The sequence below is a fragment of the Bos javanicus genome, chromosome 23 (genome assembly GCF_032452875.1).
Source record: "Bos javanicus breed banteng chromosome 23, ARS-OSU_banteng_1.0, whole genome shotgun sequence".
Taxonomy (NCBI): Eukaryota; Metazoa; Chordata; class Mammalia; order Artiodactyla; family Bovidae; genus Bos; species Bos javanicus.
In genome coordinates this window covers 27,181,183-27,438,523 of record NC_083890.1, presented here as the reverse complement: position 1 = coordinate 27,438,523, position 257,341 = coordinate 27,181,183, and the positions used below count along the sequence as shown (strand labels likewise).

At 53.6% G+C, this 257,341-nt stretch overlaps 18 protein-coding genes, 1 long non-coding RNA gene and 1 pseudogene across 50 annotated transcripts; 9 read left to right on the top strand and 11 right to left on the bottom strand.

Annotated features, from left to right (window-relative positions):
* Positions 1–1,296: 1,296 nt before the first annotated feature.
* On the bottom strand, positions 1,297–5,344 carry NEU1 (neuraminidase 1). Its single transcript, XM_061399142.1, has 6 exons — positions 4,994–5,344; positions 4,371–4,563; positions 3,410–3,672; positions 2,540–2,722; positions 2,140–2,362; positions 1,297–2,029 (listed from the first exon to the last, which is right to left on the bottom strand). Exons 1-6 carry the CDS (start codon positions 5,150–5,152, stop codon positions 1,803–1,805), a joined length of 1,248 nt encoding a protein of 415 aa, XP_061255126.1. The 5' UTR covers positions 5,153–5,344; the 3' UTR covers positions 1,297–1,802.
* Positions 5,345–5,560: 216 nt separating this feature from the next.
* On the bottom strand, positions 5,561–18,947 carry SLC44A4 (solute carrier family 44 member 4). Its single transcript, XM_061399122.1, has 21 exons — positions 18,843–18,947; positions 16,919–16,967; positions 16,373–16,446; positions 16,157–16,235; positions 14,766–14,865; positions 14,557–14,682; positions 14,334–14,394; positions 12,862–12,946; positions 12,695–12,778; positions 12,178–12,413; positions 11,990–12,089; positions 11,436–11,528; positions 11,078–11,180; positions 7,665–7,915; positions 7,485–7,579; positions 7,270–7,373; positions 7,085–7,158; positions 6,793–6,863; positions 6,594–6,688; positions 6,384–6,468; positions 5,561–5,798 (listed from the first exon to the last, which is right to left on the bottom strand). Exons 1-21 carry the CDS (start codon positions 18,877–18,879, stop codon positions 5,677–5,679), a joined length of 2,124 nt encoding a protein of 707 aa, XP_061255106.1. The 5' UTR covers positions 18,880–18,947; the 3' UTR covers positions 5,561–5,676.
* A 399-nt stretch (positions 18,948–19,346) lies between these two features.
* EHMT2 (euchromatic histone lysine methyltransferase 2) lies at positions 19,347–32,569 on the bottom strand. 4 transcript variants are annotated; one of them, XM_061399082.1, is made up of 28 exons: positions 32,489–32,569; positions 31,776–31,842; positions 31,459–31,677; positions 31,109–31,362; positions 30,259–30,343; positions 30,120–30,160; positions 29,817–29,972; positions 28,105–28,242; positions 27,866–27,980; positions 27,618–27,719; positions 27,243–27,391; positions 27,010–27,153; positions 26,689–26,924; positions 26,429–26,611; positions 26,237–26,319; positions 25,620–25,726; positions 25,413–25,535; positions 25,226–25,327; positions 24,418–24,522; positions 24,157–24,311; positions 23,901–24,068; positions 23,127–23,271; positions 22,681–22,758; positions 22,239–22,354; positions 22,048–22,134; positions 20,514–20,592; positions 20,196–20,371; positions 19,347–19,871 (listed from the first exon to the last, which is right to left on the bottom strand). In XM_061399082.1, exons 1-28 carry the CDS (start codon positions 32,528–32,530, stop codon positions 19,691–19,693), a joined length of 3,636 nt encoding a protein of 1,211 aa, XP_061255066.1. In that variant the 5' UTR covers positions 32,531–32,569; the 3' UTR covers positions 19,347–19,690. The 4 variants fall into 4 exon arrangements, with proteins under 4 accessions (XP_061255066.1, XP_061255067.1, XP_061255064.1 ...); XM_061399083.1 differs by lacking the exon at positions 27,618–27,719; XM_061399080.1 differs by lacking the exon at positions 32,489–32,569 and having other exon boundaries at positions 31,776–32,082.
* Positions 32,570–33,874: 1,305 nt separating this feature from the next.
* ZBTB12 (zinc finger and BTB domain containing 12) lies at positions 33,875–38,002 on the bottom strand. Of its 4 annotated transcripts, none has more exons than XM_061399132.1 (3): positions 37,679–38,002; positions 37,329–37,426; positions 33,875–36,112 (listed from the first exon to the last, which is right to left on the bottom strand). In XM_061399132.1, exon 3 carries the CDS (start codon positions 36,089–36,091, stop codon positions 34,712–34,714), a length of 1,380 nt encoding a protein of 459 aa, XP_061255116.1. In that variant the 5' UTR covers positions 36,092–36,112; positions 37,329–37,426; positions 37,679–38,002; the 3' UTR covers positions 33,875–34,711. The 4 variants fall into 4 exon arrangements, with proteins under 4 accessions (XP_061255116.1, XP_061255117.1, XP_061255115.1 ...); XM_061399133.1 differs by having other exon boundaries at positions 37,870–38,002; XM_061399131.1 differs by having other exon boundaries at positions 37,325–38,002.
* Positions 38,003–63,061: 25,059 nt separating this feature from the next.
* C2 (complement C2) lies at positions 63,062–74,992 on the top strand. 4 transcript variants are annotated; one of them, XM_061399118.1, is made up of 18 exons: positions 63,062–63,386; positions 63,547–63,756; positions 64,334–64,519; positions 66,261–66,434; positions 66,515–66,616; positions 66,812–66,945; positions 68,022–68,160; positions 68,766–68,906; positions 69,697–69,786; positions 72,646–72,786; positions 72,911–73,005; positions 73,097–73,208; positions 73,326–73,491; positions 73,603–73,679; positions 73,812–73,903; positions 74,079–74,205; positions 74,364–74,413; positions 74,544–74,992. In XM_061399118.1, the coding sequence occupies exons 1-18, from the start codon at positions 63,341–63,343 to the stop codon at positions 74,712–74,714; spliced, it is 2,253 nt and encodes a 750-aa protein (XP_061255102.1). In that variant the 5' UTR covers positions 63,062–63,340; the 3' UTR covers positions 74,715–74,992. The 4 variants fall into 4 exon arrangements, with proteins under 4 accessions (XP_061255102.1, XP_061255103.1, XP_061255101.1 ...); XM_061399117.1 differs by having other exon boundaries at positions 63,078–63,386; positions 73,326–73,679; XM_061399119.1 differs by lacking the exons at positions 73,326–73,491; positions 73,812–73,903 and having other exon boundaries at positions 63,077–63,386.
* Positions 74,993–74,996: 4 nt separating this feature from the next.
* Positions 74,997–81,450, top strand: CFB (complement factor B). The gene is made up of 18 exons (XM_061399121.1): positions 74,997–75,595; positions 75,692–75,925; positions 76,359–76,544; positions 76,690–76,863; positions 77,083–77,184; positions 77,290–77,426; positions 77,729–77,867; positions 78,191–78,322; positions 78,596–78,697; positions 78,790–78,927; positions 79,390–79,487; positions 79,626–79,743; positions 79,956–80,109; positions 80,214–80,290; positions 80,486–80,586; positions 80,686–80,818; positions 80,894–80,943; positions 81,250–81,450. Exons 1-18 carry the CDS (start codon positions 75,532–75,534, stop codon positions 81,394–81,396), a joined length of 2,286 nt encoding a protein of 761 aa, XP_061255105.1. The 5' UTR covers positions 74,997–75,531; the 3' UTR covers positions 81,397–81,450.
* Positions 81,451–81,452: 2 nt separating this feature from the next.
* Positions 81,453–87,360, bottom strand: NELFE (negative elongation factor complex member E). Its single transcript, XM_061399143.1, has 11 exons — positions 87,264–87,360; positions 86,745–86,827; positions 85,347–85,416; positions 85,109–85,254; positions 84,552–84,626; positions 84,393–84,430; positions 83,900–84,207; positions 83,631–83,775; positions 83,426–83,480; positions 83,075–83,177; positions 81,453–81,765 (listed from the first exon to the last, which is right to left on the bottom strand). The coding sequence occupies exons 2-11, from the start codon at positions 86,817–86,819 to the stop codon at positions 81,668–81,670; spliced, it is 1,113 nt and encodes a 370-aa protein (XP_061255127.1). The 5' UTR covers positions 86,820–86,827; positions 87,264–87,360; the 3' UTR covers positions 81,453–81,667.
* A 90-nt stretch (positions 87,361–87,450) lies between these two features.
* LOC133236864 (superkiller complex protein 2) lies at positions 87,451–97,555 on the top strand. Its single transcript, XM_061399088.1, has 28 exons — positions 87,451–87,566; positions 87,644–87,747; positions 88,496–88,605; positions 88,705–88,822; positions 88,915–89,029; positions 89,133–89,207; positions 89,496–89,549; positions 89,651–89,841; positions 90,009–90,137; positions 90,331–90,476; positions 90,837–90,983; positions 91,116–91,200; positions 91,392–91,498; positions 91,850–91,996; positions 92,072–92,168; positions 92,354–92,566; positions 92,645–92,755; positions 94,054–94,284; positions 94,648–94,785; positions 94,936–95,073; positions 95,209–95,313; positions 95,637–95,784; positions 95,866–95,992; positions 96,123–96,333; positions 96,486–96,596; positions 96,672–96,890; positions 97,070–97,210; positions 97,306–97,555. The coding sequence occupies exons 1-28, from the start codon at positions 87,545–87,547 to the stop codon at positions 97,504–97,506; spliced, it is 3,741 nt and encodes a 1,246-aa protein (XP_061255072.1). The 5' UTR covers positions 87,451–87,544; the 3' UTR covers positions 97,507–97,555.
* A 50-nt stretch (positions 97,556–97,605) lies between these two features.
* DXO (decapping exoribonuclease) lies at positions 97,606–99,908 on the bottom strand. 4 transcript variants are annotated; one of them, XM_061399136.1, is made up of 7 exons: positions 99,683–99,908; positions 99,090–99,491; positions 98,692–98,927; positions 98,353–98,605; positions 98,129–98,264; positions 97,902–97,996; positions 97,606–97,816 (listed from the first exon to the last, which is right to left on the bottom strand). In XM_061399136.1, the coding sequence occupies exons 2-7, from the start codon at positions 99,443–99,445 to the stop codon at positions 97,666–97,668; spliced, it is 1,227 nt and encodes a 408-aa protein (XP_061255120.1). In that variant the 5' UTR covers positions 99,446–99,491; positions 99,683–99,908; the 3' UTR covers positions 97,606–97,665. The 4 variants fall into 4 exon arrangements, with proteins under 4 accessions (XP_061255120.1, XP_061255121.1, XP_061255123.1 ...); XM_061399137.1 differs by having other exon boundaries at positions 99,090–99,451; XM_061399139.1 differs by having other exon boundaries at positions 98,386–98,605; positions 99,090–99,451; positions 99,683–99,906.
* A 202-nt stretch (positions 99,909–100,110) lies between these two features.
* Positions 100,111–109,087, top strand: STK19 (serine/threonine kinase 19). Of its 6 annotated transcripts, none has more exons than XM_061399160.1 (7): positions 100,111–100,299; positions 100,454–100,590; positions 106,375–106,470; positions 106,772–106,911; positions 108,101–108,194; positions 108,306–108,453; positions 108,649–109,087. In XM_061399160.1, the coding sequence occupies exons 1-7, from the start codon at positions 100,200–100,202 to the stop codon at positions 108,735–108,737; spliced, it is 804 nt and encodes a 267-aa protein (XP_061255144.1). In that variant the 5' UTR covers positions 100,111–100,199; the 3' UTR covers positions 108,738–109,087. The 6 variants fall into 6 exon arrangements, with proteins under 6 accessions (XP_061255144.1, XP_061255143.1, XP_061255139.1 ...); XM_061399159.1 differs by having other exon boundaries at positions 100,421–100,590; XM_061399155.1 differs by having other exon boundaries at positions 100,421–100,590; positions 108,097–108,194.
* Positions 109,088–109,848: 761 nt separating this feature from the next.
* Positions 109,849–124,492, top strand: LOC133236859 (complement C4). The gene is made up of 41 exons (XM_061399078.1): positions 109,849–109,983; positions 110,110–110,308; positions 110,499–110,697; positions 110,887–110,957; positions 111,041–111,129; positions 111,334–111,416; positions 111,597–111,693; positions 111,833–111,938; positions 112,048–112,180; positions 112,835–112,950; positions 113,061–113,237; positions 113,364–113,546; positions 113,668–113,853; positions 114,019–114,177; positions 114,436–114,562; positions 114,736–114,810; positions 115,297–115,494; positions 115,586–115,697; positions 115,789–115,859; positions 116,128–116,267; positions 116,379–116,588; positions 116,827–116,878; positions 116,977–117,066; positions 117,214–117,423; positions 117,601–117,676; positions 117,836–117,992; positions 118,093–118,206; positions 118,292–118,463; positions 118,676–118,908; positions 118,983–119,150; positions 119,512–119,571; positions 120,737–120,830; positions 120,908–121,094; positions 121,231–121,321; positions 121,462–121,536; positions 122,894–122,996; positions 123,133–123,222; positions 123,305–123,403; positions 123,580–123,663; positions 123,947–124,079; positions 124,221–124,492. Exons 1-41 carry the CDS (start codon positions 109,919–109,921, stop codon positions 124,360–124,362), a joined length of 5,226 nt encoding a protein of 1,741 aa, XP_061255062.1. The 5' UTR covers positions 109,849–109,918; the 3' UTR covers positions 124,363–124,492.
* Positions 124,493–124,562: 70 nt separating this feature from the next.
* Positions 124,563–131,715, top strand: LOC133236914 (steroid 21-hydroxylase-like; annotated as a pseudogene).
* Positions 131,716–132,245: 530 nt separating this feature from the next.
* On the bottom strand, positions 132,246–143,871 carry LOC133236860 (complement C4-A-like). The gene is given in 37 exon segments (XM_061399079.1): positions 132,246–132,697; positions 132,930–133,042; positions 133,225–133,318; positions 134,160–134,219; positions 134,586–134,753; positions 134,828–135,060; positions 135,271–135,442; positions 135,527–135,640; positions 135,741–135,897; positions 136,058–136,133; positions 136,311–136,352; positions 136,355–136,519; positions 136,667–136,756; positions 136,855–136,906; positions 137,136–137,345; positions 137,457–137,596; positions 137,866–137,936; positions 138,027–138,138; positions 138,232–138,429; positions 138,916–138,990; positions 139,164–139,290; positions 139,548–139,706; positions 139,848–140,057; positions 140,178–140,360; positions 140,487–140,663; positions 140,774–140,889; positions 141,553–141,583; positions 141,585–141,686; positions 141,796–141,901; positions 142,041–142,137; positions 142,318–142,334; positions 142,336–142,398; positions 142,584–142,672; positions 142,755–142,825; positions 143,015–143,216; positions 143,403–143,601; positions 143,728–143,871. Coding segments are annotated over 36 exon segments (4,314 nt in total). The 5' UTR covers positions 143,793–143,871; the 3' UTR covers positions 132,246–132,697; positions 132,930–132,971.
* A 1,106-nt stretch (positions 143,872–144,977) lies between these two features.
* Positions 144,978–147,499, bottom strand: LOC133237067 (superkiller complex protein 2-like). The gene is made up of 9 exons (XM_061399390.1): positions 147,452–147,499; positions 147,127–147,186; positions 146,809–146,913; positions 146,339–146,486; positions 146,131–146,257; positions 145,789–145,999; positions 145,526–145,636; positions 145,373–145,450; positions 144,978–144,989 (listed from the first exon to the last, which is right to left on the bottom strand). Exons 1-9 carry the CDS (start codon positions 147,497–147,499, stop codon positions 144,978–144,980), a joined length of 900 nt encoding a protein of 299 aa, XP_061255374.1.
* Positions 147,500–148,280: 781 nt separating this feature from the next.
* On the top strand, positions 148,281–162,793 carry LOC133236858 (complement C4-like). 2 transcript variants are annotated; one of them, XM_061399076.1, is made up of 41 exons: positions 148,281–148,606; positions 148,689–148,887; positions 149,074–149,275; positions 149,465–149,535; positions 149,619–149,707; positions 149,900–149,982; positions 150,163–150,259; positions 150,399–150,504; positions 150,614–150,746; positions 151,257–151,372; positions 151,483–151,659; positions 151,786–151,968; positions 152,090–152,275; positions 152,441–152,599; positions 152,858–152,984; positions 153,158–153,232; positions 153,720–153,917; positions 154,011–154,122; positions 154,214–154,284; positions 154,553–154,692; positions 154,802–155,011; positions 155,241–155,292; positions 155,391–155,480; positions 155,628–155,837; positions 156,015–156,090; positions 156,247–156,403; positions 156,503–156,616; positions 156,708–156,879; positions 157,095–157,327; positions 157,402–157,569; positions 157,936–157,995; positions 159,032–159,125; positions 159,203–159,389; positions 159,526–159,616; positions 159,757–159,831; positions 161,194–161,296; positions 161,433–161,522; positions 161,605–161,703; positions 161,881–161,964; positions 162,248–162,380; positions 162,522–162,793. In XM_061399076.1, the coding sequence occupies exons 1-41, from the start codon at positions 148,296–148,298 to the stop codon at positions 162,661–162,663; spliced, it is 5,475 nt and encodes a 1,824-aa protein (XP_061255060.1). In that variant the 5' UTR covers positions 148,281–148,295; the 3' UTR covers positions 162,664–162,793. The 2 variants fall into 2 exon arrangements, with proteins under 2 accessions (XP_061255060.1, XP_061255061.1); XM_061399077.1 differs by having other exon boundaries at positions 148,399–148,562.
* Positions 162,794–166,058: 3,265 nt separating this feature from the next.
* LOC133236478 (steroid 21-hydroxylase) lies at positions 166,059–169,950 on the top strand. 2 transcript variants are annotated; one of them, XM_061398525.1, is made up of 10 exons: positions 166,059–166,593; positions 166,691–166,780; positions 166,889–167,043; positions 167,260–167,355; positions 167,468–167,569; positions 167,672–167,758; positions 167,923–168,123; positions 168,627–168,805; positions 168,886–168,989; positions 169,147–169,950. In XM_061398525.1, exons 1-10 carry the CDS (start codon positions 166,392–166,394, stop codon positions 169,419–169,421), a joined length of 1,491 nt encoding a protein of 496 aa, XP_061254509.1. In that variant the 5' UTR covers positions 166,059–166,391; the 3' UTR covers positions 169,422–169,950. The 2 variants fall into 2 exon arrangements, with proteins under 2 accessions (XP_061254509.1, XP_061254508.1); XM_061398524.1 differs by having other exon boundaries at positions 167,468–167,758.
* TNXB (tenascin XB) lies at positions 169,462–225,729 on the bottom strand. Of its 6 annotated transcripts, XM_061398513.1 has the most exons (42): positions 225,519–225,729; positions 216,675–217,085; positions 214,492–216,330; positions 213,870–213,985; positions 208,814–208,970; positions 208,364–208,627; positions 206,828–207,565; positions 205,380–205,748; positions 203,950–204,243; positions 201,690–201,980; positions 201,019–201,324; positions 199,095–199,454; positions 198,389–198,736; positions 194,189–194,494; positions 192,858–193,157; positions 191,312–191,599; positions 190,975–191,045; positions 190,737–190,896; positions 189,867–190,187; positions 189,397–189,741; positions 188,690–189,040; positions 187,957–188,304; positions 185,434–185,730; positions 183,576–183,908; positions 182,815–183,216; positions 180,609–180,938; positions 176,901–177,188; positions 176,260–176,538; positions 174,734–175,021; positions 173,390–173,713; positions 172,739–173,074; positions 172,355–172,477; positions 172,105–172,242; positions 171,776–171,895; positions 171,526–171,669; positions 171,300–171,430; positions 171,044–171,176; positions 170,788–170,939; positions 170,599–170,695; positions 170,346–170,507; positions 170,099–170,262; positions 169,462–169,753 (listed from the first exon to the last, which is right to left on the bottom strand). In XM_061398513.1, the coding sequence occupies exons 2-42, from the start codon at positions 217,072–217,074 to the stop codon at positions 169,652–169,654; spliced, it is 12,315 nt and encodes a 4,104-aa protein (XP_061254497.1). In that variant the 5' UTR covers positions 217,075–217,085; positions 225,519–225,729; the 3' UTR covers positions 169,462–169,651. The 6 variants fall into 6 exon arrangements, with proteins under 6 accessions (XP_061254497.1, XP_061254496.1, XP_061254498.1 ...); XM_061398512.1 differs by having other exon boundaries at positions 190,737–191,045; XM_061398514.1 differs by lacking the exon at positions 201,690–201,980 and having other exon boundaries at positions 190,737–191,045; positions 225,519–225,728.
* LOC133236481 (uncharacterized) lies at positions 224,281–240,168 on the top strand. 2 transcript variants are annotated; one of them, XR_009732904.1, is made up of 4 exons: positions 224,679–224,910; positions 233,067–233,132; positions 234,093–235,094; positions 240,011–240,168. It is a non-coding gene; the product is annotated as an uncharacterized LOC133236481 (long non-coding RNA). The 2 variants fall into 2 exon arrangements; XR_009732903.1 differs by having other exon boundaries at positions 224,281–224,910; positions 234,093–240,168.
* On the bottom strand, positions 231,572–241,456 carry ATF6B (activating transcription factor 6 beta). 6 transcript variants are annotated; one of them, XM_061398518.1, is made up of 18 exons: positions 241,372–241,456; positions 240,886–240,998; positions 240,697–240,775; positions 240,351–240,457; positions 239,682–239,817; positions 236,741–236,826; positions 236,465–236,600; positions 236,247–236,378; positions 235,978–236,111; positions 235,154–235,339; positions 234,970–235,061; positions 234,334–234,513; positions 233,849–233,956; positions 233,585–233,666; positions 233,328–233,398; positions 233,013–233,124; positions 232,789–232,873; positions 231,572–232,276 (listed from the first exon to the last, which is right to left on the bottom strand). In XM_061398518.1, the coding sequence occupies exons 1-18, from the start codon at positions 241,451–241,453 to the stop codon at positions 232,026–232,028; spliced, it is 2,172 nt and encodes a 723-aa protein (XP_061254502.1). In that variant the 5' UTR covers positions 241,454–241,456; the 3' UTR covers positions 231,572–232,025. The 6 variants fall into 6 exon arrangements, with proteins under 6 accessions (XP_061254502.1, XP_061254503.1, XP_061254504.1 ...); XM_061398519.1 differs by having other exon boundaries at positions 240,351–240,442; XM_061398520.1 differs by having other exon boundaries at positions 240,919–240,998.
* Positions 241,457–241,991: 535 nt separating this feature from the next.
* Positions 241,992–243,452, bottom strand: FKBPL (FKBP prolyl isomerase like). Of its 2 annotated transcripts, XM_061398527.1 has the most exons (3): positions 243,364–243,452; positions 242,691–243,127; positions 241,992–242,483 (listed from the first exon to the last, which is right to left on the bottom strand). In XM_061398527.1, the coding sequence occupies exons 1-3, from the start codon at positions 243,407–243,409 to the stop codon at positions 242,016–242,018; spliced, it is 951 nt and encodes a 316-aa protein (XP_061254511.1). In that variant the 5' UTR covers positions 243,410–243,452; the 3' UTR covers positions 241,992–242,015. The 2 variants fall into 2 exon arrangements, with proteins under 2 accessions (XP_061254511.1, XP_061254510.1); XM_061398526.1 differs by having other exon boundaries at positions 241,992–243,127.
* Positions 243,453–257,341: the final 13,889 nt, after the last annotated feature.

Here is a 257,341-nt window from a genome sequence, read left to right as displayed (position 1 = left end):
TTCCAGTCCTGTGGCCACTGCAATAGCATTATGGTTATGTAATAAAATGTAATAAAAAAAAGAATGAGATGCATACTTAAGAATGTAGGGGTGAAATGTCATGAGGTCTGGGATTTGTTTTAAAATACTTCAACAAAGAAAATAGACAAAAGGATCAGATGATGCAACGTGGTAACATCTTGATTAACTGCTGAAACTGGATGTTGTGGTACTTGAGGTTCACTAAGCTATTTTCTCTAATTTTGTATTTTTGAAAATGTCTATAAAATGAAAAATCAAGTATTACATTGTTGACCACAAACTCTGGATAGAACATAACAAAATTACACCTTGTCTTTACACCCAGTAGGATATATTCTACTTCTTCTGTCAGATAGAATAAATTATTCTAACATTTTCTTATAAATGCAGTTGAAAGTAAAAGATATCTCTAACTGCAAATGAATGCGGCCCTCATCTCTTTATGATAAAGACATAAAGAATGTCTTGAGAACTTTCCTGATGGTGCAGTGGATAAGATCCCACCTGACAATGCAGGGTACACAGGTCTGATCCCTGGTCCAGGAAGATTCCACATGCTGAGGAGCAACCAAGCAGTGTGCCATAACTACGGAGCCTGAACTCTAGAGCCAGAGAGCCGCAACTACTGAAGCCCGAGTGCCTAGAGCCTGTCCTCCACAAGAGAAGCCACCACAATGAGAAGCCTGAGCACCACTAGGAAGAGTAAGTTCCACTCACCGCAACTAAAGAAAAGCCCACACAGCCACGACGACCCAGCACAGCCAAAAAAAAAAAAAAAGTCCTGAACATTTCTACCATCTTATCCAGGCATTGCATTTTCTTTCCATACAGAGGAAAGCTGTGGCTGTCCCACTCAGCTGCAGGCTCTTTTCACAGCATCTGCTCTAGGACGAAATGCTATTTTCACATGTAATTGCCACAGTGCTTATTTCTCTGCCAGGCTGGCCTGGGAGAAGCTTCTCACCTGCATTTTACACACCTTCTCCCTGCTTCATGGAGGACAGCTTCTCATCCCACCTTAGAATTACAATGCAGCTGGTTTTTAATTATCTTACGAGGTTCCTCCTCCTGCTCCTCATTACACCTGTGCAGAGCGAACTTCTTCTGTGATAAAGAGTATGAAGTCAAAAAGGAGGATTTGCCTTGCCAGAGTCACAGATTTTCACAGTCAATAAGCACACTAGCTTCCTTACCCAAGTTCACGCACCATCCCACACGTGTGCACGGGGAAAACAGATACGAAGACGCGCAATGACAGAAACAGAGAGACACTGCAAATATTCATTCTCCTTCATTAAAATGTTAAGTTACAAACATTTTGATTCATAAATAATCAAAGTGCATGGTGCCCCTCATCCTCTCTTGAAGCCAAATGTCCTGCCCTCCTAGCGCTTTCATCAACCCTCTCCAAAACCAGTATTTTACCCCAAAGAGGTTAAGTCTTCCCCAGTTCCCTGAGTTCACATTTATTTAATGCTACAGGCCCACCTAGCCCTGCCCAAGAAAAGGACCAGTCATTGTCCCAGGAGGGCAGAAAGGGCAGGGGGTGCACAATGTGGAAGGGAAGCGCTCCCAGGTGCAGGCAGCTCCTCCTGGGTGGGAGAAGCCAGGTTTTTAGTCTTAAAGGAATGATCTCCCTGTCAAAGAGAAGTTGATTTTGCAAAAGGCTAGAGTCGAAAGGAAGGTAGAACTGTCCTCTAGGCTCCTCCAGCAGACCCTCTGCAGACCCACGGTCCTGAGGCTCAGTTCAGGGCCCTCTGCCCCCATGGCAGGTGCACAGTTCACAGTGTTCCGTAGACGCTGACTTTGACCAGAGAGATGCTCTCCATGTACTGGTTCCGGCCTTTCTCATACAGGACGTAGAGCTGTGGGGCCTCATCCTTCCCACCCACATTGCCTTCCAGGGTGGTCAGCGATGAGTAGCCACTGGGCCCCGGCCACAGCTGGACCGTCTCCTTCCTCCAGGAGGTACCATTGCTGAAGCTCCAGCGCAGGGTCAGGTTTACTCCTGGGAACAGCAGCAGAGTCAGGGAGATGAAGGGCTTCCCTCCTGGACAAGGCGGCCTTTCGGTCACAGGGGCTCCCCTGCCCACCCCACACCACCTGGCATATACTCACGGAACTCTGGATGGGCTGGGTTGGAGAAGAAGACAATGCCAGAGCTGGTGGCTACAGCCCCTGCAGCTACCACAGGGTCCACGAGCTCCGTGTCAAAGGTCACATCCCGAGGCCTCAGGGTGTCACATGCGTCGTAGCTGCGGAGGATGATGCGGCAATGGCAGTGGTAGTTGTTTTGGTTCCGCGCGTTGATGACGACTGAGCCATCGGGGAGCTCGTAGGGCTGAGTGGAGGAGAGGGCTTCAGGAAGACCCAGGGCAGGGGCAGGGCCCAGGGCCCCATCCCTGAGGGAGCAAGGCTGGCTGGCACAGAGCTGGGCAGCCAGACCCGGGGTCTGAGTAAAATGGGCCTCTGGAGGGCAGAGCAGGTCGGGCGGGTGGGGAACAGGTGGAATCCTCACCTGGCACTCATCCGGGTTGAAGTCATTTTCCCGCTTGGGCTGGCCGTAGGGGATGCCGCTGACCCCACCTCCGTAGCGCCAGGAGACGCCGTGATCATCGCTGAGCAGGCAGAAAACCCCATCCCACTCCAGCGTTCCGTGGCCACACACGATAAGTCGGCCCTTCCGAGGCTCCCGCTGTTTCTGTGGGGAAAGGATCGGGATGCTGCAGACGGAGACACTGAGGAGGCTCAGAGGCAGGGAAGGGGGACCCCTCACCTAAGTTTGAGGATACACCCAGTCCCCTTCCGTTCTGTCCTTGCTGTGGGTCCTGCAAGCCTTGCAAACACCCACTGACTGAATTTAGCTTTTTGGCAGAATAAACTCCTTGGGGGCATACAGGGTATACTCTGGACAGGCTGTGCAAAGGACAAGGAGGCCTAGCCACAGGCATCAGATGGGAGCTTAAACCCAACCTGTGTTCATGCACCAAGCTGTGGCCCATGGCACAGGCTTGTGTCTGCCCAAATGAAGGAGTTTTTTTCCCTAATCTGCATGGGGTTTTCTAATTTTTTTCTAATCTGTACATGGATTCAGTTCAGTTGTTTAGTCATGTCCGACTCTCTGTGAGTCTGTGGACTGCAGCATGCCAGGGTTCATGGATTGTTACATGGTTTGGGGCAGCCCTGTGGACAACCCCCAGATGGAATGCCACTGGCAAAATTCCACCTTCCCTGGGTAGAACGTTCTTCCCAGGATGTCCCTTTCTTCCACGGAATCCCATCTAAGACAGAAAAATCTGACTTCACAGGATCTTGTCTTTGCAAAGGAGTCCGTTATGGGGCAGACTCTCTACAAGGCAGCTCCTTCCACCCATCTCAGGACAGAGACCTGAATGCCAGAGCCCGGTCCTGGGGCAAACATCTCGGTGCCTATATCCAGGGAGAGGTTCCGCGGTGAGCTCCAGGAAACACCATCATCCTTACTCCACACCAGCATGGTAGAGGCCACCTGGCAGCCAGCCTTATGAGCACAGAGGGAGTAGAAAAGGAAGACCACGCCTGTCGTCGTGTCGCTCACCACTGCCCCCAAGTTCAGCCCATCTGGGGTCTCCCCATCATCCACAATGAAAGCTGTCGGAGACCATGTGCTGCCTAAAGAAAAAAAGGAAGAGACCCAGGGTAAGCACTTTGAAGGTGCTCTTTCCACCACTCCCTGCCATTTTCACCTCCTGGCTAGGGACCCAAGGCTTTATGATGGCCCCGAGGCCTACAAGACCTGCCCTTCCTTACCTCTCTGACCTACCTTTGTTCACTCCATCCAGCCACACAAACTCCTCATTCATTGAATATTTCCCTCCCTCCTTGGGGCATCTAAGCTGTTACACTGCTTAGCATGCTCTTTCTCAAGGCTCACTCACCTCCTCTGAGTCTGCTAAAAGATCATGTACTTAACATTGCAGTCAGACTCTAGCACTCTCCTTATCTCTTGCCCTATTTTGGTTTTTTTCCACTGTATTTATTACCTCTTAACACAAAAAATACATTTAGTTATTTATTATGTATATTGTCTGTCTCCCCATTCCCTATCCCATGAAGGCAAGGATTTTTGCTCTGTTTTGTTCATAACTGTATTCACAGAACCTAGAACAATGCCAAGTATATAGTAAGTGTTCAATAAATGTTTGAATGTATGCTCAACTCCTTGGTGATACTAGTTTCCAGATCACTGCCCTGACACCTTCCCTCCTTTAGGTTCTCTCTACTTCTCAGGGATCCAGCAGCCCTAGGCCCCTAAAGGCAGGTCAAGCTCCCCACCCATCCAACCTCTCGTGACCCAGTCATCTTTATACCCTGGTCCATAGACCTCCGCAGAGCTATGAATTTAGCTCCTTTATCCGATGTCGACATTTTTCTGGCCTCAGCAAAGGCAAGGAGAGTGCCCCGAGGAGTGGTGGTGATGAGCGGGATTCGGAAAGTGTCCACGGAGCCGATTTGCTTCCCACTCACCCACAGAAGTTGTTCCATGGTCACAAGTGGATGAACCTAGGAAGAGGAAGGGTCAACAGAACAAAGGTGACTTTGGGTTTTAGAGTGAATGAAGAGAGGCTTGGAGTCAGATTTCTCTGGGAGAGGCTGAGTGATGGGGATCCGGTGTGCGAGCTGGAGTCCCAGAACTAAGGGGAACCCGAGGAGAGTTTAGAGTGAAACTGGTGGCTCAGAGCTAGGAAGGGGCTACGAGGGGAGAATGAGCCCTCAGGGACAGGGAGACCTCAAATGGGGAAGAAGCCTGAAAGAGGAGACTCAGAGGGAAAGAGGACAAGGACCCAGAGAGGGAAAAGGACTAGGAAAGGAGGAAACGGGGTCGCAGGGTTCCTTGGAGGAGAAAGCGATCAGCAGCCCCGTCCCGACGGGGACAACCGGGCACAGATAGCCCGCGTGGGTCGGGGACGGAGCTATGCGAATGGGGACCCACCAGACTGAAGTCATCCTTTGCTCCGGCCCCGACTCCTGCAGGAGACATTAGCATGAAGATCGCGGAAAATATCTGAACCCTACAGATTCCCCATAATCGCAGCATTCGCGGTCTCCTGAGTTTGCCCAAGGACACTATACCGGGTCCCTCTTCAGTCATCTCTCCCTCGCGGCGGTCACGACCCTGGCCCCCAGGACTCGGACGCGGGTTGGAATCGATCAACTAACCCCGGCCCTTTAAACGCTCAGATGTATACCCCAAACCCGGCCCACACCCAGCCGCCTAGCCGCGCTTCCGCGACTCTTAACTGGTCCTCACAGGACTCTGCACGTGACCTTCAGCGCTTCAGAGCCACTTCTTCCAATTGGCCATCTTTGAAGCCCCGGGGCGCGTGACCCGGGCGGAAACCGTATTGGATGGGGTGAAGAAGGGGGCTGGCATTACTCAGCAGAAACCTTTTGATTGGTCAAGGGATCTACGTTACGTCATGGGGGCGGGACCTACTTTAAAGAGCCGGCGAGGTTAAAAAGGCTGCATGTAATCATGGATGAAATAAAAGTCCGAGAATTTTTGAGAAAACAAAATAGCAATTTTTTAATAAAATCTTTTTACTACAAAAGCGTGATCTGGAAGGCGGGGAGGCTGTACAGGCGGGAGACAGTCCAGGATCAGGGCTGCATCTCTCACTTCTTCCTCTTCTTGTCTCCCGGGGTCCCCTTGTTCTTCTTGCCAAGAATCTTCAGAAGGCTCTTGGACATGTAGTAGGGCCGGTCTGCTGAGCCATCATTCCGCTCCAAGTCTTCCACTAAGGCGCGACAGAGACCGTAAGAGCGAACCTTTGGGAACCAACCCCACTACCCGGGAAAATGAGGGACTAAGAGACAGCTGCCTGGTTTCCAGACTGCACCACCACCGGCTGGTTTGGGGCGCAGTTTTTGTAACCTATGTAATCGTGTCCTCATCTGCAAAGTAGGGTGAACGATACTATATTTCATAGCGTGATAAGGGTTAACGGAAAAAATATATGTCAGTTGCTTGACAGAGAGCCTGCTACACAGGAAACTCTGAATAAACGCCTACAGTATGGTAAGGAACTCCCCACTCACTACAGCCACCTGCTGGGAAGTCTCCTGGGGCTAATTTCTCCCCTAGTTTTTCTCGGGAAGATACCAGAGGCCTCTGCCCTAGAATGCCCCTTCTTGGGAGAGCCCAGGAACCTGGGAGCTCATTCCCTCCATTCTTCCCAAACACCTGCCCTGAGGATGTTAGAAGAGGCTCTGGCTCCTATAACTCACAAAGTCGCTGTTTCTAGAAGCACCACATCTCCTAAAGAGCCTGAACGATCTTTTAAGCTGAGGAGAGGAGGTGGAGGGGCTGTCTTGTCACTCACAGAAACAGAGGAAGAGAGTGTCCACACACATTCCAAAAACACTGAAGAAGCCGCTGGCGATGAGGTAGGCCCCTAGGATGGAGACCTGGAAGACACAAGGCTCCCGATAGTGTTCCTTTGGAGAGTTGGAGAATGAAGTGGCTTCGGGGTGGAGGGGTGGGAGGATGAGAAGGTATGGAGTGGGGGTGGGGGTGGGAACGTGTCACTCACCATGATGGGCAGCCAGTAATAGTTGAGTTGAGGATTCTCAAAGGTTTTACCCAGACTAGGGATGCGACCCGTGAAGAAAAAGAAGGACAGGACCCCTATGGGAGAAATCTGGACGTCACTATCACTCCTCTGAGGACACCTCTTAAACTGTCCAGCACCCCTGTCCTCTGTCCCTGTAACTCCCTTCCCTGGTCCTTACCGACACCTCCAACCACCAGCAGCTTCCCAAAGAACAGTAGCAGGTCTGTGACTTTGTCCAGGACGACCACCCTGTATAAGGTGTTGGAATAGGTTGGGGATAAGAGGCCTGCCTGGGCTGGGAATAGAACTAGCTGCATAATTTGCTGTGATAGATGCAAAATGAAAGCTGTTCACATTTCAAGATGGAGGTAGCAGAGATTAAACCAAGCTCAAGGCCCTTCTGAGCACAGCACACTTGTGGATGGGAGATGACAGGGGTGGGGTGGGGGGTAGGGTGGTGTCAGCCTGACCTGACAATGTTCCGCATGAGCAGCATGAAGGCGTTTTTGGCTGAGACACAGAAGTTCTTCCCGTAGATGGCAATCTGGGTGAGGTGGCAATTTCAGAGTTAGCTGTGGTGAGCTCACCTGGGCCAGGGCGGGAGGTCAGGGTCAGGAGTGCCCAGAGCAAGGGGTTGCTCATACAGTGCACTCACCATGATGTATGCATTGCGGTTCAGGAACTTGATGAACTTTTCCAAACACCAGAGGCAGCACTTGAAGCAGCACAGGATACAGCGAGTCAATGGGTTCTGGGCTCCTGGGGGTAAGAAAGGCTCATGTTTGGTCACTGGCCCCTGATAGGCGCTCCTGCCCCATCAGGGATACAGCTGATTAGCCCAGTCTCGGCCAGCCCCCAGCCTCTGCTCACCTCTCAATTTGTGGTCAATGTATTCCAGGATGACCCGAGCTATCTGCACCAGGGTCAGGATGAGGGCTCCAAAGGCTAGTGATCCCGTGTGGTAACTGCAGGGAATTGGTGGTCAGAGGCAGCCCCAGGACCCCTGGGCTTCCTAGGTTCACAATTCCCATTCCTCTGCCCTGGACTTACCGGAGTGTGCGCAGGAAAGCAGAGCCCAGGGGAAAGGTAGGGATGTCCCGGGGCTTGTGGAAGGCCCAGTAAAAGGAAGCAAAGGCCCCAGCCAGGACACACTGGCCCAGGGCCAGTACCCAGTTGATGGTCCAGAATAGCCCCAGAACTGCATAGATTTGCAAGTTGAAGAGAGAACGCTGTGCCAGGCCTGTGGACTGGTAGCCCTGGAAGACGCACATCAGCCCGGGACAAGAGGAGTTCACTTGCTCCTGTGGAGAACAGCAGAGGATGGAAACAGCCTTCCCAGAGCTGGGGAAGCCCGTTCTTTCCAGGAGATTTATCTCTGGGTTCAGACAGGGTTCAGCTTGCCTATTGTGTGAGCATAATTTGCTTCCTTCAGTCTCCAGTCTCTGCAATAGCACAAGAGCTCCCAGGCTGTGCTGCTGTTGCGGCTTAGTTGTGTGTGGCTCTGTGACCTCATGGACTGTAGCCCACCAGGCTCCTCTGTCCCTGGGATTTCCCAGGCACAAATACTGGAGTGGATTGCCTTTTCCTACTCCAGGGAATCTTCCTGACCCAGAGATTGAATGCTTGTCCCTTGTATCTTGTGTGTTGGCAGGCAGCTTCTTTACCACTGCGCCACCTGAGAAGCCCTGTTGTTGTAACCAAGCCTTAATGGTATGGAAGCAGTGTTACCAGTGCCTAGCTCTCCCTTGGACTCCATCAGCTGTCCTCTTCCAAAGCAGCCTCTGCAACTTCAACCAAAACACTGTCTAGCAAAGTTGAACAGACTGGGTACCAGATGATACTAAGGAATTGTTCATTTTGCTTGGTGTGATAATGGTGTAATGGTTATGCTTTTTAAAAGTCCTTATCTGTTGAGATCCATCCTGATATATTTATTGATGAAATGGCACAGTGTTCAGAATTTGCCTCTTAAAGCTCCAGGAAAAAAAAAAAATTGCAGGGGGTTGGGGAATGGGTGGGGAGACAGAAAAAGAACAGAAAGCTGAAGGTTATGGAATCTGAGTATGGGGATTCTCCATGTTTGTGTGTATCTGCAAATGTCTCTAATAAAAAGTAAAAAACACAGACTTGTCTCCTAAAGCAAAGGTCCTAAAGTGGGACCTACTAAACTGCACATTAAAGGAAACTGTTGAAAAATGAAAAAAAAAAAAAAAAAAAACCTACTGAATGGGAGGAAATATTTGCAAATGACATGATCAATAAGGGATTAATAGCCAACATATAAAAACAGCTCATACAACTCAACATAAAAAAGAAAAGCAAACACACACACCTGATTTAAAAATGGGCAGAAGAACTGAACAGACATTTTTCCAAAGAAATGTGGATGGGCACCAGGCACATGAAAAGATACTCGACATTGCTAATCGTCAGGGAACTACAAATCAAAACCACAATGAGATATCACGTCATACCTGTCGCAATGGCTGTCATCAAAAAGAATACAACAGATGTTGGCAAGGATATGGAGAAAAGGAAACCCTTGTACACTGTTGATGGGAATGTAAGTTGGTTCAGTCACTGTGGGAAATTTCTCAAAAAGCTAAAAATAGAACTACCATTATGACCCAGGAATTTCACTTCTGGATATATACTACCCCTCAAAAAAAAACAAAAAACAAACAACCCACTAATTGGAAAAGATCCATGCTCTCCCAATGTTCATAACAGCATTATTTTCATTTGCCAAGGTGTGGAAGCAACCTAAATGTCCATCAACAGATGAATGGACAAAGATATGGTGTATATCAATATATACAATGAACTACTACCCTGCCATAAACAGGAACATTTGCAGCAACATGGATGACTTGGAGGATGTTATGCTAAGTGAAATAGTCAGAGAAGGACAAATACTGTATGATATCACTTATATGTGGAAACTAAAAAATACAACCAACTAGTGAATATAACAAAAAAGATGCAGACTCATAGAGGACAAATTAGTGGTTACCAGTGGGGAGAGGGGAGCTGGATGGGGCAATATAACTACTTGGTATAAGATAAGCTACAAGGATATATTTACAGCATGGGGAATATAGCCAGTGTTTCATAATAACTGTAAAATGGGTGTGCCTTTTAAAAACTGTGAGTCATTATGCTATACACTTGTAACTTATATAATATTGTACATTACACTTAAAAAAATCAAACAAATTTCTCTTTCCACGGGACTTTCCTGGCAGTCCAGTGGTTAAGGCTCCATCCTTTCACTGCAAGGGCTTGGGTTCTATCCCTTGTCAGGGAACTAAGATCCCACATGCCACGTGATGCAGCCAAAAAAAATACCAAACCCAAATGTTTTTCCATAAAATGTGACAAAAGTCTTGATAACTGTTGAAACTGATTGTATGTTTGAAATTTTATAACAAGAGGGAAACTACTTTCCACTTTTTATGTAATTGTGGGTTTGTGTCTGTTGCCCCCGCTAGGTCCTAAGCAAGTTGAAAGCAACAACTGCTTCATCTGGGGCTTTGTATAAGCAGTGCCTGGATCCTCCTTAAGTGGTCTCCCTCTCCTTTTTCAATGTGCGGCAAATGTCTGTGGGCAGGCTTCCCTGGTGGCTCAGGGGTAAAGAATCTGCTTGCCAATGCAGTAGACACAAGTTCCATCCCTGGGTTGGGAAGATCCCCTGGAGAAGGAAATGGCAACCCACTCCAGTATTCTTACCTGGGAAATTCCATGGATAGAACAGCCTGGTGGGCTACAGTCCATGGGGTCGCAAAGAGTGGGACACAACTGAGCAACTAAACAATGCCTGTGGGCACAGCCCATGGTCCCAGCTCTGATGCAGTGGCCACACGAAAGCTTTGACACTAAATGCCCAGCAGTCCAGCCCCAACTCCCTGGGAAGCTCACAGAGGAGAATTTGGGGAAGTAGTTTCTCTCCCGGGCACCCAGGGAACCCACCTGCCTGTTGCCTAGAACAGTGTGTTCTGAGGAAGACTAAAATAACCTAAACAAAACCTACCTACAGACACCAGCTCTTATCAGGTGCCAGCCATTATACTAGGCATTTTCATGTACCCAGTGTCCTTTCTCGGCTACCCTGAAGCACAGATATTAAGATTATCTCCATTTTACAGGTAAGTGAAGTGAGACAGAAAGGATGAAATGGTCAATGTTCCTCTGGGCAGAGAAGCATCCTGAGGAGGGAAGGCGATGCTGGGATCTTCCTGCCCCAAGGCCTGGCGGCACAGCATGCCTCCTCTTCCAGCACAAGGGGCAGGGGGAGGTGCTCCGTGGGAGATCTGGAGTCTGCTAGGGGCCTGCTGTGTGACCCTGGGTGAGCCCCTTGCCCCCTCTGGTCCTGTCTCCTCTGCACAATGAGGGATTTGGACCACTTGACCTTCAAGGTCCCCTCAGCCCTCTTGACGCCCTCCACGACACCCCCAGATCCTCACCATGGGGTCGCATGATGTATTCATGGGCACTTTCTCACAGCCGGGCAAACTACTGTTGGGCGCCCAGAACACGTACTGGGGTTGCCCCGATGTGGCCAGGAATCCAGAGGGGAGTCAAAGAAAGCAGGGTGATGGGGGACCTCCACAGATTCCCCTCCCCTCCTCAGCCACCCCTTCCCAGGCGTTTGAGCAGCTTGCTCACTGCACAGAGGGGCTGAAATTCAGCCTGTGCCTGCTCTTTCACAGCAGGGCTGTGTCTGCTGGGCAGAAGGGGTGCCTTCTTCCGATGGCACTAGTATTGCCCTGCCCCCCACCCCCAAGGGCTTCAGGAGGGGTGAGCCACGTGGGCAAAGGATACAGAGCGATTATAGCCCAGTAGGCAATGCAGACAAGCAGGAGGGCGAAGGTGACCAGCGGGTAGAACATGGTGGACATTATGTATCCTACAGCCCTGCAAGGGAGATGAGAGCAGTCCATCAGTGAGGCTACCCCACGACCCCCACCACCCTCTCTTGGGGTTGACCCCGGCATAGGCCACACCTCTGCCCTCTCTGGGGCCTGCCCCATACCCCTAAGACTGGGCACACGGTAGGTGTTCACTGGAAGAACTGAATTGAATAAATCAGCCTCAAGAGAACTTTAGAGGAAACTAGAGTCACAGATGAAGAAGGCAACGGTACCCCGCTCCAGTACTCTTGCCTGGAAAATCCCATGGACGGAGGAGCCTGGTGGGCTGCAGTCCATGGGGTCGCTAAGTCAGACATGACTGAGAGACTTCACTTTCACTTTTCACTTGTTAATCACCATGTTATGCTATCCCCTTTCCTCCACTGCCCTGCCACCTTTCCAGCGCTCCCTTTTCAGGCCCGCCCCTTTGCCCTCTGCCCTTTCTCCTTCCCAGGCAGGCCTGACCTGCTGGCCTCCTTCAGGAGGGCGATGGCGATGCAAATCCGCTGCCGCAGGAAGATGAGCATCAGCAGCAGGACGCCTTCGAGCACAGCCAGTATGATCACTGAGGGCAGACAGGGGACAGAGGGGCCTGGGTCAGGGCCAGGGCAGCTTTTGGGCAGCCAGTGGTTCACGGTAGGCAGGGCACTCACAGGCGGCTAGCCAGGTCTCCTGAACGTTTCTGTAGGCACTGAGGTTGGTGGTGAAGCCCAGCTGGGAGATGGAGGCACCCTTGTCCCGCAGCACGCGGTATTCTTCCCAGCAGTGGTAGATGCCATACGCCAGCACGCCCAGCACCCCTATGATCAGCACAAACACCAGGGGCCCGGCCACCAGCCGTAGAAGCAGGATAAACAGCAGGCTCAGAACCAAAGCCAGGCCTAGTGCACTGTGGACAGGGAAACATAAGTGAGGGTCACCCCACATTGCTCGTATCTTTCCCTGTGCAAAGGCCCACAGATGTCTTTCCTCAAACCCCTAATGTCTCCATCAGAACCACTTTACCTCCACCCCCTTTTTCTTATAAATCCTGTTGGATTTGGGATCCATTCAGACCTCTGGCTCCTCCTCCCCTGCCCAAAGATCCTGTTTCAGATGGTGGTCTAGGGGACAGAGAGGCACAGTGGGGAGAGAAGAAGGACGAGAGGGCAGAGGAACCTGGTGACTCACATAAGAATCCAATACCAGGACTGGGCAAAATCTTCAAAGATCTTGACACTGATGTCACGGGCATTGAGGCTGTCGAGAAGACCACTATTGGAGAGAGACAGAGTCAGATGGGGCTCTGAGTGGGAAAGGGGGGTGGGACAGAGGTGGAAGGGCAAGGGATTGCCCACCTGATGCTCTGGGAGATGGATGTGTTGGAGATCCCTGGGAGCTCAGGCACCGTACTATTGGTCCATGGGAAACAGCGCCCCAGAGCTGGAGGGAGAGAACCGGGGTGGGGGGGTCCCACAGAGCTGACTTCAAAGTCTCTGGCCGCCCCCAGACCTCCACCCCTGAACTGCTGCTAGGACAGGGTAGAGAAGGGCTCTGCACCCTGCAGAGGGCAGTTCTTGACTCCACAGCAGAAAGGGGCTCCTGCCCCAAGGAGCCCAGTCTGGCTGCCTTCACTGTCTCTTCATGCCCCTTCCTCCATGCCCTGCCACTGCCTGGGTTAGACCCTCCTGCCTCTTGCAGCACCTCCACGCCCACCCCTGCCACCCTTCAATTCAACCTCTGCTAGAGTGCCTGGGAGACACGGCACAGCCGGGACCTGGCATTCCAGGCTCAAGGTCACTGCTAGACGCCCTACCCTGGAGAGTGCCCACGCTTGACGTTCAGGCTGAGTCTCCATCGTCTGAGCCCAGCCCCTTTCCCCTCCCCTCTGTACCTTCTCTCTCCCTCCTCTAGAAATTCCATCCATTATGCCCCATTCAGCTCCATCTTCATCTCCCCTCCTCCAGGAAGCCTTCTCACCCCGCCCCTACCCCTCTCCCCTGGCACCTGTTATGTGCCTACAAAGCCATTTATCACCACCCTCACAACAGCTTTGTCATGCTTGCTTTGGCATTTACATTCTAAAGATAAGAAAACAAGGTTCAGAGAGGCTGAGCCATTTACCTAAGACCACACACACACAAGTGCTAGAACTTAAAGCCAGATCTATCTGATTCTGGAGCACTCATTTGGAAATACTTCCTATTGCACACATTGAGAGTTGGATATCCTTTCTTATGCTATAGTTTAAAAAAAATTTTTTTTCCTATACTTTCCATGAGGTTTGCAGGATCTTAGCTCCCTGGCCAGGGAGCCAACCCGTGGCCCCTCCAGTGGAAACACAGAGCCCTAACCATTGGACCACCAGGGAATTCCCCTCAGTTTTCTTTTTTTTTTCCTGTTAAAAATAACATTCACTATTGGGAAAAAAAAATCAACCATGATCCTATCATCAGACACAGTCCCTTTAACATGTGGGTGAACGTCCTTCCAGTCTGTTCCTGTGCCTGCATATAAATGCACATGTGCACATTCACCCATGTATGTTCTCGTGGGAATCTCATGCAATTGCTTTGTGAATACCTCTGATCTCAGCACCTAGGAAGCAGTTTTCATCTTCACTTCATCTGTCCCTGGAGTCTGGCATGCAGCAGGTGCATAATAAGCACTGGTGATCTGACTCCAGGATGATCAGCAGAGGAAAAAAAGCAAAGACCTGATGCCTGTTCCTATTTTGTTACAGAGTAGCTGTGTGACTTGACTCTCTGAGTCTGGTTTCCTCAAAAACCTAGGACTGGATGTTGTCTGAGAGAGGAATGTGGCTTCTCACCTGGAGTGGAAGGCAGGAGGAAACTGGGGCAGAGCTCCTGTTGCAGGCTTTGGAGTACTTGCTGGAGAGGGGTGGGGAGGCAGACAGACACACAGACACAGAGCAGGATGAAGGAAGGAGTCATCCCCTTTCTCCCACCATGATCATCTCCCCCTCCCCCTCCCATCTTCCCTTATTATGGACACTCCCTGGTGACAGCAGTGATGTTGGGGGCAGCGCTCACCATGTTCCCAGGCACCCCTGGCAGACAGAAATTCCTATTTGCTGCGTAGAAGACCTGTTCGACCGTCTGTGAGAACTGTCCTGGTTCCACGGTCCATGAGGCCTCTGGGCAGGAGGATACACACACCTGGGGGCAGAAAGCATGCTGAGGGGCTGGTACCCAGACCCTGGGGGGAGGTCAGGGGACAGACGCAGGCCCCAGACTCTGACCTGGGGCGTGGGGCACTTCAGGCCATTCTGGGCGATTGCGATGATGTTAGTGTTTAGGACGCAGCTGAAGATGTTGAAGTATAGGAGATATGGTTTCTGTCTGTAGGAGAGAATGAAACATGCATCAGCGCTTGGTCAAGCTCAGGGAGAGAGAAGGACTGCCAGGGCTGTACCTCCAGATGTGGCCAGTGTGACCCAGACACACACCACCCAGCTCCTGACCCCAGGAAGCTCAGGGATGTACCTCCAGATGTGGCCAGTGTGACCCAGACACGCACCTCCCAGCTGGGGAGGTGTGGGAGACACCCGAGAGTTTCCCAAAGGAACTCAGCATTGCCACTGCTAACAGATGGTTAAGAGCTTGAACTCTGGAGCCAGATCATCACCCAACTTTATGACCCTAACCACTCACCACCTCATTTCCATCAGATGTGAAATGATAGTACCTGCCTCACAAGGTTGAAATGAGTTTGTGTGTGTAAAGTACACTGCCTGCCTGGAACACAGTCAATGCCATATGAATGTTAGTGTTGTTGTTTTTTTTTAATATTTATATATTTATTTATTTGGCTGTGCTGGATCTTCATTGCAGTTATACAGGTTTGTGGCTGTGATTGTGGCATGTGAATTCTTAGCTGTGGCATGTGGGATCTGGTTTCCCGACCAGGGATCAAAACTCAGCCCCCTGCATTGAGAGCATGGAGTCTTAGCCACTGGATCACCAGGGAAGTTCCAGCAGCTTCACTATGTATCAAGCGTCTCCTGTATGCTGGGACTGATAGTGTTGCTTCTGGAATCATCTTTGTGTTTCAGAAGAGGAACTCCAAGTTCAGAGAGGTTGAGTCTCTTGCCAGAGATCACAGACCAGAACTTAGTGCAGCTGGAGATGAAAATGCCCGTCTCTGAACTCCCGTCTCTGAACTCTAAAACCCACGCACTCAACCATGACTCTGCTACTGCTACTGCTAAGTCACTTCACTCATGTCTGACTCTGTGCGACCCCATAGACGGCAGCCCACCAGGCTCCCCCGTCCCTGGGATTCTCCAGGCAAGAACACTGGAGTGGGTTGCCATTTCCTTCTCCAATGCATGAAAGTGAAAAGTGAAAGTGAAGTCGCTCAGTCGTGTCCGACTCTTCGAGATCCCATGGACTGCAGCCTACCAGGCTCCTCCGTCCATGGGATTTTCCAGGCAAGAGTACTGGAGTGGGGTGCCATTGCCTTCTCCGAACCATGACTCTGCTGCCTCCCAATTCTGGGCATCTGGGAAGCCACTGGCCAGCAGTGGGGGCTGTTCTACATGGTGAGATTCAGGGAAGCTGAGGTGGAGTGGTCCCCTGTCCGTCTCCTGTTGCACCTCCCTCCTGCCCTCTTTTCTGTCTTCTTACTCACTTGTTTTCCCCGATCCCGCAATAGGCCCCCGTGGAGTTCCTGGGGTAGAGGACTTGTTTGGGGTCTCCGTACACCCAGGCTGCAGATAGAGACATGCAGATACATCACCAGGAGCGGGGCACACGGACTTAAGAGGGAACAGCCATGGAATGGTCCCTCCCTGGGACAGTAATGTCCCCCAGCCACTGCCCCAGCTCTGCCCAGCCAGAAACTCACCCAAGATCCCCACGGCGATGTAACCCAGAATGAAAAGGAAGAAGAGCACACAGCAGATGATATCTGTGCAGCTCCTGGGGGAGAAATGAGGGAGACACCTGGAGAGGGTGTGCTGGGGTAGGGGGAGCATGATCTGGAGGAGTCATGCTTTGGAGAGTTGGGGGGATGCTAGAAAGTAGGCATGGGTAGGTTTCATTTTACAACCTTTTTTTTTTTTTTTTTAAGAAAAATCTTTTCCTGGATGGGTAAACTTTCTTCTGAGTTTTAACACAGGAAAGGGCACAATTCAGAAGTGCTCAGCTGGGTGAGTCTTCCCAAAGGACACTTGCCCATGTAGCCAGCTCCCAGCTGAAGACACAGAATATCACCAGCAGCCCAGAAGGCCCCTTGGGCCCCTCCACCCATGACAGTTTCCCCAGGGCCACCACTCTCCTGGGGCAGGAGTTTTTCCTCCGACAAGTTTCTTAACAATATTCCAGTATATAAAAGCAAAACCAAGACCCTGTCCACCCCCCTGCCCCCACCAGCACAGTGCCCAGAACTTACCTGTTCCTGATGGGGCCTCGAAAGGAGGGGTCATATTTGGCTGGTTTCCCTGAAGGGCAGGGGGAGGAGTGTGGGGAGTAAGATATTGAGAGGCATCTCTTTCCCCCAATTTCTAGTCTCTCCAAACCCCTTCCCACAGCAGGATCTACCCTAAGCCCTGTCCTAGGGCACTCAGGAATTTGGAGGGAGAAAGAGAGGGGCAGGGCTGGCAGGAGGGGAGAGCAGAGAACAGGGAGGGTGGGATCCAGGCTTGCTCAGCAACTTTGCTGCTCCCGGTGAACTCCAACCAGGAGGCCTTGGAGGTAGGGGGGAAGGGCGGCCTTTTATGGGTCATTTATGCTCACACCTCAAGGCTCTTCACCTCCTTCCTCCACCCTGGTTCCTTTCTCCCAAGTCTCTTCTCTGGCTGGGACGTGGGATTCTGTGTTCAATCATCTCAGTCGCTCTCACATCCCAGTCCTCATCACTTCCCCTCTCTGTACCCCCACTCAGGGTGGGCACAGTCCCTCCCACGTTTGCCCCAGCCCTTCCTTCCACTCTCTGGCCCCAGGCTGTGGGGAAAGAAGCTGGAGCCAAAGGCATCAATTCCTGTAGGACCTGGAGAGGGAGGAGACCCACCCCCAGCTGCTGTAGACCTCCTGCCCTGAAGGGACCTTAGTCCCCAGCTGCCGCCAGTCTCCTCTCCGGGGGAGCGGTCAGGCTGACACCTGAGCCGGCAGTTGAGATTGCTGTGGCCACAAGTCCTGTTCCTGGTCCTCCCTGAGTACACACGGGGAGGAGGTGGGGCCAGGCCGCCAGGGTCCCATGTGGGACACAGGGGTGGGTGAGAATCTGGGAAGGGGTGTGGCCCCTTCTCCCAGGTGCCCTGGACTCTGTCCCTCCGTGGTTCTGGGACATGATGTCAATGATTGACCCAAAACCTCTCCAGGAAGTCTGTGGGGCGTCCCCACTGCTCCCTCCCCTACCTCCCTTCTGACCAAGCCTTGCCTCGGGGAGGTCCCTCCCTTGGGGTTCCCTCCTTTTCAGACCAGGGCAGGCCCCTGAACCCCAAGGACTCTCTGCAGGCAGGCCCTCAGCCCTCACTGCACACAGGGATCCCAGAAGCTGGTCCCCGTTTCCTCTCCCTGCAGATTTCCCCACCCTGCCCCCACACTAATCCTTGGGACCCCTGGGGCAGGCTCCCAGCCTTTGTTCCTCACAGACACTCTGGAGACAAGCGGCCTCCTTCCTCCCCAGGCCTTACCCTTCACAGGAACCCCAGCAGGCCGCTGCCTCTTTCCTCTGGGCTCCCTCCTAATAGGGATCCTGGAGGCAGGCCCCCAGCCCCCTCTCCACCAACATCTGCAGCTCCAACTCCTTACAGGGGCCCTCAGCAGAACCCACTCCCCCTGCCATTCCTCACAGACCCTGGCAGGCAGACCCCAACACCTTTCCCCTCTCGGAGACTCGAGTCCCGGCTGAAACTCCCCCTCTTCTTGGGGACCCCAGCTGTTCCTCCCCACAGCAGCACAGAGCCTGGCTCACTCCTCCAGCCCCTCAACTCCTTCCCCTGCTCAGGACCCTGACCCTGACTCCTTCAGGCTTCATTTCCGAGGGCCCTGCTCCGAGGGAGCCCCGGAATCCAGGCGTGACATTACCCTCTGCTCCCAGGGACTCCAGCCTCCCTCCTCATGGAGATCACAGCTTCACTGCTCAAAGGCTCCCAGCAATGGTCCCGTCCCTGAACCCCATACTCCTCCAAGAACCCTGACGCTATCTCCTTTCTTCCATCATCTGTTTCCTGGGTCGTCCCCTTGGGGACCACGACTGCCCTCAGCTCCTCTCCTTGGGGTCAACCCAGCCACCATTTCCAGAGCAGGCCTCCCCTCCCTGACCGGCTCCGGGCCCCTACCCCAGCCTCACCGCCCCCAGCCCTCCGCCTCACCGTAGGCCTCCTTGTCCTGGTCCTGTTTTCCCCCCATGGCTCAGTCTCCCGGAGTGATTGGAGCCCGGGAGACCTGGCGGCTCACCTGCCACCAGCCCCGCCCTCTGCACACGTCACAGCCCCTCCCCTGCCTGTGGTCCCCGACACACTTGAGTTCCTCCTGGACTCAGCTGAGCGCTGAAGCTGGAGTGCAGGAAGGAAAGCCTGGGATGTGGGTCAGGTCAGGGCTCAGAGACCATGGCCTGAGGAACTCACACACTCTTAAGAAAATCCTTTAGAATTCTGTAAACTACTTCCAACTGTAATAGTCACACCCACGCCCTCCTACCGGAAATGTGGAGATGAGACCTACCCTAGACTCTGCCCCACAGAATTCCCCACAACCGTCCCCTGGAGGGCTATCCACATCGGCCACACCTGCCCAGCCCCCTTTCCATCCCCTTTCTGCCCCTTGGACCCACATTCCCTCGGGCTGTGTGTGCTTTTCCGCCAACAATCACCCCGTTTATTATAAACCCAACATTTATTGAGAACAAAGGAAACCAATTAGCACAGAGGCTCAATTTCATCAAACTTCAGTTGAGGGTGGGGAACAGGGGTGGCAGGAGGCGCTTGGGGGGAGGGGTGGCCAGCCCTGAAGTCACCCTCCCAGGAAAGAACCAGCTCTGGGAGACAGGGGCTGTCAGACCTCCAGGGCCTGGCTGGGAGCTGGCTGAGGAATGTGTGAAGGGGTAAGTAAGGGAGAGAGGAAACGGTAAAAGCCCCCAGGCGTAGGCTGTGGGCAAGCGGCAGAAGTGGCTACTGAGCTGGTGGCTGTCCAGGGGTGGGACAGTGGATGTGGTCCGATCTCAGGGGTTGACAGGGGGCAGGGAGCTGAGCTCAGGCAGCAGCTCAGGGTGTGGGTCCAGGCGGGCCAGGCGGCTCTGCTCCAGGGCAATGGCCTCAGCCGAGTGCTTGCACTTCTCAGAGCCACACTGGCAGGTGAAGTACTTGCTTTTGATGTCCCAGAAGCGGTCACCATAGTCAAACCTGTCAGAGCAGCACAAGAGATCTGTGGAGCCCAGACCCACTCCAGAGCACCCATTCCCACTTCAGAGGGGCTCTAAGCCCTCCTAGGTTCAAATGCCCTGGCAGCACTAGCATTGCCCAGGAGCTTGTTAGAAGTGAAGGCTCTCACGACCCACCCCAAACCTACTAACTCAAAATCCATGAGGTTCAGGACTCTGTCTACAGTGACTTCAGAGAGGCTCTGCTCTAATCTATGCCTGGAAACCAGGCACTTGCCAGCCTTCTGCTTTTGGTCTGGGGCTTGCTACATCTCCCACACCCCAGCTGAGCCTCAGGAGGCCTCACCCCAGCTCCTCCCCGGCCCGGATGTCTCGGGAACTGAAGAAGGCGATGCGTGGAAATCTCAGGTCTTGGTGCAGCATGAAGACTCGGACGGGGATGATGTTGGGGTCACACAAGTGGTTGATGAAGCGGCTGATGTTGCCGTAGTAACGGGCATCGATGCAGTACACCTCTCCATCCTGAGGGGGGAGCATCACTCATCACATCTACCACCACCCTGCTGGCTGGCCAACCTCCTCGCCCCACTGATCACCTGGCCCCTCCTCCCCAGGTTTGCATCTGCTGCTTGAAAGGAGGAAGGCAAGGGGGTCTCCTGCCCACCTTGTTGTCCAAGTCGAAGAGATAAGAATCGTCCTCTCTCACATCAGCCTCGGCATCAGAGATCAGTTCTCCGACATACCTGTTGGGCAGGAAGTGGTGGTTCTGGAGGTGAGCAGGGAGTTACTGCAAGTAGGCTCCAGGGCCTGTCTCTCCCCACAGCCTGGGATTCCTCTTCCACCATTTGTCAGCTGCCCCAGACACTCTCCGTGAATCTCACAGATCCACATGGCTGGGGTGGGTGACCCAAGGATAGCAGACATGATCTAGGAGGGAGAGGGTAGGAGGTCCCCATCCAGAAGGGGGATCAGGAAGAGGAGCCTGGGGACACAGGCATGTGAGAGTACACAGGACAAACTGGCCAGTCGGGCTCCCCCAGGACAGCGAGATCAACAGGCAGGACCTGACAGTGTGGGGCAGGGGTGAGAAGTGTGGGGCCACTGGAGTAGCAGCGGTGGGGAAGCTCAAGGGAAGGTACAAGCTGCACCAGAGGATGATTCAGGTGAGTACGGAAGTGCCAAGCCTCTGGGGTGAAGGGATGAGTATCTTGGCAGTGGGCCTGGGTGGGGAATCTGTTCAGGTGTAGACATGGGGAGGACGAGGAAATCACCCAGCAGGTGGGGCAAGGTCAGGCTGAGGACAGGAGAGAGGTGAGAACTGCAGGAAGGGATGGAGCCCCAGGAGCTGTGAAGAACTGGGGAGGAAGCACCCACGTTTGGAAAGCAGAGGAAGAGGAGCTGGTGAAGAGGAAGAAAGGATGAGTTGCGGCTAAGGATGGTGTCATGGGAGCCAGAGCTAAGGGGGTGGCGGATGCCAGGAGAATGCAGACTGAGACACAGGGGTCGGGGCGTGGGGACCGACGAGAGGAAGCAGAGGGAGAGGGTAAAGGCAGATCTGGGCAGGGATGAGTAGGGAGTGGATGGGGGGAACTGAGATCCAGCAGGAAGAGGCCGCTTGTCTGAGTCAAACTGAGAGATGACACGATGGAGGGAAAATGAATGGTTTCTTAAATAGCCAAATAGGGCTGAATGACTTTTTTTTTGAAAGCCAAAGAAGATTAAGTTTGAAGACCATGGGGTAAAAGCTAGGAGACACGGAGAAGTTATAGATGCTGGGAAGAGAAAGAACTGACAGATGGGCAGGCCTGAGGCCCCTGAGGAGGTGGACGGAAGGGTAGCTGTTATCACCTCCATTTTGCAGACAAGAAGGAGGAGGCTCAAAGTGGTTGTGAACTTGGCCGAAGACACCCAGTGGCAGAATGGGGCTCAAACCCTGGTCTGTTAAAACTGGGCCTTTCCCCAGTTGAGAAGGGCAGGGGAGAGGGAGTGTGAAGCTCAGGAAGACACCAATGGGGAGGGAAAGACACAGGCCCTGTGACCTGGGCAGAGTGGAGGCTTGGGGATGGTGGTCAGAGGAGGCTGGCCAGGTGGACCCATTAGGGAGGAGGGCAGAGAGGGATGCCTGGGAGTCAGCCGTGGCCCTGCACCCAGCCCTTTGCCCCGAAGAGCCAGAGTACCCCTCCCCCTCAACCACTCACTCGCAAATGAAGGTACCCTGGGGAATGGTCTGCAGGGCACGGACCCCCCAGCCCATCTTGGCTGTTCGGTAGAGCTGCAGTCGCACCCTGAAGGTGGGAGAGAGGACGGTATTGAGGGGGGTGACATGGAAGCTTCCCAAAGGAGAGAAGGGAGAAAGCGGGGTGAGGAGGGCCGAGGGGCAGGGACTCACTTGATGCCGCTCTGCACTACTCTGTTCTTGCAGTTTCTCCAGCAGGAACATGCCTGGTTACACTCAAAAATCAGCGGGGGCTCGATCTTGTTAAATTCCTGGAGCAGCCGCCCATCCTGGGGTTGAGGGACGGGAAGACAGTGGTTTTTGTGTGGTGCTCCCCTCAGCTGCCCAGGACTCCCAAGACTTCACCGAAAAATCCATCACTGACCCCACCACAGACTCAGGGAGGCCACGTATACGCTACAGGAAACCCACAACCATCGCCCTTGATTTGCATACACCAAGGCTCTGTCTTGGCAACGTCCTAGGAGTCTCGGGTCTCGCCCTGCCCTCTCCGCTACTTCCGCCACAGGACAGAAGGCAAGGGACAAGGCCCCAGAGGGTTGGTGTCAGAGGCCAGCTCCGGAGGAGTGGATGGGCAGGTGGCCAGGGCACGCACCTTGTCATACCAACAGCGGATGCTGAGCTGGCCACACAGGCAGTTGGAGCTGGAGCAGTCATCCACACACGTGCAGTGCTGGGGCAGGAGGCAGGGTCAGCTCACCCCTCAGAATTGGCCCAGGCCCCTCAGCTTCCCCCCACAAGCCCCCAACTGCTGTCCTTTCTCTAGGGTCCACACTGTAAGGTAGTGGTGGTGATGGTCCCAGGATGAGGGGGAATCAAGATGCTGCTGATGCGGGTATCTCTAGGGCCACCATGAGCCTATGTGATACCTTCATGTGTCCTAGAAAAAGGTCCCCCTCCCCAGGTGGATGCAAGCCCACACCAGAGGTCCCTTTCAGCCCCACCACCTTGGCCAGACGTCCTTGTTGGCACAACGTGCCCGGCTCCACTTAGCGGCTCTGGGTGCCCCTTTGGGAGGAGGTCCCAGGGCCCCACACTAACCTGCAGGTGGGTGATGTTGCGGTCAATGTTCATGGTGGACGTCTCGCAGTTCTCTGAGATGTACTTGTAATCCTCGGGGCAGGGCTCCCCGTCCACACCATTGACACAGGGGATGGGGACGTTCTCATAGCCCCGAGCCACGTCCCTGGCAGGAGGGGAGATGGAGCTGGGTGGCTAGAGTATGGGGTGAGGGCTTCCCTAGAAGCAAGGAGAGGGCCAGGGGAGGGGAGAGGGTGTTCTGGGGGTTCATCAGGGGTGGGGAGTAAGGTTCGCAGATCAAAGGCAGGACACTTAGTTAAAAATCTGAATTTCAGAACAGATAATCAGGAAATAATTTTTTTAGTACAGGGCTTCCCTGGTGACTCAGACAGTAAAGAATTCACCTACAATGTGGGAGACCTGGGTTCGAACCCTGGGTTAGCAAGATCCCCTGGAGGAGGGCATGGCAACCCAGTCCAGTATTCTTGCCTGGAGAATCCCATGGACAGAGGAGCCTGGCAGGCTACAGTCCACGAGGTCACAGAGTCGGACAAGACTGAGTGATTAACACTCTCACTTTCATGTCCCAAATATACTCTCAGAACACTCTTAAACATTAAAAAAGTATGCGTTGTTCACTTGAAATTCTAATTTAGCCTGGTGTCTATTTTTATTTGCTGTATCTGCCAACTCTATCTGTATGTGTTTCAGGGGGAACGGAGGTGGTTCTGGGGACTCTGAGGCTCCAAGGGGCCTGGGGAGGGGGCTCTGGGTGCGGAGAGAGCCCAGGCTCACCGGCAGATGATCTTCTCCGTGCGGATGGCCCGATTCCCCACCCCGAGCCGGAGCTTGCGGTTGAGCTGGAGGGCAAACCACACGTCGGACCGCTCGGGGGTCAGGTCCCACGCCGTGTCCCCCTCCTTGTTCCGCAGCTCAGGGTTCGCCCCGCGTGACAGGAACAACCTGGGAGGGGACAGGAGCCCGTGGGGCACCTGGCCGTGAGAGGTGGCAGAGGGGCGCGTGTGGGGCTGGGTGCCGGGTGGGGGCTCACAGCACGCAGTCGTGGTAGCTCTCCCGGGCCGCGATGTGCAGGGGCGTGTCCCCGTGGTAATTGACAGCGTGGAGGTCGCAGCGGGCGTTCAGGAGGACCTCGGCGATGGCGGCGCTGCCGGTGAAGGAGGCCCAGTGCAGGCAGATGTTCTCCTCCTGTGGAAGTGGAAGGGGGCGAGGCTTGAACCCAGCTGGCGCACCTAGCTCAGGCGCAGGGCAGGACTGAGCCCACCTCCGGCATCCCCACCAACCCCGCACTCACGTTGTCGGTGAGAGTGACGTCCGCGCCCCGTGTCAGAAGCATGCGGATCACTTCTATGTGCTTGTGCTCTGCAGCCCAGATGATGGGGGTCCACCCGCCGCTGTCCTGGGGGCGGGGAGGGAAGGGGGAGGGTGGAGACACAGCTCCCGCCGCTCACACAGAGTCAGGGCTCCACCATTCACAGGCAGTGGGGCCCCGGGGCAGGTAATTTAAGGTCTCTGGGTCTCCGTTTCTTCATTTATAAACTGGGACTAATAGTGTCTACTGCTCATGACTGCAAAGTAATTTTTCTCTTTCTAAAAAATATTTCCTAGATCTACCCACTTACAAGAGAAGCAGGGACCCAATAGCAATAACCCCCTCCAGGTACACAGATTGTTGTAGTCTCCAAAAAAAAAATTTTCCCACTTAAACGGACCAGAGTTTCTTAGAAAGTGGTAAAGTCTGAGTCTGGCGCAGGACAGCTGCTGACAAGGATGCTCTCAAAGGCTACTGGATCAGTTCAAAGCCACAGAAGTCTGTGGCAAGGGGCTTCTTCTGGACAAAGGATGGAACGGCTCAAAGATCAAGGGGAACACAGACTAAAACACCTCCAACAGGTAAAAAACTGAGTTAATACTGGCCAGTTCCAGAGATTAAGGCAACAACTCATTTTGAAAACTGGTAAAGAAAAACAGAAAGAAACAGAAAAGAGTTAAGAGAAATACAAGTGAAGCAGGGAATAGAGATATGAACAGGGTGGAACAGTGTGACATGCAGGGGAAGGGTCAGAGGTCAGACGAGGGAGAAAGGGGACCAGGCTGCTGACCTGGGCATTGACGTCCACCTGTCCCGTGCTCAGCAGCAGGCTGACCATCTCCAGGTTCCCAATTTTGGCGGCGTGGTGGAGGCAGGTGGAGCCGTCTTCCTCCTGGGGGTGACGCGGGCAAATGAGCCCTCAGGCTGGCACCTCAGGCCCGGCCCCTGAGCCCAGCCAGGCCTGTCCGGCCACGCACCTTGCTGTAGACACAGCCCCCACGCTGCACCATGTAGCGAGCCACCTCCAGATGGTTGTTCACCACGGCCTCCATCAGCGGCGTCCGCTGCTGCTTGTCCACGGCATTGATGTTGGCTCCAGCCTGCACGGAGGGGCTGTTGGCACCAGGGAGGGGCTGGGTCGGGGTGGGGTGGGTGCTGTGGTCCCAGGCGGGGCCCATGCTGACCTGCAGCAGCACATGGCAGATCTCCACAGAGCCCTTCTGGGCAGCCGCGTGCAGGGGTGTGCGCTTGCTCTGCTGGTCACTCTGGAAGTTGGGGTCCAGGTTGTCCACTGTGGGGAGAGCCCACCACACCGGGAGAGGGAGGGACATGCGGTGAGCAAGCGAGGGGGTGGGTGGCATCTCCTCCAGGAAGGCTTCTCAGGACCCCAAGCTGGGTCAGGGGTGCCTCCTGGGCCTCTCCTGTGCTCACATCCACTGTGGCACAGTCTCATGAGAATTAAGATGTTAAAGAGCACCAGCTCTGCCCAAGTTCAAATGGCCCCAGCCCCTCAGTACCCTGTGCACTGGGCAAGCCAGTTCACCACTCTGAGTCTCCGCTGGGAAGATACAAGTGAGTGAAAGTGTGTAAGCTCTCAGAACAGGGCCCAGGGCCTCTGTGCTTATTGCCACCACAGTCCCCATCATCACGGGCGACCTGTGCGTCTGCATCCCCTACCAGCCTAAGTCCTTCAGGGCAAAGACCATGACCCTCATGGCTGCCCTCCTGGCTCCGAGCCCAGGGATGGGCACATAAGCAGAGCTCAGGTAGGGTCTGCTGAATGAACAAGGGGGACACTCACACAGCATCAGGATCACCTTCTGCAGCTCCCCTTGCTTTACGGACAGGTACAACTGCCGAGGGTGGAACCGGAGCTTTTTCCGCCTGCCGGGGTAAGGGCCCCTCAGATTCAAGTAACAGCCCCAAGAACCACAGATCCACACTCCCAGCCCCAGTCCTAGCGGCCGTGCCCGCGCGTGCAACCCCTACTTACCTCTCTGACTCCTGGATGACCAGGGCCTTCTCCAGGGCCTCCCGGCCTGGCCCTGGTGGCAGCCCTACAGCTGAGAGGCAGCCCCCATTGGGCAGGGTTAGGGAGGGCCCTGAGCTGTCGATGGTGTCGGCCAGAGGGTCGCAGGGTGGACGCCGAGGCTCCCCCTGCCCCCGCATCCGGGCACTGTGGGAGAAGGCGTGAATGTCTAGGGCAGATGGGGACTGCGCAGGGAAGACAGGAGGCAAGGGCAAAGCCAGTACCTGGGCTGGGAAGTGTCCGCTCTCCCGGGGGCATCCTGGGCCAGGGGTGGGGGAGCGGGTGCTGCAGTGCCAGCCGGTGGGGTCACCCCATCCCCCCGGGGGATGGTCACCTCCTGGGCCTCAGATGCATCCTCCCCACAGTGGGGACAGAAGACCATCCCGTTCAGCTGGGACACACAGGCCTTGTGGAAGCGGTGGGCCACACGGAAGTCGGGGTGACACTCCAGGAAGGTGCCCTAAGGGCAGGGAAATAACACGGTCAGGCTCCGGGAGCCCCTGCCCCTTGGGGCACGCCGCCTGGCTGCCCTGCTGGTCACTCACCGCCGTACAGAAGTAGCCACAGCCGGGGCAGCAGTGATGTTTGACCATGCGCGCACGGTGGGTCTCACAGAGCACCATCAGGGCCACACGGCTGGACGGTCTCATGGTCTCCCGCTTGAGGATGGCAGCATTGCAGCCGGACAGCTGTGGGTGGCGAGGCCGGGTGACAAGAGGTGAGGCTGGGCTCCGGGGCCAGCTGCCCTGGCATCTCGCCGGCCAGTCCCCAGGCCCACCTCTCCGTCCACGCTCTCTGTGGCCATGCACTTGTGCCCTGCTCTCTCGCTGATGCGGTCTATCTTGGGGGCCTCCATGCGGCAGCTGCAGAGGGGCAGCTCCTCAAACCCGCGCTCTGTCTCCAGCGAAGATGTGTCATTGGACACCCCTTGGATAGAGGGAGCAGGGAGCTGAGGGAGGCCCAGCCCCTCACCCGCCAGGACCCCTCATGGGGCCTCTCACCCCCACCCTGACTTTTCCTCCATGCTCCCGAACCCCCAAAGTCTGGTCATGGACACCCCAGCTCCAGTGGGGTCCCCCTCCTCCCCATTCCCTCTGGCCCTGAGGGCACCCCTAGTGGCTCCCTATCCCGGCAATCGGCAATTGGCAATTACCAGCGTGGTTGGGAGAGAGGGTCCCCTCGCTGGGCAGCTCCAGAGACCCCAGAGGGACCTCCATGTACTCACTGGGGCCTGAGGAGCCCACACCATTCACTCCTGACACAGAGACAGAGAGAGTGAGAGTGCGAGCTCACAGGTGCCTGGACGCGGGGGTGCATGCGGAGCGTGGGTGTGCATGCACGCTCTCTGGGGGCTGGGAGGGGGCTGGAGGAGGGGACCCCAAAGCAGAGGAGCCTCCTCACCTCGTGGCTCCTTGGCCCTCGGAGGCTCTCGTTTCCGCCGTTTCCGTGATGGCTTCACCCATGGGCTGTCCTTCCGCCATTTCTTTTTGGCTTTGCGGCGGCCGCTGGAACCACTCTGGGGAGGAGGAGGAGCATTAGGGTGGCAGGTGGCCCCCAGCCCGTAACCCCCCTCCTTGGAGGACTCAGACTTCTGGTCCTGCAGTCTCCACTCCTCTGGGGCTGCTGGCTTCCAACCCTACCCTGTCAGACTGATTGCCAGACTCTTCATCTTCCTCTTCTTCTTCCTCCTCCTCCTCCTCCTCTTCTTCTTCCTCCTCTTCCTCCTCCTCCTCTTCCTCTTCCTCACTCAGTTGTTCAGCCAGAGCTTCAACCTCAGACTGGAAGAGAGGTAAAGCTGTGGCCTCCCCAGGCCACAGCTCGCTCTTGGGGAGAACTTGGGAGAGAGGCAGGGTAGGACACATACAACCCCTGGGACTCAGAGAAGGAGGTGTGATCAAGAAAACCATAAATCCCCAAGGATGGTTCCCTGGTGAAGATGACTGTGGACAGGAGAGGAAGGAAAGGCTGGGTACAAAGAGGGGGTATGGCGTGTTATACAACAATGAAAAATACGGTGCTACGGTGACATGCAAAACTGTGATGATCTTGGCAACATAACAGTAAGGAGGGGGAAAAAAAAAAGCAGTTCCAGGTAACAAATGTATAGTATGATACTCTATGAAGTTCATAAACAGGCGAGACTGAAAACACTACATGAAAAGCTAATCAGAAATGCTATAATGAAATCTGAGTGATATCGTCTGAATCCACTGATCTTAACTTCACTAATAAAAGACCAAATGTCCAACACCTGATGATACAACAGGACGCACCTGCTATCAAGTCTTACCAAACTAAAAAGAAAAACAACAGGCCTCTGAGGCTGAGCACACTTCTGGATCTATGAGTTTACAAGAAGAAACACTGGACAGAGAATTACATGTCAATCCCCACCCGATCAGCCGACTCCTAAGTGTGAAGAATTCTGCAGGACAGAATTCTTGTTCCTTTAACAAATGAGTGGCAAAAAAAAGTTATTTTTTTAGAAGGCAGGGAACCTATATACCAAGAGAGACCTAAGACAAATAATCAGATCAATGTGTGGAACTCATTTGAAACTTGACAAATGAAAACCCATTTATGAAACAACTGAGAAAATGCGAAGACTAATTGGTAGCAAGGCGATGGGATTAAATAATCATTTGTAGGGACTTCCCGGGAGGTCCAGTGGTTAGGTCTCCATGCTTCCCCTGCAGGAAGCATGGGTTCTATCTCTGGCTGGGGAACTAAGATCCCTGTAAGCCACATGATTCGGCCAAAAAACCCCCAAAAACATCTGTAAATCTTTTGAAAACAGAAAGAGGTCTAATGTTTAGAGAGACTTATGGAAATGTTTCTAGATGAAATGGTGCCTGGCTATTTGCTTTGAACCAATCCAGTAGGTATGGGTATTAGGGGAGGAACAGATGAGTCAAGCAAGACCCGCTGTGTATTGCTAATCCTTCGAGCTGGGTGATGGCCACCTGGGGGCTCACTATTCTATTTTTTGTGTGTATCTGAAAGATTCCATGAGAAAACAAACAAAAAGTAAAAGGGGCAAGACTAAGCATTATGTTGCATGGGCAAACACACATATGAAACAAACCAAACAAGAAACAAAGGAATAAACAACAAATAAACCATAAAACGGGATGTTACACCCCAAGTCCAGGGTGGTGATTATCACTGGAGCGGGACAAGGGGATGGTATGGGGTAGAGCACACAATGGAAATAAGTTATAGATAGTACGGGGCAGTGAACTAGTGGGTGTTCAGAAAAGGAAAGAGAGGAAAAAGTGGGGCAGGAAAGACTGGAGAATGAGCCCTGGATGCGAGGGGAGCGTGGCTGGGAGGGTGGCTGGCTCCCTCTCACCTTGCTGTCAGAGTCCACCCGCTCATCCACAGAGTAGGAATCATAGTAGAGGCTGAAGTCATCCCCTACCACCGTTTCCCACTCCTCCAGGGACCCGGGGTCCCCCTTCTCCAGGGTCACTTCTCCCGAACTCCGCGTAGAAGCCAACTCTTCTGACTAGAAAAAGATTGAAGAAACATTGACGCTGCTGGCACTCACTCACCAACCCATTTCCCGTGAGGGTAAGATGGAACCCCAGCTCTGGGGCTGCCTCAGAGCAGCCCTCAGGGAGAGAGGCCCTGTTCCCAGCCCCTCCTGGCTCACCAAGCCACCTCCTGAGTTCAGCTTCCTCCTTTTGGCCACATCTAGAAGAAGAGAGAGAGAGAGAAAGGAGTGAGACTGGCACTCTAAGCCCTTAGCACAGGCCATAGCAAGCCACAGGTAGGTGGGGGATGGGACTGACCTGAGGTCACCTTCCCCAGCGAGTGCACGTCGTCACTCATGCGGAAATGCTGCACTTCAGGGGGCCGCTTCTCAGGGACTGGGGGCTGGGGGCCAAGAGGGAGCACACTTAGGGTCAGGGAGCATCTAAGGTTCTGTCTGGATGAGCTGAGAGCCCCAGGTTGGGGTGGGGTGGTGAGCCACACCCTCAGAAACGCCATCCAAAGTTCTCTGGCAATATGAACCACGTCAGGCCATATTCCCCTTCTAACACTCAACCCTTCACAGACACAGAAGCAGGCCCCTTGCCCCCTCCTTTCCACATGGAAAAACAAATTAAGGCCTTGATCAAAGCTACGCAAAGCAAACCCGGAACAACATGATATCCAGATCCCTAAAAACACTGTCATAAAGCTTCTGAGATTCTGGGGCTCTTGTCACTTCCCTTGTCTCCTTCTCAGTAGAGATTCACAGTAAAACCTTTAAAACAGCAGGGACAGTTTCAAAGAAGGGAGGGAGAAGTTCCCTGGGGGCTTGCTTTGAAGTAGAACAGGAAAGGTGGTTTGAAGTCTCTATAGTTGTTGTCACAAGAGTAATTAAGACATTGACGACACAGTTAACTTTCCAACATTTGTATCTTCTACTCTCCTCTCCCTAAGAGCACAACCCCCAGGAAGACAGGTATCTGGTATGTTCATAGATTAAGCCCCAGTAAAGAATCTGACGTACAGTAGCCCCTTGGTAAATATGTGAAGCAGTCACGTACTGGATAAGAAAAGGCCTGAAGCTAAATTGTAAAACAGCAGCCCACGGGGGTTTATGGTTAATTATTCTGTTTCTCCCACTCCCACAGCCATCCCCCTAAGCCTCACCTGTCCATTTCCTGGTTTGGACATGGTTTTCCTGGCTCGATGAACCTTGGGCTGCCCCTCTGGGCTGGCTGTGGCCGGAGGGGGTTCAGGCCCTGCTGCTGGCGCCCCTTGGGCGCCCGGCATACTCAGCAGCCTCATAGCCAAACTCTGAACTGATGGGGGTGATTTTCCGGCCCCTGTCATTGACATCTTGGCTCGGCTGGGACAGGCACCCCCCTTGCTGGGGGAAGACGGGAACGACTTTGTGGCATGGCCTGGAAAACACAGGCAGGCAAGAGACAAGATAAGAGGGAAGACCGAGTCAGAAGTCACCCCACCTCACCCCTCCCCAGACTCCCCCGGCTTCTCACCCAGCAGGATGCGACCCCCATGGAGGTCCCCATCTCCCTCGAGATTCTCGGGTTCATCCCCAATGAGTGGTGTGGCCCCTACAGGGGTGTCAGCCCCCTCATCGCCGACAGTGACTGTGACAGAGGCTGGGGATGAGGGGCCAGCAGTCTCCAGGGAATCGGGGTTGGCCTTGGGCAGGGTCTCCTCACTACGAGGGGTGTCCCCCAAAGAGCCATGAACTGTAATGGAAGAGAAAAAGTCCAGGGCTAAGGGCTCACGAGATCATGGGTTGTGGGGGAGGTGAAGGTCCAACAGGGCCCGTTTCTGCTTCACTCACCTCTCTCGGTGGCTCCTCTGGGCTCCTTCTCCAGCACCAGCGCCCCCATCTCAGCGGGGGCCTCCCCCTGGGAGGGGACACAAGGGATAGGAGGGCTGGTCAGTCCGGTAGGAAGCTGGGGGGCCCAGGACGCCTGGGCCCTGGGTAGAGAGAGCAGGCTCCGGGGCCTACCTCTTCCTCTATGGGCTCCCCCCCTTCCGCGGCCTCGGCTGCCCGGAGGGGCCGCACGACCCCTCCCCCGGGCCCGCATCAACCCCCTCCCTCTCGGCAGACCCCGCATCTCAGGGGCCGAGAAGAGAGGAGGGGGAGGGGGCGGGGCCTCTGCGCCCCGGCCCCGCCCCCTCCTCCCGGCTGCACGCGCCGCTCCCCCTTTGTCCCCCAGGCCGCGGGGACCCCGGGCACCAACCCCTCCAGCGCCCGCTGTCCCCCAGCCCGGTGGACGGCCCCTCGTGCCCCTCGCGCGTGCTCCTGGGGCCCCGGCGCCCGCCGCCCACTCGGGGGCAGCCGGCGGCTGCACGCGCGCCTCCGTGCCCACTCCCCCCACCTCCCACCCCCTGGTCCCCTCATCCGCCCCCGGTGCTGGCCCTCCGGATTGCTGCAAGTCTCGCTCGGGCCCCCCGGCCCCGTTGCACCCCCGGAGCATTGCACGGGCGCGCGCTTCCCCCGGGCGCGCGCGCGGGCATGCACCCGCCTCTCCCCCTCCCCTTCCGCACCTCGGCGGCCGCCGCCGCTGCAGCTCCCGCCGCCGCCGCCATCGCCGCTTGCGCGGGGGGCCGAGCCGGCGCGCGGCCGCCCCGGGTCACGTGGGTTGGGAGGGAGGGCTGAGAGGAGCCTTAAAGGAGCCACTACGCGCTTTCTGGCCATTTTTCCCCCGAGAGCGGCCTCGGAGATGGCAGTTCCTGTCCTAAACTGGGAGCGGCAGGGGAGAATTGCTGCCCTTCCTGGCCTCACTCAGCTGGGAACCGAAGGCGAGGCACGCCTGGGTCCAGGTGTGGCTTCTCCATCTCCCACCTGGCTTTAGGTAATTAGCGGGGCGTCTGAGCCTTCCGGCTCTCGGCAGTCTGTATATTCAATCCTACCCGCGTGTGCTTCTCCCGCTTCTGGTTGCTTTCTAGTTTTCTGGGTCATTGGACTGAAGCCTGGGCCTCTTGGCCTCGCTTCTCTAACGAGCAGGAAGGGGGCGATGGGGATGCGCGGAGGACACCTTTAGCCTTAGCTGGTCCTAGCATGCGGCTTCAGTGTACCCTGGAGCAGCGACCCCTTTTGAAAACCTGGGGCTGAATGTCTCTCCCGTTTATGCCAGACATGTTAAGCCACCACGTGCACTAGGGATCCAGGTAAGCCCCCAGAGGCCCGAGTCTTTACTATCTGCAGACACTAAAGTAACCTTTTTTTGCCAAACACTTCACAAGCATACCAGGCACTACGTGGGTCGTAGCCCAGCCAGTAGTGGAAGTACGAATGATATTACACCGAGGCACAGAACTTTGATAGCAGTATTTAGGGTACAATCTCTTTAGGTATTACATCTGGTCAAAGTTTGGAAAATATCTGTACTTGAAATATTCGACACAGGCAAATGGTTAGGATATAGGGCACCTGAGGCCAATTCAAGGCCTTCTGGGAACTGTAGTTCTCTTTGGTGAAGAACCGTTTCAGAGCTTTCTGGGAATTGTAGTCTTCTCCATACCAGAACCCAAACAGTGGTTTTTAGCTTTCTCCAGGACATAAGCCCTTTCCCCAGACCAAACGCCCAAACACAGGCTTCTGCTTACAATTTTGATGGGCACAATGATCACAACTATAGCTCATTCCTAGCAGTCATACCCAACTCCTCAACTGGAGCAGGTTATCTGTTAATACCTCTGCCAAAAAAATCACTGAACACTTGTGCTGTGAGCTGATAGATGTTGAGGATGCAGAACTGGGAGGGTCTCTGGCTAGAGGAGCCCACCTGTCACATTTCCCTTCCCCTGTCAAGGCTCCTTTAGGCATGAGACCTGCATGAGTTGTGACCTCTGAGTACTTAGCAAATGACATCAGAGGGTGAGATGGTCTAAGGTCGGATAGTCTTTTAGACACAGTTGCCAGACAGAGTATAAAGAAAAAAAAGTTTTTTTTTTTTATTTTGTGGAAAACAAAAGCCGAAAAACTAAAACCCCAAACTCCAGAAAAAATCCTAAAAAATACGTTTTTTTTCTTAAAAAATACTGTATAAGTCTCTACTACTCTCCCTCCCCGCAACAGCCTTTCTTGTGTACTCTCATCTAAGTGCCCTACCCCCCCGCCCCCACCACTATTTGTAGTTCTTGCTGTTGTACCCCACTTCCCAGTATCTACCCAGGCTGCTCACCCCCATATTCTCTTACCTGCCATCTTATTTTGTTCTCCCTAGAATTTTGGTGAGCCTTGTACCCATCCCATTTCCCCAGCATGCAAGAACTGTCTCCCCTTCCCTTCTCCAGAATTCAGTCATCCTTTCCCCCTACCACTCCCTCTCCCAAGGATCTATTCCAAGCAGGAGCAGGTAAGCTGCCTCCTGCCAGATTCCCTCCCACTTCCCACCCCCCCTCCCCCATCAAGAAATGTCAGAACCTCTTCCTGGGCAGCCTTAGCTAGGAATAAAACATTTTCCAGTCTTTTTCCCCCCGCCTCATTCTATAAGCCCTTTTCCCTCCCTCCACATATCCATGCACCTCTAAGAGAAGAAACTTTATCTGGGACCCCCTATTCCCTTGGCCTTCTCCAAGAACTCTCCCTCTCTCCATCCTTTCCTTCTGAAGAGGCAGGGTCTTCTCTCCAAGGAATCTTCGGCCCCTTGCTGTGTGTCTGCTCAGGCTCCCACCGTACCTGCCTGCCCCCGACCCCCCACCCCCCTATTCTCCTGGACCAGGGAGACCCTCCCCACTTCGCCCAGGGCCCCGGCGCCCGCCTCGCTAGCGGATGAGGACATTGATCTCAGCCACACTGGCCTCCAGCACGTTCTCGGCTGTGGTCTTGCCGTGCTGCTCCTTGAGGTGCCGCCTAATGGCCGGCTTGTGAGCGAAGCGCACGTCGCAGTAGGAGCAGCGATAGGGCCTCGCTCCCGAGTGGAGGTTGAGGTGATCGTGCAGCGTGGACTTCTGCGTGAAGCACTTGCCGCAGATGCCACACGAGTGCGACTTGACGCCGCGGTGCACGTTCATGTGGCGGTTGAGGTTGCTGCTGTGGTTGAACTGCTTGCCGCAGCGCGGGCACATGAAGATGAAGTGCTGCGCCCGCATGTGGAAGACCAGCTTCTCCACGCCCTGGAACACTTCCGGGCACTTGGTGCACTTGATGTTCTTTAGGGGATTTCCGCTGGAAAAGCCTCCGGGCAGGGGTCCCCGGCCGCCCCCTGCCCCCAGGCTGCCCCCCGCCCCCCGGGCAGCCATGGCCACCGCTGCTGCCTCCACGAGGCCTGAGGTGGCCCCCACACTGGCCCGGCCTCCAGGGATCAAGAGCAGGCCCTCCCCTTCCGCGTCCTCAGACAGGCTGTAGCAGGCTTTAACCACGCCCTGCGGTGGGGCCACAGTGCTGGGAGGCACGCTGCTCTGGGCCAGCTCCCCAAGGTGGCTGCCCACAGAGCCTCCAATGCCCAGACCTCCTCCCAGGCCCCCGGGAGGTTTGAGCCGGTGTGCCACCTCCAGGGCTGATTCCACCTTGACGATGCAGATGTCAGACACATCCTCATCCTCGTCCTCATCCTCTTCCTCAGCCTTCAGCTCCAGGTCCTCATCCAGAGGGAACTCCAGCTTCACAGGCCGCAGGAGTGGAGGGGGAAGAGGGGGCGGGGGTGGGGGTTTGGGGGCTGGCTTTGGGGTCCTGGCAGGAGGGAGCAGGGATTTGGTGGCACTGACACTGCTCACAAGGCTGGCATCGCTGACCCCATCCTCTTTGAGGCCTATTTTGGGCTCGATAAATTGGCTGAGGGCGTTCCGGCATTTCTCCACCACGTGCTCCATCTGCAGGTAGGACGCGGCCGTCAGGTAGTTAACGATATCCCTGACGGCGAATTCCAGGGCGCCCGTATAGCAAGAGAGGAGCAGGTCAGCCACTATGCGTGCACTGTGCATCAGTGAGACCTGCAGCTCAGAGCTGGGATTCAGCAGGAACTGGTCCCGCAGGAACGGCGAGCAGGCGGCCAAGATGACCTTGTGGCCACGGAACTTGAGGCTGTCAGCCACAATGGTCACGTCGCAGAACCGCTCCTCTGCGCGGAGCTGGTTCATGTTCCGCAGCGTAGCGGCCTCGTGGCCAGGCAGCTGGAAGCGCAGGACTTCCACCCCAGAGGCCATTGTGGCGGGGGGTGGGCAACCCTGGTTGGGAAGGAAACCGGTCAGAGACAAAGGTCTCCGGCTTTGCTAAGCCAAGGCTCCAGGCCTTGCACTCCCATTCTTGGCAGGGCCCCCCAGCATCAGATCACCCAGTCTTCAAGCCTCTTCCTCAGTTTCCCCAGCCCCCGGGGAGGCGCTGTCCCTTCGGGAGAAGGGAGGCGTGGTTCCCGGGGGCGGGGCAGCGGCGTCCACACCCCCCAGCCCTACCGCCCGCGATGATGGGGCGAGCCCGCGCCCACAGGGGAAGGTCGGCAGAAGCGGGAGCAGAGGCCTGGGGTTCTGGGTGGCCCGGGTTGCAGCCTCTTCTCACCCCGCCCCTTTTACCCGCTGCCCCATTCCTCCACCGCCCCCTTGCACGTTTGCACGCGCTTTTCACGTCCTCCCCCCCTGCCTGCACGCACCGTGCACGCCCCCCCCACGTTGAGACCTCGGGGGCACGCCCCCCCCCCCCCCCACGACCCTGAGTGCACGCGCCGCTCACCTGGCTGGGTTCCGCGCGCTGTTTTTTTCCCCCCCTATTTCCCCCACCCCCCCCGGGGCCGACTGCGCCCCCACACACGGGCAGGGCCTGGGCAGCGCGCAGGCGCGGGGGTGCACGGGGCGCGCGCGCGGGGCCGGCTCCGCGTGGGCGTAAGGGGGGAGGGGTGGGGGCGGCTCGTGCAGTGTGTTCCAGGCCCCGCGCGCGGCGGCGTCGTCGAGAACTCGGGGAGGAGGAAGAGGGGAGGGAATTAAAGGAGCAGGATTCCCCCTTTCCCGACCCCCCTTTCTTCACCAGCTCCCCCCACACGGTTAAAGGGCCGGACAGCCTGGCCTCTCCTTTGGCCGGTATTATTTGTCCGCCAGAGCGGAAATACGTTCCGCACCCCCCTCTTTCTGGCTCCCCCTCCTCTGTGCCTCCGGGCCCCGTGGCCCGTCTGCGCGTGCGTGCCAAATGCCGCGCGGAGGCCCGCTCGCTGGGGCCCGCCCTCCCCACTCCCAGCAGCCGGCCGCGCAGCTTGCTTCTCGCCCCGCAACGCGCACTCCCCGCCCTCTGCTCTCCCCGCCTGCCTGGCTCCCCGCGGGGGCGCTGCCACCTGCTCACGCGGGCGTTACTTCTCTGACCCAGCTGCGTGAAGCGGAGCCAGAGTTGCAGCCACGGCCCCTCCTGGGGTCCCAGATCGCCCCGTGGCTACCGAGATGGTTGTTCTTGGTTACCTACGCCTGCATCACCTGTTGATTCTGTTCATACTTCCTCCAGCCACGCTTTCAGATTTTTGCAACTCTTCTGAAGCTGGTAAACACCTCAGCACTCCCGGCCTAAAAGATATTTTTAACTTTATACAAGACCAGACAATCCTCCACTTCCTCTCCTCTGTCTCAAAATCTTACGAAATCACAACCATCCTTCCCTTCCCTCATTCTCAGAATCGATCCTAACTTCTTGCCAAGGCAAACGCCCTCGTAAGGTCGACGACCTTGCCCATTTCACCCTCTACAATATAATAGACCTGGTACTAATTATTCTAATTATGTGAAGATGTAGTTTAGTAGAACAAGCGTCCATCCTACCCCTGCTGCTCCACCAGATTGACAAGGTCAGAACTCCTTCGCCCTAAACAAAGTCCTCCCTTAGTTCTGCCCCTTTGCCTTCTCTTTCTCTGTTCCTCCCAAACTGCCGTCTCTGCGCTTTAACACCGGCGTTTATGAGCACCCTGAAGGCTGGCTCCCTTCCCGCCTTCTTCCTTGCACCTCTCATATACCTGTACTCATTTCTCCACCCAACCAAGTCCAGGTGAAGAAGCCTCTGTTGCTTGCCGCCTGGATTTATTACATCCTCCAGGAGACTAGAGCATTATCCTTACACATCAGTTTTGGTGGAATGTTCAATATCTGTGTTCAGTCTAATGGTTTCCCCATTAGATTGCCAACTCTTGATTGCATGAATCATCTCCTGGGTTATGTTTTGCAAATAAAAGTCATACAATAAATGACTGACTGTTGAAGTCATTCCTCTTCAGTTCAGCCAGCATCCACCCATAAAAAGTTTGTTCCTGACTTAAACTGGATCCTGAACTTCAGGGATGCCCTTTGGGTTGGGAAGTGTTCAGATGGTGCCTCTACTCTTTGCCTTTCTGTTTTAAATTCTCTGACTTTTTTGCGGTCACCCTGCTGATGCTTAGTTGCTTCAGTCATGTCTGACTCTGTGCGACCCTTATGGACTGCTGCCTGCTGGTCTCCTCTGTCCATGGGATTCCCTAGGCAAAAATACTGGAGTGGGTTGCCATATTCTGTTCCAGGGGATCTTCCCCACCCAGGGATGGAACCCAGGTCTCCTGCATTTCAGGCAGAGTCTTTACCCCTGAGCCGCCTTCAGCCAGTTCTCTCTATTCTAAAATGCCCTTTTTGTAGAAGTATGTGTTGTTAGGCCACATGGATTCTGTTGGCATTTGTGTCAGATTTTCAGACACACCTAGGCTCAGAGCCATATCCCACTACTTATGAAAAGAGGGCCTTTGGGCAAGTTCCTTCTCTGAATCACAGTATTTTTATCTTTAAATTGGAGGCCCTGATTCCTCACAGGGCTAATGTGACGTTCAAGTGAGCCTGACACAGTACGTGCTGAATCAATGAGACCTCCCTTCTCCTTTGCCTAATTGGAGGACAGACTGAAATTTTCTAAAGGACTTTAAAAATTCTGTTTCCCTATCTTATCTCTTTTCCTCATTACCAAATTTCCCAAGAGTTGTTTACAGGCTTCTGGTGGCTCAGTGGTAAAGAATTTGCCTGCCAATGCAGGCGACAGGGGTTTGTTCCCTGGTCTGGGAAGATCACACGTGCCATGGAGCAACTAAGCCTGTGTGCCACAACTATTGAGCCTGTGCTCTGGAGCTGGGGGGCCACAACTACTGAACCCCGAGTGCCCTAGAACCCGTGCTCCGCAACAAGAGAAACCACCACAATGAGAAGCCTGCTCATCACGACTAGAGAGTAGCCCCCTGCTCCCTGCAACTAGAGGAAAGACCACGCAGCAACAAAGACACAGCAGAGTCAAAAATTTTTAAAATAAATAAATAAATAAATATGAGTTGTTTACACTCCAGTGAGAGCAGAAATTTAAAAAGCTGTCAAGGTGAGAATTTAAGTTTGTAAAATTCTGTACCTTGTCCCCTTCTTGCTACTTCTCCTTCCTGGGAGTATGAATGGGACAGAGGGCCTAATCTCAGTTTGGAGTTTAATACAGATAGTCCTAGGTAGCAGGTAGAGTTAAGAGCTGTGGAATCCTTAAGTACCCAGCCCACCCAGTTATAGTTTTATATGGAAACAAGCAGCGCACAAGCTTGTCTTCTGTACATTCTGGTGGGGAGATGCCGTAGGGCTGTTTTTGTCACATACCCCCATGTAAAGATGTCTTGGCCCCCAACTTCTGCCACTGTAAAATAAGGCACCCTCCTGTCCTTGGGTGGCAGTACCACCTTGGCATAGTGTCAAGAACACAAACACATAAATTCAGGATTCTTTTTCTTTTTTTTTTCTTAATTAAAAAATTTCTATTTATTTTTGGCTGTGCTGGATCTTTTTTCTGCCTGGGTCTTTCTCTAGCTGCGATGAGCAGGGACCACTCTCTAGTTGCGGTATGAGGGCTTCTCATCGCAGTGGCTTCCCTTGTTGTGAGCATGAGTTCTAGGACGCTTGGCTTCAGTAGTTGTGGCTCCTGGGCTCTAGAGCACAAGCTCGATAGTTTTGACTCAAGGGCTTAGTTGCTCCGAGGCATGTGGTATCTTCCTCGTCTAGGGATCCAACCTGTGACTCCTGCATTGGCAGGCAGATTCTCTACCCCTGAACCATCAGGGAAGCCCAAAATGAGGATTTTTATTGGCACTGAGAAGTAAAATCTGAATAAGGATTCAGAAAAAAACTGGGAGACAGAAAGTCTAGGTTCTGGTCCAGTTTTGAAGTTTTCAAGGCTCCAGAAGTTTTAGTACTCTCTTCAGTGAAATGGAGAGATTATCTTCGGAGGTCACTTCCAGCCCCATCAGTCCGCAAAAGTTCAGTCTGAAAAGGGGTATGTGTCTTTGTGTGTATGTGTGTTTGTGTGTATGTTTGGTGTTGTAGCCAGGCATTCCGGGAAACAAACTCACTCAGAAGGACAATGCAGATAGTGGAGTGCAGTTTATTACTGCGGGCCCAAGGCAGAGTCTCCTCTTAGCCAAGGACCCCAACCAGCATTTGTGAAAATCTTTTATACCCCATGTGTACGTGTCTGAACCCACCACTCCAAATTCCTTGAGACTTACATAGTGAAGTGAAAGTGAAGTCACTCAGTCGTGCCCGACTCTTTGTGACCCCATGGACTGTAGCCTACCAGGCTCCTCTGTCCATGGGATTCTCCAGGCAAGAATACTGGAGTGGGTTGCCATTTCCTTCTCCAGGGGATTTTCCCGACCCAGGGATCGAACCCAGATCTCCCCCTTTGCAGAGAGACGCTTTAACCTCCGAGCCACCAGGGAAGCTCTGCCTGAGACCTACATAAACCAAGGAAAATACAATCCCAATAACCCCATCATTCACGTGCTGTGCTCATGTGCTCAAACAGTCAAACAATTAGCCAATAATCAATAAACCCGAGGTTACACTCTGATAGATACAGAAAAATTTATGGCCTGTCTGGAGGAAGGGGTGATTAGTGTATGTTTTCTCTTAGGCGATGAGTAACCTAGATACGATCTTCAAGGTTCACCTGTCTGGAGGAACCTTGTTGTATCCTTCTGTTGTTGTTTTCATAGGCACTAAACACAGAGTTCAGAGTCCACTGGAAAGGTGGCCAAGCATGATCAGCATGAACAGGCCTAAGATGGAGTCCAGGCCCTATGAATTCCTTCTTCATTGGAAGAAGTGGTCAAGGACTAGCGAGCTCAGGGCTTAGGGCAGCACTCTTGGTTACTGATAGATATGAGCAGGGGCCCGGTAGGAAATGTGTAAGCAGTAGGAAAGCTGAGACATTTCCCTGTGGCATTCAAAGTATTTTTGGCAGTGGGTTTACTTTTGCAATTGTGCTTCGCCCAGATGGAAATAATGATTTCTTGAGCAACCAAGAGAAAGGAGGAAAGAGGTCTGCCTGAGTTTTTAATCCATCAGCTGATAAGACTTTCCTGTCTTACAACAAAATCTCCAGCTTCTCCCCCCTCTCTCCTTTGCCCCACACTCAGCGCTGCCCTCACTGTAGGAATCCTGGTGAAAAGGGCAGCCTGTTCGGGCGATGATAACAGGGGCTCACAGCTTGAGAAAAGAAACTCTATAAAAACAAAAGGCTCACACCAGTCCCCTCTATTTGTAAAGCCACCTTTCCTAAATTCCCATCCATCTCCTAAAATGTACTCCTGTCCTCGACTTTTGCTGGCCTCTTCTCCAATAACTGTTCCTTCCAGCTCTTTGGAACCCTCTCATAACAACCTCCTGATAAACTCTTCCCTCCCCTTCCTGCTTTACAGGGAATTTAGTCCTTCCTGCAGCCCATGACCTTTCCCCTCCTCCAAGTCACCTCCCCTGCCTTGCTCAGCACGAGGTCTGGGGAGATGGTGGTGGATTCTCCTAGCTCCTTGTCAACCCCAGGAGCAGAACTGTTCCACTTCATGCCAAACACCCTTTCCTCCCAGCCTCAAGAGTGCTGCTTGTTGCCATGAGAAACTGACTTCCAGGCCTGCCAGTGTTCATGCAATGACCCAATTCACACTCCAATTAAAATTTATTTTGGTTTATGTTTTCATAGAGTTCTTTGTAGGGCTCAAAATTCAAAAAAGTGTGACAGGGTACATTGTCAAAGTTCTCCCTTCCACCTCCACCCTGACCCCTTCCCTTCCACAGCCTATATTACAAGTTTTTTAAAGCTTCTTGACCTCCTTCCAACAACTTTTATCTTGACTCTTATCTCATCCATGTTCTTCCCAAGAATCATTCTCTGGTGATTATCAGCACTTGGAACTACATCCTCTCTGCAATTTAAAATGCCAGCATACCATTCTCTGAGTAGCCCTCAGATTGCTCCCTTCTGGAGGGCAGCAAGTATACCTGCCCTGCTTCCCTAAGGGGACCTCCAGCCACCTGGTCTTTCCTTTTCTGTCAGGCCCTTCTCCCTCCCTTTCTTCCCTGTCCAGCCAAAGTAGCACTCACAGTCCATCCCTCAGCTCTTCTCTGCAGGCTCCCTTTAGCTGGGCACTGGGTGCCACTTTAGGTACTGGAAGAGCCTCTCCCCAGCCCCCAGCTCCTTTCCAATCCTGTCTACTCTCCTGAGTCCCCCACCCTAACTCCAGATCCCCTTCTCAGCAAGCGGCCCTGTCTCTTAACTGAGATTCTTCAACCTGGACCCTCTCCAGCTTCTCCACTGAATCACGGTACTGTACATCTGAAACTAACACATTGTAAATCAACTATGTGTGTGTGTGTGTCAGTTGTTCAGTCGTGTCTGACTCTCTTCGACCCCATGGGCTATATAGCCTGCCAGTCTCCTCTGTTCATGGGATTTCCCAGGCAAGGATACTGGAGTAGGTAGCCATTTCCTTCTTCAGCAGATCTTCCTGACCTAGGGAAGGAACCTAGGTTTCTTGCATTGCAGGCAGATTCTTTACCATCTGACCCACCAGCAAAGCCTGTAAATTAACTATACTACAATGCAAAATTAAAAAAAAAATCCTAACACACACACACACAAGAAATAAATTCCTGGGATTTCAGATGTCCACATGCTTCACAATGACTGCATCCCTCTCCCTCTTGAGAGAATGGACCTCACCCTGAATTCTTTAGGTTCATTTTCTTTGTTTATCGTCATAGTTCCACTCTCTATGCATTTTGTAGGCATTCCTACACATGCATACTCTTTGGTTTTGCCTGTTTGATCTCCAAAGGGATAGAATCATAGGTATCATATTCTGTTTTTATGAGGCTGGCTTTTTACTGAGCATTATGATTTCACTGACCGTGTAGCTGTCATTCATTAGCTTACTTTCTGTTGCATGATAACACCACTGTTTATAAATCCCTTGTCCTGTCAGTGGACATTTGCTTTGTTCACACTGGTGCTTATCACCACAACGCTGCTGTGAGTTCTCCTACTCTTCTCTGGTAAGTTTCTCCAGGGCTACAGTCTTCAAAAGAGGGCCTATGTATCTCTGTGATGTGAGAGGACTGTCCAGGGCTTAGGTGGACCTGGAGAGATGTACAGGGACTGTCCTCAGATCCAACACTCCCATATGAGTTGGGACACTGGTGGGTCTGTGAGGGCCCCTTTCCCCACCCCTTGCCCAGCTCTTCCTTACCACAGAAAGAAGGCCCAAGAGGGAATCCAGAAGGGTAAAAACCTCCAGGCACCAAAGCGACAGTTTCAAAATCTCACTGAGGTGAGTGACCTAGTGACATCATTTTGCAAGTGAGGTACTTTTTCTTTCCTTTCAACAAAATCGAAGGAAGATTTATCAAGTGCCAGCTGATTGCTTATTTTTTTCCTATCCTTTATGCTATTGAGGTGAAATTCACACAGCCTAATTTTTAAAGAATTTTTTTTGCTAATTCTAGCAATAAATAATATTTATCCATAAGTACATGAACTGATTGAGAAGTGGCCCAATTGTCTTATTTAGAATTGGGCTTCCAATAGTGTTTTTATGCTTCATCATTATGTAGTGAAATTTATAATATATTCATATTCTTTTGACAAATTGATTGTTAATGACGATCATAAGTACTTAATCCAGAAGAAAGTTTAACACTCAGAGCCTTAAAATTTTTTAAATTCAGTTTTAAGTTATATACTTATTTTTATTGCAGACAATAGAAGATTTTCAAGCATAAAACATATTAGGATCTTATTTGGGGAGGTGGAAACAGAAATATGAATTCAGAAGAAATGGAATGATATGAATTTTTTTTTTTTGGCCATGAGGCTTGCAGGATCTTAGTTCCCAACCAGGCATTGAACTTGGGCCCTCGGCAGTGAAAGCTCAGAGTCCTAACCACTGGACTTCCAGGGAAGTCTCAGATGTGAAATTTCTGATTGTTAAAGAAGGGTGTGTTCATGTACTTTTAAATGAATCATAGTATCATCAAAAGTGAAAGAACATTTTTTTTTTTTAAAGGTCAGTGTTTACAACATGCTGGAAATGTCACTCTTTCACAACTATTTACAAACTTGAGGAAAATTTTAGATAACAGCAGGAAAATGTATAAGAGGTACACACTCGCAAAACTTTTTAACATGAGCCAAAATTTTGAGTGTTTCTCAAACTTCATCATGCATATGAATCATTTCAAATGTGGATTCTGAGTCCGTAGTTCTGGATGGCCTGGAATTTTACATTTCTACAAGCTTCTGGTGATGCCAGTGCTGCTGGTCTGTGGACCACACTTTGAGGAGCAAGCCTCAGTGTATTCCCAAGAGTGGAATTGCTGGGTGATGGGTATGGCACATGCTGAACTCCCGACTGATGTTAAAGTATTTTCTGAAATATTTGTATAAATCTGATAGCAATAGCGTAAAGGGACACAGTGGGTGATTAAATAGTTAATCCCACTAAGGGATTATAAGTAGAAAAAAATATGGGAGACCCCTGTAAGTTTATGATTACTGACGAAAGCAGGTTTGCTTAACCACAAAACCAAGCAGGCTTGCTTAGTAACAAAACCATGCAACAGTAGCATAAGACATGCCCCCAAACGAAGCAATGGTGGCATAAAACCCACATCCTGCCCAGTGAGCTTACTAAGTTGATGATCGCTAGGACATGCTCTCTGCACACATAAAAAACACTAATTTGTAAACCTAGATTGACCACACAGCAACAAGAAAACTCCCCCACTCAGCCTGGAGGAGGAACTAATGATGAAAATACGACATCTACTCAAGAAAGAAAAGAAGATCTTTCTACCTGCCCCTTTTTCCTTTGATTGTAAAATTGTAGCCCAGGAAGTCACAGCACGTCTCGCCCACCACTTGTAAGCCTCACAGACGCCCTATTCTAATAAACTACTTCTTATCTATCACCTTGTCTCTCCCTGAATTCTTTTTTGTGCTGAGGCATAAAGGATCATGATACCAGAGCTCTTTGGAGCTTCTGAAACGACACCAAACGTTGCAAATCTACACTCGAACTAGCCGTGGGAATGCTGCTGTTTCTTGAAAAAAGTTCACTAAAGGCGTCCTGATTTTCAGTCCTCATCTCACTTACACTTTCTGTGACACATGTGGTCATGCTTGTTTGATACACTGCTTCCCCCTGGTTTCTGTGACACCATTTTCTTTGGGTTTCCTTCCTTCTACAACCACAGTCTCTTCCGTGACCCTTCACCCTCTTCCAGGTCCATCATTTAACTGTTGGTTGTACTTGACCTTCTGTTGGGCTGAACCCCCAGGTCTATCAGGCCTGTACTTGCCTAGCTTTAAGACTGAAGAAAAAGCCCAGTGTCAGCAATAGACACATCAATGGAATGGAGGAGCTTGTGTGTCTCAAGCAAGATCCTGGAGTGACACCCCACCGCGTACAGCTGGTGGGCTGGCAGGACTTGGTGGCAGGCTTTGTTCCTGGGGGTGGAGGGGGAAGGGGAGATTGCCTGTTATAGGGGGAGGTGACAGCAGTTTGGCTCATTGGTTACCAGGGAAACTAGCAGAGGGGCCGCCGCTCTTTAAGACCAAGGTAGGACCACTAGCTAGGGCCAAGGCAAGTATGTAGGAAGATCAATCATGTGCATAGGGTATAAGCGAAGCAGGCACTGGTCAGGCAGGGGATGTACACAGAGCAACAGAACAGCCATTTTTCCCCCCAATTATTTATTTGGTTATGGTTGTACTGGGTCTTCATTGCTGCATGTGGGCTTTCTCTAGTTGCAGTGAGTGGGGGCTACTCTTCACAGCAGTGCATAGGCTTCTCATAGCAGTGGCTTCTCTCGTTGTGAAGCATGAGCTTTATGTGCAGAGTCTTCAGTAGTTGGGGTGTATGGACTTTATTTGCTCAACGGCATGTGGACTCTTCCCCCATTAGTGATCAAACCTGTGTCCCCTGCATTAGCAGGTGGATTCCTATCCACTGTACCACCAGGGAAAGTCTGAGAACAGCCATCTTGAGTGGCCTGACCATACACCTTCTTTCAGTTCAGTTCAGTTCAGTCACTCAATCGTATCCAACTCTTTGCAATCCCATGGACTGAAGTACACCAGGCTTCCCTGTCCATCACCAACTCCCAGAGCTTACTCAAACTCATGTCCATCGAGTCGGCGATGCCATCCAACCATCTCATCCTCTGTTGTCCCTTTCTCCTCCTGCCTTCAATCTTTCCCAGCATCAGGGTCTTTTCAAATGAGTCAGTTCTTCCAATCAGGTGGCCAATGTATTGGAGTTTCAGCTTCAACATCAGTCCTTCCAGTGAATATTCAGGACTAATTTCCTTTAGGATGTATTAGTTGGATCTCCTTGCAGACCAAGTGATCTCAAGAGTCTTCTCCAACACCACACAGTTCAAAAATATCAATTCTTTGGCACTCAGCTTTCTTTATAGTCCAACTCACATCCATATATGACTATTGGAAAAACATTAGCTTTGACTAGATGGACCTTTGTTGGCAAAGTAATGTCTCTGCTTTTTAATATGCTGTCTAGGTTGGTCATAACTTTTCTTCCAAGGAGTAAGTGTCTTTTAATTTTGTGGCTGCAGTCACTACCTGCAGTGATTTTGGAGTCCCCCAAAATAAAGTCTCCCATTGTTTCCATTGTTTTCCCATCTATTTGCCATGAAGTGATGGAACCGGATGCCATGATCTTAGTTTTCTGAATGTTGAGTTTTAAGCCAACTTTTTCACTCTCCATTTTCACTTTCATCAAGAGGCTCTTTAGTTCTTCTTCACTTTCTGCCATAAGGGTGGTATCATCTGTGTATCTGAGGTTATTGATATTTTTCCTGGGAATCTTGATTCCACATTGTGCTTCCTCCAGCCCAGCGTTTCTCATGATGTACTCTGCATATAAGTTAAATAAGCAGGGTGGCAATATACAACCTTGATGTACTCCTTTCCCTATTTGGAACCTGTCTGTTGTTCCATGTCCAGTTCTAACTGTTGCTTCTTGACCTGCATACAGATTTCTCAGGAGGCAGGTCAGGTGGTCTGGTAATTCCATCTCTTTAAGAATTTTCCACAATTTATTATGATCCACACAGTCAAAGGCTTTGGTGTAGTCCATAAAGCACAAATAGATATTTTTCTGGAATTCTCTTGCTTTTTCGATGATCCAACAGATGTGGGCAATTTGATCTTTGGTTCCTCTGCCTTTTCTAAATCCAGCTTGAACATCTGGAAGATCACAGTTCAAGTACTGTTGAAGCCTGGCTTGGAGAATTTAGAGCATTACCTTGCTAGCATGTGAGATGAGTGCAATTGTGTGGTAGTTTGAACATTCTTTGGCATTGCCTTTCTTTGGGATTGGAATGAAAACTGACCTTTTCCAGTCCTGTGGCCACTGATGAGTTTTCCAAATTTGCTGGCATATTGAGTGCAGTACTTTCACAGCATTATCTTTTAGGATTTGAGATAGCTCAACTGGAATTCCGTCACCTCCACTAGCTTTGTTCATAGTGATGCTTCCTAAGGCCCACTTGACTTCGCATTCCAGGATGTCTGGCTCTAGGTGAGTGATCACACCATCATGGTTATCTGGGTTATACACCTTCTTAGCCTTTATCTTGTTCTCCCTGGTGTGCTCTTAAGAGGTGGGTTACCACCTTGATGACCCTGTGTGGTTAATTTTATGTGTCAACTTGGACGGGCTATGGTGACCAATTCTTTAGTCAAACACTAGTCTGGATGTTTCTGTGAAGGTATTTTGTAGATGTGACTAATATCTGTACTCAGTTGACTTTAATTAAAAGAGACTGCCCTAGATAATGTGGGTGGACAACCGTCAGTCAATTGAATGCCCTAAGAGCAAAACCTAAGGTTTCCATAGAAGGAATTTTGCCTCAAGACTCAAACAGAAATCCTGCCTCCATTTCCAGCCTGTTAGGCTTCTCTACAAATTCAAACTCAAGGCTACATCGTCAACTCTTACCTGAGTTTCCAGCCTACTGGCCTGTGCTATAGATGTTTCGGAATCACTAGTCCCCACAATTGCATGAGCCAGTTCCTTAAAATAAGTCTCTTTGTATATATTCTTTTGGTTCTGCTTCTCTGGAGAACTCTGACTGATACAGACAGACACCCATGTTTCTTTTTCTCACTAGACATTTCTCCTATTTCCAATCTAGAATATCCACCTCCTCCTGAGTGTTCTAAAGGTGCTTAAGACATAATATGTCCTGGACAGAATCTGTTCTCTTTCTACTTAAACCTGTTTCTCCTCCTGCATAGACTGTGCTTGCCACCAGCCATCCCCAACCCAAGCTGAAAACTTGGAATTCAGTATAGACTTCTGTTTTCCCTTTTACCCCTCATATATGCTGAGCCACCAAGTCTTTTATCCATTCACTTAATAAATATATGAATTTGGGACTTCCCTGGTGGTTCAGTGGCTAAGACTCTGCACTACCCATGCAGGGGACTGGGGCTCCATCCTCGATCAGGGAACTAGATCCTACATGCTGCAACTTAGAATTCACACGCCACAACTAGAGATCCTGCATGCTGCAACGAGGATCGATGATCCTATGAGCCACAACTAACACCCAGGGCAGCCAAATAAATATTAAATAAATATGTGAATTATTCCAATGTGCCAAAACCAGGCTAGTGCTGGGCATAAAGGACAGAGTAAGACACATTTCCTGAGGGTATGGAGATACTAAAACCTTTGTGCATTGTTGTTTTGGTGGTGAGAATACAAGCTAGTATTCCACAGCTGTTATGGAAAACAGTTCGGGGGTTCCTCAATAAAAAAAAAGAAATTATCAGCTGACTCAGAATTGCCTCTTTGGGGTATATATCCAAAAGAATTGAGAATAGGGCCTCAAAGAGATATTTGTACACCTATGTTTGTAGGAGCATTATTCACTGTAGCTCAAATGTGTCCATCAACAGGTAAATGGAGAAGCAAAAGGTAGATACAGCGTACAGTAGGATATCACTCAGCCTTCAAAAGGAAATTCTGACATATGCTTCAGTATGGATAAGCCTTGAGGACACCACGCTACAGGAAATAAACCATACAGAAAAGACAAATGCTGTATGATTCTATTTACATGAGATACTTAGAGTAGTCAAAATCATAGAGACAGAAAATAGAATGGTGGTTTCCAGAGCTGGAGGAAGGAGGGAGAGAGGAGTTATTGCTTAATGGGTGAAGAGTTTCAGTCTTACAACATGAAAAGACTTAGAGATGGTTGTTGGGGATGGTTGCATGATATTATGAAGGCATGTAATGCCTCTGAGCTGTACATTTACAATGATTGATATGGTAAGTTTAATGTTACAAGTGTTTTACCACAATAAAACATTCTTTAAAAAAAATGCAAAAATGTCATGGTCTAAAGGCATTGAAATGATACAGAGTCAGAGCACCTTTGTTTTGAGGCCTATCTCCAGTTCCCCTAGGAAGCTTTTCTGAACCTCTGGAGACATCTGATACCTCCCTCAGTGTCTCTGTGAACTTTATATGCATTCCTGACTCAGTTTGTGTCAGTCAGAATGGCCAAGTAACGCCAGAGAGACAAACCATCTGGCAATCCTAGTAGCTTAACATAGTTGTATTTCTCACTGCTACTGCTGCCGCTAAATCGCTTCAGTCGTGTCGGACAATGTGCAACCCCATAGACGGCAGCCCACCAGGCTCCCCCGTCCCTGGGATTCTCCAGGCAAGAATTTCTCACTAACGCTACCTAATTGGATCAGTAGTGGGTGGCTCTGATGGTCATAGCTGCTCCGCATCCAGATTAAAAGAGCTCTGTCAGAAGAGGGCGCTGAGGGTGTCAGGTTGAATTGGCAACGATCACTTCTGCCATGAGGAACAACACACTGAGCTTGTGTTCACACCTCGCTGTTGAAAGCAAGTTCCGTGGTTATGCCTAATTTCAAGAGCACTGAGAGCTTCATCCTGTGTGCCTGGAAGGCAGAAAATGGCAAGATTGGTGTACAGCCTAAGTGACTACCATGGCTGAGCGCAGTGCTGACTGGCGGACATGTCTCTCTCCCCAGGGACATAGAGGAATCCCGAGAGTGTCCCAGGGTCCCCTGCCCTTGAGCAGTTTGTGCTGCAGCAATGCAGAGAGACCAGTAAATTGATGGATTCTCTGCGCTAATGTTACAGTCTAGGGGTGACAGGGGTGTTGGTGGGGAGCCTATGAAGGAAGAACAGAGGGAAGTAGGAGAGGAGGATGGGAAAGGGACGGTCCTGGTTTGAGTTTCCCGAATTCAGAGCCTGAGACAGAGGTAGAGGCAGTCATTTAGGTGATTCCAGAAAGTAGATGTGAGGGAGGGGGAGATTGTGAAGGAGGAAAAATCAACTTAGGAGAGTGACAGGATTCGATTCCACTGAAACATTCTGAGGAGAGAAAGAGAATGTCTCCAGAAATTGTCCACCTGAAGGACATGGAGGCTAGAACTTCTGTCCTCCAATTTCCATTCTTCAACTGATTGCAGGTTGACTCTGGGGCTTAGCTTCCCTGCCTTTCCTACTTGTGAGTGTCCTTTGGGCATTGATGCTACAGAGAAGGCCCAGGTTGGGATGACTGAGCACAAGATGAAACTGAGCTGCAAAGAACTGCACACCTCAGCCACTGCGGAGAACAGGTGGGTGAGGAGAGGCTAGGCTCCGGAAGTGGCTGTTTCAGCAGCCTGATGTTGCTTGAATGAGTGCTTCCTGACAGTTGCTGTGCTAGGCCCTAATTTAACACATTTTACCCTTGTGTAGTGCAGCAGCCTTATGAGGTAGGGTTTGTGGTAATTTTTAGAAAGACAGGAGCATGTCATCTGGGGAAGGACAAGAGGCGGCTCTGACAGGGTGGGTTTACTTTTTTGTTTGTTTGTTTTACTTTTCTATGGTCATTTTCTAAAGGGCGTTATGAACTCAGAAATGAGATTTTAAAATGCCTACAGAATGGTCCCCAGGGAACTGACTCATGCTAGTAGAACTCACCAAAAACTAAGTGTGTATGGCTCATTTATTAGTTTCAGTGGTAGATGTAATTCACAAGATGATTCAGTGTGTATGTTCCCTGAGTTATGTTTATCAGCCTTTCAGTAAATATTTTTGGCAATGCCTATTCAGTGCCAGGGTCTTGGTGTCTTGTCTGGTCTTCTAATTTCTTTGTTTAATTATAGTCACTTATTAATCAAAGGGGGTTTAAAAATAGTTTATTTTTAACTTTTTGTTATGGAAATTTTCAAACATACCTAAAGTCGGGAGAATAATATACAGAACTCCCATGTACAGATCATTTGGCTTCAACAGTTTTCAACAGCTTGCCAGCCTTGCTTTATCTGGCTTCCCTGTCCCCCTAGCAATTTTTAAAGCAAATGCCAGATATCATATCAATTCATCTGTAAATACTGCTGTTTGCACACATAACATTAAAAGGATTTTAAAACAATATCACCATACGGATATAATATACAGCATAAGGAATATGGTTAATAGCATTTAATAACTTTGCCTGGGGACAGATGGTTACTAGACTTATTGTGGTGATCATTTCATAATGTATGCAAATTTTAATCATTATTTGTATTTGGTACACCTGAAGCTAACATAGTATTGTATGTCAACTATATTTCAGTTTAAAAAAAAAAACCACAATGATATCGTGAGGGGTACTCCTACCATTTTGCTTTTTTTTTTTTACATTTATTTTTGCTTTTTTGTGTTCTTTGTAAAGGCCATTTAAAAATATTTGTTTATTTAGGCTGCATCCGATTTTAGTTGCGACATGCAGGCTCTTTTTTTAGATGCTGCACCTGGGATCTAGTTTCCAGGCCAGGGATTGAAACTGGCCCCTTGCATCGGGAATACAGTCATAGCCCCTGGACCACCAGGGAAGTCCCCATTTTAAAATTTCTTTTCAATAGGCCTTCTGACTTTATGTCCCTTATTTCCTGCATTACTGTCTTCCTTTTATTTAGTTGGTTTTTCATAGTGACATGTTTAAATTCTCATTTCCTTTTGTATATATTCTATTGATATACCTTATTTTCTTTATGGTTACCATGGGGATTACTTTTAATATCCTAAAGTTATAATACACTAATTTGAATTTATACCAGCTTACCTTCAATAATATATAAAACCTCCTCTCCTTTCTAACTCTGCCCCCACTTCTTTTGATTGTGTGTGCCACAACTTTATTAATATGTTTAATACAACTGAGCTGTACACTTAAAATTAGTTAAGATGGTAAATTTTATGTTATGTGTATTTTACCATAATAAAAAGTTAAAAAATAGATTTGATATTGCTGAGATTAAAAATGTGAGAATTGTATTATGATTCAAAGAGTATTGTATTATGTATTATATCTAATACAATATGTATATAATTGTAGTATGTAATATACATAATATAATACATAATTATATTATGATTCAATTATGATACAATACATAATTGTGTTACAATAAAAAGAGTCCTTATCTTATATAGGTACATACTGATGCATACAGTTGGCCTGTATCAACTGTAATATGATGGCTGGGATTTGTTTAAAAATAATCCCGGGACTTCCCTGGTGGCTCAGTGGATAAAAATCTGCCTGCCAATGCAGGGGACCTGGGTTCGATCTCTGGTCTGGGAAGATTCCGCATGCTGCAGAGCAACTACGCCTGTGCACCACAATTACTGAAGCCCAGGTGCACAGAAGCCCAGGGGCACGGAGCACGTGCTCTGCAACAAGAGAAGCCAGCACAGTGAGGCGACAACGCACTGCAACGAAGAGTAGTTCTTGCTCGCCACAACTAGAGAAAGCCCATGCAAAGCAATGAAGACCCCAGTGCAGCCAAAAATAAATAACTAAATAAGTTATATTTTTAAAATCCTGGAAGGAGTGGGAGGGTATACAGAGATGAATCACGATTCTTTTATGATTGACGATTGTTGAAGCTGGGTGATAGGCACATGGAGGTTCATTTTAGTATTTTCTCCACTTTTGCATATGTTTGAACTTTTACAAAATAAAGCTTGGAATGTCTAAAGAAAGAGATTGCATCCGGATCACCTGTTAGTAGCCCAGCAGGTGCTTCTTTTGCTGCACAGTTCCATGTAGGCAGACATTCAAGCTGCTTTTTCCTGTAAAAAGCTTTTGTAGGGCTTCTGCTGGAGACAGGTTGGAGACACAAAGAAGGTGCCAACTCCCTCAGAGACCTCCTGCCTAGTTCCTGAGCCTTCTCCTGGGCTTTTTGTGTTTCCCTCCATCAATTTGAATAGGAACCATTCATACTCAATAAAAAGCTCAGAGAATAATAAAGGGGATTTAATGAAGAGTAAATCTCTGGAAATTCCCTGACAGTCCAGTGGTTAGGACTTGGCACTTTCACTGCTGGGGCCTGGGGTTCAATTCCTGGTTGGGAAACTAAGGTCCTACCAGCTGCCAGGTGCGGCAAAAAGAAAAAAAAAACACAACTCTTTCCTTTCCCCACACCCCATTTTCCAGCCCCCACCAGTTCTCCCCAGAGGCAGCTTTCCTATCCACTTTCCTGTCAACCTTTCCAGAGAAATTCCACACACATAAAATGCAAATACGGTTGCATTCTCTGTTTCCTTCTTTTTGCATAAATAGTGGCATCCCAGACACACAGTTTTGAATGTCTACTGAGTTAAAATGTATGCGTTATATTACATATAATATCTTGAGACATTCTACTTTGCAGGTACAGACAAACCCCAAGCTTTCAGAGGCAGCAGAGTTTCCATTTTCCAAACCACTGCATACTGCTTGTCAGTCTAGGGACATGGGTCGATCTCAAACTCTTCCTCTTGGTCACAGTGAGTGCTGCAGTGGATGTCTTTGTACCTTACCCTTCCACACCTGTAGGGGAAAGGATCCTCTCATTTTGTCAGTCCTAATTTAATTTTCAGAGGTATCCTTAGGAGCAGGGTGCGATAGGTGATGAAATACGGTGAAGTAAGGTTATGAAACAGCTAATAATTTTTTCAAGCTGAACCTGAGATTCCAGGCTGTCTTCAGGCAAAGACTGACTTCCTTCCCCCATCCTGGGACAGGGGCCAACGGTGGGAGCATGAGGAGCTCTGCTGGGGTATGACCTTTCATCTGTGTCTGGCAGGAAAGCAAGGCATGAATGCCTGTCCTTTTACACTGGAAAGTTCTCTCCCTGTCCCTTGGCAGCACTAGGGGGTGGGGGCAGGAAGCTGACCATTTTTTAACCCCCTGGCTGCCCTTTTTGTGGGAGGGATCTGGTATCCAGGGCATAGATAGATCACCCTCCCTGCACCCCTGGGAAATAGAGGAAAACATTAGAGAGGCATTTTGAAGGAAAGGGCAGAGGAACTGGGCTTCCTCGATGGCTCAGATGGTAAAGAATCTACCTACAATGCAGAAAGACCCGAGTTTGATCCCTGGGTTGGGAAGATCCTCTGGTGGAGGGAATGGTTATCCACTCCAGTACTTTGGCCTGGAGATCCCATGGACAGAAGAGTCTGGCAGGCTACAGCTCATGGGGTCGCAAAGAGTCACACTAGGAACTACAGTTAGTTCTCGCCTCCCACCAAAGCTCAGTGCAGACAGGGGACCAGGGTGGAGGTGATGAGAGAGGAGCCAGGGAGGTTGCAGCCAGAGGCCATCCCACTTCTGCCTTGCATTTTTCTAGATGATCCCTGAGTACACAGGCCTTGATCATCACCTTCTCACCTGGGCTATGCAGGGCAGCCTCCCCAAAGGTGGCAAGAAGTAAAAGCAGGGAGAGTGACATGCACACCGCCTCCCCACCCAAGACTGGGAGGCCCCAGAGGGGTGGGAGGACAGGGGTGAGGTAGGGGCTGTAATGTGGGAGACAGGCACACTGGCAGAGCCCAGGCCAGGCCGTTCCCAGAGGCTGATGTGGCCCCTTAGAGAGCTCACGGATAGGCTGTTTGTTTCTTGGGAGGTCTGTGTTCCACCCTTGATTAATTCTCAGGAATTGCTTGTGCAATCGACGGGAGAGGAGAGGAGGTTCAGTGTCCCGACCTAGAGTCTGAACTGGTAGGGTAGCCTCTGGGTGCAGGGGTCTGGAGGATCCTGGGGATGGGGGAGGGGTCAGGGACCAGGCATTACCCTTCTCTGAGGCTCTAAGGATAATTTATGTAAAAGGATTCTCAAGGTCACAGTTGGGCAATTGGTTCAAAGTAAGTAGGTTGGTGCACGCTAGGTCAGGGGTGGTTGTGTATCTAGTGCTCTAACACTAGTGTGTGCTAGAGGAAGGGGGTGGGGTCTGACCCAAAGTAAATATTTTTATTAAACAAGAAATGGAAAAGGACTTTCCTGGTGGTTCAGTAGTTGAGAATCTGTTGGCCAATGCAGGGAACCCGGGTTTGATCCCTGGTCCGGGAAGATTGCACATGCCCTGGGGTAACTAAGCCCGTGCACCGGAACTACTGAGCCTGGGAGCCCAACAAAGAATAGCCCACTCGTTGCAACTAGAGAAAGCAGGCAGAAATTAAGATCCACTGCAGAAAAATAATAAATAAATGTATATATAAAAACAAAGAAATGGAAGGAGTAGAAACCCAAAACAATTTTGGTGCCGATCTAAAGGAACCTGGAGGGACTTCCTTGGTGGTTCAGTGGCTGAGACTCATGTTCCCAATGCAGGGGACCTGGGTTCAATCCCTGGTCAGGGAACTGGGTCCCTTATCCTGAGAGCCAACCTGTTGTGGCCAAATAAATAAATATTAAAAAAAAAATTTGGAGTGAGGCTATGGCTAGGGAGAAGGTTCTGCTGGGTGTAATCTGGAGTCTGGGGTGTAACCATCAGTCTTGACCTCACTTGTGGCACTCATTGTTTCAACAGCTCCTAGGACCCTTCGTCTGGGAAGCATGAGACAATCGTGCACCTAACTAGAAGGCTGTACAGCCTGTGGACAGGTCTCGTAGGAATTTGGAAGACCGAGAGAGCTCCCTGGAAGGTATGGGGTTTGAGAGGGATGGAGGCGTTTCAAGAGATAGGGTAGCAAGAGGCAAGCGCTTAGGGGAGAGAGGGCTGGGGAAGATATAGGGCAAGGGGGTGGGGATGGAACTGGGACTTGAAGGAGGTTTGGGCAGCTCAGAAGATGTTAGGAAGAAGCACTAAAGCACAGGGTCTATGAGAGTAGACTCAGGGTACTGTCTTGTTTTGAATCCAGCTTTACCACTTACTGAAAGTGTTAGTTGCTCAGTTGTATCTGACTCTTGTGACCCCATGGACTGTAGCCCGCCAGACTCCTCTGTCCATGGGATTCTCCAGGCAAGAATGCTGGAGTAGTTAGCCATTCCCTTCTCCAGGGGATCTTCCCAAACCAGGGATCGAACCTGGGTCTCCCATATTGCAGGCAGATTCTTTACTGTCTGGGCCACCAGGGAAGCTACCATTTAGTACCCCAGCAAATCTGGGGCAGATCACTTAACCTTTTTTTTTCCCTATTTTTTTGGCTGCACCCCATGGCATGTGGGATCTTAGTTCGCCGACCAGGGATTGAACCTGTGCTCCCTGAAGTGGAAGCTCGGTGTCTTAACAGCTAGACCGAGAGGGAAGTCCCTCATTTAACATTTCTGTGCCTCAGTCTCATTTGTAAAGTGGTAAAGAAGGCAATGGCACCCCACTCCAGTGTTCTTGCCTGGAGAATCCCAGGGACGGGGGAGCCTGGTGGGCTGCCATCTATGGGGTCGCACAGAGTCGGACACAACTGAAGTGAGTTAGCAGTAGCAGCAAAGAGGATAATGGTAAAACCTGTGACTTGGGCTTATTGTATAGATTAAGTGAGGTCCTACTTACAAAGGATTTAGAACAGTATGTGGCACATAGCAGTTTCCTGTTAATTTATCTTCTTCTCTTAGAAGCACCCCCAGACAAGGATTCAAGTGTAGAGAGTACATTAGGGAGATGGTTCCAGGAAACATGGGTTGGGGAGTAGGGAGGTAGGAAAGGGAAGGAAAGAAGCCAAGGCAGAATGTGTTATCTATCTAGTGATTTCAAATTGTTGGCAAGTAGTGGTTAGGAACCTTGGAGTTGCTGAATATCAGTATCAGTTATCCCATGGCGGGTGTGAGCAGGCTGGGATATGTATATCCCCACCTCATGCAGTCAGCCTGGGGGCTGCTTTCAGGGGGTCTTAATTCTTTGGCAATTCCAGTTTTCTATGCATAGATGGGACATGACACCCAAGAAACCCTCAGACAAAGAGAGAGAGAGCTTGCTGTTATTGGCATGACCTACTAGTGAGACCCAAGGGATGTGAGAGGGGCAATGATGGAGCCGTTACAAACACAAAGTGTCTCATGGGTTTACTTGTTTTGTTTTGTCTGCTCCCCAAAGCATGTGGGATCAGCATGTGGGATCTTAGTTCCCTGATCAAGGACTGAACCACGTGCCCTCTGCAGTGGAAGTAACGAGTCTTAATTACAAGACCACCAGGGAAGTTGAGTAATACTGAATCCTCAGCTGAAATCACACAGCAGGCTTCAAACCAGGATAGGTCAGACTCTTTTTCTAAACAAGGGGTTGATCTGGAAGTGGGACTCAGCTCTGCAGTTGTCATGGAAGTCTGAGGGTGGCAGATCCTGGAATATCAAGTCCATGTCTAAGTGTCAGGACTGGACGAGGAGTAGACGGTGGCCAGGCGGAGAGGATACTAGAGTAGCTCTGCCTGTCTTAACAACCAGCCACTTTTTCTAGGAAAGTTTCAGTTGTGAGGTTCTGAGCTCCCCATGGGACTAGTAAGGCATCCCGAGAGGCCATCATTTCCTTTTTCTAACCTGTGAATTGCAAATGAGTTGCAGAATATGGACCTTGCTTTCTTGTCTTTGGACCTGGTCTCCTGGAAATAGATATTAGAAGCCTTGGACTGATGAGAAGAAATGTGGACAAGACAGAAGAAGCTGACAGGAATGGAAGGTCTGTCATTTTAGGCATTATTTACCTCTTTTCTGGGCTTCCCAGTTGCTAGTGATAAAGGACTCACCTGCAAATGTAGGAGATATAAGAGATGGGAAGATCCCCTGGAGAAGGACATGGCAACCCACTCCAATATTCTTTCCTGGAGAATCCCATGGACAGAGGAGCCTGGCAGGCTGTGGTCCTTAGGGTCGTACAGAGTCAGACATGACTGAAGCGGCTTAGCACGCACGCACCTCTTTTCTGTCATCTGGAGTGAACACACAAGTTGCATTTGCGAAGCATTTTTTAAAATCTTTTTTTTAAACCACTTCACCAGACACAAGATCTGCCGGTACATTTTAAAAAAAATAATTTTTATTATCTTTTGACCATAGTGTGCAGCATATGGGATCTTTGTTCCCCAAACCAGAGATCAAATCCATGCCCCCTGCAGTGGAAGCGTGGAGTCTTAACCACTGGACTTCCACAGAAGTTTCTTGCCAGGTTTTTAATGGTGCAATTAATAGATAAGCCACTTTCATCTAACGGGGTCTACTGAAAGGCTACTTAGAAGCCTAGAGAGGGGAATAAAGATCTGGTGTCTTCAGCCCCGGAGTATCTCAGATCATGGCCCTTCCACACTGGGCTCGGGCCCAAAGAGAACTAGACTAACAAATCAACTCTGGTGGCCCACTCTTTATTTGTTCACTTTGTCACCATGCAGTGTGATGCTCCCGCAGTTTCCCATCAAAGTTGACCTCCTCTTGCATATTGCTTGTTGTCTTCCCAAATCCATTCTCAGCTTATATAGTATCAGAGTTCTAGCTGAGCTCGTGATAGACAAACCAGAGGCCACATTTCCCAGCCTCCCATTTAACCGAGTTTTGGCCAATGGACTATGAGTGGAAGAGCTGGGTGAATTTCCACGTTGTTACTTGCCCCCTACTTCTTTCATGCACTTCTTTAGAGCTGGAATGCAGACTTGATGGAAATCTGTTTCAAGCACACAGACAAGAACAGTTATCAGTGGTTATGGCAGAGCCATGAGATGGAAGGAGCATGGGGTCCTGAATGATCCTGATGAGCAATCCTGTCCTGCCAGCCAGGGCCACCCTTTCCATATCACCTTGTCTGCTTACAGTGAGGTTCTTATTTGAGAGAGAAGTAAACTTCTATCTTATTTAAGTCACTATATTTTGGAGTGTCTTTATTACAACAGTTTATATTATGCCCTGATAAACACATGTCCCTGGGTGTTGCCTTTGGCTCCCATCCTGATTTCTGGCTAAGAATATTGGTTAGGTAAAGGTTTTGTTGCAGAAACAAAAGCTAGAATAACACTGGCTTAAATGGTCTGAGCATGAGTTCTGGGGCACTTATGAGAGCCCTAGAGGACCAGGGGGCAAGATTTCTAGAGCTTTGTTCCTCCCTCATTATCAACATGACTTCCACTTTGTGGTCTAGGGTGGCTGTTCAGATTTCCACTAGCCTGCCTGTATTCCAGCGGGTGGGAAGTAGAAGATAAAAATTGAGGAGCACACTCCTTTCTCAAAAGCATACTCCATGGGTCCAGTGAAAAACTTGTGAGCTTTATGACTTAAGAAAGAAGGGAGAGTAGATTCTGATACATTCTGAAGAGTTTATTTAACTCAACAAATACTGAGAGAAACTCATGAAAGAAAGGGCCTTTCTTTTCAAGACAGCTATTATATACGAGCTAGGCGGATGTATCAATATTTTTCTGCCTGGGCTGCCATAAAATAAACAAATAAAAAAAACCCCACAGACTGGGTGGCTTAAACAAAAATTTATCTTCTCATAGTTCCGGAGATCAAGGTGCCACGATGGTCAGTTTCTGGTAATAGCTCTCTTCCTGGTTTGTAGGCAGTTCTTTGCACGAGGGCAGGAGGGATATACGTGTGTGGAGAGAGAGAGAGAAGAAAAGGAGGAAGGGAGAGCAGAAGGAGGGAGGGGGAAAAATTCTCTGGTGTCTCTTTAAGGACTTAAGCCTATTGGATCAGGGTCTCATCCTTATGATCTCATTTAACACACATTACCTCTTTACAGGCCATGTCATCTCCAAATATAGTTACATTGGGGGTAAGGTGTTAAACATACACATTTTGGGGGGAGGGGCTCTAATTCAGTCCATAGCAGCAGCTTTAAGAGGCACCCATAACTCAGTGGTTTAAGTATTCAGAGTGAGGATTCATGATGTCCTGATAATAAACAACCCCCTAATCTTCATTGCCACAGTGGTTTGCAAAATATGGCCCCAAATCTCTCTTATTCCAGTGTGCATGCTTCTTTGCAAGATGATTTTGCCACTCCTCACATCAAGAGGTGAAGTTTCCCCCACTTGTAAACCTGGGATAACCTCGTGATCTGCTGTGACCGATGGGATGTGGTGGAAGTGATGTCTTGTGACTTCTGAGGGTAGGTCTCAAGAGACCTCGCAATGTGTGCTCTGGATCTCTTGTAATGCTGTTCTGAGACTGCCATGCTGTGAGGGGCGATGGGTGATAGGCCACGGGTTCTGCTGTTACCCGCTAAACTCAGCCCTCAGCTGACTGCAGTTGTGAGTGTGAGCCCAGGCCAGAACCATGTGGCCAATCCGCAGAATCATGAGAAACAAGAAATCATTTCTTTAAGCCCCTAAATTAGCGGGGGGCATCTTTTTCCCTACTGCAGTGGTAATGCAGTGGGTTAACACAACAAGGGTTTATTTTTTTGCTCACATTGCCTATCTGCCAAGGGTCAGCATGGGTTCTGCTCTGGGTGTTACCCAGGGGTCTAGGCTGATAGAGCAATCTTCTCAAACACTGCCATGAAGAGGGAAAGAGCACGAGGAAGACTGTACAGGCTTACAAAACTTTCATCTAGAAGTGAAGTGTTAGTTGCTCAGTCATGTCTGACTCTTTGCAACCCTATGGACTGTAGCCCGCCAGGCTCTGTCCATGGAATTCTCCAGGCAAGAATAGTGGAGTGGGTAGCCATTCCCTTCTCCAGGGGATCTTCCTGACCCAGGGATCGAACCTAGGTTTCCTGCATTTCAGGCAGATTCTTTACCGTCTGGGCCACCAGGGAATCTAGAAGTGGTACATGTCATTTACAGTCATGTTTCACTGGTCAAAGCAAGTGGATGGGGAAGTTCAAACCTACTACATGATAGAAAGGAGACAAAGCCAGAACATCTCTAATACTTATGACTCTGAAAGTAATTTTTTTCTCTCGTAAAAATCTGAGCAGGTCAGCAGAACTGGTATAACATCAACACAGTGTCAGAGATCCAGGCTCCTCTATCTGTTGACTCTATTATCCCCAGGATATTGCTCTTGAATCACCATCAGGTTCATATTCCTGCCCATGGGAATGGGGGTCGGCATGGGGAGAATTCTCGCCTTTTACTTGGAAGTTACACACATCAGTTGTACTCACATTCTATCGCCAGAATCTTGTCACCAGGACACTAGCTGCAAGGGAAGTTGGAAAATGTAGTCTTTAGCTGGGTGACTGTATGTCCTGCTAAACGTCTCTTACTGTAGGAGGAGGGAGAGCAGGCACTGGGTACAGAGGGAGCACCTGCAGCTCGGTCACAGCAGCAGTTTTGGGACTGCAACACCAGGGGTGTTCCTGCATTCAGTCAATTTTGTCCAAGGAACTGATTTTGTGTATTCACAGTGTTCACTTGTGTACGTGCATTTCTGAGAAGTTATTTGTAAATCAAAAGAGTTTTTATGAACTTAAATGATCACTTCAGAGATGTTTCATCTTCATCTTTGACTAATCTTATTATTATACTTACACCCCACATTCTTCCAGTTCATTCAACTATTGTTTCTCTGTCAGCTCCACCAGTTCCGACGCTGTTGTGCTCCTCTACTCAAAGGAGCTCAAAAAGTGGGATGAGTTTGAAGATGTTTCAGAGGAAAGGAGGTATATCAGTGACTTGAAATTTGCAATGATACACACCTCTTGTCTATAAGGGAATTACTCCTTGTAAGCCAAGTGATATTAAATGTAGTGTTCTCAGTTCTGAAGACATTCATTATGTTATTAAACAGGTGGTGCCAGTGGTAAAGAACCTGCCTGCCAATGCAGGAGACTTAAGAGATGCGAGTTTGATCCCTGGGGTTCCAAAGAGTCGCACACGACTGAAGCTACTTAGCACGTACCCATTGTTTGATGAATATTAAAGACTTCTGTGGGATGGGGAGGCTAACGCAGTAGCTCAGAGTTACAAAATGCACATTGTAATTAAAAATTTTATTTTTCTTAATGGCTGGTAATTTAATCTTTTTCTTTTGCTTTTAATTTTATTTATTTTTTGGCTGCATCAAGTCTCCACTGAGGCATGTGGGCTCAGTAGTTGTGGTGGCAAGCTTAGTTGCCCTGTGGCATGTGTGATCTTAGTTCCTCCACAAGGGATCGAACCCAAGTCCCCCGCACTGGAAGGCAGATTTTCAACCACTGGACTACCAGGGAAGTCCCATGCACATTGCAATTTAAAGGCACATTCCAACTCTAAAAATATTTTCACTTCTTTGAATAATCAACCCAGAATTATTTTTTATAAGTTAGGGAATTTTTATCTACTGGACTTTCCTTAAAACTGTTCTCAACCTTTTTCTTGTCTCTAAGTGTTGATTTCATTTTTATCCCTAAGGGAAGAAAAAGATGGTGAATCCTCCTAGGTATCAAGAATTTTTAAGACAATTAGTGTAATCCCTTGGGGGCTTATGTTGAAGAAGACAATATTAACCTAGGCTCTGAGGAAGTATTCGTAACATCCACTTGGGAAAACCCAAAAGAAAACCGAAACTTTACTTAAATAAAATGTTTTGCAATCTCAGTTGGTTTGTGTGCTTTGACTATTCATGTAGGAGTGTGTGGGCACGTGTGTCTGAGAGGCAGCGGCGGTGGGGGAGCAGTGGGCATCGCCTGTGGTGCAGATCGACTGACTCTAGGGATGTGTGGAGACTAGGGAGACAGGGCCAACTTTCACCCCCTCAGCTCAGCCCCCAATCCCTGATTATGTTACCCCCTTCCCCACCCCCAACAAAGGAACATTCCCCCTTGCCACTCCCTAGTTTTCTTTCTCTGGCAGCAGATGAAGCAGCTGCTGAGCCAGCTCTGGTTTTCGGGAAGTCAGATGACCTTTTCCCTCTCCTGGTTCTCTGCCTGTCCCTGCCCCTGAGGTAGACACCATGGACCCACTGATGGCCGTACTTTGCCTGCTGCCCCTGTACCCAGGTAGGAGCAGAGGAGAGGGGATGCTGGGGTCCTGTGGGGCTGGGCTGGTGCCACCAGACTGAGTTTCCACGTGTGAAATGGACAGCCCCTTCTGCTTTCCTTTTCTAATCCGTGCCTTCCTTCTCTGCTGCATTTCTGAGTCGTGTTCCCATGCCTGCAGGTTTGGCTACAGCCGCGCTTTCCTGCCCCAAGAACGTGAATATCTCTGGTGGCAGTTTCACCCTCAGCAACGGCTGGAACCCTGGGAGTATCCTCACCTACTCCTGCCCCCTGGGCCATTACCCATACCCTGTGGTGACAAGGCTGTGCAAGAGCAACGGACAGTGGCAAATCCCGAGATCCACTCGGTCGACAAAGGCAATCTGCAAACGTGAGGCTCCCTGCCAGTGGCCACCCTGGGGACTCCTATTTAGTTTACTCAGCATGGGCTTAATGTGACTCAAGGGGTGGCAAAGCTCCTTTTCCACAGGGCTTTTCAAAATAGCAAGGAAATGTCTACTGCCCACAGCAAGGCGTTGGAGGCAGGCTATGATGGAGATTGTGGGGTACTAAAGCCAAGGATGATGTTTAGAGGTTTGACAATTTGCCACATGGTACTGACCGTTCAGAACGGATGCTGAATGGTCCTGGCGTCCTCTGTTTTGCCGCATGTCACCCCTCTATTACCCACTCCTGGGACATTGGAGAACACCAAGGGAGGGACTGGGGTGGTCATAGTCCTCATGGGGCTGAGAGAAGTAACTGTTTTTAAATCTATTAGATTGAACTATGTGAAATTGCTAATATTCAACCAATTGTCAAAAGTAGCAATTTTACAGGTATCCACCTAATATTTTGACAAGCAGCTGGCTCTTGCCATGCCTCCAAGCTGAATATCACCCACTTTGGTGTCCAGTCCAGGTGTCATCCCTCCATCCCTGTATTATCATCCCCTTCTCTCCCTCCAGCTGTTCGCTGTCCAGCCCCTGTTTCCTTTGAGAACGGTGTGTACATCCCACGGCTGGGGTCCCACCCAGTGGGCGGCAACCTGAGCTTTGAATGTGAGGATGGCTTCACCCTGCGGGGCTCAGCTGTTCGGCAGTGTCGGCCCAACGGCATGTGGGATGGCGAGACGGCCGTGTGTGACAATGGTGGTGAGTGTCCTGACCCATGGCTGCATGGGGGCAGGGGTCTCCCAGGAGCCCTGGAGCCAGCTATGTGCCCAGGGAGCATGTGTGGGGTCAGGGACCAGGTGTTTCTGGTGCTAAAATCATAATCCTAGATTTTGGTCAATTGAGGTCTATAGTCGCACATCTCCAGCCTGTTAGGCTCCTGGCTCAAGGAAGTCGGTGCTAAGGTTTGGGTCCAGCATCAAGGCTGCAAATGCTCTGTCTACCTTTTCCCAATGCCTCCAAGCCAGGCTGGTACCTGCTCCCCCTGGGCTGTTGCAGGGAGGATGTGATGAAGGCAATCAAGTGCTGTGCTCAGCTGCCTTGCCTGTGGAGCCAGTCTGAGTTCCAAGCCCAGCTTTGATTTTGACAGCCTTTGGGGAGGTTATTTAACCTCTCTGTGCCTCAGTTTTCACACCTGTAAAATGGAGATGGTGAGAGTACTGACTGCAGGGGGTTGCCATCTGGATCAGATGAGTTGCCTGTGAAACAGCTCCTGGAATCTGCTGACACCACATATACTTTTGTTATGGTCATTACTGCCCTTGTGAAAGATTTAGGGCAGGGGGGTGCTGCTTGACAGAAGTGGGGTTCCTGGGATTCCCTGGAGCTACGTTTGCCTGTAGGTTTTAGGAGCTTCCTAGATCACAATTCTAAATACATAATACAGAGGACTCAGAGGTCACAAGGCGGTAGGACTGTATCCTCACCTGGAGCCCAGCTGCTGGCTTTCCAGTCATAGCCTTGATTCTTTGACAACAGCCATTTATTCAAACATAAATATAATTCACTTGAAAATTGAGGTTGAATCTATCTAAAGTGTACAGATTTTAAGTATTCACCAAAACCAAGTATTCATCATCTCAAGAGGCTCCCTCCTGTCCCCTTCCACAAGGTAACCTTCTCCTGACTTGTATCTCCATAGATTCGTTTAGCTTATTCTTACACCTCATACAAGTGGAATCAGACAGACTGTGCTCTTTCACATCTGGTTTCCTTTATTCCACATTCTGCCTGGGAGATCTATCGATGTTTCCCTGTGTATCAGCAGTTTGTTATTTTTTTTATGCTGTGTAGTTCCATTACATACTACAGTTTATCTATGCACTCTTGTTGGCGAGCATTTGGCTACTTCTAGTTTTTGATTATTGTGAGTAAAGCTCTATGAACACACTTATATGTGACTTTTGGTGCACTAGACATTTATCTCTCGAGTATATTATCTGGGAGTGGAGTTACTGGGTCACAGGTTGGCATCTGTTTTCTTTTAGTAGAGGCTGCAAACAGTTTCTCGATAGATCAGCAGCTCTGGTTGTCCTCTGACACCTGGAATTGCCCATCTTTTTAGTTTTAACAGTTCTGGTGGGTGTGTAGTGATGTCTCACTGTTTGCAAATATTCTCTGTGGAGGGGTAGGCTCTTTAGCCGCCGTCTTCCCTGAGGTTCTGGTATGGTACTAGCAGAGACCCTGGGTTGGGATTGGGATGTTTTAGGTGGCCATTGAGGCCACAGAGTTCTAAACCTTTCCCCTACTTCAGGTTTTTCCATCTGCACCCCTGGGAAGCACAGGTATGATGTCTCCCAAGGGAGAGGCCAAGGGACCCGCAGAGGCTCTGAGGGTTTCCAGAGGAGGAAGAGCCTAGGAGAGGGTGGGCCAGCCAGGTCCGGAGTCCGGAGGCTGAGGAGGCGAGTCCCTGTTCACCTCCATCTTCCTTTGTTCTTTGCAGCCAGTCACTGCCCCAACCCGGGCATTTCCGTGGGTGCAGTGCGGACCGGGTCTCGCTTCGGCCTTGGGGACAAGGTCAGATACCGCTGCTCCTCGAATCTGGTGCTGACAGGGTCTGCGGAGCGCGAGTGCCAGGACGACGGGGTCTGGAGTGGGACGGAGGCCATCTGCCGCCGTGAGTAGCAGCTCTGACCCTGCGGACACTGCTGGGCCCCGACCCCCGGGCCCAGCTGACCCCATCGGCTCTCCCCACAGAGCCCTACTCCTACGACTTTCCTGAGGATGTGGCCCCCGCCCTGGGCACCTCCTTCTCCCACTTACTTGCAACCACCAATCCCATCCAGCAGAAGAAGAAACGTGAGTGCTTGAGGCGGGCGTGGCAGGGGCGGGGCGGGAGCAGGGGCGGGGCAAGCTTGGGGGCGGGGCAGGAGCCTCCTGTGGGCTCACTGGGGCTGAGTTGACTAGAGGCGAGGCAGAGGGGTTTGATCGCCTTGGCTAGAGAGCAGGTGAGCGGTGGAGGTCTGAATCTCCCCCCTTTCACATTTCTCCCAGAAAACTTGGGCCGCAAAATACAAATCCAGCGTTCCGGTCACCTGAACCTCTACCTGCTCCTGGACGCCTCTCAGAGTGTGTCCAAAGATGACTTTGAAATCTTCAAGGACAGCGCCTCCCGCATGGTGGACAGGGTCAGGAAATAGGAGCCTGCGGATATCGGCTGCCTTCCTGCACTGTCTCTGTCTCCTTCCCTTCTCAGAATCCCATTTGCAACCCACTTCCTCCAAGAAGTCTTCCCAGATTATACACATGCTATGGATCATGAATTTAGAGGATACTATTTTTCATTCCACAAACACTGTTGGGGTACCTACTATATGTCAACCACTATTCTGGCTCCTGGGAGACCACAAAGATGAACGAGGCTGAGATCCCTCTTTTCAGGAATTCTAGAACAGTGATCTTCACGAAGGGGTACCCAAAACAGTCTGTGGGGGTGTGTGTGGCAGAAAAATACTAGTAATCATGTGGAATAACTGTAATTTAACTGAAATGAAGAACTTAATAGTTTCCTTTTAAAATTTCACTCTTTTCCATACGTTTTAAAATGTGTACAATATATCTGAACAATGATACACTTTATAAGTATACTTTATAAATATATATACCTATATTGAGGTATGTGCTCAGAATGTTTCTGCTGATGGAATGCATGAACAGAAGAGTTTGGAAACCCCTGGTTTACATTTCTTGCCAGGACTTTGCTTGGGAATTATGCTTTTCACCATAGTTTTTGTAGTTATGTGTTTTCCCTCCCTGCTCCATTGGAAAGAAGGCAGCTTTTGTGCTCCTTAGTTTCTCTCTTCAGATGTAAAGTTAAGTAAGCCACTAAGCCACAAGGCTATAAAATGCTACAGGCAAGTGCCGATAGGTTTGAATTCTTCCTCCATCTTTCACCAGTGGTGTGATCGGGGGCAAGGCAACAAGTCTCAGCATCCTCGTCTGTATAATAGGGACCATCACGACCCCTCACATCATTGATATGAGGATTAAATGCAGAGTGAACCTGTCAAACAGAGGAGAGGACCAACAACTGTCAGTTTCCTGGCTTCCTTAAGCAGCCACCTCCCAGGAAGGGATTCTCCATGAGCCTTGACTCTGTCGATCTCTGTCTAGGCTCTCTGTCTCCTCCAGGGCCCATTGCTGGCTCTCTTACCATCTTTTTTTTGGTCTGGGGGCCCTTCACCCTCTCACTTGCCCTTCACAGATCTTCAGCTTTGAGATCAAGGTTAGTGTCGCCATCATCACTTTTGCATCAAAGCCCAAAATCATCATGTCTGTCTTGGAAGACAGATCCCGGGATGTGACTGAAGTGGAGAACAGTCTGAGAAATATCAACTATAAAGGTATGATGCCATCAAATGAAGGTGATGGGAGTGGCAGTAGAGGATGGGCTCTTTGTGCCTGCAGAGATTCTAGACAAGTTCCAGAGAGAGGCCTCTTGGTGGCATTCAGGTCCCAGGGTTCTGGGCCTAAGGTTCCTTAGATTGGGGTGGCTTCCAAGTCAGGCTCATGGTTGGGGAGTTGCAGCTCCTACCAACACCTGGCTTGTTCACATGTGCTATGTGTCCAAAAGCATCGTGCAGGTCTTCAGCTCCTCCCTGAACCACATGGTCTGGTTTTCATAGTCTCCTCATGTCATTATGAAACTACCTGGGTGGTAGGTAGCAGCTGGTTGAAACAATCCACTTTCTTTGGGAACCCCATCTTCAAATCCTGGGCTTTTAGAATGACCTTTAGTGCTGTTGTGCAATGAGCATTTCTAAAGGGAAAGGTTTGAAATATTTGAACGGGCAATGATGCCAAATCTCTAACTGAATATCAAAGGTCTGTCTTTATCAAATCAATTGATAATTGCATTTCCAGTGTTTGGAGAAAATAAAGTGATTCCCTTCTCCCAGGTGGTAAGTGGAAAGTTTCTAAGAGAGCTTTTCATCTTCACATATTCCAGACCATGAAAATGGAACTGGGACCAACATCTACGAGGCCCTCCACGCTGTCTATATAATGATGAATAACCAAATGAATCGACCCCATATGAACCCAGGAGCCTGGCAGGAAATCCGACATGCCATCATCCTTCTGACAGATGGTAGGTATTGTTGTCTCTGTCAGTGAGCCTGGCACCGTGGAAGGAGCAGCAATGTGGGATCAGAAGACCTGCCTTCTGGTTCTCCCTCTGCCATGTCAGGCCTTGGTTTCTTATTTCTAAAGTAGAAACAATGTTGACGATGATGGTAATTACAACCACGACGATTACTGATAATGGAAGCTGCCCTCTTTTCTGTGTATAGTTTATTTGTTTATTTTTTGGCTGCACCGCATGGCATGTGGATCTTAGTTCTCCGACCAGGGATCAAACCTGAACCCCTGGCAGTGGAAGTGCAGAGTCTTAACCGTTGGTCCGCAGGAAAGTCCCCTTACACAATTTTTATGAAGAGCAATAAGTACTTTGTGTAAAAGTGCTTTATGATCATGTGTTCGTTGTTGCCACCCGGGAGGTCACCTAGAGGGAGTTGGGTGGGACGTGTGCAGCAGTGATGTTGAGGTCCATGGATGAAAGGCAGATTGGGTAGTGGATCAGGGCTCTGCCATTTATCTTAATTTTGCCCAAATCACACAGCTCCTCTAGAAATCAAATTTCGTATATATAACATGAGGAGACCCACACTTACAGGGGCTGCATGAGAATCAAATGAGATAAAGTATAAAGATGCCCCTGACCCAGTGCTAAAGAATTTCTGTGAAGAATGTATCTCGAAACTCCAGCAGGGAGTGTAAGTGTTGAGGCTCCCAGGATGAATGCCTCCCTACTTCTCCAGGGCTGAGGGGATCGTGCTGCATCCATCTTAATGAACAATTCTTTTCCCTCCTTGATCCAGGAAAGTCCAACATGGGCGGCTCTCCCAAGGTGGCTGTTGACAATATCAAAGAAGTCTTGAACATCAACCAGAAGAGGAAAGACTATCTGGGTGAGCCTCTGCCCCCGCCCTGCCACAATCTGTGCTCTTTGCAGAGGACCCAAGGCCCATAGCCAGGAGTTTCAGCATCTTGGCTATATTTCTCTGCATTTCATTTTTTTTTGGGGTTGCACTGTACACAGCATGAGGGATCTTAGTATCTTGACCAGGGATCAAACCCACACCCCCTGCAGTAGAAGCGCAGAGTCTTAACCACTCGACTGCTGGGGAAGTCCTAGGCTGTATTTCTATTGAGACCCCAGGCTGTGTTGTTCTGTATGCAGTCAGCCAAGGATCACACTGAAGAGTTTGTAGTCAAACTACAAACTTTGAGTTTGTAGTTTCAACCTTGGGTTCATCTTTGACTGGCTGTGACCGTGGGTCATTTCTTTACTTGTAAGGAGGATACAGGACAAGGACCTACCTCAGGCCAGTAAGGGCAAGTGCTCAAACATTATCTGGTACAGAGAAACTCACGTCAATGTCGTTTTCATTCACCAGCTTTTGTTCCACAAACCTCTCCAGGAAGAAAAGGTCTGGAATCCTTGTGGGGACTGTCTCTGGCCTTTTCTCCATCAGTGCAGTTAACTAAGGCTTTGGCAGTTGCAGTCTCTAAAACAACAGTTCCTCTAATTCAGATAAACAAAAATTGCTCTCACCTTTGACCAGAAAAGAACTTCAAAGAGAAGTGCTTCAGATAAGGGGTAGCAGCTTGTTTTGAGGTCCCAAGTTTTACTTCCCCCTTGGGTTCTCTCTTTTCTGCTCATGCCACCCACTCCACCTGCCCCTCGAGGGTAAGCAGATTTCTTTGGGAAAACCCTTGCTAAGGAAGGCAAAATCCAAACTTCACTCCCTAACTCCTTAGCATCACTGGGCCAGAGTTAAATGCTTGAAAACACCTTCTTAAAAAGAGGCAGGAACCTCAGGGAAATAGAGAAAACACATTGCTATTGTTCAGTCACTCAGTTCTGTCCGACTCTTTGCAACACTGTGGACTGCAGCATGCCAGGCTTCTCTGTCCTTCACCATCTCCTGGAGTTTGCTCAAACTCATGTCCATTGAGTTGGTGATGCTATCCAACTATTTCATCCTCTGTTGTCCCCTTCTCCTCCTACCCTCAATCTTTCCCAGCATCGGGGTCTTTTCCAAAGAGTCGGCTCTTTGAATCAAGCTGCCAAAGTATTGGAGCTTCAGGTTCAGTCCTTCCAATGAATATTTAGGACTGATTTCCTTTAGGATTGACTGGTTGGATCTCCTTGCAGTCCCAGGGACTCTCAAGAGTCTTCTCCAACACCACAGTTCAAAAGCATCAATTCTTCAGCGAAAACACATGGGACGTGATAATCGTCCAGCTCCCACTGTAACTGCATAAAAGGACTATGAGGGGTATAAAGGGTGGGAGAAGGCTAGACTTGGTGGCCACCCTGGGGCAGTTCTAACTGGCACCCACACTGGCTCAGAGGTTGGTGTGGATGGTCGTGTGGATCCAGGTCCTCCAATGGGAAGAGGTGGCTTCAAGCCCTTCTCCCAGAGCCAGCATTTTGTAGAGGATGACTAGATCTGAAGCTGCGCCTCCATGCTACATCATGAGTTCTTTTTCATTCATTTATTCATTTAAAAGTCCTCACCGAGAGCCTGTTTTGGGCCAAGCACCACTCTAAGAATACAGCTGTAAACAAACAGAGGAAAATGCCTGTTTCGTGGGGCTGTCGTTCTGGAAGGGGGTGATATATTAGTTTCTTAGGGCTGTGGCAACAAAGGGTACAAATTTGGGTGGCTTGAAACAACAGAGACGTATTCTCTCATGCTCAGGAAGTAGGAAGTCCAAAATCAAGGCATCAACAGGGCCGTGCTCCAGCCAGAACCTCCGAGAATCCTTCCTTACCTTGTCCAACTTCAGGTGGCCCCAGGCATTCCTTAGCTTGGGGTTAAGTCGCTCACTCAGTCGTGTCCGACTCTTTGCGACCCCGTGGACTGTAGCCCACCAGACTCCTCCGTCCATGGGATTCTCCAGGCAAGAATACTGGAGTGGGTTGCCATTTCCTTCTCCAGGGGATTTTCCTGACCCAGGGATCGAACCCAGGTCTCCCACATTGCAGGCAGACACTTTAACTTCTGAGCCACCAGGGAAGACAGGATTACCCAATCTCTGCCTCTCTTCACATCACTGTCTTCCCTGAAGGTATCTCTGTGATGTCACATGGTTCTCCGTGTTGGCATTTGGATTTCCACATTCTTGTAAAGGTGTCAGATTCGTCTTTCCCTCCCTTCCCCCATCCAGCGAGACTTCACTTTAACTGATTGTATCTGCAAGGACACTATTTCCAAATATATATGAGCATATTCACAGGTCCTGGAGGTTAGGACCTGAACATACCTTTCGAGAAGACATAATTCTACCCACTCCAGGCATTACAGAAAATAAATAAGGAAGCCATATGGCACAGTAGAGGGTGACATGCACTGAGGTATAAAGTTAAGCAGAAAAGAAATCGAGATGTCTGCGTCATTGCAGTTTTACACAAGGAGGCCACAGCAGGCCTCCTGCGATGGTGACATTTGAATCAAAGCTTAGAAATGTAAGAGAGTGAGGCATGTGGGAAGCCTGGGGTAGGAATGAACCAGGCAGGGACAAAGCTCGTGCAAAGGCCCTGAGGTGGGAGTGTATTTCAGGAACTTCAAGAGGTTGTGTGACTGGAAGAGATTGAAGGGGAGGAGTGGTAGGAAATGAGGTCAGATAGGTAGTGGAGGAGAGGGGAGGGCATCCCGCTCACGTAGGGCTTCGTGGGACACGGCGAGTTCCCAGCTACAGCTTCCTGTGCTGCGGGATAGCCACTCACTGTGAGATTCTGCTAATTCCCTCCCCCTCAGACATCTATGCCATCGGTGTGGGCAGCCTACACGTGGACTGGAAAGAACTGAATAACCTGGGGTCCAAGAAGGACGGCGAGAGGCACGCCTTCATTCTGAAGGATGTACAGGCGCTGAGCCAGGTCTTCGAGCACATGCTGGGTGAGTGCACTTCCCCCTCTCTGGAGGGGGTGGCCAGTGTGGAGCCGGCTGAGGGTCCCTGGATGGCACCTGCTCACATTGCCCCTCACCGGCCTCCTTCACCATCTGCTCCTCACACCCACAGATGTCTCCCAGCTCACAGACCCCATCTGTGGGGTAGGGAACATGTCTGCCAATGCCTCTGCCCAGGAGAGGACACCCTGGCACGTCACTATTAAGGTACACAGAAAGAGGGATGGGGCTTGGATCCCAGAGGTGCGGCCGTGAGCCAGAGACATAGCAGTCCCTGAGATTACCTGTCCCCCTGCAGCCCAAGAGCCAGGAGACCTGCCGGGGGGCCCTCATCTCCGACCAGTGGGTCCTGACAGCCGCTCACTGCTTCCGCAATGCCGAGGACCGCACGCTGTGGAGGGTCAGTGTGGGTAAGGAAGGGCCCGCACCAGATTCCCGATCCCCTGGGCAGAGCTCCCACCCCTTGTTCCCAGCCTCTGGCCCCTTCAGGAGCCCTGGTCCAGCCTAATCTGCTACTTTGTTTCCAGGGGATCCCAACTTTCAGGGGAGCAAAGAATTCCAAATTGAGGAGGCAGTGATCTCCCCAGGCTTCAATGTCTTTTCCAAGAAGAGTCAGGGAATCCCAGAGTTCTATGGCGATGACATTGCTTTGCTAAAGCTGACCCAGAAAGTGAAGATGTCCACCCATGCTAGGTGCAGGGGTCTGGGATGGGAGGGCACCCTCTATAGGGGAGGGTGTCCTGGGGAGCCCTGGAAGAGGGGGCACCAAGGATGGGCCTCTGTGACCCTGGCCCTTCTCCTCAGGCCCATCTGCCTCCCCTGCACGGTGGGGGCCAACCTGGCTCTGCGGAAACTCCCAGGCAGTACCTGCCGAGATCATGGTGAGCGCTGGACTCGGTGCTGGAGGGACTGGCACCAAGGCTTGGGGGGTGATATCGTGGGCTGTGCTGCAGTCCCCAGGTCAGGATGCTGGGTAAAGGGACCAGCACTGACATCCTTGTCCTTGACTGCAGAGAAGGAGCTTCTGAACCAAGTGAGCATTCCCGCTCATTTTGTGGCTTTGAACGGGGATAAGCTGAATATTAATCTCAAGACAGGGTCAGAGGTGAGGGTCTCAGGTTCTGGATGCTGTTGAGGGTGGGGATGGGATTTCTCTCTGTATCCCCTAGCTCTGGCTGCTTTCTACCTCTGACCCCAAGTCATCCCTCCTCCTGGGCCTAGCAAGCCCTGCCCTGGGCTCGCTCACTCCATCCTTGTGTCCTCTTCTGCCCCTCCTGCAGTGGACAAACTGTGTCAAGGTCGTCCTCAAAGACAAAACCACGTTCCCCAACCTGACAGATGTCAGAGAGGTGGTGACAGACCAGTTCCTATGCAGTGGGACCCAGGGGGATGACAGTCCCTGCAAGGGTGAGCCCCTCCTCCGCCCACTTTCCATCCCCAACCCCCACCCTGGAGTCCAGATTCCCCAGGGGAAGGCCACCGATGTCCCTTGTGGCCAGCATGCACGCCCTGATGCAGCGGTGATGGTTGGCAGGATGACAGTCTCTGTCCCTCCTTTCTGGTAGGAGAATCTGGAGGAGCAGTTTTCCTTGAGCGGAGACTCAGGTTTTTTCAGGTGAGAAGTTTGCAGGACTGGAGTCACGGGATCTTGGCCTTGTTGGGGGATGAGGCAGACCTTTGAAGGACCTAAGGAGGTTGGGGCTGGGACAGGGGAAGCCCCCCACTCCAACCTTTCCCTCTTCTAGGTGGGCCTGGTGAGCTGGGGTCTCTACAACCCCTGTGGCAGCTCCAGTAAGAACTCCCGCAAACCTGCGCCCCATGGCAAGGTCCCGCGAGATTTCCACATCAACCTCTTCCGCCTGCAGCCCTGGCTCAGGCAGCATCTGGAGGGCATCCTGAACTTTGTGCCCCTCTAATCTTGGCCACCGAGCCCTCTGCTGACCTGCCAGGACCTGCTGTCTCTCCAGTCTCCTACCTCTGAATGTCCACCCTCAGCCTCCATGACCCATCTGCACTCCTTGCTTTGAACACATTCCCGCCTCCAGGATTCCGGGGCAGAGGCACATCCACACTAGGGAATCCCCGGCGCTCCTGCCAGCGCTGACCCCACCCTCTGCTGTACTTGGCTCACTCTCCTTCTCCTTACATAGGAAATTACCCAGTTATGAAATTAATAAAAAGCCAGTGATCCCCACATTTGTCTGTGCCTCTGCCTAGGGGCTGGCCTGGGAGGGGAGAAAAAGGCCAGAATAATTCCAGGAACCGCCAAGAAGGCAGGTCAGAGACCTTGCTGGACAAACAGTGGCTGAACTCTGTTCCGTAACAGAGTCAGCAGCAGGGGGTAGGGGGGGCGGCGCGCAGTGTGGATCTTATATCTAGTCCCCAAGGGGAGGTCTGGGCTTGTTGGACAGGACCAGGGGCGGAGAGGAGGTGTTGACTGGCTGAGTCCTGGACCTTGGGGAGCCAAAGGTGGAGTTTTTGCAGTTTCTGTTTCCTTGATTGGCAGCTCAGTGGGGCCCTCCCCGCTTGGACATTCCGGAAAGTGATGTGGGTAGGGAGGGTGGGGTGAACAGCAGGTGCCAGAACAGGATTGCATAAAAGGCTGGAGGTTGTGGGGGGCAGGGGAAGGGAGTGTGACTAGGCTCAGGTCTAAAGTTTCAGCTTGGCCATCAAGCCAAGCAGACTTGCAGCAGAAGCCAGGAGAGGCCCTCCTGCCCCCAGCCCCGGGTCACCATGGGGATTGGTCACAACCCCCGACTCTGCCTGGTACCCTTGATCCTGGGCCTCTTGTGTGGAGGTAAGTGAGATCACAGCCCCCCTCCCTCCACTCCTGCTTCCCCCACGATCCGTCCTTGGCCTTGTGAGGCTGGGCCTCACCAACTTTTCTCTTTAGGTGTGGGCATGACGCCATTGTCTGAGGCTGGGCCCCAAAGCCCCTGCTCTCTGGAGGGAGTAGAGATCAAAGGTGGCTCCTTCCGGCTTCTCAAGGCGGGCCAGGTGCTGGAGTACTTGTGTCCTTCTGGCTTCTACCCATACCCCACGCAGATTCGCACCTGCAGATCCACAGGGTCCTGGAGCACCCTGCAGACTCAAGACAGAAAGATTGTCAAGAGGGCTGAATGCAAAGGTTGGAGGGCAGTGAGGATGGGCATAGGCTGGCTGTGGGACGGAGCAGGTGGCAGCCAAGGTCCAGACTTGGATAAGTCTAGGCTTGAGTGGAGACGAGGCAGGCTGACAAGTTGGGCTGAGCACGGGTCAGAGCTGAGCGAGGGTTGGAGGTGGGATGGAGAAAGAAGGAAGGGGAGCTAGACTTTACTAAGCATTTACCCTGTGTCAAGCAGTCCCGGCAGTTCAAAGAACACTTAGAAATGGGGAGCGGGGAGCAGCATTACTCCTTATGGGTGGAGGTTCCTCCAGGGGTTGAAGGTAGTAGCTATTCTGTGAGGCCCAGAAGTGATATTTCTCAGTGACAGGGTCCCTGAGACCAGAAGGGTTATCCTAAAGGGCAGCCCTTCCCTTCCAGTAACTTCTACTTGGTCTCCACCCCCTTGCCCCCAAAGCAATTCGCTGTCCCAGACCACAGGATTTTGAGAATGGGGAGTACTGGCCCCGGGCTGCCTACTACAATTTGAGCGATGAGATCTCTTTCCGCTGCTATGATGGCTACACTCTTCGGGGCTCTGCCAATCGCACCTGCCAAGGGAATGGTCGGTGGGATGGGGAAACGGCCATCTGTGATGATGGAGGTGAGAACCGTCCCCCCTGTCCACAACAGCTCCTTCTCCCTGACCACCCGCAGCCTGAGGAACCAGTGCCACAGCTCTCGGTTCTCTGCCTTGCCCTTTGGGCCCCAGGCTTTGGCCCTCACCAGTGTGTCTTACACTTCTGCAGCGACGTACTGCCCCAACCCGGGCATCCCCCTTGGCACGAGGAAGGTGGGCAGCCAGTACCGCCTTGAAGACCGTGTCACCTACTACTGCAACCGGGGGCTCACTCTACGTGGTTCTGAGCAGCGAACATGCCTGGAAGGTGGCTCTTGGAGTGGAACGGAGCCTTCCTGCCAAGGTGACCCTTATCTGTACCCTCAAGTCAGACCCTGCTCTCCCATCTGCACATCCCCTCAGGAGCGCACTGCCTTCTCTCACTGCCACCATCCAGCTCCTTCCTCCCTTCTCTAAATCTCCCTGAAGAACTTCTAAGCCCTTCCCGCCCCTGAAGCCCACCATCTCGTGTCAGTGTCCCTGACCCTCCCAGACATTTGACCTGCTCTCTGATCTCTCCCAGACTCCTTTATGTACGACACTCCTGCAGAGGTGGCCGAAGCTTTCCTGTCTTCCCTGACAGAGACCATAGAAGGAGTTGATGCCGAGGATGGACATAGCCCAGGTTTGAAGGCAGAGAGGGGAGGCGGGGCAGGGAGTTGGGCATGGGGTGGAGAAGGGGCAGGAGACCTCTTTGTTCTGGAGCCTGAGCCTCTCTGGTGACATCCAGGGGAACAACAGAAGAGAAAGATTGTCCTGGACCCCTCAGGCTCCATGAACATCTACCTGGTATTGGATGGATCAGACAGCGTGGGGGCCCACAACTTCACAGGGGCCAAGAATTGTCTCAGAGATTTCATCGAGAAGGTGGGGCCCCCTCCCCTTGAAGGTGGGAACCTTGAAAGGACCTCACTGCCCTGCCAGGACTAGTTCCCAAATACTCCCAGCCCCTTGGAGCCACAGGGTCCCAGAAAATCTCCAGGTCCTATTGTGTCCTCCTTTCCTTTTACTTGACCTTTAACCTGGACTCCTCCATGACCTCAGGGTGATGAGTCAGTTCTTGAGTCTCTTACTAAGGACTTTCCTATCTGTCTCAGCCCAGCTGCTGAATTCTCCCAACCGTATATTCCTCTTTTGATGCTGTGACCTATTGCTCCCCTCGCCCACAGGTGGCAAGCTATGGGGTGAAGCCAAAATATGGTCTAGTGACATATGCCACAGAACCCAAAGTTTTGATCAGAGTGTCCGACCCAAAGAGCAGCGAAGCAGACTGGGTCACAGACCAGCTCAACCAAATCAACTACGCAGGTCAGAAGTCAGGGAAGGGTGCAAGGTTCGCTTTGGGGTCAGAGAGGTCTGAAGTTTCAGGAGTGTTGTGGGGAGGGTGTAGTGAGACCATGTGGTGGGGCAGGGAGGACTACTTTTTAATCCACAGTTGGACAGCAGGGTCATTGGAAAATGGGGTTTGGTGGGAACCCTTTGGAACTGAGAGGGGCACTTTATTGTCAAAGAAAAGACAATGGGGTGACAACTCAAGTTGACAGATGTGGGAACCCAGTTGCCGCTGGACCCCTGGGGTCAAGGACGGGTTGGGAGACCAGGCGAGGTGACGACACCTTCCCTGTTTCCAGATCACAAGTTGAAGGCAGGGACCAACACCAAGAGGGCTCTCCTGGAAGTGTACAACATGATGAGCAGGGAAGTAAACCAGTTCAAAGAGACCTGGAACCGCACGCGCCACGTCATCATCATCATGACTGACGGTAAGAGGGGCTTTTCTCCTGCCTGACTCCCCACCCTCTCAAACCAGCCCGTGGCCCCAAGTCCACATGTAACACTGGACTTGTGGTGGGGGATGGCGTGCTGCTCTTCCTTGTGCCTTTACAAGGAGGGACCCTCCACTCCGTGATCTCTCACTCATGATCTCCTCTCCAACCTGCTCACTCAGCCCTGTATGTCATTCCTTCCAGCCTCTTTGTCTTCCTGGACCCTCTTCCTTCATGTCTCCCCACCCTCACGGTCCGTCTCTCCTGCAGGTTTGCACAACATGGGTGGGGATCCAGTCACTGTCATTCACGATATTCGGTACTTGCTAGACATTGGTAGAAATCGCAAAAACCCCAGGGAGGATTATCTGGGTGAGTTTTACTGCCTAGGACCCAGCACCCCACTTTACTAGCTTCTTGCCTGCGCCAGGGCCAAGACTCTCACTCTGTTTTTTCTCTCTCAGATATCTATGTGTTCGGGGTTGGACCTCTAGTGAACCAAGAGAACATCAATGCTTTGGCTTCCAAGAAGGATAAAGAGAAACACGTGTTCAAACTCCAAGGCATGGAAAACCTGGAGGATGTTTTCGTCCAAATGCTTGGTAGGAAGCTATGGAAGGCTATAAGGAGATGGTCAGGAAACTCAGCTCTCCCCAGACCCCTCAAGGTCACTCATTCTTCCACTCCTCCTAAAGCCCTGGAAAGTCTGGAAGCCCTTTCTTTCCTCCTCTACCTCCAGGTCACTATTCTTGCTTCCTGGTACTTTCCACTCCCTGATCTCAGAATCACGAGTTCTGAAATGATGCCGAGACCTTTCTCAAGTCCCTCCTTTTACAGATATGGAAGCTGGGGCCAACAGAGGTCAAGAAATGGCAAGTTAGCAGGAGTTGGGCCTGAAAATGCCCAGGTCTCTGAGCTTAGTCCCATGATTCCAGTGGTTCCTTGCCTTCCCTTCCCTCTTTTGGGCATCTGCTCCCCACAGACACACTGGCCTCCCTCCGCAAGACAGCTGCCATTTGGAAATGAACTGTCCCAGCTTTTAGCACAATCTCCTTTCTTGTCAGATGAAAGCCGGACACTGGGTCTCTGTGGCATGGTTTGGGAGCACAAGGATGGTACTGCCTACCACAAGCAACCGTGGCAGGCCAAGATCTCGGTCACTGTAAGTGCAGTGTCCTGGTGGTGGGAACTTAGAGGAAGGGAGGTCAGGGTGAAATGAAGGTCGGAGGAAGGGCAAGGCACTCTTGATCAGATTGTGAGATTTGTGAAAGCTGAGCTTTCCCTCTGCTGCTGTCCCCAGCGCCCTTCAAAGGGGCATGAGAGCTGTATGGGTGCTATTGTGTCTGAGTACTTTGTGCTGACGGCTGCACACTGTTTCACTGTGGATGATGAGAAACACTCAATCAAGGTCAGCCTGGGTAAGGATGCAACCCATCAATTCTGAGCTTCTGCGGTGCCCTCTGGGCCACACTGCCTCCAGGGCCCACTTTCCACCTGTCCTCATCGCAGCCCTTCCCTTGCATGCTGGACAAGTTAGGGATGGGGAAGATTTGGGTTAGGGATGACATGCAGGCAGGAGGCTGCCTACACAGATTTCAGTGGTCTAGAGGAACCCCTTCTTGTACTTCAGGAGGACAGAGGAAGGAGTGGGAGGTAAAAGAAATCCTATTTCATCCGAAGTACGACCTCAATGCAAAAAAAGCAAAAGGCATTCCTGAGTTTTATGACTATGACGTGGCCCTCGTCAGGCTCAAGGAAAAGCTCAAGTATGAGACCACCATCAGGTGAGCCATCTGGATTCTGAGAGAAAAGGCTGGGAGAGGCAGAACTGAGACAGTAGCAGGCCCAGGGTTCACGATCCTTGAATTTCCCCATCTCTCCTCAACAGGCCCATTTGTCTCCCCTGCACTGAGGGATCGATTCAAGCCTTGAGGCTTCCAAGGTCAACCACATGCCAGCAACAGAGTAAGAGACATTCAGGGAGAGCAGCTCGTTAAGGGTGAAGTTCTGAGACAAGGAAGGGATGAGGGGGAGGGAGAGCAGGTCATGCCCTGCCCAGCCGCCAGCTCACGGGAAGGAGTGGAGGGCCACTCGATGACAAGCACGAGGCGGGGAGGGGAGGGAGAGTGCTGCAATGACCCAGTCTATCCATCTGTAAAGTGCAAGAGCTACTCCCTGCAAAGGACATTGAAGCTCTGTTTGTGTCTGAGTCTAAGAAGACCCTGACTCGGAAGGCAGTCTACATCAAGAATGGGGACAAGGTGAGGAATGTGGGATCCTGAGGTCCTTTAGGCCCCAGTCCTTCCTAAGCAAGCTTTGTTCCTCACACCTCTCTCCACACTTCCCTATCTCACCTACAGAAAGCCAGCTGTGAGAGAGATGCTCTACGCGCCCCAGGTTATGAAAAAGTCAAGGATGTCTCTGAGGTAGTCACCCCCAGGTTCCTCTGCACTGGAGGTGTGGATCCCTACGCTGACCCCAACACTTGCAAAGGTGAGAGAAGGCTCTTTGGTTGTGATGTGAGTTCTGAGGCCTAAGTCTTTTCCTACAGCATCTCCTTCCCTGCAGGTGATTCTGGTGGCCCCCTGATTATTCACAAGAGGAGTCGCTTCATTCAAGTGAGTCTTCTCTTTCCTTTCTCTGGAGAGATGCTGAGTGGTCAGCGTGGGCCCCAAAACAGGAAAGCTCACTGCATGTGGCTGAAAAGAGGTGGGGGGTGGGGCAGAGCCTGCCTCACCTTCAGACTCTTCCTTGAACTGGCCAATTCAGGGCCATGTGTCTGGTCTGTGTGCCAGGGGACAGAACTGAACTGGGTCCCTAGCCCTCCCAGGTCAGGTCACTTCAGATGCAACTGGCAGTAGCTGTGCTTCCTGGGATTAAGGAGTTCTACTAAATGATTCTTGGCAACCCCTCGCTCTCTCCAGGTTGGCGTGATCAGCTGGGGCGTCGTGGATGTTTGCAAGCGGCCACAGCAAGTACCTGGTTATGCTCGAGACTTCCACATCAACCTCTACCAGGTGCTGCCCTGGCTCAAGGAAAAACTCCAAAATGAGGATCTGGGTTTTCTATAAGGGGTTTCCTGCTGGAAAGGGGCATGAGACCAAATTAAAACAGCTGCGACAACACCTGTGTTCAAGATCCTTTTGGGGTAAAGGAGTGGGGAGCGTGCACTAGCCATGTGGTTACAACTGAGATCACATCTAACAGCCGTTTTTAAAGGCTCAACCCCAATCCCAAGTGCTGAAAAACCAGAGGCTGAGGGAGATGGGTGAGCTTCCACCTCAGTGTTTTACTGAGACCAGCGTTGGGGCAGACGAGGCACACGGAATCCAGCTCCATTCCCTAGAAGCCGTCCACAAGGTTTTCCTTGTAGACATCGTCGCTGTAGACAATCTGAGTCCTCTTGTCCCGGTGGCAGCCCTTAGGGCTATTCTGGACAGCTGTGGAGGGAGGAGAAGTTCCGTTAAAGTCTGAGGGAGAGCACCGACCAGACCTGAGGCCCAGAGTTTGGCCACCTCAACTCTAGCCTCTGGCCTTTGGATGCCCAGTTTCCATGCTGCCCTCTGGTGGCCAGGATGGCTTCTCTACCTTTAGCCCCCTTAGGCCTCTGGCTACCAATCCATGGCCCCAGTAAAGAGTGGGCAGTTATCATGGCACACGCAAACACTGTAATGAGTGTTTTGTCCTCAGAAATAACCCAAATGTTATTCTTGACACATGTGAATAATGTTAACCGCCTACTTCCAGTCAGTACACCAAAAATTAGAAAATCTCTATAGACCTTTGCTAACATGCTGGTCCTTCCTGGTTCCTTCTTTAGTATAACGGGTTACTCTGGCTCCGAACTCCCTGTGCCTACTGCTTTACATGGAAACCTACTTCGGGTGAAACGGGTTATTCATTCCATCAGGAGAATTCATTCCAGTGTAACTCTGGCCCTAAGCGTTCTCCCTGGAGCTGTCCCTTCCCGTTCCTCTTTCCTCCCTACGCCCCATTCCCGAGGATTCCATTCCTGCCACTCTGGGGCTAGAGGGAACCCCCATGCAAGCCCCCATTGTCTTGGAGCTTTCATCTCAATGCCGTGGATCACTTCCACTTTCTCAAAGCCTCTATCCTTCGGCTGCAACGATCCAGGCCCCTCGGGTCCTGCTCCCAGCTCTCTGACCTCTCCTTTGTCTCCGATGTTGCACACTCAACTTCAGCCTAACATGTCAGGAGGGCTGGGGCCGTATGGGGCATAAGGAACACAGCCCAGCTTCCTCCCATAGCTCCTGACTGTTTATTCCTTACGTCCGGTACTGGCTCATTGCTCCTCTGCATTCAGTCTCCCCTCCAACACTATCGTGTCGTTTCGCAGCAGCCCTATGATACAGGTGACTCCAGTCTACATTTTCAGTCGTTACTGAACACCTGCGTTTCTGATTCCTAACTTCAAAGGCCTATTTTATAAAACCAACTATATTCCATCTCAAAATGAGTAAGGCCGCATGAGGTGCTCACCTTCTTCGCCAACCTGACTCACTCCCACTTTCTTCCTTGTTCCAATCAACGCCTTGGAAATTGTTTCCAATACTTTTGTCTCCTCCTGCTTCTAACTGATAGAAGGCCTGAGGATTCTCCTTCTAATCCCCATAGTTGCCACACAAAACCAGGTCTCTAGCCCCTCTAGGGGACCCAGGGACAGGCAGAAGAACAAAACAGGGTGAGCTGTGGGCAACAGACATGAGAAAGGAAGAATCCCCTTCTTACCCAGGGAGCCCCAGACAGACTTGCCCGTGGCGGCATCCAGCATGGGCTGTTTTCGGGCAATGCTGACTTTGAGCTGTACAGACTCCACTTGGGTCCCGTTGAGCTGGGGCAGAAGAGGGGAGCGGGCAGAGGATGGGGGCAAACATTACAGACAAACCAAAGGAGGGTTTCTAGGAGCTGTCATCCTAAGAATAGACTAAGTAGGGACTTGAGAATATAAGGTTTCCTGCATGAATAGGGAAATACTTTCTTTGTCAAGAGGAAATGATTTCCTCCTGGCTCCCAATATTTTACAGAGAAAAAATGAGGATGTCAGGAGGGATGGGAAGAACAGATCTGGGAAGTCCCAACCTCAGCAACGGCCTGATCTGCTGACTCCATCTTTTCATAGGTGACGAAGGCACAGCTGGGATGAGAAAACACAGGGTCAGTAGAGGGCCTACGGGCTCCTCAGGACCCAGGCAAACCCAGTGTTACAGGCTGTGGAGACAGGCTAGCTTCCTCCCTCAGGTCTCACACCCCAGGTCCTCCTAGGACAACCCACCGTGGTCCTTACTTTCTGGGTGGGTCCATGGAGAGGTCAATGATGTTTCCAAAGGGAGAGAAGGCCCCACGGAGGAGGGTGGGCGTCATGTCTTCGCCATACACATACAGAGTGTTTCCCTTCCGAGGGGCCCGGCGTTCAGGGAACGAGTCTGACCCTATGGAACACAGGAATCCAGTCATGAGACATAGGCCTAGCTCACCCTCCACTTTAGAGTACCCTTTAGTAGGACGCACCCACACAGTATCTGAAGTCACTTCACAGTAGCCAAGATCACTCACTGCGGAAAGGGCCCTCTCGGTCGCGCTCCCTGTCCCGGTCTCGATCTCGGTCCCTGTCTCGGTCCCGCTCCCGGTCTCGGTCCCGCTCCCGGTCTCGCTCTCGATCCCGATCTCGGTCTCTATCTCGGTTCCGCTCACGACTGCGGTCCCGGCTGCGGCTTCGGGGAGGGGAGGCTGAGGAACGGGCACCACCACGTTCTTCGTAGCCCCAGTCGAAGCTTCGAGGGGGGCCATCGCCAGCTCCTGGGCCCTCTGCCTCTTCCCCATCTGGCCCCAGTTCCCGAAGCCGATCACTGGAAGATACAAAGCTGGCGAGCAGCAGACAATGAGGATCAAAGGGGGCTTATACCTCATCTTCCTGGATCCCTTGCAGACTCAACACCCCCTCTGCAGCCCCAGCTCTTCCCACTTCAGTTCCAAACCTCCTAAGGACCCGGGCAAGCCTCTCGTGCCCCCCAAACCCCACCAACTGGGACCCCGATCTTTCTCTAACCTCTCATACAAAGATTTCCTCTGTGGACGTCTGGACGACTGAAAGAGACCAAGAACAGTTAAGACGAGTCTGAGTGGCTGGCATATGGCCTCCAATATGTGGGTTTCTCATTTTTCTCAATTGCCTGCTCCTCAGAGACAGAAAACTGGAAACCATTACCTCCTGCAGGTCGTCGTCAGCAGATACGCTCCTCTGGAACGGTTGGAAAGTGGGGACCGGCCCCTTCTCAGGGTCCTGGGAAGGTGGGAGAGACCTACCTCAGTGGGGGAGCAGGAGGCCGCCTATCGGGGGCGGGGGGCTCCTCTTCACTCGCCCTCCTCTTGGCTACCCCGGCCTATCTTTGTTTGTTTGTTTGTTTCTCAGTTGACTACGTGTTATTTTACATAAAAGACTTAATACACACTTGAAGCATTTAGTTTACTAAAAACATCCTAAACCTGATGATCTTCTCAGCCTTTTCAACTCCTTAGAGAACACAATCCAACAGATCCATTATATGATGGATGAGAGTCACAGAATACATAAAACGGAGGAGAAGCTGGGAGGCATCTAGTTTCTTCATTTTATAGATAAGAAGCCTGAAGCTCAGAATGGCACAGCAACTTGTCCATGACTGAACTGGCATTACTTTCCCCCTACACCTACCTTCATTCCAACTTGGAAGGATGCCCTCTGACGTGAAGGATCCCTTGAACAATCTTTCTGCCTGTGCTCACCTTTAACTTCCCCTCTAGGGTCCGAGAACGCTTGAAGCCTGAGTTCTTGGTCTCAGCCTTGATGGCACTGATGGCTCCTGACTTCACCAGCTGCTTGGCCTGCTCTGTTGCCGTGGCTGTGTCCACCACAGGCTGCTCTGACAGTGCTGAAGTGGCAAGGGAAAGAGGTTTATTATGTTGGCCAGAGGTCAGCCGGTGTGCTTACTTCCAGCCTATCCCCGCCTCCCCCGTCACTCACAGCGTTTGACACCGCCTTGGCTGGCTGTACTGCTGCTACTTTGCTTCTTCAGAGCCAGCAATGCCTTTTTCTGGGAACAAGAGTGAGAAGAGAGGGACTGATGAGGGCCAATCCCTGGCCAGGTCTCCCAAGGCCCTTGGGTGCATCACTCCGGGGATACCTTTCTGAGAGAAAATAATGCAAATGGTGCCCCTGGGGTGGTACACTGCAGCTGTCTTGCCTCTCACATATAGTCTCTCAGATCACATACGCCAGCCATACCTACTCTCTCTAAACCATAATATCCAGAGGCTTTGCAGAGTCTCATATTTTTCAAGTTGAAAACAAGGAACTCAACCACAGACCATGGTCCCCGGATATACATTGCAGTTTAGTATAAGCCTCCATGCCTTCTTAGGGGCTTCATCCATCCACCCCTACATGTTTAATAAGAACACACCAATGCTTTGAAACAGAGATTTGCAAAAGAAAGAGACACAGATCCTCCTCTTGAGCTCATCAGAGGCTGAGAAAGAAGATGACCAGACTGAACTGTCAAGACTGTGCAGACTGGAGCTGAAAGCAAGTAAGATTTTTCTGATGCAGATGGTTATAAACCGGGCCCTGAGTAGGATCTACATAACGCAGGCTGAGAGGAAAAGGCATTTTAGACAAAGAAAACAGGGTGGCAGAGATGCAGAGATAAGAAGGTTTTGAGAATGCATGCTTTGGGACCAAGGAATAGTTCTATAGGAAGAAAGGTCAGATTAAAGCTTTTTATAGGCAATGTGAAACCACTGTGTTTTGAAAAAAGAAGGGCAGTGTTTAGTGTTTTCAATGCACCGTTTTAACAGGAGTGAAAAAGTCTGTCCAAGAAAAGAAACTTGTTGAGAATCCATTATAACAGTCAAAGTGAGCATCAGCAAAGACCTGATCTAGGAAACACATAGGAAAAAGAAAACAGAAATTACTTTAAAAGAAAAATGAAGACTTGGCAAACGTTTGGCTACACAAATGGTGCAGGAGACAGAGATGAGATATTCATCTCAAACAAATTGAAGAAGTGAATGCAGACAGTCCTATTTGGAAGACCAAGTTTAGTACAGACAAGACAACAGCTTCAGTTGTTATCAGTAAGACACTAGACGGCATTGGAAAAACCAAGCTTGGGATCACCAGTTCTTAAGATGGTACTAAAAGCCATGGGAAAGGAAGACAACTCCATGGCAGACCACACAGGAAAGAGAGAAAAGCAAGTACACACTTGGGGGAGTCCATCTCTGAAGTGACACTGAGAGATGACAGGCCTCCAGGTATAAGCTAGAGGAATCCCCACCCCCCATCCCCTCACACTCACCCCAGGTGTTCTCAGTGTAGAGTCTTTGAAAGTTTGGGCCATGCCCACACACACTCCCTCACCTTTTTCTTGAGTTTGTTGAATTTCTTCTGCAGAGCCTCCTCCTCCTCGCTCAGTCCGGGGGGTATCACCAACATGGTGGCTCCTGGTTCGGGGGCAGGGCCCAAGACATCTTTCTCCACTGTCACCGCCCAGAGTTCACACGCCGTCCACACTGATCCCGATCCCACCCCTTCAGGCCTGCCTACTCCTATCTTTTGCCTCTCCCTACCCCTTGCTTAAACCAGGCTGCCGTCCAAACCCCAGCTCGTCGGGATCAACCAGCATTCCCTTCTGTCTTCAGGAATCACGGATACCAGCGCCTTGGGGCACCATGTGGCCCAGGAAGGGATAAATACCCGCTCCGTCGCCAAGACGATGGCACCAGACCCCCCTATCTCGCTGGAGTTAGTATGGAATTGCGGGGTCCGAAAAGCAGAGGAAGCAGTGGAACGCGCGCAGCGCTCTCAGAGCAACGAAAGGGGCAAGAAGACAGAAGGAGCTCGGAAAAAGGGGGGCGAAGGCTGAGGAGAAGGCCTTACCTGAGGGGGCGGCAACCGGGGCCCCACGGTCTCGGGCGGCGCCCGCGCGGGCAGCGGATCCCGGGCTCAGAGCGATGACGTAGCGAGGGGCGGAGAACGCGGTAACCAAGGCGGCCCGCGCCGCACACACTTCCGCCCGGCCTCCGACCAGTTTGGGTCAGCCCCTAAGTAGCTCTTGTCCCCGCCCCCAGGCCCTGGTGTGCCGGAAGTCGCTTCTACTTCCGCCGGTTCCAGCTCCTCCCTACGTTTCCCCGCTGCCCGGCAGCTGCTGTGGCTCCAGGATGATGGAGACGGAGCGACTCGGTGAGGGGGAGGGGGTGGAAAGACGGAGGAGACAGCGAGTGACCCTTAACCCCTGACCTGTGACATTTCCTCCGTAGTGCTACCTCCCCCAGATCCCCTGGACCTGCCCCTTCGGGCCGTAGAGCTGGGATGCACTGGGCGCTGGGAGTTGCTGAATGTGCCTGGGGCTCCAGAGAGCACCGTGAGTGCCATTTCACCCTAACCTTGACTCTGTTGAGCTTAAAACCTCCTTCATCGTCCTCCCAGTAGGATCTAAGCTGACTCGGCTGTCCTGTCTCTGGATACTTGTCATCCGAGCCTAGACTGGTGCTGGACAGACTCCAACCCAATGGCCCTGCAGTGGGTCAGAGCCCATAAGAAGACAGAGCAGGGAGCCCCGGGGAAACCTTAGTTCTGAGAACTGCTCTTTCAAACTGCTGTTTTCTCCCTGGAGTCCTGTTCTGTCTCCAAGCACCAGGGCTCTTGGTGACTGAGATGCTACCCTTTGAACACCTGGCTCTTCATCTTTAGGCCTGGGACCCCCTTTTCCTAAAACTAGAGATTCTCAAATATCAGTGTGCCTCATGATTAGTGGAAAATCCCATGGACAAAAGAGCCTGGCGGGCCACAATCCATGGGTTCGAACACAACTGAGTGTGCGCACACACACACACGCACAGACACACACATACAATTGGTGGGGGAGCTTTTGAAAAATACTAGTTCTTAGGTCCATAGATTCAGAAATCCAAAATCTGTATTACTAATCAGAACCCTAGGTAATTCAGTTGCAGACCATTTGTTCTGTAAAACAGAATAGCCTTTGGAAAATAGTGTTTCAGCCTGATTGTCCTAGTCTGGGACGTCTATCATATCTGATTTAAATACAAGTCGCGTCACCTTCTCTTTTGTGTCTTACTCTCTTCCCTTACCTCGTGCCTTTGTTCCAGCTTCCCCACGGCCTCCCTCCCTGTGCCCCAGATCTGCAGCAGGAAGCAGAGCGGTTGTTTCTGTCATCTCCAGCCTGGCTGCCTCTGCACGGTGTGGAGCACTCAGCCCGGTGAGGGGTCTAGAAGGGCCTGGGCTTGGCAGGTGGGTCCCTGAAGGAAGCTGGGACAGGGGAGAAAGAAGACCTGAACATTGCTTTGCTTCTGTCCAGGAAATGGCAGAGGAAGATGGATCCTTGGTCTCTCCTGGCCACACTGGGGGCCCCAGTCCCCTCCGACCTACAGGCCCAAAGACACCCAACCACAGGCCAGATACTAGGCTACAAGGAGGTAAGTGGTCGTGGGCCACCAGAAGCAGAGTCAGGAGAAGGTGGGGTCAGAGGCAAATTCAGCCTCACTGGCGCTCTGTTCTCTTGCCTCAGGTCCTGCTAGAGAATACAAACCTGTCGTCCACAACCTCCTTGTCTCTTCGCCGGCCACCAGCGCCCATCTCCCAGTCCCTGTGGGGGAATCCAACACAGTACCCTTTCTGGCCAGGTGTTGCTTGTGGAAATGGGATGGGAGGGGAGGGAGCCCTTAGTCTCCACCCCTCTCATGTCACTCCCACCCCATGAATCCTATTTATCCAACCTCTCCCCAGGTGGAATGGATGAGCCCAGTATAACAGATCTGAGCACTCGTGAGGAGGCTGAGGAGGAGATAGACTTTGAGAAAGGTGAGGTGGTGCCAGGAGGGACCGTGGGAGGTAGGGCTCTGTGCCTGGGGCCTGAGAAAGAGGGGCCAAGTCCTGTCACTGGGTCCTTGCTACCTCTTCCGTTCCCTTGAGCAAATTAGGAAAAGGTACCTCTTTCATAACAACCTTTACTGTCATCTGTTGGAGGACTGTCACAAAAAACTTCAACTACAGCGTGTATGCTGTGAACAGCATCCTGCAGGTTAATGTAATGTATGACTTGTACAGAAGTGTGTGAGAGCCCTGATTCTCTCTGTCCCCGTCCTCCAGACCTCCTTACTCTTCCACCTGGCTTCAAGAAAGGCGTGGACTTTGCACCAAAGGGTGAGTTTTAGTTTTGAGATGGGGCTGTAGGGGAGACAGTGCCCTTCTTCTTCAGAACGGAGGTAGATCCAACCAGGTCTCCATTTTTGCCTTGCTCCTAGGTCACTCAGCTCCAGCTGCCGGGTTGCTCAGCCTCAGCCGTCTGCTGGAGCCCTTGGATTTGGGTGGGGGCGATGAGGATGAGAGTGAGGCAGTGGGACAGCCTGGCGGTCCCAGACAGGACACTGTTTCAGCCTCTCCTGGCAGTGTTCCTCTGGCCCGAGCAAGCAGCTTGGAGGACCTAGTGTTGAAGGTTGGTGGTTCTGGGTGGTTGAGGCAGGAAAGAAAGGCCTTGTCCCAGACAGGGTGGGCTGGCCTGGTTGGTTCCCCGGGGAAGACTGGAGCGTCTTCTGGGAGAGGTGGTAACAGAGAGCTTTCTGGCTGTATGTTTATCAGGCCTACACCCCTCTCCTTCTCCAGGAAGCGGCCACAACTGTAGCCCCCCCAGAACCTCCCAAGCCCCCACCTCAGGAGCAGTGGGCCATTCCTGTGGATGTTACCTCCCCTGTTGGTGATTTCTACCGCCTCATTCCCCAGCCAGCCTTCCAGGTAGCGTGGCCCAGGCCTCAGGTGCTCCCCCACCTCCTCCAGCCCACTCCCTTGTCTCCTCTCCCCACTGGAGGCCAGGTGCCTTCAGTGGACGGAGGTCTTGGCCTTCTTCCCCTTCCCTGGAGGCCCCATGAGGTGGAGGCAGGAAGACCCCTGTCCCTTCTGTGCTCCCATCTGTTTCTCTCTCCCACAGTGGGCCTTTGAGCCAGATGTGTTTCAGAAACAGGCCATCCTGCACTTGGAGCGGCACGACTCAGTCTTCGTCGCGGCTCACACATCCGCGGGGAAGACGGTTGTGGCTGAATATGCCATCGCGCTTGCCCAGAAACACATGACGCGGTACAGGCCCCTCACCAGCCCTGTTCTCTCCTGTGTCCTTTCTGTGTCTCTTCTCTTCTCCACCTCCCTGCCTCATCCTTTAGATGAGAGGTTCAGGGAAAAACTGAGGTAGGGTTTCAGAGGGAAACAGGATGTGGGGAGAGAAAAATGAGCAGCATTCGTTGGGGAAGGGATTGGGGGACGGGATTTTTCCAGAGTAATTCCATGAAGGGGAACGTGAGGGGAGTTTGGGTAAAGAAGTGGGGGTTGGGGGGGCGCCTCAGCTCTGCGGCGTGCCGCTGGCAAGGGTCAGGGTGGGAGAGGAGGTGCTGACAAGGAGCCTGTGTGGAGGGCCTGGCTGACTTTGTGCCCTCCTCCCAGCACCATCTATACTTCGCCCATCAAGGCTCTGAGCAACCAGAAGTTCCGGGACTTCCGAAACACGTTTGGGGACGTGGGGCTGCTCACCGGGGATGTGCAGCTGCACCCAGAAGCCTCGTGCCTCATTATGACAACGGAGATCCTTCGGTGAGAGGCGGGCATTCAGCATGGGGCGGGTTTTTGGTCAGGAAGGTGAGGCCGCTTTGGAGAGCACTCTGGCTGAGGTGAGGGTGGAGATAGGAGCTGCTGAGGAGTCAGCCTGGGGCCTTTCTCCTCCAGCTCCATGCTGTACAGTGGCTCGGACGTCATCCGGGACCTGGAGTGGGTTATCTTTGATGAGGTTCACTATATCAATGATGCTGAGGTAAGGGGACAGGGTCCCCAGGTCCTGGCAGTCCTCTCCTGTGGGGTAGGTTCAGCAGGTCGGTGTTCCATACGGCCTGGGAACTTCACTGCCTTCTTTGTCCCTTCTCATGGAACCTTGTGCCACTTCCCTGGGCAGAAGGGCAGCTCCCTCCAAGCTGCTGGTGACTTGTCCTCCCTTCCTGTGTGCAGCGCGGGGTCGTGTGGGAGGAGGTACTCATCATGCTGCCTGACCACGTGTCCATCATCCTTCTGAGTGCTACTGTCCCCAATGCCCTTGAGTTTGCTGACTGGATTGGGTAAGACACTGGATTGGGTAAGACGTGTCCCGGGGTGCTTGAGTGAAGGGTGCCGTAGCATCCCTCAGTTCAGGTGGGGGTGTAGACTATCCCAGTGAGGGAGTGGTCAGAGCTTGGGGGTCGGGAGGAGAAAGGGGTGCGGCTGGGGAACACGTCCAGCCTGGGAGGTTGTGGGATCCCACCTGGGCTGAGATCACTTTGCATGTTCAGAGACGGGGTGACAGGGACAGCCTTCCAATCTGGCTCCCAGAAAACCAGGGCGAGGCCAGGGCGGGGAAGATGGCGGGCACGTGGGTTCCTTCCCGCCCTCCCAGCCCTGATCTTCTGTCATGCCCCCCATCCCCTGCTCAGACGGCTGAAGCGTCGCCAGATCTACGTGATCAGCACTGTCGCTCGCCCAGTGCCCCTGGAGCACTATCTCTTCACCGGGAACAGCCCCAAGACCCAGGGGGAGCTCTTCCTGTTGCTGGACTCCCGTGGCGCCTTCCACACAAAGGGGTAAGCCTGGGATATGGGGAGAGTCAGGGCTGGGCCCAACGGGGGGTGACTGACGGCTGCCCTGCCCTGCCCCAGGTACTATGCGGCTGTGGAGGCCAAGAAGGAGCGGATGAGCAAGCATGCCCAGACCTTTGGGGCCAAGCAGCCCACGCATCAGGGGGGGCCTGCCCAGGTGAGAACTGGCTGGTTTTGTACCTGTCACCCCTTCTTTCTCCTGAGTCCTTTCTTTCCTCGTCCTCCCAGGGTTTGGAGTGGAGCTTTGAGCACTGCCCGATCTGACTCTGCTTCACATCCCCCCACTTTGGCCCCCATTTGTTCAAGGACTCCATCTCCACTCCCTTCTCCCCGCCTCCTCAGGACCGCGGTGTGTACCTGTCCCTCCTGGCCTCCCTCCGCACCCGTGCACAGCTGCCCGTGGTGGTGTTCACCTTCTCCCGGGGCCGCTGTGACGAGCAGGCCTCAGGCCTCACCTCCCTCGACCTGACAACAAGTTCAGAGAAGAGTGAGATTCACCTCTTCCTACAGCGCTGCCTTGCCCGTCTCCGCGGCTCTGACCGCCAGCTGCCCCAGGTGGGGAGGGGGATTTGGAGACGGTGGGGATCAGGTGTTCACCGCCCCATCCCTGACCCTGGGCCTCGGCCCCCACAGGTTCTGCACATGTCGGAGCTCCTGCACCGTGGCCTGGGTGTGCACCACAGCGGCATCCTGCCCATCCTCAAGGAGATTGTGGAGATGCTCTTCAGCCGCGGCCTGGTCAAGGTGCTCGTGCTGGTGGGAGAGGGACTCCCCAAAGCATTTATCACCTTCTTGGAGGGGAGTGGGCAGCACAGTGCATCAGCTGAGAACTTGGGCTCTGGACCCAGACTGCCTGAGTGGAAATCCAGGTCCACTGTTTACTCACTGTGTGATCCTGGGCAAGTTACTTAACCTCCCTGAACTGTAAGTTTCACATATTGAAATGGGGGTACATAAAGTATGAATAGGGGCTTTCCCAGTGGCTCAGCGGCAAAGAATCTGTGTGCAATGCAGGCGCCACAAGAGACACAGGTTTCATCCCTGGGTTGGGAAGATACCTTGGAGGAGGGCATGGCAACCCACTCCAGTATTCTTACCCGGAGAATCCCATGGACTGAGGAGCCTGGCAGGCTATAGTCAGACATGACTGAAGTGACTTAACACACATGCACACAAGGTGTGAACAGGCAGTATTCAGAAGAGAAAACTAAAAAGCCAATAAACTTATGGAGGTCATTAGTCATCAGAAAAATGCAAACTGAAATACAAGATAGGACTTTACAGTAATTAAAACTGGTAAAATTTAGGAAAGTAGGCAATGCCACGTGTTGCCTGAGATGTAGGAGATGAAAGGATTACAGGAACCCTTGTACAGGTGTGGCCAGTCTGAAGTGTACCTGGTGCTCTTGAGGCAAAGACAAGTCTGTGCCTACTCTTTGTCCCTAAATTCCGCTCCTGAGTGCAAATCACAATGAAGTTCTCACCCTGGTCGGTGAGGGAACACGTCTGCTCTTCCTCTGTGGGCTCTTGTCTGGTGGCAGGGCGTTGGTGGCACCAGGGGCCCTTTCCCTGGGAGAGCAGGTAGGCAGCTATATGCCACGCACTCCACAAGGTGTTCTGTGGCAGGTTGGAGGCAACGGATTAGATATAATCACAGGAACACGGATGGATGTTGAAAATACTACATGGAAGAGAAGAAAACAGAAGGAGATATGTGTCGCCTTTACTTCAAACTGTATTACACACTCAAAAAACATATTTTATAAAACACATTCACATGAAAAGATACAGATTAAAGATAGACAGAGGGGAGACGGGAGTGGGCTGTGGGGGCGAAAGGAAAGAAATAGGTAGCTAAATAAAACAATAGTACCTACTCTGTAGATTTGCCTTGAGAGTCACCTGAGGTCTCATGAGTTAACCGTCTGGGACTATGTATAGTGGTCTTAGCCTTGGCTACAAAGTGAGGTGGGCTCGGCCAGGGCTGGGCCACAGCTGTGTTTAGCCCCTTAGCTGATCCTCTCTTCCCCTCCCCATCTCAGGTCTTGTTTGCCACGGAGACCTTCGCCATGGGTGTAAATATGCCGGCCCGGACAGTGGTATTTGACTCCATGCGCAAGCACGATGGCTCCACCTTCCGGGACCTACTCCCTGGGGAGTATGTGCAGATGGCGGGCCGGGCGGGCCGGAGGGGCCTGGACCCCACAGGCACGGTCATCCTGCTCTGCAAGGGCCGCGTGCCCGAGATGGCAGACCTGCACCGCATGATGATGGTGAGCCGGGGCACCTCGAGGCCAGCTCTGGGCACCTGCTGCATCCTCTGTGCCCACCCTCCTCCCCTGTCCTCTCTCTCTCCTTTCCTTTGGTCTGGGAGAAGCCAGGGGAGGAGCGAGCCAATCTGAGGATGAGGCTGGATCTTGTCTTCTCTAGTCTTTTCACTGTGAATATGGAGCTAGGTGGGACCTTGGAGAGTCTGTTTATTTAGTCTCGCTCCCTTGTTGTGCAGAGGTGAGCAGGCAGTTTGTCTAGGGCCCCGAGGTTGTGGGGCTGGGACTACAGCTGCTTGGAGTAGAACAGCCGAGCAGCAGGTCTCCCCCCAAACCCCGAGCCTCACTGGCGTCTCTGGCCTGGCCCAGGGGAAGCCATCCCAGCTGCAGTCCCAGTTCCGCCTCACGTACACCATGATCCTCAACTTGCTGCGGGTGGATGCTCTCAGGGTGGAGGACATGATGAAGAGGAGCTTCTCAGAGTTTCCATCTCGCAAGGACAGCAAGGTGAGGAAGTGGGTGTGCCCAGGTTGCCCTGCAGGATATGGGACAAGGGAAGCCAGGCTAGGACGAGGTGGGCCTCTGGAAGCCAGTGGGTGAAAGTGGAGAGAGCTGGCCCGGAGACTCTGGCTTCACGCCCACCCTGGCTTCTCCCAGGCCCATGAACAGGCTCTGGCTGAACTGACCAAGAAGTTGGGAGCTTTGGAAGAGCCCGAGGTGACTGGCCAGCTCGTCGACTTGCCTGAGTACTACAGGTGGGGGGAGGAACTGACTGAGACCCGGAGCCAGATCCAGGTGAGCGCCTGTGAGTGTTGGGGGCGGGGTGATGGACGGGGAGGAAGAGACTGGGACGCTCTGGGTATACCTGAACCTCGTCCCAGCATCTCTGTGACACTTCTTATCCCCTTTCTTCTCGTCCCTGCTCTTTAGCACCGCATCATAGAGTCTGTGAATGGGCTGAAATCTCTCTCAGCGGGAAGGGTGGTGGTTGTGAAGAATCAGGAGCATCACAACGCACTGGGTGTGATCCTTCAGGTGAGGGCGGTGGGAATCTGGACTCCAAGGCCAGAGGGAGCAGCCAGCCCCATCTCCATCTTCCCCACTTGGCGAGGAGCCATTTGTACTCAGCAGTGCTCTCATTTTTCCCTCTAGCTCTCTTTTCCTTCCCATCCCCACCACTTCATGCTCGTCTCCTTGTCCTCTCCCCAGGCCCTGCCCCCGAAGTCTGCTCTGATTGCTTGACTTGGTTACCAGTCTATATGGCTGCCCCATGCTCCCTGCCTGAACTGGGGGATCTGGTCTCTTCTTGGATGTCCACTTCTCACACTGCCCTGTCCTGGCCTCCCCACATCCTCTAGGTCTCTTCGAACTCCACCAGCAGAGTATTCACAGCCCTGGTCTTGTGTGACAAGCCCGTGTCTGAGGACCCACGGGAGAGGGGGCCAGCCTCCCCAGACGTGCCCTACCCAGACGACCTCGTGGGATTCAAGCTGTTCCTGCCTGAGGGTGAGAGTGGACGGATGCCCAGGCTCTTGCCAACAGCATGGCTGAGGTGCCCGGTCTGACCCTGCTCTCCCCTCTTCTCAGGGCCCTGTGACCACACTGTGGCCAAGCTCCAGCCAGGAGACGTGGCCGCCATCACCACCAAGGTGCTCCGGCTGAATGGGGACAAGATCTTGGAGGACTTCAGCAAGCGGCAGCAACCAAAATTCAAGTCAGAGATGCTGGGGAGGGACCACGTGGGAGTGGCGGGGAGGTGTGGTCAGGGAGGCTCCCCCAGTCCTAGGGGGGTTCCACAGGAAGAGAAGCCTCTACCCCAGGTCTAAGACCAGCTCCATTCTCAGGAAGGATCCGCCCTCTGCGGCCGTGACCACCGCTGTCCAGGAACTGCTACGACTGGCTCAGGCGCACCCCACAGGACCCCCCACCGTCGACCCTGTCAATGACCTGCAACTCAAGGATGTGTCTGTGGTCGAGGGGGGGCTCCGGGCCCGGAAGCTGGAGGAGCTGATCCGGGGGGCTCAGTGTGTGCACAGTCCCCGTTTCCCTGCCCAGGTTGGTCCCTGGATGTGAGCTTCCCAGCTGGAAGGGACAGCTTTCCCTCTCATCCACTGCAGACTGGCTGCCCCCGTCCCAGTCCTGGTCCTCAGCTCCCCTGCTGAGGTCAGGGAGGAGCCTCACGAGCCCTTGCCCTTGGCTCCTCGCAGTACCTGAAGCTGCGGGAGAGGATGCAGATCCAGAAGGAGATGGAGCGGCTGCGCTTCCTGCTGTCGGACCAGTCGCTGCTGCTGCTCCCGGAGTACCACCAGCGAGTAGAGGTGCGGGGGCAGGGCTGGGCTGGTGGGCTGGCGGGGAAGCTGTCTGCTGGCTCCCAACACCCACCATCCTTGCAGGTGCTGCGAACCCTGGGGTATGTGGACGAGGCAGGCACAGTGAAGCTGGCCGGGCGGGTGGCTTGTGCCATGAGCAGCCACGAGCTGCTCCTCACCGAGCTCATGTTCGACAACGCACTGAGCACCCTGCGGCCTGAGGAGATCGCTGCCCTGCTCTCCGGCCTGGTCTGCCAGAGCCCCGGGGACCCTGGTGATCAGCTCCCCAGCACCCTCAAACAGGTATGGGGATGACGTCCAGGACCCCTCCCTTCCTCGGCCATGGCATTCCCAGTCCGTGCCCACATGTTCCCCAGGTGCCCTCTGAGTGTCCCTAAGAGCTGGAATGGTTTCTCCTTTCATCCCGGCCTCCTTTCTGGAGCAGGAAGGCAGGGCTTAGAGCCTTTGCTCTCCGTCTGCAGGGGGTGGAACGGGTCCGGACTGTGGCCAAGCGGATTGGTGAGGTCCAGGCGGCCTGTGGTTTGAACCAGACCGTGGAGGAATTTGTTGGGGAGCTGAATTTCGGGCTGGTTGAGGTTGTGTACGAGTGGGCCCGGGGCATGGTGAGTAGCTAGGGTTTGGGGCCTTTGTGGACAGCCAGCTAGGGAGAGGCTGTCGGGGTCCATCGTATTCATTCCCCACCCCGCTTCCCCCATAGCCCTTCTCTGAGTTGGCAGGGCTCTCAGGGACCCCTGAGGGCCTGGTGGTCCGCTGCATCCAACGCCTGGCCGAGATGTGTCGCTCGCTTCGGGGGGCAGCCCGCCTGGTGGGCGAACCTGTGCTAGGTGCCAAGATGGAGACGGCAGCCACCCTGTTACGGAGGGACATCGTCTTTGCTGCCAGCCTCTACACCCAGTGACCGGCCCCTGGCTACAATGTAACAATAAACTGCAAACCCCCTGTGTGAACCTGAGGTGTTGGGCAGGGTTGACTCAGCTCAAAAGACACAGCAGGGAGAGCCACCTGGAAATACGCCTTTATCTGTGCACACAGAAATAGGACCAGCCCCTGTGAAGCATCAGTCCTTGGGGGAGGGCGTCTTGGGCGGTGATGGGAGGTCCTGGGTCACAGCTTCCACGTACCATGGAGGCAGGAAGGCATGGGGTGCATCTCGGTGTTCAGACACTGTGACAGGGCCGCCGGGCTCCCAGGAGAAGAGGTAGACGAGCCTGGGGGGCAGATAGAGTCCTGAATTGAGGGCTGGAGGCTGAGTTTCTGGGCCCCAGAGGGGAGGGGCAGAGCTGAATGCCTCACCTGGGGTCATCCTGAACTGCTGTGTTCTGGGCGAAACTAAGGAAGGCAGCACAGAAGTTCATGCACACGGAGGGGTTCCAGCCATCACGGTCGTTCTGCAGAGAGCCCAGGAGGAGGCAGAAGGCCGGTGGTGAGGGTGGAAGAAGGGGAAGGTGGGCTGCAGGTCCCTGGACAATGGACCTGTGGTGTTGGCGCAGGGGGATGCAGGTGGGAACTCACTGCCTTACCCTGACGTATTCAAACATCTCCATGGTAGGAAAGGTCTTCAGGGAACAGACAAAACCCTCCGGGTTACGGAAGCCAGCAACAACATTTGGGACGCCTGGCAGGAACGACTGGGCCCACCATTTCAGGAGCTTGTGTCTGTCAGGAAAGGCAAGGGGGTCAGTGGGACCCCTCCTCCACCCTCCAGCCTCCTCCTTCCCCAAGTTTCTTTCCAAGCTTTTCATACAAGGTTCTCATCCTGTCCACCCCTGTCCTGAACCTGTAGAAGCTCTTCCATTGGCCAGGGCTGTGCATCTCCTTGGAGGTCTTGAGCTCCACATAGCAGGTGGGGGGCTGTGTGGATGGGGCCTGGGGGTCTGTGCAGTCCACCTCCCCGGAAAAAAGAAGAGGGTGGTTTCCCAGGCGGCTGCGTAGCACAGAGCAGAAGGCCACGTTGGTGTTAACTTCCCCAGAAGGATCTGGGGAGACTCCGGGTTTGTCTGCACAAGGAGAGAAACAGCAGCAAGGGCTGGGGGCTCTCGATCTCTGGGGATAGGGGAGGGGGCAGAATCAGGGCAACTCTCACCTGCACACATGTACTGCTCAAATTTGTACCCCATGTACATAAGCTCCCGGAGAAGCGGTGGCCGGGTAAGCCTCTGAACCCGAGCAGCCGGCGTCTCTACCTCACTCAAGTAGAGCGTCCCCTGGAACCGGGAGGCTGCCAGCTGCCAGCCTTCCTGCCGCTCATATGGTGTTGTCAGCAGTTTTGTCAGGTGCCCCCGCCACGTCACTATGGCCCCTGCCAGCCAGCCTGGACCCCTGAGGAGGAGGAGTTAGGGGCTGAAGGTCTGACACCTGCATTAGCGCAGATGGCTTCTCCAAAGAATAGGGTAAGATAAGGACTCACTCCAGCTTTGGCTCTCCCAGTTTTAGAGAGTGAGTGCAGGTCTCTAGGGCTACTGTGTGGTATGCTTTGCTCACCCCTCTAGCTGGCCTCGGTGCTCCAGGAGCCAGCGTAGCAGGTGGTCCAGCCTTTCTTGGACCTCTTCGTCCCGGGGCTGGTATCGATCAGGGTATCCGTCTCTGAGGTCAAAGTTGGGGCTTTGACCATTGGTGGGAGGTGGGCTGTAGTACCGCAAAGCGCGAGCATCTCCATGGTACTGGCGCTGTGCATCCAGAGAGAAGCAGCCCAATTCGGAAGGGCGCCGGTAGAAAGGAAAGGGCCCAGAGTAGAGGGCAGGGTCTGTGGGCAGGGAGGGCGCTGGGCGGGGGAGCTTGTTCCGAGGCTCAGCGACCTCTATCTTTCCAGCTTCTCTCTTGGTCCCTCTGGACTCCATGAGGTCCTGAGAGGGGACAAGGAAGTTCCCCCTTTAAAAAGAAGGGCTGGAGAAGAGGGACTTCGAGTCAGGACTAAGCGAGTCTGGCCTTGAAACGTGCAAGCCCCGTGTCCTCAGACAACCCCACCAGGTGCGCATGCTACCTTTTCCCTTGACCTATATACCCCCTACCCCCAGTAGCTCCAAACCCAGAGTGGTTAGGAAGGATGCTTGGGCTCAGGTCAAGGATCTGGTTACCTCAAATCCTGCCAACCTCGACTTCCACCTTCTCAGGGCTATGACGTCATGGCAGGTACATCACATGTCAAAGGGATGCGAGGGCAGTTTTCCCCCCTCTCGATGACGCAATCATTCAGCGACAGAGGCGGCCTAACCCCTAGGTGGCGGGAGGGGGCTGTGCGCTTTACACCGAGGGAGATCCCAGCGTGGCCACCCGCGCCCCTCCGCAGCGCCCAAGCGTCCCCGGACGTGAGCGCTCTCAGAGGAAGCCAATCAGCAGCGGACGTGGGGCCTCGGCCAATGAGGATGGCGCTGGTGTTGGCATTGGCACCGTCCCCGCTAGCAAGGGGCGGAGGGATGACTAGTCGGCTCTTCTGTCGTCAGCACTTCAGCCTACGAAGCTCGGGCTGATTGGTTTCCGAGGAGGGACGCCCAGGGAGCCCGTACGTCACTGCCCTGTGCCGGAAGACTATTTTCGTGGTCTCTTTCCTCAACAGCTTTCTACTTCTTCCCCGCCGCGAAAAGATCCCGGGATATGAGCCGGAAGAGGCATCGCCTGGTCCCGGAGACGTTTGGGTTGAAGAGGCGGCGGGAACTAGGGGATGTAGAGGCAGATCCTTTGCGGGGCGAGTCAGGTAACCATGGCAACCCCGGGGCGAGGCTAAAGACCCCAGCTGGCAGCAGCCTCACCTCGGGTAACCCTGTATGTTGAGACAACAGCGCCCCAGTGTGGTACCCCCGCTTCCCCCGCCTCAGTTCACGTCGCAGTGACTCGGTCTCTCCGCCCAGGATCTGCGCGAGAGGCAGTCGCAGAGATAGTGCGGCTGTTCCCGCGAGTCCTGTTTGAGGATGCGCTACCCCCCATCGCGCTGAGGAGCCAGGTGTACAGCCTCGTACCGGACCGAACCGTGGCTGACCGGCAGCTGGTGAGGAGCGTCAGAGCGACCAACGGGAATGCGCTTTCGTGCCTCGCGGGCGCTTCCGAGGGTCTCCCCATAACTCACTCAGTCCACCAGCTGTTCAGCCATTCAGCAAGCGCTGGGTCTTTCTGGGCCGGGCTTTCAGTGCCAGGCACTGCGGTGCCGAGGAGAATGCTACAGACCCTCAGGGAATAGCATGCCAAATGATGAAGGTGGAAGAGCGAAGCTTTTGGGGAAACTGAGTCACCGGGCGTGGTTCGTGATGGGAATGTAGGCAGACGTCAGATTAGGGCAGGCCTTGTACACCAGCGTCGTTTCCGTTTTACAAAGAAGGCAATGAGCTGGTAGAGAATGTTAAAACAAGAGAGGGAGTGGTGTGTTGCACGGATTGGAGGCAGTGTCATGAGGTGGGGAGATCAATTAGGAAGATAACTGCAGCTGAGAACTGGTGAAGGCCTAAATTAGGGCAGTGTAGTAAGGAGGGAGAGGATGGATGAGGGATGTGGAGCGAGAAAGAAGGACTTCAGGATAGCTCTCGGATTTTCTGGACGACTGAGTGGTTGGTGGAGTGAACAGAGTAGGAAAACATTGAATAGTTGGGGGCAGATGATGTGTTTATTTTGTACAAGTTGAGTTGGAGGTGTTTGTGGAGCATCCGGAGGCAAATGTGCAGCAGACAGTTGGATGAGGGTTTGGAGAAAATTCTGGGCCACTGATACAGCACTGGAAGCCATCGAGATGTGAGTAGTGGTTCAGTCTGTGGATGTGGGTGAAATTGGTAGTAAGAGGGAGGAGTGGGTTTTAACCTTTTTATAAACTTTAGAAGATAATGAAAGCCATGGCTCTCCAGTGCATATATGCCACTATATGTGTATATATGTATATATAGTGTATGTACAATTTGAGAGGAAGGGGGTTGTTTCACAGATTCTCTGAGGCCAAAGGTTAAGGACCCCAGGTTTGCAGTGACAGATAATAGAGCCACATCCCCAGTGCTAGGAGATACCAACATTTAAGGCCGTGTTTCTCAAAGTATGTCCTGAGTTCCACTAGATTACCTGGACTTCTTATTCAAAACTACAGGTTCTGGGAATCTCTCAGTGAGGAGGAACTGGAAATCTATATTTTAAAGCTACTTCCTCAAGTGATTCGTAATGTGTGCTAAAATTTGAAGTTCAAGGACTTCCTGGGAGTCCAGTGGTTAAGACATTTCCAGTGCTGCGGTGGGGAGCACAGGTTAAATCCCTGGTCTGGCAACTAAGATCCTGCATAACTCGAGGTATGGCCAAAAAAAAAATTGAGGTCCACTGATACGGTGGGGGTGGGGGAGGAGAAGGAGGCGTCTGTGAAAAAGCTGTTAGAAGAATTAACAGAGATGAGAGGAACCCAGGAAGAGCTATATTGAGAAAGTAGCAATTTTCAAGAGGGTGGAGTAGTTGGCAGTGTTAAAACCTATGATTCAAGACAGTGGTCTGTGATGTGGTCAAGTAAAATAATAGCCAATTGGATTTTGCAATTGGCAACTTGTTAGGAAGAAAAAAGGGAAGAAAAGGAAGATGGAGACTAGCTCCAGTCTCTTAAGGAAGCAAATCAGAACCACTCCTTATAAAGTATTTGTTGTTTTTAACCTCCTGGTGTTAGCCTAAATTTTAGAAAAACTTTAAAAATTCCACAAAAGAAAACATGAATTTAACTCAGTCGTGTCCGACTCTTTGTGACCCCGTGGACTGTAGCCCACCAGGCTCCTCTGTCCATGGGATTCTCCAGGCAAGAATACTGGAGTGGGTTGCCATTTCCTTCTCCAGGGGATCTTCCCAACCCAGGGATCAAACCCAGGTCTCCGGCATTGCAGGCAGATGCTTTATCCTCTGAGCCACCAGGGAAGCCACAAAGAAAATATAAACACATATAATTTAAAGAATGTTTATAAAGCAAATACCCACTTAACCATCACCCAAGTCAGACTGCAGAACATAGCCAACAGCCCACATTCAGCCAAAATGCCTTATGTCCCTGGGAAGCAACATACCTGACTGGTTTGATAATTGTTCCCTTCGTTTTCTTTGTACCATCTATGTGTTTATCGTAAACAACATAGCTTAGTTACCTACTTTTCAACTTGATGTAAATAAAATCATACCATATGTATTTATTTACATCTTGTTTCATTAGATGATTATTTTTGAGATTCATGGGGGCTTCCCAGGTGGCCCAGTGGTAAGGAATCTCCTGCCAATGCAGGAGACCCAAGAGACGCAGGTTGGATCCCTGGATTGGGAAGATCTCCTGGAGTAGGAAATGGCAACCTACTCCAGTATTCTTGCCTGGAAAATTCCATGGACATTGGAGCCTGGTGGGCTACAGTCCATGGGGTTCCAAAGAGTTGGACATGACTGAGTGACTGAGAATGCGCACACGTGTGTGTGCACACACATAGGCACACACATGTTTTAAAATTCATTTTCATAGATTTCTATTTTGTGAATATATCCCACTTTGTCCATTCTAGTGGAAGAAATTGTATTGTTTTAAGAATTTGTCAGTTTCATCTAAAATTTCACATTTATTGACAAAGTTTGTAATCTCACTTTATTTTCTGTAGAATCTATAGTGATGATCCTTTTTTTGTTGTTGTTCTTTATATTGGTTATCTGTGCTTTTTCTAGGTTCCTGTTTCCGCCTTTCTGTCTTGGTCAGTCTCACTAAGGTTTATCAATTTTAGTAGTCTTTCAAAGAATTAACTTTTAGCTTTGTTGCTCTTTCTTGCATGCATGTTTTCCATTTCATTCATGTTTCCTCTCTACTGCTATGCTTATTTTACTTTTTTTCCTTCATTGATTTTCATCCTCTATTCTTTTCTAATAGATGCATGTCAGGCTGTAGTCTCCCCCTATATGTATCATCTGTCAAAGTGAAACTGAAGTCGCTCAGTCGTGTCTGACTCTTAGTGACCCCATGGACTGCAGCCCACCAGGCTCCTCCGTCCATGGGATTTCCCAGGCAAGTGTACTGGAGTGGGGTGCCATTGCCTTCTCCAGGGGATCTTCCTAACCCAGGGATGGAACCTGGGTCTCCCGCACTGCAGGCAGGCGCTTTACCATCTGAGCCACCAGGGAAGCCCTTGGTCAATCATCTGTCAAGTTTGGGTATATATTTCCATTATCATTTATTTCAAAATATCTTCTAATTTCCTTTGTGATTTTTTTTCTTTGACTTACTGGGTTGATTAGAAATGTATGTCTACTTCCTAAACATTTTCTAGTTACCTTGATAATGATTTCTGGCATAAATGATATTATTATGGCCAGAGATCATACACAATATGATTTCAGTCATTTGGAAGCTTATTGAGACATGCTTTGTGCTATATAGTCAGTTTTACGAAATATTCTATGTATGTATATTTGAAAAAATATGTATTATTCAGTTACTAATTTCTTAGTAACTAAAGTTATTACTGAAATCTTTTATTTCCTCACTGATTGCTATTTTGTCTGTTCTATGAGTTTATGTGAGTTGGATTAATGTACTTTTGTGATTGTGGCTGTTATTGTCTCTTCAGATACTTCCCACACCTTATTATCTCTTTTCTTTTCTTCTGGGACTCCAATTAAACACATATTGGGCCTTCTGTTTGAATCCTTTGTCTCTTAGTCTCTTGTCCTCATTTTTAATCTTTTTGATTGTCTTTATTATGTTCTTGTTATTATTATTATTTTTTAAATCTGTCTTGTAGATTAGTAGATTTTTATTTTGGAGAAGGAAATGGCAACCCACTCCAGTATTCTTGCCTGGAGAATCCCAGGGATGGGGGAGCCTGGTGGGCTGCCATCTATGGGGTCGCACAGAGTCGGACACAACTGAAGTGACTTAGCAGCAGCAGCAGCAGCAGCAGCAGCAGCAGCTTTTTATTTAGCTGTGCCATAATCTGCTGACTCCCAGAGTTTACTCAAACTCATGTCCATTGAGTCGATGATGCCATCCAACCATCTCATCCCCTGTCATCCCCTTCTCCTGCCCTCAGTCTTTCCCAGCATCAGGGTCTTTTCAAATGAGTCAGCTCTTTGCATTAGGTGGCTAAAGTATTGGAGTTTCAGCTTCAACATCAATCCTTCCAATGAACACCCAGGACTGATTTCCTTTAGGATTTATTGGTTGGATCTCCTTGCAGTCTAAGGGACTCTCAAGAGTCTTCTTCAACACCACAGTTCAAAAGTATCAATTCTTTGGCACTCAGCTTTCTTTATAGTCCAACTCACATCCATATATGACTATTGGAAAAACCTTAGCTTTGACTAGATGGACCTTTGTTGGCAAAGTAATGTCTCTGCTTTTTAATATGCTGTCTATGTTGGTCATAACTTTCCTTCCAAGGAGCATGTGTCTTTCAATTTCATGGCTGCAGTCACCATCTGCAGTGATTTTGGAGTCCCCCAAAATAAAGTCTGCCACTGTTTCCCCATCTATTTGCCATAAAGTGATGGGACCAGATGCCATGATCTTCGTTTTCTGAATGTTGAACTTTAAGCCAACTTTTTCACTCTCCTCTTTTCACTTTCATCAAGAGTTCTTCTTCACTTTCTGCCATAAGGGCAGAATCATCTGCATATCTGAGGTTATTGATATTTCTCCTAGCAATCTTCACTTTCTGCCATAAGGGTGGTATCATCTGCATATCTGAGGTTATTGATATTTCTCCCAGAAATCTTGATTCCAGCTTGTACTTCATTGGTGATGGACATGGAGGCCTGGGGTCTCAAAGAGTTGGACACGACTAAGCGACTGAACTGAACTGAATCTACTGAATCCATCCGTTGATTTCTTAACTGCACCTGCTTTATTTTTGAGTTCTGGAATTTCTATTAGTACATGAATGTCTTTCAAATCCATTATGTCAGTTTTTATAATTTCCTGCCGAAATTTTCCATTCTAGCTTTTATTTATTTCAGCATTACAAGCATACTTAAAAAAAATAGTCTATTTTTGATAAGTTTGCTGTAACATATATTTTTAGGTTTGTTTCTATTGTCTGTTTCTTTTGAATTTTGTTTTCCTATATTAGTTTGGTAATTCCTTATTATCTTATGAGCGCTTTAATGCTTAAACAGCTTTTAAAATAACATTTTATGCAGCATTTTACCTAATTTTCAGTGAGTGAGTTGGTCTTGCTATATTCCTGGAAACAGAAGTTCTGGTTTATTTTTATTTGTTTGAAACATTTTATCCCATATTCCTCTCCACCTTCCCCATCCAAAATCTCAACTGTTAATTCCTTGAGGGGAGAGCCCATTAATCACTGCTTTATCTAAGTGTCTGCCTATGATTGGTCTTAGAAAATATGTCATGATTTTTTTAATGTTTTTTTTTTTTTTTATTCAGCAGACATTTAAAAATATTTAGTATTTATTTGGCTATGTTGAGTCTTAGTTGCAGCATGCGGGGTCCTTAACTTGCTGTATGCAAACTCTTAGTTGTGGCATGTGGGATCTAGGTCCCCAATCAGGGATTGAACCGGGGTCTCTTGCACTGGGAGCATGGACTCTTAGCCACTGGACCACCAGGGAAGCCCCTGTGTTGACTGTTTAACAGATAACTCCTGAGGTGGCTGGGTGAAAGACTAATTGAAAAAGACTGTTTGGCGATCCACCTAATTCTCTCCCCATAGTTTTTCCTTTACTTAAAGAAGAACTCCCCAATACTTGGACACAGAATGTCCCTGCTCAGTGTGTCCAGGGTATAGCAGAGCATCTTCCCCTGATATCCTTTTCATTCTCATGTCTATGGAGGCAGAAGGCACTGCAAGAGCAGGGGGAGATCAGGATTGTCCAGCTAGGCTTCGACTTGGACGCCCAAGGAATCATGTTCACCGAGGACTACAGGACCAGAGTGAGTGTGACTGTGTGTGGGTCATGGGGGCCAGGGTAGGGGGTGCAGGAAAACTAGGGAGTGGGAATAAAAAGAAAAGAGACAACACCCCCCCCCCCCGCCCCCACCTCACATCTCACAGACAGGGCACAGGGCTCTGATAAAATATTAATATGAGGGAGAGGAAGAAGAGGAGGAGAAGTATGAGATGTAGAAGGCCCTGAGCAGCAGGCAAAACATAGGAAGAGAAATGTGATCCTGGGGACAGAGGTCGGTGGAGGGTTAGGTGGGGCCAGACCACGTCTCTCATCTCTGGTTCCAGGTCCTCAAAGCTTGTGATGGCCGCCCATATGCTGCCGCAGTACAGAAGTTTCTGGCTTCCGTGCTTCCAGCCTGTGGTGACCTTAGCTTCCAGCAAGACCAAATGACACAGACCTTTGGCTTCAGGGACCCAGAGATCACGTGAGACCTGGGGGAACCAAAAAAATCAGGCATCCGGCCCCTCCCCTCCTCCCTCCAGTCCCATCCAGCCTTGTTCTCTTTCTTTTGAGGAACCTGTTAAAAAGGCAGATTCTTTTTTTTTTTTTTAAATAAAATGACCTAAGTTTGTGCTTCTTCCCCAGGAGGAGAGGCCTGTCTTATCTGAGGCCTTGGAAACAGCCCTGGACTAAAATTCAGGAGATATGGGTGGCTAATCAAATGTAGAGGCCTGGCAGGAGCCATAAATGCCCGGTGGGAATCAGCATTCACATTCAAAAGAAAAACAGCTAGGCAAAGGCTAAAGCAAAGTATCGTTTCAGGAGGGTGGGTCTGACTCGGGATCCCTACTTTGTAATCCATGATATACCTGAACGCATTAGATAAACTTCAGTAAGATTTGGGAAGAGCTATGGTGAGGTATGGGGCTTCCCTGGTGGCTCAGTGGTAAAGAATTGCCTGCCAATGCAGGAGACGCGGGTTCAGTCCCTGGGTTGGGAAGATCTGCTGGAGAAGGAAATGGCAACCCACTCTAGTATTCTTGCCTGGAGAATCCCATGGACAGAGGAGCCTGGCCGGCAGCAGTCTGTGAGGTCGCCATGGAGTTGGACATGGCCTAGCAACTAAAGAACAAACAGTGGTGAGGTATGTGTAGGTAACGGCAGGAGCTCCGGAGAAAGGCCTCTGTGTCTCCCTTGGTGGTGGGACTGAGAGTGGTCAAGGGGGCTTCAGAGAGGAGGAGCAGTTTTAGTGAACATGCAATAATAACAGTCATGTCTGGCTCTCTGCAACCCCGTGGACTGTAGCTTGCCAGGCTCCTCTATCCATGGAATTTTCCAGGCAAGAATAAGCCATTCCCTTCTCCAGGGGATCTTCCCTACCCAAGGACTGAACCTGAGTCTCCTGCATTGCAGGTAGATTCTTTACCGTCTGAGCCACCAGGTAACAGGAAAAGAGAGAGTGGATGGAAGGCGGTCAGGTGGGAGAATGGCAGGCAAGATCATGGGGCACTGAGCAGCACGGTCTGAGCAGAGAACTGCCCCAGGCTGGACTCCTGTTGTCCAGTCCCTTGGCCTAGGTGCCCAGGCCTCTGGAGACTTAGTGTCCAACGTTAGTGGGCGGGGAGGAGAGAGAGCTCTCAGAGTCAACACTTCATCTCCACTCTCTTAGGCAGCTGGTCAAAGCTGGGGTGCTCACTGTCCGAGATGCTGGAAGTTGGTGGCTCGCAGTGCCTGGAGCTGGGAGGTTCATCAAATATTTTGTTAAAGGTACACTCTCTGCAGCCCAGGCCCGCAGCCCCTCAGGAACACTCTTTGGTGCCTCCTCAGGCCTCCAGGCCTTATTCATCTTTCCCCTCTCCCATGCCACCTCTCCCCCAGGACGGCAGGCTGTCCTCAGCATGGTCCGGAAGGCCAAGTACCGGGAGCTACTCCTTTCAGAGCTCCTGGGCCGGCGGGCAGCTGCCTCGGTGCGACTCGGCCTCGCCTACCACGTACATGACCTCATTGGGGCCCAGCTGGTGGACTGGTGAGTCTTGCGCCCCAGCCTCTGGAAGATGACAGAGCAATGACCTCAGGTTGGATTTCCTCCCTCCTTGTGCTTCCCTCATTAGCAAAGCCCAGCCCCTCTCCTGTCTTCTGGAACCTGGGAACATATCCAGCCAAGTTCTGAGTTCTCTGGAACTCAGGAACCCAGCTCCAGCCTTGTCTTTCTCTTGCACAGTGTCTCCACCACTTCTGGAACCCTCCTCCGCCTGCCAGAGACCTGAGGACTCTGTTCATCATTGCACACCTCCCCAGGGTGGGGATTGAGGGGCCCAGGAGGGCTGCCCGCCCTGGCTCAGGCAGGGTCACCTTGGGAAGGCTCGGGAGCCAGGATGAGTGCTGGGCTTGCTGCTGTGCCGAGGGTCAGATGTGACTGCCGCTGTTGACCTGGGCTGCGTCCCAGTGGAGGGGTTTGGGCTGTGCTTCTCTGCCCTTTCACGAAAGTGGAGCCAGAAACCTTGCCAAGGCCATGGCTGCTGTCTTTCATGCAGCAAGGTGCTGCCACTATTCTGTCTGGGGTGGGAAGGAGGGGTCACTGGGTAAGCTGTCAAAGTTGGACAGAGTTTTTCTTCCTATATGTTGGGCTGAAACTGGCAAATAAACTACTTCTGATGTTTTGTGGATGTCTTTTGTTTCATGAGACATGTGAGTTCGGGCATCTCGTTTAGGGGCAGAGGTAAAGCCAAAGTGGGGCCAGGGCTTTACCTTGTTGATCAGAGAGGAACAAGGGACACTGAGGTCAGTTCCCCTGTGGGACGGTGAGAATGTGTCTGATTTCCTAAATGACAGAATTTTTGTCAGAGCCTGCAAAAAGCTAGTGTAGTTCAGTTTTTGTGGGAGTTAGTATAAGAGGTTTCCCAGGTGGCTCAGTGGTAAAGAATCCGCCTGCCGGTTCCGGAGACTGGGTCAGGAAGATCGCCTGCAGGAGGAAATGGCAACCCACTCCAGTACTCTCGCTGGGGAAATCCCATGGACAGAGGAGCCTGGTGGGCTATAGTCCCTGGCATCAAAGAGTTGGACACAACTGAAGCAACCAAGCATGCATGAACACATAGTAAGAGACAGGTTCCTTAGTATCTTGTTTTGTGGGACCAAGAAAGGAACCATTTGCTGAGCCACGTGGGGCCCTGCTGGGCAGATGTGTGTGTGTGCACGCTATATGCACAGGCACACAGACCCAGGCAGCAGTGCTGGTGCCCAGGGCATTGGGATGAGAGGGTTAACAGGGAAGGACTCAGTTGAGTCCATGATTCCCTCAAGAGACCCAGGTGTCTGGGGTGCCCCCTCCCAGTTCTGGGCCTGGGGCCAGTTGCAGTTCTTGCTTGTCACGTGGTTTCCCGGCTTATCTGGGCCAGGGGAGGAGCAAGGCTCTGAGTCAAAACTCTGCTCCAAGCCCTGGGTTAACCAGAAAGGAGCAGGCGGGTCTGAACCCCTCAGGTCCTCCAGCCATGAGGCTCCTCTGGGGGCTGATCTGGGCATCTTGCTTCTTCGCCTTGTCTCTGCAGAAGCCCAGGTCCTGGAGGCAGGATGCGGAGAGCTTGAACAGGGCCAAGGCTGGCGAGGGGAGAGTGGGCTCAGAGGGTCCTGATTCGGGGGGAGGGCTGGAGGCTGGCTGTTGACTCGCACCTGTTCTTCCCAGGTTGCTCCTGTTTTCTCCTTCTGTGGTTCGCATAGGGGTCCCCCTGTCTGTGGCCGTGAAACTCCAGGATGCTCCTTCAGGACAGGTGGTGAGAGGATCCGTGTTCCTGAGGAACCCATCCCATGTTAATGAGCTCTGCTCCCCGAAGGTGGATTTCAGCCTCAGCTCAGACAGAGACTTCATACTCCTCAACGTCCCGGTAAAGGCCTACTCCCTCCCGGTGCCACCCAGCGCCCCACCTCCTGTTCTCCTCTGTCTTCTTGGAAACATCTTTGTCTTCTCATCCCCCTGCTCCCTTCCTCCCCTCCCAGCCCTGTGTTCCTCTGTGTGTCAGTCTGTCTTTCCCCTTCTGCTCTGTCTCTCACCCACTCCCTCTCTCTCTCTTCCAGATCCCCCAGGCACAGGCCAGGATCTGTTTCCTCCATCTCCGCAGAGTCCCCGAGGTGCAGCTGATGGTGCAGTCCTCATGGCTAAGGGACTCTCTGTCCAAACAGACAGACATGCAGGGTGTCAACCTGTTGTTCTCCTCTCGCCGGGGGCACCTCTTTCTGCAGACGGACCAGCCCGTTTATAACCCTGGCCAGCGGGGTGAGTTGGCGCCAGGGCCTCCACCTTTCATGCCTTCCCAGCCACTTGAATGAGATAACCTGAAGCCCCTCACAGGAAGGCTGCTTTGCAAACATTTGTTCTCCTTCCCTTCGCTTTCTGGGAGGGGGTCCGGGGTCCAGGGCCCACCCTCCCATGGCTCCTGCTCACCTCCTCATCCTCCATTTCCAGTTCGCTACCGAGTCTTTGCTCTGGATCAGAAGATGCGCCCGGCCACTGACATCCTCACGGTCATGGTGGAGGTGAGCCCCCGACCTCTGAGCTTCCTAAGGGGCCAGGGCTGCTGAACTGGCCTGTGGCTGTGACTGCTTCACTCCCATTGCAGAACTCTCAAGGCTTCCGCGTGCAGAAAAGGGAAGTGTTTGCTCCCTTCTCCATCTTCCAGGACAGCTTTTTGATTCCAGACATCTCAGAGTGAGCATTTCCTCCCAGGGACTGCTCCCACCGACAATTCTGTAATTCCCACTTCCCTGAGCTAGCCAACTACAGCACATGGTCCAGTTCTGAGCTCCCTCAGCCCCTGGATCACCCCATAATCTCTTCCTAGGGAGCTGGGTCACTGGCTGTCAGTGGGCCTCTTGCACGAGTGGGCTGAGTCTCTCCCTTGTCTGTCCTCAGGCCAGGAACATGGAAAATTTCAGCCCGATTCTCAGACAGCCTGGATTCCAATAGCAGCACCCAGTTTGAGGTGAAGAAATACGGTGAGAGCTGGAGATGGCAAGGACAAGTGCCTCTTTTCTGCAAGGAGGAAGGGGTGGAGCAGAGGTGGGGGGTGCAGGGCCAGGGAAGGGAGGTGCGGCTGCCACAACCCCAAGGAGAGGATAATATTTTAATGGTCCTTTCACGAGAGTCTGATCTGCCCTCCCTTTGCCTTGGGTCAGTTCTCCCCAACTTTGAGGTGAAGATCGTTCCTGAAAACCCCTACATCCTGATAACACCTGGCTTTCTTAGTGACATCCAAGTGATCATCCAGGCCAGGTAACTCCCCCTCGCACATGGTCCCTCACACTGGGCCTGATCCCAGGATGCCCCATGCAGCATGAATGTGCTGTGGAACCCCACTTCCCTCCCTTGCCCCAGGCCTCAGCCCCTTATCCGAATCTCTCCTTGGTGGCAGGTACATCTACGGGAAGCCAGTGCAGGGGGTGGCATACGTGCGCTTTGGGCTCCTGGGTGAGGACGGTGAAAAGACTTTCCTGCGGGGCCTGGAGAGTCAGACCAAGGTAGGAAGGAGGGTTGAGGTGCGTGAGGTGGGTGAGGAGAGTGAGGCGGCGTGAGGAGGTGAGGTGGGAGACTCGAGTCTCATTCTCTGTCCTGTCTTCTTTGCCCCAGCTGGTGGATGGCCAGTGCCAAATTTCCCTGCAAAAGGCTGAGTTTCAGGGTGTGCTGGAGAAGCTTAATATTAGCACTGATGACCTCCCAGGGCTGCGCCTGTATGTTGCAGCAGCTGTTATTGAGTCTCCAGGTGAGTAGCTTCCCCTGATTATAACCCTGGACCCTCACCTCTGACCTCCGAGCTGACCCTCTGTTCTCTAGCACCAACACCACCCTGCTTCATCTCAGCTGGGGCACAAAGCCAGGAAAGACCCAGAGGCTGTATCTCTACAGCTCCATTTCTGGGCTTTTTCTTCGGAAGGGGTCCTTCCACCATCTCAATGTATTATTTTTTACCCACCCACCCAGCCATCCCTCCATCCATCCATGCATCCCTCAATCAATCCACCCATCACTGCATCCATCCACCCAACCATCCATCTAATCACCCATCCATCTATCCATCCACCTATCCATCCATCTCTCCCTCCGTCCATCGCATATCCCTCCATCCCTCCATGCATCCATGCATCCATCCATCCAGCCTTCCAGCCACCCATCTCCTGCTTCCATCCATCTATCCACCATCCATACATCTATCAGCAGAGCTGTGTTATACACCATCGGTGTGCTACGTCCTGTGGTGGCCTCAAGAAACATAGAGATGAACAGAAGGCAGTTTGTGCCCTGAAGAGTTCAGCCTTGGTGGAGGGAAAAACTAGAGCACCCCTTCCCCGCCCCCAGCCCTCCTTTTCCTCTCTTCCCAGGTTTCTGTGTCCACCTCTCTCCATCCTGTATCTTGCAGGAGGAGAGATGGAGGAGGCAGAGCTCACGTCCTGGCGTTTCGTGTCATCTCCCTTCTCCCTGGATCTAAGCAAAACCAAGCAGCAGCTTATACCTGGGGTCCCCTTCCTGCTGCAGGTTTCTTCTGGAAGGGGGAGGATGAGCAGTGGGTGCCGGAGGTGGTGGGCAGGAGGGGGCCGCGTCTCACTGACTGCACTCTTCCCTCTGCCCCTCCCTCATCTACCTAGGCCCTGGTCCGTGACATGTCAGGCTCCCCAGCCTCTAGCATTCCCGTCAAAGTGTCTGCCAAGTTGTTTTCTGGATCGACTTCTAAAAACCAGGACTTTGAACGGAACACAGATGGGAGCGGCCAAGTCGTTGTCTCCATTGGTGTTCCTCGGACCATCTCAGAAGTGCAGCTCTCGGTAGGACCCCACCCTCATGGGACTGAGGGGGCTAGGAGAGAAGGTTCCCAGGCTGGTGGGTAGAGGGGGGGAAGCTGGGTGCCTGTGCCCTTTCCATTGACCCTGTGACCCCTGCCCTCTCTCCAGGTGTCTGCAGGCTCCCCCTACCCTGCAGTAGGCAGTCTCACTGTGAAAGCGCCCCTGTCCAGAAGCTCTGGGTTTCTGTCCATTGAGTGGCAGAATCCGCGACCTCTTAAAGTCGGAGAGACCCTTAAGCTAAACCTGCAAGCCGTGGGCATCAGTGGGAGCTTCTCGTACTTCTACTACATGGTGCGCATGAGGGGCCACAGGGGGGACAGGGTGGGAGGGTCTCAAGAGGAAGGAGCCCTCAGGGTGGGTGGCAGCCTCAGGGCATGGGATGGGCAGTGAGGAGCACCCTGCTGTCCTCCAGATCGTGTCCCGGGGCCAGATCGTGTCTGTACATCGAGAGCCCAGGAGCCACCTGACCTCCATCTCCGTGTTTGTGGACCATCACCTGGTGCCCTCCTTCCACCTCGTGGCCTTCTACTATCACGGGGGCGTCCCGGTGGCCAACTCCCTGAGAGTGGACGTCCAGGCTGGAGGCTGTGAGGGGAAGGTAACTGGCATCGGAAGAGATGGGGTGTGTGTGTTTGCTGGGAGGATTAAGAGAGAAGACTGCATGACTGCAAACGGGGTGATTTAGTTTGGGGTGCACTGAGGATGCACAAGACTGAACGAGTTCTCCCCACCCCGACTGCCCCCCACCTGCCACCTCTGCCAGCTGGAGCTGAACGTGGACAGTTCCAAGGCGTATCGTCCTGGGGACACTGTGAAACTCAACCTGAAAACAGAGTCTCGAGCCCTGGTGGCCCTGGGAGCTGTGGACACGGCTCTGTATGCTGTGGGTGGCAAGTCCCACAAACCCCTCGACATGGTCAAGGTTGGTCAGCTCCTCTCTCTGATCTTCCCTTCCCTCCGAGGCTCATCTTCCTGCTGCCCGACCCCATGCCAGCCACTAGAACTCACTCAGCTGGACTGCTGCCACTCCTCCCTCGAGCCTTGGCCCTGGTGGCCTCTGTTTCCGCTCTCTGTGTCTCTCTCGTACTTGTGTGGACCCTGCCCTCTCACCTACAGCTGAGTATGCGATCGTGGCCACAGCCACTCTTGTCTCTGCAGCATCTCTGCCTTTTCTGGCCAGGTCTTCGAAGCTATGAACAGCTATGACCTTGGCTGTGGTCCCGGTGGTGGAGACACTGCCCCTCAAGTGTTCAAAGCAGCTGGTCTGGCCTTTTCTGATGGAGACCATCGGACTGAAATCAGAAAGAGTGAGGACAGAGGAGGAAGGGGAGTGGGTGGTGGGAGGATAAGGAGGAAGGAGGGGCCTGAAGGGGAAAGACAGGAAGAGGAGGGGTGGGAAGGGCTGGGCTGGGAGGGGAGACTCAGAGGGGAGGGGGAGGCCCTGCACCCTCCTGCTGACTGCAGTCCTGCTCTCTACCAGGTCTGAGCTGTCCCAAGGAGTCAAAGTCTAGGAAAAAGAGAAATGTGAACTTCCAAAAGGCGATTCATGAGAAGCGTGAGTTGAGGGTGCCCATGTAATTCTCTAGGGCTTCCCTGGTGGCTCAGATGGTAAAGAATCTGCCTGCAATGCACGAGACCCGGGTTCAATCTCTGGGTTGGAAAGATCCCCTGAAGAAGGGAATAGCTACCGGCTCCATTATTCTTGCCTGGAGAATTCCATGGACAGAGGAGCCTGGTGGGCTACAGTCTATGGGTCTCAGAGTTGGACACACCTGAGCAACTAAGGCATATGCAGTTCTCCACTTGGGCCCGAGGCTCGGGATGCAGGTCTGCCTGTTGGGTCCTCTGCTCCCGATTGAGCCCGTGCATGGCGTCCAGGCTAGTAATCCAGACACCACAGTTCTGAGGTGAAAGGGAGGCGGGGAGGTGCTCTGCTTTGACCACCCTCAAGTTCCTGGTCTCTCGGGGTGAGTCCTGGTACATCTAGAGGTCGGGGCGGGGATGAGGCGTGCCTCACGCTCACCCTCACCTGGTCCTGCAGTGGGCCAGTACACTTCCCCCGTCGCCAAGCGCTGCTGCCAGGACGGGCTGACGCGGCTGCCCATGGCCCGCACCTGTGAGCAGCGGGCGGCCCGGGTGCAGCAGCCGGCCTGCCGCGAGCCCTTCCTGTCCTGCTGCCAGTTTGCCGAGAGCCTGCGCAAGAAGGCCCGGACCAGGGGCCAGGTGGGCCTGGCCCGAGGTGAGGGGCTGGGTGTCCGGGGCACTGGCCGGGGCCCCTGGAGGGTCAGGACGGCCCCCTCCTCACTGCCCTCCACCGTGTGCCCCCGCAGCCATGGAGCTCCTGCAGGAGGAGGACCTGATCGAAGAGGATGACATCCCCGTGCGCAGCTTCTTCCCCGAGAACTGGCTTTGGAAAGTGGAAGAAGTGGACCGCTTCTCCCAGTGAGGGCGCGCGTGGGGCCTGGCCTTGTCTCTGGGCAGTGTCGGGGTCCTGCCCAGCGTGGGACCCAGCTTCTCACCTTTCCCACTGCAGATTGCGACTGCTGCTCCCGGACTCTCTGACCACGTGGGAGATCCACGGCGTGAGCCTGTCCAAAACCACAGGTGCCGTCACCCTGCCTGGGCCCTGGGCCTCCCTTTTCCAGGCTCCCTGGTCGAGGCTCCCTGCTTGGTCCTTAGCTCTTGGTACAGGAAGGAGGGGCAGAGACCTGGAGATGTCTGCATGCCGAGCATGGGGCCTGAAGCCAGAGAGCAGCGGCAGGCAGGGGATGGGTTGGAAGTGGGGGGACCAGGGGCGGGCGTTGCCCCTCACTGCTGGGGTCCCCTGGGTGTGATCCCCCCAGGCTTCTCATATGTGCCCTTGATCCATCAGGCTTGTGTGTGGCCACCCCGGCCCGACTCCGAGTGTTCCGTGAATTCCACATGCACCTCCGCCTGCCGGTCTCTGTCCGCCGCTTTGAGCAGCTCGAGCTGCGGCCTGTCCTCTACAACTACCTGGATAGCGATCTGACTGTGAGGCCCCTTGGCGGCTGTGCGCACGGTGGTGGCGGGGGACTGGGGCAGGTGAGGGTGGGGAGCCTAACTGGGCTGGGACTCTGGCCCTCCCCGTCTTCCTGTCCCCAGGTGAGCGTCCACGTGTCCCCAGTGGAGGGGCTGTGCCTGGCCGGGGGTGGAGGGCTCGCCCAGCAGGTGCAGGTGCCCGCGGGCTCTGCCCGGCCCGTTGGCTTCTCTGTGGTGCCCATCGCAGCTGCTGCCGTGTCCCTGAAGGTGGTGGCTCGAGGATCCTTTGATTTCCCTGTGGGGGACGCAATATCTAAGATTCTACAAGTCGAGGTGAATGGCACACCCCTGAATCTAGGTCCCCAGCTCCCAGATTCATCCCCTGCTCTGGCCCTCTCCCTGCAACAGGGCTGAGGCCACCCCCAAACCCAATGCTTTGGTCCATTGCACGTTCCACAATCCTGGCCCCACTGTGTCCCTGAAGTTCCAACTGCAAGTCCTGAGGAGTGTGCGCTGGGAGGGGCAGGCTGTAGCCTGTGTGACCTCTCACAGCTCTTTTTCCCCTCCACAGAGAGAAGGGGCCCTTCACAGGGAGGAGATGGTCTATGAACTCAACCCCCTGGGTGAGTGACCTCCACTCACAGACAGCAGTGTCCTGGGGTGGGAGGGGACAGAGGGCGTGGGCAGCAGGACAGACCACTGACTCCCATCATCTTCCCAGATCCCCTAGGCCGGACCTTGGAAATTCCTGGCAACTCTGATCCCAATATTATCCCTGAAGGAGATTTCAAGAGTTTCGTCAGAGTCACAGGTGGGCGTGTCCTCCAGTCCCTTCCCGGGTGCCTCTCTTGGATTCATGGGAAACCTGGGAATTTCTGTTTGATCCCGAGATTCCTTGACCCTCCCACCCTGGCCCCCTGACCTGCTCTCTGACCCTCCATCGTGTCCCTCCCCATAGCCTCGGATCCACTGGAAGCACTGGGCTCTGAGGGGGCCTTGTCACCAGGAGGCCTGGCATCCCTCCTGAGGCTTCCCCAAGGCTGCGCGGAACAAACCATGACCCTGTTGGCTCCAACACTGGCTGCTTCCCGCTACCTGGACAAGACAGAGCAGTGGAGCATGCTGCCCCCTGAGACCAAGGACCGCGCCGTGGATCTCATCCAGAAAGGTTCTGAGTGTAGCGACTAGCAGGACTGGGGGCCAGGGGAGGGCAATTAATGGAAGCTGGGCAGCCCAGGTGGTCAGGGCAGGGAAGAGAGATGTGGTCCCCAGTGGAAATGGGGAGCATGGCCTGACCACAGCAGTAGGGGAGTGGGTGTGACCTCAGCCGCCTTAACTCTCCAAGGCTACACACGGATCCAGGAGTTTCGAAAAAGAGATGGTTCCTATGGGGCTTGGTTACATCGGGACAGTAGCACCTGGTGAGTTTGGGGGAGTGTCCTGGGTGTATGGAAGGGGCCAGGGCTGGTGGGGGCAGAGCCAGCTACTATGGGAGGGTAAATAGCCAGGAGCCACCAGGAGTGGGCCTCCCTTTTATAGGGACCAGTGGCTATCCCTAGCAATGCCTTCGTCTCCTCTAGGCTCACGGCCTTTGTGCTGAAGATACTGAGTTTGGCCCAGGATCAGGTGGGCGGCTCTGCTGAAAAGCTGCAGGAGACAGCCACGTGGCTGCTGTCGCAGCAACGGGATGATGGCTCATTCCACGACCCCTGTCCTGTTATCCACAGGGAAATGCAGGTATGGGGCTGGGAGGTTGGGCCAACGGCATAGGAGGGAAGAGTAGCCCTGCCCCTCCCCACTCATGGTTGGTGCCTCCTTTTCTGCCCTCTTCAACCAGGGAGGCTTAGTGGGAAGCGATGAGACTGTGGCGCTCACCGCCTTCGTGGTCATCGCCCTTCACCACGGGCTGGCGGTCCTCCCAGACAAGAATTCTGAGCAGTTGAGGAGAGTGGTAAGGCAGCTATGTGTCTGCCCTTCGCTGATCCGCTTTCCCCTCAGGAGCCCAGTGCACAGACCTTCCCTCCAATTTCTTCCAGGAAAATTCCATCTCAAGAGCAAACACCTTCTTGGGGGCGAAAGCAACCTCTGGGCTCCTGGGCTCCCACGCCTCCGCCATCACAGCCTACGCCCTGTCGCTGACCGAGGCCCCCGAGGACCTGCGGAGAGTTGCCCACAACAACCTCATGGCCATGGCCAAGGACATCGGTGGTGAGGGGGTCCTGGCAGTGGTCCTGAGGCTTGGGAGAGCTTGAGACCCCTGAGCATGTCCAAAAGGAGAAACGGAATGAATGGAGGCCCTTGCAGGGAATCAGAGCATAAGCAGGGGTTACTGGGAAATTAGGAGAGATAAAGGGGGGGCGTCAAAGGGCCAGACATCTAAGATCCTCCCCTGTTCACCTGTGGGTCTCCTTTCACTCCAGATAAGCTGTACTGGGGCTCAGTCACCACTTCTCCAAGCAACGTCCTGTCACCCACTCCGGCTCCACATAGCCCAGCAGACCCCATTCCCCAGGCTCCAGCCATGTCGATTGAAACCACGGCCTACGGCCTGCTACACCTGCTGCTATGGGAGGGCAAGGCTGAGTTGGCCGACCAGGCTGCATCCTGGCTGACCCGCCAGGGCAGCTTCCAAGGGGGATTCCGCAGCACCCAGGTAGGGGCTGTCCTGGGATTCTAGGGTGGCTGGTCCTGAGATCGAGTACCTGAGTCCCGGCCCGCTTTCCCCAGGACACTGTTGTGGCTCTGGACGCCCTGTCTGCGTACTGGATTGCATCCTACACCGCCGAGGAGAAGGGGCTCAACGTGACCCTGAGCTCCTTGGGCCGCAGTGGGCTCAAGTCCCACGTGTTGCAGCTGACCAACCACCAAGTCCACAGGCTGGAGGAGGAGCTGCAGGTGAACCGTGCCCTCACCTGGGTGACGGGGACACCTGGGCCTCCCTCGGCCAGGCCAGAAGCCATCCCCTCTTCCTCACCCCTGCTGAATCCCTATGGCCCCTCTTTCTGATAACTGTGGGAAGACTTACTGGCTCTGTGAGCTGTAGCAAGTCACCCAACCTCTGAGATTCATTGATCTGATCTGAAAAACATGCAGAGTCACAGAGGGTTTAGGAGATGGTGGAGAAAGAATGTGGGTGAAGGTAGAAAGTGTTGAGAAGAGAGGTGGGGAGAGGAGGTGGAGTTATTTTGGTGGAGGAGGTAAGTTGAAGCAACAGTGTGCCCTTCTGACATCTCTTTCCCTTTTGTGCTTGTGAAAGTTTTCCCTGGGAAGCAAGATTAACGTGGAGGTGAGAGGAAACAGCAAAGGAACCTTGAAGGTGAGAGCTGGTGGCACTGGGCAGGCAGGCCCATCAGGGTGAAGCCGGGGTGTTGAGTGGGAGACCTGCGGGCAGAGCTCATGGTCTGGGAAGGAGGAAGAGGGCCCTGGATTGTGGTTGCCTGTGCTCTGTCCTGGGCAGGTGCCCCTCACTCTGCTCTGCACTCTTTCTGGGCACCTGTGGTCCCCTTCAGCCCTCAGTGCTGATGCTCAAACACTTGGCCCCTCAAGCCAAGTGTCTCCCCTGAGCTCTGAGCATCTTTGACGTGGTTGAGCCCCAAACCTTCTCTTCCTCTGTGTCTCTTGTCTGCCTGACAGAGTCCATCCCTGCAGAAGCACAGCTGCCACTCCGGGGGCCATCTTAGCGGCCCCTACCATGCTAAGGCTTGCCTTATGACCCGGGAGACTTCTCTGTCTTCGTCCCAGACACGCCCACCTCCCTAGTAACTCCGCCTCTGCTTTCACTCCAGCCCAGCCCACCTCCCCAGTAACTCCTCCTCTGCTTTCTCCCAGATTCCCACCGACCTCCCCGGTAACTCCTTCTCCGCTTTCACTCCAGCCCAGCCCACCTCCCCAGTAACTCCTCCTGTTCTTTCCCCAGATTCCCACCGACCTCCCCGGTAACTCCTTCTCCTCTTTCTCTCCAGACCAGCCCACCTCCCCAGTAACTCCGCCTCAGCTTTCTCGCTAGCACCGCCCACCTCCCCAGTAACTCCGCCTCAGCTTTCTCCATAGCACCGGCCATCTACCCAGTAACTCCGCCTCTGTCTTCGCCTCAGCCCCGCCCACCTCCCCAGCTGGAAAGATCCTCCTAGGTACACACATCTAGCTTTGAATGACCTTCAGGATCTTCTCGTCCCACATGACAAACTCATTTTCCTCTTTCAAGCCTAGGCCAGGCGCATTTCCTGAACTTTCCATTAAAGCCTCTCCGGTGCTTCTGTACAATGCTTGCCCCCATGCCAGGACCCTGCACCCCCTACTCACCCAACACCTGAGTCCATTTGTATTTCTGGACAGGTCCAGGGGCAGGATGGGAAAGGGCAGAAGGCCTCAAAGCTCTTAGCCCAGGAGCTAAGGGATCCAGAGCCCTTCCATGTGGCTCTGCAGAGAGGTCTGTGGCCCTAAGTGTCCGCATGTCCTCTTCCCACCCCTTGATGAACCAGGTCCTTCGCAGCTACAACGTCATGGACATGACAAACACGACCTGCCAGGATCTTCAGATTGAAGTGACGGTCATGGGCCACGTCGAGTACACGAGTGAGTGTTGGGGTCACAGGCTGTGGGTCTCTGAGGGGGTGGTGCCAGGGCTGAGCCACAGTGCTGTCCCCTCGCAGTGGAGGCGGAGGAGGACTACGAGGACTACGAGTATGAGGACTTGCTAGCCGGGGATGACCCCGAGGCCCACTCCCGGCCCGTGACACCCCTGCAGCTATTTGACGGTCGGAGGAACCGCCGGAGGAGGGAGGCCCCCAAGGCAGCTGAGGAGCGAGAATCCAGGGTGCAGTACACTGTGTGCATCTGGTGAGCCCTGGGGTGGCCCTGGGCGTGTGGGTGCTGCCGGGCTGGGAGAGGGAGGCAGGGCCGAGGTTGGGGCTGGGTGTCTGCAGCCTGGCACCAGGTGGGGGGCGACCCAGACAACAGGCACATGTCTCCACAGGCGGACTGGCAAGGTGGGGCTGTCAGGCATGGCCATTGCGGACATCACCCTCCTGAGTGGATTCCACGCCCTGCGGGCTGACCTGGAGAAGGTGTGACCAGCCACCCAGAGGGGCCGCCTGTGCCCCAGGAGCCCTGCCCCATCCCCGCAGCAGCCCCAGCTGCTGAGCCCTGTCACGTGCAGGCGGCCGGGGGCTTTCTCCTTGTGACTCCCGGCTCCCGTTCCCCACAGCTGACCTCCCTCTCCGACCGTTACGTGAGCCACTTTGAGACCGAGGGTCCCCACGTCCTGCTGTACTTTGACTCGGTGAGCAAGGAGGGTGACAGAGGGGCGCACAGCTGGCACTGGGTTTCCTGAGCTCGTGTTAGGAGGATTCCCAGGAGGCAGGTGTATCAGCAGCTACTGCTCTGGGAGAGACCTTGTGGAGTGAGCAGGGAGACAGGACAGGAGGAGGTCAGAGCCTTGGCCAGGGAGGTTCCCCGCTGCCTGCAGGGGGCGGGGCTGAGCCCCTTCGGTGGCTTTGGGCCCAGTGCCAGTCAGCCGGGGAGGGCTTGAGAGAGTGCCTTTCTTAAATTTGAATTTATTCGTCGTGAGGGACGGCTTTTTGTTGTTGAATTTCCCGTTTTGATATTCAAGTGTGTTTTGTTTTTGTTTTTAGAATGATGGTGGACCCAGAAGAGTTGTTTTTCTTTCCCATGGCCAAATTTGACTAACACACAGTTATCAACTCTCTGATGGCCCTCCAAAATTTTTTTGAATATTTATTGTAACCTTTGGAGAGAAATGTGAAAAAGGCGTGTTAATACTGTGATACCATTCGCCATGTGTCTGTGGGTCGGGGAGGCCCTCCCTGCCCACTGTGTGCAGAGGGGACGGACCCTGTTGGCTAGAGAAGCCAGGCAGAGGAGTCTGGTTGAAGAAAATGAGGAAGATGTCAAGTCAGGGAGCTCACTGTGCAGCTTAGGAAGGAAACTCGTGTGCGATACCAGGCTGGACTGGAGCAGCGTGGCCATGAGGAGAGGGATCAGGGCCTACACGAGTGGCGGGTCAGAGAGGACGGCAGAGGGCTAGCACTTGGTGGTACCTAGGAGACAAGTGAGGCCTTAGTTGTATCAGTGAAGCTATGGAGGGGGTGAGTGGGTTTGGAGGGCAGGCAGTGGGAATTGGGAGAGTTTAATACATCCTGTAAAAATCCCAATACAAGAATCAGGCTGAACATTTGGTTCAGGAGCCACGCGCCTGCAGTTTGGGGAGCGGTGAGACTGCCCCAGGAGAGCACAGAGAAGGGGAAGGGCCTGCGCTGGGGCCTGTGCCTCTGTGAGGGACCAGCAGGAAGGTCAGAAATGAGCAGGTCAGAATCAGGGCTGGTCTGGAAGCTAGCCCTGAGGGTAGGGAGAGGTTTGTGAAGATGTGTCCATGAAGTGAGCCTCTGTGAAGCCGCTCAGGGCCCCGGAGATGGGTGAGGTCACCATGTGGGCAGTGAAGTCAGCAGAGACCTTGGGGAGCAGTTTTTAGAAATCCCGAGGCTGGAAGGTAACAAATGGTGAAGGACACGGAAGATAAGATCGACCAGAACCAAACAGGCAAGCAAATCCATCATAGCGGTCTGCAGGGCCCAGAGGTGGGTCCCTGACTTCCCTTCACCCATCACCCGCCATGGCAGGTCCCCACCTCCCGGGAGTGTGTGGGCTTTGGAGCTGTGCAGGAGGTGCCCGTGGGGCTGGTACAGCCGGCCAGTGCCATCCTGTATGACTACTACAACCCTGGTGAGACGTCGGGGACTCTCGGGAGGGTGGGGATAGGTGGCAGTGAGGGTGGTAAGGGAGTCCTGTGGGTCCATGGGACTGGGGAGGCAAGGAGAGGCGAGTGCCCTAATGAACGCCCCTCTCTGCTTTTCTCTAGAGCACAAGTGTTCTGTGTTTTATGGGGCACCACGTAAGAGCAAACTCTTGTCCACGTTGTGCTCTGCGGATGTCTGCCAGTGTGCTGAGGGTGAGACACTGGGCCGGGGATCAGGGGTGGGAAGGCGGCGTGGCTGGGGCCTACACGGTCTCACCTGGGCCCCTGACTTCAGGGAAGTGCCCTCGACAGCGCCGGGCCCTGGAGCGAGGGCAGCAGGACGTGGAGGGTTACCGGATGAAATTCGCCTGCTACTCTCCCCGAGTGGACTACGGTCAGTCTTCCCGCCTGGGCCCTGGCCCTGGCCCTGGCCCTGACCCCCCCTCAAGGTCTCTTAGATTTGGCCTGCTCCTCTCAGGCCCATGGGCAGCCTTGTCACTCTGCACTGACCTCCCATCCTCTTAGCCTCGGGATAACTAACCTTCCCTCCCTTCTCCTAACCCCCCACAGGCTTCCAGGTTAAGGTTCTCCGAGAAGACAGCAGGGCTGCTTTCCGCCTCTTTGAGACCCGTATCACCCAAGTCCTGCATTTCAGTAAGAGGGGGACGATAAGTGGGCAGGGCCGGGGGGCATACTGGGGAGCTGAGGTCTGGCTTTGGGGCCTTGGTGCCTGGAGGAGTGAAACTGCAGCCAGTCCGAGCTCAAAGCCCCTCAGCCTCTTCGAAGCCCTGGGCTTGTCCACAGACAGGAATGCAGTCCCACCTGCCCGCTGGGAGTGGTGAGGGTCAAATGGAGGCTCGGCGCAAAGCCCCCCGGCCCCCTGCTGTCCCACCCCTCCTCTTCCCCTCGAATGACTCTGTGGACCTTCACCCCTCAGCCAAGGATGCCAGGGCCACCGCTGATCAGACCAGAAACTTCCTGGTCCGAGCCTCTTGCCGCCTTCAGTTGGAACCTGGGAAAGAATATCTGATCATGGGTCTGGATGGGGCCACTTACGACCTCAAGGGAGAGTGAGTTCTCGGGACCCCTCAGTCTTCTGCTCTGCCCACGCCTCTCAAGGGAAACGGTCCCCTGTGCCCTCAGAAGCCAGGTGCCTCAAGGTCTGCCTCTGACCCTCCGCTGACCCCTGCTCACTGCCCCTTTGCCTGCAGCCCCCAGTACTTGCTGGACTCGAACAGCTGGATTGAGGAGATGCCCTCTGAGCGCATGTGCCAGAGCACCCGCCATCGGACACCCTGTGCCCAGCTCAACAGCTTCCTCCAGGAGTATGGCACACAGGGCTGCCAGGTGTGAGGGTGCTCTCCCAGCTTCCCCAGGATGACCCAGAGCTGCGAAAGATGGTGCCTGGACTCCTGCTGTGCCGGGTACCCTGAACAGAGCCCTAGGCAAAACCAGGGACTCAATAAAAGCCTTTGGTGGCAAAGTGTCTGTGTGTATCTCCAGGACTGAGACCAACGTCCCTACCACCTGCTCCAGGTTCTCAGGGGCCCAGGCCAGGGTTGGCATCATCTAAGGCTCTCAGAGCCTGGGTGACCCTTGCAGTGTCCAGCTCTGCCTGAATCCCCTCCTCCCTCAGGCGACCCCTTGGGAGCTTGGTGCCACATAGTGACCATGGTGGGCAGCTGACCCTGCGCTCTGAGGATCCCATGTCTGCACTAAAACCTCCCTTTTACTCTGCCCGCAGGGCACTCCTGTGCCTGGCAGCCTGTCACCGGGGCCTCAGGCTGGGGGCTGCACACCAGGCACCTCAGCCCTTCTGCTTCGTGAACAGCTCCCCAGCCACGTGTCCCCCACTGTGGTCATGCACGCAGCACTTCTAGGGTCTTGCTTCTAACCGAGACCTGCTCTGTTGAAAGCCTGTTTGACACTGGATCCCTTTATCAGTATTACGTAACTTTCCCAGAAATGTGCAATCATTAGGTCTCATGATACCTTCATCCAGATACTGATTTCAAACAGACCGAAAGGCTGAATTTGGTGTTTCTTAATACTCTGAGGGAACTGCTGTTCCCCAGGGTCAGCCCTCCCCACCTGCCTGCCTAGCTCTCCCCCATTATGGCAGCACCTCTTGGGTCTTCAGGGCCAACCTAGAAATTCATCTAGAGGAATGTGCTGAGGTCATTTTTGAGGGAAACTGAGCTAATTCAGCAGCCTGCCATTCAGTCATTCAACAGGAATTGTGGACCTCTCACTCCATGCCCTGCTCCAGATCCCCATCTTCTGTGAATGGTGTGAGGTCAGGGAGCTGCAGGGTTCTGTGGGGCCTCTGACCAGTCTGGGTGCATGTGAGAAGTGGGCCGGGGAGGCTTCCTGGAGGAGGTGACCTGTAAGTTGGACTCGGCAGGCTGAAAAGTCAAGCAAAGGGAGTAGGAGTAGATGAGGGTATTTGAGGCAGAAGAAAGAACATAAAAGGCCCCAAGGCTGGAGGCAGGACAGCACTTCTGGGGGCATTGCATATCATTTATCTTGTTTGGAATTAGGATTTGGAGGTGGTATGGAAGAGACGGAGTTGGCAAGGTACACGGTGTCCGTTATGAAGCGGTGTTCACAAGCAGGTCAGCAGTCCAGGTCACTCTCCATTCGAACAGAGTCCCCTCCCATTCCATGAAACTCTGAGTAGTTCTGACCTGGGAATTCCCTGGTGGCCCAGTGACTATGACTTTGCGCTACCAGTGCAAGGGGTCCAGTTTGATCCCTGGGCAGGGAACTAATTCCTACATGCCACAAATAAGAGCCTCAACTGAAAAAAAAAAAAAATTCTGCATGCTGCAACTGCAGATCTAAGATTCCCAATGCTGCAACTAAGATCATGCGTAACCAAATAAGTTAATTTTTTTACAAAAGCGTTCTGACCTTCCTCAGTGTTTCAGAGGCTTCTTAGGGCTATTGTCTACATGGCCTGGTCATTGCCCATCAGATGTCTCCTGAAATCCGGTCAGCATGGTGGTGGCATAAAGCCACGTACGAGAGTCAAATTTTCAGCTATAGTTGTGGCAAGACACGATCTAAGGCCTGAGGTCAACTAAGAAGAAGGAGCTGGCTGTTGCTGCCCAATCCCAGAAATCCCATGTTTTCTCCCTTTCAGTCCTGGGCCTGGGTCCAGGCTGAGCTGAACCTCTCCCATCAGGTCCTAGCAGTGAACTCTTTAGGCTAGTTGGCACCACAGCTGGGATCTTGACCCAGGCTCTCTGGTGGCAGAGTCTTGCTCTGACTAAAGCTCTGAGGTCAGCTGGCAGAGAAAGGGTGGGATATTGGGGGATGTGTAGGCTCAGTTCAGCTCTAAGCTCTCACCCCACCTCCTCGGTGCCCCAGCCTCCCACCGAGTCCTGCCACCCATCTTTAGCATGACCTCTCCTGTAAGTCCTTCAACTGCCCCCTCACCTGCAACAGTGGCCCCTGATAGCCCTACTTAGTCCACTGGGACCCCACCCCTCATGGCAACAGCTCCCTGAAGAGGGCTGGGCCCCTGATCCCAGCTGTGGCTATCAAGTTCCTTCCTGAGGACTTTGGAATCCATGGGGGCATGTTTGATCACGCCATTACAGCCTTTTTGTCCTGGGGCTAGACCCGTATTCTGTGGAGTCTAACCTTGAAAGCAGTTCTGTGCCGCCTGCACCTGGGAGCACAAGCAGCTTGACTGCAGACAGAGAGGAGGGAGGGGACTTCCCTGGTGGTCCAGTGGTTAAGAATCCACCTGCCAATGAAAAAAACGGGTTGGATCCCTGGTCTGGGAAGATCACATGCCGTGAAGCAACCAGGCCTGTGGGCCCCCACGACTGAGCCCGAGTTCTAGAGCCCATGAGCCTCAATTGCTGAAGCCCACATGCCTGGGTGTCACAACTAGAGAGTACCCTCTGCTCGCCGCAATTAGAGAAAGCGCAGGCATGGCAATACAGGCCCAGTGCAGCCAAGATTAATAAACAAACGAAAGAGGAGGAACGAAGAGTGAGGAAGCAGCCATGTCTCTAGGGCTCTTTAGTTCACAATTCCTGGCTTTCCAAGGCCAGAAGTTCCCTTCTACTTGCCTGCTCTTGGATTCTGTGAGATATCCCTCTATTTGTAGAACAATTCTTACTTTTGGCTCAAACTAGCTCAAGTGGGTCTCTTTTCCTTGCAACCAAAGATCGTCAGGTAGAGGGTAAGAGCTCCAAACTGGGGAAACATTTAATTCTTCATCTTCAAGTTTTGAGAATAAAAAGAGGCAATATTACTGATGACACTTGGACTATAGGTATAAACTGGGATAACACATGCAAACCGGGACATGTGGTTCCCCTATCTGTAAGTTAAAAGAAAAACACACAGATCATTCTCATCTCATTTTGTGCTTCAAAGGCCATCTGGGAGGGCATATTAGGCGTGGGTTGTCATTCTTCTCTCTGAGACAAACCCGTGGCAGGAAGCTGGTCCAAGGTGGTGGTGGGGGTGGGATGGGGTGGAGGTGGGAGAGGGCTCATGGACACGTTTTCCTGAACGGTTGACAGAAAGCTGATTCTGGCTGTTGAAGAAGGTCAGGGTTGTGTTTCCTTTCCTTTCTTCTTGATAGATGAATGGGAAAAGGCCTGCTCTTTGATATTGGATTTTCCAAGGCCAAGAGATTCGATGCCATTCCAGGAATGTACTGTTTTGTGGGCGGGACAGTGGGCAAGGACCTGAGGGAAGGAGTCGAGGGAGGCTTCAGAACAGCTCAAGTAGCCAGATGGCTGGAGGTGTGGAGAGCTATAAGTGGCGGGGCCGGGGCCTCTGCCTGGGTCTCCAGCCATGGTCCTCGCAGGGCTGCTGCTGCTGCTCACCCTGCTAGCTGGCGCTCACCTGCTATGGGGCCGGTGGAAGCTCAGAAACCTCCACCTCCTACCTCTGGTCCCGGGCTTCTGCACCTGCTGCAGCCCAACCTTCCCATCCATCTGCTGAGCCTGACTCAGAAACTCGGGCCTGTCTACAGGCTTTGCCTTGGGCTGCAAGGTGAGGGTCTGCCTCCTTCCTGGCCCACAACAGTGAGGAGGGTTGGGGGTGTGCTTTCCTGCTGACTTCCTGCTTTTCCTACCACTCCCCGCGCCAGAGGTGGTGGTGCTGAACTCCAAGAGGACCATTGAGGAGGCTATGATCAGGAAGTGGGTGGACTTTGCCGGCAGACCCCAGATACCATCCTGTAAGGGGTTGCTTGAGGGGAGAAGCAGGGCTTTGGGAGGCAGGGGAGGTCAGCCCTGTGGCTTCCTTGGTCAAGTCGACCCTCCCACCCCCAACCCCTACTCGCAGACAAGCTGGTGTCTCAGTGCTGCCAGGACATCTCTCTGGGGGACTACTCTCTGCTCTGGAAGGCCCACAAGAAACTCACCCGCTCAGCCTTGCTGCTGGGCACCCGCAGCTCCATGGAGCCCTGGGTGGACCAGCTGACCCAGGAGTTCTGCGAGGTGAGCCTGGACTCCCACAGTTAGCCCAGGTCAGCTTCACCCCTCCTTGAAGGCCCTCTATTTTTTTTCCACTTATATTACCCAAAGCATGTGGCATCTAGTTCCCTCACCAAGGATCGAACCTGTGCCCCCTGCATTAGGAGCAGAGAATTTAGCCTCTCGACCACCAGGGACGTCCCAGGTCCCTCCCTATTTAGTTCATGCTCTTTCTCTTCAGCGCATGAGAGTCCAGGCCGGTGCCCCCGTGACCATCCAGAAGGAATTCTCTCTGCTTACCTGCAGCATCATCTGTTACCTCACTTTTGGAAACAAGGTCAAGGCTCTCTTGCCCTCCCATATGCCTGCCCCCCTCCCCCAACCCCCCGCAACCCCTCCCTGATCCTCTCCTGGTTCTGCACTGAAAGGATGTCCTTCTTTTCTGGCAGGAGGACACCTTAGTACATGCCTTTCACGACTGTGTTCAGGACTTGATGAAGACCTGGGACCACTGGTCCATCCAGATTTTGGACATGGTTCCTTTTCTCAGGGTGAGGAGGCGCAGCCCCGACATGCCTGGTCCTGGGAGAAAGGGTGGGGATGGGGAACAGGCTTCCTTGCCAGCAGCTACACCTTCTTACTCTCTGCCCCAGTTCTTCCCCAACCCTGGGCTCTGGAGGCTGAAGCAGGCCATAGAGAACAGGGACCACATGGTGGAGAAGCAGCTGACGCGCCACAAGGTGGGAATCGTGCGTGGACCGGGGTCCTCCTCGGTTGGCAGCGGTGACGCTACTGGCCAGAGCCAGGCAGCTTCTGGGCCATCCCTGCGGTCCTGGACCCATGGCACTCTCTAAACACTCTCCCCAAGCCAGGCACTCAGGCCAGCTGGTCCTCCCCTCCCCAGGAGAGCATGGTGGCCGGCCAGTGGAGGGATATGACGGACTACATGCTCCAGGGGGTAGGGAGGCAAAGAGTAGAAGAGGGCCCGGGACAGCTCCTGGAAGGACACGTGCACATGTCTGTGGTGGACCTTTTCATCGGGGGCACTGAAACCACGGCGAGCACCCTCTCCTGGGCTGTGGCGTTCCTACTTCACCACCCCGAGGTATGCCCTGGAGGAGGCAAAGGGATCCTTCCTGGCAGCCTGGCCAGGGTGGCGGGAACCTAGCTCACTGGTGGCGATGCAGGCTGTGTTGTGGGGTGTAGGACTGGGTGGGTCAGTGGGGTTTGCCTGGGTTCTTCTACTCGGCACATAGTTTCATGTGAGTTCCTCCAGGGAATGGTGGAAGTCTGGGCTTCCCTAGTGGCTAAGACCGTAAAGAATCTGCCTGCAATGTGGGAGAGTCAGGTTCGACCCCTGGCTCAGGAAGATGCCCTGAAGAAGGGAATGGCAACTCACTTTAGTACTCTTGCCTGGAGAATTCCATGGACAGAAGAGTCTGGAGGGTTACAGCCCATGGGCTCTCAGAGAGTCGGATACGACTGAGTGACTAGTGTATGCATGCACGCACACACACACACAGACACACACAATGGAGGCTGGCAGCTGAGGGCTGGCCAGTGACAGGACTTGGGCTCCATTTCTCAGATTCAGCAATACCTTCAGGAGGAGATGGATCGCGAGCTGAGCCCCAGAGCCTCGAACCCTGGAGTCACATGAAAGGATGGCGCTCACCGGCCCTTGCTAAAGGCCACCATTGCAGAGGTGCTGCCCCTGGCCTTGCCACATGGCACCACGGCCTAGCAGGTGACTCCGGAGGCCTAGGGATGAACGGCCAAGGCCCCAGCAGGGTCCAGTGGGCCTCTCACTTAACCCTAACCCTCAGCATCTTCAGCTACGACATCCTTGAGGGCATGGTCGTTATCCTTAACCTCTAAGGTGCCCACCTGGACGGGACCGTCTGGGAGCAGCCGCACGAGTTCTGGCCGGGTGCGTGGCAGGGCGGGTGCCTGCGGTGGTGGGTGGCGGTGCAGCGGGCGGCCCATGAGCCCGGTCGGTCCTTCCGCCCGCCCGCAGACCGCTTCCTGGAGCCGGGTGCGAACCCCAGCGCACTGGCATTTGGCTGCGGGGCGCGCGTGTGCCTGGGCGAGTCGCTGGCGCGCCTGGAGCTCTTCGTGGTGCTCCTGCGACTGCTGCAGGCCTTCACGCTGCTGCCGCCACCCGTGGGCGCCCTGCCGTCGCTGCAGCCGGATCCCTACTGCGGTGTCAACCTCAAGGTCCAGCCTTTCCAGGTGCGGCTGCAGCCCCGGGGGGTGGAGGCCGGGGCCTGGGAGAGCGCCAGTGCCCAGTGATGGGGGAGGAGTGGGTGGGAGGACTCGGCCAGTCACGTGCCTCGGTGTCTCCTTTTATTGCTCCCGTACAAACCGCTGCCCTCCCCGCTGTAAACATGGTGCTGTGAGATCAACGGTGAGGGGTCTCACGCCCACCACACTGGCAGAAGGCTGCTAGCACAACATGGAGAAGAGTTCGCTTTTACGTGGTGCCCCATAAAACACAGAGCTTTTGTGCTCTGGAGAAAAGCAGAGGGGTGTTAGGGAACTTGCCCTCTCTCTGTCTCCCAGGAGATGGATCCACAGGACTCCCTTGCCACTCCTCACTGCCACCTACCCCAACCTTCCAGAGTGTCCCCAACGCCTCACCAGGGTTGTTGTAGTCACACAGGATGGCCCTGGCCGGCGGTACCAGCCCCACGGGCACCTCCTGCACAGCTCCAAAGCCTATGTACTCCTGGGAGGTGGGGACCTGGCATGGGGGGAGATGGGAGGCACGGAAGTCAGGGACCCACTTCTGGGCCCTGAGCTTTCATAGACCGCTGTGATGGATTTGCTTGGCCTGTTTGGTTCCGGTCGATCTTATCTTCAGTGTCCTTTATGTTTTTTTACCTTCCAGCCTCAGGATTTCTAAAAACTGCTCCTCAAGGTCTCTGCTGACTTCACTGCTCACATGGTGACCTCACCCCAGTCTCTTGTCCTGGCACCTTCACAGAGGCTCACTTCATGGACACATTCTTCACGAAGCTCTCCCTACCCTCAGGGCTAGCTTCCAGACCACCCGGATTCTGACCTGCTCATTTCTTACCTTCCTGCTTCGTCCCTCCCAGAGACACAGGCCCCAGCGCAGGCCCTTCCCCTTCTCTGTGCTCCCCAGGGTAGTCTCATCATTCCCCAAACTCTGCAGGTGGGCAGCTTCTCCCAAATGTTCAGCCTTTTTCTTGTATTGGGACTTTTACAGGATGTATTAAACTCTCCCGATTCCGTCTGCCTGCCCTCCAAACCCACTCACCCTCTCAATAGCCTCAATGATACAACTAAGGCCTCCCTTTTCTGCTTGGTAACAGCAAGTGCTAGCCCTCTGCTTGCCTTCTATGACTCCACCACTCATGTCTAGGCCCAGATCCTTCTCCTCATGCCCACACTGGTCCAGTTCAGCCTGGTATCCCACGTGAGTTTCCTTCTTAAGCTGCACGGTGAGCTCCCTGACTTGACATCTTCCTCATTTTCCACTGTGTTCAACCAGACTCCTCTGCCTGGCTTCTCAAGCTAACAGGGTTTGTCCCCTCTGCACACACTGCGCAGGGAGGGTCTCCCTGACGCACAAATACCTGGCCAGTTGTATCTCAGTCTTAACACGCCTGACGAATGGTATCACAGTATTAACACGCCTTTTTCACATTTTTCTCTGAGAGGTTACAGTAAATGTTCAAAAAACTTTTTTGAGGGCCATCAGAGGGTTGATAACAATGTGTTAGTCAAAGGTGGCCATGGGAAAAACAACAACAACAACAACAATTCATCTAAAATCACCATCATTTCAAAAAAGACAAAATACACATTTATATAAAAAAAGAAAGAGAAGGTCAATGAAAAAGAAGCAGTCCCTCAAGTTGAATACATTCAGCTTTATGAAAGGCGCTCTCTCAAGCCCTCCCCGGCTGACTGGCACTGGGCCCAAAGCCACCGAAGGGGCTCAGCCCCGCCTCTCTGCAGGCAGCGGGGAACCTCCCTGGCCAAGGCTCCGACCCCCTCCTGTCCTGCCTTCCTGCTCACTCCACAAGGTCTCTCCCAGAGCAGTAGCTGCTGATACACCTGCCTCCTGGGAATCCTCCTAACACAGCTCAGGAAACCCAGTGCCAGCTGTGCGCCCCTCTGTCACCCTCCTTGCTCACCGAGTCAAAGTACAGCAGGACGTGGGGACCCTCGGTCTCAAAGTGGCTCACGTAACGGTCGGAGAGGGAGGCCAGCTGTGGGGAACGGGAGCCGGGAGTCACAAGGAGAAAGCCCCTGGCCGCCTGCACGTGACAGGGCTCAGCAGCTGGGGCTGCTGCGGGGATGGGACAGGGCTCCTGGGGCACAGGCGGCCCCTCTGGGTGGCTGGTCACACCTTCTCCAGGTCAGCCCGCAGGGCGTGGAATCCACTCAGGAGGGTGATGTCCGCAATGGCCATGCCTGACAGCCCCACCTTCGCAGACTTGCCTGTGGAGACACGTGCCTGTTGTCTGGGTCCCCCTGCCTGGTTCACTGGATGCACCCTGGGTTCCAGTTCGTTGGCCGCCTTGGCAGCCTCTGTCTTACAGTAGTTCCTCCACCTGTCAAACAGATTTAGAGGTGTCATGGGCCGGGAGTGGGCCTCGGGGTCATCCCCGGCTGGAGAGTCCTCCTACTTTAGTCCTCGTAGTCCTCCTCCGCCTCTACTGCGAGGGGACAGCACTGTGGCTCAGCCCTGGCACCACCCCCTCAGAGACCCACAGCCTGTGACCCCAACACTCACTCGTGTACTCGACGTGGCCCATGACCGTCACTTCAATCTGAAGACCCTGGCGGGTCGTGTTCGTCATGTCCATGACATTGTAGTTGCAAAGGACCTGGCTCAACAAGGGGTGGGAAGGGGACATGGGACCTTTGGGGCCACAGACCTCTCTCCAGAGCCACATGGAAGGCTCTGGACCCCTTAGCTCCTGGGCTAAGAGCTTCGAGGCCCTCTGCCCATTCCCATCCACCTCCCAGACCAGTCCAAAAATACAAAGGAGCTGAGGTGTTGGGTGAGAAAGAGAGCGGAGCAGGGTCCTGGCATGGGGGCAGGCACTGTACACATGCACTGAAGAAGCTACAGAGAAAAGTTCAGGAATGGCTGCCAGGAGAAGCTTGGAGTAGGAGAATGAGTGTGTCATGGGGGACAAGAAGCACCTGAAGGACATTCAGGGCCAGGAGATGTGTATAGATGCAAGGACCTGTCCTGCTGGGGAGGTGGGCATGGCTGGGGTGAAAGCAGACGAGGAGTTACTGGGGTCATGAGGACAGGCTTAGGATGGAGCAGGGGGCACTAAGATGGCTTCTGCAGTGGCAGCTGGGCTCCTGTATGGAAGGGACACTGTCAGTCAGACAAGGAGACACAGGAGGAGGAAGGGGTTTGGGGCTCAACCACGTCTAAGGTGCTGTGGGACACAGGGGCTCAGAGCTCAGGGGAGACACTTGGCTTGAGGGGCCAAGTGTTTGAGCATCAGCACTGAGGGCTGAAGGGGACCACAGGTGCCCAGAAAGAGTGCAGAGCAGAGTGAGGGGCACCTGCCCAGGACAGAGCACAGGCAACCACAACCCAGGGGCCTCTTCCTCCTTCCCAGACCATGAGCTCTGCCCGCAGGTCTCCCACTCAACACCCCGGCTTCACCCTGATGGGCCTGCCTGCCCAGTGCCACCAGCTCTCACCTTCAAGGTTCCTTTGCTGTTTCCTCTCACCTCCACGTTAATCTTGCTTCCCAGGGAAAACTTTCACAAGCACAAAAGGGAAAGAGATGTCAGAAGGGCACACTGTTGCTTCAACTTACCTCCTCCACCAAAATAACTCCACCTCCTCTCCCCACCTCTCTTTTCAACACTTTCTACTTTCACCTGCATTCTCTCTCCACCATCTCCTAAACCCTCTGTAGATTCTGCATGGATCATTTTTAGATCAGATCAATGAAGCTCAGAGGTTGGGTGACTTGCTACAGCTCACAGAGCCAGTAAGTCTTCCCACAGTTATCAGAAAGAGGGGCCATAGGGATTCAGCAGGGGTGAGGAAGAGGGGATGACTTCTGGCCTGGCCGAGGGAGGCCCAGGTGTCCCGGTCACCCAGGTGAGGGCACGGTTCACCTGCAGCTCCTCCTCCAGCCTGTGGACTTGGTGGTTGGTCAGCTGCAACACGTGGGACTTGAGCCCACTGCGGCCCAAGGAGCTCAGGGTCACGTTGAGCCCCTTCTCCTCGGCGGTGTGGGACGCAATCCAGTACGCAGACAGGGCGTCCAGAGCCACAACAGTGTCCTGGGGCAAATGGGCCGGGACTCAGGTACTCGGGCTCAGGACCAGCCACCCTAGAACCCCAGGACAGCCCCTACCTGGGTGCTGCGGAATCCCCCTTGGAAGCTGCCCTGGCGGGTCAGCCAGGATGCAGCCTGGTCGGCCAACTCAGCCTTGCCCTCCCATAGCAGCAGGTGTAGCAGGCCGTAGGCCATGGTTTCAATCCAGAGGGCCGGAGCCTGGGGAATGGGGTCTGCTGGGCTACGTGGAGCCGGAGTGGGTGACAGGACGTTGCTTGGAGAAGTGGTGACTGAGCCCCAGTACAGCTTATCTGGAGTGAAAGGAGACCCACAGGTGAACAGGGGAGGATCTTAGTCATCTGACCCTTTGACGCCCCTCCTTTATCTCTCCTAATTTCCCAGTAACCCCTGCTTATGCTCTGATTCCCTCCGAGGGCCTCCATTCATTCCGTTTCTCCCTTTGGACATGCTCAGGGGTCTCGCTCTCCCAAGCCTCAGGACCACTGCCAGGACCCCCTCACCACCGATGTCCTGGGCCATGGCCATGAGGTTGTTGTGGGCAACTCTCCGCAGGTCCTCGGGGGCCTCGGTCAGCGACAGGGCGTAGGCCGTGATGGCGGAGGCGTGGGCACCCAGGAGCCCAGAGGTTGCTTTCGCCCCCAAGAAGGTGTTTACTCTTGAGAAGGAATTTTCCTGGAAGAAAGTTGGGGGAGGATCTGTGGACTGGGCTTCTGAGAGGAAAGGGATCAGTGAAGGGCAGACACATAGCTGCCTTACCACTCTACTCAAGTGCTCAGAATGCTTGTCTGGGAGGACCGCCAGCCTGTGGTGAAGGGCGATGACCACAAGGGCCGTGAGCGCCACAGTCTCATCGCTTCCCACTAAGCCTCCCTGGTTGAAGTGGGCAGAAAAGGAGGCACCAACCACGAGTGGGGAGGGGCAGGGCTACTCTTCCCTCCTATGCCCTTGGCCCAGCCTCCCAGCCCCATACCTGCATTTCCCTGCGGATAACAGGACAGGGGTCATGGAATGAGCCATCATCCCGTTGCTGCGACAGCAGCCACGTGGCCGTCTCCTGCAGCTTTTTAGCAGAGCCGCCCACCTGATCCTGGGCCAAACTCAGTATCTTCAGCACAAAGGCCGTGAGCCTAGAGGAGACGAAGGCATTGCTAGGGATAACCACTGGTCCCGATAAAGGGGAGGCCCCACTCCTGGTGGCTCCTGGCTATTTACCCTCCCATAGTAGCTGGCTCTGCCCCCACCAGCCCTGGCCCCTTCCATACACCCAGGACACTCCCCCAAACTCACCAGGTGCTACTGTCCCGATGTAACCAAGCCCCGTAGGAACCATCTCTTTTTCGAAACTCCTGGATCCATGTGTAGCCTTGGAGGGGAGAGGCAGCTGAGATCACACCCACTTCCCTACTGCTGTGGCCAGGCTACGCTCAACATTTCCACTGGGGACAGAATCTCTCTTCCCTGCTCTGACCACCCGGGCTGCCCAGCTTCCATTAATTGCGCTCCCCTGGCCCCCAGTCCTGCTAGTCGCTGCACTCAGAACCTTTCTGGATGAGATTCACAGCGTGGTCCTTGGTCTCAGGGGCAGCATGCTGCACTGCTCAGTCTTGTCCAGGTAGTGGGAAGCAGCCAGTGTTGGAGCCAACAGGGTCATGGTTTGTTCCACGCAGCCTTGGGGAAGCCTCAGGAGGGAGGCCAGGCCTCCTGGTGACAAGGCCCCCTCAGAGCCCAACGCTTCCAGTGGATCCGAGGCTATGGGGAGGGACAGGATGGAGGGTCAGAGAGCAGGTCAGGGGGCCAGGGTGGGAGGGTCATGGAGTCTCAGGATCAAACAGAAATTCCCAGGTTTCCCATGAATCCAAGAGAGGCGCCCGGGAAGGGACTGGAGGACACGCCCACCTGTGACTCTGACGAAACTCTTGAAATCTCCTTCAGGGATAATATTGGGATCAGAGTTGCCAGGAATTTCCAAGGTCCAGCCTCGGGGGTCTGGGAAGATGAGGGGAGTCAGCGGTCTGTCCTGCTGCCCACACCCTCTGTCCCCTCCCACCCCAGGACACTGCTGTCTGTGAGTGGAGGTCACTCACCCAGGGGGTTGAGTTCATAGACTATTTCCTCCCTGTGAAGGGCCCCTTCTCTCTGTGGAGGGGAAACGGAGCTGTGAGAGGCTACAGCCTGCCCCTCCCAGCGCACACTCCTCAGGACTTGCAGTTGGAACTTCAGGGACACAGTGGGGCCAGGATTGTGGAACGTGCAATGGACCAAAGCATTGGGTTTGGGGGTGGCCTCAGCCCTGTTGCAGGGAGAGGGCCAGAGCAGGGGATGAATCTGGGAGCTGGGGACCTAGATTCAAGGGTGTTCCATTCACCTCGACTTGTAGAATCTTAGATATTGTGTCCCCCACAGGGAAATCAAAGGATCCTCGAGCCATCACCTTCAGGGACACGGCAGCAGCTGCGATGGGCACCACAGAGAAGCCAATGGGCCGGGCAGAGCCCGCAGGCACCTGCACCTGCTGGGCGAGCCCTCCACCCCCGGCCAGGCACAGCCCCTCCACTGGGGACACGTGGACGCTCACCTGGGGGCAGGAAGACGGGGAGGGCCAGAGTCCCAGCCCAGTTAGGCTCCCCACCCTCACCTGCCCCAGTCCCCCGCCACCACCGTGCACACAGCCGCCAAGGGGCCTCACAGTCAGATCGCTATCCAGGTAGTTGTAGAGGACAGGCCGCAGCTCGAGCTGCTCAAAGCGGCGGACAGAGACCGGCAGGCGGAGGTGCATGTGGAATTCACGGAACACTCGGAGTCGGGCCGGGGTGGCCACACACAAGCCTGATATAGAGTGGGCACAATTGAAAGGCCTGGAGGCATCACACCCAGGGGACCCCAGCAGTGAGGGGCAGAGCCTGCCCCTGGTCCCCCCACTTCCCACCCATCCCCTGCCTGCCATTGCTCTCTGGCTTCAGGCCCCATGCTCGGCATGCAGACATCTCCAGGTCTCTGCCCTTCCTTCCTGTACCAAGAGCTAAAGACCAAGCAGGGAGCCTCAGACCAGGGAGCCTGGAAAAGGGAGGCCCAGGGCCCAGGCAGGGTGACGGCACCTGTGGTTTTGGACAGGCTCACGCCGTGGATCTCCCACGTGGTCAGAGAGTCCGGGAGCAGCAGTCGCAATCTGCAGTGGAAAGGTGAGAAGCTGGGTCCCACGCTGGGCAGGACCCCGACACAGCCCAGAGACAAGGCCAGGCCCCACGCGCGCCCTCACTGGGAGAAGCGGTCCACTTCTTCCACTTTCCAAAGCCAGTTCTCGGGGAAGAAGCTGCACACGGGGATGTCATCCTCTTCGATCAGGTCCTCCTCCTGCAGGAGCTCCATGGCTGCGGGGGCACACCATGGAGGGCGGTGAGGAGGAGGCCGTCCTGACCCTCCAGGGGCCCCGGCCAGTGCCCCGGCCACACCCAGCCCCTCACCTCGGGCCAGGCCCACCTGGCCCCTGGTCCGGGCCTTCTTGCGCAGGCTCTCGGCAAACTGGCAGCAGGACAGGAAGGGCTCGCGGCAGGCCGGCTGCTGCACCCGGGCCACCCGCTGCTCACAGGTGCGCGCCATGGGCAGCCGGGTCAGCCCGTCCTGGCAGCAGTGCTTGGCGACGGGGGAAGTGTACTGGCCCACTGCAGGACCAGGTGAGGGTGAGCGTGAGGCACGCCTCATCCCCGGCCCGACCTCTAGATGTACCAGGACTCACCCCGAGAGACCAGGAACTTGACGGTGGTCAAAGCAGAGCACTTCCCCCACTCCCTTTCACCTCAGAACTGTGGTGTCTGGATTACTAGCCCGGACGCCATGCACGGGCTCAATCGGGAGCAGAGGACCCAACAGGCAGACCTGCATCCCGAGCCTCGGGCCCAAGTGGAGAACTGCATATGCCTTAGTTGCTCAGGTGTGTCCAACTCTGAGACCCATAGACTGTAGCCCACCAGGCTCCTCTGTCCATGGAATTCTCCAGGCAAGAATACTGGAGCTGGTAGCCATTCCCTTCTTCAGGGGATTTTTCCAACCCACGGATCGACCATGCATCTCGTGCATTGCAGGCAGATTCTTTACCATCTGAGCCACCAGGGAAGCCCTAGAGAATTACATGGGCACCCTCAACTCACGCTTCTCATGAATCGCCTTTTGGAAGTTCACATTTCTCTTTTTCCTAGACTTTGACTCCTTGGGACAGCTCAGACCTGGTAGAGAGCAGGACTGCAGTCAGCAGGAGGGTGCAGGGCCTCCCCCTCCCCTCTGAGTCTCCCCTCCCAGCCCAGCCCTTCCCACCCCTCCTCTTCCTGTCTTTCCCCTTCAGGCCCCCCCTTCCTCCTTATCCTCCCACCACCCACTCCCCTTCCTCCTCTGTCCTCACTCTTTCTGATTTCAGTCCGATGCTCTCCATCAGAAAAGGCCAGACCAGCTGCTTTGAACACTTGAGGGGCAGTGTCTCCACCACCGGGACCACAGCCAAGGTCATAGCTGTTCATAGCTTCGAAGACCTGGCCAGAAAAGGCAGAGATGCTGCAGAGACAAGAGTGGCTGTGGCCACGATCGCATACTCAGCTGTAGGTGAGAGGGCAGGGTCCACACAAGTACGAGAGAGACACAGAGAGCGGAAACAGAGGCCACCAGGGCCAAGGCTCAAGGGAGGAGTGGCAGCAGTCCAGCTGAGTGAGTTCTAGTGCCTGCCTGGGGTCGGGCAGCAGGAGGATGAACCTGGGAGGGAAGGGAGGATCAGAGAGAGGACCTGACCAACCTTGACCATGTCGAGGGGTTTGTGGGACTTGCCACCCACAGCATACAGAGCCGTGTCCACAGCTCCCAGGGCCACCAGGGCTCGAGACTCTGTTTTCAGGTTGAGTTTCACAGTGTCCCCAGGACGATATGCCTTGGAACTGTCCACGTTCAGCTCCAGCTGGCAGAGGTGGCAGGTGGGGGGCAGTCGGGGTGGGAAGAACTCGTTCAGTCTTGTGCATCCTCAGTGCACCCCAAACTAAATCACCCCGTTTGCAGTCATGCAGTCTTCTCTCTTAATCCTCCCAGCACACGCACACACCCCATCTCTTCCGATGCCAGTTATCTTCCCCTCACAGCCTCCAGCCTGGACGTCCACTCGCAGGGAGTTGGCCACCGGGACGCCCCCATGATAGTAGAAGGCCACGAGGTGGAAGGAGGGCACCAGGTGATGGTCCACAAACACGGAGATGGAGGTCAGGTGGCTCCTGGGCTCTCGATGTACAGACACGATCTGGCCCCGGGACACAATCTGGAGGAGAGCAGGATGCTTCTCACTGCCCATCCCATGCCCTGAGGCACCACCCACCCTGAGGGCTCCTTCCTCTTGAGACCCTCCCACCCTGTCCCCCCTGTGACCCCTCACGCGCACCATGTAGTAGAAGTAGGAGAAGCTCCCACTGATGCCCACGGCTCGCAGGTTTAGGTTAAGGGTCTCTCCGACTTTAAGAGGTCGCGGATTCTGCCACTCAATGGACAAAAACCCAGAGCTTCTGGACAGGGGCGCTTTCACAGTGAGACTGCCTACCGCAGGGTAGGGGGAGCCTGCAGACACCTGGAGAGAGGGCAGAGGTCGCAGGATCAATGGAAAGGGCACAGGCACCCAGCTTCCCCCACTCTACCTGCCACCCTGGGAACGTTCTCTCCTAGCTCCCCCACTCCCATGAGGGTGGGGTCCTACCGAGAGCTGCATTTCTGAGATGGTCCGAGGAACACCAATGGAGACGATGACTTGGCCGCTCCCATCTGTGTTCTGTTCAAAGTCCCGGTTTTTAGAAATCGATCCAGAAAACAACTTGGCAGACACTTTGACGGGAATGCCAGAGGCTGGGGAGCCTGACATGTCACGGACCAGGGCCTAGGTAGATGAGGGAGGGGCAGAGGGAAGAGTGCAGTCAGTGAGACGCGGCCCCCTCCTGCCCACCACCTCCGGCGCCCACTGCTCATCCTCCCCCTTCCAGAAGAAACCTGCAGCAGGAAGGGGATCCCAGGTATAAGCTGCTGCTTGGTTTTGCTTAGATCCAGGGAGAAGGGAGATGACACGAAACGCCAGGATGTGAGCTCTGCCTCCTCCATCTCTCCTCCTGCAAGATACAGAGTGGAGAGAGGTGGACGCAGAAACCTGGGAAGAGAGGAAAAGGAGGGCTGGGGGCGGGGAAGGGGTGCTCTAGTGTTTCCCTCCACCAAGGCTGAACTTTTCAGGGCACAAACTGCCGTCTGTTCATCTCTATGTGTTTTGAGGTCAACAGAGAAGGGGTGGATGGATGGATGGTTGGATAGAGACATAAGTGGATGGAAAAATAGTTTGTCAAATAGATGGATGGATGGGTGGATCCATAGATGTTTGTGTGATGGATAGATGTTTGGCAGGGTGGATGGCCAGATTGATAGGTGGATAATAAATGTATGAGTGAATGAATAGCTGGATAGGCAGATGATGGGTGGATGGCAGGATGGGTGAATGAATGAATGGATGGATAGGTGGATGGTAGGGTGATGAATGGATAGATGAGGATTGGATGGATGGGTGGATGGATGGGTGAAAAAAACAATATGGAGATGGTGGAAGTTCGCCCTTTCCCAGAAAAAGCCCAGAAATGCAGTTGTAGAGACACGATCTTCTGCATCTTTCCTGACTTTGTGTCCCAGTTGAAGGTAAGCAAGGTGATGTTGGTGCTAGAGAACAGAGGGTCAGCTCGGAGGTCAGAGGTGAGGGTCCAGGGTTATAATCAGGGGAAACCACTCACCTGGAGACTCAATAACGGCTGCTGCAACATAACAGGCGCAGCCCTGGGAGGTCATCAGTGCTAATATTAAGCTTCTCCAGCACACCCTGAAACTCAGCCTTTTGCAGGGAAATTTGGCACTGGCCATCCACCAGCTGGGGCAAAGAAGACAGGACAGAGAATGAGACTCGAGTCTCCCACCTCACCTCCTCACGCCGCCTCACTCTCCTCACCCACCTCACGCACCTCAACCCTCCTTCCTACCTTGGTCTGACTCTCCAGGCCCCGCAGGAAAGTCTTTTCACCGTCCTCACCCAGGAGCCCAAAGCGCACGTATGCCACCCCCTGCACTGGCTTCCCGTAGATGTACCTGCCACCGAGGAGAGATTCGGACAAGGGGCTGAGGGCTGGGGCAAGGGAGGGAAGTGGGGTTCCACAGCACATTCATGCTGCATGGGGCATCCTGGGATCAGGCCCAGTGTGAGGGACCATGTGCGAGGGGGAGTTACCTGGCCTGGATGATCACTTGGATGTCACTAAGAAAGCCAGGTGTTGTCAGGATGTAGGGGTTTTCAGGAATGATCTTCACCTCAAAGTTGGGGAGAACTGACCCAAGGCAAAGGGAGGGCAGATCAGACTCTCGTGAAAGGACCCTTAAAATATTATCCTCCCCTTGGGGTTGTGGCAGCCGCGTCTCTCTTCCCTGGCCCTGCACCCCCCACCTCTGCTCCACCCCTTCCTCCTTGCAGACAAGGAGCGCTTGTCCCTCCCATCTCTAGCTCTCACCATATTTCTTCACCTTACTGGGTGCTGCTATTGGAATCCAGGCTGTCTGAGAATCGGGCTGAGATTTTTCACATCACTGGCCTCAGGATAGACAAAGGAGAGGCTCAGCTCACTATTGTGAGAGGTCTGCGGACAGCCAGTCACCAAACTCCCTAGGAGGAGACTGGAGGGTGAACCAGGGGCTGAGGAAGCTCAGTATCGGACCATGTGCTGTAGGTGGACAGCTCGGGGGAGGTTTTGGCATGTCCCAGGGAGGAGATGCTCACTCTGATATGTCTAGGATCACAAAGTTGTCCTGAAAGATGGAGGAGGGAGAAAACACTTCCCTTTTCTACACATGGAAGCCTTGAGAGTTCTGCAATGGGAGTAAAGTGGTCACGATCAGAGGCCAGTTCAGCAGCCCAGGCCCATAGGAAGGTCAGAGGGCGGCGGCTCACCTCCACCATGACCATGAGGATGTCAGTGGCCGGGCGCATCTTCTGATCCAGAGCAAAGACTCGGTAGCGAACTGGAAATGGAGGATGAGGAGGTGAGCAGGAGCCATGGGAGGATGGGCCCTGGACCCCAGACCCCCTCCCAGAAAGTGAAGGGAAGGAGAACAAATGTTTGCAAAGCAGCCTTCCTGTGAGGGGCTTCAGGTTATCTCACTCAAGTGGCTGGGAAGGCATGAAAGGTGGAGGCCCTGGCGCCAACTCACCCCGCTGGCCAGGGTTATAAACGGGCTGGTCCGTCTGCAGAAAGAGGTGCCCCCGGCGAGAGGAGAACAACAGGTTGACACCCTGCATGTCTGTCTGTTTGGACAGAGAGTCCCTTAGCCATGAGGACTGCACCATCAGCTGCACCTCGGGGGCTCTGCGGAGCAGATGGAGGCGACAGACCCTGGCCTGTTCCTGGGGGATCTGGAAGAGAGGGAGAAGGAGTGGGTGAGAGAGCAGAAGGGAAAAGACAGACTGACACACAGAGGAACACAGGGCTGGGAGGGGAGGAAGGGAGCAGGGGGATGAGAAGACAAAGATGTTTCCAAGAAGACAGAGGAGAACAGGAGGTGGGGCGCTGGGTGGCACCGGGAGGGAGTAGGCCTTTACCGGGACGTTGAGGAGTATGAAGTCTCTGTCTGAGCTGAGGCTGAAATCCACCTTCGGGGAGCAGAGCTCATTAACATGGGATGGGTTCCTCAGGAACACGGATCCTCTCACCACCTGTCCTGAAGGAGCATCCTGGAGTTTCACGGCCACAGACAGGGGGACCCCTATGCGAACCACAGAAGGAGAAAACAGGAGCAACCTGGGAAGAACAGGTGCGAGTCAACAGCCAGCCTCCAGCCTTCTCCCCGAATCAAGACCCTCTGAGCCCACTCTCCCCTCGCCAGCCCTGGCCCTGTTCAAGCTCTCCGCATCCTGCCTCCAGGACCTGGGCTTCTGCAGAGACAAGGCGAAGAAGCAAGATGCCCAGATCAGCCCCCAGAGGAGCCTCATGGCTGGAGGACCTGAGGGGTTCAGACCCGCCTGCTCCTTTCTGGTTAACCCAGGGCTTGGAGCAGAGTTTTGACTCAGGGCCTTGCTCCTCCCCTGGCCCAGATAAGCCGGGAAACCACGTGACAACCAAGAACTGCAACTGGCCCCAGACCCAGAACTGGGAGGGGGCACCCCAGACACCTGGGTCTCTTGAGAGAATCATGGACTCAACTGAGTCCTTCCCTGTTAACCCTCTCATCCCAATGCCCCGGGCACCAGCACTGCTGCCTGGGTCTGTGTGCCTGTGCATATAGCGTGCACACACACACATCTGCCCAGCAGGGCCCCACGTGGCTCAGCAAATGGTTCAGACACATGGCTCCTTTCTTGGTCCCACAAAACAAGATACTAAGAAACCTGTCTCTTACTGTCCATGCACGCAGGCTTGGCTGTTTCAGTCATGTCCAAGTTTTTGTGACACCGGGGACTGTAGCCAACTAGGCTCCTCTGTCTATGGAATTTTCCCGGGAAGAATACCGGAGTGGGTTGCCATTTCCTTTCTAACCCAGTCTCCTGAACTGGCAGTTAGATTCTTTACCACTCAGCCACCTGGGAAACCTGTCTCTTACAATAACTCCCGCAAAACCTGAACTACACTAGCTTTTTGCTTTTTGCAGGCTCTAACAGAAATTTTATCATTTAGGAAATTAGACACATCCTCATCGTCCCACAGGGAAACTGACCTCAGTGCTCCTTGTTCCTCTCCAACAAGGTAAAGCTCAGGTGCCACTTTGGCTTTACCTCTGCCCTTAAACGAGGTGCTTGAACTCACTTGTCTCATGAAACAAAAGACTCCAGAAAACATCACAGGCAGAAGAACTTTATTTGTCAATTTCAACCAAAATATGGAGAACTCTGTCCAACCTCCACAGCTTCCTGAGGTCCCTCCTTCCCACCCCAGACAGAATAGTGGCAGCACCTTGCTGCATGAAAGACAGCAGCCATGGCCTTGGCAAGGTTTCTGGCTCCACTTTCGTGAAAGGGCAGAGAAGCACAGCCCAAACCCCTCCACTGGGATGCAGCCCAGGTCAACAGCGGCAGTCACATCTGACCCTCGGCACAGCAGCAAGCCCAGCACTCATCCTGGCTCCCAAGCCTTCCCAAGGTGACCCTGCCTGAGCCAGGGCGGCAGCCCTCCTGGGCCCCTCAATCCCCACCCTGGGGAGGTGTGCAATGATGAACAGAGTCCTCAGGTCTCTGGCAGGTGGAGGAGGGTTCCAGAAGTGGTGGAGACACTGTGCAAGAGAAAGACAAGGCTGGAGCCGGGTTCCTGAGTTCCAGAGAACTCAGAACTTGGCTGGATATGTTCCCAGGTTCCAGAAGATAGGAGAGGGGCTGGGCTTTGCTAATGAGGGAAGCACAAGGAGGGAGGAAATCCAACCTGAGATCATTGCTCTGTCATCTTCCAGAGGCTGGGGCGCAAGACTCACCAGTCCACCAGCTGGGCCCCAATGAGGTCATGTACGTGGTAGGCAAGGCCGAGTTGCACCGAGGCAGGTGCCCGCCGGCCCAGGAGCTCTGAAAGGAGTAGCTCCCGGTACTGGCCTCATGGCACAAGCCACCCGCCCGGCCAGCTTCACTGTGCCTGCCTCGTCCACGTACCCCAGGGTTCGGAGCATCTGCAAGGATGGCGGGTGTTGGGAGCCGGCAGACGGCTTCCCTGCCAGCCCACCAGCCCAGCCCCGGCCCCCCACCTCTACTCGCTGGTGGTACTCCGGGAGCAGCAGCAGCGACTGGTCCGACAGCAGGAAGCGCAGCCGCTCCATCTCCTTCTGGATCTGCATCCGCTCCCGCAGCTTCAGGTACTGCGAGGAGCCAAGGGCAAGGGCTCGTGAGGCTCCTCCCTGACCTCAGCAGGGGAGCTGAGGACCAGGACTGGGACGGGGGCAGCCAGTCTGCAGGGGATGAGAGGGAAAGCTGTCCCTTCCAGCTGGGAAGCTCACATCCAGGGACCAACCTGGGCAGGGAAACGGGGACTGTGCACACACTGAGCCCCCCGGATCAGCTCCTCCAGCTTCCGGGCCCGGAGCCCCCCCTCGACCACAGACACATCCTTGAGTTGCAGGTCATTGACAGGGTCGAGGGTGGGGGGCCCTGTGGGGTGCACCTGAGCCAGTCGTAGCAGTTCCTGGACAGCAGTGGTCACGGCCGCAGAGGGCGGATCCTTCCTGAGGATGGAGCTGGTCTTAGACCTGGGGCAGGGGCTTTTCTTCCTGCAGAGCCCCTCTCAGCCTGGGGAAGCCTCCCCGACCTCACCTTGCCACCCCGCCTTATGTAGTCCTGCCGCAGCATCTCTGACTTGAATTTTGGTTGCTGCCGCTTGCTGAAGTCCTCCAAGATCTTGTCCCCATTCAGCTGGAGCACCTTGGTGGTGATGGCGGCCACGTCTCCTGGCTGGAGCTTGGCCACAGTGTGGTCACAGGGCCCTGAGAAGAGGGGAGAGCAGATTCAGACCGGGCACCTCAGCCGTGCTGTTGGCGAAAGCCTGGGCATCCGTCCACTCTCACCTTCAGGCAGGAACAGCTTGAATCCCATGAGGTCGTCTGGGTAGGGCACATCTGGGGAGGCTGGCCCCCTCTCCCGTGGTTCCTCAGACACGGGTTTGTCACACAAGACCAGGGCTGTGAATACTCTGCTGGTGGAGTTCGAAGAGACCTAGAGGATGTGGGGAGGCCAGGACAGGGCAGTGTGAGGAGTGGACATCCAAGAAGAGACAGATCTGCCAGTTCAGTCAGGGAGCATGGGGCGGCCATATAGACTGGTAACCAAGTCAAGCAATCGGAGCAGACTTCGGGGACAGGGCTTGGGGAGAGGACAAGGAGACGAGCATGAAGTGGTGGGGATGGGAAGGAAAGGAGGGCTAGAGGGAAAAATGAGAGCACTGCTGAGTACAAATGGCTCCTCGCCAAGTGGGGAAGATGGAGATGGGGCTGGCTGCTCCCTCTGGCCTTGGAGTCCAGATTCCCACCGCCCTCACCTGAAGGATCACACCCAGTGCGTTCTGATGCTCCTGATTCTTCACAACCACCACCCTTCCCGCTGAGAGAGATTTCAGCCCATTCACAGACTCTATGATGCAGTGCTAAAGAGCAGGGATGAGAAGAAAGGGGATAAGAAGTGTCACAGAGATGCTGGGACGAGGTTCAGGTGTACCCAGAGCGTCCCAGTCTCTTCCTCCCCGTCCATCACCCCACCCCCAACACTCACAGGCGCTCATCTGGATCTGGCTCCGGGTCTCAGTCAGTTCCTCCCCCCAGCTGTAATAGTCAGGCAGGTCAATGAGCTGGCCAGTCACCTTGGGCTCCTGCAAGGCCCCCTGCTTCTTGGTCAGTTCAGCCAGAGCCTGTTCATGGGCCTGGGATAAGCCAGGGTGGGTGTGAAGCCAGAGTCTCCGGGCGACCCTCTCCACTTAAACCCATTGATTCCAGAGGCCCGCCTCACTGTACTATGTTCTCAACAGGCTGCCCTGTCCAGACTGAGGCAGGGTCACCTTGGGAAAGTTCGGGAGCCAGGTTGAGTGCTGGGCTTGCTGCTGTGTAGAGCGGCAGATGTGACTGCTGCTGTTGACCTGGGCTGTGTCCCAGTCGAGGGTTTTGGCCAGGGCTTCTCTGCCCTTTCACGGAAGTGGAGCCAGAAACCTCGCCAAGGCCACGGCTGCTGTCTTTCATGCAGCAAGGTGCTGCCACTATTCTGTCTGGGGTAGGAAGGAGGGGTTTCTAAGGAAGCTGTGGAGGTTGGACAGAGTTCTTCTCCCTATTTTGATTGAATCTGACAAATAAAGTACTCTTGCCTGTGATGCTTTCTGGATGTCTTTTGTTTCATGAGACATGTGAGTTTGGGCACCTCGTTTAGGGGCAGAGATAAAGCCAAAGTGGGACCTGAGCTTTACCTTGTTGATCAGAGAGGAACAAGGGACACTGAGGTCAGTTTCCCCTGTGGGATGGTGAGGATATGTCTGATCTCCCAAACAACAGAATTTCTGTTAGAGCCTACTAAAAGCAAAAAGCTGATGTAGTTCAGGCTTTGCGGGAGTTATTGTAAGAGACAGGTTTCCCAGGTGGCTCAGTGGTAAAGAATCCACCTGTCTGTTCAGGAGACTGGGTCAGGAAGATCCCCTGGAGGAGGAAATGGCAACCAGTATTCTTGGCACTCCAGTATTCTTCCTGGGAAAATTCCATAGACAGAGGAGCCTGGTGGGCTACTGACCTCGTGTCACAGATTGGACATGACTGAAGCGACCAAGCCTGCGTGCATGGACAGTAAGAGACAGGTTTCTTAGTATCTTGTTTTGTGGGACCAAGAAAGGAGCCATGTATCTGAACCATTTGCTGAGCCACGTGGGGCCCTGCTGGGCAGATGTGTGTGTGTGCACGCTATATGCACAGGCACACAGACCCAGGCAGCAGTGCTGGTGCCCGGGGCATTGGGATGAGAGGGTTAACAGGGAAGGACTCAGTTGAGTCCATGATTCTCTCAAGAGACCCAGGTGTCTGGGGTGCCCCCTCCCAGTTCTGGGTCTGGGGCCAGTTGCAGTTCTTGGTTGTCACGTGGTTTCCCGGCTTATCTGGGCCAGGGGAGGAGCAAGGTCCAGAGTTAAAACTCTGCTCCAAGCCCTGGGTTAACCAGAAAGGAGCAGGCGGGTCTGAACCCCTCAGGTCCTCCAGCCATGAGGCTCCTCTGGGGGCTGATCTGGGCATCTTGCTTCTTCGCCTTGTCTCTGCAGAAGCCCAGGTCCTGGAGGCAGGATACGGAGAGCTTGAACAGGGCCAGGGCTGGCGAGGGGAGAGTGGGCTCAGAGGGTCTTGATTCGGGGAGAAGGCTGGAGGCTGGCTGTTGACTCGCACCTGTTCTTCCCAGGTTGCTCCTGTTTTCTCCTTCTGTGGTTCGCATAGGGGTCCCCCTGTCTGTGGCCGTGAAACTCCAGGATGCTCCTTCAGGACAGGTGGTGAGAGGATCCGTGTTCCTGAGGAACCCATCCCATGTTAATGAGCTCTGCTCCCCGAAGGTGGATTTCAGCCTCAGCTCAGACAGAGACTTCATACTCCTCAACGTCCCGGTAAAGGCCTACTCCCTCCCGGTGCCACCCAGCGCCCCACCTCCTGTTCTCCTCTGTCTTCTTGGAAACATCTTTGTCTTCTCATCCCCCTGCTCCCTTCCTCCCCTCCCAGCCCTGTGTTTCTCTGTGTGTCAGTCTGTCTTTTCCCTTCTGCTCTCTCACCCACTCCTTCTCCCTCTCTTCCAGATCCCCCAGGAACAGGCCAGGGTCTGTCGCCTCCATCTGCTCCGCAGAGCCCCCGAGGTGCAGCTGATGGTGCAGTCCTCATGGCTAAGGGACTCTCTGTCCAAACAGACAGACATGCAGGGTGTCAACCTGTTGTTCTCCTCTCGCCGGGGGCACCTCTTTCTGCAGACGGACCAGCCCGTTTATAACCCTGGCCAGCAGGGTGAGTTGGCGCCAGGACCTCCACCTTTCATGCCTTCCCAGCCACTTGAGTGAGATAACCTGAAGCCCCTCACAGGAAGGCTGCTTTGCAAACATTTGTTCTCCTTCCCTTCACTTTCTGGGAGGGGGTCTGGGGTCCAGGGCCCATCCTCCCATGGCTCCTGCTCACCTCCTCATCCTCCATTTCCAGTTCGCTACCGAGTCTTTGCTCTGGATCAGAAGATGCGCCCGGCCACTGACATCCTCACGGTCACGGTGGAGGTGAGCCCCCGACCTCTGAGCTTCCTAAGGGGCCAGGGCTGCTGAACTGGCCTGTGGCTGTGACCACTTCACTCCCATTGCAGAACTCTCAAGGCTTCCGCGTGCGGAAAAGGGAAGTGTTTGCTCCCTCCTCCATCTTCCAGGACAACTTTTTGATCCCAGACATCTCAGCGTGAGCATCTCTCCCTCAGACTGCTCCCTCCGACACTTCTCTAACTCCCACTTCCCCCAGCTGGACAACTACAGCACATGGTCCAGTCCTGAGCTCCCTCAGCCCCTGGATCACCCCATAGTCTCTGGGTCACTGGCTGGCTGTGGGCCTCTTGCATGAATGGGTTTGAGTCTCTCCCTTGTCCGTCCTCAGGCCAGGAACATGGAAAATCTCAGCCCGATTCTCAGACAGCCTGGATTCTAATAGCAGCACCCAGTTTGAGGTGAAGAAATATGGTGAGAGCTAGAGATGGGAGGGACAAGTGCTCCTTGTCTGCAAGGAGGAAGGGGTGGAGCAGAGGTGGGGGGTGCAGGGCCAGGGAAGAGAGACGCGGCTGCCACAACCCCAAGGGGAGGATAATATTTTAAAGGTCCTTTCACTAGAGTCTGATCTGCCCTCCCTTTGCCTTGGGTCAGTTCTCCCCAACTTTGAGGTGAAGATCATTCCTGAAAACCCCTACATCCTGACAACACCTGGCTTTCTTAGTGACATCCAAGTGATCATCCAGGCCAGGTAACTCCCCCTCGCACATGGTCCCTCACACTGGGCCTGATCCCAGGATGCCCCATGCAGCGTGAATGTGCTGTGGAACCCCACTTCCCTCCCTTGCCCCAGCCCTCAGCCCCTTGTCCGAATCTCTCCTCGGTGGCAGGTACATCTACGGGAAGCCAGTGCAGGGGGTGGCATACGTGCGCTTTGGGCTCCTGGGTGAGGACGGTGAAAAGACTTTCCTGCGGGGCCTGGAGAGTCAGACCAAGGTAGGAAGGAGGGTTGAGGTGCGTGAGGTGGGTGAGGAGAGTGAGGCGGCGTGAGGAGGTGAGGTGGGAGACTCGAGTCTCATTCTCTGTCCTGTCTTCTTTGCCCCAGCTGGTGGATGGCCAGTGCCAAATTTCCCTGCAAAAGGCTGAGTTTCAGGGTGTGCTGGAGAAGCTTAATATTAGCACTGATGACCTCCCAGGGCTGCACCTGTATGTTGCAGCAGCCGTTATTGAGTCTCCAGGTGAGTAGCTTCCCCTGATTATAACCCTGGACCCTCACCTCTGACCTCCGAGCTGACCCTCTGTTTCTAGCACCAACGCCACCCTGCTTCCCCTCGACTGGGACACAAAGTCAGGAAAGACCCAGAAGACTCTCTCTACAACTGCATTTCTGAGCTGTTTCTGGGAAAGGTGACCTTCCTACTGTCTCAATATATTTTATTCCACTCATCCATCCACGCATCCCTCATCTATATCTCTGTCCAAAACACATCCTTCCATCCATCCATCAATCCGTCCATCTATGTATCCATCATCCATAAGTCTATCAGCAGAGCTGTGTTATACACCATCTGTGTGCTGTTTCCTGTGTTGTCCTCAGGAAACATAGAGATGAGTAGGAGGCAGCTTGACCCTGAAAAGTTCAGCCTTGGTGGAGGGAAACACTAGAGTGCCCCTTCCCTGCCCCCAGCCCTCCTTTTCCTCTCTTCCCAGGTTTCTGTGTCCACCTCTCTCCACTCTGTATCTTGCAGGAGGAGAGATGGAGGAGGCAGAGCTCACGTCCTGGCGTTTCGTGTTATCTCCCTTCTCCCTGGATCTAAGCAAAACCAAGCAGCAGCTTATACCTGGGGTCCCCTTCCTGCTGCAGGTTTCTTCTGGAAGGGGGAGGATGAGCAGTGGGCGCCGGAGGTGGTGGGCAGGAGGGGGCCGCGTCTCACTGACTGCACTCTTCCCTCTGCCCCTCCCTCATCTCCCTAGGCCCTGGTCCGTGACATGTCAGGCTCCCCAGCCTCTGGCATTCCCGTCAAAGTGTCTGCCAAGTTGTTTTCTGGATCGACTTCTAAAAACCGGGACTTTGAACAGAACACAGATGGGAGCGGCCAAGTCATCGTCTCCATTGGTGTTCCTCGGACCATCTCAGAAATGCAGCTCTCAGTAGGACCCCACCCTCATGGGAGTGAGGGGGCTAGGAGAGAAGGTTCCCAGGCTGGTAGGTAGAGGGGGGGAAGCTGGGTGCCTGTGCCCTTTCCATTGACCCTGCGACCTCTGCCCTCTCTCCAGGTGTCTGCAGGCTCCCCCTACCCTGCGGTAGGCAGTCTCACTGTGAAAGCGCCCCTGTCCAGAAGCTCTGGGTTTTTGTCCATTGAGTGGCAGAATCCGCGACCTCTTAAAGTCGGAGAGACCCTTAACCTAAACCTGCGAGCCGTGGGCATCAGTGGGAGCTTCTCCTACTTCTACTACATGGTGCGCATGAGGGGCCACAGGGGGGACAGGGTGGGAGGGTCTCAAGAGGAAGGAGCCCTCAGGGTGGGTGGCAGCCTCAGGGCATGGGATGGGCAGTGAGGAGCACCCTGCTGTCCTCCAGATCGTGTCCCGGGGCCAGATCGTGTCTGTACATCGAGAGCCCAGGAGCCACCTGACCTCCATCTCCGTGTTTGTGGACCATCACCTGGTGCCCTCCTTCCACCTCGTGGCCTTCTACTATCACGGGGGCGTCCCGGTGGCCAACTCCCTGCGAGTGGACGTCCAGGCTGGAGGCTGTGAGGGGAAGGTAACTGGCATCGGAAGAGATGGGGTGTGTGCGTGTGCTGGGAGGATTAAGAGAGAAGACTGCATGACTGCAAACGGGGTGATTTAGTTTGGGGTGCACTGAGGATGCACAAGACTGAACGAGTTCTTCCCACCCCGACTGCCCCCCACCTGCCACCTCTGCCAGCTGGAGCTGAACGTGGACAGTTCCAAGGCATATCGTCCTGGGGACACTGTGAAACTCAACCTGAAAACAGAGTCTCGAGCCCTGGTGGCCCTGGGAGCTGTGGACACGGCTCTGTATGCTGTGGGTGGCAAGTCCCACAAACCCCTCGACATGGTCAAGGTTGGTCAGCTCCTCTCTCTGATCTTCCCTTCCCTCCGAGGCTCATCTTCCTGCTGCCCGACCCCATGCCAGCCACTAGAACTCACTCAGCTGGACTGCTGCCACTCCTCCCTTGAGCCTTGGCCCTGGTGGCCTCTGTTTCCGCTCTCTGTGTCTCTCTCGTACTTGTGTGGACCCTGCCCTCTCACCTACAGCTGAGTATGCGATCGTGGCCACAGCCACTCTTGTCTCTGCAGCATCTCTGCCTTTTCTGGCCAGGTCTTCGAAGCTATGAACAGCTATGACCTTGGCTGTGGTCCCGGCGGTGGAGACACTGCCCCTCAAGTGTTCAAAGCAGCTGGTCTGGCCTTTTCTGATGGAGACCATCGGACTGAAATCAGAAAGAGTGAGGACAGAGGAGGAAGGGGAGTGGGTGGTGGGAGGATAAGGAGGAAGGAGGGGCCTGAAGGGGAAAGACAGGAAGAGGAGGGGTGGGAAGGGCTGGGCTGGGAGGGGAGACTCAGAGGGGAGGGGGAGGCCCTGCACCCTCCTGCTGACTGCAGTCCTGCTCTCTACCAGGTCTGAGCTGTCCCAAGGAGTCAAAGTCTAGGAAAAAGAGAAATGTGAACTTCCAAAAGGCGATTCATGAGAAACGTGAGTTGAGGGTGCCCATGTAATTCTCTAGGGCTTCCCTGGTGGCTCAGATGGTAAAGAATCTGCCTGCAATGCACGAGACCCAGGTTTGATCCCTGGGTTGGAAAGATCCCCTGAAGAAGGGAATGGCTACCGGCTCCAGTATTCTTGCCTGGAGAATTCCATGGACAGAGGAGCCTGGTGGGCTACAGTCTATGGGTCTCAGAGTTGGACACACCTGAGCGACTAAGGCATATGCAATTCTCCACTTGGGCCCGAGGCTTGGGATGCAGGTCTGCCTGTTGGGTCCTCTGCTCCCGATTGAGCCCGTGCGTGGTGTCCGGGCTAGTAATCCAGACACCACAGTTCTGGAGTGAAAGGGGGCGGGGGGTGGTGCTCTGCTTTGACCACCCTCAAGTTCCTGGTCTCTCAGGGTGAGTCCTGGTACATCTAGAGGTCGGGCCGGGGATGAGGCGTGCCTCACGCTCACCCTCACCTGGTCCTGCAGTGGGCCAGTACACTTCCCCCGTCGCCAAGCGCTGCTGCCAGGACGGGCTGACGCGGCTGCCCATGGCGCGCACCTGTGAGCAGCGGGTGGCCCGGGTGCAGCAGCCGGCCTGCCGCGAGCCCTTCCTGTCCTGCTGCCAGTTTGCCGAGAGCCTGCGCAAGAAGGCCCGGACCAGGGGCCAGGTGGGCCTGGCCCGAGGTGAGGGGCTGGGTGTGGCCGGGGCACTGGCCGGGGCCCCTGGAGGGTCAGGACGGCCCCCTCCTCACTGCCCTCCACCGTGTGCCCCCGCAGCCATGGAGCTCCTGCAGGAGGAGGACCTGATCGAAGAGGATGACATCCCCGTGCGCAGCTTCTTCCCCGAGAACTGGCTTTGGAAAGTGGAAGAAGTGGACCGCTTCTCCCAGTGAGGGCGCGCATGGGGCCTGGCCTTGTCTCTGGGCTGTGTCGGGGTCCTGCCCAGCGTGGGACCCAGCTTCTCACCTTTCCCACTGCAGATTGCGACTGCTGCTCCCGGACTCTCTGACCACGTGGGAGATCCACGGCGTGAGCCTGTCCAAAACCACAGGTGCCGTCACCCTGCCTGGGCCCTGGGCCTCCCTTTTCCAGGCTCCCTGGTCGAGGCTCCCTGCTTGGTCCTTAGCTCTTGGTACAGGAAGGAGGGGCAGAGACCTGGAGATGTCTGCATGCCGAGCATGGGGCCTGAAGCCAGAGAGCAATGGCAGGCAGGGGATGGGTGGGAAGTGGGGGGACCAGGGGCGGGCGTTGCCCCTCACTGCTGGGGTCCCCTGGGTGTGATCCCCCCAGGCTTCTCATATGTGCCCTTGATCCATCAGGCTTGTGTGTGGCCACCCCGGCCCGACTCCGAGTGTTCCGTGAATTCCACATGCACCTCCGCCTGCCGGTCTCTGTCCGCCGCTTTGAGCAGCTCGAGCTGCGGCCTGTCCTCTACAACTACCTGGATAGCGATCTGACTGTGAGGCCCCTTGGCGGCTGTGCGCACGGTGGTGGCGGGGGACGGGCAGGTGAGGGTGGGGAGCCTAACTGGGCTGGGACTCTGGCCCTCCCCGTCTTCCTGCCCCCAGGTGAGCGTCCACGTGTCCCCAGTGGAGGGGCTGTGCCTGGCCGGGGGTGGAGGGCTCGCCCAGCAGGTGCAGGTGCCCGCGGGCTCTGCCCGGCCCGTTGGCTTCTCTGTGGTGCCCATCGCAGCTGCTGCCGTGTCCCTGAAGGTGGTGGCTCGAGGATCCTTTGATTTCCCTGTGGGGGACGCAATATCTAAGATTCTACAAGTCGAGGTGAATGGAACACCCCTGAATCTAGGTCCCCAGCTCCCAGATTCATCCCCTGCTCTGGCCCTCTCCCTGCAACAGGGCTGAGGCCACCCCCAAACCCAATGCTTTGGTCCATTGCACTTTCCACAATCCTGGCCCCACTGTGTCCCTGAAGTTCCAACTGCAAGTCCTGAGGAGTGTGCGCTGGGAGGGGCAGGCTGTAGCCTCTCACAGCTCCGTTTCCCCTCCACAGAGAGAAGGGGCCCTTCACAGGGAGGAGATGGTCTATGAACTCAACCCCCTGGGTGAGTGACCTCCACTCACAGACAGCAGTGTCCTGGGGTGGGAGGGGACAGAGGGCGTGGGCAGCAGGACAGACCGCTGACTCCCCTCATCTTCCCAGATCCCCGAGGCCGGACCTTGGAAATTCCTGGCAACTCTGATCCCAATATTATCCCTGAAGGAGATTTCAAGAGTTTCGTCAGAGTCACAGGTGGGCGTGTCCTCCAGTCCCTTCCCGGGTGCCTCTCTTGGATTCATGGGAAACCTGGGAATTTCTGTTTGATCCTGAGACTCCATGACCCTCCCACCCTGGCCCCCTGACCTGCTCTCTGACCCTCCATCCTGTCCCTCCCCATAGCCTCGGATCCACTGGAAGCACTGGGCTCTGAGGGGGCCTTGTCACCAGGAGGCCTGGCCTCCCTCCTGAGGCTTCCCCAAGGCTGCGGGGAACAAACCATGACCCTGTTGGCTCCAACACTGGCTGCTTCCCGCTATCTGGACATGACGGAGCAGTGGAGCATGCTGCCCCCTGAGACCAAGGACCGCGCCGTGGATCTCATCCAGAAAGGTTCTGAGTGTAGCGACAAGCAGGACTGGGGGCCAGAAGAGGGCAATTAATGGAAGCTGGGCAGCCCGGGTGGTCAGAGCAGGGAAGAGAGATGCGGTCCCCAGTGGAAATATTGAGCGTGGCCTGGCCACAGCAGTGGGGGAGTTGGTGTGACCTCAGCTGCCTCTCCCCTCCAAGGCTACACGCGGATCCAGGAGTTTCGAAAAAGAGATGGTTCCTACGGGGCTTGGTTACATCGGGACAGTAGCACCTGGTGAGTTTGGGGGAGTGTCCTTGGTGTATGGGAGGGGCCACAGCTGGTGGGGGCAGAGCCAGCTATTATGGGAGAGCAAATAGGAACCCCAGTAGTGGTCCAATGTCCCCTGTAGCATCTAGTGGATATCCCAAGCCATGCCTTCCTCCCTTCTAGGCTCACGGCCTTTGTGCTGAAGATACTGAGTTTGGCCCAGGATCAGGTAGGCGGCTCACCTGAAAAGCTGCAGGAGACAGCCATGTGGCTGCTGTCCCAGCAACAGGATGATGGCTCGTTCCATGATCCCTTTCCAGTAATGGATAGGAGCATGCAGGTATGGGGCTGGGAGACTGGGCCAAGGGCACAGGAGGGAAGAGTCACCCTGCCCCTCCCCACTCCCGGTTGATCCCCCTATTCTTCCTACTACAACCAGGGAGGCTTAGTAGGAAGTGATGAGACTGTGGCGCTCACCGCCTTCGTGGTCATCGCCCTTCACCACGGGCTGGCGGTCTTCCCAGAGAAAAATTCTGAGCAGTTGAGGAGAGTGGTAAGGCAGCAATGTGTCTGCTCTTTGCTGATGCCCTTTCCCGTCAGGAGCCCAGTCCACAGACCTCTCCCCCACACACACTTTCTTCCAGGAAAATTCCATCTCAAGAGCAAACACCTTCTTGGGGGCGAAAGCAACCTCTGGGCTCCTGGGTGCCCACGCCTCCGCCATCACGGCCTACGCCCTGTCGCTGACCGAGGCCCCCGAGGACCTGCGGAGAGCTGCCCACAACAACCTCATGGCCATGGCCAAGGACATCGGTGGTGAGGGGGTCCTGGCAGTGGTCCTGAGGCTTGGGAGAGCTTGAGATCCCTGAGCATGTCCAAAGGGAGAAATGGAATGAATGGAGGCCCTCGCAGGGAATCAGAGCATAAGCGGGGGTGATTGGGAAATCAGGAGAGACTAAAGGGGGGGGGCGTCAAAGGGCCAGACATCTAAGATCCTCCCCTGTTCACCTGTGGGTCTCCTTTCACTCCAGATAAGCTGTACTGGGGCTCAGTCACCACTTCTCCAAGCAACGTCCTGTCACCCACTCTGGCTCCACACAGCCCAGCAGACCCCATTCCCCAGGCTCCGGCCCTCTGGATTGAAACCACGGCCTACGGCCTGCTACACCTGCTGCTATGGGAGGGCAAGGCTGAGTTGGCCGACCAGGCTGCATCCTGGCTTACCCGCCAGGGCAGCTTCCAAGGGGGATTCCGCAGCACCCAGGTAGGGGCTGTCCTGGGATTCTAGGGTGGCTGGTCCTGAGCCCGAGTACCTGAGACACGGCCCATTTGCCCCAGGACACTGTTGTGGCTCTGGACGCCCTGTCTGCGTACTGGATTGCATCCCACACCGCCGAGGAGAAGGGGCTCAACGTGACCCTGAGCTCCTTGGGCCGCAGTGGGCTCAAGTCCCACGTGTTGCAGCTGACCAACCACCAAGTCCACAGGCTGGAGGAGGAGCTGCAGGTGAACCGTGCCCTCACCTGGGTGACCGGGACACCTGGGCCTCCCTCGGCCAGGCCAGAAGCCATCCCCTCTTCCTCACCCCTGCTGAATCCCTATGGCCCCTCTTTCTGATAACTGTGGGAAGACTTACTGGCTCTGTGAGCTGTAGCAAGTCACCCAACCTCTGAGATTCATTGATCTGATGTAAAAATGATCCATGCAGAATCTACAGAAGGTTTAGGAGATGGTGGAGAGAGAATGCAGGTGAAGGTAGAAAGTGTTGAAAAGAGAGGTGGGGAGAGGAGGTGGAGTTATTTTGGTGGAGGAGGTAAGTTGAAGCAACAGTGTGCCCTTCTGACATCTCTTTCCCTTTTGTGCTTGTGAAAGTTTTCCCTGGGAAGCAAGATTAACGTGGAGGTGAGAGGAAACAGCAAAGGAACCTTGAAGGTGAGAGCTGGTGGCACTGGGCAGGCAGGCCCATCAGGGTGAAGCCGGGGTGTTGAGTGGGAGACCTGCAGGCAGAGCTCATGGTCTCGGAAGGAGGAAGAGGCCCCTGGGTTGCCGTTCCCTGTGCTCTGTCCTGGGCAGGTGCCCCTCACTCTGCTCTCCACTCTTTCTGGGCACCTGTGGTCCCCTTCAGCCCTCAGTGCTGATGCTCAAACACTTGGCCCCTCAAGCCAAGTGTCTCCCCTGAGCTCTGAGCATCTCTGACGTGGTTGAGCCCCAAACCTTCTCTTCCTCCTGTGTCTCTTGTCTGGCTGACAGAGTCCATCCCTGCAGAAGCACAGCTGCCACTCCTGGGGCCATCTTAGCGGCCCCCACCATACTAAGCCTTGCCTTATGACCCGGGAGACTTCTCTGTCTTCATCCCAGCTCTGTCCACCTCCCCAGTAACTCCTCCTCTGCTTTCTCCCCAGCCCCGCCCACCTCCCCAGTAACTCCTCCTCTGCGTTCTCTTCAGCCCAGCCCACCTCCCCAGTAACTCCTCATGTGCTTTCCCCCGACTCCCACTGACCTCCCCAGTAACTCCTTCTCTGCTTACTCCCCAGCCCCGCCCACCTCCCCAGTACCTCCGCCTGTGTTTTCGCCTCAGCCCCGCCCACCTCCCCAGTGGGACAGATCCTCCCATGTACACACATCTCTTAGCTTTGAATGACCTCCAGGATCTTCTTGTCCCACCTGACAAACTCATTTTCCTCTTTCAAGCCTAGGCCAGGCGCATTTCCTGAACTTTCCATTAAAGCCTCTCCGGTGCTTCTGTACAATGCTTGCCCCCGTGCCAGGACCCTGCACCCCCTACTCACCCAACACCTGAGTCCATTTGTATTTCTGGACAGGTCCAGGGGCAGGATGGGAAAGGGCAGAAGGCCTCAAAGCTCTTAGCCCAGGAGCTAAGGGATCCAGAGCCCTTCCATGTGGCTCTGCAGAGAGGTCTGTGGCCCTAAGTGTCCGCATGTCCTCTTCCCACCCCCTGATGAACCAGGTCCTTCGCAGCTACAACGTCATGGACATGACGAACACGACCTGCCAGGATCTTCAGATTGAAGTGACGGTCATGGGCCACGTCGAGTACACGAGTGAGTGTTGGGGTCACAGGCTGTGGGTCTCTGAGGGGGTGGTGCCAGGGCTGAGCCACAGTGCTGTCCCCTCGCAGTGGAGGCGGAGGAGGACTACGAGGACTACGAGTATGAGGACTTGCTAGCCGGGGATGACCCCGAGGCCCACTCCCGGCCCGTGACACCCCTGCAGCTATTTGACGGTCGGAGGAACCGCCGGAGGAGGGAGGCCCCCAAGGCAGCTGAGGAGCGAGAATCCAGGGTGCAGTACACTGTGTGCATCTGGTGAGCCCTGGGGTGGCCCTGGGCGTGTGGGTGCTGCCGGGCTGGGAGAGGGAGGCAGGGCCGAGGTTGGGGCTGGGTGTCTGCAGCCTGGCACCAGGTGGGGGGCGACCCAGACAACAGGCACATGTCTCCACAGGCGGACTGGCAAGGTGGGGCTGTCAGGCATGGCCATTGCGGACATCACCCTCCTGAGTGGATTCCACGCCCTGCGGGCTGACCTGGAGAAGGTGTGACCAGCCACCCAGAGGGGCCGCCTGTGCCCCAGGAGCCCTGCCCCATCCCCGCAGCAGCCCCAGCTGCTGAGCCCTGTCACGTGCAGGCGGCCGGGGGCTTTCTCCTTGTGACTCCCGGCTCCCGTTCCCCACAGCTGGCCTCCCTCTCCGACCGTTACGTGAGCCACTTTGAGACCGAGGGTCCCCACGTCCTGCTGTACTTCGACTCGGTGAGCAAGGAGGGTGACAGAGGGGCGCACAGCTGGCACTGGGTTTCCTGAGCTCGTGTTAGGAGGATTCCCAGGAGGCAGGTGTATCAGCAGCTACTGCTCTGGGAGAGACCTTGTGGAGTGAGCAGGAAGGCAGGACAGGAGGAGGTCAGAGCCTTGGCCAGGGAGGTTCCCCACTGCCTGCAGGGAGGCGGGGCTGAGCCCCTTCGGTGGCTTTGGGCCCAGTGCCAGTCAGCCGGGGAGGGCTTGAGAGAGCGCCTTTCTTAAATTTGAATTTATTCGTCGTGAGGGACGGCTTTTTTGTTGTTGAACTTCCCGTTTTGATATTCAAGTGTGTTTTGTTTTTGTTTTTAGAATGATGGTGGACCCAGAAGAGTTGTTGTTTTTCTTTCCCATGGCCAAATTTGACTAACACACAGTTATCAACTCTCTGATGGCCCTCCAAAATTTTTTTGAATATTTATTGTAACCTTTGGAGAGAAATGTGAAAAAGGCGTGTTAATACTGTGATACCATTCGCCATGTGTCTGTGGGTCGGGGAGGCCCTCCCTGCCCACTGTGTGCAGAGGGGACGGACCCTGTTGGCTAGAGAAGCCAGGCAGAGGAGTCTGGTTGAAGAAAATGAGGAAGATGTCAAGTCAGGGAGCTCACCGTGCAGCTTAGGAAGGAAACTCGTGTGCGATACCAGGCTGGACTGGAGCAGCGTGGCCATGAGGAGAGGGATCAGGGCCTACACGAGTGGCGGGTCAGAGAGGACGGCAGAGGGCTAGCACTTGGTGGTACCTAGGAGACAAGTGAGGCCTTAGGTGTATCAGTGAAGCTATGGAGGGGGTGAGTGGGTTTGGAGGGCAGGCAGTGGGAATTGGGAGAGTTTAATACATCCTGTAAAAATCCCAATACAAGAATCAGGCTGAACATTTGGTTCAGGAGCCACGCGCCTGCAGTTTGGGGAGCGGTGAGACTGCCCCAGGAGAGCACAGAGAAGGGGAAGGGCCTGCGCTGGGGCCTGTGCCTCTGTGAGGGACCAGCAGGAAGGTCAGAAATGAGCAGGTCAGAATCAGGGCTGGTCTGGAAGCTAGCCCTGAGGGTAGGGAGAGGTTTGTGAAGATGTGTCCATGAAGTGAGCCTCTGTGAAGCCGCTCAGGGCCCCGGAGATGGGTGAGGTCACCATGTGGGCAGTGAAGTCAGCAGAGACCTTGGGGAGCAGTTTTTAGAAATCCCGAGGCTGGAAGGTAACAAATGGTGAAGGACACGGAAGATAAGATCGACCAGAACCAAACAGGCAAGCAAATCCATCATAGCGGTCTGCAGGGCCCAGAGGTGGGTCCCTGACTTCCCTCCACCCATCGCCCCCCATGGCAGGTCCCCACCTCCCGGGAGTGTGTGGGCTTTGGAGCTGTGCAGGAGGTGCCCGTGGGGCTGGTACAGCCGGCCAGTGCCATCCTGTATGACTACTACAACCCTGGTGAGACGTCGGGGACTCTCGGGAGGGTGGGGATAGGTGGCAGTGAGGGTGGTAAGGGAGTCCTGTGGGTCCATGGGACTGGGGAGGCAAGGAGAGGCGAGTGCCCTAATGAACGTCCCTCTCTGCTTTTCTCTAGAGCACAAGTGTTCTGTGTTTTATGGGGCACCACCTAAGAGCAAACTCTTGTCCACGTTGTGCTCTGCGGATGTCTGCCAGTGTGCTGAGGGTGAGACACTGGGCCGGGGATCAGGGGTGGGAAGGCGGCGTGGCTGGGGCCTACACGGTCTCACCTGGGCCCCTGACTTCAGGGAAGTGCCCTCGACAGCGCCGGGCCCTGGAGCGAGGGCAGCAGGACGTGGAGGGTTACCGGATGAAATTCGCCTGCTACTCTCCCCGAGTGGACTACGGTCAGTCTTCCCGCCTGGGCCCTGGCCCTGGCCCTGGCCCTGACCCCCCCTCAAGGTCTCTTAGATTTGGCCTGCTCCTCTCAGGCCCATGGGCAGCCTTGTCACTCTGCACTGACCTCCCATCCTCTTAGCCTCGGGATAACTAACCTTCCCTCCCTTCTCCTAACCCCCCCACAGGCTTCCAGGTTAAGGTTCTCCGAGAAGACAGCAGGGCTGCTTTCCGCCTCTTTGAGACCCGTATCACCCAAGTCCTGCATTTCAGTAAGAGGGGGACGATAAGTGGGCAGGGCCGGGGGGCATACTGGGGAGCTGAGGTCTGGCTTTGGGGCCTTGGTGCCTGGAGGAGTGAAACTGCAGCCAGTCCGAGCTCAAAGCCCCTCAGCCTCTTCGAAGCCCTGGGCTTGTCCACAGACAGGAATGCAGTCCCACCTGCCCGCTGGGAGTGGTGAGGGTCAAATGGAGGCTCGGCGCAAAGCCCCCCGGCCCCCTGCTGTCCCACCCCTCCTCTTCCCCTCGAATGACTCTGTGGACCTTCACCCCTCAGCCAAGGATGCCAGGGCCACCGCTGATCAGACCAGAAACTTCCTGGTCCGAGCCTCTTGCCGCCTTCAGTTGGAACCTGGGAAAGAATATCTGATCATGGGTCTGGATGGGGCCACTTACGACCTCAAGGGAGAGTGAGTTCTCGGGACCCCTCAGTCTTCTGCTCTGCCCACGCCTCTCAAGGGAAACGGTCCCCTGTGCCCTCAGAAGCCAGGTGCCTCAGGGTCTGCCTCTGACCCTCCGTTGACCCCTGCTCACTGCCCCTTTGCCTGCAGCCCCCAGTACTTGCTGGACTCGAACAGCTGGATTGAGGAGATGCCCTCTGAGCGCATGTGCCAGAGCACCCGCCATCGGACACCCTGTGCCCAGCTCAACAGCTTCCTCCAGGAGTATGGCACACAGGGCTGCCAGGTGTGAGGGTGCTCTCCCAGCTTCCCCAGGACGAGCCAGAGCTGCGAAAGATGGTGCCTGGACTCCTGCTGTGCCGGGTACCCTGAACAGAGCCCTAGGCAAAACCAGGGACTCAATAAAAGCCTTTGGTGGCAAAGTGTCTGTGTGTGTCTCCAGGACAGAGACCAGTATCCCCACCACCTGCTCCAGGTTCTAGGGGGCCTAGGTCAGGGTTGGCTTCATCTAAGGCTCCCAGAGCCTGGGTGATCCTTGCAGTGTCCAGCTCTGCCTGAATCCCCTCCTCCCCAAGACAACCCCTTGGGAGGTTGGTGCCACATAGTGACCATGGTGGGCAGCTGACCCTGCGCTCTGAGGATCCCATGTCCACACTAAAACCTCCCTTTTACTCTACCTGCAGGGCACTCCCTGTGCCTGGCAGCCTGTCACCGGGGCCTCAGGCTGGGGGCTGCACACCAGGCACCTCAGCCTTCTGCTTCGTGAGCAGCTCCCCAGCCACGTGTCCCCCACTGTGGTCATGCATGCGGCAGTTCTGGGATCTTGCTTCTAACCGAGACCTGCTCTGTTGAAAGCCCATTTGACACTGGATCCCTTTATCAGCAGTATTACGTAACTTTCCCAGAAATGTGCAGTCATCAGGTCCGATGATGTCTTCATCCAGATACTGATTTCAAACAGACCAAAAGGCCGACTTTGGTGTTTCTTAATACTCTGAGGGAACCGCTGTTCTCCGGGGTCAACCCTCCCCACATGCCTGCCTAGCTCTCCCCCATTATGGCAGCACCTCTTGGGTCTTCAGGGCTAACCTAGAAATTCATCTAGAGGAATGTGCCAAGGTCATTTTTGAGGGAAACTGAGCTAACTCAGCAGCCTGCCATTCAGTCATTCAACAGGAATTGTGGAGCTCTCACTCCAGGCCATGCCCTGCTCCAGGTCCCCATCTTCTGTGAATGGTGTGAGGTCAGGGAGCTGCATGGTTCTGTGGGGCCTCTGACCAGTCTGGGTGCATGTGAGAAGTGGGCTGGGGAGATGACCTGTAAGTTGGACTCGGCAGGCTGAAAAGTCAAGCAAAGGGAGTAGGAGTAGATGAGGGTATTTGAGGCAGAAGAAAGAACATAAAAGGCCCCAAGGCTGAAGGCAGGACAGCACTTCTGGGGGCATTGCATATCATTTATCTTGTTTGGAATTAGGATTTGGAGGTGGTATGGAAGAGACGGAGTTGGCAAGGTACACGGTGTCCGTTATGAAGCGGTGTTCACAAGCAGGTCAGCAGTCCAGGTCACTCTCCATTCGAACAGAGTCCCCTCCCATTCCATGAAACTCTGAGTAGTTCTGACCTGGGAATTCCCTGGTGGCCCAGTGGCTATGACTTTGTGCTACCAATACAAGGGGTCCAGTTTGATCCCTGGTCAGGGAACTAATTCCTACATGCCACAAATAAGAGCCTCAACTGAAAAAAAAAAAAAATCCTGCATGCTGCAACTGCAGATCTAAGATTCCCAATGCTGCAACTAAGATCATGCGTAATCAAATAAGTTAATATTTTTTTACAAAAGCGTTCTGACCTTCCTCAGTGTTTCAGAGGCTTCTTAGGGCTATTGTCTACATGGCCTGGTCATTGCCCATAAGATGTCTCCTGAAATCTGGTCAGCATGGTGGTGGCATAAAGCCACGTACGAGAGTCAAATTTTCAGCTATAGTTGTGGCAAGACAAGATCTAGGGCCTGAGGTCAACTATGAGGAAGGAGCTGCCCAATCCCAGAAATCCAATGTTTTCTCCCTTCCAGTCCTGGGCCTGGGTCCAGGCTGAGCTGAACCTCAGCAGTGAACTCTTTAGGCTAGTTGGCACCACAGCTGGGATCTTGACCCAGGCTCTCTGGTGGCAGAGTCTTGCTCTGATTAAAGCTTTGAGGTCAGTTGGCAGAGAAAGGATGGGGTATTGGGGGATGTGTGGGCTCAGGTCAGCTCTAAGCCCTCACCCCACCTCCTAGGTGCCCCAGCCTCCCACCGAGTCCTGCCACCCCTCTTTAGCATGCTACTGCTACTGCTGCTAACTCACTTCAGTTGTGTCCGACACTGTGTGACCCCATAGACAGTGGGCTGCCTATCCCCCATCCCTGGGATTCTCCAGGCAAGAACACTGGAGTGGTTTGCCATTTCCTTCTCCAATGCAGGAAAGTGAAAAGCAAAAGTGAAGTCGGTCAGTTGTGTCCAACTCTTAGTGACCCCATGGACTGCAGCCTACCAGGCTCCTCTGTCCATGGGATTTTCCAGGCAAGAGTACTGGAGTGGGGTGCCATTGCCTTCTCCGCTCTTTAGCATGACCTCTCCTTTAAGTCCTTCAACTGCCCCCTCACCTGCAACAGTGGCCCCTGATAGCCCTACTTAGTCCACTGGGACCCCACCCCTCATGGCAACAGCTCCCTGAAGAGGGCTGGGCCCCTGATCCCAGCTGTGGCTATCAAGTTCCTTCCTGAGGACTTTGGAATCCATGGGGGCATGTTTGATCACGCCATTACAGCCTTTTTGTCCTGGGGCTAGACCCGTATTCTGTGGAGTCTAACCTTGAAAGCAGTTCTGTGCCACCTGCACCTGGGAGCACAAGCAGCTTGACTGCAGACAGAGAGGAGGGAGGGGACTTCCCTGGTGGTCCAGTGGTTAAGAATCCACCTGCCAATGAAAAAAACGGGTTGGATCCCTGGTCTGGGAAGATCACATGCCGTGAAGCAACCAGGCCTGTGGGCCCCCACGACTGAGCCCGAGTTCTAGAGCCCATGAGCCTCAACTGCTGAAGCCCACATGCCTGGGTGTCACAACTAGAGAGTACCCTCTGCTCGCCGCAATTAGAGAAAGCGCAGGCATGGCAATACAGGCCCAGTGCAGCCAAGATTAATAAACAAACGAAAGGGGAGGAACGAAGAGTGAGGAAGCAGCCATGTCTCTAGGGCTCTTTAGTTCACAATCCCTGACTTTCCAAGGCCAAGAAGGTCCCTTCTACTTGCCTGCTCTGGATTCTGTGAGATATCCCTCTATTTGTAGAACAATTCTTACTTTTGGCTCAAACTAGCTCAAGTGGGTCTCTTTTCCTTGCAACCAAAGATTGTCAGGTAGAGGGTAAGAGCTCCAAACTGGGGAAACATTTAATTCTTCATCTTCAAGTTTTGAGAATAAAAAGAGGCAATATTACTGATGACACTTGGACTATAGGTATAAACTGGGATAACACATGCAAACCGGGACATGTGGTTCCCCTGTCTGTAAGTTAAAAGAAAAACACACAGATCATTCTCATCTCATTTTGTGCTTCAAAGGCCATCTGGGATGGCATATTAGGCGTGGGTTGTCATTCTTCTCTCTGAGACAAACCCGTGGCAGGAAGCTGGTCCAAGGTGGTGGCGGGGGTGGGATGGGGTGGAGGTGGGAGAGGGCTCATGGACACGTTTTCCTGAACGGTTGACAGAAAGCTGATTCTGGCTGTTGAAGAAGGTCAGGGTTGTGTTTCCTTTCCTTTCTTCTTGATAGATGAATGGGAAAAGGCCTGCTCTTTGATATTGGATTTTCCAAGGCCAAGAGATTCGATGCCATTCCAGGAATGTACTGTTTTGTGGGCGGGACAGTGGGCAAGGACCTGAGGGAAGGAGTCGAGGGAGGCTTCAGAACAGCTCAAGTAGCCAGATGGCTGGAGGTGTGGAGAGCTATAAGTGGCGGGGCCGGGGCCTCTGCCTGGGTCTCCAGCCATGGTCCTCGCAGGGCTGCTGCTGCTGCTCACCCTGCTAGCTGGCGCTCACCTGCTATGGGGCCGGTGGAAGCTCAGAAACCTCCACCTCCCACCTCTGGTCCCCGGCTTCCTGCACCTGCTGCAGCCCAACCTCCCCATCCATCTGCTGAGCCTGACTCAGAAACTCGGGCCTGTCTACAGGCTTCGCCTTGGGCTGCAAGGTGAGGGTCTGCCTCCTTCCTGGCCCACAACAGTGAGGAGGGTTGGGGGTGTGCTTTCCTGCTGACTTCCTGCTTTTCCTACCACTCTCCCCGCCAGAGGTGGTGGTGCTGAACTCCAAGAGGACCATTGAGGAGGCTATGATCAGGAAGTGGGTGGACTTTGCCGGCAGACCCCAGATACCATCCTGTAAGGGGTTGCTTGAGGGGAGAAGCAGGGCTTTGGGAAGCAGGGGAGGTTCAGGCCTGTGGCTTCCTTGGTCAAGTCGACCCTCCCACCCCCAACCCCTACTCGCAGACAAGTTGGTGTCTCAGCGCTGCCAGGACATCTCTCTGGGGGACTACTCTCTGCTCTGGAAGGCCCACAAGAAACTCACCCGCTCAGCCTTGCTGCTGGGCACCCGCAGCTCCATGGAGCCCTGGGTGGACCAGCTGACCCAGGAGTTCTGCGAGGTGAGCCTGGACTCCCACAGTTAGCCCAGGTCAGCTTCACCCTCCTGGAAGGCCCTCTATTTTTTTTTCACTTATATTACCCAAAGCATGTGGCATCTAGTTCCCTCACCAAGGATCGAACCTGGGCCCCCTGCATTAGGAGCAGAGAATTCAGCCTCTCGACCACCAGGGACATACCAGGTCCCTCCCTATTTAGTTCATGCTCTTTCTCTTCAGCGCATGAGAGTCCAGGCCGGTGCCCCCGTGACCATCCAGAAGGAATTCTCTCTGCTTACCTGCAGCATCATCTGTTACCTCACTTTTGGAAACAAGGTCAAGGCTCTCTTGCCCTCCCATATGCCTGCCCCCCTCCCCCCACCCCCCGCAACCCCTCCCTGATCCTCTCCTGGTTCTGCACTGAAAGGATGTCCTTCTTTTCTGGCAGGAGGACACCTTAGTACATGCCTTTCACGACTGTGTTCAGGACTTGATGAAGACCTGGGACCACTGGTCCATCCAGATTTTGGACATGGTTCCTTTTCTCAGGGTGAGGAGGCGCAGCCCCGACATGCCTGGTCCTGGGAGAAAGGGTGGGGATGGGGAACAGGCTTCCTTGCCAGCAGCTACACCTTCTTACTCTCTGCCCCAGTTCTTCCCCAACCCTGGGCTCTGGAGGCTGAAGCAGGCCATAGAGAACAGGGACCACATGGTGGAGAAGCAGCTGACGCGCCACAAGGTGGGAATCGTGCGTGGACCGGGGTCCTCCTCGGTTGGCAGCGGTGACGCTACTGGCCAGAGCCAGGCAGCTTCTGGGCCATCCCTGCGGTCCTGGACCCATGGCACCCTCTAAACACTCTCCCCAAGCCAGGCACTCAGGCCAGCTGGTCCTCCCCTCCCCAGGAGAGCATGGTGGCCGGCCAGTGGAGGGATATGACGGACTACATGCTCCAGGGGGTAGGGAGGCAAAGAGTAGAAGAGGGCCCGGGACAGCTCCTGGAAGGACACGTGCACATGTCTGTGGTGGACCTTTTCATCGGGGGCACTGAAACCACGGCGAGCACCCTCTCCTGGGCTGTGGCGTTCCTACTTCACCACCCCGAGGTATGCCCTGGAGGAGGCAAAGGGATCCTTCCTGGCAGCCTGGCCAGGGTGGCGGGAACCTAGCTCACTGGTGGCGATGCAGGCTGTGTTGTGGGGTGTAGGACTGGGTGGGTCAGTGGGGTTTGCCTGGGTTCTTCTACTCGGCACATAGTTTCATGTGAGTTCCTCCAGGGAATGGTGGAAGTTTGGGCTTCCCTAGTGGCTCAGATGGTAAAGCATCTGCCTGTAATGCAGGAGACCTAGGTTGGACCCCTGGCTGGGAAAGATGCCCTGAAGAAGAGAATGGCAACCCATTCTAGTACTCTTGCCTGGAGAATTCCATGGACAGAGGAGTCTGGAGGGTTACAGTCCATGAGTTTGCAAAGAGTGGGACATGACTGAGTGACTGACTCACACACACACACACACACACACACACACACACACATACACATAGAGACACACATGGTGGAGGTTGGCAGCTGGGGGCTGGCCAGTGACACGATTGGGGCTCCATTTCCCAGATTCAGCGCCGCCTTCAGGAGGAGTTGGATCGCGAGCTGGGCCCCGGAGCCTCATGCTCCCGAGTCACTTACAAGGACCGCGCTCGGCTGCCTCTGCTCAACGCCACCATCGCGGAGGTGCTGCGCCTGCGGCCGGTCGTGCCCCTGGCCTTGCCTCACCGCACCACGCGGCCTAGCAGGTGACTTCGGAGGCCTAGGGATGAACGGCCAAGGCCCCAGCGGGGCCTCGGCGGGCCTCTAACTTAACCCTAACCCTCAGCATCTTCGGCTACGACATCCCTGAGGGCATGGTCGTTATCCCCAACCTCCAAGGTGCCCACCTGGACGAGACCGTCTGGGAGCAGCCGCACGAGTTCCGGCCGGGTGTGTGGCGGGGCGGGTGCCCGCGATCGGAGCGGGGGTCGGGGGGCGGGGGGCGGGTGGCGGGCGTGGGGGGGCGGGGGCGGGGGCGTGGCGGCGCAGCGGGGGCCGGAGGCCGGCAGCCCCTGAGACCCGGATCGGTCCTTCCGCCCGCCCGCAGACCGCTTCCTGGAGCCGGGCGCGAACCCCAGCGCGCTGGCATTTGGCTGCGGGGCGCGCGTATGCCTGGGCGAGTCGCTGGCGCGCCTGGAGCTCTTCGTGGTGCTCCTGCGACTGCTGCAGGCCTTCACGCTGCTGCCGCCGCCCGTGGGCGCCCTGCCGTCGCTGCAGCCGGATCCCTACTGCGGTGTCAACCTCAAGGTCCAGCCTTTCCAGGTGCGGCTGCAGCCCCGGGGGGTGGAGGCCGGGGCCTGGGAGAGCGCCAGTGCCCAGTGATGGGGGAGGAGTGGGTGGGAGGACTCGGCCAGTCACGTGCCTCGGTGTCTCCTTTTATTGCTCCCGTACAAACCGCTGCCCTCCCCCCTGTAAACATGGTGCTGTGAGATCGCGGGTGGAGAAGGCTTCCGCTGGTGGCTTGATGGTCAAGGTGGCCCCTGGCTCTTCTCTCGGCGCAACCCCTCAGTGCTCGGCAGTCATGGTGGGGCGCTGGAGGGGTGAGCGGCGGCTCAGCCTCCCCTGCCCAGGGGCCGGTAGCTTCTTGGTCTCAGCTTCATTTCCGTGAAGGGCACTGAGAAATCGAAGCCCTTCCAGTAGTACCAGCTCACTCCCTGGGAAGGGGGTTGTTGGGAGAGAGTATTAGACGTTCAGCTCCCACCTGCCCTCCCCTCTGGGGAGATGGTTCCAGAAATCAACCAGCCATTCTCCCTGACTCCCCTTTTCCTTTTAAACCCTCAACTGCAAAGGACTGAAGCAGAATCCTGAGCCGTCCCTTTACATCCAATAAATCATCTCCTCCTCAAGATAACTTGGTGAGATTGACATTGTTCCATTTCACAGGCGAGAGCCCTGAAGCGCTGAGCCATTCAGTAACTTATCACACTGTGTATCACAGACACCCAGGCAGGTGGAGCCCCAAGCACCCCCAGCTTGGTGTGGCCCCCCAGACCTCTCACCTGGTGGTCCACTGTGCTCCCATAAAGCCCGTTGAGGTTGGCATAGTGGCAGTTCCTGTACCACCAGGCCCCTCGGTAAGAGACGGCACAAGAGATGAGCAAGTTGTTGGGGTCTCGGTCCCGGGCAGAGAAGACACTGCCACTGTGGTAGCTCATGGAATCCCCTGGTAGGGCGTGGAAGGAGCAGTGAGGTCCTTTCCTCTCCTCTCCTGGCTCTCCCTGCCCGCTCCCCAGACTGAGCCCTCACCTGCGGTGCCATGGTAGCCTTCCAGGTGGAGGCGGTAGTACTCATCGGCGGAGTCCACTTGGAAGGAGTCGTACTGGGCAAACACAGCCTCGTCCCCAGCCCGCAGGTCCACGCGCAAGGAGTAGTCGCCGGCTTTGGTCAGGCTGTGCAGGGCCTCATTGCCTGTGGGTGCGGAGTTTGTGCTCGTGGGGCAGTGTGAGTCCACAGGGCCCCAATCCCTTCCCTGGTCCCCCAATTCCTGTGAGACACTCACCCAGCCAGAACTCCCCAGAGATATTCCCAAAACCATGGGCGTAGTCCTCCCAGTCCCTCCAGAAGTCCGTTTTTCCATCCATGCGGCGCTGGAATACCTGGAAAGTAGGTGGAGGTATTGTTAGCCTGTGGCTCCCGGCCTGGCAACCCCTCCTGGTACAGACCCCATGGGCTTCTGACTGCCACGCACCAGCCAGCCACCCCCATCGGTCTCCATGTCACAAAACACGTTCAGGGGTCGCTCGCGGTTGCCATTGAGGAAGATGGTGGTGGTCCTTGATGTGCTGACCCCGTTCTGCATCTCCTCCCCACAGTCCCGGGGGAAGGGGATCCGCAGCCCACCTGGGGAGAGGAGTGAGGGGCCAGTCCTTTATCCAGATCCTAGACCGATCCTAGACCCCCGCTACCCAATCATCCCCCAGACTCAGGTCCCAGGGCCCGAGTACCAGTGGTGAAGGAAGTGGACACGGGGGGAGTGAAGCTGTCGCCCCACATGGCCCGGAGCCATGTGCTGTAGGGGGTGGAAGGAAAGAGGCCGCGGAGCTGGTGAGAGGTGACCCCTCCTGGGAGCAGGATCTCCTACGGAACAGACAAGGGGCGGTCAAAGGAGAGGGAGGTGGCGCCCACCCCCAGAAGCAGAGGCAGCTTCTCTGGACCAGAACCCAGGGAGGGAGCTGGCCTGAGGAGCAGGGCTTGGGGCACCTGGGTCTGTCCCCCTGGGGTGTTGAAGCTGAGCAGGTAACCAGTTGGGGAGACTTCAGGTGCCGTCCAAGTGAGCAGGGCTGTGCGGGGGGTCACTTCCTTGGCTTCCAAGTCCTGGGGTGCCTCCAACCCTGAGAGCGGGAGGAAGAGAAGATGGAGATGAGGCTCTTCCTGGCTCTCTTGCTCCCCCACCGCCACCCCGTCCCATGCACCTCAAGGACCACACCTGTGGTGAAGGTGATGCTGGCTGGGGAGGTGAAGTTGGGGCCCCGAAGGCCACGCAAGGTTGCCGTGTAGTTGGTGTGGGTCACCAGGCCCTGCAGGGGGTAGTCCACGGCGCTGCCAGGGGCTGAAGCCTGGAGGGAAGGGGCTGGGAGGGGGCGGGTATCAGCGCTGCCCTGCAGGAGCCCAGCCTGCCCTCTGCTCCCCATCACTGAGCGAGTACCCCTCTAGAGGCCTCATCCAGCCTCACTCACCCCCTGGGGCTGTGACCTTGACATCATAGGTATCCACCGGGGTCTGGGGGGGCTTCCAGTGCAGCAGGGCGGATTCATCAGTCAGGTTCAGTGCCCGCAGATGGGTGGGGCCATCAGGAACTGGGAGAAGGGTGGCGGGAGGGCGGCGCTCAGAGCTGGTCCTGGCTGCTCTCCCCACCTGTCACCTTCCCAAACTCCGCTGCACCTCTCGTCTGCCATTGGAGCCTCCAACACCCCCGTTCCCCTCCCCTTCCCCATTCACTCTCAACTCCCACCAGTGCCCTCATGTTCTCCCCCTACTTCCTGTCCAGGGTCTCAGTCCCGCTCACCTGTGGTCAGGAAGCCTGTGAGAGGCTCACTCTCCTCAAAGCCACGGACGGAGACCACAGTCACCTCGTATTGAGCTCCTGGGATCAGCCCCTCGAGTTTCTGGGTCCGGCCATCCACCTGCACACTCTGTGGCTCCCCTGGAAACACACAGTGGGCTGGGAGGTGGGGGCGGCCAGAGAGGCAAGGAGGAACGACGGGATGGGCAGGGTGCAGGGGGAACGAGCAAGGACACAGGCCGAACGGTATTACCTCCATCTGCCAGTTGGTAGGAGACTTTGAAGCCATCCACCCTGGATGTCGGGGGTGTCCAGCTGACCCTGGCTGAGGTCTCCCTGATTTCGCTGAATTGGAGGTCACGGGGGCTCTCTAGAACTGACGGGAAGGATGTGCGTAGGAATGATGACGAGGGCACGGGGTGGGGAGGCTCCTTCTCCCAGGGACCCACAGCCTCCAGACATGCTCACCACCATCCACCTTTCCTCTGGACTTAGTAATGGAAGCTGCTGTGCAGATTCCAAGCTCTCCACCACTCACCAACTCCCCCACTCTGGCTGTGGCACTAGGTCCCACCCTACAAAGTACAAGACCCCCACTTTGGGGCAGGGTGCCTATGTGCCCAGGATGGAACCTCACCTGGGCTGAGGGTCCGGGCTGTGCCCTGGATGCTGTCGGCCTTGTGGGGCCCACGCAGCCCATACAATGTAAGGGTGTATAGGGTCCCTGGATGCAAGTCCCGCAGCACGGCCGAGCGCCGTGTCCCTGGCACCGTCAGCTCCCGCTGCAGCAGGGGACGTAGCTGTGGCTCCAGGGTGCTTGGAGATGGGACTCCGAAGCGGAGCAGGAAGGAGTCAAAGGCCTCGGGTGGGGCCTCCCAGTTGAGCCTCAGTGAACTCGTGGTCACATCAGTCACCGACAGGTGAGACAGCCTGGGCCCTGGCTCTCCGGGCGTCTGACCCGCAGGAACTGGCCCTGCAGAGTGGGTGGGAGAGAAGGGTTTGGAGACAGAAGCACACCAGCTAGGTGCCCTGCGGCAGGTCCCTTCCTGGCCCTCATTTCCTTTCTGTAAAATGGGGCTAATGAGGGGCTGCCACCCATGATGACAGGTCAGACCCATAATGACAACACGTGTGTAGGGCCAAGGCCTGCCAGAGCGCCCCTTCCTCCCTCCATGGCGCCCTCATGTTCTTTCCCCGTGGGCACCACTTCTGGGCATCCCCTTTCGCCTTCCCAGTCCCAGACTAGAGGCAGCCAAGGCCAGGACACCAGTCCCTCTCTGGGTGGTACCTGTGGTGCCCTCAGCTGAGACGGGCCCCAGGCGCTTCCCTTCGTGGAGGCCGTAGAGGAAGAACTCGTAGGAGGTGCTGGGCTCCAGGCCTGACACGAGGACCTTGTTCTGGTCGCCCCCCACGAGCAAGGCCTGGGGCTGCCCATCTGTGTCCTGATACTGGACCACGAAGGAGTCAAAGGGGCCCTGGACCACGCTCCAGGAGAGGCGCAGGGAGTCCGGGGACACATCCCTCACTGCCAGCACCCCTAGGCGGGGCCCTTCAGGGGGCTTGGGGGCTTCCGTGGCTGCGTGCCAGGGCGCTGGTGTGTCCTCTTCTGGGGCTGTGTGGGAGAAGCCCAGGGAGAAGCTGAGTGCAGGGTAGGGGGTGCAGAGGGGCCCTCCCATTCCATCTCACCTTCCAGAGATGGAGGGGGTCAGGGCTGAGGCTGAGGGGGGCACTTTTCCATCTTGGCCACAGCAGCCAAGTGGAGAGAAGACAGGGACTCAGACTCTCCTAGCATCTTCCTTCTCTTGAATCTGCTGCATCCCTGCTGAGACCCTGACTCCCCCACCCCCCACCCAGACCTCTCTGAGCGCCAGCCCAGTTGCCCCGTGGCCTCTCTGTGGGGCTCCTATGCTGCCTGAATCCTTCACTTGTTTTCTCCTTCTCTGCCCCGAAGTCTCAGCATGCCCCGCTCTAGATGTCTGCACAGCCCTGCTCCCTCCCCAACCCCCAGGGCGGCCTGAGCCATGGCCTGAGGCAGGACTCACTCAGTCCCTCCCTGAGCTCAGGGCACATGGGTCTCCCTGCTGAGAAGGCCTGAGGATGGAACTGGCAGGAGAGCTTGAAGAGCGACTCCCACCTGCCAGGCTGATGCAGGGCTGGAGGGGAGGGTGCGATATTAGGAAGTCTGGAAGGGGAACTCCATCAGTGCAGTCACTCCTGTTGCTCTCTATGCTCCTTGCCTGCCTTGTTTTCCAGTAATTTTCCATTTGAGAAAATGCTCCTGACTCATCCACGGGAGGGGGTTTGCCTTATCCGGGCAAGGCCGCTGCCGGGAGGTAAGAGATGATCCAGTAGGGTGATAGGGAGCAGCTGGCAGCTGTGGGGCTGGGGCTGGGGGGTGGGGAGGGGAGGCGGGAGGTTAGGGACCCTTGCCAGGGCTTTGTCTTTCTGCTTGTCTTGGCTCTGCTTTTGACGGATCCCTCGAACACTGTTCCAAGACTCTTCCTCCTGAGCCCTGGGCAGGGCCCCCTTGCGCCTCCACCTTGACCACTCCTGCCTGACCTGCAGCACAGAGGCCTGGGGACACACACTCAGGCCGGTTTGCAGGGACCAAGCAGCACGGCCTCCTGCTCACCTGTCATTCCCAGGACAGAGGCAGGGCCCAGGCGCTGTCCTCCGAGGAGCCCGTAGAGCAGAAACTTGTATTTCCTGCCAGGCTCCAGGCCCTCTACAGTGAACTCCCTCTGGTCTGCAGCCACAGGCACCATCCGGGGCTGCCCGTCTGTGCCCCTGTACTGGACCACGAAGGAGTCAAAGCGGCCCTGGGCCACCGTCCATGAGAGGCGCAGGGAGTTTGGGGTCTCATCTGTCACTGTCAGCTCCCCCAGGCGGGGTGGGGGCTGTCGTTCCTTCTTCAGGGGGGCTGTGGGGAGAGTGGGGGCGGGGGAGAAAGCCTTAATTAAGAGCTGCCTTTATCTCAGCCCTGGCAACTTCTGGGAGGAGGGAGGGTCCCCCCGCAACCTGGGGAGACAGGCTGTCCCAGCCCTGTCCTTCCAAAGGAGCCCAGTTTCCTCCTCTGGGGGCTACTGCCCAAACTTCTAGTCCCCACTGCCTCCCCTCTGTGATGAGGGCGCAGTAAATGCAGAAAAGATCACCTCAAGAGAGAGGGCAGGCTGGGGTTGCAGGAAGAGCCTCAGTTTCCCCTGACTCCTGGCCCCCAGAGCTGGGAATGTGGCCAGAGCTGAGAAAGGCGCCCAGAGGATGTCTAGGTTGTCAGGGAGACGCTCCCAAACAGTCAGAGCTGGCCCGGGCAGCCAGCCAAGCTCCTGGGCTCCCATCGCTGGCCATGACCTCCCCCTGCCTTGCCATCAGCCTGGGCTCTCCTTGCCACCTGCTTCCAGTCGGCACTAACTCCACTAGAGCAGGGTGGCTGGGTGGGGCAGGGGGAGAAGCCAGGGGCAGAGCTGAGAGGACAAAGGACAGAGCGGAACACAAAGGGGACTTGTCTAGGTGGGTGTGGGTGCTGACTGATGAGGGTTGGAGAAGCCTGTATCCAGTCTCCACAGTGAGAGTTTGGGGAAGATAATTATGGAGTCTGAGACCCCCAGGCTCCAACTGGCCATGTGCCCCATCCTTGTCTGGCCAGGGTGACTCATGGTCCTAGAGGTGGGGTAAGGGTCAGTGACCCACCTCCACCCGTTCCTCAAGAGGCTGAGTCATGGTCACAAGACACTAGATTTTTCCATGGTCTTTCTGCAGCCAAACCCTCCCATATTTTCCATCTCTTGCCATAGAACTGGAATGGAGGGAAGAGGATGTGAACATTTATTGAGCCCCATTAGATATTATTCATAACCATTATGCATGTCTGGAAACTGAGGCACAAGGAAAAGAAGTGGCCTGTCCAAGCCCACATAGCTGGCAATCAGAAATTGAACACAGGTCTGCTTGGCTCCAAAGTCTGAGTTCTTTTTATTATATTGCCAATAAGAGACTGAAGGAAATAAATGCTTAGAACAGTGCCTGGCATTCAGTAGGGACTCAATAAATATTTGCTTTTGGCGTTATGATTGCCATGTCGAAATCCCCGGGGCCAGCTCTGGGGGCTCAGATGAAAGACAACTCTGGAAAAGGCCGCGGGTGGGGGGACCCAGGGCTCACCTGTGCTGCCTTCAGCGGAAATGGGGCCCAGTCGTTTCCTGCCTACCAGCCCATAGAGCAGGAACTTGTATTTCCTATTGGGCTCCAGGCCGGGGACGGTGACCTCGCGCTGGTCGGCAGCCACAGGCACCACGCGGGGCTGCCCGTCCCTGTCCTTGTACTGGACCACGAAGGAGTCGAATTCACCCTCGGGGACTGTCCAGGAGAGGCCCACGGAGTCCGGGGTCACATCTGTCACCGTCAGCTCCCCCAGGCGGGGAGCAGGTTTTGTGTCTGGGACTGGACAAGAGAGAAGTGCATGGAATGTGACAGAAATGAAGCAGGCAGCCTCCTCAGGGTGCTAGGGTCTAGGTGCTGGCTCTGGGTGCTGGGAGGGGGTGACAAAGTCATAGGTCAGGAAGAGGGGAGGCAGAGGAGTAGGGATTAAAGAGGGGCCAGGGAAGAAAACAAGTGTCCCTGGGGATATAGGAGTAGGATGGGAACGAGAGGGTAACTGGGTACTCGGGACTTGGATTTCACTGAACCCGGTAAATAAACGGGTCTGGGGTGTGGAGCATGGAAACGCGAAATTCCACAAGGGAGTGGAGGATGGTCAGTTTAGGATGGTCAGATGGCAAAGGTGGCCTCCAGCCCTCACTCACGAGTCTTTGCATCTGCAGAAACTGGGCCGTGTCGTTTCTCATCCTGGAGTCCGAACAGGAGGAACTTGTACTTGCGGCCGGGGGCCAGACTCGAAACTGTGACCTCTCGGAGGTCTCCAGCCACGGGCACTGCCTGGGGCTGCCCCTGTACATCCTTGTACTGGACCAGGAAGGAGTCAAAGGGCCCCTGCTCCACCGTCCACGAGAGACGCGCTGTGTCCGAGGTCACGACTGCCACCGCCAGCTCCCCTAGGCGGGGTGCCAGGGGGCGCTCCGTAGTCAGGGAGGCTGGAACAGAGCAGAGGAGGCTGTGGTCAAGGACAGGACCCTGGGCCAGAAGGGGGCGCTGTTCCCTGGCTGTGAAATGACCATTTGCAGCAAACTCTTCTTAAAACTGCTTCATGTGTCCCAGGCACTGCTGTAGGCAGTTTGCAAATAGTGCATTTAATCCTCACACAGCTGCTGAAGTAGGTGCTTTTATCCTTAGCACCCTTGTTGTGTGGGCATCCGTGGTGCAGAGAGGTTAAGAAACATTTGCAAAATGAGTACCTTCAGAGCAGGATTCAACCTAGGGAACCTGGTTCTCCATCTGTGCGCCAAGCTGCTAAAATGCTTGGTGGCTGAGGAAGCCATACATGAACACCTGAGCAGGTCTGAGGGTCCAGATCATGAAGGAAGGAAGAAAGCGGAAACGTGTGGGGCAGAGGCTACCTGCCGAGCTGACCCCGAGCACACCGTCCATCAATCCTCACGCAATTCGAGCATGGGGTGGGATCCCCAGCACCACGTGAGGAAAGGGAACAGGCCCCATTTGTGAGAAGTGCAGGTGTCCCAAAGAGGGAAACACAAGGGCAACAGAGGGAAACCTAGGGTTTGGGGCTTGCTCTCCTACTCACCGGTCACGCCCACGGTGGACACGGGGCCCATGCGCCGCCCCCCGTGCAGGCCGTACAGGTGCATCTTGTACTTGTGTCCAGGCTCCAGGCCCCCAACGGTCACCTCAGTCTCCTCGCCCCCAACACGCACCACCTGGGGCCCGTCCCTGCCCTTGTACTGGACGGTGAAGGAGTCAAAGTGGCCCTGGGGGACAGTCCAGGAGAGGCTCAGCGAGTCCGGGGAGGATCCTGTCACCATCAGCTTCCCAAGGAGGGGCTCCTCGGGGGGCTCCGGGGCCTCTGTGCTGGGTTCTGTGGGGCTGGGGGTCTCCTCCATCTCTGTGGGACTGGGGGTCTCCTCCATCTTTGTGGGGCTGGGCGTCTCTTCCTCTGCAGCTGAGAAGGAGGGATACACAGAGGGTGAGGCAGGGTCCCCGGGAGATGTCCTTGGGTCTCCTCCCGAGCCATGGTCCCCAGCTGGGGACTCTGAGGTCAGTTCAGAGGAGCCTAAGGAGGCTGGTGGTCCTGCTCGGTTCACACCTCACAGACATGCCTGGAGTCTCTGGGGTCAGCTGTAGGGGCCAGGACCACCACCAGCATGGCTCACAGAGGCCCTTCTCTGCCCAGGAGGATGCACTAGTCCTCAGGGAGCCCAGGGGAGGCACAAAGAGCACCATAGCTCAGCCTCGAGGAAGGGGGCCTCCCACACCCCACTCCCCCATCACCTGAGGGGGTGGTCTCCCCACTAGGTCCCATCCTGGGGCTTCCACTGTGCACTCACTGGTCACCCCGATGACAGAGACGGGGCCCACGCGCTGGCGGTCGTGGAAGCCGTACAGGTTCATCTTGTACTTGTGGTCTGGCTCCAGGCCCGAGATGGTGACCCCGTCCTCGTCCCCGGGCACCCTCACCGCCTTGGGCTGCCCGTCCCCATTCTTATACTGGACCAGGAAGTGGTCGAATTGGCCCTCGGGGATGGTCCAGGAGAGGCTCAGAGAGTCGGGGGTGGCATCTGTCACGGTCACCTCCCCCAGGCGGGGCTTGGTGGGAGGCTCGGGGACCGCGGTGGACGGGGTTTGGGTGGTCATGGCATCATAGTCTGGAGTTGCACAGAGACATTCAGGACAGGTGAGGTCTCCTCAGTCCTCAGTTCAGCATATAAAGGGGTGTATTACAAAAATAAAATAATAAGGTACAGGACATGTCTGTCCACAGGAGTTCTAACTCCTCTTTCTCTTAACTCTTTCTTTCTGGTCCCTTTAATGTCGGCCTTCCTGGCACCTTAGCCTCATCCACCCCGCTCTCACCCCTACCTACCAGCTCCCTTCCTCACACGCAGGCCCACATGGCCGCTGTGCTCTGGGCCTCCCTCCACTGTGGTCTCACGGCATCTTAACTCCTTTTGGCTCATGTCTTGGCCCCCAAGCAGCTCAGAAGCCCCATCCCCCTTCTCTAATCAGAAACCTGGAGTCTTCTTGGATCCGTTCCTGTTGCCATCTGCTGTCTTCCCAGGTGGTGCTAGTGGTAAAGAACCCGCCTGCCAATGCAGGAGACTAAGAGATGTGGGTTCAACCCCTGGGTCAGGAAGATCCCCTGGAGGAGGCATGGCAACCCACTTCAGTATTCCTGCCTGGAAAGTCCCAGGGACAGAGGAGCCTGGCTGGCTCAGACACGACTGAAGCGACTTAGCACACACGCACCAGTTTCTCTCTCTGGCATCCCTCTTGCATCTTCTTACTCCCCACACCTGTCTGGGACGCCCTTACCTGTCACCTGGGTTACCACCTCCCTATGCCTCTCTGCCCCCCGCCTCCACCTGTTCTTCACAGGGAGCCAGAATGAGTCTTTAAAAGTACATCTGAGGGTCTCAGTCTTGGCATAAAACTGTGCAGCAGTCCTCTCTATTCTGGGAGAGAAATTCCTGGCTTCCTGAGCAGTCCCAACCTCTCTACCCCATCTCAAGACTCTCTCTCCCACTCCAAGAGTTTCGTATAAAATCCTCTCTTGTGCCATGATGTTCCTAGTACTGACTGAGACCCTTCATCCTGTCTGTAAGTGTCACCAAGATAACGCCTGCCGGTCGTCAAGTCTCAGCTGTCCCGTGGGAACCTGTGGACACCCGTGGGCAGGCAGGCTGGTGTTGGCCTCACTGCCCAGTTTTGGCCCGGCTAGGGCTTCCCATCACCTACACATCCCCCTTTTCTGGTCCACAGCCTGTCTGTGAGCCCCGTAGGATAAGAACTGGTTTCTCTGCCACGTTCAAGGTTTATCTCAGTGAACTTCCTCAGTACTTGGCTCAGGCCACCCACATCTTTCTTGAACCACTGGTGTCACAAGTCTGTTAACACCCAAACTGTGCGGCTAGGGGGCGTTTCAGTCAAGACACTAAATTGTGAGCACGCTCCTGCCTTCCTCCACAGCCTCCAGTCAACTACATAGAGGCCGAGCTTGCCTGAGCTCCTGTGAGGACTCAGGCATGCAAGCACAATTCTGTCTGATAGAATCTAAGGAAGCATCCAATTGCTTTGTGAGGAGCTTTAGCAGAGTGTGGTCCCTGGACCAGCAGCATCAGCATCAGGAAGGACTTTAGAAATCCAGTATGTCCAGCCCCAGCCCAAACCTGCCAAATCTGAATCTGCCTTTTAACAAGAAGCCTTGACCATCTGATGTTCTGGAAAAGACATGCTGCTGAGAGTATTTATGTTTTCATTAAGATGGGAATAAAGGGAAATTTAAGATGGGAATAAAGGGAAACTCTTCCAGGACCTGTCCTTCCCATCCTGCACCCCACCCTCCCCACCTCACTCATCACTCACGCCCTACCCTCACTCACCGGTCACGCCCACGGTGGACACGGGGCCCACGCGCTGCCCCCCGTGCAGGCCGTACAGGTTCATCTTGTACTTGTGTCTGGGCTCCAGGCCCCCAATGGTCACCTCAGTCTCCTCGCCCCCAACACGCACCACCTGGGGCCCGTCCCTGCCCTTGTACTGGATGGTGAAGGAGTCGAAGTGGCCCTGGGGGACGGTCCAGGAGAGGCTCAGCGAATCCGGGGAGGATCCCGTCACTGTCAGGTCCCCCAGGAGGGGCTCCTCGGGGGGCTCTGGGGCCTCTGTGCTGGGCTCCGTGGGGCTGGGGGTCTCTTCCACAACCTCCTGAGGGTCTGAGAAAAGAGATTGGGGGCAGAGGCTTAGATGGCAACTTGCTTTGATGTCTGCTGATATCAACAGAGACAACCAGCGAAAGATCCAGCAAAACACTCCTCAAGCTGCAGGCCTGGAGGCTCACGCAGCCTCTGGGTGCAGCATTCGGTGACTCCACGCAGGGGAGACCGAGACATGCCCGACCCCCCTGACATACTGGCTGGCAGGCACCGTGAACCTTCAGAAGGCAATTCGGACATGCATGTCGGGAGCCAAAGTACTGCTCATTTCCTTTGAACCAATAATCTCATTTCTGGGCAGCTATCCTAAGAAAATTATTAAAAAGCAGGAAAAGTTGTATCACGGGAGTTCATTTTGGGATTATTCATGACAGCAAGATGTGTCAGGACTCCAAAGGAACCACAGAAGAAGATTAATTTTGTTATGGCACTTTCACCATGAAGCATCAAATGGCCATTAAAATGATGATTAATGACGGTTATGTAGCCACAGGATAAAAGCTCTCAGTGTAACTTAGGTACAAAAAAAGTTAAGAGCCAAGAATTACATGAACACTCTGCAACCTGAAAACATGCAGGCATGGAAAACACAGAAAGAGCGGGTGTTACACACATTGTTATGAACGGCGGTTCTTGGGTCAGAAAGTGGTCCGATGAGAGATTTGTTTCCCCTACTTTCCAAACTTTCCATCATGTTGCTATATGCTTTTCCGAGAAAAATACGGACTTAAAAAGAAACTGGATTATTAAAATTAGTAGTCCGGTGGTGGATGTGGAGTAGGGACATGGGTCCCTCTGTGCTTTTTGCATATGCTTGTGATTTGCATGATAGGGGGCCCTCTGTCCGAAGTGTCTTCGGAGGGAAGAGTGAACCTCACAGAGACAGCTGACTCACCCCACAAAAGATTGACTCTCAGGAGCTGGGTTCTCCCATGTGCAGAGGAACCCTGGTGACATATTGTCACTGGGCATAAGATTCCAGCTGACAGTGACTTAGAAAAGCCACCCTGACTACAAGTGGGGAATTTAATTCCCCTTGGGGATTTTTTTTCTTCATTTCTTAGAGACCAGAAATTGTAACTTTTTCATAATCATCAATGAAATAAATTGCAAGAATGATGAGCAGAAAAGATGGAAGGAATACAAAAGAGGAGACGATGTACTGAAAATTTCCTGATTATAAAAGAAAAAATGCTTGTCACTTAAGAAAATGTAAATGACACAGAACAGAACAAAATGGGAAAAAAAGCACAATGGGAAAAATAAAAGCAAAATGGGAAAAATATTGTATTGTGTCCCACAAGTCATGCATCCCATGGGATGTTTCCTTCCAGTTGTCTTACTATGCAAGTTATTTTCAAGTGGTTTTGATTAGCCTCCTTACAAACATTGTAAACTCTTATTTCATTGTAAAGTATAAAGTAATTGTCTTATGTTTAAGCATTTCAATGATGCCGTAATAGGTCATTTTACAGATTGTTGTCTAATTACTTAATCATCTCAGTGTGGTTGGATGTTGGGTTGTTTCTTTCATTCTTTTTTTTTTTTTTTCTTGTTGTAACAAAGAATGCTGTGATTTGTGATTAAGATGGAAAGAAAAGAAAATTCTAGTCAAGTCAAGCTTGGTCTGAGCCTGACACATTTCACCCTTCGAGGCAGCCAGTGACTGACCATCAGAGGAGGTCATGCTACTGTGGACAATGAGGCTGTGGATTGACAAAGGGCAGACCACTACACATGGGTCATGGCCCAGGGCCATGGAGGAAGGGCATAAGAGGGGTTCAAGGTCTGGTGAAATAACAGAACAGTCAAACAGGTCACCCATGAGGAAAAGCTATTTCCACCCCGAAGACCCCTGAGCCCTGCCGTCACTCACCGGTCACGCCCACAGCGGACACGGGGCCCACGCGCTGCCCGCTGTGCAGGCCGTACAGGTTCATCTTGTACTTGCGTCCAGGCTCCAGGCCCCCAATGGTCACTTCAGTCTCCTCACCCCCGACACGCACCACCTGGGGCCCATCCCTGCCCTTGTGCTGGATAGTAAAGGAATCGAAGTGGCCCTGGGGGACAGTCCAGGAGAGGCTCAGCGAGTCTGGGGAGGATCCTGTCACCGTCAGCTCCCCAAGGAGGGGCTCCTCGGGGGGCTCCGGGGCCTCTGTGCTGGGTTCTGTGGGGCTGGGGGTCTCCTCCATCTCTGTGGGGCCGGGAGTCTCCTCCACCTCTGTGGGGCTGGGGGTCTGCTCCATCTCTGTGGGGCCAGGGGTCTCTTCTTCTGCAGCTGAGAAGAAGGGACACACAGAGGGTGAGGCAGGGTCCCCAGGAGACGTTCCTGGGTCTCCTCCCAAGCCTTGGCTTCAACTCCAGGCCCTGAAGTCAGTTCAGAGAAGCCCATCTTTGGGGCTGGGTGGTCCTGCTTGGTCCACACCTCACAGACATGCCTGGAGTCTCTGGGGTCAGCTGTGGGGACCAGGACCACCACCAGCATGGCTCACAGAGGCCCTTCTCTGCCCAGGAGGACACACAAAGGTCACCATGGCTCAGCCTCGAGGAGAGGGGCCTCCCACACTCCACTCCCCCTTCCCCTAGTGGGTGATCTCCCCACTAGGTCCCACCCTGAGGCTTCCACTGTGCACTCACTGGTCACCCCGATGACAGAGATGGGGCCCACACGCTGCCGGTCGTGGAAGCCATACAGGTTCATCTTGTACTTGTGGTCTGGCTCCAGGCCTGAGATGGTGACCTCGTCCTCGTCCCCAGGGACCCTCACCGCCTTGGGTTGCCCGTCCCCGTTCTTATACTGGATCAGGAAGTGGTCGAACTGGCCTTCAGGGACGGTCCAGGAGAGGCTCAGGGAGTCGGGGGTGGCGTCTGTCACCGCCAGCTCCCCCAGGCGGGGCTTGATGGGAGGCTCAGGAGCTGCAGTGGGCAGGTCTGTTGGGGCTGGAGTCATTTCTTGGTCTTTTTCTGAGACTGGATCAGGAGACAAAGAGAATGGTGACATGCTTCCTGAGCTCCCTCCTAACAGGATGGATTCTGGGATTTCTCCAAGACACACCAGGGTCCTGAAGCTGGGACTCCAGTGCCCCAGGGTTAAGACTTCATTTCCCTAGTTTAAATGTTCAGCTTCCAGGGGCAGGGCACACACTGTGGAGATGTCAAGATGGTAGGGTGGGACGCCACTGACCTCAGCATGTGCAGCATGGAAGCTGCAGGAGCTGCTGAGCGAATTCACTTAGTGGGTCAGGACTCATGCTTTGTAACAGCACCACGTCTAACAGACACGTCGCGTCAGGAGGTGCCTGTGCTCAGGTTCTTAAGTATTTTCCTTTAATATCTCCTCTGGTTTAGAAGGCTTTTCTGAGCATTTGAGAATCTAATTTAGATTCCACAGTGGACAGCAGAGATGAGACCACAGGAAATCAGATCATCTTTGCAGTTGGGTTGCTTGGGGACCTCGTATTAATTCTCTTGCCAGTTTATGGCAGGGACGACACATCACACCCACAGATTTCTTTTGTCTTTCCTGTTCTGCATAGAGTTTTATTCCGGCTTAATAGCTGAATTATAAAATCATCGTGTTTCAGATCTCCATTGTGTTTGGGAACCAAGTTTTAAGCATGTCGCAGGTAATAGCTATAAAGGAACTTAACACAAGCAACCAACAGACAAGATAAGGAGTAATTAATGAAGAGAAAATATCTTGTTTAGCTGCACATATGACTAATATTAGGGCTTCCCTCATAGTTCAGTCAGTAAAGAATCTGCCTGCAATGCAGGAGAACTGGGTTCGATTCCTAGATCAGGAATCTTCCTCTGGAGAAGGAAATGGCAACCCACTCCAGTATTCTCACCTGGAGAATCCCACGGACAGAGGAGCCTGATGGGCTCCAGTCCATGGGATCGAAAGAGTTGGACACAACTTATCGACTAAGCCACCATGACTAATGTTAACTACTGAAGTAACAGTATCCATGATAGCAGGGTTCCGTGTTGACATACAGTCCATGGGTATTGGTATCAAATACAATTTTACCCAGTGAAATCAATAATAATTATGAGAATTCACCCAAGGGTTTTTAGTAACTAATTTTCTTCTTCTAAAGGAGGAGCCGTAGTTACCAAACACTGTGGGTGAGGCAAGCCATACCCATCCTGCCAGACAGGTAGGGTATTCTTTCTGCAAGGATGCCGAAAGGGAAGCACAGAGGCTGAGTGACTCTCTCGAGGTCACACAGCTCTAAGGGGCTGAGAACAGGGCCAGCCCCAGGTCTGCCTGAGTTACTATTTCCTTGGCATCTTCCCTCTTCAAGGACTCAAAAAGTGTAAAGGGTGAGACAGCTAAAGTGACAGTAAGGCTTGGAGTGAAGACAGGCACAGAACCACTCCCAGGCGCTTGGGAGGCTCAGGCTCAAGAACAGTGGGAGAAAAACACGAGTACTGGCAATTAAAGGGGAACTGAGCCCAGCTCGGGGCCAGTGTCCTACTGCACACTCACCAGTTAAACCGACAGTGGAGACGGGGCCCACGCGCTGGCGGTCGTGGAAGCCGTACAGGTTCATCTTGTACTTGTGGTCTGGCTCCAGGCCCGAGATAGTGACCCCGTCCTCGTCCCCGGGCACCCTTACCACCTTGGGCTGCCCGTCCCCATTCTTGTATTGGACTAGGAAGTGGTCGAACTGGCCCTCGGGGACGGTCCAGGAGAGGCTCAGGGAGTCGGGGGTGGCGTCTGTCACAGTCAGCTCCCCCAGATGTGGCTTCAAAGGAGGGCTAGCAGGGGGCTCCTCTTCCCGGGCTGGGGAGAGAGGCAAACAGAACCGTTCCTGCTGCTGGAAGGAACTGCTGAGGCCCTGCTCTCCTGGGTTCAGGCCAGAAGGTGGGCCAGCTCTGTGGGCCTCCCTTCAGATCCAGCTGTACCTGTGGCCCTCACAATCTCTTTGTGGCCTCCTTATGGTCCATCCAGTGTGCCAAATGGCCTCTTGCCTCGATGCCTGAATGTTCTTTCCCCAGATGTCTGCATGGCTCATGTTCACACCTCCTTTAAGTCTTCATTCAAATGTCAACTTCTCTCTAGGGCCTTTCCTGCCCACCCTATTTAAAATCCCAGTTCTCCCAATTGCAGCCTATCTTTCTTAATTGGATCTGATTCCAGCAAAAAATTGCAAAAGAACAATTAGGACACCATCAGGAAGGTGAGTGCTTAGTCGCTTAGTCATGTTCAACTCTTCGTGACCCCATGGACTGTAATGTAGCCTGCCGGGCTCCTCTGTCCATGTGGATTCTCCAGGCAACAATACTGGAGTAGGTTGCCATGCCCTCCTCCAGGGGATCTTCCTAACCCAGGGATCGAACCTAGATCTTCGGCATTGCAGGTGGATTCTTTACCGTCTGAGCCACCAGGGAATCAGGAAACTAGTAATACCTGAATATCTAGTTTTTAAAGGCACAATCACTGTGTCATGGTTACTTTTAAGTGGTCTTTTTGAAAAGAGCAGTACACTTAAATATGTAATGATGAAGTAAAGAGAGTATAGAATATGTTTTAAAATATTACAGCAGTGTATCCATACAATGGAATATTATTTGACTATAAAGGAATGAAGTACTGCTACATGCTACAACACAGATCAACCACAAAAATGTGCTAAAATGTGGTAAAAGTCAGACATGAAAGAGCAGGTATTGTATGATTCCAGTTATATGATGTGTCCAGAAAAGGCAAATCTACAGAGACAGTAGATTTGTGGGGATCGGAAATGGGCCCTGACAAAATGGGTCTGGACACCAGATTTCATCTCAATGTGCTGGAAAAGTTCTAAAATTATTAATAGATAGTGATGATGGTTGTACAACTCTGTAAATACACTAAAATTGATAAGCTGTATGCTTAAAACAGGTGAATTCTATGGTATGTAAAGTATACCTCAATAAAGCTGTTAATAAAGAAAACATTCTAGGACTTCCTAGTGGTTAAGAATTTGCCTGCCACATTGAAACAGGTATAATATCATATATGAAACGAATTGCCAGTCCAGGTTCGACGCATGATACAGGATGCTCAAGGCTGGTGCACTGGGATGACCCAGAGGGATGTTATGGGGAGGGAGGTGGGAGGGGGGTTCAGGATGGGGAACACATATACACCTGTGGCGGATTCATGTTGATGTATGGCAAAACCAATACAATATTGTAAAGTAATTAGCCTCCCATTAAAATAAATAAATTTATATTAAAAAAAAAAAAGAATCTGCCTGCCAACAGAGGGGACATGAGTTCAATCCCTGCACTGGGAAGATCCCACATGCCGCAGAGCAACTATCTTCTTGAGCCACAATTATTGCGCCTGCGCTCTAGAGCCCTCCAGTCGTAACTACTGAACCCCACAGTACCTAGAGCCTGAGCTCTGCAACAAGAGAAGCCACTGCAACGAGAAGCCCCTGTATTGCAACAAAGAGTAGCTCCTGCTCGCCACAACTAGACAAAACCTGTGTGTAGCAATGAAGACCCACCACTGCCAAAAATAAAATACATTCAAAAAAAAATAAGAAAGATGATTTTCTAGTTGAGGAGGGTGGGAAGTGATGGGGTCTGGATGAGCTAGACTGCTCAAGAGGTGCTTTTTGGTTGAAGTAGGGTGATTGACACATAGGAATTCATTATGCTATTCTTTCCTTTTGGGTATGTCTGAAATTTTATATAATAAATACTTGTTGAGATTTACTATTTCATGGCATTTGTCCCAACACCCCAAAAGAGTTCTTTTCAGAGTTTCCATGCAAAGCAGAGAGCCACAGACAGGTCATGTGTGACTGGCTTGGAGGCCTCAGTCCCCAACAGCCTCTCAAGGGCGAGCACTTCCCTGGGACTCCCTCTTCCTGCTCCTAGATCACTCCTGAAGTGCTGAATGGATAATGAATGAACTAGAGATTTGGGGGTTTTAGGGTCTTCAGTGGAAGACACTAGAGAGGCTCTACTATGAGACCTTTCCTGAGACCTCATCCTAAGCCCCGCCCTCACTCACCGGTCATGGCTACAGTGGACACAGGGCCCACGCGCCGCCCCCCGTGCAGGCCGTACAGGTTCATCTTGTACTTGTGTCCAGGCTCCAGGCCCTCAACGGTCACCTCGGTCTCCTCACCCCCGACACGCACCACCTGAGGCCCGTCCCTGCCCTTGTACTGGACAGTGAAGGAGTCGAAGTGGCCCTGGGGGACGGTCCAGGAGAGGCTCAGCGAGTCTGGGGAGGATCCTGTCACCATCAGCTCCCCCAGGACGGGCTCCTCAGGGGGCTCCGGGGCCTCTGTGCTGGGTTCTGTGGGGCTGGGGGTCTCCTCCACCTCTGTGGGGCTGGGGGTCTCTTCTTCTGCAGCTGAGAAGGAGGGATACACAGAGGGTGAGGCAGGGTCCCCTGGAGATGTCCTTGGGTCTCCTCCCGAGCCATGGTCCCCAACTGGGGACCCTGAGGTCAGTTCAGAGGAGCCTAAGGAGGCTGGTGGTCCTGCTCCGTCCACACCTCACAGACATGCCTGGAGTCTCTGGGGTCAGCTGTAGGGGCCAGGACTGCCACCAGCATGGCTCACAGAGGCCCTTCTCTGCCCAGGAGGATGCACTAGTCCTCAGGGAGCCCAGGAGAGGCACAAAGAGCACCATGGCTCAGCCTCGAGGAGAGGGGCCTCCCACACCCCACTCGCCCATCACCTGAGAAGGTGATCCTCCCACTGGGTCCCACCCTGAGGCTTCCACTGTGCACTCACTGGTCACCCCGATGACAGAGACGGGGCCCACGCGCTGGCGGTCGTGGAAGCCGTACAGGTTCATCTTGTACTTGTGGTCTGGCTCCAGGCCTGAGATGGTGACCCCTTTGTCATGCCCCGGCACCCTCACCACCTTAGGCTGCCCGTCCCCGTTCTTGTACTGGACAGTGAAGGAGTCAAAGTGGCCCTGGGGGACGGTCCAGGAGAGGCTCAGCGAGTCTGGGGAGGATCCCGTCACTGTCAGCTCCTCCAGGAAGGGCTCCTCAGGGGGCTCCGGGACCTCTGTGTTGGGTTCTGTGGGGCTGGGGGTCTCCTCCATCTCTGTGGGGCTGGGGGTCTCTTCCTCTGCAGCTGAGAAGGGACACACAGAGGGTGAGGCAGGGTCCCCAAGAGACGTCCTTGGGTCTCCTCCCAAGCCTTGGCTTCAACTCCAGGCCCTGAAGTCAGTTCAGAGAAGCCCATCTTTGGGGCTGGGTGGTCCTGCTTGGTCCACACCTCACAGACATGCCTGGAGTTTCTGGAGTCAGCTGTGGGGACCAGGACCGCCACCAGCATGGCTCACAGAGGCCCTTCTCAGCCCAGGAGGACACACAAAGGTCACCATGGCTCAGCCTCGAGGAGGGGGGCCTCCCACACTCCACTCCCCCTTCCCCTAGGGGGTGATCTCCCCACTAGGTCCCATCCTGGGGCTTCCACCGTCCACTCACTGGTCACCCCGATGACAGAGACGGGGCCCATGCGCTGGCGGTCGTGGAAGCCATACAGGTTCATCTTGTACTTGTGGTCTGGCTCCAGGCCTGAGATGGTGACCTCGTCCTCATCCCCAGGGACCCTCACCACCTTGGGTTGCCCGTCCCCATTCTTGTACTGGATCAGGAAGTGGTCGAACTGGCCCTCGGGGACGGTCCAGGAGAGGCTCAGGGAGTTGGGGGTGGTGTCTGTCACCGCCAGCTCCCCCAGGCGTGGCTTGATGTGAGGCTCAGGGACCTCGGTGGATGGGGTTTGGGTGGTAGAGGGAGATTCTGAAGGTTCATCATCCTCCTCTCTTGGGGCTGAACACAGACACGGAGAGAACAGAGCCTGAGAGAAGGGCACAGAGGCCATGGGGCCTCGGCCTCCTCTGGGCCCTCACGGCCCCCTTGGAAGGAAGCTGAGTGGGCAGAGCTCTTTTGCTCACCTGTCATGGCCTCGATGTGGGCAGGACCAACACGTTGCCCGTCGTGGAAACCGTACAGGCTCACCAGGTATCTGTGGTCAGATTCCAGGTCAGAGATGGTGATGTCATGCTGGTCGCCCCCTACATTAACTTCTTGGAGTTGCCCATTCTCGTCTGTGTATTGGACCTCGAAGGAGTCAAATTCTCCCTCAGTTGCCGTCCAGGAGAGACGCAGGCTGTGTGGGGCGGCCTCCTCCAGAATCACCTCCCCCAGAAGGGGCTCAGATGCTGGAGGACTAAAGGTTGCGGGCTCTGCTTTGATTTCTTCCCTGGGGGCTGGTTCTGAGAGACAGGTAGAGAGGGGTGAGTGGTCTGTCGCTGCACCAAGACTCCAAGAGGATGGATGGAGGGAAGGAGGTAAGGACAAGAGATCAGTAATAAAAAGGACCAACTACTGATACCCAGGGATGAACTTCAAAAGCATCATGCTAAGTGCAGGAAAAACACACAAAAAACTATGTACTGTATGAGTCTGTTAAACAAAACACTTAAAAAGGCAAAACTATAATGATAGAAAGCAATTAGGGGTTGCCAGAAGCTGGGATCAGGGAAACTGACAGCCAAGGAGCATGGGGAAACCTCTAGAGTCAATGTTTTCTATCTTTGTTGTGGTAATGGTCATGACATAGACCAATGGTCATGACCATTCACCCAAACTCACTCAATTATGCTCTTAAAATGGGTGAATTTTATCGTACGTAAATTATGCTTCTATGAAGCTGACCTCTTCCCCCAAAAGAAGGGGTACAGGAAGCTCAGAAATCCTGACTCCATCAGACCAGGAGAGCCAGGTGGGAAGGAGGGACAGCGAATTCCCCCGGCTGCACTCACCGGTCACGGCGATGGCAGAGATGGGACCCACTCGCTTGTCCCTGGACAGCCCGTAGAGCAGCAGCTTGTACCTGCGGGCAGGGTCCAGGCCCGAGACACTGACCTCCCTGCGGCTGCCCTCCACGGGCACCACCTGTGGTTGCCCGTCTCTGTCCCTGTACTGGATCACAAAGGAGTCAAAGTGGCCCTCAGGGACCGTCCACGAGAGGCCCACGGAGTCTGATGTCACACCGGTCACCTGCAGCTCCTCCCCCAGACGTGGTTTTGAGGGACGCTTTGTTCCAGCCTCATCCACAGCTCTGCGGGTCTCTGAGATGGAAACACAGAGAGTAAATGGTTGTTTCTGGAAGGCTGGGTGACACTGAAAGGAAGGACTGAGAGGTCTAAAGACGGGACTGAGCTGTGGCTGCGTCCTGCAGGGCTGGGTCTTCGGGCTTGTGCAAGGAGATGGGTCGGATTCCAGCCAGACAACCAGAGCCAAACAGCAACCATGTTGACAGCCACCACAAGTGACCACAGTGACTCTCCCCAGGGGGCCCTCCAGATCAGACGCCCCCCGCAGGGGCTGCCCTCACCTGTGGTGCCCTCGGTGGTGAGGGGGCCATGGCGCCTCTTGCCCAGGAGGCCGTAGACTAGGAATCTGTACTTGCGGCCGGAGTCCAGAGGGCTAATGGTGACCGAGCGCTCATGGCCCTCCACGGACACCACGCGGGGCCCATCCCTGTCCTTGAACTGGACCACAAAGGAGTCGAAGTGGCCTTCAGGGACCGTCCAGGAGAGGCGCAGTGAGTCTGGGGTGGGGTCTGTCACCCACAGCTCCCCAAGGCGGGGTGGGGCTCCTGGGCTGGCGTCACCTCGGCCAACTGACAGAAAGGAAAGTTTCTTGTGTTTATTTTTTTTTCCAAAATGACTCCTTGACTGCCTCCCTCTGGAGCTGGAAAAATCTAGAACTGCCCAAATCATCAGTGCTTCCCCCAGATATTTCCATCACCATCACATGCCCGCCAGCATCCTCATCAGGCCATGCCTCTGTCCATTAACCAGCGCAGGGAGCAGCCTTCCGTCCTGGGAGAGGTGATCCCCTGGTTTCCTATTTATCTTATTCCACTTGTTATCCAGACTCTAGCCACCGGATAGAGACCATTTCCTTGGCAGGGTGCAGCTTATCACAGGCTTCATCTGCTTATTTCCTTTGACCAAGGAATCCACTGTTTGTGATTTGACTGTTCTTTGGGAAAATCCAAGGGTCCTGGGGACATCAGAGGGGGTACAGGTCCCTGGGGGCAGACAGCTGGTGGGGAGGTAGGATATTATGATGATGGTGACCCTCCTAGGACCTGGTGGAGGAGTGGGGACTGCTTTTGTGTGAGGAGGGGTACAAGGAGAAGAAGGATGCTCAGACAGGAGAAGGATCCGGTGTCTGCCCAAGAAGCCATCCCGGGGCCTGAGAAGGAGCTGGCCTTCTGCCTTCCTGGACAGCGAGGACGCTGACGGCATTGTTATTGTGAGAGTTCTCTGGCAACTGGGAACCCCCAGGGGCAGGGGAGGGCCTGGATCAAAATCCAGGAAAGGGGCATAGCTGGGCTGGGCCCGACTGGGCTGGACTGGGCAGCCAGTCTTGGGCTCTTCTGGTGTTTCTGAGCTCCAGGAAGAGGGCAGGGGAGGAAAGCGGTTCCTCTGGAGAGGCAGATAAGGGACCCAGAGTGCCTGGGCCAGTAGGGCGGGAAACCAGGGTGAGGGTCAGTGGAAAGCTCTCTCTCGGGAGGTGATGGCTACACAAGGCTGAGACTTGGATGTGGAACAGCTCTGGCCTCCCGCCCTTGCTTCCCAGTCCTGCTGTGTCTCGCACTTCCACCTTCCAGGAAGGGTCCTGGAGGAGCCTTCCCCATTGAACAGAAGTAGGAATTACGAGAAGAGGTGAAAGTCAGCAGGGGGAACTGATCCAAGAACCCACTCCATATTCTTGGTTCCCATCTGACTGGGAAGGGAAAAGGCAGCAGGGCTTTTCAAATAAAAAGGAAGAGGTGAATGAAAGGGAGACAGGTGGAAAGGAGAGGTGTTCAGGCAGCGGGAAGAAGGACGGTGGGGCTGGGACCTCAGCTTCGTGGGGGTCCCGCTCACCTGTCTTTGCCTCCACAGAGACTGTGCTGCGGCGTTTCCCATCTTGGATCCCAAAGAGCAGGAACTTGTATTTCCTACTGGGCTCCAGGCCGGGTATGGTGACCTCGCGCTGGTCAGTGGCCACAGGCACCACCTGGGGCTGCCCGTCCCTGTCCTTGTACTGGACCAAGAAGGAGTCAAATTCGCCCTCGGGGACGGTCCAGGAGAGGCCCACGGAGTCCGGGGTCACATCCGTCACCGTCAGCTCCCCCAGGCGTGGCTCCACGGGGGGCTCTGTGACTGGGTCTGGGGGGACGGGAGCTAGGATCCAGGGAGACAGAGAACATGGCTGAGAACTCCGGCGTCAGAACTCCCCCTTCTCAGGGCTCCTGGGCTCCGAGGGCCTCCAGGGGGTGTTGAACTGAGACAGGGAGCAGTTACATCTCTATTTTCACTGGCCTCTAGCATTTGCTTCAGTGATGCATATAGGAAACCAACACGGTGGTACCAGCAGTGCTCGTAACTGTCACCAACAGGAATCACGGATGCTGTCACATCAGCTTAGAATTACTGCAGAAACTTCAAAACACTCTTTACACTCATCACTGCTTCTAAATAGGTTATTAAACAGGCCACAAGTTTCTTGCTATTTAATGAACTAATAGTGAAGTTCCTATATTACTAAATCATAAATTCAAATTTTAAAATACCTTTGATATTTGGATATCAATAGAATAGGTATGGTATGGTAAAATCCTATGCATTTTACTTTATAGATTTTAAGACATTGCTCTGAAAGGGGTTCACTGGTTTCATAGACACCACAGCACAGAAATGGTGGTGGCCTGTCCCCAGAAGGCATGAGGAGAGGGACACGCCAGGAACGGGAGACGCCGGGAGCGGAGAGCAAGGGCCATCTCCCTGAGGAAGGAAGACTCTGGGTTGGCCAGAAGGGAACACAGCTCAGGCCAGGGGGGCCGAGGGCCTCTGAGAAAAGATTCGAGGGATGTGTGTTGTTTAACCCCAGTGAAAAAGGGCAGCAGGGGGAGGTGGTAGCCAGTCCAAGTCACAGCGGGGCTGTGAAGAGAGAGGAGGAAACAGCTGTGGATGATCAGAGAGATAGTATCTGGCTGGACCTGGTTGGAGGGGAGGAAGACAACCCTGCCTGGGGGAGGAGGCGGAGCAGAGATAGAGACTGGAAGACAGGGAAGGTTCCAGCTTACAAGAGGATCCCTGGGGTCAGGGAACAGAACACATGCCTGTGACTGGGGAGGATCTGAGTGAGAGGCTGGGGAGGTGGGGTGGCCCCGGGTGACCAGGGATGGGGACTGCCTTGACCCGCCCTCACTCACCGGTCAGGGCCACCACGGAGAGGGGGCCCACGCGCTGCCCACCATGTAGCCCGTACACGTTCATCCTGTATTTGCGCTCAGGCTCCAGCCCGGAGACAGTGGCCTCTCGCTGGTCTGCGGCCACAGGGACCACGTGGGGCTGCCCGTCCCTGTCCTTGTACTGGACCATGAAAGAGTCAAACTGGCCCTCAGAGACTGTCCACGCAAGGCCCACGGAGTTGGGGGTCACATCTGTTACTGTCAGTTCCCCGAGGCGTGGTTCCTTGGGGGGCTCGGTGGCTGGAGGAGTCTCTTCTGCTTGTGGAGCTGAGACAGAAATGGGGGAGGCTGTCAGGAAAAGCTCTTCTTCTCCTTGGTAGTAATTATCTGCGTTGTTGTGGTGGTGCCCATGGGGTGGTTCTGATGTAAGACTACACTGATTGGCAACATCTGTCTGGCCGACAAGCCTTCAGTAAGTGCCTGCCAGAATCTGGGGCTGTGCTTGGTGGGGAGGGGTGTCAGTCACCACCGAGACCCTGGGAAAGTGGCTGAAGGTCCATCTGCCCATCTCTGGCTCCAAGTCCTCCAGCCAGACCTCCCAGCTGAACCCCAGACTTGGGTGTGCTCAGCATCTTCCTTGGGTGCCTAACTGATCCCAAATTCCAGTCCAAAGCTGAATTCAGGGGCTTTGCCCCACAACTCCTGTTCCTTCCACAGCCTTCCCACCTCATCAAAACCACCGCTTCACTGTCAGAGTCATCCCCGAGTCCTCTCCCCCACCCCACGGCTGGCCTTCGAGTAAGTCCTGTCGGCACCACCTTCAGAAGCTGACTCCCCTAACTCCTAAAGTCCACCACCACCCCCTCTAAGTTGGAAAAGGAAATGGCAACCTCCTCCAGTATTCTTGCCTGGAGAATTTCATGGACAGAGGAACCTGGCAGGATACAGTCCATGGAGTTGCAGAGTCGGACAGAACTGAGCGACTACCACTCACCTCCTCTAAGCACACGGCTCTTACTGGATTGTAGCACAGTCTCCTAAATCCCCCCTCCCCCTCTCCTCTTCACTGTGTTCCCCACTGTTAGCACATTAGTCAGAGCCTGTTCCCGCCATGGCTTCCATCTCACTCAGAGCAAAAAGCCAAGTCCTTACAATGACCTCCCTCCGAGGCCCCACATGTCTACCTCTCACACCACCCTCCTCATTCCAAAACAGTCTTCACTGGTCCTCAGACATTCCATCTGCCCGGAAGCTCTTCCCCAGAGGCCTACGTGGCTTGTCCTCTCCTTCTGGCAGGTCCTTCGTCAGCGAGTCCCTTTCCAGCCCGCTTCCCACCCACTCACCATCTCGCCTACTGGGCTTTGCTTTTCTCCCCAGCTCTTGTCACTGTCTCACACACAGTCCTACAGACATCCTCTGATAGAATGTGAGCTCCTGGGAGGAGCCTTGCCTTGTTCACTATTGTGTCCCCAGCACCAGCACCCAGTGGGTGCTCCACAAATGTCTGTTAAATTAATGAGTGGTATGCACATCTGGGAGAGGCTGAGCTCAGGACCTGCTGGTCCCCATTGCCCAAGAGTGAGCTGAGTCTGGGAGGCACTGCTTATTAGGACCAGCCTGGAAAGTGGTCCCAAGAGGCAAGTAGCAGAGGGGTGGCTAGGTGGGTGGGTTCCCAAGATCCTGTTTCTCAGGTTCCTGTCAGAGGATAAGATTAGGCTGTGTATCATAAAACCTGCTTTCAAAATGGGCTGGTGGGCTTCCCTGGTGTCTCAGTGGTAAAGAATCCACTTGCCAGTGCTGGAGACTCAGGTCCAACCCCTGATCCAGGAGGATCCTGCATGCCACAGAGCAACTAGGCCTATGCACCACAAGTATGGAGGCTGTGTCTAGAGCCCGGGAGACACAACCACTGAGCCCTCGAGCCACAGCTCCTGAAGCCGGCATGCCTAGAGCCTATGCTCCTCAACAAGAGAAGCCACTGCAATAGGCAGCCCGCGCACAGCAACTAGAGAGCAGCCCTCACTCACCACAACCATAGAAAAGCCTGTGAAGCAGTGAAGACCCAGAACAGTTAAAAATAAGTGAAAGTGAAGTCGCTCAGTCGTGTCCGACTCGTTGCGAACCCCTTGGACTGCAGCCCACCAGGCTCCTCCGTCCATGGGATTCTCCAGGCAAGAATACTGGAGTGGGTTGCCATTTCCTTCTCCAGGGGATCTTCCCGCCCCAGGGATAGAACCCAGGTCTCCCACATTGCAGGCAGATGCTTTAACCTCTGAGACACTGACTTAAAAGGGGGAGGTGGGGCTGGCATGGGAATCCCCTGGTGGTTCTTGGTTAGGGCTTGATGCTTCCACTGTAGGGGGCATGGGTTCAATCCCTGGTCCTAAAATCCTACAAGCCATGCAGCTTGACCAAAAAAAAATTTTTTTTTAATTAAAGTAAAAAGTAAAAATGGGCTCGTGATGAGGTCTCAGGAGGACAGAAGTAAGTCTAAGTGGGAAGGGCAAGGATGGAGGCAGCTGAAGGCGGGAGGGAGTAACCACCATGTACTGAGCTTCTTCCAGGTCCAGGAGCCAGGCCAGGCGTTGTGTGTGTTCCATTTAATTTGCCTTTCAACCCTGTTGTTCCTGTAGCTTCCATTTCCTGCTTGCTTTCCACGAGAGAGAAACTGTCCTCACCATCAAGCCTTATCGTTGGTGCTTTGGCTCAGCTGGGGAAGGTGGAATGATAACTACCCATGAGTACTGCAGTCCTCATGCTGCATTTGGTAAAATCCTTTCCCAATTTAGCAATGTTTCTAAAGCTGCATGTTAATTCTTCTCCTAGCAACGGCTCAGCACGTGCTGTGTGCCAGGCATAGTCCCTCGGTCAGCTCAGCGGGCTCCAGCTGCCCATCGCCTTCCTGCTTGGATAATGAGCTCCATCGCACAGCTTAGAATTGAGAAGCCAAGAATGGAATGCAGTTTCTTCAATTCCAAGACTCAATTGTCCTCTACTGCCTCAGTCAGCGCCTGACATAGTCCATCCTTACCTGGGAACCGGGCTTCCCAAGTGGAGCTAGTGGTAAAGAACCCGCCTGCCAATGCAGGTGACATAAGAGACCCAGGTTTGATCCCTGGGTGTAGAAGATCCCCTGGAGGAGAGCATGGCAACCCACTCTAATATTCTTGTCTGGAGAATCCCATGGACAGAGGAGCCTGGTGGGCTATAGTCCATAGGGTTGCAAAGAGTCAGACACAACTGAAGCAACTTAGCATGCACGCATGTGCCCAGGGACCAGAGTCGCTGCCCCAGACAGACAAATGGACCTAGGGTGACCCCAGGAGAAACCTCGGCCACATGTGCTAGGCCTGACACAAGCCTCCACCTTTCTACTTCAGGCCCGCAGGACAGTAAACCACTGAGGCTTTCCCCTCTCCCTACTCTCTGTGCTGACTGAGGAAAGAAAAGAAATCAGGGGTGGAAGACTCTGGACTCTAAGCCAACCAAGTCCCTTTGAGAAATACAGAAACCACGTTCCGGAAACATGTTTCTCCGCTTTTAAAAATCTTTCCCTTTAGAATAAAAGTTGCTTTTGAAAAATCTTTGTCTTTGTTTCAGTGAACAAAGGAGAAAAGAGACGCCCTGTCCCTGGGGCCAAGTTGGGCAGACCAGAAGGAGGGTCACAGAGGCCTGTCTGGGGCCTGGGCCTGGCCCTGGGGCTCTGCAGAGTGGGTGCCCAGGCGGGTCCTCTGTGGTGGCTGAGGGGCCCTGTACCTGGGTGGAGGGACAGTCTTCCTTGCTGTCATCACTCACCGGATGAGTCATAAAGGAAGTTTCCAGCTGCCCTGGTGAAGAGGCCAATATCTCATGTACATTCTAAGAAGCCGAACCAGCCAAAGGGGACAGAGCAGACCCCAGGGTAAGGCCAGACATAATCATCGTAGTGGCCAACACTGCAGCATGTTTACTCTGAGCCAGGCCTGCGCTAATGCACTTAACCTCACAACTGTTCTGTGAAGTGGGCATTATTATCCCCATTTTATGGCTGAGGAAACAAACACAGTAAGCTGAAAACTCGCTCAAGGTGGTGAAGCTGGTTGTTGCCCAGTCCCCAATGAACTGTTCTTTCTAGGTCGTCCCCAAGCAGGGGGTTCTATCGCAGCAAGGGAGGGTGATCTCACAGGGAGGCTGGGGGTCCCTGAGGTGAGGAAAACAGACAAGGGCCCCGCCCTCACTCACCGGTCATGCCTACGGTGGACACGGGGCCCGAGCGCTGCCCCCCGTGCAGGCCGTACAGGTTCATCTTGTACTTGCGTCCGGGTTCCAGGCCCCCAATGGTCACCTCAGTCTCCTCGCCCCTGACACGCACCACCTGGGGCCCGTCCCTGCCCTTGTACTGGACGGTGAAGGAGTCGAAGTGGCCCTGGGGAACGGTCCAGGAGAGGCTCAGCGAGTCTGGGGAGGATCCTGTCACCGTCAGCTCCCCCAGGAGGGGCTCCTCGGCGGGCTCTGGGGCCTCTGTGCTGGGTTCCATGGGGCTGGGGGTCTCCTCCATCTCTGTGGGGCTGGGGGTCTCCTCCTCTGCAGCTGAGAAGGAGGAACACACAAAGTGAGTGAGGCAGGGTCCCCGGGAGATGTCCTTGGGTCTCCTCCCAAGCCATGGTCCCCATTGGGTGCCCTGAGGTCAGTTCAGAGAAGCCTAAGGAGGCTGGTGGTCCTGCTCGGTCCACACCTCACAGACACACCTGGAGCCCCCAGTGTCAGCTGTGGGGACTGGGGCTGCCACCAGCACAGCTCATGGAAGCCCTTCTCTGCCTAGGAAGCCCCACAGAGGTCACCATGGCTCAGCCTCGAGGAGGGGGGCCTCCCACACTCCACTCCCTCATCACCTGAGGGGGTGATCTCCCCACTAGGTCCCATCCTGGGGCTTCCACCATCAACTTACTGGTCACCCCAATGACAGACATGGGGCCCACGCGCTGGCGGTCGTGGAAGCCGTACAGGTTCATCTTGTACTTGTGGTCTGGCTCCAGGCCCGAGATGGTGACCCCATCCTCGTCCCCTGGCACCCTCATCACCCTGGGTTGCCCATCCCCGTCTCTGTACTGGACAGTGAAGGAGTCAAAGTGGCCCTGGGGGATGGTCCAGGAGAGGCTCAGCGAGTCCGGGGAGGATCCTGTCACCATCAGCTCCCCCAGGAGGGGCTTCTCGGGGGACTCTGGGGCCTTTGTGCTGGGTTCTGTGGGGCTGGGGGTCTCCTCCATCTCTGTGGCACTGGGGGTCTCATCCAGGACTTCCTGGGGGGCTGAGAGAAGAGATTAGGCTCTCAGTTGACATGCTTTGCTGGTGACATTAATCATGACATAAAGTACATTTGGCAAGTATACTCTTCAAGCTGTTGGCTTAAGGGTTCCTGTAGCCTTTGTATTAGCCGTTCAGTGACTCATTGAAGGAGACAGCGCTGAGACAGGCCCCTAAACTCCATCGTGTACTGCTGGCCAATTGCACTGGCTGTGCTCTCGTGTCTGAGAAAGGAGGTGAGGCAGGGTGAGAGGAAACTGAGCAATTTTTCCTGGACTGTGCTGACCACAGGAAAGCGGGGGGGCAGCAGGGACTTGTCCCACTTGCATTTCTCCCTGTCAGTTCCTGCCCCTCCCCAGGGTTGCCCAGCTCCCCCCACCCCACTGACCAGGACAGAAAATGGGATGTGCTCTGGCTAAGACCTCCCCAGGCAGCCCTGTCTCTTCCTCCACTTTAGACAAGAGTAGGAGAAAAGGTACGGGAATGGGGCTGGGGGCTGGGGAGAGCCGTGCTCTTCCCTGGCTGGGCTAGAATCACAGCCACGAGGGCATCCACCCACCGTCTGCAGTAGCCAGGTCTCTGCTGAGGCTCCATGAGCTGGGGAAACTGGCACAAGGGAAGCCAGCCCTTCTGTGACCCACTCCCCGGCCCACGGGGGACCACTTTGGGCACAGAAGAGCGAGGAAGCAGCAAGCAAGAATGATAACCCAGACAGGGAAGGGGAAGACGGAAAGGCGGAGAGAAGAGGATACTGGGAAGGGAGAGAGTCGGGGAGAAATGATGGCTTACTCTTCAATAGCAGTTTTGACGTGCTTGGCACTAAGTGCCATGTGTGTACTAACTCATTTAATTCTAATAGCTCTGTGAAGCCGTTACCCTTGTTATTCTCATTTGACAGGTGAGAAAACCGAGGCCCAGAGAGACTCATTAAGTTGCACAAGATCCCAAAGCTAGGATTAACATCCAGGCAGCTGGCCCTAGAGCCCATACTCCCAACCACAATGCTACACAGTCAGGGAAATGTGCTGGACGAGGGGAGGCTGGGCCCTAGGAGGACTGCAGGGCTGGGGGCTGAAAGCGAGCCCTTTGCCCTGCTCCAAGCTGGCTGGGACTCAGCGAGTCAGGGGGGCTGGGGAAATGTGGAGCTCATGGCCCTTGGATTTGCCAGTTCTGAACAAAGCATCGGTGGAGGGAGGGTGTGGGCATCGGGTAACAGAAGCTCAGAAAAGACCACAGCCTCAGCCAGGAGAAGGCGGCCAGCAAAGGCCGCGAGGAAAGAACACAGTGGCTGAGGACACCCAGGGGGAGCACAGCCCAGCAGGAACGGATGATTCTCGGAGCTCAGAATGGCGGAAAAGGGGCCTGTCGTTGGAGGTGGAGAGGCAGGGCCAAGAAAGATGTCAGGGACTGGCAGCTGGATGTGAAATCCTGGGATGTGGGGAAAGAGACGGCGGAGGCTTTGGCAGAATTGGAGCCAAGGAAGAAAAGGTGGAGAGAGGCGCCAAGGGTCTGGGGCCAGGTCCCACTCAGAGGGCTGGGGGTTGGAGGGCAAGGGAGGCCTGACTCACCTGTGGTGGCCACCACGGACACGGGCCCCACACGCTGCCTGCCATGAAGCCCGTAGAGGTTCATCTTATACTTCCGGTCGGGCTCCAGGCCGGGGATGGCGACCTCATTCTCATCACCCGTGACGGGCACTGCTTGGGGCCGCCCCTGGGCATCCTTGTACTGGACCACGAAGGAGTCGAAAGAGCCCTGGGCCACCGTCCAGGAGAGGCGCAGAGAGTCTGCAGTGGCGCCAGCCACTGTCAGCTCCCCCAGCAGGGGCCGCTCTGGGGGCTCTGGGTGGCGGGGCTCCTCTTTCTTCTCTGGGGCTGTAAATAAGAAGGCCCAGGCAGGGCTGAACTGGCAGAACTCCAGGATTGGGGCCTGGGGTTTGGAAGGCTTGTCACACCTGTGGGGGTCTCTACTCGATTAGCATGAGCACCGAACTCTGAGAAGCCTGGCACAGCCAGAGTATGACACACCTTCTGGGCCTCGGGGAGCAGCTGAACAGGATGAAAGGGGCCCAGCAGTGCGGGGGAGGCTGGCTGGCCCTGAGCCCAAAAGCGGGGCCAGGATTCCGAGTCAGCCATCTCGCTGGGAGGCCCCAGCCAGCTCCTGGCTGAGGGCAGGCATGTGGAAGGCTGGGAGGGGTCAGCCCCCTGTAAGGCTGGGGGCTTAGGAGGCTGCCACTCACCGGTGGTGCCATCAGCCGTGAGGGGGCCATGCCGCTTCTTGTTGGCAATCCCAAACAGAGTGAATCTGTACTTGTAGTCAGGGTCCAGCGGGGAGATAATGACCGAGCGCTCGGGCCCTTCCACAGGCACCACCTGTGGCCGGCCGGCCCTGTCCCTGTACTGGACCATGAAGGAGTCAAACTGGCCCTCAGGGACAGTCCAGGAGAGGTGCAGTGAGTCTGGGGTGGGATCAGTCACCCACAGCTTCCCCAGGCGGGGTGGAGTCACTGGGCTGGGATCAGTCTGAGACACTAGGAAGAGGAGGTGGGAGAGAAGGGAGGGACACGGGTCAAAAGAGAAGAAGAAATCCGTCTCTCCCCTAGGAATGCTGTGTGAGACTGTGCAGGCTGTTCACTGCACAAAGGTACGTGGTGAAGGCAGCGCGGACAGAGCACTCTGCTTGCCGAGCTGTGCACCCTGGCAAGCGGCTGTGCCCACCTAAAAGGACAGGCAGCTCATTTGACGTGGCATGAAAGCACTGTCTTAACTGCTGTTGTTTAGTTGCTAAGTCGTGTCTGACTCTTTGCCACCCCCTGGACTGTAGCCCGCCAGGCTCCCCTGTCCATGGAATTCTCCAGGCAAGAATACTGGAGTGGGTTGCCATGCCCTCCTCCAGGGGATCTTCCCAACCCAGGAATCGAACCTGAACCTCCTGCATTGGCAGGGAGATTCTTTACCGCTGAGTCACCAGGGAAGCCCGCTGTATGGACTAGTGCGGCCCTCACTTATTGTGCAGACTGGAGAGGGGCTTCAGAGAGAAGGAAGTGCAGTGAGCCCCTTCCACATCTCCACAGCCAGGGAAGTCTTCCAGGACAGCCTCCACTGCTTCCAGACCTAACAACTAGCTGATTTCCTCTCCAAGAGAGGGGTGCTTGGTCCTAGGAGCATTTTCTTGTGGGAGAGCCCCCCACAACTGTGCTCTGGGCCCCACTTTATCCGCTCCCACTCTCACTCCATCAGCTGTGCCCTCAAGATTTACGCAAACTCCTCCACTCAGCTGCATCGCCCTCCAGACTCCACCCTCCCTCTTCGCTCTCCACTCCAGCCCAGATTCCAGAGAGAGATGCTTGTACTCATGTCCTCACCTTCATCGCCCTCCCAACCCAGCCCTGCCCTCCACCAGCAGCTCCCACCAGGGTCAGTGGTGACCTCGCCGTTGCTAAGTCCTGTGGACACTCTGCAGCCCTGAGTCACTCGTACGGAATCTGACATGTCTGACCTCGCCCTTCATTTTGGCATTCCTCTCCCCAGTTCCCCCCTCAGGCTGCCCTGCAGATCCTGATCCTCTGTTCATGCCATGAGTGATGGCCACCTCCAGGTCCCAGGGGCCATGTCTCTCCTCCCTGCCTCCCCACCCTGGCTTCTGCCCACTGGGACATGCTCCATGCTCAGGCCTTTTCTCTGCTCTCCAGTCCCAGGAGGGCAGCGGGAGAGCGCTATGGCGCCTTCACTTTCTGCCCAAGTGGCCTTGCCCCTCTCTATGCCGCCCCTCTCCTCATTTGTGAAATGAGCATGCCTCACAAGGCTGCTTGTGAGGATTAAGTGTGATCATTCTCTTAGAACATCTTGAACACATCTGACACTTAAACGCTCGAAAGATGTCTGACTAAGTGTTGCTGCCCTGTTGCATTGTTCCTCACACCCGCTGTTCCTTGCCTCAGGGAACAGCACTGCCGGATCCAGAAGCGTGGGGTGCCTGGGCCTCCTTGCTCTCCTTCACCCCACCCAATCCCAGCCTCACTGCCACCATCCCTGCCAGGCCAGCATCCTCGTTTGCCGGTTCCTAACTCACTTCTCCAGCTGTCCTCTGAAGCAGCCTCAGAGCTATTTGTAAGATAAATATTGATTCGGGTCATTCTCCCACTTAAAGCACTTCAGAGGCCCCCTAGGGTCCTCAAATGGGGCCTAAGTGACTCAGTCACTGGAGATCAGTGAGACCAGTGTCCTCAGCCCCCAGGTGCCCTACCCTGCTATCCGGAGGAGAGACTTTGATTCCCTTACAGGGCCACTCTCACTCCTGCCTCACTCTCCACAGCTCCCTCTGTTGGCACTGCCCTCCTCAACCTCCCTGCCTGACCCACCACAATTTTCCCTTTAGGATTCAGCTCAGGGACCACCGCCTCCAGGAAGACTTCTGGGAGTTCCCAAAGCACTGGGGAGACCTCCATTAGGACCACGCAGAGGGCAGGGGCAGGGGCCTGGGTGACCCCTGTCACTCACAGATTTTGGCTTCAGCCACCAGGGGGCCGTGCCTCTTCTTGCCCACGAGCCCGTATAGGACAAATTTGTACTTGCGGCCGACGTCCAGGTTGGAGATGAGGGCTGAGCGCTGGGGCCCTTCTACAGGCACCACCTGGGGCCTGTCCCTGTCTTTGTACTGGATCACAAAGGAATCGAACTCGCCCTCAGGGACTGTCCAGTGCAGAAGCAGGGAGTCCGAGGTCACGTCTGTCACTGTCAGCTTGCCCAGGCGAGGTGGGGCCAAGGGTTTCCCAGGTTTCTCCCCATCCTTGTCTGGAGTTGGAGGAAGGGGGGCAAAAACAAAGCACGTGGGCTCAAGCACTGTCTCGTCCCTGCTCTCCGTCCCTCTCCTCTGCCCTCTGGCTCCCTCCATGCTGGACGGCTCCTTCCCTTGATGCCTCCATTCCCCGCCCTCAGTTCTCTGGGACCAGCCTTTCTAAGAAGGGCGGCATTTCTCCCCAACGTCTACTCTTGAGCCAGAGCTTCCGCTCTTCCCTGTGATAACTTCCTCCCCACTCACAAAGGTCCCAGGCCCTCTACACACGAACACTTTGAGGGAGTTTTGGGTCCCCTGAGGTTCTTCCTGAGAGTTTGGAACCATTGCTGCTTCAGAGCAGCCTGGAGATGCCTTAGTCCACCTGAATGTTTCTCTCCCTTGCCACTCTCTTCCTGGTGAGAGATCTGGAGTTGCAGGGAGAGCTGGCTACCCGAGTCCCATAAAGGGGGACCAGGAGAAACTGTGAATGCCAGGAGCCCCAGGCTCCTGCCCGGGTTCCACAAACCTCACCCATCTCCGAAGTCCCGAAGGCCGTGGAGTGCCCTCCCCAGGGAACCTCCACCCCTAGGAGAACTGGCTGATGGGACCATGGGGTGCTGCAGACCAGGCTTGCAGGGTAGGGGGACAACGTGTCCTAGTCTGTCCAGTGAGGGGATGGCAGGGGCTTGAGAGAAGGGAAAGGGAGGGGGCTGAAAGAGGAGGGGGCTGAGGATCAATATCCTCGGAGCCAGAGGCTTTCCCACACCCACCCTGAGAGACGCAGGGGGCGGAGAGGGGCAGAGGAGTGACCAGGAAGTGGGGGCGGGACACTTCTACACAAAGAAAGCTGCAAGTGGAGAGGCAGGGGCCAACAGTCTCTTTCCCTGAATCTTTGTCCCATGCTTTGACTTTTCTCCTCTCATCTATTTATCTGGAAGGACTCCCCTCTCCGATCCACCCTTTCGTTGTACTAAGACTTTCCCCATCCCTCTTGCCTCTGAGCCCTCAACTCCCTTTCTCTCCTTGTTTCTCCTACGTTCTCGACCCAAACACCAGCCCTGCCCTTCGGTCTTCATCCCACCCCTGAAGTCCTAATGGCCCAGCCCCTCCCCCAGCCTCAGGACACTGGACTTGAACAGAGTCCAGGATGTACCCATAATGCCTTGGTAGATGAGAGGGGCAGAGGGCTCGCCACTGGGAGGGATCCCACGAAGTGACAGCTCGTAGGGGGATTCGGGAGGGGGTGAGGGCACCAGAGCCTGACGGACATCCCCTGGCAGTAGCTCCTCATGGGCCCCTGGCCCTTCGGGCACCCGTAGGCGCAGCTGGAAGTGGGTAAAGGTGTCAGGCTGGGCGGTCCAGGCCACTCGGAGGCGCCCTGTCTTGTCTTTGCCCAGCACCCTCAACTCGGCCAGCTCCTGGGGGCGCTGCTGCAGGACAGGGGCCTGAGCCCCTTGAGTCGTTGAAGGGCCTGAGGGAGGAGGCTCATCAGTGGCCCCCAAGAGGCCTGAGAGGGAGGACCCTGGGAAGAGGCAGGGCGAGAAAAACAGGAGAGTCGAGTATGAGAGCCAGAAAGGAGACTGCAGTTCCCAGGTTCTGCTCTCTGGCTTCTAAGAGTCTTCAGACTTTCCCTTTGCCGCTCCTGGATCACCTCATTGTCCCAAACATCCACTATAGCCCTGCACAGACGGGCCTGCAGGTCATAAACAGAAGAACTAAGTCTGCCATCCCTCCTCCCACAAGGCTCCTAGCTCCCTTCCCATGGGAAACCCTCCCCACTGGGTGGAGGTCCTGGCTTCCATTAGTGCTGCAGTGAGAAGCCTGGAAGAAAGAAGACGGTGGTGTTAAGGAAGACTCAAGAGACAGTGGGCAGTCAGAAGAGAGAGAGGAGTGGACATCCAGCTCCGGTGACATCTGGGCCCTAGTGGGGAAGAAGAGGTCCATAACCCCTCCCCCCAACAGCCACAGGGCGCCCCCTCCCTGAGCCAGGATGCCGTTCCTGTGGGAGAGACAAGTGTGAACTGAGCCAGGAGGTCTGGAATGCCAGCCCAAGAAGCAGTGGCTTCACCTCTCACCTACCCATGCTGCCTAACGGTTTCAAGGCCACCCCCAAGCAGTTCCGATGCGTCTCTTTGAGGTTAGGGCCAAAGTGTGGAAAATAGTAACCACTGACCACAGTTGTCAGCTACCCTCACCACAGTGAGTCAGAGTGGGAAACCACTGGTTTCACGCCCTACCCCACCCAAACTGCTCCAGAGAATCTTTGCAGACACTGTCCCTCCCATCAAATGACCCTTCTATTGCCTAGAACAGGATTCCTGGCAGAAGTGTCCTAGGAACCCAAGTGAAAATCAGACAATTCCAAAGACCAGGTCTCAGCCTCCGGTATCCACCAGGACCCTGAGGGTGGAGGGGGTTTCCAGGGACACAGGAAGGTGTGGGGAACCCCCCGGAGCCTGAACCAGGGAGGGCTGGAAGGCAGAAGGGCACAGGTGGGGGAGTGGCAGCCTGAGCAGTGAGGCAGTGGGAGGCACTCATAGACTCCGATGGCAGGTGAGACCGGGCAGGGGGTGGGGGGTCGCGCGGCCCCACCCACGCTACCTGTGGTGGTGATGAAGGCGTAGGACTTGGAGGTCTGCCCTGCCCGCACCCCGTGGACCTCCACGTGGTAGGTGGTGCCGGGCTTGAGATCGGGCAGACTGACGGTGCGCGCGGTGCCCGGCACGGTCAGCTCCCCGGCGGGCCCCTCCGCGGGCGGCTGCGGCCGCCAGCGCAGCACCACGCGCTCGAAGTGGCCGCGGAGCCCGTCGAGCGACACGAGGAGCGCGCCGTCGGCGGAAGTGCCCAGCACCTCGGGCTTGGGGTGGCGGGGCGTCGCCACCCGGTCGACGCCTTCGGGCGAGAGGCCGTAGATGCCCTGGTTGGAGCTCCGCTTCCAGGTGCCCGAGTCGGGGCTGGCGGTGGGGTGGGGGCGACCGGGCGGGGGTGCAGGGGAGCGACGCCGCTGCAAGTATTCGTGGATGTGGTGCGCCACCGACGTGTAGGTCTGGTTGGCTCGCAGTGGGTAGCCGTGAGCCCGCAGGTGACGCTCCAGGTCCTGCACCGTGCCGCGGAAGCGGCCCAGCTCGGCGGTCAGGTTGCCCCACGCCCGCCGAGGGGGCTGGGGCGGGCTCGGCCGCGGCGGAGACTCCGCCTCACCCTGCTCCGCGGGCCGCGAGGGCCGAGGGGGCGGCGCCGGGCGCGCGGGCCGCGGGGGCCGCGGGGCTGGGGCCGGCCGGGGCCGGGGCTTGGGGGGCGGGGCTGGGGGGTGCGCCTCCGGGTAACTGTAGTGGCCTGGTGCTGCCGGGCGGAAAAAGGGGGAGGAGAGAGCCGGTCAGTGGCAGCACCCCCCATCACCAACCCCTGCACTCCCCCCACGGCAGCCCCGCCCGCGTCCCTCCCACCAGAGCCTGAGGCCTCTTTCCTGGGCCCCAGCCCCACCTGCAAAGAGAACCGAGAGAAGTTAGTGCCCCAGGACGCCCTCCCGCTTCGCCCTCCAAGCCCGCCACCGTTGGTGCCCTAGAAAGAAGAAATGAGCGGGTGGGGCACTGCGTCTGAAGGAGAGAAGGGGGCGTGGGAGGAGAGAACGCGAGCGACAGCGAGGTGGGCGTCCCTCTGTCACAGGAAAGGGAAAGAAAGATCCAGGCATCTGTTAAGAGACTTGGAGGGTTAGTGGAAAATTACTGCTGAGACCTAACTCCCCCAAACCCCAGTTCTAAAGTCAGCAGGCGCCTTGATCTCTAATCTCCCCCAGCTCCAGTCCCAGGAGACCTGACCACTGAGATGGAGCACAGGGCAGTCCCTGTGCCCAAGGTCAGATCAGAACCACCCCTATCTGGTTGGGCCGGATAGCATCTTTTATTTACTGCATCTCTCCATGAGGCTGCTCTTCCCAAACTCCAACCCACCGCCTGCCTACAGGACTCCAGGCACCTGAGAACTCCGTCTCCTCAGAGCCCCTGGTACAGAGGAAGGCCCCCAGAAGGTACTTTGGGACTGCCACACACCCTGTGCAGTGCATTCAGAGGAGCCTGTGTGCACTTCCCAAGGAAGTGGCTCCTGGGCTCAGAAACTTCCCCAGCCCTTGGCCAGCCGTACCTGTGTTGGCCCTGATGGAAGCTGGGTAGCTTACTGCCCGGCCCCGCTCGGCAGTGACGGTCACCACGTATTCTACACCTGGCATCAGGCCGGTCAGCAGCGTCCCGTCTGCCTCAGAGGGCACTTCCAGCCGCACCCTCTGGTTGCCAGCACTGACGTAGGACACCACAAACCGGTCCACTTCAGCCTGGGGGCGCAGCCAGTTGAGCTCCAGTGTGGTTGGTGTCACAGCCACCACGCGGAGGTCCTGGGGGCCGTCAATCACTAGCCAGGTCAGAGAGAGGAGGCATCAGGTGGGAGTCTGGTTCTCGGTTACCAGCTGTCCTGCTAAGAGCCTTGCCCCCAGCCAGTCCCTCCCCTCTGCCCTCTTGGAGGGCATATCCCAGCCCCCCCTTTTCAAATCCATTCTGCACCCATGACATCCCACCCTGCAACAGCCCCAGCTCTCACTGGTGGTGATGGTCTTGGAGGCAGGAGGGCCCCAGTTAGTCCCTCGAAGGGCACGGACAGTGACCTGGTACTCCTGACCAGGGGCTAATCCTCTCTGGTCATAGGCTGAGGCAGAGCTGGGCACCCGTGCTGTGAATGGGGGGCTCGCCCCCTCTGTCTGCAAGAGAGAAAATTCTGGGTGGATCAGAGCTGCCACTCACCCCTGCTGCTCAGTGCCCCTGATCCCTTCTTTCCCCAAGGTCTAGGCAGAGTCAGCATGAGATTGTGTAGAACTTGGCCCTTTACAGCTGGGGAGCATGGATGGTATCAGCAAACACATCTAGAACACCTACTCCGTGCCAGCTCCCGTTCAAGGCAATTTACATGTGAACTCACTCAATTCTCTTGAGAATCTAATGAGGTAGGTCAGATTATTCCCATTGGACAGATGAGGAAACTGATGTACAAAAGTATTTAGTGGTTTGCCCAAGGAGGCAGGGATTTAAACCCAGGCAGTGCGACCTCAGAGTCCCCTCTTATGGGGACTACCTTTTTTAAAAAAAATATTTATTTACTTATTTGACTGCTTTGGCTCTTAGTTGTGGAATGAGGACCTGGCCTTGAGGCATGTGGGATCTTAGTTCCCTGACCAGGGATTGAACCCAAGTCCCCTGCATTGGAAAGCAGATTCCTAATCACTGGATGACCAGGGAAGTCCCTGGGCACTGCCTTTTGAGCCTGTTCATCAGCTGTCTGTCAGAATTCTACCTGACACATGCCAGGACTCTCTTTCTGGCTTTCCTCCGGCAATCCTGACCCTCTGGGCATGAGGAGGCTTCTCATAAATCCGTTCCTGTCATAACAGGTGAAGCAGATGAGGGATACCACTTCAAGTCTCACTTCCTCCTTGAGGCAGCTGCCCCAGCCTGAGCCTTCCCCTAGAGACACCTGTTCCTGCCTGTGTAACTTGGGTGTGACCCACATCGTGACATTTCCTTTGAGGTATTTTCCTTGTCTTTTCAGCAGGGTTGTAGGCCCCTCAAAAACAAGGCCCACCTGCTCAGAGTTCCACAAATATGTTTCCTGAATTTGTACCTGGCATCATTCTGGGCCCTCGAGACACAAAAATAAGAGATATGATCCCTGTCTCCTCAGAGAGCTCATGCTCTAGTAGCTAAATGTGTGGCCACGTTTTACATTTTATTAGATCCTTAACCCAAATCTCTGTGTGTAGTCCATGCCTGTGAGAGAACAAACCCCATTTAAGTATACCTGTAAAGTGTTATGATTATTTGCAGGAACCCCACAGAAAATCTGCCAGCCCCTGCTCCAGGCAGGGTCTCCTGGAGTGCCAGCCTCTGGGGAAACAGGAGGAATGGACGTCTGGGAACAGCTCAGCATTTCGCTGGGCCATCTAGCTAGAACAGCTAATAAGGACGCTCTGTTCTGCTTTGCTATGTTGGCTGTGATGGGGACACCTCCATTCAGCCAAGTAGGATTGGAAATTTCAAAAGGTACTCTCCTAAACCAAGAGAACTGCGAGGAAATCAACACAGTAAATACTAAAGTATAAAACCAGATGAAGGGCCACGTAGAGACTTCTGGGTTGAGGATGAAGTGAAGCTTTGTTAGAGTTTTCTTGGCTGAAAAGGTTTTCTGGGCATGCAGGATCTTCATCTCTCTCTTACTCACTGCCCTAGAATATCCCAGCCTGGGAGGCCTTGGATGGGTGTCTACTCAAGGCCTTATGAGGCCTTTATCCTTCCCCAAACCTTCTCTCTCTCTCCCTTTACTCCCCCAACCCACCACCACCAACACACACACCCATACCCCTTGAGTGCTTCCTGATGATGTCCGGTCCTTCCAGGGAGACAAGCCTATCCCTAGGGTACCTTCTCCCTTCAGGTCACCTACATGAACCTTTTAGACACTTTGAGATCCATCTGGGAACAATCCCCTGAGAAGTTATACTGCCAGTCTAACCCACATCTTTCAGCACCACCTGTCTGGTCTGAGGCTGGCTCTCTAACCAGAGGCTGGCAGCTGATTCGGCCCCTTCATGATGGTTTGGCTGTTTCACTGATGTCCTTGGCAAGTTTCTAACTCTATTCTCGATATTAACCTCATGGCCCCACGTGGAGGGCTCCACCTTGGCTGGCCCCTGGAGCTCACCTCACCCTCATCCTCTTTTTCAGACCAGACCCGAACACAAACTTTTCTGAGGCTGCAAGTTCCTGTGTCCCAATGAAAATGTGACATAGCCCCAGTTTCCAGTCTGTGGAATACATTCAAACTGGAAACACCTGGATGTCTTTCTGTTCGGGGGTTCACCTCCCTCAGTTTCTTCAAGCTTTGTCTCACATTCATAGAAGACCTTGCCTTTTGCAAAACAGCAGCATTCCTTGAACAAAAGAGCAGTGGTCCTTGGACTTGGGGTACATGAGAATCACCTGGGGGTATGTTATGATGCAGGTTACCGGGCTCTTCCCCCTACAGCTTCTCATTCAGCAGATTGGGGGGCAGAGTCTGACAGTTTGCATGGCTAATGCTCCAGGTGATGCTAATACTGCAGGTCCAGGGAGCACACTTTCAGAACCGCTGAGCGTAGCCGTGCCACGTATGCAGGGAAAAGAGGAATGTTCCTCTTCTGTGTTTTGAAAATCATTCCAATAACTAGGTGTGTCCCTTGGCCAGGAATAGCAGAGTTTGAGTTTTGAGAGAAAAGTGTTTCTGGAAAAGGGAAAAGGATAAGGTAGAGAGAGAGGCTTCTAGGAAGATGGCAGTGGCCAGAGGGATAGCCAGCTACTGAACGCACTCTGTGCCAACAGAAATGGATACAGAGTGCTGGCCAAAGGCAAGAGACACAATCCCAGAGGCCAGCCACAAAAAAGCGTAGAAAACATAGTCAGAGGGCCAGCGGCACAGGCTGATGTGGAGGCCAAGGGAGGTGTCTGGGGACCAATTTTACGGGAGCATTTTCCACACCCAGGATCAGGGAGAACCTAAAATGTGTTGGAGGCCCATACCCAGTGCAAAGCAGATGAGCTGAGAGCATGGCCAAGCTGGACACAGGCTAGCTGGATCCCCCCGGGCCCCACAAAGAGGGAGAAAGCCCAGGGCTCCTCCTGGGAGATTGTGCCTCTGGAGAACACCAAGGATGAGGTCATATTTACTAAGAGCAGGAGATGCTGTTGCCCTTTAAGCTCCTTCTAGCTCAAATGTTTATTTCAATTCTTTCCCTAAAGTTTCTTAGGGAAATTTCTCTTAAAAGTCCAACCCTCTCAAGATTGAAACTATGTAAATAATATACACGCAGAAGAGAGTGGGAGAAACACTTTAAAATGTTAACAGTACTTGTTTCAGTGTGAAACAGCCAAGAATTATTTGTTTTTTTCCCTAGTCGCCAAATTCTTGTCTTGTGATTAAATTATTTTTATAACTGAAAAACAAATTTTTAATGGAAAAAAAAAATCCAGGCTCCCTTGGTTGTGCAGCAAAGTAGGGATTTCTGCCTCTGCTTCTACCAGAGGGTAAGGAGAGATTAAAACATGATGGGGCCTGGGTTTGAGGTGATAATATTGATAAGGAGACTTAGAATGACTAGGCCAGTTGGGGTGGGGATGACAGCCAGCACCTCAGAGCTATCCCTTCTGTCCTGGAGGCTTCCTAAGTTTAAGCCCTGGAACTTACTTATTTTTCCAGAGTCCTGACTGGGGAGAGATTAGAGTAACATGGCCTACCCACCTATGGCATTTGTGGAATGATGCAGGAAAACATATTTGAATGGGAGAAATGTCAGATGATTTGCAACTAGGAGACCAAACACACCATAAAAATCCAATCTGCATGAAGGGAGATCTCTAATGAGAGGCCACAAACTTTGTCCTTAGGGTGCCCCCAAATATTTTAAGAGTGAGTTGGAAGGAGATAGAGAAATGAGGCTTTGCAATGTACTGATGACTTGGAGGCTAGGGAACTAGTTCACAGAATCAAATTATTACAACAGCCTAGACAGCTTGGCCCAAACCAAAAAATGATAACACTGAACAGAGCCAAATACAAAGGCTTATATTTAGATTTAAAAGGGGGTATGTAGTTGAATGTCTTTTTTCCTTGTTTATATCTTCTAAAGTATCTACACTGAGCTTATATGACTTTTATAATAAAAAGTTACTTTAAAAATCAAATGTGATCAAAATAACTGACAGTTTGTGTGACCACACGTTCATATATGTCAACTCTGAGAAAAGTAGCTGGATATCCAGAGTCAGCCAGGTGAGTGACTGGATTCCTTTCTGCCCCTGTAACTGGGGGGAAGAGGCACATGCAAAAAGGAGGAGGCATTAGAGGAAGAAAACAAGAAATGAAGGATTCAGAGGACAAAGCCTCAAGGAAATAGGGAGAAGAAACCAGTGGGTTTGGCCTGGAGGGAATGAATGGTGATGTGATGGTGTGTTCATTTGCTTCAGTGCTGTCCGACTCTCTGCGACCTCATGGACCATAGACCGCCAGGCTCTTCTGTCCATGGAATTTTCCAGGCAAGAATTCTGGAGTGGGTTGCCACGCCCTTCTCCAAGGGATCTTCCTGACCCAGAGATGAAACTCGCATCTCCTGCATTGGCAGGCGTTTTCTTTACTACTGAGCCACCAGACAAGCCCAAAGTGATGGCTGATGTCTCCAAATATCTGAAAGTCCGTGGTGTAAGACGAAGGGAAAGAAAAAACACATTCCAATGCTGGTGAAGGCCCAGCTGGGGCCACTGAATGGATGTATGAATGGGGCAACTTTGGATTCAGCAACAACAGAAAGAAGTGACTTCAGTAATGAGCAAAAATGGAGTCAGCAGGCAGCCTTAGGAAGTACTGAGCTCAAGGTCACCAGAAGAGTTCCAGCAGCAGTGGGCCTATGATGCAAAGGCCTTCTGCACCCAGTGTGGGCAGAATGAGAAGGTCTTTAGCACAGCTTCAGGAATCAGCTACCCGGACTCAACCACTGATTACCTGGAACTCCTTTTGAGATGAGCGCCCCCACCACCAGCCCCACTCACTCAGCCCCCTCTTGGAGCTTGGCTCTCACCGTTGGGATGAACTGGATTTCATAGGCATCCACATTGCCAGGAGCCCGGGTCCACTCTGTCCGAACCGTCGTCTCCTCCAGCAGGTGCATCCTCATGCCCTCGATGGCCGGCACCTCTGCTCAGGAGAGTGGGATGTGAGAAGCTGCTTAGCCCAAGGGAGCTCCCCATCCCTACCCCAACTCTCACAGGCTCTTCGTACTCAGGGTCACATTAAGAGATCCAGCCAAGTTCCCAGTCCTCTCTGGGGGGAGAGCGGGGTGGTGAGGAAAAGCCAGCAGTGGCCTGAACAAGCCTTGGTTTGCTTCACTGCCCTCCATCTCCAGGAACCAAAATCTCCCAAAAAGTACCTGAAGAGGGCCCCTGGATCTGCTCATCAGAGATCTTACAGCAGGTCCCGCCTGCAGGCATCCCCCCCACCCCCCACTCCACCCGCTGTGGTTCTGCAGCCCTGGTGGACCCTGGCCCTCAGGCTCACTGCCCCACCGCCCACCCCAATATATGACCACCCCCATCACCCTGCCTCCAAGTCCGGGGGCTCCTCCGCCTCAGACTCAGGCTTTCTCATGGGGCTCCAGTTTTCCAGCCCCAGACCCAGCACACTGAGGCAGGCTGTCGGCTCACCTTCCCCGCAGTCCTCCCCTGCATAGCCGTCTTGGCAGACGCAGCTGCCCTCACGACACTCTCCCCGGCCGCGGCAGTCCCCAGGGCACGTCTGGATGGCACAGTCGGGCCCCCGGAAGCCCTCGACGCAGACACACTGGCCTGCGCTGCACAGTTCCCGTGGCCCGCAGCCCCCGGGGCAGGCGCTGGCAGGAGGCTCTTCCTGCCCACAGTCCTCGCCGCTGTAGCCCACGTGGCACACGCACACACCCTGCACACAGCGACCACGGCCCCGGCAGTCGGCCGGGCAGGTGCGGGTGGCGCAGGAGGGGCCTGTGTAGCCCGAGTCGCACACGCAGCGCCCGTTCTCGCAGCGGCCGCGCCGGTGACAGTTGGAGGGGCAGACACGGAGGCCGCAGTCCTCGCCCGCGAAGCCCTCCCAACAGGTGCACACACCGTCCTGGCACACGCCGCGCTGGTTGCAGTCGCGCGGGCACCGTCTCACACCGCAGTCCTCACCCTCGTAGCCGTCGTCGCACACGCAGCGCCCCTCCAGGCACTGGCCGCGGCCTTGGCAACCCCTGGGGCAGCTGCGCTTGCCGCAGTCTTCGCCCTCGTAGCCCACGTCGCACGAGCACACGCCATCTTCGCAGCGGCCGCGACCGCGACAGTCCCCGGGACACCGACGGCTCCCGCAGTCCTCTCCTGCGAAGCCCGGGTTGCACACGCAGCGGCCGTCTACGCAGCGCCCGCGCCCGCGACAGTCGCCAGGGCAGGCACGCGTACCGCAGTCCCGGCCTGTGTACCCGGGCCAACACACGCAGCGGCCACTCTCGCAACGGCCCCGGCCGCGACAGTCCCCGGGACAGCTGCGCACGCCGCAGTCCTCGCCACTGTAGCCCGCGTGGCACACGCATACGCCGTTCTCGCAGCGCCCGCGGCCCCGACAGTCGCGCGGGCAGGCGCGCGCGCCGCAGTCGGGCCCCGAGTACCCGGGCCAGCACACGCAGCGGCCGTCCTCGCAGCGGCCCCTTTGGTTGCAGTCGCTCGGGCAGCTGCGCACGCCGCAGTCGTCCCCGCTGTACCCTGGGTCGCAGATGCATTCGCCATCCTCGCAACGCCCTCGGCCCCGACAGTCGCGGGGACAGGTCCGCGTGCTGCAGTCCTCGCCCGCGTACCCGGGCCAGCACACGCAGCGGCCGTCCACACAGCGCCCGCCCTCGCCACAGTCCCACGGGCAGGTCCGCGAGCCGCAGTCGTCGCCAGTGTAGCCCGGGTCACAGACGCAGCGCCCGTCCTCGCAGCGCCCCTTCTGGCTGCAGCCTCGGGGACAGCTCCTCACCCCACAGTCGTCGCCAGTGTAACCGGGGTTGCACACGCAGCGCCCATTCTCGCAGCGTCCTCTCTGGCTACAGTCTCGGGGACAGCTCCTCACCCCACAGTCCTCGCCACTGTAGCCTGGATTGCACACGCAGCGCCCGTCCTCGCAGCGTCCCCTTTGGCTGCAGCCGCGAGGGCAGGAGCGCACACTGCAGTCGTCCCCAGAGAAGCCCGAGCGGCACACGCACACACCCTGCACGCAGCGCCCGCGGCCGTGGCAGTCCCCGGGGCAGGAGGGCCAGCTACAACTAGGCCCTGTGTAGCCGGGGAAGCACACGCAGCGACCACGGACGCAGCGACCCTGATCATTGCAGTCATCTGGGCAGGAACCGGGGGCAGAGGGTGGTGAGGAGGGGGGTCCCTCTGCACCTTCGGGATCTGAGCAGGTGGGCCCACCCCAGCCTGGCTCGCAAGAGCAGGCACAGCGGCTCAGGTCAAACACGCCATGGAGACTGCAGAGGCTTCGAATGTCAGTCTGGCCTGGAGTAGGAGTGAGAGTTGGGTCTCAGTCTCTCTGGGGAGGAGAGGGTTAGCCTGTGTAGTGCTGCCCTGAGTCAGCTTCTCCATCAGGGAAGCCTCATTTCCTAAGGCCATCTCAGTTTCCAGCTGCAACTTATCACCCAGGGCCCTAACATTCACTGGGGAGGGCTGACATCTAGTCACATGGCTCCTCTCTCAGAGCCGTGCCCTGGGCTGCACTCACCACTTGCAAAGAGGAGGCGGGGTGCCTTTTTCTAATTCACACCAAGGTCCTCTAGTGATGCCCACCCAATCCTAACCACTTCCCTTCTTTTCCATGCTCCTCCCTGTGATCTTCGGCTCACCTGTGCCAGCCTGGGCAGCCGGAGGACAACACCCACCAGTGCACTGTTCCTTGAGCCCCTTCACCAGCTCTTCCAGGATCTCCAATCGGACCCTCAGGGCCTGCACCTCTGAAGCAGGGACAGGGGGCTCAGTGCCTGGGGGACAGCCACAGCCAGCTGAAGGGGGCAGGTTAATGCGGTGGGTGAACACCACCTGCTTCTCCCCTCCTTCCACGGTGTGCTCGTAGAGCCGAGAAGAAGGGCCTCCCCCTTCTGGCTGCACTGTACGGCCCCCAGGCTGGGGAGGGGGCCGTGGGGCTGGGAGTGTCATGTTGGAACGTGGAGAGAAAGGGCCTGCTGTGACAGTGCCCAGCAGCATCAGAAGGGCCAGGTTGGAGGTTAGGGAACATTGGGTGGGCATCTTCCCGGAGGCTGTGGGGAGAGAGGGCACATATAAGAGCAGACTCACAGAGCAGACAAGATGAATATCCCCTTCCCCAACACACACACCCACAGTCCCACCACCCACAACTCATCTACCCGACTCACATATTTGCAAAATTCCACATTCAGCTCAATCCAATCACACACCCTCCCTGGGCAGATCTGTCTCTACCTTGCTTTCTTATGTCATTTGGTCACCCTGCTCCCCCACTCCTTATTTTATTTATTTTTTTACTGTTCCATCCACACTGGTCTTTTTTGTTTGTTCCACAGACACTACAAGCTTACATTAGCCTAAGGGCCTTTGCACTACATGTTTTCTCTGTCTGGGGTGCTCTTCACTCAGCTCTTAGAGGTTGGCTCCTTCCTGTTTAAATCTTAACTCACATGTCATCAACTCCCAGAAGTCTTCCTTGGTGCCCGATTGGAGCAGTCTTTCATCACACTTCATCAGTGTCCTGCTTATGTTCTTCATGCCATTTACGGCTGCCTGAATTATCTGTTTGTGAGCTACTTGTTTGTTATCTTTCCCTCACCACCAGAATGTGAATTCCATAAGAACAGGGACTTCATCTGTCCTGGTATTGCTGCATGCTTGTGCCTGGCACACGGGATGGGCACTATACAACACAGTTTTTGGTGTTTTTGTGTGTGTGTGTGTGGCCATTCTGCACAACTTACGGGATTTTAATTCCCTGGTCAGGGATTGAACCCAGGCCCTCAGCAGTGAAAGTGCAGAGTCCTAACACTGAACCACCAGGGAATTCCCTATCCAACACATTTTTGTTGAATGGGTCAGCAGATGAATATAAAAGACTAATCCTTCCATAAGCAACTGGATCCCAGCTCCTAGTATCATTTTAGAAACCTTAAGGTATAGATTAGCCTCTCCTTCTTTCATTCAGCCCCTCACTCTCAACTAGATTCTTCCCATTATCTTTTCATATAAGCTCAAAAAGCTCGTTTTCTTTAAAAAAAAAAAAATCCTCTTCCTCAGGACTTACATTACCAAATATCAAAATTTATTATGAAGGTGCAAGCATAGAGCACAGAACAGAAACAGACCCACACATATGTGGTCACCTGATTAATGAAAAAGAGGCCCCCTACAATTAAAAGGAGAATAAATTGTGATAAATGGTCCTGGATTAGTTGAAGATCCACATGGGAAAAAATCTATCTCTACCCTACGTCCACATACAGAAATTAATTTGGAATGAGTATATAGATCTAATTGTGAAAGGTAAAGCAATATCTTTCACAAAATGTCTTAGAGGAAAAAACTATAGGAGAAAACCTTTATGACCATGAAATAAACAAAGATTTCTTAAAACCTAACCACAAAATTTACCATAAAAAATTTCACACAAAACTAAACCACAAAAAAGATATTGATACATTCAGTTCAGTTCAGTCGCTCAGTCGTGTCCGACTCTTTGCGACCCCATGAACCACAGCACGCCAGGCCTCCCTGTCCATCACCAACTCCTGGAGTCTACCCAAACCCATGTCCATCGAGTTGGTGATGCTATCCAACCATCTCATCCTCTGTCGTCCCCTTCTCCTCCTGCCCTCAATCTTTCCCAGCATCAGGATCTTTTCCAATGAGTCAGCTCTTCTCATCAGGTGGCCAAAGTTTAGGAGTTTCAGCTTCAACATCTTGGACCACATTAAATCGATAACTTCTGGTCATCAAAGGACATCACTAAGGGCTTCCCTGGTGGCTCAGTAGTAAAGAATCCACCTGCCAATGCAGGAGACATGACTTCGCGCCCTGGTCCAGGAAGATCCCACATGCCTCAGAGCATCTAAGCTCCTGCATCACAACTACTGAGCCTGCGCCCTAGAGCCCACGTTCTACAACAAGAGAAGCTACCGAAATGAGAAACGCACACACCACAACCGGAGAGTAGCCCCCACTCGCTGCAACCAGAGAAAAGCCCACACAGCAACGAAGACCCAGCACTCCCCCAAATAAATATAATTATAAAAATTATACAGTGAAGAGAAAAAGAAGGCAAGCCACAGAATGGGAGAAAATATGTGAGAAATGTCAGGATATATATATATATATATATATGTATTATATATGGTGGGGAGATTGGGAGACAGTGCTTGATAGTTGAGAGAGGATAAAAATCTAAAGAATTCCTTCAGAACAAAAACAAACAAAAGGCAGGTGCCAGTTTTTTAATTTGCAAAAAAAAAAAAAGTCTCTCTAGCAAAGAATATATCCAAAGGTCCAATAAATATATGAAAAATAAACATATGCATGTGTAGAACAAAACCAGTAATCAGGGAAATGAAAATTAAAACAAGCGGATGCCATCAAATATCCACCAGAATGGCTAAAACTAAAAGGGCTGTTGATGCTCAATATTGGCAAGAAAGTGAGGCTACTGGGACTCTCTTTTATTGCAAGCAGGGGCAGAAATTAGTGCAGCCACTTTGGAAAACTGATAGGCAGTTGCTACTAAGGCATACAGCCTATAACTTGGCAGTTACACTTCTTGGTAAATACCCAACAGAAACGACTGCACGTATCCTCCAAAAGACATGACTGCATGTATCCTCTAAAAGATGAGTACAGGAATGTTTATGGGATTTTTTTCATATGAGCCTGAACTGGAAGCACCTCAAGTGTCCATTAATAGTAGAATGGATAAATAAATTGGGGCATAGTCATACAATGGGATACTCCCCAGCAATGAAAAAACATCCTTCTGGGACTTGCTGGGTGATCCAGTGCTCAGGACTGGATTCAATGCCAGGCCCTGGGTTCAAGCCCTGGTAGGGGAAGATCTGCAAGCTGTGCAGTATAGCCAAAAAGCAAACAAACTCCCCACCCCCACCCCGCCAAAAAAAAAAAAAACATTCTTGTTACACACAGCAACATGGACAAAATTTGACACACATAATGCTAAGCAAAAGAAACAAGACACCAAAAAATAACATTGTAAATGATGCTATTCATATGAAGTTCAAAAATAAACAGAACTAATAGAAGACAGGATAGAATTACTAGAAATATTTTGCACCTTTAACTGGGTGGTTAAACAAAGGTATGTATAATCAAAAATTAATTGAGCTATACACTTATGTGCATTTCACTATATGCACAAAATATACTTAATATACAAAAATATACCTTAAAAAAAATTCCCCAACCTCACACTCCCTCCAGCCACCACATATTTCTCTTCTCTACTTCATGGCCATAGTTGTCAAAAGAGTTATCTGGACTTGTTGTTCCTATCTCACATATCCCATGCATGTCTCAACCAGCTCCCATCTGACTTCTTTCAGTCTACCAAATAGCCCTCCCTGAGGTCTCCCAATGATCTGTGTCACAAAATCTAAAAGACATTTGTCTTCACCTTGATCTCTCTCAAAATCACTGGACACTGATGACCACGTCTTCCATTTTAGAGCATTCTGTATCTGTGCTGGCAATAAGGTAGATAGGAGAGATCACTGGCTCTTAACACTTAAAATGTGGCTAGAGGGACTGAAGCACCAAACTTTCTTTAGTATTTTTAACAGCTCCCCAGGGGATTGCAGTGTGTAGCCAGAACTGTGACCTACTTGGGGTAGTCATCCACTTAGGTACCTCATCCAGATCCAAGACTTTAATTTCCAAACTATATCCCAAAGTATAAACTATCTCCTCTTAACTCCAAGCAATATAGCTATCCTTCTATTTGGCATCTCCTCTTGGGCACCTCAGACTCAACACATCTAAAACAGAACTCAACGTTCATCCCTCCTGAACCCTATCCCTTTTCAGTGTTCTCTACTGCAGCTCATGGTCCCATAGTTACTCAGCTTCACAAGCCAGAAACCCAACAGCTCACTCAACACCACCATATTTCATCATATCAACCCATATTTTATTGTAAATGTCTTTTTAATTTGCGTATGTTTCTCCCTCTAAGCATCATTATAGTCCAAGCTACTATCTACCTTTTGCTTAACAACTGTGATTGCCTCCTAGCCAGTCCCTCTGCTTCTATTCTTGCTTCTTAAAAATCTTGCAAAGGCAAATAGAATGTCCCTCGACCCCAAAAAACTTTTCAGTGGCTCCCTTCTGAATAGTCTTCAAATACTGAGAGACAGTCCTGCACCATCCGGCCCCTGCTGACCTCTCCCACCTCATCCCCCGTAAGACTTCCCTCCCTCTCTCCATTCCAGTCCCACCAGCCTTATGTCTCCCACATTCTTCCCAGCCCCAGACCTTTGTATCTGTGGTTCCCTCTATGGAATGTTCTTCCCTTTTCTCTTGGCTTCCTCATCATTCAGGTCTCAACCCCCCATCTCCTCCTCAGGAAATCTTTCCTGTCCAGGTCAGCTCCCTTATTATATGATATTACAGGATCATGTAACTCCCATTTGCAGCATTTATAATAATTTATATTCACATATTTATTTGTGGGATTATTTTATTACTTTCTTGCCCACACTCAACATTGCTCACTAGACTGTAAGGTCCATGGAGGCAGACATAGCACTTGGTTTTTTGTTTTGCTTTGGCTGCTGTATCCTTACATCTGGCACATAGTAAGTGCTCAAAAAATATTTACTGACTATATAAATATTTAGTCAATTTACATAGTTCAAGTTAAGCCCAGGGCTAGCACAGGGCTGGAGCCAAGGACAGGACCAAGGTCAGGGCTAGGACCACGGACAGCTATCTGGGGCAGCTGTTCACCAGGGAGCAGGCCATGTGTAGATCCTGGCAGGACTGCATAGAACAAGCCCATTGGAAAACCATTTGGCACAACTGACCAAATCCACTAGAGCTGTGTGCAAGCCCTATGACCTGGCAGCTCCACTCCGAGGGGTCTACCCACTACAGCAGTACTTCTCGTAATAGCCGCAGACTGGGAACTACCCAAATGTCTCACATGAGTAGAATGGATTAAATAACACGTGGTTTGTTCACACAGTGGAATATAATAAAGCAAAGAGAACAAAGTATAACTATATGCAATAACACGAATGGGTCTCACTAATATAGGGTGGAGCAAAAGAAGTCACAAAGAAGAACTTGCTGAAACATTGTTTCATAAACATTCTGTTTGTGACATTTGAGTCTAGACCATGTGAACTGTCAATCAGTAGAGTTGCAAATCAGAAATGTGGCACTCTCGGGGGAATGGGGACCAAGAAAGGGCATGGTGGGGAAATTCTGGGGTGCTAAGAACGCCCTGTTTATTGATCTGAGTGCTGGTCACCCAGTTGTATTCGTGGAATCCACTGAGGCAAGAACTGGGGGGCACAGGGAGACGAGGATTAGAGAAGAAAGGTAGTGGGGTGATGGGAGGAACCAGGAGAGGGGGCCTCGGTAACAGAGATGCGTGGAGGGTTCAGGCGAAGGGTTAAGGAGCGGTGTTAGCAGGTGCCCAGTTCTTCCAGACCAGAGAGGCTGGAGAGGGAAGGAGAGTAGGGTGAGTGATGGGAATGCTGACTGAGGAGGAGGATTAGGGGCTGTGACCAGTGCCTCCCACAACACACACACATTTCCTGGCTTCCTATGCTTAAAATTCTCCTCTGAGTCTGAGAAAAAGGAGTTTCCAGGGCGACCAGCCATCACACTCCACCACCATCCCACCAGAGATGGAAGAGGAGCGGGCAACAGGAGCAGAGCATTTCCACACTGAGAGGCACCCTGCCCCACAAAGCCCAGCAGAAAGCCTGGCAAGCAGAGAGCTGCCCTTCCCTCAGCCCCTCTCTCAGCTTGGAGTGTAGCCCTGGGTGTGAACTGGGCTCTGACTTACCTTCAAATTCTGTTGCCCTGTGTCTAAGGTTGCGCACATCTCCAGGTGCACACACACACAAATACACATACACATACAAATGTACTCACATGTGCTTATCCACAAACACAAATATGAACACATTTCTTGTATCTGTCCATCCTAAGTCGCTTCAGTCCTGTCCAACTCTTTGCAACCCTATGTATTGTGGCCTGTCAGGCTCCTCTGTCTTTGGGATTCTCCAGGCAAGAATACTGGAGTGGGTTGCCATGCTCTCCTCCAGGGGATCTTCCCAACCCAGGGATTGAACCCGTGTCTCTTACATCTCTTACATTGGCAGATGGGGTTTTTTTACCACTAGCACCACCTGGGAACTATACATATACTTATACTCATCCAAAGAAGCTTGCATCTTTGCAGGCACACATATTTGAGTATGTGCAGGGGTTTCCCAGCAGTAAAGAACCCATCTGCCAATGCAGGAAACTTGGGTTTGATCCCTGCCTGGGTTGAGAAGAGCCCCTGGAGTAGGAAATGGTAACCCACTCCAGTATTCTTGCCTGGGAAATCCGATGGAGAGAAGCCTGGTGGGCTACAGTCCATGGGGTCACAAAAGAGACACAACTTAACTACTAAACAACAACAACAACAAGGCCATACACACACAAACTCCTCTTCACATTTCCTCCACATCCAGTCATTGAGCGATGTCTAAAAAAGCTGATTTCTCATTGGCTCAGAGGGCAGTTGTGTGAGTCAAAGAACTTAGTTGGAGTGAGGGGAACCACACAGGAGACCCTTCTCCAGAGGAGGCAGAGGTTACAGGGTGCTCCACATCCCTGGGGCTTGGGAGGAGCTGCCAGTCCCCCTCCCTCAACAATCGAATCCTGCACCTCTTCCCCACTTGGTGGGAGCAGGGGGAGGGTCTCTGCAGCAGGAAGAAGCAGGAAAGTAGTGAAGCTGGTCTGAGAGGAGAGGCACGAGAGGAGAGGCCCCCACGGGCCACACCCCCAGAACCTCCCTCCCAAGCCCCTCTCCCCTCGAGTCTCCACCGCCAGCCTAGCTCCCTATTCCCGTTTCTTGAAAGAATCGCGGTCTTCTCTCAGCACCAGGAAAGCAGGATACTTGGTTGTCCCTTATGTTTCCTCTCATCGCCCGCCCTCCCGCGGCGTTAGGGGTGCCTGTGCGCAGCGAGAAAGGAGGGGAGCACGGGCCTCCCCCTCTTGGCACCCTCCCCATAGTCGGAGGGCTGGCAGGGATGGGGCATCGTCCCAAGCGATGACTCAGCGCGCAGGGTATTCATGTGGTAGCCAAGTTTGACACTTCGCTCATCAGGGACTGTAGGTCCCAGGAGCTAGGGAGAGGGGCTGGCCTCCTGCAGGGATGTTCCAGAGGTGGGGGATTTTGGCCCCACCCCCATGCTTTTCTCTGTCCCTCGTACCACAAGAAGAGCGAAGGTAGAAGGATTCTAGCACTGAGAGATCAAGGAGGGAGGTGAGGGCGGGCTGCAGACACTGGGTTGAAGCAGGTGGCAAGGAGGTAACCGGGAGATGGGGCAGTTGGAGGATCTAAGACACCCCTTATTCTGGGAAGTTCATGGGCCAGAGACGTGGGAAAATTAAAGGATTTCCGGACCCTCAGTGGCAAAGAGTCCTGGGGAGGAGTACTGAGTGACCAGGACTCAAGGGAAAGAAAGTTGAGAAATTAAGGTGCTGGGTCCCCGGGAGTCTGGAGGCAGGGCCAGGGAAAGAGGGGAGGGGGGTTAAGGATCTGGGAAGTGGGCGGGGATTGGAAGCGGACGGACGGCAGCTGCGGTGTTTCCGTGTTTCCGAGTTGCTTCCCAGTAGTTCCTCTCAGTTCCATTTCCAGTTGTTTCCAAGCCATTAAATTCTTTCCAGGCGAGATAAGGGTCCCGCCCGTCCCACCCAGGGTGTGTCACGTGTAGGGGGGAGGTTCAGATGGACAGAGCAGGAGAGCCTGGAAGGGGGATTGGAGCGAAGACGGAGCCCCTGTGCCCCTCTGGAGGCATCGCGCAGTCATCCCAGCCCCACTGAACCGTGAGTCACGGGTGCAAAGCTCTCTGCCAAGAATAAATTTTAGGATTCTCTCCACAGACTCCGTGCCCTTCCCAGACCTGGGAGTCCTAACTCTGCTCCATTGCTGCATTTCCTAAAGGCTGGAGACCCCCAAAACTCCCTCCCGGGGCCTTGCAATCCACCTGCTGCCACCCGGGGAGTCCCCATCTGGATGCTCAAAAAAGTTCCCTCAGGCACGTTCCTAGAGTTCTGGCTCAGCCGCTCCAGCCAGATCACTTGGGGTTCCACCAGCACTTCCATCCTGAGGTTCAGCCGGCCACCAGCTCATCCTGGCTTCTGGTTTCTCCCAGCCCCAACACCGCACCGATAACCGCCTCCACCTTGGTGCCGCCCCTGGTCCTATCCAAACCCGAGCATCCATCCTCCGTGCCCAACTCACACACACCTGCACTGACTCTCCCAGACACACCCTCCACGGGGAGTCCGGTCCTGGGTGCATGGTCTTATTTCCTCTGCCCCCGCAGAAAGTCCCTGCTCTCCTGCCAACCTTCACCTGGGGTTTGGGGGTAGAGGTCCCCACCTCTCCCGTCTCTTTTCCTGTCTCCCAGAGACGGAGGTTACTTCCTTACCTGAGTAACCAGCAGCTTCAATGTGTCTGTACCTGCTCTGTCCCGAACTTGGGAAGGGGGGTTCTCAGGGAAGGGTGGGTGGATGCCCCTTGGCAGCCCTGAGCTCCTGGTATATCCCCTTGCTCGTTCCCTGCAGCAGGGGCTCACTGAGCCGCGACCCGACTGTCGATCTGGGCAGCGACAGTGAGGAGGAGGGAGACTGAAGCCAGCCGGGGGAGGAGAAAGGGAGGACCAGCATGAGGTCAGGGAGGGGAGCGGAGATAGGGCAGGTCCTCCCACCCATCCGCCCCTGCCAGGCCCTCCCAACGTCATCATATGTCACCCCTCCTCTCCTCCCTCCGTCATCCCACCCACCTCCCTGTCTGGGATCACTGAGTCCCACAATACCCTCATCTCACCCCCTCCAGCCCTCATCCAACCTCCCCCATCCTTTCCTTATCCCACTTTTATTCTTCCTCCTCACCCTAATTTGTGTCCCAACTTGACACCCCCATCCCTCATATCATTTCTCCTTTTCCCCACCATTTCTCCACCTCTTGCTCCTGCTCTCTAACCTGTTTCCCCCTCTTCCAGCACCCCTTCCCACGGCCAGCCCCTCTCCCTCCTCGGAACCTCCTCCACCTCTTCCCAGCTGCCAAATTCCTCCAGCTGGGGTCTTGCCCAGCACCCGGTCCTTCATCCCCTTACCATTTATCTCCTGGCAGGGGCAGGCAGCAGAGAGGGTGGGTGGCAGGAGGAAGCCTCCCTCCCCAGTCTAGACTGCTCTCCACGAGGAGCCTTCTTGTCCCACCTCGGCCCCTGCCTGGCCCCACTGCTCCCACCTGCACTGTGTCCTCTTCTCGCCCCGTCTCTGTGCTGCCTCTCCCTGTCTGTACTGTTCAATCTCTGGTTCTCAGCTCAGGGATCAGTGCCCCCTTTTCATTCTTTCACCTGAGCAGCTTCCTAGAGAAATGGCAGATGAGGCTTGGGCACTGGCTGGACAAGAGTGTGGCCTGAACACCGAGACATAGACGACTTGGGAAAGGTGGGGTTCACAGGAGACAGGGAAGGGAAGCCTGAAAGTTAGGAGAAAGGTTTGGGGACGGAGAAAGAGTGAGAGCCAGGGGCAGACATGAGGGTGGGGGGCACATGGCATGCTGATGTTCTGGAAAGAGGAAGGGGACTAATTCTGTGCTGCAGCGGAGAAGCAGGGGTAGGGAGGGAGTTGTGGGCTTGAGGAAGAGGTCATTTCGATCTTGGGTAGAGATAGGAAGACTGGCCAGAGGGCAGAGTGGCAGATGCGCACATCAGGCTGCCGGGCTATCTCTCTGGTCTCATTTCCCCATGTGCTTTGCTCCCCTGATGAGGGGCTGAAGAAGAGACTTTTTCTGGATAAGAAATATCCAGGCTGAGGGAGGTTTCACGCAGATAAAGTTCTTTCCATCCAACCAGAGGGAGGTTTCACGCGGATAAAGTGCTTTCCACCCAACCACAAAATGGTGGCCCACTCCAGTACTCTTGCCTGGAAAATCCCATGGATCTCGGAGCCTGCTACTGTCCATGGGGTCACAAAGAGTGGGACATGACTGAGACTCCACTTTTCACAATCCTCACCATGGAGGCTTGGCCAAGTGACAGCTCGAGGGTGACAGGGAGTGCGGGAACCCGTTTCTTGACTCTGTACATCGTTGGGGCAGAGGTGTCCACAGGTCCCCAGGGTCTCGGGTGTGTTGTTTCTGGGGGGCAGGGCGCACTGGCCCAGCATGTGGCTCTGCGGAATGCCCCGTGAGCTCCTGGTGGCCGAGGGCGAAGGCTTGCGTGGGTGCTCGCATGGGTGTCACCGTGTGTGCCCGTGTGTCTGGGTGTGCATGTGTCTGTTTTTTTTTTTCCTGGCTTTGATAGGAAAGATGAAGTCAGCATCTTGGATAGAGTTGGGTTCAGCTTCCTTCCTCTGCCTTGGCCCGAAGCCCCCAGAGCCTGAAATAGGTAACAGTTTCCCTCAGCTTTCCATGCAGGGCTTGGGGGAAAGCACTTGAAAGGGTGGAGGGTCTAAAATGGCATTACCTGGCAAGAGCAAACTTGAGAGAATAGATTTTCTCTGATACTGCCAGATTCTAGTAATTCTAATGGTCATATCCTGCCCCCCTCCCTTTTTTTTGATCCTGTACCCTATATGTTGGTTTTATTTTTATCAGATTCATGTATTTTTCCACTGCACCACTAGGCATGTGGGATCCTAGTTCCCCCACCAGGGATCAGACTTGCACCCTCTGAAGTGGAAGCGTGGAGCCTTAACCACTGGACCAAAGTGTGGAAGTATAGTGGAAGTATGGTCACCGTAGGTATACTTGGTCCATGAGTGGCCAGAAGAGCCTGGAGAGAAAGGAGGACTGAAATGATGGCCTTGGGGTGTTCTGGAAGTCCACTTCTCAGGGGAGACAGGATGCTGGAGTCAGAAAAGGGTGCGAGATTCCAGACATTCACAAGCTCAGAAGGCATTCAAAGAAGCCGAAGCCACTGGAGGCCTGACAGACACAATTCCAGCTTCTGAGATAATCATTATCTAAAATGTGATCCACACCCTGGATTTCAGGCTCCTGGAGGAGCTTATGTCTTATATATATATATGTTTGCCTTTTATCAGAAAAGCACTGGGCCTTGCATAAAGCAGGTGCTTCATAAATGCCTGTCAACACTGAGTTGCCAAAGGACTGTGAGAGAAGTAAGTGGCAAGAGTGTCTGGCAGGGAGCCTCAGAGTGAAGGCAGGGAGTCCAGTGGTCAGTGGGGTCGCCTTCACCGAGGTGTCCCAGGCAGTGGACAGAAAGGCTGGGGTCTTACTGAGACCCGTTTGTGTGCTCTGGCTGTTCTCCAAATCCTTGGTCTAGGTGTCTTCAGCTGTGGGCCTCCATCCTTGAATGAACCTCCAAGTTCTTGTCCGACCCTCAGGAGGATGAGAGATAAAAGGTATACAGCAAGGAAGGAAAGGAGAAGCCGAGGAAGACAAGAGTAAGGGCAATTGAGGGCAAGGGCCTGAAGGATAGAGAGGGAGCGAAGAGGCCAGGGGCTGTGATCCAAAGAAGCAGTCCCAGAGAGGGGAAGATAGAAAGCAGTTGTGCTGGGCTTCCGTTTACAAAGCCCTTTCCCACACCGCAGCACTTTATTAATCCCACTTTATGCTGAGGAAGTGGGGGCTTGTAGACATTAATGGACTTGGCCGGGTGACTTTGCTAGTGGTGGTGAAGGTGGGCCTCAGGCCAGGTTTTCAGATTCCAAAGCCTGTATGGCTCCCCCTCCCCCAAGAAGAGCCCTAGAAAGATCGAAGACTTAGGGCAGAAACAAATGAAGGGCTTCAGGCAGGATTTGTTGGGGAAAGGTGGGTGCTCTCGATTTCTGAAACTTCTTTCTGCATCCAGTTATGATGTAGATTCAGTGGGAAGAAACTGCCAAGTCAGGGGGTCAACACTTCATTACTGAGACTGGGGGGTGGGGCGAGGTGGGAGGTGATGAGGAACGTGGAGAGCAAAAACTGATCCTGAGATGAAAGAGGGGGGAGAATTAAGAGCCTGGGCTGAAAAACAGGGCAAGAGAGCCACAGGAGGAACAGTTTGGACCCTTAAAACTTCCTTTGCCTGGAGACATGGGTGTGGGGAAAAGGGAGGAGGGAGGACATTTCTATCTCGTGACAAAAGAAAGTCACACAATTATTTTGTTCTCTGCTGTGGGGCGGGTGGGCGCCCGTATTTACCAGAGGGACCGGGGTCGCTGTAGCAACCACACATCTGGGCCCCGGAATCCAGATGTGCTGTATCCAGAAGCCATAGCAGAACGATGAGGCAACAGTGTGAGGCTCTCCAGTCCTGGCCCCACAGCTGGGAGAGGACCGAGCACTGGGGGAGGTGAAGGGAGACGGGGGCAAGGGGGCGGAAGGAGGAGAGGGCTGGAGCAGGGGAGAAGAGAGGAAGTTATGGAAGGGGGCAAGGAATGTGGATGAAGGAGTGGAAGCAGCCGGGGGAGAGGAGAGGACCCAGAAGAAAGGGAGCAGACTGTGAAGCGGAGGGGGAGGAAGGGAAAAACACAAAAACCTTGAGAAACCAGCAGATGAACAAAGGATAAAGGGTGTGAATGAGAAGGTGATAACTTGGGGCTGGGTAGAGGGCAGAGAAAGGCAGCAAACCAGTCTAGAGAAAAGAGAAGAGGGAGAGACAGTGGACGAAAGGCGATTCTGAGGAAGGAAAGTAACAGAACAGAAAGATACAGAGGGTCTGACCACAAAGGGGTCAACAGGACGCGCAGGAGTGACAGCACGTGGAGGTGGCCTTCAATGGGGCCGAAGCTAGAGATCAGCACGGGCCTGCAGGGAGGCAGCCAGACTGACCTGCTTTCACCCCCCATGGCACACCCACTCTCCACACCTCTCCTGAGCCTTCCTTCCCACCACCCAGGCCCTTGCCAAGACAGAGTCCTGGCTCACACCACAGTGCCAGCTGTGCCCTGCAAACCAGCCAGAGGAGCTGCATGCCACACCCCAGAGCCCCCTTCTGAGACGCCAGTACTTTAAGCACGCTCCTGAGCTGGCGTCAGGAAAGAGAGAAAGTGACGGGACAATGAAACAGTGATGGACCCAGATGGGATAAAAGTGGAATCGAGGAGAAAAGGACCAGGTGAATGGAGCAGGTGAGGAGAGAAAGCTGTGTCCACTGTAGACCAGGCATCCTGCACATCATCTTTCCTCCGCACATCAACCCAAGGAGTAGGCAGGAACACCCCGTTGTGCAGGTAGGCAACTAAGGCTCAGTGTGTGCAAGCAACCTACCAGTGTTAGTCACTTCGTCGCGTCTGACTCTGCGACCACATGGACTGTATCCCACCAGTTCCTCTGTCCATGGGATATACCCAGCAAGAGTACTGGAGTGGGTTGCCATCCCTTCTCCAGATCTTCCAGACCCAGGGATTGAACCCAGGTCTCCTGCACTGCAGGTGTATTTTTTTACCATGTGAGCCACCAGGGAAGCCCAAGATACCCACTAATAAAAGGCAAAACAGGAAATCCAACTCAGGTGCTCTGCCCGCAGAATCCTTGTTCTCCTTGCACGCACTGTCTGGATCAGGCTGGGAAGGGCTCCGGGGACCTTGGGACAGGAAGTGATGGTAGAAGAGCCAGGGCTGCCCTCTGGAGGGAGGAAAGGCCTAGTTCCTGGGGGCCCTAGGTTCCAGGTTGCCATAGTTACTTGGTCTGTTTTCACCCCAAACACAGTAATGGGAAGCAGGGGAGCCTGGCTGAACACGTGAGGTTCTTCTCCCGCTTTCAGGCCTGGGCTTGTGGCCCGGGCGGCCCCTGTCCAGTCATCTGGGCGTGGAGCCCAGGCCCAGCCCACGCCCTCCCGCTGACCCAGGACACTCCTGCAGGGCCAGGTCCGAGGTGCTGCTGGACAGGCGCCCCTGACAGGGAACCCCCAGGTTGAGGGAATCTTGGCCCCTCGCCTGTTGTCCTATTCTCCTTCCTCCTAATTAGAAAGCACAGCCTTTCCTGCTGGCCCCGCAAGTGTCCTTTTCTTTCAACTGGACTCTCAAGTCTCAGTTTCCTCCAGTTTGGGGCTAAGGAGATGCTTCTCAGCGTCCCTCTTCCCTCCAAACACTGCCTCCTTCTCCACTGTGGCTCCTCCTTTCTGGGCTCACAGCCCCTGGCCCCAGCTCCATTGTTTGTTCAAGCTGCTCCTCCTGGAAAGCTAGGGGGAAGAACCTGCTAGAATGCAGGGGACCCAGGGAGGCAGCCCGTTCACCCTGAAGGGCGTGGGGCCCCCTGTCCTTCCTGTTTACTCAGACACATTCCAGAATCTGCACTCTCTAGCCTGTCACACCATGGGACATCCCTCCCCCGCTCCCCACCAGACACCAGACATATCCCTCGCGCGTTACAGGGCTGGGGAGAAGGGGATGACGTGAGGTCTGTGATCACACACCCACTCCACCCCAGAGCTAGCCGTGTCCTCAGTGCTCGGCTCTCTGACACACCGGCCCTACAGCAGCCAAGTTCCCCCAAATGACCCATCACAAGCCAGGAAGGCAGGCACCATACCTTCAACTCCCTCCAAGTTGTTTATTTAATAATAAAAAAGAAGATATGCCCATACATCCACCTGACCTCCCTCTGCCATGCCTCATTGACTCCCAGGAACTAGCTCCAAAATGTAAAAACTTCCCTTGTCCCGCCTGGGGACTAAATTCCCAACTCCACCCCCCAAAACAGAAACATAAGAATAAAGAGTGTACTGGGGCCCACTCACCCCAAAACTTAACTTCACTCAGCACCCTCAAGGAAAGAAGCAGGGATTGGGGGTTCATAGAAATGAGAGGAGCTCTATATTCCAAAAAAGGGGTGAGAAGAGAGGAAAACTCCCACCCACCTCCAAATAAGTGCTTAACCCCCACATCCTGTCTTCCCTTTACAAATTGCCGCAAGCCCAGGGATCAGGACAATTCAAAACAGTCCCACTTGGTTGCTTCCACCCTTACCCCCCGGTTCTAAGTCAGTGTGAGTCATAGAGGTCAGAGATGATTGAGGTAGAGGGCTGATGGGCAGCCTGGTGAGCCTGGCTGGCTGCTGCAGAAGCTGGCAAGGGGCCACCTGTGGCATTGCCCGGGGTTGAGGACGGCTGTTTTCGTAGCGAGGGGGGCACTGTGGAGGTCTTGATGTGAATCACCCTGGTATCCATGACCTCACACTCGATCTGCATCATCTCCTCATAGTCCCCAGGGGGTCCCCGGCCTGACAGGGTCTCTGTGAGATGGGCAGAGTTAAGGGAGAGGAGAAGGGGAAGGCAGAGAGGTCAGAAAAGCAGAGGTGGACAGGGGGGAACGGGCAGTGATGGGCAGGCAGATCCAGGGGGTGTTCAGTGAGAAGGTAGGGATGGAGTTGGTGCGGGGAGAAGAAAGAAGTGGCAGGGGCGGGGTGGGGGTGGATGACAGTGATGAATGTAAAGTCGCAGAGGAGAGGATATCAAGAGAAAAAAGAGAAGTAAGACTCTGGCAGGTTCCCAGCCCACCCCGGTCCACAGCCCTAAGCACCTTCACCTAGGGAGGACCCACGTCTCATCTTCCTCCCATCAGTCTCCTGCATTTTGTTTTTCTCAAACGATTTCTGGCTTGCTCTCACCCATGTATCTAGCATCACTCTGGAATCCCTGCTCCTGTCATTTCCCCCCTCAACTCTTCATGCTGGATCTCCCCATTGGAACTTCCTTATTTCTCAATCTCAAGACCTGTCTCCACACTGGGCAGGGAAAGAATTACCATTGGGGGCCATAGCAGGCATCACCAGGGACATCTTGGGCCGGGAGGTCTTGTTGTGGCTGATGGCTGGGAGCAGCAAGTGGTCCTGGGGACAGAGGGGCCAGGCCAGGAGGGTGGAGGAAAAGGTGCTGACAGGCTCCCTGGCCCTGCTCTCCAGCCTCGACCTGCAGAGAGATTGCCGGGGAACCCAGGGTGAGGGGATGGGGCCCGCAGGAGAAACTCACCCTTCGGAAAGAGACAACGTAAAATGTGTCTTCCCGTCGGTCAATTGCATCCAGGAACTCGGGCTGCGAACGGTCTGGTTGGCGGTACAGCTGCAGCTGGCCCACGGAATCCCTGGACAGGTAGGAAAATGGGATTGGAGAGGAAGCAAGCCCAGGGACCAGTTCCCACTAGGGAAGAGGGGAGAGGGTGAGAGGGAGACAGGAGACCCCCAGGGGAGGAGGGAAGCATGAGGCCCTGGGGGCAGTGATGACGCACGCAGGACGGCTCCTTTAGAGGAGCCTTGCTTAATAAGTAAGTGCCCCTTCAAGACTCACCCTTCCGGGGGCCCAGGGGGGCGGGTGGGGACTGCCTGAACTGGAGGAGACTTCTTCCGCAACTGAGACTTCTGGAAGGAGAAGTATCTAAGGATTTGAAGAGGATGAAGGGAAAAGGGAAAAGAGAGACGGCCCCTACAAACTGACGCCACCTCACACCCACCCTCCTTCCCACCACCCCAAACCACTCACAACCCCTAGGATGTTTAGCCCTCATTTTCAAGTGGCCTTCCCTGAACCGGCCCACCCCCTCCTACCTGTTTCTCCTGGGCTCTCTGAGGTGTCTTCCGCCGGCCTCTCTGGTGGCGCTGGACCCAGCCACTCAGCTCGTCGGCAAGCCTGGGGAAGCAGAGGAGGGGGACACCTCCATGCCGGGCCAAGACGCCCACTCTTCTGTCCCGCACATCAGAGGGAAGGGGAGAGGGCACGGGGAGCTGGCGCTTCAGCACACAAGGTTAGCCAGGCCTTCGGGGAGGGGCCTCGGGACACAGGGAGGACGCCCCAGTCATGAACCCCCCTACCTCAGGGACTCGGTTCGGTTAAAGTGCCGGCAATCCGAGGAGAGGAAGAGCTGGTCCAGGTCTCTCAGCAGCAGCTCCCTGGTGTCCCCAGGGAAGGCTGTCAGGTTCCTGGAGTGAGGCAGAGAGGGGGCATGACCCAGGGTGCCCAACACTGCCCCGTCAATAGGAAAGGCCATGTTGGCATGAGAACAGCTCTGTTGCTGTGTATGTGCTCAGTCATGTCTGACCCTGTGTGAACCTACAGGCCGTAGCCCTCCAGGCTCCTCTATCCATGGAGTTTTCCAGGCCAAGAATATTGGAGTGGGTTGCCATTTCCTTCTCCAGGGGATCTTCCCCAACCCAGGGATCAAACGCGTGTCTCTTGGGTCTCCTGCACTGGCACGCGGATTCAACTGGGAAACCTGGCTCCCCCTCAAAAAGGAAAGGTAACTTTAGGGGAGAAGACACACTCAGCACCTCTAAAACAGAGAGGGCCCACTCCTCACCTGAAACTTGGGTGGCCAGCGGGGCTGGGCTGGGGCTCCTCAGGGTCCTGGAAGGGATGCTGGCGGGGCTCGGCTCCATGAACTGGCTCTTGTGCCGAGAACTCCAGCAAGTGTCTCCGGGGTCGAGACTCCCCTCTGCTCATCCGAGGAGAGATGGAAGCCGGAGGAGGCTCACTGATGCTGTGGATAGAAAAGGATGGAGCATGAGGAAGAATTCCAGCTTAACTGAGGGCCTGGGTAAGAGGGAGGGCTCTGCAGATAGCATGCCTGGTTCCAATTTGTGCTGCAAGACTGATTCTCTTCATCTGCAAGATGGACTGAGAACAGTCCCTACCCACAGAGCCAGAAAACACTAGAAAAGGAGCGTGCTTAACCGAGGGCCCAGAACTCAGTAAGCACTTAATATAGTCACTATGTTTATCAGTGTTCTCATGACCATCTCCTCCAGGACGTACCATTTATGACAGAGATGATGGAACATGAAGGGACTAGGGACTAGCTGGCTACACCATCAGTACCAAGGACACCAGAGCTGTCTGTGTGCAAGTAACGAAAGGGATTGTGCCTAAGAGGTAATCAAACGGCCGACAGGCAGGCTCCACCCAGACGGTTCTGGGGAGACGAGGAAGGTCTCACCTCACAGGCCCAAAGTTGAAAGCGATGAAGAGAAGGAAGACCATGACGCAGACCACCTTCCTGTTTCCAGACCCTAACTTGAGCTCGCTGTTCTAAGATGCAGAGGAAGAGAGAGGCCGGAGAGGGTGAGTCATCCCAGGGAGCCCGCACTCCCACTGGTCTCCCCAGGCCTCCCGGGTCTCACCTCAGTCAGCAGGGCCTCCAGCCGCCGGCGGAGGGCAGCATTCTCCCGCCGGAGCTGCTGGTTGTCGGCCAGCACGGCCTGCAGCCGGGCTTCCAATCCCTGCAGGTACTCTTTCTTCTTCCTGCGGGACTGGCAGGCTGACTCCCGGTTCTTGATCATCCGCTGCTGCCGCTTCAGCAGCTTGGCCTGGGCACCAGAGGGTCAGAGGGAGAGTGAAAGCAGGGCGGGGAAGGGGAAGTGCATCCCACCACCCCAGGGACTGACTACCCAAAATTCACGTGGGCCTCTCTCCTGCCTTCTTCACCTCTACATGCAGAGTCAGAGAGGGGTTCTTCCTCTCCGCTGAAACATTTTAGGGAAGGGGCCCTTCTCTCCACCACTTCCTACTCCTGTGCCTCAGAGCTTCGAGAAGTCGGACTATAGGAGGAACTTCCCCACCCAGGTTCTTGGTAGAACCTCAGTTCTTTTCCTTGATGAGTGGTCTTCCTTCTTTGCAATTCTCCTTTTTTAGGACCCAAAGTTTAAGCTTGCTATAGTAAGAGAACAGTTTACCTGGCTTTCCCCAAGGAAGCAGCCTCCCTCTTCTATAACACAGGATGACTCCTCTGGCTTTGATTTACTAAGACCACTCCCACTTCTCCATCTGCAGGGACAGCAAACCTGAGGATCCTAAAACTACATGGGGTTGATAAAAGGGGTCTACTCTGACCTGAGGATCATCTGATGGGCCTGCTTGCTCACTTTTTTGCTTCCTTCTCACTCCACAGTTCTCTCCCCTCCCCATTACTAAGCCTTCCTCCTCCTCTCCCCAGTAAATAACTTACATCCACCTCAGGAGGGCAGGAGTTCCCAGGCATAGGGGCTGGAACAATGCTCTTCCTCTCAGGCCGTGGAGGAGGAGGGGTCGGTCCCTCAGGCTGGACTCGAACAGTACCTTGGATGAGGACAACTGGGGACACTGGGACAAGTGGGCAGAAGAGGGAGGTCTGAGAGCTGGGAGTCAGGTGGTGTCCTTGTGCCCACACCCACAGCTGAGCACCCAAGGGTCAGGGCGCTGGAAGGCTGTGAGCTGCCTCCTTCTCTCCTTCAGTACCTGGGGGTGGCTGGACAAGGGGCTGCAAGAGGACGGTGGTGCTGGTAGGCACAGCTCTCGGGGGTATCGGGACAGTGGTTATCAGCATGGGTTTGGGCTGCAGTGATGGCTTCCGGGTGGGCAGGGCTTTGCCTGAAGGAAGGTGAAAGGAAAGAAGGAAGGGATGTCAGGACAACAGGCCTCTGGCCAGGGGCCCCAGCTGTCAGGAGATGCATTACCTGAGGAGCTGTCAGAGGACAGGCCCATGCTGATCTGGACAGCTCCAGGAGGGGGGCCGGGGACATCCCGCAGGAGACACCCCTGAGGGGACGGGGACTCTGTCTTCACTTCCAGGACCTCCTCTCCTATGAAAGCCTACATAGGGCATTCCAGAAGACATGCGAGTCAGGAAGAGCGCAGAGGAGGAGGAGCTGAAGAAGAGAAAGCCCTCACACCTCTGAGAGTCAGGAGGAACTCACACGCATGCTGGAGGGAGGAGCGGAGTGCATGCTCACCTGGCTGGGGGACTCCGCAGACAGCAGGGGAGCCTCCGAGTTGATGGAGGAAGATGGAGAGGCAGGCTCTATCTTAATCTGAACATCTGTGGGATGGCAGGATGAGACAAAGAGCTGGGTGTCAGATAAACACTGAAGGAGAAGAGGGCTAAGATGCGGAAATGGGAGACACAGTCACTTCCCCTTGTACCTGGAAGTAAAACTATTTCTGGCTCAGGAGGGCAATCCAGAGGAGGGGGACTGGAGCTGCTAACTTGCTGCCTCTCCTCCAACCTCTTTTCTCAGAAAGGACTCCCTTCTCCTTCCTTGGCCCCTCTCAGCTGGTTCTACCACTGCCAAACCCTCAAGCCTGCCCTTGCGTGTCAGCTGTCCCTTTCTTCTTCACACATCTTGTTCATTCGCATGGTGAAGGCCCACACAGGGAGATTCGGCTGCATTTTCATGGGCCCAAATTCCTGTCTGGCTGGATTTCCACCTCATCCTGGCCCAATGCAATCACGCATCACAACGCTGACAACTGCCTGGCCTGCATCTCTACCCTTGACTGCTCCCCTGCGCCCGGATTCTGACTCTCAAGCTGCCTGCTGGTCACTTCCATTCTCACGCCCCTCCATTCACCCAAATTCAACCGGCCTTAACACAGGGCTCACTGCTTGTCCCTTTATACAGATCTCCTTCCTACCGTCAGCCTTGAAAGCTCAAGTCACCTCTGAGCCTTCACAGCCTCTGTTAAATCTATCTGTAAGACTTGTTGATTGCCCCATGGAGGTTAACCTAGCTGAAGGCCAGATTCAGCTCCAAGGTCAATGATCCACTACTACCTCTGGTTCATAGCTTGGATTTTGATACCTAATTATAAGATTACCAATACTGCTATTTTAAAATCTCAAGTCTATTTATGTATTTCAATAGGTAATACACTCATATAATACAAGATCCCAAAGAACAAAGGGAAATTCAGTGAGAAGTGAATCTCCTTTCCTTCCTTGTCCACCAGCCATCCAGAACCTCTCCACAGAGGTGACCACTGTCTGAGCTACGTAACCATATATTAACCTTCATGAGACTCTCCAAAAGCAATGCCTAGGTCTTGTGCTTCATGTCTATCAAAGGGATGGGTAAAGTGCATGGGTGCCTGTGTGGTAAGTCATTTCAGTCATGTCAGACTCTTTGTGATCCCATAGACTGTAGCCCACCAGGCTCCTCTGTCCATGGGATTCTCCAGGCAAGAATACTGGAGTGAGTTGCTATGCCCTCCCCCAGGGGATCTTCCTGACCCAAGGATTGAACCCACATCTCTTATGTCTCCTGCATTTGGCAGGCAGGTTCGTTACCACTAGTGCTACCCTAGGGAGCCCAGGTAAAGTACAGGCCCTCAAAAAAATACCTATATATTAGAGGAGACTCTGACTCCAAGAACTCTATCCTTTGCAAAATCGTCAACAATCTTTTTACTAATATAGACTTTTCAATCCTTATTTTGTTTCTCCTCTTTGTAATACTTAATCATATGCTGGATATGAGCTGTTTGTCCCTCCAAATCCCTCCCCACCCTCCCCTGCCCTGCTCTGAGGCCCAGGAGGAAAACATGTGTGGCTCTCTTGTCTTCAAGCTTCTGGCTGAACTTCAACCAAGGGAAGGTAGTGCTAAGAAACCCTGAAGTCACCTTGAAATCAACAATCAACAAGTCCCACATTGAATTCATCATGCTTCCTGCCAGGAGGCTCCTGCTCCTGCAGTCGCTCTCCAGCGATTGGTACCCTCACCCACCGGGTGGCTGCCCTTGTTAGAAACCCAGGCACGTTCTTTCACCTCTGCTCATCTTTAATGCCCAGGAGGTCACTGCACTCATCCATTCTAATTCACTCTTTCTCAAATCTGCCTTCTTCTCAGCATCTGAGTATCTTACCTGACTAACCACATGGACCTCTTTCTTGGTCCTCCTTCTGCCTCCAGTCCTGAGTTTCTGCAATCCAGTGTCTACTTTGCCACCAGAGTCATCTTCCTAATCACACTGTTCTCCTGCCTGACTCTTCAAAGACACAGAACTGCCCACAGGAAAAAAGCTAAGAGTCCCTAAACAAGGTTTCTACCTGGCCCTGAAGCCTCTGAATTTCCAGGCCCTTCCCTACTCCCCCTCCTTACATCCACTCTAAAGAGATGCAGGTTCCTTAGGTTCCACACTAGTCCCTACAGTCTTCTTCTGGCTAATTCCAATCTATCTTTCAAAACTCAGCTCAGGAAACCCCTCCTGCATGAGTACATCCTTGATCTAGCCCCAGCTGGGTGAGATTCCCCCTCTTATGAGCCTCCATGGCACCCTGTGATAATCTCTACCCTAGAATTACCATACTTTAGTTGTCTTTCTCCCACACCATAGCATGGGATCCTTAAGTCAGTGAGGTGGTAAGGTGTTCTTCATCTTTGCAACTCAGAACCCTGTCCAGTATCTGGCATGGAGTAGATGCTCAAGAAATGTAGATGCTGAATAAACATGCAAGAGTAAATAGACTCAATAACACTTCTAAAAAAGCACAAATAATGTTACTTGTAGAATGCAGGAGCAGGTATATGGTATTCCAACTTTTCTGTCTGCTTGAAAATTTTTACAATAAAACCTTTGGAGGGAAAGTCACATATATAAATATGCCCTAAACTGTCTGCAAGTTTTTAAAAATGAAAAGCAACAGAAACAAGAAAAGAAAGAAAAATTATTCCCATCTCTTCAGTGCTGCCCTTACTGTGATTTCCTGAAATCCTCCCTCCTGCTCCTGGCCTTCCTCCTGGTTATCTGCCATCTCCCCTCCCCACCTCTCCTCCTTGTCCTGCTGACTGGACTCCCTCTTTACACAAACACACACACACACACACACACACACACACACACACACACACTCTCTCTATCTTGGTAAAGCCTGGGGATGATGCAGGCTATTATTACCTGAAGGATCATCAGAGGTGGCGCTGACATTGATCTGGATGGTTTCAAATGGGGATGTTGGATCATCTCCCAGGAGGCAGAGTGGGGGTGCCAAGGACTCTGACTTCACAACCAGCATCTCCCCTACACCAGGGGCCTGGGTAACAGTGAGGGTGAAGCAGGGGAGACAGAACAAGAAAGAAAACAAAAAGGACATGTTGAGAGTAAAAGCCAGGACAGACGCCTTATAGCTTACAAACCACCAGTTACTTGACATTCTGGTTTGAATGGTAGTCAGCATCTTGCTAAACTGTGTCTGGCCCCTTGTTCTCTTTCTGTTTTATTCCTAGGAAGGTGGATAAAGTCTCATGATCTCAAATATTGCAGTAGACAACCTGGACAAGAATAGTTCCAGAATTCTCAGTGGTTAACAACTCTCTTCTTCCCTGTTCCCCCACCCCACAATGGCTGCCACATTTCTCTCTATATTAAAAAACTCCATCTTCGATTCTAGAGAATCACGTGGAAATGTGAAAAATGAAGATATAAAAGAAATGGCAAAAGTAGAAAAGAACTTCCCCCCTGCACCCCATGACCTGCAGCCCACAAATCATTTCCTTAGCATCAACAGGGGAAGGCAAGGGAACTGAGTCCCTGCCACAGAGAGTAGGAGGGAGATGACTCTCTCACCTGGTTGGAGGGCTCTGTGGAAAGATGCGATGATTCAGAGCTGAGGGAGGAGGAAGAGCAGGGGGAGGATGGCTCAGACTTCACCTGGAGATCTGGAGGAAAACGGGCTAGAAAATAACCACGAAGCGGAGCCTGACAAGAGCCCAAAAAGCGCCCAAGGACATGGGGTAAAAACCCCTCACTGGGCAAGGGAGAAGGAGCACATATCAGGGGTCAAAGGGGGAGAGGAGTACACAGGCACTCAGGTGGAGGAGGCTTGAGGATAAGAGGAACTGCACAGTTTCTGGGAAACAATGGGACGGTGAGGGTTTCTCAAAGGATGAGGGAATCACAAAGGGTATCTTACCTGGGAAGATAGGCAGAGAGTCCCAGGGGGGTTCAGGAGGGCTGACGTCCATTCCCAGGTCCAGAGAGCTGCTGCCAAACTGAACAAGGGGGCCGGGTATTAGAAGGCAGAAGTGTGAGGATGAAGGGGTGCTCCAGCTGAGCGCTGGCTTGGGGATGAGTCCCAGGTTCTGCGACCACTCGCACCCACCAACGGTGAGAGACAAGGCTTGGGGAGCGATACCGGGACATCTTGCTCCGGACAACGGAAGAGCTCCGTCTGCTCCTCGGCCACTTCATCCAAGCCGGCGTACAAAGTGCTGTCTGCAAAAGGTGCGGAGGGTCGGGGGTCGGCCGGTAGCGCAACCTTCAGATCCTCACAGAGCCTCGCCCCATCCCTCATTGGCTCGGCTCGGCCAGACCCACCGCCCGCCCACTTGAAAAGTGATATAGCCGAAGAACTTCAGTCCCTCCTTCCCCAATCCCGGAACGATTCCACGTTTCCGCGGGAGCGGAGGTCTTCCCCGACTCCCGCATCCCCCAAAGCCCAACTAGCTCCTCTGTTCCACCCTTCTTCAGACGATCGATTCCGTATTTGCCCAGCCTTCCTCTTTGAGCCTCCGCTTCTTCCTACGTGCCTCAGGGGCACAGCAGGCCACAGCCCTATCCCTTCCCCGAGGCGCCTCACTCCGCGCACCCCAGTCCTCCGGGCTCAGCAAGTTGTCGGTGAAAAAGCGTGTCGGGTCCGCAATCTCGCTGAGAAGCATCAGCTCCGCCATCTTTCCCCCCACCCCCCAACCATGAGACGGTCCCCCCAAGGCCCGCCTCTTCCGCATCATCAACGAATCAATCGACTCTTAAAAAGGGAGGGGGGCGTCCCGGAAGTCCTTCCGACCAGTAAGAGGCCTGGGTACTGAGCACATGCGTCAATAGAAGAGCCGGTCGTACAGGCTGGGCCAATGGGAGCGCGGCAGGACGCTAACGCTTCAACAGTACTGGACAGTGAGGTTTGCGCATGCGCCAAACAGATCTCCGCCTGAAAGCGCCTAGGAAGTGTGGCCTTCGGTCTTTGGAGTTACGCCCTCTGCCCCAGAGTGTCCTAAATTTAGAAGTTTAGCTCATCGATTCATCTTCGGAGATGGACAAGCCCCCCCAAAACATAGCACACGTGACTATATAGCTTTTTAATGGTAAAAAGGGACGCTGAGACCACAGCTACCTCCCTTAGGAAGGCAGAAGCTTGGAGTGGGATATGGTGCAACTCTCCCTTGGTCCCCACCAAATCTCACAGCATAGACCACACTTCACAGGTTCCTGTCTCTTTTAAGGTTTAACTTTTAATCAGCCAAACATCTTGCGCAGTCCTTGAGCCAGCCCTGCATCCTGTTTCTTCCCCTGAATGATCACCTTTCCCAGCTCCTCCTGGGCTGCCCGGTTTTTGGGGTCTACGGCCAACACCTTCTTAAGGTCAGTCATTGCTTTTTCTAGGTTTCCAAGAGCAGCCTGGGCAACACCCCTTCGGTACAATGCTTTTATATGGCCAGGCTCCCGCTCCAGCACCCGGTCACAACTTTGGGCCGCCAAATGGGGCTGCCCTAGCAGCAACTGACAGGCAGCCAGGTTGGCGTGAAGTACAGTTCGTTCCGGAGGGCCAGGTGGGGGTAAGGTCAGCAGCAGCCGAAGAGCCCGTGCATAGCATCGGGCAGCTCCTTCCGGATTCCCCGCTCGAAATAATTCTGTGCCCCTTGCACGTTCTTCTCTGGCCAAGGCCTCCTTCTCGGTGTCCTCCAGCTCCCAAGAGTCTCGACCCTGAGTGAAGGAGGCCAGTGTGAGCCTGACAGGAAGTCCAGAGCGCCCAGGGAGCTGAAGCTCTGCCTCCTCGCCTTGACACATGGACTCCAAGCATTTCTCTATGAGCTCCCCCCAAGTTTCCTCCCTCCATGGGCCTAACCCCACAGTTAGTTCTGTCCAGCCCTCTGGCAGCCCTGACCCCAAAGGAAATCCAGAAGCCTGTACCGTGCAGCGGGAGCCCAGCTTGGGTTTGTCCAAGCCGTGACCACGGACTACAATCTTCTTGACAAAGCTGCCATCAGGACAGTACCAGAGATCAGAAGCTTGAAGGGGCTCTGACATCGCACTGGCTGATCCATGAGACTTAGCAGAGTCTCTTTCAAGTTCAGCAGGCAGTTTTTCAGTTTCCTGAGGATTCTCTAGAATTTGGCTAGCTGGATCTGGGCTCACTCTCAGCTCAAGGATTTCCGTAGGAGATTCTCCCCGATGCTGCCTAATCTGAGTAGGTAATTCAAGGTTCTTTTCCCCTTGTTGTTGCGGTTGACAGCTGTCCTTCTCTCCCATTGAATTGATTGGTGATGTATCCATTTGGGTGCCTGGCCCCTTCCACCGTGGGTAAACAGTTTTGGATAGAAAGGGATGGACCGAGTCCAGGTCAGCACCTGATTTGAAAAAAAAAAAATCAAAGCAATGCTATTGGCAGAAATTTTATTTAGACTCCTTTTCCGTCCTTTTGGGACTCCGGACCGTGGTCCTCAAAGTCCTCTTTTTTTTTTTTTCTTTCCCGAATCTCTGTCGGGTCCAGTCTCCCCTCCAACCCCGAACTACAAGTTCCACAATTCCCTGCGGCTTGGGTAGCCATTCCCAACTACGGACACCCGATCGAGTCAAAAAATACCTGGGGGGGGCCGAAGCGCCTCGCCTGATGGCAATAGCCAGACCATTCAAATCACCTCTTCTTCCGAAGCCAAGTGCTACTGAGTACTGTCGTTGGAGTCTTTCCCCAGGTGGAGAAGATGGAAAGGGGAGCCAGGGGACAGCTGGACAGAGACACTGACAGCTAACCCTGGAGCCCGAGAGACAAGAGAATCTAGTCAAATTCCTGGCAGCCAATCGGGAGGAGGGAGAAGTCTGATTAAGCCCGCCTTTTGGACGTTACATCATTTCCCCCACTGACTCACCGCCACACCCCAGCGAACGAGAAGCTCCAGGCCTTTGCGACCAGACTAGGCCAAATCATACCGAGCTAGGCGAGGTACGACTGCGTCAAAGTCTGGAGAAGGTCTGGAATGGGAGATTGGGCCCATAGAGGATATAATGGGGAATGCTGGAGCTGGGGTGGCTGATCGCGGCTGTGACCAGTCCTTTTGTCTGGCCACCTAAAACCCACGTGTGCTATTCTATTAATACTTGCCCCTACATTTAGCTTAGACAGTAAAGAATCTGCCTGTAATGCAAGAGACCAGGGTTCAATCCCTGGGTCATGAAGATCCCCTAGAGAAGAAAATGGAAACCCACTCAAGTATGCTTGCCTGTAAAATTCCATGGACAGAGGAGCCTGGCATGTTACAGTCCATGGTATCACAAAGGGTCAGACAGGACTGAATGACTTTCACTACATTTGGGACAGCCGGTCAGAGTGGCCCATCCTGTCCAAGGTCCTTCAAAATAAACCCTGGAGGAATTCCCTAACAGTCCAATGGTTAGAATGCTGAGCTTCCTCTGCAGGGGGCTGGGGTTCCATCCAGATGAGGCTTGCCTTACCTTTGCCTCATGTTCGTTAATGCCTTTTGAGCTCTTCTTCCTCAAAGAATCTTATAGACAGTGCTTTTCAAACTTTGATGACCCCACACATTATCTGGGGAACTTGTTAAAATGCATGTTCTGACTTAGGAAGTCTAAGGTGGGACCTGCTACTCTGCATTTCTAACAAGCTCTTGGATGCTGCTGCCGGTGGTCCATGGACCACACACATTGAATAGTGTGACTCTAGAATAATCTCATCCTGTTCTTTTGACCTTTTAGTCTGTGTCCTTTTAGTTTTTCAAGTATTTTGCATATGCATATGTCCTCAGTTGTGTCCCACTCTTTTGTGAACCCATGGACTGCAGCCAGCCAGGCTCCTCTGTCCATGGAAATTTACAGCCAAGAATACTAGAGTGGGTTGCCATTTCCTACTCCTACGTTTTACATGTATAACTGGTATAACCTGATCCACTGGACGTACCAGTGGAAAAACCGGTCCTCCTCTTCCTAATAAAATATGTAGGTCTCTATTGTGATTCAGGCTTGTTCGTCCAGCTCCCTGCACAGGCAGGCTATGACAGCTCTTCAGGGAAGGAGAATTCCATTCTTAGTCCTCACTTTGGCTCCCTCTTCAGTTTGCAATTGTTCAGTTCACAATTGTGTCCCAGACTAAAGGACCGTGCCAGGACAGCCAGGAGGGGAGGTAATGTCATCATTAGCCACAGACTTGTGTCAAAACAGCCCTCTCCATTTTGTGTTGAGTCTCAGATCACTAAATTAGACCTTTTTTCCCTTCAAGCTTTATTTCTAGGTTCTGTGCTGCTGCTGCTAGGCGACCGACTTCAGCAGTCGTGTCCGACTCTGTGCGACCCCATAGACGGCAGCCCACCAGGCTCCCCCGTCCCTGGGATTCTCCAGGCAAGAACACTAGAGTGGGTTGCCATTTCCTTTTCCAATGCATGAAAGTGAAAAGTGAAAGTGAAGTCACTCAGTTGTGTCCGACTCTTAGCGACCCCATGGACTGCAGCCTACCAGGCTCCTCCGTCCATGAGATTTTCCAGGCAAGAGTACTGGAGTCCACTTCAACTAAGGCTAAATATTCTGATTCTTGGAATCCTTATGTTCTTGTTGAAAACTGATCTACCTTTTCTCCCTCCCTGCTCCATTTCACGGATTTCTAGGAAAGACAGAAAGTCTAGAATGAGTCACAGAAGATTTGATTACATCCTGATCCCTGGACAAAGATTGCTAATTTGTATTATGGGTGCCTTAATTGAGAGGTCCACTCCAATGACCCTTCAGAGATTAGCTTCTCTCAATTAAAAAAAAAAAAAACTACTCTGCTACAAATGTATTGCTTTGTAATGGTCTCTTACTGTTTTGTGTGTATATGTTTCAGTTCCAACAGATTCCACAAGGCATGGGTCTTGCCTCTATTTCTTTTCTTTTTTTTGAGGCAAGGAAAGCAACCTTAGTTGGAAAGCAGCAGACCAAGAAGATGGCAGACTAATGTCTCAAAATAACCATCTTGTCAAGGTCTAGATGCCAGTTTGTTTTATAGAACAAAGAGGGAGAGGAGATGAGGAAGTAAAGTAAAAAGGCCATTTTCCTTTAAAATAGGAGGGGATGTGTTAATTTCTTCTTTTTTGCAGCCATTGACAGGTGGACTGGGTCAGACCGTCTCTCTGTGAGCTGAATAAAGTGCCTCTATTTCTTTTGCGTTTCATCTCCTTCTCCATTCATTCATTCAACAAATATTTATTGAGCACCTCCTATGTTCTAGACAGGATGCTGGGAACTAGGGATACATAAATGAATGAGACAGAGACAGTCCCTATTCTCATGGAGCTTATAGTTGGGGCATGGAGAATAAGTTGTATGAAGAAGTGAGAGATGCTATGAGAGTGGACGAGGGGTGAGGGAATATCCCTTGAGGATGAGACGTTTTTTACTTTTGGTTGAGCCTCGGAGTATTTTGGGATCCTAGTTCCCCAACCAGGAACTGAACTCACACCTCTGCATTGGAAGTGCAGAGTCTTAACTACCGCACTGCTAGGAAGTCCCAAGGATGAGACACTTTGGTTACCATCTAAAGAATGAGTTAGAACTGAACCTCTGAGAACACAATAGACCACATACTCAGAAACACTGAATTAAATGTTTAACTTTGTCTCTTTGGGTGGTCCCTTGTCATCATTGTGACTATATGTAAAAAACAAACATAAGGGACTTCCCTAGTGTTTCCGTGGTTAAGACTCCAAGCTCCCAGTGCAGGGGTCATGGGCTCGTTTCCTGGTGAGGGAACTAAGAGCTGTGCGACTTCACCAAAAAGAAAAAAAAAATGTTGAAAACAAGCAAATACGTTAACAAAGGCCCCAGACCACTAAAGATAGTAATCAAAATCACCCAGGAAGAAAATATTTTTATTTTTAAAAAGATGACCCGTTAAAATGAAAATGAAAAATTTAAGTTTTAAAAGAAGACTGAAAAGTCTGCATTCATGGGTCTGTAAACGCCCCCTGTTCTCAGCTTGAGAAGCACAGGCCTAGGAAGGGGTCAAGATATGAAGACTCAGAAATGGGAAATAGTATCTGCTGTCCCCCTAAAGCGTTACAACATGGAATGTTGACGGACACACTGCTTGCTCTCTCAGTTTCCCTACCCTTGCATCCTGTATTCTAGGGCTCAGTTCTCTGGAGATAGTCACTAAGGAATGAAAGAAGAGAAGCCTGGAGGATTATATCCCCAGGCCTGTCTAGAGATCATTGGATCTCAGAAGATCTGGCCTTATTCTACTGCTCTCCTTGCCTGACCCCATAAAGGCATTGTTTCCCCTTCATCAGAGACTAATCCTGGGAATTCACTGGTGGTCCAGTGGTTAAGACTCCCACTGCAGGGGTCACAGGTTCAATCCCTGGGAAAATAAGATTCCACAGGCTGCTCTGGTGCAGTCAATAAATAAATAAAGACCTGATCTGATGGGAGAATGCAAAGAAAGGTTCAGGAGCTGGTGCAAAGTAATTTGTGAGCTGATTGTTGTTACATGTTGTCTTAACACACAGAGCCCTTTAACAGGTGAAGTTCCATTCTGTAAGCAGATAGAGTAGGGGTGGTTCCCAGAAGAAAAGAACCAGATAACAGCTTTTTAACATAAGAGAAGCCATTTTAGCCCCAAGCCATTTTGTTATCTAAGCCTGGCCATAATGCTTGCCCTTGAACAAGTCTCAGTAATAATGATCTTACGAGAACAATGACTGTTAGTGATCTCTGAGAGACAGCAGTGAGTGGTCCTAAAGACAGATCTTAGTTCCCTGCCCAGGAATTGAACCTGGGTAATCTAGATGAGAAAGAATCCTAGCCACCAGACCAGCACAGGCTAGAGATTAGAAGCAAAGTGACCCTGGCTCTTTATCCCCCTTTGAAAGCAAGAATGTTTCAAGGAGGCAAAAACTGTAAAAACAGATACAAAGTTAAAGAGAAAGCACAACAAGGGGGAGAGCACACAGAGGGAAGCAGTCTGTTTAAGACTGAAGGGAGGCAGAAATACATATTCAAAGAGGAATGCTGGGGTCCTGAGTGAGGAACAAGCAGGAAAGAGGTGAATTAATTACTTATATAGGATAGTCCTTCTGGCTGTCTGTTTACATTTGGCCAATTGTCTTGTCTCTTTCCTCACACCTAACTGGTCCTTGGACACTTATCAAGATACATGTACAGCTTTTTGCTAAGATAGCTCCCACCACAGAGGTCTGTGGGTGCATTTCCACACTAATTATGGGATGGGGCCTCCTCCCTTTTCGACCCCCAAGAAGCCTTCCTCTGCATGTGCAGAAAGGAAAGTCTTCCTTGACCTCAAGAGTGGGCACCTTATCTCTTTAGCAGGGCTCAACTTTTTTTCACCAGTTTTGTACTGAGTGTCTGGGTGAGAACAGAGCTTGAATTTTACTCCACTTGACAGACGCCAGCCCAGGAACCCATCACGAGCCTACCTCATTACCAGGCAAGAGAAGTAACAATAGCAAAGAATAAATCAATCATAAAGACTTCCAGTTCTGTTTCAATGATATGAATTAGCCAGAAGCACTTTCTTGAGCTGCTTTTCGTAATTCAACACCCCTCACAAGTGCTCAACCACCAGATCAACTAGTACCTGAAGGATGCTGATGCTTCTGACCCTCATGGCTTCAGTCAACTAAAGCTGTTGACCTTTGCCCCAATTCTATACTGAATTCTCCTCTGTTCAAATCCCTTCAAGAATATGAATAATAGGGCTTCCCTGGTGGCTCAGTGGTAAAGAATCTGCCTGCCAATGCAGGAAACACAAGTTTGATCCCTGATCTGGGGAGATCCCACATGCTTCAGAGCAAGTAAGCCATGTGCCACAATTACCGAGCCTGTGCTCTGGAGCGGAGAAGGCAATGACAACCCACTCCAGTACTCTTGCTTGGAAAATCCCATGGATGGAGGAGCCTGGTAGGCTGCTGTCTGTGGAGTTGCACAGAGTCGGACATGACTGAAGCGACTTAGCAGCAGCGGCAGCAGTGCTCTGGAGCCAAGGAGCCTCGACTACTGAAGTCCATGTGCCCTACAGCCTGTGCTCTGCGACAAGGGAAAACACTGCAATGAGAAGCCTATGCATTGTAACTAGAGAGTAGCTGCCACTTGCCACAATTAAAGAAAAGCCCACGCAGCAATGAAGATCCAGCACAGCCAAAAATAAATTAAGAAATAAAAAAACTTTTTTTTTAAAGAAAAGAATATGCATACTATGCCCAAGTCCCTTCATGAGTATGCATGTACCCTTATCTGAAAACTTCCTCAGTTTTGCTGTTCAAGAAGACACAACTTTGGGAAAGATCCCCAGTGTTCTCCTTACCTGCTATAAGTAGTAAATTCTTCCTCCTACCAGTCCTTGGCTTGGTTGTGGCTTTTGGATCAACACCCACCAAGAGATGAACCCAGTTTTGGGGTAACAATTCTTTTATCTATTCAGTAATCTTTATCTTTACTGAGTACTTAGGATTAGTCAGTGAGCCATGGAGATAAATACAAAACTCCCCATCTGAAAGAGGTAGAGAGTTATAGTTGACAAAAGCTCCAGATGAAAGGCAAAAAGTGACAAGTGGCAGGGAACTTATTTCCAACTGGAGGTGATCTGAAAAGGACTTCAAAGGGTTGAGCCTTGGAAAGTGTTAGTTGTATCCAACTCTTTGCGACTGCATGGACTAGGCTCCTCTGCCCATGGAATTCACCAGGCAAGAATACTGGAGTAGATTGCCATTCCCTTCTCTATAGAATCTTTCTGACCCAGGGATGGAACTCAGGTCTCCTGCACTACAGGCAGATTTCTTTTACCATCCGAGCGACCAGGGAAGATGGCCATAATTTTGACATGCAGAGATTGATTTACTGCAGGTGGAGGAAGCTGCACAAGATAGGAGGTAAAAGAAAAGAAAAGCTGTTTTACATCCATGTTATTCATTTCCAGCTTGTCAATTTCAGCATCTCTTTATACCCGTTTCAGCATCTCTTTATACTGTCATCAGGCATCAAGCTGACTGGAAGTTTTTACACCCTCACATTCCCCTGCATTCCATACTCATCACATGGAACCATATGCTACACTTATTCTCTGTCATTTATCATCAGAATAAGAGACAAAAATTCTAGTTTTCCAAAGGCTAAATAAATTTTCCCTTCTGTTTAGCTTTGGTGGGTTCTGTGGTTTTTTAGTTCTGCTGGGATTTATGTCAAAATAGTTCCTCTCTCCTCTCTGCTTCCAAACTATTTGGCTTGTGCTTCCCTTATAAGTAGGGTTTTCAGGCAAGATGAGGCAGTGAAGGGCAGCCTTTCCATAATAAAATATTAAATTATGAAAGATGCTGTGTATGTGTACCAATGTGTGACCATGCATTATGATCACAATGCTACCAGATATTGCTCTATGTGTCTTTTGTGTATTACCTCATTTCTTCTCACACAATTCCATGAGCTACTTATTCAGTCCCTGACCAGGAATCAAAACTGCATCTCTTGCAGTGCAGTGAGGAATCTTAACCACTGGACCATCAGGGAAGTCTAGATGGTGCTGTTTTTAATCAAATGATGAGGGAAAGCCTCCTTGTAAAGATGACATTTGTTCAAAGATATAAATGATGTCAGGGAGCAGGCATGTAGATATCTGAAGAAATAGTATCCAGGGTGAGAAAGACACAAATGCAGAGACCCTGAGGCAAGAAGGAATTATATTTTTATATTAAATCATAGCTGCTAGAAGAAGAATAATGGGTCCAGAGTGGATGAATCAGAGTAAGTGAGGAAAAGAGTAGGAAGGGATGAAATCAGAGAGGCGGGGAGAAGCCAGGTCTGGTAGGTCAAGGTACAGGTTTTGTTCTGAGTGTGATTGGGAGCCATCAGAGGGTTTGAGCAAGGTGAGTGATATTATCTGGTAATTTAAAAGATCACTCTGGTTTCAGCATGAAGGAAGGACTATGTAAGTCAAAAATAAAAGCAGAAAGTCCAGTTAAAGGGCTAGCCAAGAAACAACAGCAGCACAGGAGCTTGGATTAAGGTAGAGGACAGGGCCAAGGACAGAGGCCTGAGCCTTCTATTATTTAGGAGTTTGAAGAGTCAATGAAGACTGAGAAGTAGCAAATAAGGAACTAGTGTATACTTTCTTAAATTGGATCCAGAAAGAATATTCAAAGTGAAGAAAGCACTTCAAGGAGGAAGTGATCAACTGTGTCAAATGTTGCTAATGGTTCTAGAGCAGACTTTCTCAATCATGGCACATATATATTCTAAAGTAATTAAACATCTTTCAGCTTAAGGACTAAATCTGGCTATTGTTGAAGCTCCCTATGTATCTCTCTCCAATTAGAATTCTCCTGGCTGGGATGGGTGGATGGGAGAGGGATGGAGTGGGAATTTGGGATTAGCAGGTGCAAACTATTATATATAGAATAGATAAACAAGATCCTACTGTATAGCATCAGATCAGAACAGATCAGATCAGTCGCTCAGTTGTGTCTGACGCTTTGCAACCCCATGAACCGCAGCACGCCAGGCCTCCCTGTCCATCACCAACTCCCGGAGTTCACCCAGACTCATGTCCATCGAGTCAGTGATGCCATCCAGCCATCTCATCCTCTGTCATCCCCTTCTCCTCCTGCCCCCAATCCCTCCCAGCATCAGAGTATTTTCCAATGAGTCAACTCTTCGCATGAGGTGGCCAAAGTACTGGAGTTTCAGCTTTAGAATCATTCCTTCCAAAGAAATCCCAGGGCTGATTTCCTTCAGAGTGGACTGGTTGGATCTCCTAGCAGTCCAAGGGACTCTCAAGAGTCTTCTCCAACACCACAGTTCAAAAGCAACAATTCTTCGGCGCTTAGCCTTCTTCACAGTCCGACTCTCACATCCATACATGACCACAGGAAAAACCATAGCCTTGACTGGATGAACCTTTGTTGGCAAAGTAATATCTCTGCTTTTGAATATGCTATATGAATATGGTCATAACTTTCCTTCCAAGGAGTAAGCGTCTTTTAATTTCATGGCTGCAGTCACCATCTGCAGTGATTTTGGAGCCCAGAAAAATAAAGTCTGACACTGTTTCTACTGTTTCCCCATCTATTTCCCATGAAGTGATGGGACCAGATGCCATGATCTTCGTTTTCTGAATGTTGAGCTTTAAGCCAACTTTTTCACTCTCCTCTTTCACTTTCATCAAGAGGCTTTTTAGTTCCTCTTCACTTTCTGCCATAAGGGTGGTGTCATCTGCATATTTGAGGTTATTGATATTTCTCCCAGCAACCTTGATTCCAGTTTGTGTTTCTTCCAGTCCAGCGTTTCTCATGATGTACTCTGCATATAAGTTAAATAAACAGGGTGACAATACACAGCCTTGACATACTCCTTTTCCTATTTGGAACCAGTCTGTTGTTCCATGTCCAGTTCTAACTGTTGCTTCCTGACCTGCATACAGATTTCTCAAGAGGCAGGTCAGGTGGTCTGGAATTCCCATCTCTTTCAGAATTTTCCACAGTTTATTGTGATCCACACAGTCAAAGGCTTTGGCATAGTCAATAAAGCAGAAATAGATGTTTTTCTGGAACTCTCTTGCTTTTTCCATGATCCAGTGGATGTTGGCAATTTGATCTCTGGTTCCTCTGCCTTTTCTAAAACCAGCTTGAACATCAGGAAGTTCATGGTTCACATATTGCTGAAGCCTGGCTTGGAGAATTTTAAGCATTATTTTACTAGCGTGTGAGATGAGTGCAATCGTGCTGTAGTTTGAGCATTCTTTGGCATTGCCTTTCTTGGGATTGGAATGAAAACTGACCTTTTCCAGTCCTGTGGCTACTGCTGAGTTTTCCAAATTTGCTGGCATATTGAGTGCAGCACTTTCACAGCATCATCTTTCAGGATTTGGAATAGCTCAACTGGAATTCTATCACCTCCACTAGCTTTGTTTGTAGTGATGCTTTCTAAGGCCCACTTGACTTCACATTCCAGGATGTCTGGCTCTAGGTCAGTGATCACACCATCGTGATTATCTGGGTCGTGAAGATCTACTGTATAGCATAGGGAACTATATTCAATATTCTATGACAAACGATAATGGAAAAGAATATTAAGAATGATGTGTGTGTGTGTGTGTGTGTGTGTGTGTGTGTATATATGTGTGTGTAGGGCTTCCCTGGTAGCTCAGATGGTAAAGAATCCACCTACAATGGGGGAGACCTGAGTTTGATCTCTGGATGGGGAGGAGGACATGGCAACCCATGCCAATATTCTTGCCTGGAGAATGCCCATGGACAGAGGAGTCTGGCAGGGCCTAGTCCATGGGGTTGCAAAGAGTCAGACGTGACTGAGCAACTAAGCATACATATACGTGTAACTGAATCACTTTGCAGCACAGCAGAAATTAACACAGCATTGTAAATCAACTACATTTCAATTTAAAAAATTTAAAAAAAAAAGAATTCTCCTCTTCTCATGGGCTAACCACTATTCTGAATTTTGTGTTTTTACTACATAGGTTAGTAGCAAAATAATTTATTTCCCCCTTCTTCTCAAAGATGAGCTATATTATTATAGCATGTTTGTATGGTGATGGAATGTTTCAGTAATGAAGGGAAAACTGATTATGTGAGAGGGATAGGGATCATTTCAAGAGTTCCATTTCTGTGTAGGTGAGAAGGGTGGGATCCCAGTGCCCACATAGGGTGGGGACTGGGGAACAGGTCAGCTTCTCTGCCGTAACAAGGGGAAGGCACTGAATTCAACAGAGATGCACGTGGCCTGGTAGATTTGGAGCTGGGACCAGAGGAGGTTCTCTTCTGAGAGTTTCTATTTTCTCACTGAGATAGGAAAGAAGGTCTTCATCTTGTGAAACTGTGATCTCAGATTTGTGGAATGTGGGAAAATGCAGGCTTGCAGGCCACCCTGAGTGCTCAAAGGAAGTAAGACTAGCTGGTATGACTGTGCATTTTTCCCCAGACATATTCAGCACTTAGGTGCAGGTATGGTGCAGACAGAGTTGGATTTGGAATCACCTGGGGATGTCTTTAAAAATATTGATGCCTGAGTCCCAAGAGATGGTGATTTAATTGGTTTAGACTGTGACCTGGGCTTTGGGCTTTTTAAATGCTCCCCAGATGACTATAATGTATTGCCAGAGGCAAGAATCCTGACTCCAAGGAATGCCTGGAGCTGTGTTTAGAAACCCACTGCTTTATTTATTTTTTTAAAGGCAACTTATACCCAGTTTTTAAAATTTTATTTATTTTTGGTTGGGCTGGGTCTTTGTTGCTGCTTGAGGGATTTCTCTAGTTGCACTGAGCAGGGCTACCCTTCATTGAGGTGCACAGGCTTCTCATTGAGGTGGCTTCTCGTTGCTGAACACAGGCTCTAGGCACAGTGGCTGCAGTAGTTGTAGCACGCAGGCTCAGCAGTCATGGTGCATGGGCTTCAGTTGTTCTGTGGCATATGGAATCTTCCCAGACCGGGGGTTGAACCGGTGTCCCCTGCATTGGCAAGTGGATTCTTAACCACTGGACCATCAGGGAAGTGCCGAGAGATTCCTTCTTGCTGCAGTGAAGGAGTGAATTGATCTGAGCTTTTAAGGATTGGTATATTTTGGCCAAGTGGAGAAGCCGATGTGAAAGGAGGGAAAATATCATGAGCATAAGCTTAGATGTGGTCTGAAACACATGGCAAGCAGCAAACAATTTGGTTTGCAACAGGCAAATATTAGAGAAAGAGCTCTTAGATTTGAGGACAGCTGGGTAAATAAAGATCTGGAGGTGGGCCTGAATAATACAGTTTGGTTCCACAGAAAGCTGGATGATGTCAAATTATGGGAGAGGTCAAAGGCCAGATTAAAACTTTGTGAACAGTTGAGTAAGCAATAGGGAATCTTGAAGGGCTTTTGAGTAGCATGTTAAGAGTTTATAAAAGCATGTTTAGGGAGGGTAACCCGACAGCAGTGTTGAGGGAGACCTGGAGTAGGAAGGGGTGGGAAAGAGGGAAACCTATTAGGGAAACTGTTGTAATAATCCTAGATGAGGTCGTTTCCCAGCAAGAAGTGGGGAAAAGTTACAGATTCAAAAGACATCATGATGGCAGAATTGACTGAGCTTAACAGCTCACCACAAGTAAAGGCAGGAAGGAGGTGGAAGAGGCATCAAGTTTTCAAATAAGGAAGGGCACTGGGGAATTGGTGCTGTCTACAGAGGGAGGGGAGCTGGTTTTCAGTGGCATTTTATCTATTTGGTTTTGAACCAGCTGACTTTAGAGGACAGGCCGCATTGCTTCCCTGGTAGCTCAGACTGTAAAGAATCCTCCTGTAATGCGGGAGACCTAGGTTCAACCCCTGGGTTGGGAAGCTCCCCTGGAGAAGGAAATGGCAACCCACTCCAGTATTGTTGCCTGGAGAATTCCAGGTCGCAAAGAGTCAGACTGAGAGACTTTCACACCTAGCATTGTCCACATGTTCCACAGACACCAGAGGAATGCTTATAAATACAGAGTTTGGAGAATGTTCTACTCAATTTGGACTGTTAACAGAATACCATAAACTGGCTATCTTATAAACAGCAGAAGTCAATTTCTCAAGTCCTGAAGGCTGGAAATTCCAAGATCAAGGTGTTGGCAGATTCAGTGTCTAGTGAGAGCTTCTTTTGGTTCACAGAATACCTTCTAGCTATGTCCTCACATGGTGGAATGGTAAGGGAACTCTCTGGGGATCTTTCATTAATTAAAACAATTAAAAAAAAAATCTTTTGACCATGCCATGGGGCATGTGGGGTCTTAGTTCCCAGGCCAGGGATCAAACTCATGACCCCTGCCTTGGAAGTGTGGCGACTTAACCACCCAACCACCATGGAAGTTCCTCTGGGGTCTCTTTTATAAGAGCATTAATCCCATCCATGAGGGCCTACCCTCAAAACCTAATCATCTCCCAAATGCCACACTATCACACTGGGGATTAGGGTTCAACAGATGAATTTTGAGGAAACACAAACATTCAGTCTGTAGCAAAGGAGCATTTGGTTACAAATGAGGTCTGAGTTTGGAGTGGATGAGATTTTTCAAGGGAAATTCTCAGAGAAGGAAAAAAAAAAGTCCATATGTAGATGCTTAAGGCACAGGAGGTAAAAAAAAGAAGAAAAAAAAAAAAAAACAGGCGGGGAGAGAGGAAGAAGGATAAAGTGAGGTTTGTGTGTGCACAGAGTCAGACATGACTGAAGCAACTTAGCAGCAGCAGCAGCAGAGGGGAAGGAGGTAATATGTCCCTGAACCTGGGAAAGTGGGGAATCCAGGATGAAGGGACAAACATGGAAGGGTTCAGAGAGGCAGTGTACTATGAAAATACCGTGGGTTCTGGCTCCTGGTAACTTTGGGTCATTGAATACTATTTGAAAAAACAGTTTCAGTAAAGTTTGGATTGGAAGCATATTCCAAAGGGTTAAGAAGCAGTGGGTATGAAGGAAAGACATTTCTGACAACAGTACGCCCTATTGAACGGAGGTGGGAAAGGGGAAGGTGGGGTTGGAGGTGGTGAGTAGGTAGTGAGGAAGTGCGAACTGCAAATGTAAGTTCTTTTTTCACGAAGTTGGGTAAGGAAAGCACAGCAAACCTGAACCATCCAAAGGAAAACCCATGATCCCATCCTCTTCCCATGTCTCCTATCACAGTGCATGGCTTCCGTTTTAGATTATAAACTTCATGAGTTTCAGGGTTTACACCTGCTGTCGGAGATGATGTCTCACCAGCATCCTGCATGGAATTCAGGATAGGACCCTGTCCTGCAGGTGCACAGCTGAAGATACCAAGTCCACTGCTTGTGCCACCTCTCCCTCCCCAAGAGGTCTCCTGGTTGAGCGTAACTAGCCCAGGTAGACGTGTGAGGCTACTGACTTTCTCCCTGGCATTCTGCTTTAGTCAGAATATTTGTGATCCCTGCACCAATACATATGTTGAAATTCTAATGTGCAATACAATGGTATTAGGAGGTGAGGCCTTTGGAATGCACTTAGGTCCTGAGAGTAGCACCCTCATGAATGGGATTAGTACCCTTGTAAAAGGGACCCTACAAGGATTTCCCTGGTGATCCAGTGGTTAAGGCTCCGTGCTTCCAAGGCAAGGGGTGTGGTTCGATGGCTGAACAGGGGTGAAATATGATCCCACAAGTCCCGTGGCCAAATAAATAAATAAGGAAATAAATCCCACAGAGCTCCCTAGCCCTTTCTGCCAAGAGAGGATACAGTTAGAGAGGAGACAGGGATCGGTGTACATTTAGAGATCTACAACTCAGAAGAGGGTCTATACCTGACCGTCCTGGCACCTGATCTTAGACTTCCAGGAAAGTTCTGTTCTTTATAAGCCACCCAGTGACGGTATTTTTGTCACAGCAGCCCGACCCCCGCAGCTCCGTGCTCCCTTTGCCTTGCCTACCTACACTGGTACAGCACAAGTAGGGCTCGACCCGGAGTTGTCTGCCACCCTCCAGCCTGTGAGCAGGAACAGCTGTGGGCAGCTGGGCATGTTTCCCTACCCCATGCCATCCTATCCTGGGCCAACTTTTTCAGAATACCCTGCCTACTTTCCTCCTGCCTTCCTGGAAT

What these genes read in the sequence shown, in the direction of transcription:
- LOC133237067 (XM_061399390.1), bottom strand. Translation starts at nt 147,499, where the DNA reads ATGAAAGACAGCAGCCGTGGCCTTGGCGAGGTTTCTGGCTCCACTTCC. An exon ending in CAAGCTGTTCCTGCCTGAAG is followed by an intron (nt 146,258 to 146,338) that starts GTGAGAGTGGAC and finishes CCCTCTTCTCAG; the next exon opens with GGCCCTGTGACCACACTGTG. An exon ending in AGTACCACCAGCGAGTAGAG is followed by an intron (nt 145,451 to 145,525) that starts GTGGGGGGCCGG and finishes CCATCCTTGCAG; the next exon opens with ATGCTCCGAACCCTGGGGTA.
- NELFE (XM_061399143.1), bottom strand. Translation starts at nt 86,819, where the DNA reads ATGTTGGTGATACCCCCCGGACTGAGCGAGGAGGAGGAGGCTCTGCAG. An exon ending in CCCTAGAGGGGAAGTTAAAG is followed by an intron (nt 84,627 to 85,108) that starts GTGAGCACAGGC and finishes CCACCTTCCCAG; the next exon opens with GACCCTGAGAAGGGGCCGGT. An exon ending in GTCTGTCTGGGGCTCCCTGG is followed by an intron (nt 81,766 to 83,074) that starts GTAAGAAGGGGA and finishes CTCCCTCCACAG; the next exon opens with CTGTCCAGAATAGCCCTAAG.
- DXO (XM_061399136.1), bottom strand. Translation starts at nt 99,445, where the DNA reads ATGGAGTCCAGAGGGACCAAGAGAGAAGCTGGAAAGATAGAGGTCGCT. An exon ending in TGAGCAGTACATGTGTGCAG is followed by an intron (nt 98,606 to 98,691) that starts GTGAGAGTTGCC and finishes CTCCTTGTGCAG; the next exon opens with ACAAACCCGGAGTCTCCCCA. An exon ending in GCAGTTCAGGATGACCCCAG is followed by an intron (nt 97,817 to 97,901) that starts GTGAGGCATTCA and finishes TCTGCCCCCCAG; the next exon opens with GCTCGTCTACCTCTTCTCCT.
- LOC133236864 (XM_061399088.1), top strand. Translation starts at nt 87,545, where the DNA reads ATGATGGAGACGGAGCGACTCG. An exon ending in CAAGCTGTTCCTGCCTGAGG is followed by an intron (nt 95,785 to 95,865) that starts GTGAGAGTGGAC and finishes CCCTCTTCTCAG; the next exon opens with GGCCCTGTGACCACACTGTG. An exon ending in AGTACCACCAGCGAGTAGAG is followed by an intron (nt 96,597 to 96,671) that starts GTGCGGGGGCAG and finishes CCATCCTTGCAG; the next exon opens with GTGCTGCGAACCCTGGGGTA.
- ZBTB12 (XM_061399131.1), bottom strand. Translation starts at nt 36,091, where the DNA reads ATGGCCTCTGGGGTGGAAGTCCTGCGCTTCCAGCTGCCTGGCCACGAG.
- SLC44A4 (XM_061399122.1), bottom strand. Translation starts at nt 18,879, where the DNA reads ATGGGGGGAAAACAGGACCAGGACAAGGAGGCCTACG. An exon ending in CTCCTGAAGGAGGCCAGCAG is followed by an intron (nt 11,529 to 11,989) that starts GTCAGGCCTGCC and finishes TCTCCCTTGCAG; the next exon opens with GGCTGTAGGATACATAATGT. An exon ending in ACCGCAATGCATACATCATG is followed by an intron (nt 7,159 to 7,269) that starts GTGAGTGCACTG and finishes CACCTCACCCAG; the next exon opens with ATTGCCATCTACGGGAAGAA.
- TNXB (XM_061398512.1), bottom strand. Translation starts at nt 217,074, where the DNA reads ATGCCCACCCAATGTTCCCTAACCTCCAACCTGGCCCTTCTGATGCTG. An exon ending in CTCTGTCATCGGGGTGACCA is followed by an intron (nt 189,041 to 189,396) that starts GTGAGTGGACGG and finishes GTCCCTTCTCAG; the next exon opens with CTGCAGAGGAAGAGACCCCC. An exon ending in CTCAGCTGAGGGCACCACAG is followed by an intron (nt 173,075 to 173,389) that starts GTACCACCCAGA and finishes CCCACTCTGCAG; the next exon opens with GGCCAGTTCCTGCGGGTCAG.
- LOC133236859 (XM_061399078.1), top strand. Translation starts at nt 109,919, where the DNA reads ATGAGGCTCCTCTGGGGGCTGATCTGGGCATCTTGCTTCTTCGCCTTG. An exon ending in CAAGTGATCATCCAGGCCAG is followed by an intron (nt 111,694 to 111,832) that starts GTAACTCCCCCT and finishes CCTTGGTGGCAG; the next exon opens with GTACATCTACGGGAAGCCAG. An exon ending in ACAGCAAAGGAACCTTGAAG is followed by an intron (nt 119,572 to 120,736) that starts GTGAGAGCTGGT and finishes TTGATGAACCAG; the next exon opens with GTCCTTCGCAGCTACAACGT.
- FKBPL (XM_061398526.1), bottom strand. Translation starts at nt 243,409, where the DNA reads ATGGTCTGGCTATTGCCATCAGGCGAGGCGCTTCGGCCCCCCCCAG. An exon ending in GGCGCTTCGGCCCCCCCCAG is followed by an intron (nt 243,128 to 243,363) that starts GTATTTTTTGAC and finishes TTTTCAAATCAG; the next exon opens with GTGCTGACCTGGACTCGGTC.
- LOC133236478 (XM_061398524.1), top strand. Translation starts at nt 166,392, where the DNA reads ATGGTCCTCGCAGGGCTGCTGCTGCTGCTCACCCTGCTAGCTGGCGCT. An exon ending in TGACCCAGGAGTTCTGCGAG is followed by an intron (nt 167,044 to 167,259) that starts GTGAGCCTGGAC and finishes CTTTCTCTTCAG; the next exon opens with CGCATGAGAGTCCAGGCCGG. An exon ending in CGCACCACGCGGCCTAGCAG is followed by an intron (nt 168,806 to 168,885) that starts GTGACTTCGGAG and finishes CCTAACCCTCAG; the next exon opens with CATCTTCGGCTACGACATCC.
- C2 (XM_061399117.1), top strand. Translation starts at nt 63,341, where the DNA reads ATGGACCCACTGATGGCCGTACTTTGCCTGCTGCCCCTGTACCCAG. An exon ending in CCTGCTGCCCCTGTACCCAG is followed by an intron (nt 63,387 to 63,546) that starts GTAGGAGCAGAG and finishes CCATGCCTGCAG; the next exon opens with GTTTGGCTACAGCCGCGCTT. An exon ending in ATCTCAAGACAGGGTCAGAG is followed by an intron (nt 73,904 to 74,078) that starts GTGAGGGTCTCA and finishes CCCCTCCTGCAG; the next exon opens with TGGACAAACTGTGTCAAGGT.
- CFB (XM_061399121.1), top strand. Translation starts at nt 75,532, where the DNA reads ATGGGGATTGGTCACAACCCCCGACTCTGCCTGGTACCCTTGATCCTG. An exon ending in CTCAATCAAGGTCAGCCTGG is followed by an intron (nt 79,744 to 79,955) that starts GTAAGGATGCAA and finishes CTTGTACTTCAG; the next exon opens with GAGGACAGAGGAAGGAGTGG. An exon ending in ACATCAAGAATGGGGACAAG is followed by an intron (nt 80,587 to 80,685) that starts GTGAGGAATGTG and finishes TCTCACCTACAG; the next exon opens with AAAGCCAGCTGTGAGAGAGA.
- EHMT2 (XM_061399080.1), bottom strand. Translation starts at nt 32,055, where the DNA reads ATGCGGGGTCTGCCGAGAGGGAGGGGGTTGATGCGGGCCCGGGGGAGG. An exon ending in GGGGCTGTGTCTACAGCAAG is followed by an intron (nt 25,328 to 25,412) that starts GTGCGTGGCCGG and finishes CGTCACCCCCAG; the next exon opens with GAGGAAGACGGCTCCACCTG. An exon ending in CGGGCCGGGGAGGAGCTGGG is followed by an intron (nt 19,872 to 20,195) that starts GTGAGGCCTCCT and finishes CTGCTCTGACAG; the next exon opens with GTTTGACTATGGTGACCGCT.
- NEU1 (XM_061399142.1), bottom strand. Translation starts at nt 5,152, where the DNA reads ATGACTGAAGAGGGACCCGGTATAGTGTCCTTGGGCAAACTCAGGAGA. An exon ending in CAAAGGATGACTTCAGTCTG is followed by an intron (nt 4,564 to 4,993) that starts GTGGGTCCCCAT and finishes TCCTCTTCCTAG; the next exon opens with GTTCATCCACTTGTGACCAT. An exon ending in TCAACCCGGATGAGTGCCAG is followed by an intron (nt 2,363 to 2,539) that starts GTGAGGATTCCA and finishes TCCTCCACTCAG; the next exon opens with CCCTACGAGCTCCCCGATGG.
- LOC133236858 (XM_061399076.1), top strand. Translation starts at nt 148,296, where the DNA reads ATGATTCTCTCAAGAGACCCAGGTGTCTGGGGTGCCCCCTCCCAGTTC. An exon ending in TCATACTCCTCAACGTCCCG is followed by an intron (nt 148,888 to 149,073) that starts GTAAAGGCCTAC and finishes CCTCTCTTCCAG; the next exon opens with ATCCCCCAGGAACAGGCCAG. An exon ending in ACAGCAAAGGAACCTTGAAG is followed by an intron (nt 157,996 to 159,031) that starts GTGAGAGCTGGT and finishes CTGATGAACCAG; the next exon opens with GTCCTTCGCAGCTACAACGT.
- STK19 (XM_061399159.1), top strand. Translation starts at nt 100,200, where the DNA reads ATGAGCCGGAAGAGGCATCGCCTGGTCCCGGAGACGTTTGGGTTGAAG. An exon ending in TTCAGGGACCCAGAGATCAC is followed by an intron (nt 106,912 to 108,100) that starts GTGAGACCTGGG and finishes TCTCTTAGGCAG; the next exon opens with CTGGTCAAAGCTGGGGTGCT. An exon ending in CATCAAATATTTTGTTAAAG is followed by an intron (nt 108,195 to 108,305) that starts GTACACTCTCTG and finishes CCTCTCCCCCAG; the next exon opens with GACGGCAGGCTGTCCTCAGC.
- ATF6B (XM_061398518.1), bottom strand. Translation starts at nt 241,453, where the DNA reads ATGGCGGAGCTGATGCTTCTCAGCGAGATTGCGGACCCGACACGCTTT. An exon ending in CTCTCTGCCTATCTTCCCAG is followed by an intron (nt 240,458 to 240,696) that starts GTAAGATACCCT and finishes GTTATTTTCTAG; the next exon opens with CCCGTTTTCCTCCAGATCTC. An exon ending in GCTGGCCACCCAAGTTTCAG is followed by an intron (nt 233,957 to 234,333) that starts GTGAGGAGTGGG and finishes GCCTCACTCCAG; the next exon opens with GAACCTGACAGCCTTCCCTG.